We start from the raw sequence: 288358 nt of genomic DNA, 5'->3' as shown, positions 1-288358 counted from the left end.
TAGAAGGAGGGAGGCTGGAAAGCTAGAGGATGAAAAAAAGACTTGCTGCTTTATGTCTGCTTCCTGTTCTTCTCCCAGTGGACCCAGCAACACACCTTCTCCCTGCCAGTGACACTCTTTCGGTAAGCACAGTTAATTCCTATTTGCAGTTTTTCCAACATTCCCACTGTCTTGCGTTAAATCACTGATTTAGGCATTATTTCTTTTAGAATCATTTCCTAGAGCCTTGGTTATTATCACAAACAACAGTGACAGATTTTGCTTGCTTTTATTTTTTTTTCTCCAACTTGATCTCTGCCAGAAATCTCCAGATAAATCATACTATCTCTCATCTCTCCCCCAAGAATTCTAGATGGGTTGGGTAATCTTTTGTGATTACTGGAAGGAGAATATTCAAATAATTAAAATAAAATTTGTCTCAACACTACAAGCCATGAGACCATGAGATCTTATTTCAAACCCTGTTTCAATGTGTCCATATAAAATATTATTGAATGAAGTAATTAATTTGGACTTGCAATTAAAGAAATTCTCTTGAGGGTTTCTATGGGATTAGAAACTATTTTTTTCATTTCCTTCACAGATGCAGCATAAAATGCACCAGAAAACTAAGCCACTATACTTCTCACATCTGTTTTTCCTACTTTATATATCAAAAGTCTTCATTTCTTTTTCTTTTTCTTTTTTTTCTCTTCTCTGTGTAATGCTCAAAAGGGCCTTGTGAAACAAATATTTTCAGTTTTCTACCATTTCATAGGAAATAAATACCCGCAAGATGATTTTTAAAATATTTTTAAGCTTTTATTTTGAAGATTTTTTAATCTTCCAGAAAACTAGGAAGAGTTATATAATAATTTCTCATATACCCAATGTGATGGTTAATGTTATGTGTCTACTTAGCTGGGCCACAGTGCCCAGATATTTAGCCAATGTTATTCTGGATGTTTCTGTGAGGTGTTTTTGGATGAAATTAACATTTAAATCGGTGGACTTTGAGTAAAGCAGATTGCCCTTTAAAATGTGGAGGAGCCTCATCTAATCAGTTGAAGACCTAAATAGAACAAAAGACTGATCTCTTCTGAGCAGGAGGGAATGCTGCTGGCAGAGAGTCCTCACATTTCGACTCCAACAGTGGTTTTCCTCTGGTTTTCAGCCTGCTGACTCACCCTACGGATTTGGGACTTTCCAGCCTTCATAATCATGGAAACAAATTCCTTATTAACTATATATAATTTAAAATAACTATACTCACACACACATATATACCACACACACACACACACACACACACATACCACACACACACACACACACACACACACACACACACCTTATTAGTTCTATTTCTCTGGAGAACCTTAAAAAATACACCCATATCACCATTAACAATTAGCAGTTCCTATATTTTCTTAATCTATTTTGTTTGTAATAATTTAGAGTAAATTCAGACATCATGACATTTTATCCCTAAATTGTTCAGTACATTACCTCAGTAATCTCTAAAAGTAATATTTTCCCATGTAAAAGAATGTCATTATCACACTTAACAAACTTAATAATTCTTTATATCAGTTAATATTTAACTCCATCTTGAAGTTCTCCCAATGGTCCAAAAACTGTCTTGTTCAAACAAGAAGCCAATTAAAAACCAAACATTGTGTTGGGGTGTGATGAGACATAATACTTTATAGGTGATACTGTGTAGTTCATAATAAGAAGCACATAATGTCTGCATTATTAGTGGTGCTAACTTTAAACTCTGGTTCAAGAGAATAACAGCCTGATCTCTCCTTTGTAAAGTTACATCTTTTGCTTTCTGTTACCTGCAAGTAATCTTTGTGACTATATTTTGACATCCTGTGAAGATCTGTAGCCATCTTTCATCTAGTGATTTTATCATCCATTAATGATCCTTACCTGAATCAAGTATTTTATTAGAGGTTGCAAACAAATGTTAGCAGAACATCCAATGATAATTTATTGTAGGATTACAGGAAAGGCAGTTCTATCTTCCATCTCCTAATTTGTTCAACTCTGAAGACTCCAGGATAGGTTTTTCAGTTGTCATGGTTGCACTTAGTAAAATCAAGTAAAAGAGAATTGCTCTGGATGGAAGAGAGCCTACTTTATGGTCTGGTTTGCATAAGATGAGGGGAGTCTAAAAGACTAGTGATGTAAATATGGATCTTTGGAAGTCCCAACCCCCATATCACTTTAAAAAATTAGTTGGGATATATTATATGAAATTTTCTGTTAGAATGAGGAACAGATAATGGATGAATTTTATGCTCCACAGTGCAAACCAAGGAGTTATTAGCTTGGAATTTTTTCCCCAGATTTATTGAAGTATAATCGACAAATAATTGAATTTTTTCATAAAGACCTAATCAAATGACATTTAGTATATGTAACCTGCTAATTTGACAATGTTTACCTATTGCTGTGTATTTTTATATGGTTTGTGGCAAATCTTAACCTTTTTTCTTCCCATTTTTTTCTCCTACTCACTTTGAATCACAGGTTCTAGAACTCTGAGTCTCACCTCTTCGGTATTCGATTTTCACCTTTTTCCTACCACTGTATATCTTCTGCATATACCAGTTTTCCTTCAACTTTACTAAGTCTGTGGCAAAAGAACACCCACTGAGGATAAATGGAAAAGATATTAAATTTAAGGGCTTTGGGAATTTAGAAATTAACATTCTGATAGGAACAAGAAGATGCTGAGACAATCCTGGAAAAAAGCCAGTTCTAAGTTTGTGGTCTGTTCTAGTAAATTGTAGACATTTAATTAAGATCCCAATAGACTTTGAACTCAGAATACTTATTCAAACTCATTGTGAACCCTTTGAGGTTGACCATTGCTAATATTTTTCCATTTTAGGGTAAGATTTCCCACTGACACTAACCAACACAACCTTAATGTGAATAAGTGGAATAGGAAGTTCAAGATCACTGAACTCTTGTAAAATGGCCTATTTATTGTTTTTACTTAATTCCTCAGCCATCCTTTGTGGCTTTTTTTATTATTACTATTAGATTTTTAAGTTCTCTTTTCCATCCAGTGGCCCTAATCTTCCTAGGAAAATCTTGAACAACAGGGACAGCTGTTAAAAGAATGAGCTCACTAATTAGTTTCATATTGGAAAAATAAATAGTGTAACAAGTAACTTACCTTATTGTTTATTTCTTAAGGGATAGTGTGGAAAATGTCCACTCATGACTTAATTGCAGTAAAATAAATAGGGTTCGATCTGTATGCTTTGGTTGACAAATTTTCCAAGCGTAGAACAGTGCCAAATTAAAATAAGAACCTGTCTTCACAAGCTTGGTTGTTATTTATCTATCTAGTTATTCATCTTTTTAGTCTGAGAAAAATTCAGTGGTGAACAAATTACTCTCTTAAATCCAGGTGGCATGCAACGGTCTGCTCCTTAAAGTATTCCAGCATTTGGTCTTCATGCCATTTTATCGTGGAAGTAATATATGAAACAGTATCTACTGAGACATGATAGGTTTCTGTAGATTCTAAATAAGTAGCTATACACTGACGTCTAATTGTTCTATTTCAGTAATGGAGCTTACTCATTTTTCCCTATTTTAAAAGTGACATGTTGCTTTCTTTAAATGTAGATGTCATTTTCTTCTTTGCATTTTAATTTTTCCTTTTCCTTCCTTCACTGAAGAACTTACTGGTCTGTTATGAACTGAATGTTGGTGTCCTCTCAAAATTCATATATGGAAAACCTACCCTCCCGACACACACACACACCCAGTATGATGGTATTAGGATGTAGGGCCTTTGGAAGGTAATTAGGAGTAGATGAGATCTAATGAGTGGGATTAGTGTCCTTGTAGGAGGTAACCAAAGAGCTTGCCTCTCTTCCGCTCTGTGAAGATACAGCAAGAAGACAGCAGTCTACACCAGCAAGTAGAGTCTCACCAGACACTGGATTTTCAGGCACCGTAATCTTGGACTTCTGAGCCTCCAGATGAGAAATAAACAGATGTTATTTAATCCAGCCAGTCAAGGATAATTTGTTAGAGCAGCCAGAACTAAAATTGTCTAAACTAAATAATCACACGTCATACAAAAATAAAACTATGTTTGAAAAATAATGCTGGTCACCTCCAACATTGCATATAAAACCATTTCACTTCATTTTACATTTTGCTTCTTACTCAAAAGATAGATTGTTCTGCAATTCACAAATACATCTTTCTGACAAACTTAAAATTGAATGCCTGTCAGAGTTATTATGTAGTTCAAAACAACTTTGCTTCTCATTTTTGCCTGGCACCAAAGTGGAGACAAACCCACAGCCAGCTCCTGTGGGGACACAACAAGTCAACATTCATTTCTCTACGACCAGCACAGGCTACCTGGCATCCAATCCGGAAATCCTCAAGAACACCCAAACTTTTAGGCCTGCCTTCCTATGTTATGTCACTTCAATCAGAAAAAAAATGAGGAAGAAAGTGAGATTAAGGGAAGCAGTAAGGAAGGGAGTGGTTGGGGAAAAAAGGAAAAAGACAATAGGTAGGAATCATTTATAGTGGATTTCTGATTTCCTTTGCAATGTTCTCTAATGAAGTTCTGGAATAAAAGACCATTGTTACATGATGTACAATTGGTAAACTATGCAAAAATAGGGAGTTTTACAGAGGGCATTATTAAAGTTCTCAAGCCAAATAAATCAAAACCAAGTAAAAATAAAATATTTTTATTGAATTTATTATTTTATTAAATGCATTACTAAATTCTAACAAATACTTGAGATACTAATTTCAAGCAGTCAAATAATTTTAACACGTTAACATGAGAAAATGTGTCACATGTTTAGCTCCACCTGTAACACTTCGCTATAGAATAATTCAGGGGCTTTCCTTTACTTTAAAATATTTTCCAAAGCAGTTTATCATACTGCCCAGTTTTCCTCCTGTTTCTTACATACAACCACTTTGAAGTTAAAAATAAGTTTTAAAAAGTTGTCTGTGATAGGGGCACCTGGATGGCTCAGTCGTTAAGCATCTGCCTTCAGCTCAGGTCATGATCCCAGGGTCCTGGGATAGAGCCCCACGTCGGGCTCCCTGCTCAGCAAGGAGCCTGCTTTTCCCTCTCCCACTCAGCCTGCTTGTGTTCCCTCTCTCGCTGTGTCTCTCTCTGTCAAATAAATAAATAAAATCTTTAAAAAAGAAAAGTTGTCTGTGATAGACTCTTGCCATTCTTTATAAGTAGGTATATTAGATTAAATATAAACGGTATCCAATAAAGCTGCAAATTGCTGAGTCACGCACAAACTCCTGTTGGCATCTGCCTGTGTCTTTTGGTGATTCTTAAATAAAAAACTATGTATTTCTGATGGGGCACTTTGCTATGTAAGAGAACTACGGGGAAAAGATTGTGATTAGTGGTAAACCAAAATGAAGATTCCAAATGATACTCCTCAAAGCCTGTTAACCATGTATTGTGTGGCAAAGCATATTTTCCAAAAATGGCCGCAGCAGTATTTTTTGTTCCACAGAGTATTTTCAGATCCTTGTCATTCCCTCATCAAGAAATAGAGTCTGTTTTTCCTCCACTTGACACCGAGTGGGACTTTATGAGTGAAATGTACCTCAAGTGATGCAGTGTGACTTTGAAGCTGGATAGTCAGCGATGGTGTGGCTTCTGCTTGGCTCTTTTTCAGTCTCTCAGGACACTCCCCTTTAGAACGTGACCACTACCTGGAGCTTTGTAGGTGTTCAGCTGACAGCTCCTGCTAAAATCCTACACGGCTGCCACATGGGTTCTAGTTACACGTGTGAATAAGTCACTCCAGCGACCAGGCTGCTGGCTGCCCCTGCTGGCCCTGAATGGAGTGGAGACAAGCTAGCCTGCTGAGCCTTGCCCAGTGGAAAACCTGTCAGCAAAATCAACGTTGTTTTGTTTGTAAGCCACTCAGTGTTATGGGTTTGTTATTGTTATGGACTGGACTGTGTCTCCCCCCCAACCCCAATCCATAACTTTAAGCTCTCACTCCTAATATGACTATATTTGGAAGTAGGGCCTTTAAGGAAATAATTAAGGTTAAATGAGGTCATACAGGTGGTACTTTAACTCAATGGGACTGGTGTCCTTATAAGAAGAGGGAGAGACACCAGAGCTTGCTCATTCTCTCTCTCTCTCTCTCCTGATACACAAAGAAAAGACTCTGTGTAGACACAGTGAGAAAGTGGACTTCTGTAAGACAGGAGGAAAGGCTTCACGAGAAACTGACCTGCTGGCACCTTGATCTTGGACTTCTAGCCTCCAGAACTGTGGGGAAATAAATTTCTGTTGTCTAAACCACTTTCTCTGTGGTATTTTGTTCTGGCAATCTGAGCAGACTAATACAGATCTTGGTAGTATGAAATAGAGTGCTGCTACGAAAAATATCTAAAAATGGGACAGACACAGAATGAAGGAAGGGGCGGAATGAAGGAAGGCTGTTGGAGTTCAGGTATTCTATAGGATGGGATGAGAGAACTCTCCGGCTTTGGACATGCATTATCCTTCAAGAAAAGCAAACAATGACTCTGAGGGCAATTCAGAGACCATCGGGAATGCCACGCCCACCCCAGGCCCGGGGCAGGGGCGGGGGGCCAAGGCTGTTTCATCAATGCTTGCAGAGGGTGAGGCCACCTCCTCAGTGTCTGTGGGGCCAGAATGCTGCTGCCCAGGGTGCAGGGGCAAGCCCAGCCACAGACCTGAAGGGGTGGGGCTGCCACCTTGGGACTGAGGAGTGACACCTCCACCCAGTGGGCTCAGAGGGCAGAGCCTTGAGCCAAAGAGGATCATTCTCAAGCTTTAAGACCTAGTAGAATTTTTACCCACTTGGGACTTGTCACCCCTTTTGTATTTCCATTTTCTCCCTTTTGGAATGGAAATGTCCGTCCTCCGCCTGTCCCATCACTGTACTTTGGAAGCACATAACTTGTCTAGTTGCACAGGTTCTCAGCTGGTGGGGCATTTCAATTCAGGAAAAATCATACCTCAACTCTCACCATATCCAATTTAGATGAAATTTAGATGAGACTTTGGAATGGACGGTGGAATGGGTTATGATTTAGGGAGGGCTTTTGGGATGGGATGAATTTTGCACATGAGAGGGACATGAATTTGGGGGATGAGAGGGTAGAGTGTTAATAACTGCATTGTGTTCCTCTCAAATTCACATGTTGAGGCCCTAACCCCCAGTGGGACTGTATTTAGAGATAGGGCATTTACAGGAGGTAATTAAGATTAAATGAGGTCATAAGGGTGGGATCTTATCCCAGTATCCAGTATTCTTATAAGAAGGTGTCCTTATAAGAAGAGGAGGAAGAGCATGCTCACACTGAGGGAAGGCTCTATGAGGACACAGAAGAAGCTGAGTGTTAAAATCTTCAACTATAACTGCACATTTGTCTATTCATCCTTTTATTTCTACCAGTTTGGGGTTTCATAATTTGAAGCTCTGTCATTAGCAACATACATATTTGGAATTCATGTATTCTCTTGATGAAATGACCCTTTAATCATTATGCAATAGCTTTCCGTTTCCCTGCAAATAGTCATTGTTTTGAGGTTTACTTATCCTGATATTAATATAATCACACCCACATCCTTATGATTAATGTTTACCTTGTTCATTTTTTTCCATCATGTAACTTTTAACATAGCTATGTTTTTGTTTATAGTGAGTTTCTTGTAGGCAACATATAAATGGGTTTGCTTTTTCATCCTGACAATTCTTTTTTTTTAAGATTTTATTTATTTATTTTAGGGAGAGAGCGAGAGAGAGAGAGAGAGAGAGAGAGAGAGGAGGGAGCAAGCAAGGGGAGGAGCAGAGAGGGAGGGAGAAAGAATCTCAAGCAGACTCTGCTTAGCACAGAGCCTGACGCGGGGCTCCATCTTACGACTCTGAGATCATGACCTAAGCTGAAACCAAGAGTCAGATGCTCAACTGACTGAGCCACCCAGGGGCCCCCTGACAACTCTATCTTTAATAAGGGTGCTTATATTATTTACACACATAGTATAGATTACTTGAGTAATGTTCTGAATGTTGGCTTTGCAAGTAAGTATAACAAATAGGAAGTTAATTGTAAAGTAAATTCATACAAATAAAATCTCACTTTTATCTGTTGCATAGTTTGGAATTCTGAATAAGATATTTTTGAAGGCAAAAAAGACTCTGACACCAAAATGATCTTCAAGCCACAGATGATCTTGCATTGATCGATTATTAGCTTTTGGTCAAGTGGATTAGTTTTGACTGATCTAAACTGAGGTGTAGATGCCCAAATAAACTCTCATTTCTGTACAGATATGGGTCACTATTTATCACTTATATTAATAGTACCATAATACAATTGCAGAACTAATTCTGCCACCCTCTGGTAATTCTACCATGATCATATGGCTTTGAAACTTTGAGTTTTGTGAAAATGAAAAATCAAAGGAAAGAAGAACTGTTTTCTCATAAACTTTGCACTCTGCTTCTCTCCAGCAGTAGGTATTGATTTTGCCACCTTATCAATCTAAGCTTCCATTCTAACACCTAGAATATGAAAATAATATCATTTTCTCCAAAAGAATTTAGAAAGTATGGTCACAAGAGAATAAGTGATATTTCCAAAGATTTCCATTAATTTTGTGTCTCTGAATACAAATCTTTGCTTTATATTACCTTCCTCTCCTGAAAATTCATCCATATTATAGATAAGACATTCTTCTCTCTTCTCTTTTGCTTAGTAAATTTAACTGAAGAAAAGCAGAATGCTGTTATTATCCAGAGACTAGCCAAATTGCCCTTAAAGGAAGATATCTATGAATCACTTGTTGGACTATAAAAGGTGTTGATAAAAATACAAATGATAACGAATTGTTGTAATAAAAACCATTAATTTTAAGGATTCTACCCTATCTTTCAAGTAAGTATTAGCTAGAAAAGAACAGGTAGAAGGAAAATATTGCATGGAAATAACAAAAATTCACTTGCTTTTAATTGAATGGATGTGACTCAAATTTGTACTCCTGTGTTTGCCCTGATTTAGTTATTTGTTAAAATTGTAGAACTTTAATGGAAGATTTCAAAATACCAAATCATAGGCTAACTCCACAGAGAAAATAAACACCATTTTTCTCAAACCCTGTAAAGGAGAAAATGATAAAATTCTGTTACATTTATCAGAAATTTCTCTGTGATAATTACGAGTCTAGGGAAATCAGACCAACTCTATAAAATCTAGTTATGTCTATTAAATAATTATGTATTTTACATTGAATATGTTCTGCTATATAACAATAAAGAAAAATACTATAAAGTTGAGAAGTAAAGCCTTCACTACTTTAAAACTTAATCTCATTTCTTATAATCTCTAAAATTAAATCATCTAAACTTTAAAAATGTAGATGGCAAATCACTTACACATATCTACTTTTTTTTATATTTTAAGAGAGAGAGAACGAGGGGGGCCTGGGTGGCTCAGTCAGTTGGGCGTCTGCCTTCAGCTCGTGTTGCAGTCCCAGCGTCCTGGGATCGAGCCCTGCATGGAGCATCGCATCAGGCTCTGTGCTCAGCGGGGAGCCTGCTTCTCCCTCTCCCTCTGCCTGCCTGTCTGCCTACTTGTGATCTCTCTCTGTCTCTCTGTCAAATAAGGAAGTAAAATCTTAAAAAAAGAGAGAGAGAGAACAAGCTCAAGCAGGGGAGGGGCGTTGGGAGAGGAAGAGAGAGAATCCTAAGCAGGCTCCATGCTCAGCGTGAAGCCCAATGCGGAGCTCGATTTCACAACCCTGAGATCATGACCTGAGCCAAAATCAAGAGTTGGTCGCTTAACCAACTGAGTCACCCAGGCGCCCCACCCATATCTACTTTTTTTTGTAAATCAGCATGCATAAAAAGCTGAACCTAATTGTGTAGAAGTAAAGAGCTGAAAAAATGTTAACATTTAGCGATCACTTTAAATGGATCTGGATGAGTTCTTAATTTACATAATCAATTATATAGTTTTTAAAACATCTAAGCTGCTACTTTTTTTTAAAGATTTTATTTATCTATTTGAGAGAGTGAGAGAGCACAAGTAAGGGGAGGGGCAGAGGGAGAGCCAAAGGGAGAAGCAGACTCCCTGCTGAGCGTGGATTCCCGACCTGAGCCAAAGGCAGCCACTTAACCCACTGAGACATCCAGGTGCCCCTAAGCTGCTATATGTTTATTTGAACTTTAAAAAAAAATAGCATTTTGAAATTTGAAGAGATCTTAGAGATTATCTGGTCTAACTGTATTCCTTTAGAATGGAGAAGATTTAGGTCAAGAAAAGATGAAACACTTGCCCAAAATCTCCCTGCTAGTTAGTTTACCAAAGTGGAATTAGCACTCACATCTAATGACAGAATAATAACAGCAGGAAGTTAGAATAGTAAATTACATTAGTTAGGAAATCACTTCTGAGTAAATATCATTTTATCTAATGCCCTTTCTTTTTTTTTAAGGGAGGTTTTTCTTTTTTTTCTTTAAAGATTTTATTTCTTTGACAGAGAGAGACACAGCGAGAGAGGGAACACAAGCAGGGGGAGTGGGAGAGGGAGAAGCAGGCTTCCCGCGGAGCAGGGAGCCCGATATGGGGCTCGATCCCAGAACCCTGGGATCATGACCTGAGCCGAAGGCAGCCGCTTAACGACTGAGCCGCCCAGGTGCCCCTCTAATGCCCTTTCTATCACACCGTTTTTATCCCTCAATTTGGTTTCTACTGTTTATTCTATGTAATTTTATGATTTTCCTTAGGAATAACAAACAATTTCACTTTTCTTTTACCTGAAATAGAACAGCTCATCTTCTTAAAAGGAATGCCATTCTTCTATCCTCAGCAAGATGATTTCTTATATGGCAATTAGTAACATTCAGATTTACTGACCCCGACAAATGAGAAGACCAAGTTTTTAATTCATATTTTCTACCATTGAAATGCTTTCCTATGCTCATTTGGCCTAAGTTGAGATTCAACCACTCATCTATATGAAATCCCTAAATGTGTATAGTTATTTTTTTCCCCTTAAGTATTATCAGTTGGGTATGAAATGATCTCTGAAATGTGTTCTAACATACTACAATGGCAGAAAATAGAAGGCTAAACCACTTTATTCTATTTTATGGTGAATTGTTCACTATTCTGCTTTCTTAAGCATTTTCTTCTAAGCTTCTATTATATAAAATGTTGATGGTCATATCTTGAGAGAAAAGAGAGACTTGCAAATAGGATTGAAATTGTAATGACTGTCTCTAATAGGGATTAGAGCTTAAGAAAAAGAAATGTTATTTTGAATAACAGATGGAATTTGTTGATACTCAAACCCATCATTTTAACATTTGGGGGAAGTACCAAAGATAGATATGCTGAAAATAGAAAAAATAGCACATTATTAAGAAGCACATTATTAAGTTGTTTTATATAACATTTGTTCCTATCTATAAGGTGCCACAGATTATATTAGACTGTGTCTCAAAATTGGATCAAACTGCAAATAAATTTGAGTTTATGTATATAGACATAAAATGTGGATATAAAGACTCCCTCTACTTGATTTATATTAATGTTTGTCTGTTTATTTACTTCCTCCTCACATTAAAACTCTGAACTTTAAGGTTTCTGTATTTATAAGATAAGCAGAATAATTTAATTCCATATCTCAGTTTTGATTTATTTCCCTTCCCTTTTGGGGAAATGGGCTAATTCCCATGGATTATCCAGCATTATATACAGTTTCATTATCTTTGTCTACTCAGATAGTATTCAATTGCCAACTTGATGGTGACTATAAGACACAAGCTAGCAAAAAAAGCATTTTTCATTTTGATACCAAGAAGTCATTAGGATTAACAAATTAATGTTTATCAAATTACCCTAAACACTCAAGTGCATGTTTTTGCATTAGTACAAAGGATTATCTGGTAAACCAGATTAACAGAAGTGAACAGTATGGTAAAACAAGAATCATCTGCTTTAAGGAATGAAGTAATTATATATAATTAATGGAAAGGAATAATAATTAATGAATACATAATACTTACACAATAATCAGTTAACACTTTAAAAATAATTAACTTTCTTAATGACCATTTTCAACAAAATTAATGTATTTTACATGAGTAGCTGGTGACAAGTAAAATACTAATAGCTCCTCATTACAGCACTGCCAGAGGGGTTAGAAAGAATTGGTGAGGGCAAACCTTCATGTTTTTCATTACTTCTCATGATTCTTTTCCTGAAGAATAACAATTCTCCTTCAGAAAATTTAGCATTGGTAGGATTTAAGTGATAAAAAATACACAAATACATTTATATCATATGTACATATGATTTAATATGTGTATTTATAATTACTACATTTAAATGCATTCATTTCAGGGAAAGTAATTTTTAAATTATGATAGCTTGATCTTTCCTATCCTCACATTTAGTCAGCCACCAATGTGAGTATTTTTTCCCTTTAGACCTATTTCAATCTTTCCATTCAACAGGCTCCCATCATTACATGTCTGATCTCCTCTAGGTATCTTGCTTCTGTTTTTAACTCCTACATTTCATTCTATGCATAGTCAGAAATCTATTTTTTCCCCCAAAGCATGGTTTACAACCAGATGCTAGCCCATTCCAAGAATTTCAATGGTTCCCCATTGCCTACAAGATTAAACCCCAATACTTTGGCCCGACACTTACTCTGATCAAAATCCAACCCAGCTTCTTCCCCAAATCCTACTTCACTCTTCTATTTCTTCTTTTTAAATAGTTCTTGAGTGAATTAAATGGCTACCTTTATTTTCCTAAAGTTAATAATTCAGATAATCAATAGTAAGATGATCAAAATTCAAAGTACTCCAACTTGCCAGCTATTATAATGACCTTTCAAACAAATGATACTGAACTTTCTCATTAAGATTAGTATTCAGGAAAATAATAACCAGTCATTGCCAGAAAAAGAACTAAGTCCTGGTCAATGAAATAATGAAATAAAACTTCCCATTGTGAATACACCTTCTTACTAATGCTCTACAGTTATTGCCAACTCTTCTAGGACATAAGTATATGCTGTAGGAATTTACCTTCTTTTTTCCATCCTTGACTTTTGAACATTTGCCTCAGTAATGGGCAGCCCAGGGTTTGCCCATCTCAGACATCTACATGCTGCTCTTGTCAAAACATCCACTGGGAGCCTTTTTGAAACATGACAGCTGAACTACAGGGGAGAAAAGATAGGCAAGAGACTAACTTAGCCCACAATATTGTTTTAAAGGCTAGCAGGGGGCATCACTGTAATAAGAAGGAGATCACATTAAGAAGAGATGGGTTTCCTAAAAAGGCAAAAAAGACAGAAAGACATAGGGAATTCAACGTCCCATGGTGTTAGATCCAAAGAAATCTTTAGAGGTTATTTAGTCCAAACACCTTATCTTGGTAACAAGGACCAAAGATAAGGAGTGACTGATACTGTATTCTCTAGTCAGTGAGTGCGATATAATTTAAAAATGAGTGTTCTGATTGATAGCTGGCCCATAATTTTCCTGCTATCTATGCTCTAGATCAGGGGTCTCCAAAGTGGTGTGCACATACCCCAGAAGGTAAATAAACCAAACCATTGTACTGAGTACAGAAAATGTTACCATTTCTGATTATATTTACTTTTTACATTTAAAAGAGAAAAAGAGATAGGTAATTAAGCTTTACAAGATTTTATAATATACAGATTGACACTAGTCCCCACATTATGGTGATATATATGTAGATGTACACGTCACCTACAGTATTCAGCCATCCTGAGAAGAGTGAGACATCTACAATTAGGAAAAAATGGGATACAAGTTCCTTCACTTCCGCATTTGCTTCATCTTATTGATACATGTTATAGTCTACATTTATACTGCACCAGAAAGTGGACTTACAGATTACATTCCCCAGTTTTAATCAACAAGTGAATTTACAGATTGTATTCTCTAATTTCAACTAAATTAAACCTCCATACAATGGGCAAGTGGCTACAATTACATTATTGCTAATCCTAATATGACAGCTTCACTGGCCCCATTACAAAATAAAATCAATGAAAGTCTAATCAGATCTGAGAAGATATCAACAAAAGTATTAAAATTATCAAGAAAACGACAAGAAGTATGAACATATATATACTGTCAGTAATGGGAACTCTTACCTAAATGTATATTACGCATTGAGATATCGGTTAATGGTAGTGATATTTGTATAATAAATAAATAAGTGACTGGTATAACCAAAAATATTTTGAGACCACTGTTTTAGTTAAAGAACCAAATATCAAATAACAATAGATGGGCCAAAAAACTGGAGACAACCCGTATGTCCATCAACAGAAGAATGGATAAGCAAATTGTGGTATAGTGACACGATGGAGCTGTACTCTGCAATAGAAAAGAAGGAATTATGGATATAATCAGCAACATGGATAAATATTCAAAACACTATGCTGAGAGCAAGAAGCTAGAGCAAAAAGAAAAAAAGAACATACCAAGTGATTTCATTTGCATGAAGTTCAAGTTGCAATTCTACGGTGGCAAAAATTAAGACAGTGTTGCTATGGGATGGAAACCAAGCAGAATGGGGCATGAGAGGACCTTCTAAGATGATAAAAATGTCCTATGTCTGGCTTGGGGTTTTAGTTACATCCCAGGTATATGTATATACCAGGTATATACATTTATCAAAATTCAGCAAATGGTACATATGAAGTCTGTATTTCACTGTGCATAACGTTTGCCTCAAAAAAAAAAAAAAATTCCAAAAACACGTTTAAATGGATAACATCAGGTGGAACACACCCTTTGATCTGAAGCTCCCATGTTCTAGCTCTTATATATGATATGGTAATTTTCATTAACATATCCGTCTCTCCTCCTTATTGGAGCAGATGCTGTGACTTATTTATTCCTGCTTTATCCTGCCACACACAGAATATCACAGCACTGTCTCAAGGCAGGTGTTGTTAAACAGATAAACAAAAGAGATACTCATTTTTTATTTAATGAGCAGTTCTCCACTAAATTCCATGAGGAAGCTTCTCATTGTTCCTGGAACAATAGTAAATAATTTTTTCCAAGTTCCTGAAGGCACTCTGACCTTTAAATCAGTCAGCTTTGGGCCCCAGTGCCAGATGGACTTCTTACTACCTGTGGGGTCTTAAGTAAACCAGTTAACCTCTCTGGGCCCATTTTCTCATTGATATATATAAATAATGATAATAAGACCCAACACAGAAGGTGTCAAAGAGTAGAAGTTAAGTAGAAAAGCACTATCATATGTGACACAAACAGTAAACATACTGTATGAGTTAGCTCTATTCCCACATCCTAGAAACAACATGAGTGTGCTTCTCCTGGACTCATCAAAATAATACAGCCCTACTGTTTCTCTCAACCTTTAAACATGTGTGCAGATGGCCAGAGAGTTTCAATAATTAACCTCTGTTCCTACATGGTTTCGAGTCGCCAAGCTATCTCTCCCCAGTCCCTTGTTTTTAATTTGGTGTGACAGGCTAAGTGGAAATGTTAAGCTCCACAACTTTTGTGGCTTGTGTGTCAAAACCCTCTTTTAAACCCACTAGAAACTTTCTCCCAGAGCACACCAAAACTCTTTTAGGATGTGACAACTGAATTCAACAGCTCCTTGTAGAATTCAGTTTTATAAGCCTGCTGAATTATCCAAGGAGCTTCTTTCCTTCCATTTACTGTTTTACTGCCAACTTCACCCCAAAATGGAGTGTATCAGTTGTTTCTTGCTAACTGCCTCATAAGGTATCTCATTAAAAAAGCAAAAACTTATGGGAGGAAAGCCAGCAGTTTATATTTGTTCTATTCTCTATGAATACCTCATAAAAAAAAAAAAAAAGGAATAGGCAATAAAACTGAACTCTACACTTCGGGAAGCTTTCTCTAGACTCACAACCCAGGAGCTAGCATTTGAAATTCACAAGCCTCTGACAAGTCCTGTTTTCTGTACTTGAGGCATTTCACAGATAAGCCTACAGATTGTGGTTATATTAAGCCCTGAAATCTTAACTTTATGAAACAATACCTACCAACTCCTTCATATATGCAAGACACTCAAATTTAATGTGTGTGATTTCAAGGAAGAAAGGTATGAAATTGGAAACTAGTCTCTTGATAGGACATTTAGATTTTAGCACTGTAATATAGAACAATTTTTTTCTGAATCTTTCCATTCCCACCACATTTTCTAACTAATTTAAATAAGAAAGTAGCTGATTTAATTAAGTTAACTAATGTAAATAAGAGAGTACATCTTTACTTAACAGAATGATACTTTTACTGGACATGCTGGGGAGAGATCCATGTAACCTCAGATAACCGCCAAAGCTCACAGTATCCTCCTGAGGAAAGTGGCCAGAACTGGTTCTTTCTTCCTTTTTTTTTTTTAAAGATTTTATTTATTTATCTGAGAGAGAGAGAGTGAGATAGAGAGAGAGAGCCTGAGAGGGCGGGAGGGTCCGAGGGAGAAGCAGACTCTCTGCTGAGCAGGGAGCCCGACACGGGACTCGATCCCAGGACTCTAGGATCATGACCTGAGCCGAAGGCAGTCGCTTAACCAACTGAGCCACCCAGGCATCCCAGAACTGGTTCTTTCTTGAATATGATGCTTTCAAATGTATATTGAGTAAAATCAACCTCAGTCCTTTGGTCACAACTGACTGCAACAATAATCAGTGCTCGAGTCAAAGACAATCACATTGGAGCAGGTCAAAAGTGAGGTCAACCATCTCTAAAAAGCATTGCCCTGAAATTCTACCCAAGAAACTTGCCCATATTGAAAGATGATAAAACAAGCCAATCAAATCTTCATCTTTAGAAATAACAAATGTTAAATGAAAAGATGTCTCATATTCCTATTTGATCCTTGGTAAGTAATACTGTTATGGTTTCAGTTCTCCAAGGGGGGTAGTATTCTCTTAGAAGAACTTTCAACCCAGTATTTCTATATAAGCTTAATAAGCTCCCTTTGCCAAAGGTAATTCCTATGTGCCTCTTTCCTGCAGTATTAAAGAATCTGACTAATATAACAATACCAGTGCTGGGAATAATGTATTTATTTTTATGTGTATAACAGAGTAATACAATAAAACAAAGCCTGTCATTGACATCATAGATCATATTTCCTACTTGCAGCTTTCCTAACCACTGGGAACATGTTTAAAGGGAATATAATTTGGAGGAACAAAAGGAATTAATTTATCCAAGCAGTGGACTGTAAAAGTTGTATTATTGAGAGAAGAATACTAATTGCAAATAAATAAGTGGACTAGTTCATTGTAAATTCCCATTTTCCTTGGGCTGTGCCTAGGTTAAAAGTAGAGCTTCTGTTTTAAAATAAAAGGTTGGCAAATACCAAGTATATAATAAAAATTCTCCCCAGTTTATACCACAAACAAACTCCAATCGTCACTGACTTTCCACCAACAAAAGCAGCTAACCAAAAACAAGGTCAGCGCAAATGCTACCCAGACAAAATTTTTAAAAAACACCAAATTATAGCCAAACATACAAAATAAATTCTTAGACTATAGTTTGGATGTTATCAATACCTCACTGGATAGTAATTAGGTACAGAGGGGTTTTTATTTTAGCGTGGTTAATCATTATTTCTCTCATAATTTTGCCTTCTCAATAATATAAACCCTGGTGCAGTTTGCACAAATTTTGCATGTTTTCCATAATGTATACTCTCCTATTTATAATGCAAATCTGATTATAATCCGTCATAAAAAGGTGAATGATATTTTGCTACTCATAATTGGTTTTAGTAGCAACAAGGCTATTATCACTCAATTTCTGTTAAGGGCATTCTATCTTCATATATGCCAGTTATCAGTGAAACTAAGTATTTTTCCATATTTTAGTCTATTTGTTTTAAGATTTTATTTATTTGAGAGAGAGAGCGAGCACAAGTTCTGATATAAGCTCTCATTTTCTTGCAATAATTTGAAGGCATTAATGTGCTTCACTACTCCAATCATTATATTCCATCTTCTATATATCTGGTCTTGAAATGCTTTATGACACCTCTTTTTTTCTACTTTTCTTGTATGGTGATCCCCAGCCAGACTTCTTTGGTGACTTCCCTCCCCCCTTCTCTAGTGACTTCCCTCTCCATCTCCAATCACTGTCCTACTGTGTTCTCTTTTCTCTTTGATCTTATTTTAACCCTAACCCCAAAATTTTGTGTATATATTTGTTAGGTTTTGGTTTGGAGAGGTTGAATCGGTTTCACGAGGATGGTCTATTCAAATAGTTAATTGAACTAATTAGTCTTCGGTGGCAAAGAGGAACCAAATTTATCAGGAGAGAGCTGAGAAGCAGAAGGCCAGGGTCAAAATCTTGGTTTCTGAAAAGAATACTGAGTTTAAATAGCTATCAGTTTTACTTGAGGTTAACAACATAAATTAAACTATTTAAAGGCACTTGCCTAGAATCTGGCATAGTATTAGATTGTAAATTCAAAAGCATATTTGTAAAAAACTTGGCCTTCTTTTCTCAAAATGGCAGAGCAAATGTAGTTTGGATAGTGAGTATAATTATTCTTCATCTACCTACCACTTGTTGTTGAGGGTTATTTAATTCAATCAGACTCATGCAACATTTACTAGTGTTCTAAAGTATTGGTCATCCATTCTAGATATTGTTAAAGATAGAATAATCATTTCAATATAAAAAAAAAGTTCCTCTCTGCACAAAAGGAGACAAAAGAAAGCATGCAACTTAACCCTAGATACTAAGCATTCCAGTGACTTTGCAAATTTAAATTAAACCATCATTTCATGAAGAAGCACTAGATTTTAAACCCAGGTAATGAAAGTTATTCTAAATATGAATAATACAATAGCTCCTTGTAGTTCTTAGTGGGGAGAGATACAAAGAGAAATCTCACTTCAAAGTACACAGAGTGCAATGGAGGTACTGATTAGTCCTTGTTCTCCACACAAATCATCTACAGAGGAGGCTATCTTTTGAAACTCAAAGGCCATGAAAAAAGATAAAGCTAAACTTAAAGAGTTTGCCCCTGAAATTCAGAGTTCAAGATGCATCAGAATTTCATTATTCAAATGCAACCTTTCAGTAACATCAGATGAGATTAGATTTTTGGCTCAGAAGCTCAGGCTATGGTGATGGAAAATCTGGAGGGTCACTCCTAGGTCTGATAACATTGAAGTCTGTTATTTGATTGGTTGGTTCATACTCATGAGTTATGAAACAATCTTTAGATCAGTAGTTCTAGAATTCATAGAACCTTAAAGCAGAAAGGAACCATAAGAAATCACCTGCAAATAAATGACTTAGTGATGGATGTTTAAAAAAAAGACAACCGGCCCAAAATGGAGTCACTTGAGCTAAGCCTTCACATCAGCAAAGCAAGACCTAATTGCAGTTTCAGTCTCTCCCAGGAATGTAACCTTTAACCAGTCAATTTAGAATTACTTGATTAGCATAGTGAGGTAATCCACTCAATAGACCTCCTCCGTCCCCCATAGGAAGAAGACTTTGAAGCAATCCACTCTTTACTAGAAATTTTCTTTTCCTGACTTGTTCTGTCTAGAAAAGCTTTTTGTTTTGTACAGCTCTTCAGAGCTCCTTTCTATCTGCTAGATGGGTTGCTGTCCAATTCATGAATCATCAAATAAAACCAATAAGATCTTTAAAATTTAGTTGAATTTTGTATTTTAACATGGAAAGGTGAATCCTTTGACTAGTTGGAGGAGAGAGAGCATTAAAACCAGTTTTTCTGCCTCTTGGAGCAGTGTTTTATTCCACTAATGCAGGTACAGAGGAAAAAAAGCTTCTGTCCACTTGATAGTTTCATTTTCCTTCTATCTTTTGGTTCTTACTCTCTAACCCTGCTTTCCATAAATCTCTAGGCTCTGCTGAGGTGTGATTTTTCAACATTTTCTGCTGTAATTGCTATTTATTTAAGCAAAAGAATAATTCTAACTGGCTCTTTTTTTGGTTTGCATCTCATCAGAAAATGTGAAATTTCAGCCCTGAGCTATTCTTTCAAATAATAAATACTTTATTTTTATTTGAACTAAAATTACATTTTGTAAGCATGTTCCAAATTATTGTTCCAAAACACTTTAGAAACTCAAAATGCTATATGAGGCCAAAAGGAAATACTTTTCTTTTTGATATAAGAGGGCTTATCTAAAAGAGCAAGGGATTTGACTACTAATTCAATAACATTTTACACCAACTCAATTCTAAATAGTCCAAAAATATGCTCTTATAATTTTAAGTGGAATGCATAACTCTCTTTAATAAATCAATCAATTATTTTATGTTCTGGCAAGAAAACAATAATATAAACCAAGACAATTATTTCAGTCACCAGCAATAACTCAGTAAAATAGAGCTGAGTGAAAAAATAGCCAACACACAAGAAAAACAAAGGAAATACAACAGTGTGAAGTCTAAGGTTTATGTAAGAGTTTTTTATCCATATAGAGGAAAAAAGTGAATATGGACTTCAGGGGCCAAAAATCATCCAAGTAAATTTTGACTAAAACATGAGGGGTGGGCTAACAAGAAACAAGAAAGAAAGAGATACCAGAATATTTCTAAGATTTTTATTCTCTCTTTGATGCATGTATGTGTATCTGTGTGTCTGCTTAATGTTGTCATTTCTATGAAGGAGCAAGAAATCAACAAGGAAAAAAGTGTACCAAAAACACTTCTCCTTAGCCAAATTTTAGGAAAGAAATTTACAGGATCTGGAAATTGAGGGGAGGAATGCACAAACGGAATGGTAGCTGGATTAAAAGAGACCCCGTCAGCGTTTTTGATCATCTCCAGTAATGACTAATATCAGTCACGGTTGGACCTGCAAAGTTTCCAACCCTGCTGGGTAACCATCTGAGTATTGAACTAAATGACCCTCCATGATTCTCAAATACTGTAGTAGATCAATTGCATTTTAACATTTGCACAGCTGGTTATTTGGTTAAATGTGGGCAATTCCCCAAGTCCTCATTTGATTTTGGAATGTATCTGTTCACTTAAAGCACACTGTAATGTGCTGCCTTGGATAGTGTATTTGTCCCCAGGGAATTCGTTCAGCAAGCCTGGGCTCCCACAAACCAAACATCCCTCCTGGAGAGACAGTACAAGGCTTTCTGAATTCATTGGTCACAGCCCTAAATACACACTATCTGATAATGGTTATTTTAAAACAAAGAAGCTATTAAGATTAGCTAAAGAATCAAAAGCTCAAAAAAAAAAAAAAAGAAAAGAAAAAAAGAAAAAGGGCCCAGTGACAAAATTAATCCCCAGATGATTTATGATCCAATATACAATCTATCAATGTTACTGAGTGTTAGTACAGTTAAAGTGCAACTCTCTCAAGCGTTGGGTCACAAAATACCAGAAAAATTGCCCACCGACTCTGAAAATTCAGTAGGCCAGATTATGAGACTCGTGACTAATTAATTCTAATTACGGCATTTTAAGTTTATCAGAGAGCTTTTAAGTCTTTTCATGTTCAAAATGTAGATTATTTATACCTATTATGTGGGGATTTCTTCCCACCATCTAGTGAGGAAAACAGAAGCAATCTGTTCTCCCTCCCTCAGAAGGGAAAGAGGTGAGATTATGGGATCGATGTAATCCTCGAAGCCCTCCATTGCTGCTCCCAGCAGGCTTTGCTGCTGCCCTGTAACAGCCAGTCTCCCTGGTCCCAGGTCTCGGATTCTTTCCCCTAAAGCAACGGTTACGGTTACAGATTCTTCTTCCTCAGTCACTTCAGCCTCAGGACTTCTGCTTGGAGAAAAATACTTGGCTATTACATTTGTTCAATTCCTTCTCAGGAAAGAACTACCCAGATGACATTTCTACCCAACCTCTCTTAGTATCTTCATCTATAAAGGAGAATGATTTAAAAATCTATCTCAGAAGGTTTTGTGAGAAATAAAAGAGCAAATGCATGTAAAGTATATGGTACAAGACCTGGCAGTTAGAACCTGTGTGGATGTTAGCTCTTATTGTCAACACCCTACAAAAAGACAAAAAGGCACTTTCAAAAATCTTAAAAGGAATTTGTAGCTTAATATTTAAGGCAGAAAGAGGGAAAAGAAAAGTAAAAGAAGAGATAGAAAAATACCAAAGGTGGGATGCCTGGGTGGCTCATTGGGTTAAGCACCTGCCTTCCACTCCAGTCATGATCCCAGGGTCCTGGGATGGAGTCCTGCATCGGGCTCCCTGCTCAGGGGGTAGCCTGCTTCTCCCTCTGCTCCTCCCCCTGCCTGTGCACACACTCTCTCTCTCTCTCTCTCTCTCAAATAAATAAATAAAATCTAAAAAACAAAAATACCAAAGGCAAAAGACACTTTAATTCACTTCACTTTAATTCATGGAGCTACATCTGCTTTGAGCTCAACCTAGACGCTAAAAGGATGAAAGCAGAGTTGTTCTTCATTCCATTCGGTTTGTTTTTCCTTTACAGAACATTCCACTTACTTCATACAGAGGCTACAGAAACATCAATTTTGGAACATAATGGAAATTGTGAATGCTAAGATATTTTTATTTATGTCTTGGGCACCTAAAATAGCATGTACAAGGAAGGAGTGGGAGGTAGTAGTCAAGAGCGGGCTTTTTCTTTTTTAAGATTTTATTAATTTAGTTGAGAGAGAGAAAGCATGCACACAAGAGAGAACATGAGCAAGGGAAGCAGCAGAGGGAGAGGGAGAAGCAGGCTCCTGGCTGAGCAGGGAGCCTGACATGGGGCTCCATCCCAGACCTGGTATCATAACCTGAGCCAAAGGCAGATGCTTAACAGACTGAGCCACCCAGGCGCCCCAAGAGTGAGCTTTCGGTAGTGAAAAACCTCACAGGTTTGACAAAGCTATACCTACGATATCTCCAAAAAAACAATCTGAAACAGATAGAAATATGTGCATCCATGAATCTTTTGTATTTTTAGAAGTTTCAGAATTCATTATTTCTTTTAAAAGTGAATGAGAATGAGCACATACATGGTTGCATGAGTATGAAATTAAGAAAAATGAAAGTCAAAAAAGCCCTTTCTAGAATTGCTCAGGTGTGAGCATTGCCGTTTGCCCCTTTGTAGACAGATTTAATTATTTTTGTCTTTACAGATTTCTAAGAAGTTCTCAAAAGTAAAGTTTTGTTTCTTGTGCAAGAAATGAGGAAGGATCAGACAGCAGAGAACCAGGAACTGACCCCAAAGGGTTAATGAGGGTAGAAGCAATGGAAGGGAGACAGAGCTAGGTAGCTGGTACAGCTGGGGATTGTTAATAGCAATCAAGGGCCACTATAAACAAATCAGCAGGAAATAGAGAGACTACATTTTCCTGGCTTGGTAGCAGAAGCCATCTGGACAGAGGGAATTTGGCTTAAAACTCTCATAAGGGAACTTGGCTTTTTCTTTTTTAACCATTCCAGCATAGTAGGTCACTGAAGTAAACAAATTGAACCTGCTTATGCTATAAAAGATTAAATTACTATCACAAAATATAAAATCCACAACAGATTATGACTAAGCACAACAACATAGGAAGAATTTTACAGTTCGGGAAAAGTGGGTATAGCTTTAAGAGTAGCCAGGGAAACTTAAACAAAGAAAGGAGAGAAAAAGAAGAAAAAGTTATTGGTTTATAATATATATACAAATTATATTCTCCAGAGTTTAAAAAAGAAATCATTTGTTTAAAAGCATCCAAGTCGGCAGAACTGGTCACCATGATCAAGTCTGCTTGAAAGCATCACATAGGCAGTCCTTGGTCAGGGAGCTGCTAATGAGGATAGAAGTAAAAAAACAACCTGGAGAAACAGAGCCTGAAAGGCTTTTTATCAAAAAAAAAAAAAAAAAGAAAGAAAGAAAAAAATGATCACAATAGAGAAGAACAGCAAACAACCAAATTTTTTTTCCCCTAGACCTTTCTTTCTGTCTGTACACTTATAAATCTCCATCATTTCTGCCCCAGTTTCAAATGTTTACTACACCCAGACCAGACTCCAAATCTCCTTTGTTGCTTTGGTGTTGTTAGCTTAGCATTTGCTTTACGGCTCTGTGGCTCCCTTTGTTTCTATCTATATGCTGCTCCTTTCACTGTCAAGGGGACAGACAGGAGGCAAGGGGAGTCTCCAACTATGAATCAGCAAGGTTAATTAGCTCTCTCTCCTGACTTCCTCTTTTTCAACTGTCCGTTTATAGAGCTGACTCTTTCAAATATTCTATCCAGCCAAAACTCTGACTTCAGAACTTAGATAAAGAATTGATGTGGACTCAGGACGATACATTTAGTCCATGACTTGGTGTTTTCTTCCTTTGGCTATGAAAAACTGGATGTTAAGCAGTTGCTAGGAAATACATTCATTATTGCTATCAGTTGGGTAATTTAATCCTAAGGGATACCCTAAAGATATCTAACCCCATGGAGGTGAGTTTAAACAGCCCAAAAAGGTTTACTGCACCTGCTATCAGGCCTGCATCCTAGTTATGGCCTCCATAGACAGAGGCCCACTCAGGGTAGAATCTCTGTCCTATCATGCAGCAGCTGTACATACAGTAACTAGGAGAGGTTTACACCTCTCTGAGATTCAGTTTTCTCATTTGCAAAATGGAGAAAATAGTCCCCAGTTCACAGTGTTGCTGGAGGATTTAGCATTTGAATGCGTGCAAAGTCCTCACCATGGTGCCAGGCACAAAGAACGGGCTTTTTAAAAAATAGGCCAACTCTTATTACTTTTTCTAGGAACTGTTTTTGAAAAATTTTATGATTTCCCTCCATTTGAGGCAGACTCATTTAACTCATACCCAGTGGTGAAATTACAAATATTTTGCTATGAATAATTTTACCTCTCCTTTGTCATTTTTTTTTTTGTCAAGTGCATTATGTGCACACAATTCCCACCAAATAAAGGCAGAAACAATTTCTCGGTTTTTGCTTTTCTCTCCTGGGCAGCAATTATAATTTGCTTGGAACATAGTTTATTGTAAGTCATCAAATACATTTCCCTAAGGTGTCATTGCATACCACCTATCTAAATATTTTTTCTGCTGATTTACTTATTTATTCTTCAGAATAAAAATAAAGAAAGCCATATGACAAAAATATAATTTACTTATCCAAGGGTCCTACAAAAAAGGCATGTACAACTTTAATACATTGACCCTCTATTTACAACGGTGATTTCAAATACCATAGAGTTTTTAACCTAATTCTATGCTTTCCAAAAACTTAGTTTGAACTTACACACAGAAGGAGAGATTTACATTAAGCATAGACTTACACTTGAAAAAGGCAAAACTCAGTTATATGTCCAAACATCATGGAATCATTCTTTTTGGGTTTCAGTCATTAAGTTAACAAACACACATAGAGAGCACTTGGATGTGCCCGCACTTTGCCAGGCACTGAGGAGATGATGGTGCATAACTGCTTTGCCCTAATGGGGCTTGAATTGTGGCACAGAATTTAGAAAATAAACAAATTAATACACATGCCGTGTTCGATCATCATCAGTGGTGAGCAGAAAAAGGTAAAGCAGGCAGGGAGGACGTAAAATGGGAGTTTGAGGTTCTACACGTTGACCGGGGTGATTCACCGTGAAGCTGAATTTTGATGAAAACCTGGAAAGCACAAAGGAACTAACTCTACAATGTCTGAAGGAACAGCATTTCGGGAAGAAGCAGCAAGCTGGTGCCAAGTCCCCAAGGCAGGAGTGTGCTCAGCATTTTGAGGAAGAGTAAGGACGAGCAGAGCAGGCATGGAGAAAATGAAAGGAAGAGAAATGTTAAAAAAGGGCAGAAATCATGAGAGCATGAGCTTGCAGTGTCTTACCTTTGTATATTCTTTGAATCAGTAATAAATATGGCCTAGAAGATAATTAGAAGTTTTATTATCCTACAAAATATGGACTCCAGATTAAGGTACCCTAGACAGAATATTTTAAAGGAGGAAATATATATATTATAATATATATAATAGAAATAATATAATTCATCATATATATGTAAGGATAGGTAGATATGTATAGATATATAAATAAGGACAATTACTTAACAGACTTTAAGGTCCATTTACTTGGAAATGACTTTTTGATATTCAAACTCCTTATCTGCATGTGTATTACTTATGGTGTTTTCTATACGTCATCCTTTTTTAAAAAAAGATTTATTTGAGAGAGAGAGAGCGTGCGCGCGCACATGCACGCGCACAAGCGCAGGAGGGGCAGAGGGAAAGAGAGAGAATCCCAAGTGAACTCTGCCAAGCTCAGAGCCAAACGCGGGCGGGGGGGGGGGGGGGGGGCGGAGCGGGTTGTTCTTACGACCCTGAGTTCATAACCTCAGTCCAAACCAAGAGTCAGAGGCTTAGCCGACTGAACCACCCAGGTGACCCTCATTCTTCTTTTAATCTGAAGTTAGAGCTACATATTGGAGAAAATATGACCATTGAATCTTTTTTTTTTAACCTTTTGAGATAAATCACAGGGTTAATCACTTGATAATTTACTTTTAGTTTAAAAATATGGCAGAGATTATATCAGGATAGTCTATAAAACAGAACCGATTTCAAGTAGCAGTTAAGCAGTTCTACCCCCGTAAAAAGACAGGTTACTCCCCATGGGTGAGGAGTCCAAATCCGTAACACTCAGTGAAGAAGATTCCTTCAGAAACTCCTTCAATTCACTGTAGGAGAAAATTATGAGCAGCAGACCGTTGACATGGGTATAAATGATCTAATTCCTTTACAATTTTAGGACAAAAAAATGCTCAAATGAAGCATGAGAACTTTTCACCCCGAAAAGACAAGTACCCCGGGAAAGAGTGAGGCACTGAGAAGTCTCGAGGTCCGCGGACATCAGTCAGGCCTGGGAGGAGACTCGTGCTGTACACACAGAGGAAGAGCATTACCATATAAAGGAGGAGACATATATTTCTTTAAAAAAATTAAAAAATGAATTTTAGAACCAAAATGAAACCAAATGTTTACAGGATCATTTTTATAATTTTAAATATGAATTTGCTGAGATGAAATAGAAATCTTTAGCTAGGATATATGAAACAAATACAACTTATTCCTCTAAGCAATACTGTATTTCCTTAGCCAGTGAGCAGAAAACATGTTCAGTTTCCCTTACATTTGCTTCCAAAATTCTGAAACTAGCACACTATGTCAAGAAAATGGGAAATCCAGGAATGCTGTTGGATCTATGAATTAGCTTTAAAAAGTAGCCTCAGGGGCGCCTGGGTGGCTCAGTCAGTTAAGCTTCTGCCTTCGGCTCAGGTCATGATCCTGGGGTCCTGGGATCGAGCTGTAGGTCAGGCTCCCTGCTGGGTGGGGAGTCTGCTTCTCCCTCTGCCCCTTTCCCCTGCTCATGCTCTCTCTCACTTTCACTCATGCTCTCTCTCTCTCCCTCTCAAATAAATAAATAAAATCTTTTTTAAAAAAAGCCTCAATTTATGACCTTTTCATTTTTGACAGTTATACAGCCTTGTCATGCTTAATATAAACTAGCATTTGATACAAAATAAATTTTGATTCAGTTAGTAAATTGCTCCCGTAAAACTAGAGAGGCATATTTTTTATAATTTGGCAAATTATGCCACACTTACTAGGTATTATAACTTGTTTTCAGGTATCTTCACTCACCGCCACCAACAAAAATATGGATAGAGGCCATGAAAACTATTGTGTAGGCCCATCTGACCATAGAGCATGAGTTTCCCTACAGTTACCTCATGTCTGAACAATCCATTTGGGATTTTTCCCCCTCTGAAGTGGAAGAAATGAGAGTTATCAAAAAGCCACTTGCAGGGGCGCCTGGGTGGCTCAGTCGTTGGGCATCTGCCTTCGGCTCAGGTCATGATCCCAGGGTCCTGGGATTGAGCCCCGTATCGGGCTCCCTGCTCCGCGGGAAGCCTGCTTCTCCCTCTCCCACTCCCCCTGCTGTGTTCCCTCTCTCGCTATCTCTTTCTCTGTCAAATAAATAAATAAAAAATCTTTAAAAAAAAGCCACTTCCAAGTAAATTAGCCTAGATGTCTGATAAATAATTGTCCTTCTCTGCCTATCCATCCGCATCTATATATACATACATACATACACACGATGAATTCTGTTACTTCTGTTATTCCTCTATAATTGTAAGATTATAATATAATCTAGTACAAATCAATTCTGTTGCACAAAATTCTATACACTTCCTCTCACTACCAAAGCCATAGCTAGTATTCTCCTTTCCTTGCAGCATGACTCACTTCACACCCTTAAAATGGTTTCCCATAACATTCCTATTGAAAACAAAAACCTTTTTCTCAAATGTTCACTTGAATTCACACTGCTCTCTCTCTTGTTTTCAGTGTCTAACTCTCTTCCACTCTCTCCACACATTCTCCTCAGCAGCCGCTATGTCAACCGTCAGTCTTCCCAGGATCCCTCTCTCCTCCCTGGAGCTTTCCATAGCATAGAAAGAGGTTGGCACATTCCTGCAACGTAAAATCCCCATGATTTCCCTTCTACCCTCTTTTTCCAGATTATGCACTCTCTAGCCTTTCACACATGTCATCAGTTTCAAGTGCTTCTCTAATTCATTATTTTTTTAAATAGAGCTAAGGCTTTCACATTTTACATGTGTTTACATATTTAATCTTCACAACCACTCTATGAGGTAAGTACATTGTTAGTCCCATTTTACATGGGAAGAAACTGAGGCACATAGAAGTTATTTGCCAAATGTCACCAGTTAGTATGTAGAAGAGCTTGTATGTGAACAGAGACATCATGGCTCCAGAGTTCATGTTCTTAACCAGTTCACTAATCTGCTACTTTGTGTTCGATATTTGTCATTTGTTTATATTTTTAAAGCCTACGCCACTGTGTTGTCTGTTCTAGCATACTAAAAATTATCGTTACAAAGACGTTGTAGCTTAATTCAAACTATATTTGAATTTTTTTAACTTTTATTAATCATTAGGAGCTAATGCGTTCAGAGGACTAACTGACTTGGCCGGTGCCATACGAGATGTTAATACACAAGGAAAAAAGACAAAGAAGAGACAAGAGAAATATGATGAAGCTGTATAAATAATATATTGGCTGAGATTTTCTTTAGGAAATTCATCATCTCCTTTCAAAGTTGTCTACTGCCTCAAACCATTGCTGAAAGATTATATTAATATTCTAGTCCCTTCAAATGGATTACTAGCTTTGTCAGCAATATTTGTGGGGCTTTTTTTTTCCCTTGGAAACTAAAATACACTTCAAATGTTAAAATTGTGTGGCTATTTACAGTGTATTTTATATAGACAATATCAGCAATGACTTCTTCCTTTTTCCTGACAAGGAGTAAGTAAAGATGACGTAAATATGAGAACGAATTTCTTAACGAAAACCTTTATTTTTAGCAAATGAAAGCAGTTCCTCATGATATACATACATCGTGGCTTTCCCAAGAACTAAATATCTATCTTAATCGATAAGAAGGTTTATAATACCATTGCAGGACCAGCATTTTTTTTGTGTTCGTTTCTGCTAAATAAATTCAAGGCAAATGAATGAGAAGAGTTGGGAGCCAGTATCAATTGGCACACAGCGGTAAGTCAGGTACAATTCTTTCTTAACCATGCTCTTAACATCTTATGGGAACATATGTAGGGCTAAATCACCACATACTGAAAAACTCTCACACGTACACACACATAAACACATGTAAATATAAAAGAATCATTTTATTAATGTATTAATGTGTAAAGTTCTTTAATGAATTTTTTCATATAGTAACAGCTGATAGAAAATAAGTAGGTGGTCTCCTATCTAAATTATTTACTCCTCAATTTCAGAGAAAATGTGTTAGGTTTAACAAAACAACTGCTGCTAAGCTAATTATGAGTGAATTTACTTTGTATATATTGTGCCTCCTTGGATTCTTATTATTTGGGGGGAAATTTTATACTTTTTATATTGTTTTTATATTTCATACTTTCAAGGGCACTCTTCAACTGAATTCACAATAACAATAACTTAAAGATTTTTACTAGTCAGCAAAGAACCGTAGGTGAAGTTAAGAACCTCATTAAAGAAAAGATCAGTAATGCCATTCTTTATTCTGCAACCAATAATTTTAAAATTAACAGGAAATAGGCCAGTTGTTTCTCCAGTATAGACTTTTTCATAGGAATTCTTGTGATGTGATTGCCAAGAACAGATTTCCACATCTGCTTCGTGGTCACTGAAGAAATGATACATTTTCAAAGTTAACTGATCTATGTCTTCAGAAGCTCTCTTACTTTAATATAATAAAAACAAAACAAAACATATAACCAAGGATTCTAACATGCATAAAGAATGTTTCAAAGTCCAACTTTTACACCCATAACATAAATAAGCACCCAGTGTATCTCTAAATTGAGAAAAAGTTATTATTCTCCCTGAGCAGGGGACTAAACCACTAGCTAGGATACACACCAGCTTCATGTCTGTGAGTTTGCCTTTCGCAGAAAGGGAATTACTCAGCACATTTTTACCACCAAACAACACAGAGAGCCCTCAATTATGTTTAAGACAAATCCATATCGTGGAATCCAACAATCATGGCTGTATTAAAATTCTCAACTAACACAAAGATCGTGTTAACATACAAAATCAATCAGATTGATGTTTGAAGTCCACAAAGAAGTCACTGTAGCTATTCTTCAACTATTCCTTTGATTTTTCTTTTTTGCTTCCTTCCCAAAAATCAGACCCTGATACTGGCAAGTTGAATTAAAAACCTGTCATAAGACATCTGTAAATGATTCTGTAACCAATGGCCATGGCCAGACCCCAAATTTAATTACGTGTAAAATGATAAATAAAACAGAAAAAGTTCCAAACTTAATTAACATGGTGAACATTAAATAGCTTCAGTGGATATTATATCTAGAAAGGCCCAGCATTTAACAGGCACATAACGCAAAGGCGGTATTTTTCTTTGCATCACACACACTGGTCATGAATGAGAGCATGCAACAATTGATTTAAAACCTTTCTGAAATTGTGGGTGTGTTTTTCTCCGCACAAACACATCATTGATACTACTACACAGCTCCATTAATGAACAGGCTAGGCCAGTGCCAGGCTAATGATATGAAGAGAGAGGACAGTTCCTTCCTTGTCACCAAGCAGAACCTGCTCATTTCTCCTTCCTCTGGGCTCAACACAAAAACTTTCATGTCACTCAGATTTCATTTCTTGTCTGAGATATTTTCCAGGAGTTTATTTTGGTTCAAGTGCTTGAGGAATGGTAACATGTTCTGGTCTTTGGTTGGGAATGTAATACCTGCAGAGATCGCTGAGAGCAACTTAGCAAAGATGGCAAATGCCAGCATTTCCTAAGTGGTGAACTGGCTGCAGCAAAAGCATGCATGCAGTGACAGCAACTAATATTTGCAAGGCAGTAGTGATTAATAATAAAGAACAAAAAGCCCTGGAACCAAGGGCCTGAGTTCAAGTGCCTGTTCTGCCACTTTTGGTACCTTTTGCCAAAGTACTTAACTTCTCTGTACTTCAATTGCCTCAATATGTAAAAGGAGGATAATTATAAAGGTGTTATGAAGATTTAAATGAGTTCCTATATATATAAAACTCTAAAAAATGTTTGCTATATTGTTATATTTTATAATTTATAGTTACTCAGAGGACATTTTGATTGTATGACACTGTAACTATTTTCTCTATTCCCAGAAGAAAATGAAACTTTCTTTATGCTACTGTTTCAAACTTGGCTACACACTGGCATCATCCAGTGCAATGTTTGGAAATACCATAACTGGTATAGGCTGCAGCCTAGGCATTAGAATTTTTAAAAGATTCCTAGGTTATTTTAATGTGCAGCCAAGCTTAAGAACCACTGATCTATGTTCCTTCTTACCTAACTGGAACACCTGTAAAAAAAATACAGCCAGAGTGAGGTTGTAGGTAGATGATTCTAACTCCCAAGGTTCCCTGTGGCCTATGACAATTGTTCTTAATCTTTAGTGTGCATTAGAATTATTGGGAGGACTTATTAAAATAAAGATTGCTAGCCACACCACAGAGTTTCTGAACCAGTAAGACTGGGATACGGCTCAAGGATTTGCCTTTCTAACAGGTTCCCGTGGAATGCTCATGTTGTTGGACCAGTGACCAGGAGTGGGGGCAGATAAGCCCATAGTAACCACCATGCTTTTCACATCTGAAGTATGGCCTGTACTAGTCAGGATTCTCCAGAAAATGGAACCAACAGGGTATGTGTGCACGCGCGCGTGTGTTTCCTATAAATGCCTTTGACTGATTGGGTAAGACCCACCTGCATTATGGATGGTGCTCTGCTTTACTCAAAGTCCACCAATTTTAATGTTAATAACCAAAAAACACCTTCACAGAAACATCCAGAGTAATGTCTGACCAAATATCTGGGCACCGTGGCCCAGATCAAGTTGACACACAAAATACACGATACATGTTCTCATCTGTCCACAACTGTTGAATCCAATATGAAAAAGAAATAATTTCTCATCTCCAAATCTCTTTATTATTGCAAGTTACCATGGAAAAAGTTCTAATTAATCAAATGGTGATAGAAACCATAAGAAAATTGAATGATCCAAAAGTGATGGAGTTTGGCCATAGTCAGTGACAAAATTCTGTGTATTTAGTGACCCAACAGGTACAGCTTTCTAAATAAAATTTTAGGATGCTTATGAAAAACAGACACAGGACTCATTCAAGGTATTGAAGCTGACTCTTCTCCTTTCCAGCACTCCTCTGCCAGGTGACAGGACTCCAAAACTGTTTGAAGCCCTCTAGATTGTCCTGTTCCCTCCATCAAAACCTATATGTCCTGTGTTCCTATCCCCAAATTTCCTAATCTCAGCTGTAAATATTATAACAAATTAATATGCCATGAAGTACAGAGATAATATGATGATATTGACTGATTTTGGAGGCTTAATAAACCAAACGCCTGCCAACATTATTTTTCCAGAATTGCAAATGGACAGCAAAACTAAGAACATGAAGGAACTTATTTTTCACACTGGGGTCTATTACAAGATTAGCATTAGTGGGAGAGCTTTTTCAAAACATAGACCATGTCACTATGCACACAGGATATACTGATATGCCCAGTGATGGGTTTGTTCCAGATAATTCAAATAAAACCCCTCTCCCCCATCAGTAGTTCTCAGTCCTAATTATATATTAAATCACCTGGTGAGCTTTTATTATATACAGATGCCAGGGCTCCTCCCTAATCCAATTAAGAAAGAACATCTACATCTAGGATGGCTGGGGAATCAATGTATTTTAACAGCTCCCCCAGTGATTCTAATATGCATCCAAGGTTGAGAACCACTGCCTTACATTAAGAAGCGACTGTAAACCATGAAGTCACAGAGTTTGTAAGGAAAGCAGACCACACTATTTATCATAAAATAAACAAAACCTTTGTGGTATCAGTTTTACAATATATAGTTACAAACTTTATACTTATAGCCAGCTGAAGTTAGAAACAGCCTAGCATGGGAAGAAGCTTTGGGGGAACTTGAAGATCTTCAGCACCTTCTAACCTCTCATTCTCTCAGCTTTATCATTTTTATCCATTGAAAAATTCTTACTCACTGAAAATTACCATTGTAAATATGAAACATTCCAGGTACTTAGGCAGAACAATTTTTTAAATAGAATAATGATTCAAAATAGAGGGATTTTTTTTCCCTCCTCATCGGGCTTTTTGTTTGCTAGTCTAATGTGCTTAAAAGACAAATGCCCTGCAACCATCCTGAAGTTTTCTTGTAACCTTTGATCAACTAGAGCAGGGGGCATGTCCTAAATCAATTGAGGCCTCCCTGCAGTTCAAGCCCAGACAGGAGCTCAATAAGTGTTATTGATTGCTGATGGAGGATGAATTGTTTTAACTGGTTTATTTCCATTTTTAAGGTATTTTAAACACATATCTTTTAGTGCATATTTTTAAATAAGATATATACTTAAATACTTTAATTTTAGAAAAGCAATGTAAACCTTCAGAAAACATTTATACTGCAAAAGATTTTGTTGGTCTCAAAGAGGTAAATTTGAAAAAGATTGAAAAACCAATGCATACAAAGAATAGGAAATACTAGATTGTACTCAAAGTATTTCAGATTTTAGATTTAAGAAAGTTTTAGGTCCTTGGGGGGAAAATCATCACAGCTGTTACAAATCTTTATACAAAGGAAACAATCTTCAAATAAAATAATACACGTTTGAAATTGTAAATGAAGTTGGTCCTTATCCACATAGTGGATCATAGAGGTAACTGGCATTATGCTATACTTCCCCCTCAAAACCATAGCAATTATGACTGAAATCCCACCAATTTTGTTAAGTATAGCTGTAAGCATGGATCACTTACAGCAAATACTCCTGAGAAAACTAGTAGTCCCAGTGAATTAAAGTAACTTTACTGGGCTCTGCACTTGAAAGCACCTGGTGTGAAGAATGGGATTAGGGGCTCCCAGACAGCATCAAAATCCCTTTGTCCCCTTTTCAGAAACTGAAATTATGAGACTCACACACACAAGTCTCTCTGTCTGAAAAGATGTGAATAACACTGTGGAGTTCTGGAAAGCTGAACTCACGATTAGACATATTTGAACATAATTTTTAAAGCTGGAAAATCTGACAATCTAATATATTTTTCATGTAACTTTAAATGTAGGAAATACAGAAAATGTTTGACAAGGGTGCCTGGGTGGCTCAATTGTTTGGGTCATGGACTCTTGATTTCGGCTCAGCTGGTGATCTCAGGGTCATGGGATTCAGCCCCGCCCAGCCTTACTGAGTGCTGAGTGTGCAGCCTGCTTGGGATTCTCTTTCTCCCTCTCCCCCTGCCCCCAACTCATACTCGGGCTCTCTCTCAAAAAAAATTCTCTCTCCCTCTTCTTTTGCCCCTCCCCCCCTCCCGAATAGCACTTGGAGCCCTCTCTCTAGAAAGAAAGAAGAAGAAAAGAAAGAAAGAAAGAAAGAAAGAAAGAAGAGAAAAGAAAGAAAGAGAGAAAGAAAGAAAGAAGAGAGAAAGAAAGAGAAAGAAAGAAAGAGAGAAGAAAGAAAGAAGAAAGAAGAAAGAAAGAAAGAAAAAGAAGAAAGAAAGAAAAAAGAAAAGAAAAGAAAGAAGAAAGAAGAAAGAAAGAAAAAGAAAAAGAAAAGAAGAAAGAAAGAAAAGAAAGAAAGAAAGAAAAGAGAAAAAGAAAGAAAGAAAGAAAGAAAGAAAAAAGAAAGAAAGAAAAAAGGAAAGAAGAAGGAAAGAGGGCAAGAAAGAGAAAGAAGAAAGAAAGAGAAAGAAGAAAGAAGGAAGGAAGAAAGAAAGAGGGAAAGAAAGAAAGAAAGAAAGAAGAAAGAAAGAAAGAAAGAAAGAAAGAAAGAAAGAAAGAAAAGAAAGAAAGAAAGAAAAAGAAAGAAAGAAAGAAAGAAAGAAAGAAAGAAAGAAGAAAGAAAAAGAAAGAAAGAAAGAAAGAAAGAAAGAAAATGTGTGGCAAGAACAGTGTACTCAATAAAACTTGAGGGACGACATCAGGGTAATTAACTTGTTAACAGCAAAAAGAAAAATTTTCAAAGACTACCAGAATGCCAGGGGCTAGTCTACAATAAATATGAACACCACACTGACATTATTTCAGTACATTTTAAGATGACACGGATCATTAATATGCAATTTTCAAGTGGGTAAGGCTGGTGACGTTTTTAATGGTGCATTTTGTTATACTCATTTTAAATCATTTAACTTTTCAGTAATGTTTCATTTTGTTTGCAGTTGTGCTATGAAATAGTTGCAACCATATTTGCAAATAGGAAAAGCATGAATGAGATTGTAAATATAATTAATTTGCATAATATTAGTAATTATTATATTTATGTGATTTATATAATTTTATAATTGTTTATTTATACAACTACAGATAATAATTATATTACAATATTAATGATACTGTTATAATTAAATGAAAATGCTAAGTATTTTAAATGCACAAAATTAAAGTATTTGGCCATATCATATGTATGTGTTATTTGTACGAATCAATTTTGATGTCAACATCCTAATACCACTTCCTTCCTAACCTTGCAATAGAAGTTTTTGTCTTATTTTAAAAAATGATTAAGAAACATTGCATTCAAACATTGAGTTCAATAGATCTCTTTAGGAGTAAAACTAAACTGTCATGGAAAACTTATGTTAATTGCTCTTCAATTTTAGAGATACATGGTAAAATGGTAATTGAATTTGAACACGTAATCAATAAATAAAACATGAATTATTATGACCCAAAAAAGGTTTTTGATTTTAAATCTCTTACAGTTCACAATTTCAGTAAGTGGATATACATACAGACCTCTGTAAGTGAGAATTCCCCACCGGTGTTTAGTCAGCATTAATATGCCTGTCACTGTCTACATAGTGCTGGCCTTGTTATCAGCAAGTTTCTAAGATCTCAAATTAAGATATCTTTGAAAGAATGAGAAATGCCATTTATCAGGCAAATCCCTTCATTGATTTCATTGCAAGATTTAGGAGACACAGAGTCAGAAGAGAAATTGTTAACCTAGTTTATGATTTAAAATGTTTTTATATTAAAACTAATAATAATACCATGGAGAGAAGAATAAGATAATTCCCCAGAATTTTGAGGATTAAACAGGACATATCAAACATATTTGATACAGCCGTCTCAGGCTACCCTTCAGCCACATGCACTTACCCTTCAGCCACATGCACAGCCACATGCAAAGAAAATTAAAAGTGGTACTAAAGGGGTGCCTAGGTGGCTCAGTCGTTAAGCGTCTGCCTTCGGCTCAGGTCATGATCCCAGGGTCCTGGGATGGAGCCCCACATCGGGCTCCCTGCTCCGCGGGAAGCCTGCTTCTCCCTCTCCCACTCCCCCTGCTTGTGTTCCCTCTCTCGCTGTGCACTTACACATGCACATGTAAGTAAGTGTCCCCCACTGGGGACAAAAGTGGGCAGGGATAAGCACACAACACTTTAAGATTTGTTGTTCCCATCACATGTGGATGCTTAGTTTCAAAATAATTTACTGTTAGTATGTTTTGTTTTGTTCTCAACTCCAGGCTCTTCAGTGACCCTGGGTGGCTGAGTCGTTAAGCATCTGCCTTCGGCTCAAATGACCAAACAGTCATTTGACTGTTGGTCAAAGAAACAGTTTGATCAAAATATGTTTCCTTCTGCTTCAAGGAAAACATATTTTGAGAAGTACGGCTGTGGTCCCTTCCTCTTGTTCATTCAACTGTCAACTGCATCTCTTACCCTGCACAATGCAACTAAAACTTCGCTCTTTGATTAAATTCAACAGGTAATGTGACCTTATTATGAACCTGGCACTTTAACATACATTCAAAGAGATACTCAAGGATAAGACACAATAATTGAGGAAAAAAGGAAGAACAGTAACTTTTAGAGCTTAGAAACTCAATAGGCATCTAGGACAGATACACATGCAATAATGCATTTTGGTAAGCCACACAATAGTTCCCACAAGTGATGCAATAATTACTAATCCCGTATAGGAAAGGGAGACAGACCGGAACACTGGAGGGAGCGTGGGCAGTACTCTCAGGCAAAAGACTTACTTTTGTTCTTAGAAAAATGGATAGAGAGGAAGGGGCCAACCTTCCCCATTTGGAGGAAAAACTTGAGTAAAACTGTATCACTGGCAATAATCAAGGTCCAAGAAACATTGTAAAGGAAGAAATTACTGGGCATGAAATACCAGACAAGGGTGAAGACAAAAAGAAAAGATTATTTCTAAGGCCCAAATCTGGGAGACAAAGAGAACAAAGTCAAAACAAATCTGAAGGGAACTTTCACAAGAGAAAAGCTTGAGTTGGGCTTGCATATGTTGAATTTTCAACCATTTCTGGGACAACCAGAAGAAAATTAAAAGTGGTACTAAAGGGGTGCCTAGGTGGCTCAGTCGTTAAGCGTCTGCCTTCGGCTCAGGTCATGATCCCAGGGTCCTGGGATCGAGCCCCACATCAGGCTCCCTGCTCCGCGGGAAGCCTGCTTCTCCCTCTCCCACTCCCCCTGCTTGTGTTCCCTCTCTCGCTGTGTCTCTCTGTCAAATAAATAAATAAAATCTTAAAAAAAAAAAAAAAGTGGTACTAAAGCTTGGCCAACATGGGAAGTAGTGACAAGAGATCACTACTACCATTTCTGCTACAGGGAAAAGCATAATTACTAAAATTTTTAATTTTTTGATCATAGCATCTCTTCTTTCAATATGAAACACAGAGCAGTGAATATTTTCAGTGAAGGTTTCACTGGGATCCCTAGAACTCCTGAATTTTCAGCATCTCTGAGGAATGAAGTTCAATTCAGGAACATTCAGTCAAGCCTCCTTCTATGACTTTTCTTATAGGGTCCCTTTCCTACACTCATCAAAAGTTGTCCTAATTCTTCTAAGAGCCTTCTAATTCATTAACTTGAACTTTACCCCAAGAATGTGAGAAAACTATGTGTCTAGTAAAGGGACCTAGAGTATCAAGGTGAAGAGTAAGTAGCATGATCACACTTCCATTCTTGCACTCCCTAGAAAGATGGCATGGTGCAAGCTCCCCAAGAGAGACACAAAATGACCATAAGCTTTGCCTACATTTGGCAACCTGATGTCTTCTAGAAATCAAGAGTAACTCAGCTACCAACCAGGCTCATATGATCCAGGCTCAGCTCAGACTGTTGGTCAAAGAAACACAATAGTGTAACCAGAAGGAAATAAAAGACATTCAAATTGGGGCACCTGGGTGTCTCAGTCAGTTAAGCATCTGACTCTTGATTTAAGCTCAGGTCATGATCTCAGGGTTGCAAGATGGAGCCTCTCACTGGGCTCCAGGGAACCCGCTTGATTCTCTCTCTCTCTCTCTCTCTCTCTCTCGGCCCCTCCTCCCACCCCCTCTCTCTAATAAAAAAAAAAAAGACATTCAAATCATTTAAAGATGTCCTTTTTAAAAATGGTGACAAGATGGAAATAGATTTTAAAAACCACAAATCATCTGAAATATTCATTCTCCCCATCTTTACAAATCTTAACATTCCCCACATGGATAGCAGCAGCTCCTAAAAATCTTCCTCTCTGACGCTCTCAAGGCCCCACCACCATCCCGTGAAGGGCTTTGTTTTTCCTTCTAACGCTATTCTTTTTTCTCTTCCCAAAGTAAATATTCCATCTTCCCTTTTTCAGTTCTTTTTTTTTTTTTTTTTTTAATTCATTGGCCCAAAACAGCATCAAAGTAACATAGGAATTGAAAGAATTTTCCTTGGAGATCAGAGGCAAGAAGAAAATCTGGGGACAAAAGTGGGCAAGGATAAGCACACAACACCTTAAGATTTGTTGTTCCCATCACATGTGGATGCTTAGTTTCAAAATAATTTACTGTTAGTATGTTTTGTTTTGTTCTCAACTCCAGGCTCTTCAGCGATCCTGGGTGGCTGAGTCGTTAAGCATCTGCCTTCGGCTCAGGTCATGATCCCAGGGTCCTGGGATCAAGTCCCTCATCGGGCTCCCTGCCTCTCCCTCTCCCACTCCCCCTGCTTGTGCTCCCTCTCTCTCTCTCTTTCTCTGACAAATAAATAAAGAAAAATTAAAAAAAAAAAAAAAACTCGAGGCTCTTCAGAAGACAATTCAAACTCAGGAGATTTCTGGGTCATTCTCTTTTAAGATCCCTTGGGCTTTTGGAATCAGTAAGAAACTGAATAGAAATCTCCATCGTTGTCAAACCACAAAGACCTCAAGATGTCTTTCATCTTCAGTGCTTCTCTGGCGCATGAGATGAAATGCTGGGGCACTGTGCAGTGTCAGGTTCTCACTGGTCTGTGGCTTTCCACATTGCCACTCACCAGAAGACAAGCATGGAATTTCTGTCTGCTCTAAGAATTAGTGCTCCACGAACTAGTGCAACATTTCTATGTTGCCTGTTTTTCTCACACAGACTGTGTTTTTGTCCTAGTTTGCTTCTAATGAGTAAGAAGTTTGATAACGTGATTAATCAAATTTTATTTAATTTTTTAAGTGTTAGAGTACTACCAAGAAAGAAAAAAGCTATAAAAATGTAGAATGCGCTTTTTCTTTTCTAAATTGTCCAAGGAATTTTAGGTCATGGGTAGTGAACATCTAGTTAACTAAAGATTGTGATATCAATTAGTAGTTTCTATGACATAAAGTATAAAGACACAACAACAACAATGTGTTAAATATAATTCAAAGTATCCTTTGGCACACAGTGAGAGCTCCATAAATATCCATAAATGAATCATTCTCCCTCAAGAGACTAAATTATTGATGGTGATTGCAGACAATATTCTCTTTGCTAGAAAACTAAAATATTACCTTTTTCTGAAAAAAATTTAAGGAAATTTGTTCTTAAGGAGTTCAGTTTTAAGTAGCTTATTTGAATCATGTTCTCTATAATAATTGTTCTTTAAAATAATAATTATTATAGATGTACCAGGGAGTACTACACTCTTAATCTCCATTTACAGAACAAGAAACCAGAGGATAATGAGTCCGGAGAAATAAGGGTTCTAACTATGGTAGACTATGTACTTCCTACTCCTTCAACCTGTCTCACACTATTTCAATGATGTGGTGTATAACTATCCATTATACCTACACAACTGTTTATTCAGCTGAGTAAAGAGACCTCAACCTAGGTAGCACCAAGCAGTTTCAGAGTTTACCTAAGTCCTAGAGAACTTTAAAGACACCAATTATTTAAAATTGCATAGCAGATAACAATTACACGAAATAAATGCAAATCATCCAGAATGAATGAATTCTTATTTAAATCACATTATGTACCATTTAAGAGAAATGCTTGAAGTGGGATGAAAGAAAATTTGAAATAAAGTTCCTTAATTTTAGATAGCTATTCTGTGAATGTATATGTTTAATAGCATTATAAAGTATCACTTCTGAAACACCATTATATTTGCAGACAGCATATTCTTAGGTCACAAAGTTATGATTCATATATATCAAGTCACTTAGCACTGCTCGCAAGTGTTGCCAGCCTGAAATATAAAACAGAGAGGATAATAAAACTTTAACAAGCAGCAATAAAACTAATGAAATATAATCTCAAATATACTACTCTAATTCATCCAGAGAGGAAACACAATCACCCAATCCTGGGGATGAGGAAATGAAGCCAGCTCCATAAAAACACATACTCATCACAGTAACATGGATCATTTTAGAATTAGAATCAAAGAGAATTCAAGCTGGTTACAGTAGTGTAATTATCATGGCCAAGTAGATGAGGATGGACAGGATGAAGCAACAGATCACAAAAGCTTATTTTGGCTCCATATTTAAAGCTATGGAAATGAAAATATTGATATTATTTTTAACAGAGATAATCTTCGGGGCTGAGGACAGAGAAACTTCATGATAGTCAGATTGAGCAGCATTTAGGAAGTTAAGACTTCCAAGATCAATATGCAAGTGGGTCACGAGTTTATTTACATACAGTTCACATGTGCCTGTAATAACCATGCAATCTAGCCCAAAATAACTTCCGGTTGATGTTTATTACTGTGTCCCTTGAGGTTGTAATTTAACAATTGTGAGTTTCCCGCTCCCCATGCTCCACTTATTTCTTGTCATTCTCCTCTGTTTTTGAGAACCTAGATTTCCAAATTGAAGGAGAAGCGAGGAGAGGGCAGGAAAGGAAGGGTAAGAAAGAGCAGAGTGAGGAGGGAAGGGGGCAGAGGAGAGGTGCAGTTTGTGCTGTGAGCCCTTCCACGGGAGCTTTGGTGTTCTGCACACAGAAGTGATTTAAGGCAGCAAGCTAAAGAGAGCACAGACCTCTCCAAAGATGAAATCAGAAAAGACAGGTTTTGTTTTGTTTTGTTTTTCCTTTTCAGAGACAACCTGCATGATTGTGCATATAGTATAGTTTACACAACCAGGTAAATTAGTAAAGGGAAACAGGTTAGCAGCTGCCATTCTCAGAAGCATCCACAAGACAACGAAGAGTTCTGGGCTTAGTCCTCCACTCTGAGAAGATTTAGGGAAAAATTAGAGGAATTTGTATCAATGATTGATTTCTTTTATCTAAGGAGGCTGAGGAAACACAAAATGTCAAGGGGGGGTCAAAGAATGAATGAGACAGGATATGGAACTCTGTTCAGGTGTGTTTAAGAGAAAAATAATGGAGAAGAGTAAAATGTGTACAGGGATTATATAGGAGTTTGGAATTTCTATTAATCAAAGGGCAACTTGGTGGGAGTATTTTCCTAATAGAAAGAACTCACAGAGAGTCAGATTATCTGCAGCAAGCTGAACTGACTAAGGCATTTTTAAAAAAACTCTAATAAGAGTTTTGTTGAAAAACAACAACGGAAAGAAGATGTCACATGAAAAATGTATGAAAAATATGGAGTTTCTTCTTCTGTTAACCCTACATTTAAATGAATACAAAACAGAATATGAGGTTAAATTCAAGTATTAATAACCAAATTCATCTTCTATGTCTCACTTTTCTTTACAAAATATGTACACTTCTACCCATTGGCTTTATTTCAGTATGTTTGATAGGAGTGCTAATGTCGGCCTCGAAATTATTCCCTTGGAAAAGATAGTTTTCACTATTTCCCATCTGTCCTGAAATTTTAATATCTAGGTACATGACTTTCCATCTTTAAAGTGGCAATTATTTAGGGGCACCTGGGTGGCTCAGTCAGTTAAGCATCCAACTCTTGATTTCAACTCAGGTCATGATCTCAGCGTTCTAAGATTGAGCCCTGCATCAGGCTCCATGCTGAGCGAGGACTCTGCTTGAGATTCTCTCTCCCTCTCCCTCTTCCCCTGCCACCCGTGCTTAATCTCTCTCTCTCAAAAATAAATAAATAAATCTTAAAAAAAATAATACAAAAGGAAAAAGCACTTTATAGAAATGAAATAATAAGGTTTGTAAGAGTTATAGGTTGATAGTCAATGCTATTATTTTCCTTCTTAATATAAATGCCTGATAATTCTTTTCACTAGAAATAAAACCAAAACAATGCCTTTAACATCTACCTGCTTTCAAGGTTTACTAATAATTCTATCAGCCTATGGTGGGAGAAGGGGAAACTTCAATATAAAGAGCATAAGTCGACAATATTTTCAATATGAAGGACGTTCCGTGGCAATTGAGAACTGAATCAGGCCACATTTATGCTTTAAGTGAATAATTTCAGTTGTTAACATTATACAGTTTGAAAAGGGGCCTTTTTAGGGCTTGCTTTCATTGTAACATATTCGTGTAGCACCATCGTGTGGTAAATCAAGCACATACCAGCTTATTTAAAATAGTGCAAAAAGACCCCAAAAGAGAAAAAATGTGCTATTTGTTTGGGTTCATTCTGATCATCTTCATTTTAGCCAAGAGAGCTTAGAAAGAGTTACCTGCGCTAACTTCATCCCACAGATCTAAGCCAAGTGCTTGTTTACTAGCAGGCTTAGATAGGCTGTGCTTGAAGTCAGAACCACGTCAACATAAATGACGAAAATACAGGGAGCAAATAACATTTTCCATTTCAAAAGTGTTTAATATTCTGGGTCTCTTGTACAAAAGGTCTATCAACTATTCAGAGTTGGGTCTTTTATACATTTTGAAAATCACAAGTTATAGTTAAAATGATATTTTATAACCACGGTGCCTCTCTTATCGGACTGAAAAAAAAAAAAAAAACCTGGGTACATGAATGGACAAGTTTAAGTGCACATATAGGGTGTTTGAAAGCAACTTAAATTAGAAATGTTAAACATACAGCCTGCCATCACACTTTTCTCAATTAAATCATTGGCATGCATTTTCAAAAGCACAAAATCAAACTTTAGTTTTAATTCTCTTCTACTTAATTTTCAATATCATCTCTAATACTGAGGAATGGGTATAATTATGAGATTATTTTAACACATTTATATTTTACAAGTTAAAATTTTTCTTCCAAGATCAGAGCATGGAAATCAAAAACACAAGTTGGTAAGGCAGTTATTCTGGATTTAAATACAGAAGTTCTTCCTATAAAGCATTTAAAATTTTTTTCAGAAATAAAACATAATTAAAATTTAAATATAGCATATTTAAACTATAGGAAAGTACAATTCTGTTAATGATTTCTCTCACTTTAGAAAGTATTAAATGAGCTGATGAAATTTTTGCCTTTAATTAATAATGTAAGGAGAGAAATGTAATTATTTAAACTCCATTATCTTCATATATTGTTTTAAGAAATGACAAGTGCTTTCAAATATATTGCCTCAGATTATTAATTTAAATACAACAAACAACACTTAACGTATTTTCTTCTTTTCCTTTCACCACTGAACACCAACCACAAATTGCTTTTTAGATTTAAAGATACAGTTATCAACAGATATAAAATCAGAATAGGAGAGAAAAAAAACACCTAGTAAGTAAATAGCCTAATGTAGAAGGAAAAGAATGTATTGAGTAGAGATGGAGATGATCTAATCCAAAGATTAAATAAACACTATTATTGTGGTTATATGAGTGTCTATTAGGGAAAACAAAACAAACCCAGTAAATAGACATAATAAAACAAGTTGAACACCTAATGGAATCTTGACACTCTTAAAGGACTTAACAATTAAGGGAGGCAGGACCACAACTAAGACAGTCCACTAGTTATTTAATTGCCTGCCAACGCCAGAAAATTTTAGTTCAGTCACGGTGGCTTTGGTTCAACAGGAGGGTCAAGGGCAGCTGCCAATGGCAGGGCTACAAATCTAAAGTCTCCTGAATCTTCAGCCTCATGAAGATGAAAGGCTTCCCAAAGATCTGACTATGAAGTAATATCAAGGAAGGAGCACTGTCACCTTTATAGATACATGTCTGTTGTCTTAAGGAGAATAATGAAGGCAATCTTGGTCAACATTCTTTTGACTGCAAGTTACAGAAACTCATTTAAGATAGTTTTTACACAGAATGGGCATTTTGTTACAGGAATAGAAGTGTATAGCGCTACTCAAAGAGCAATCCAAAGACAATGATGGGATTGGTTATGGAAGTTTAGACTAAGTATTTAGAAAGTCGTATAGCATTGGATACAGTACTCTTTTGTCTGCTGATTCTTTAATAAAATCTGTATTAGTTTCTGATGGCCATAACAAACTGCCACAAATTTGGTGGCTTGAAACAACAGAGATGCATTGTCTCATAGTCCTGGAGGCTACTCCAGCCATCTTTTTTCAAGAAGGGCCTTGAGCCAGTGAAGCATCTTAGCCAGCATAAGCAGAGAGCAGGAAGTGCTTGAGAGTTTACAATCACCACTGCCTCCCAAGATGGCTGTAAGCCAACAACTGATTAGTCAGGGAGTATGGAAGCCCAGCAACCTTGCTTGAATCAGGACAAACAGTGTATTGTAACACATTCCAAAATTCCCCTGTTGAATAAGGCTGTCACCACCCTTGCTTGAAATAGCACCCTTGCTGCTTACCTTCCCTCTCTTGCTTCCCTCACTCCCTTACCAGTTTATCTGGGAGCACTTTCTTAATAAATGACTTGCATATGAATCCCTTGCTTAATGTCTTCTTATACTGAAGAAAATGACCTAACACTAAAGGTATTTCACAGAGACCTTGTTTAATGTCCCCTTAGACTGGGAAATCCAAACTAAGACAAAAGTGATCTAATATAAATGAATGGCAATATGAGCATCCAAACCTCATTGAAGAACCAGAACCAAATCATCCAGCACTCTCTCTGCGCCTCCCGAGCTTCATGAACTGTTCTCTTCGCATGCCTATTTTATTTTTGTCTCTGCATACATCCATATCTGTTTTCCTGCACATGACCATAACTTTCAATCTAGCTTTCTGGTCTCTACTTATAATTTTCTTCCACTGAATATAGTAACTTTCCACAATCTGTTAATGACTTTCATAATAGTTTTATATAAAAGAAGCTTATTTTAATGAACTTTAATAGAAGAAAAGGATCACCCCACAGCTTCAGAGATTACAGTACTCTTCATAGTGTTAAACCAGATCAATTACTTCTCCGTCTCATTCAACTGTGGGATAAAGGTGGATCTGACTGACCCGGATTCTGTTGAGATGATAATACTGGGTAGGATCAGCAGAGATATATAGTATGCAAATGACTGTCAAGTTTCATCCCTTTAAGACAGCTCTTCCCTTTTAAGAAAAGAGGTACATGCCAAAGTGAATAAAAATAACTAGGAGTAAACTTAACCAAGGAGGTGAAAGACCTGTACTCTGAAAATTATAAAACGTTGATGAGAGAAATTAAATAGGGCACAAACAAATGGAAAAATATTCCATGCTCCTGGCTCAGAAGAATTAATATTGCTGAAATGTCCATATTACCCAAAGCAATCTACAGGTTCAGTGTAATCCCCATCCAATTACCAACATCATTTTTCACAGAACTAGAATAAATAATACTAAAATTTACATGGATCCACAAAAGACTCCAAACAGCTAAAGCAATCTTGAGAAAGAAAAACAAAGCAGAAGTTATTACAATTCTGGATTTCAGGATACACTACAAAACTGTAGTGATCAAAAGAGCATGGTACTGGCACAAAAATAGATACATAGATCAACAGAAAAGAATAGAGAATCCAGAAATAAACCCATTGATATGGCCAATTAATCTACAACAAAGGAAGCAAGAATACACAATCAGGAAAAGACAGTCTTTTCGATAAATGGTACAGGGAAAACTGGGCAGCTACATGCAAAAGAATGAAACTGGACCATTTTCTAATACCAGACACAAGATTAAACTCAAAATGGATTAAAGATCTAAATTTGAGGCCTAAAACCATAAAAATCCTAGAAAAGAAAACAGGCAACAATTTCTCTGACACTGACTGTGGCAAAAAAATTTTTTTTGGATATTTCTCCTAAAGCAAGGAATATAAAGCAAATATAAACTATTGGGATTTGCACAGAAGAAAAAAAAAAAACATCAAGAAAACAAAAAGGCACCCTACTGAATGGGAGAACATATTTGCAAATAAACTCCATTAAGGTGTTAATATCCAAAATTTATAAAGAACATATACAACTAAACACCAAAAATCAAACAATCTGATTAAAAATGGGCAGAGTACCTAAATAGACTTTTTGCAAAGAAGACATATAGAGGCCAATAGACACATGAAAACATGCTCAACATCATTCATCATCAGGGAAATGCAAATTAAAACTATAATGAGATATCACCTCACAATCTGTCAGGATGGCTAAAATCAAAGACCACAAGAAACAAGTACTGGCGAGGATGTGGAGAAATAGGAACCCTGTGCACTGTTGGTAGAAATGCAAACTGGTACAGCCACTGTGGGAGATTGTAAGGAAGTTCCTCAAAAAATGAAAACTAAAACTACCTACCCTATGATCCAGCAATCGCACTGTTGGGTATTTATCCAAAGAATACAAAGACACTAATTTGAAGGGATACATACACCCCTATGTTTACTGCAGCATTATTTACAATAGCTGGATTATGGAAGCACTTAAGTGTCTATCGACTGATGAATGGATAAAGAAGAAGTGGTATATATATTCCACTATATATGTATACATATAGTGAAATATTACCCAACCATAAAAAAGAATGAAATTGTGCCATTTGCAACAACATGGAAGGAGCAAGAGAATATAATACTAAGTGAAATAAGCCAGTCAGAGAAAGACAAATACCATATGATTTCACTCATATGTGGAATTTAGGAAACAAAACAAATGAACAAAGAGAAAAAGAGAGAGAGACAAACCAAGAAACAGACTCTTAACTGTAGAGAACAAACTGATGGTTACCAGAGGGTCTAGGAGTGGGGGATAGGTGACAGATGAAGGGAATTAAGACTACACTTATCTTGATGAGCACTGAGAAATATATGGAATTGTTGAACCACTATACTGTACACCTGAAAGGACTATAACTGTACATTAACTACACTGGAATAAAAATTGTATATATATATATATATATATGGCATAAAATGTTTGGCCAAAAGACAGACAAGAATGATTTATTCTTTCTAGAGTAAAAATAAAGAAAGAAAGAAAGTCTTCACAGAAAGAGCATTAAACATGGACTTGAAGAATGAATAAAAGTTCACCAGGAGGCAAGTGATATTTTATGCAGAGAAAATAGCATAACCAAATCTGTGGAAGCTTACAATGAAGCTCTGAAAGCAGAAACTCATTTGGTGCTTTTTTTTCTATCCTCAGTATTTATCATAAGGCTGGTCATAAAGTAGCTGTTCAGTAAATGAATTGTTCAGAAAATAAGTGCATCCAGAGTTAGCTGAATTGTGGAATGCATAAAAGAAACTCGATATAGAACATGACAATGGAAACACAGGCAAGAAGAAATGCAAGAACCCAAGTGAGAGAGAAAGTGAGCATCGGGCAGAAGAACTACAGTGGTGAGTGAGAAGAGATAACAAATCCCAAAAATATTCTAGTGGTAAAATTGACAAGACATGGTAACCAAACGAATATATATGAGGGAAGCGAGGGGGAAAAGCAGCATGAGGTCACAGAAGAAAGGATCCAGGAGAAAGTGCCCAAGTGAATGACGATCCTTTTATTTCAGATAAAGAACACAACAGGAAAAAAACAGACTTGCAGGAACTAATAAAGAATGCAATTTCAGGCTCTGTTAATTTTGAAATGCCAGGTGTCTGTTGGGGATATTCTAGAGATACAGAACAGAAGCTCAACAGAAGTCAGGCCGGAGATACACCTTTGGAAGTCATCTCCAAAGAGTTTGACCTCTCAAAATGGAATATGCACAAAAAGGGTATGTATACTCAGCAAGGCAGCAAGTTTACAGTAAAACACAGGAGATTAAAGGGTGTTCTAGGGCAACTGATTTCAAGCATTGGCAATGGGAAAACAAATTTTCACTAAACTCACGGTATGTAGTTCTTGCTGAAAGAATTCCATTTCCAGGAAAAGGTTAAGATGATTCTCAGAACATGTAGATAAAGAAAATCCGTAGAGAGAGAAGAGGCTGAGGCAAATGGAAAAGTATCACATGATGGGTTAACTGAGAAAATTTATGAACAAGAATGGCTAATATCAATTCGTAGTTACTTTTTTAATAGTCGTCATCAGGTGCATCAAACCTTTATTGAGTGCTGCACCTTCAAATTCATTGTGTCAGCAACAGTTGAGAAACTCTGGAGAAAGAAGTGGATCTTCTGCACCTGGGGTGATACTGTCCTGATAGGGCTGGATGGTACTAGAAAGACAGTGAAATCGTATGTAAAATGAACATTAGATGCAGCAGGAACTCGAAGTCAGAGGTGACTACAGAAAGCTTCCATGCCTTTCTCTGCCACACACAGACACCAGGTCCCCAGTTCCCAGAGAGACGGAGAGGGACTCAGAGTACATGGTACGTTTAAGCAAAAACAATAATAATAATTCCCAAGGACAGACTACCTCATCTGACATTTTAGTTACAATTTTACAAATTAAACAATGGTAAATATAGTATCAATTACAGTATAAAATCTACCCGAGTTAAGATAAAACTCAGAACTTCAGTGTGGTTTTGTGCTTAGGGTGAACGACTTCAGGTTATGTTTCCAAACCTTCAAGAGACAAAAGCTCATTCTCATTTGCTGTCGGAGCTGTTTTTTCAGTTTGCCAAACAACCAAAGGAGAAGACAGGAGATGTAATGAGAGATTGTGAAATCAACCACGGAAGTGTATAAAGTGAAGAGAAAGCCAAACACAAAGTTTTGAAAAAATTCATACCTAAAAGATAACTTTCCTAGAGTTGCCAAATAAAAAAATTTTTTTTCAGAGAAGTTGGAAAAGAATCCTGAAAGACACATGACACAAAACCGAAAGACTAAGAGTATTTCTAGTCAAACAGGAGGCCCTGGTCAGCAGGGTCAAATTTGGTTAAAAGGTCTTCGAGAATTACAATTAAGATCTTCAGTTTCATAAATGGGAGGTGACTTTTACAAAAGCAGTTTGAGTGGACTAGCTGATGTGGGCCATGGGTTAAGTTGTAATAGGTGAGTTTTAAAATGAGCAAGAGAATATGGATTACTCTGAGAAGTTTAGAAAAACACACAAAACCACATTGAAGTTCTGAGTTTTATCTTAACTCAGGTAGGTTTTATACTGTAATTGATATTATGTTTACCATTGTTTAATTTGCAAAAGAGATAAGAGATAAGAATGGACTCAAAGCCTTTTACAGAATGGATAAATAGTGAATAGGCTTGTACACCAGGGGAAACAGTCTGAAAGAAGAAAGGACTGATTAAGAGTGCTTAAGGAACGGAGGGTATTTGGTGGCACAGGGTGCCAACAAAATGGAGGCGAGGAGATAGGAGACACACCGCATTCCCTCTGTGCAGAGAACGAAGGGGTACAGGAGGGTAGAAAACGCGGTAGTCTGGGAGGCCTCTCAGATCATTTAGACCCTGCTTATCTGGGGAGGGCTGAAGGCACAGGGTTGAACTCAGTCACAAGGAGATAAGAAAAGTTTGTTAAATTTACAGTCACCGAGAGAGAAACAAAAGAATTAGGGAGTACATTGCAAATGCGCTAACTGCCACCGAAAGACTTTAAAATGGCTAATTTTATGTTCTGTGAATTTGACTTCAATTAAAAAAGAGAAAGTGGTGAGCAAAAGTGAGAGCCTGAAAAGCACACAGTCGAGGTTAGTACAAAACAATAGGAAAGAAGAAAAATAGGATGCTCAAAGCCCATGACATGTTCTGCCAAAGACGTTACAGTTCTATTTTGACTGTACTGACCTGAAGCAAAATTAAGACTGAAATATGAGTCTATCTTCAAAGGCAGACAGAGAGAAAAAGCAGTATTGTAGGCAAAAATATATGAACAAAAGGAGAAAAATCTAGTCAGATACTGGGCTTTTAAATCAGGAGGGGGGGGAAACAGGTCTGTTAAATGTAAATAATGGGAGATTTTTTTCCTTTGTGACTGAGTAGAGTTCATTTGAGCTATTTCCAAGGATGTCAGAGTCATGATGAAACACTCCTTTTGTAAAAGTATTTGAAAAATAATGACATGTCCAGGTTGATAGGAAAGTTGAGGATTTTCTTTGAGACAGTTGTGGCAAGATTTGTGGGTGTGGGCTGTTCTATAGTAATATGAGTCATCTGTTTTGCCTGGGACATGAAATTCCAAGAATGAGGAGGAAAATAGGAGGCATCTTTGCATGTCAATATCTTCCTTACATGATAATCTCTCTTTAGAGTGCAATGCCTTTTGCCCTAAATCATCTGGTGTGGGCTTGCGTAGAACTGGCTCGTTCTTGCTTCTTTATATGGAGAACAGAAACACAGAAGTCTTCAATGTTCCCCTTTATATCCTGCAAAAGTTCTGCCATAAACATTCAGCTCCAAAAGACTTCATTATCACGATACTTTGTTTTAGATGAGGTAACAGGTGAAGCGTAACAGTAACATCGTCTCCATGTGCTAAAGAAATGCTAAAACTCCCATGCCTTGTTCTTTTCCACCTTATTGCTTGATCTCCATTTGACCTTCACTACTGTCCCATGATTTTCATGAACCTCGATTTCTCAGGTATCCATGAAGTCATTGGTATTTTAGGAAGCAGAGAGGTAGTCCAAAGGCATCTGTGGATTCAGAAACAACAGTGGGTATTTTCCAGCTGTGTAAATGTTTGCAAACTTGTTGCAAGTTGGAGAGGAGGTAAAGCAAATACGTATCAACAAAAGAATCTATTTTTTTAACAAATATATATTACTTAGCAAATGCCAGGCACTAGGGCACAGATAATGCCCCTCCTTTCATACAAATTACAGTGTACAAAAGGACACATTGTAAATAATCAGAGTATATGGAAGTAGGTAAATGTGACTCAGTGCTACAAGGGAGAATGGATGGCTGTATTTGAGATAGTCTGAAGAAAAGTAGGGAGGGCTTTCTCTGTGGAATGAAAAAGCGAAAGGATGAAGACAAAGGGATTAAGGGGACTTGTGAAGAGCCACAGTCACTGACCTGATGAGGCAGAGATAATGGCTGCACCAGGAGGATGGAGATAAGATGATGAAGGACCTTGGAAACTTTGGAGAGAACTTAAATATAAAACAAAGCAATTCGTGGCCAGGGAAGGAGTCTGTTTTTTGTTTGGTTTTGTTTTTTAAATGAGCTTAACCAGACTCATCTCTTTTGTCTATAATGAGGATTTACTCTTCGCCCTTTGACTGGAGAATTTTGCAGGTGAGGAAAAAGGTAGGCGTCAGAGAAAGCTACTGAGGACACACAGCAACTTGTCATTTTGTCCCTAGTTGCCATGGGTTTTACTTATGTACTAAACTGAAAGCATAAGTGGACAGAGAGTGGATGCAAAGGGCTACTTTAAAATCTAAGTTATGAAGAACAAAAATGAAAGACATCTGATCATAGTATTGAATTTGGACAATTCATAATAAATATTTTGAGCTGGTTTTCTCAGTCCTAAGATTCACTTTTATATAGTACATTTTATCATGCAATTGATGGAGCTAGATATTTTTTCAACTTGAGGTATTACTGAGTAGTGCCATATGTAGAGTAATAGGGAATCCTTAGACTAACTTTGAAATACATATTATTTTCCTGACTTTACCTCACCATGGTCATGAGGTCATTTTTCGGGATCTGATAGTCTGGCACTTTCTAGTTTCTAGTCAGGAACACAGCTTTGTTAATTAAAACTGATTTTTTTCTTACTAATTATTTGAATTATTTAGTATCTCCCATTTTGCCCACGCCAAAGTCCCAGCCACCTTGGCAGCTGCTCTTGGTTTGGGCCATCGTACACCTAAGGCAGCAATATGGAGGCCACAAAGAAGTCAAAAAAGTCGCTGGAGTCAATCAACTCTAGGTTCCAACGTGATATGAAAAGTGAAAAGTTATCTGCTGGGGTACAAGCAGACCCTGAAAATGATCAGATAAAGCAAAGCGAAACTGGTCATCCTCACCAACTGCCCAGCTTGAGGAAATCTGAAATAGAACACTGCCCCCTGTTGACTAAAACTGGTGTCCATCACTACAGTGGCAACGATACTGAACTGGGCCCAGCGTTTGACAAATACTGCAGTGTGCACACTGGCTATTGTTGATCCAGGGATTCTGATATCATTTGAAGCATGCCAGAACAGACTGGTGAAAAGCAAATCATACAAAATTTTTCTTTAATAAAACTGGCCAGAGCTTTTTTTTTTTAAAAAAAGAAAGAAAGAAAGAAAGAAAAGGGGTTTTAAATATTAAAAAGCAGAACAGAGCATTAAACAATAACTGCCTATATAACTGGTTACATCAGTAAAATAATTTTTATTTGAACAAATCTCTCTGGTCAACAAATGAGGGTCAATTTGAAAATGAAAGTCTAGAGGTTTTCTTTTTTTACTTTCTAAACCGCATAATTAGCTATCTGAAAATTATATAGAAAAGCCATAATATAACAATGTTTTAAGTAATTCCTAGAGGAAGCACCAAAGACATTTTAATACTTTCAGAGGAAATGCATCTAAATGAATTATGCAAGTTAATTATAGTTTAGATTTCTTACCTTCCCCCTCCCATAATTTACAAGAGAGTCAGAATCTATTTTTTTTATTAAATGAAGATTAACATGAGTACTTAGTGGATTAATATTTCTGCTCTTGCACCATTATGAATCTGAATGAATGTTCTAGCCGTAGTGATTAAAACTGTGATGGTGAATGCATCTTTCAAGGTCTTCAAATTTTGCTTTTTCCTAAATCTGGCACTATTGGAGAAAGGGACACAGTTAAGTCCCATAGTTTTGATCAAGTAAAAGGTATACAATCTCTTATCCGATGCAAAAATGGAACCAGGAAAACAAAGCAGCCTGTTACCATTTTCAAGACAGGCCTGAGAAAAAATTGGAATGTATCAATGAATGAAGTTGGATCTTTAGGAATCACTTCTTCAAGCCTAGTTTGTGGACTTCCACATGGCAAGTTTCTGGTCCTGCAAAGTAGAAGATAAGACTTTCAACCTTTAATAAAGACCATTATTTTAATGAATCTTGGGAATCCAGCCAATTTTCCTCTATTTAACAATAACAGTAATAAAAATAATAATAACGAACACATATCACTTACTATGGACAATTTAATCTTCACATCAACCCAATAAGCCAAGTACTATTATCTCACTTTACAGATGAGGAAAGAGGCGCAGAGACAATAAACAACCTAGCACTAACAGCTACTTAGTTATGTAACTGATATTTAAACTAAATAGTCTAGGGGCACCTGGGTGGCACAGTTGGTTAAGTGGCTGACCCTTGGTTTTGACTCAGGGTCCAGCCTCTCGTAGGGCTCCATGCTCAGTGCGGAGTCTGCTTCAGATTCTCTCTCCCTCTCCTTCTGCCCCTCCTTCTCATGCTCTCTCTCTCTAAAACAAATAAATCTTAAAAAAATAAAATAAAATAAATAGTCTGGCTCCAGAATTCATATCCATAACAATAACAACATAATATTCCTCTCACTTTCTATCTCTGTTCTCTTAAATTTTAACAGCAATCCAAAATGAATTTTAGACATAGAGTAAGTGTCATGGGATGAATGGTGTCCCCCCCCACCAAAAAAAGATATGCCTACATCTTAATTTTTTAAACTGTAGGTGTTCCTTTTCTTGGAAAAAGAGGCTTCTTGGGTATAATTAAGTTAAAGATCTTGTGATGAGATCACCCTGGATTATCTGGGTGGGCCCGAAATTTAAAGGCAAGGGCCACTGCAAGAGACAGATGCACAGAGAAGAGACGCCACGAGGGGAAGGCAGCGTAAAGATGGAGACAAAAATGGAGTGACTTGGTCACCAGCCAAGAAAACCGAAGAAAGCCGACAGCCACCAGAAGTGGGAAGAGGTAAGGAATGGAGTCTCTTCTAGAGCCCCCAGAGGAAGCAGGACCCTGCCAGATCTTGACTCTGGCCTCCAGAACTGCCAGGGAATAAATTTCTGTTATTTTAAGCCAGGAAGTCTGTGGTCATTTGTTACAGCAGCCTCAGGAAACTGATACAGTAAATAATGTGTTGCTTTGGGATGACTACACTGGAAACACATTTTAAGAAACTATTGCTACTGATATGCTGGAGCCAGCTCAGACAGACTTGCAAGAGCTGACTTACGAATATTCGAGAATTTCGCAAACTGGTTGTGAAACTGCTACCAATCAGGCGTCCCCTTAACCCAAGGAGTTACTTTGCCGGTTCACCAGCACCTCTACTTTAAGCAGTGCTGGAGCTAAGCGGTTCTTCCTTGGCCCCAGTCTCGTCTTTTCAGTCCTCACTCACTGAGGCTAGCAGCGCTCTGAGTTCGGGCAGTAAGAAAGTTCTCCTTTCTTCAGGACAGGCATCTTATGCCCTTTAGCAAGTTTTCATTATTCCTGTTAGTGTGTATGGGGAGAGGAAGACGTGTGGATAAAGCAGGACAGGAATATGAAGTGTTGCTAAATACCAGGACAGGGGCTTTTATAACAGACCTGTTAGAAAAGCTGGTTAAGTGTTGGCATATTCAACCCCTCCGCGCAACTTCTGTCTACTGGTCTCAAACACCCAAATACTTACTTCTATTCTAAGATCAGCTTTGTATTTTACAGGATAGAACAATAAAATCAGAAAGTGTGGTAATTTACAAAAGAACCAATCATGTAAACAAGCTTTACCAAGACTCTCCAAAGCAATATAAAGATAAAGTCAAGAGAAAATCTGATACTGCAATCCAACATGGGTTGTTTTAAAACATTTCTTTGGGGGCGCCTGGGTGGCTCAGTCGTTAAGCGTCTGCCTTCGTCTCAGGTCATGATCCCAGGGTCCTGGCATTGAGCCCCACATCGAGCCCCACATCGGGCTCCCTGCTCCGCGGGAAGCCTGCTTCTCCCTCTCCCTCTCCCACTCCCCCTGCTTGTGTTCCCTCTCTCTCTCTGTGTCTCTCTCTGTTAAATAAATAAAATCTTAAAATAAAAAAAAATTTCTTCGGAGTTACAGCAAGCAGAGCATGGCAACTACAGAAGAGCTGGTGACAGCAAATTCCACTGCCAAACTGTTGCTTCCTACACAATGGAGGAAGATAATCTAGAAAAAAGAGTTCTTAGCTAGAATAAGTGTAATGCCAAAAATTTGGTTTGTTTTAAAAGCATACACATTTTCAGACTTTTATTTCTGTATGAAAAGTATAAAGTTAGGGTTTTTTTTTTACACAACTATTATTTTTATAAGGTGTATATATTACATGCTAGATAGAGTAAGTTACTTTTCTTATCGTAGAAGAGAGATTTTTTTTTTGGTATTTGTTTTAATAAAATCAGAAACATGGCAATATAAGACATAAGTTAAAAATGGGTTGTAGAAATGTAACTTTTACTGGATAACTTAAGAAGACTCCTTAGAAACAACAGAAAGCTTTATTTCATAGTGGGCATCTATAGGTGGTGGCCAGGACCCCTTCTTTGCAGTTGCTTGCACACCCACCCCCCTCCCAGCCACCTTGCCTCATGGGCGATGCATGTTTCTGTGATGTACTTTAAAATCACCTGTAGAGTTTTAAAACTCTCCATGCCCAGGATGCACACCAAACTGATTAAATTAGAATCCTGGGCTGGAGGTTGGAGCCTGAGGAGTTGGGGGGAGGGGAGGGGAAGGGAGATAAGTGGTCAGTATTTTTAAGGATCTGCAGGTGATTTCACTGTACAGCCAGGTTTGAGAACCACTGATCTAATGTAAGTTCACCGTTGTTGCCTTCCCACCATTTTTGATGGTTCAGAATGAATACTTGACCCAGGCTGGGCAAGTCAAATATTTCCCTTGGAATTCTGGAACTGAGGATGAAAGATAAAAATTATTATTGATCTGCCATTTCTGAGCTGTATGTGACATGAACACGTAAATTCAGAAATGGTTGGCAGCCATATTCTATGACGTTCCAACTGAACAGTTGAGGAAACCAGTATGTATTATTACGGCAAACTCTAGTTGGTCAGAGAGAAACAGCCATGAGAAACAATGTGAGGAAACTTCCTTAGTTCATTACAGCAATCCAACCCCCAGGAATAGTTTTTATCCCTTAAATTCTGTAAGTTAATCAAACACTTTTCAAAAATTCTCTTTTCGCTTACACTAGTTCCAACTGAATTCCTGCTGCTTGCAACCAATAGAATCCTAACTCATTTATGGCTGTAATAGAGGAGCATTTCGTGTTAAGTATGGAGATTCTGATTTTTTTTTTAGAGTTTTCTAAGAAAGCTGACTGTGACAGATATGAAAGCATGCAGCTTAGACCACTTCTAAGAGACCCTGCTGCATGGAACACAGCTGACTGATAGCTGAAGTTATTATCTCTCTGGATCCATCTGGGATTCCTCCCAACCAATGACTCAGCACAGTCACAGTATTTCTGCCAGGCCACTCCTGCCTGATGCAGAACTCTGCTGAGGAGCAATACTTCCAAGCATTCCTCATTGACCTAGCTGAAACTTCCTCAGAACTGCACTGAGATATGAGACTCTTCCTATCAACCTATTTCCTTTCTCCTTGTCCAGGTATCAGACATACCTTGTACTTGAGGATTCTCCCTACTCATTCCTGCTCTCTCCCACTTTTCCCTTCACTGGTGATTCTCCCAATAAATCTCTTGCCTGTGGTATTAGTTTGCTACGACTGCCATAATAAAATACCACGTACCAGGTGACTTAAACAACAGAAATTTGTTTACTCATCGTTCTGGAGGCTGTAAGTCCAAAGACCAATGTATCAGCAGGTCTGGTTTTTCCCAGGACCTCTCTCTTCTTTGGCTTGCTGATGGCTGCATTCTTCTTGCTGTCCTCATATGGTTTTCCCTCTGTGTGCGTACATCCCAGGTGTGTCTTTCTCTTATAAGGACAGCAGTTGTATTGGATTAGGGCCCCACTCTTATGACCTCACTTAACCTTAATTACCTCCTCAAATGGCTTATCTCCAAATACAGTCACATTAGGGTTTAGGGCTTTAACATATGAATTTTGTGGACATGCAATTCAGTTCGTAACAGCTGTCTATTACCTTCTTGGTATCTGCTTCTTGAAGCTTCCAAACTAGGGCACTGAGCAAGGAGGAAAGTGACTTTCTTAGACAAATAGTGAGCCCTGCATCTGTGAAGGTGTTCACACAGAGCCTGAAAGATCACTTCTCAGTGATATCATTTGGTCCCACTGATTAGGTTTCTATCTGAATTCCAGACCCACATAACTTTTTTTTTTAATTGAACATGAACAGTAAAAAAAAGTAACCTGAAATCTGGAATATTGAGGTAAAAGCTGATTTTACTAAATCTAAATGAAAAACTAAGCCATGATATGCAAAGAGTCATAGAAGATACTTTTGCTTTCTGGATTTGACCTCTACAGTTCCTTTCTTTTCCATGACCATTTTTGTACATAGGCGAAAGGATATTCACTCAGAAGCCCAAGCACCTAGAACAAAGTTTGGCATATTATATGTGTTCCACAAATACTTGTTGAATCAACGAATTTATTGTTGCCCTCCAAACATGTCCATAGTTATTGTATAGGTGCTCAGATTCTGTATGTTAAAAGAATTGAATTGGAGAATTATAATGGTAATGATGTGAACAAGAGATCAGAGGCTAGTGATTTTACTGATTTTTCTCCCTACATTGCCTATCCTGGAAAGTTCAGCCCAGAAAACAGAGTTAACTGAGAAATCTGGGAAGTTTTCCCATAATGATGTACAGTTGCTTGGCCTTTGAAAACCCCCCAGGTAGTTCTCTGGGGTAGACAATCTGATCACCAGGAAAACTTGATGGTGTCATGCCAATAGCTTTAAGTAATCAGGGCTTACCAGCTACAGATCCCTAGTCTTTTCAGGCATTTCTAGGGTATTTTAAACAACAGAGGGGAAAATACCAAGGAGTGTGAGGGCTCAGCTCAAAATGGCCTGGCGTGAGAAAAATTTCTTTGAAAAACTACTGTTTTTAGTTTCATATGCATTTGCCAAAGCCTCTCAAGAGAAAGTTTCAACAGCAAGTTTTGTGCTTTGGGGAGATTCTGGAAAAATGTGGTGCCTGAAAGAAAAAAAAAAAAAAAACAATACTTAAAATTTCCAGACTAATTATTCTACATATTTGGGGGGCTAAAACAAAGACAGGAATTTTAGAAATGTAGAGGAGCTCTTCCGAGGAAGTAGAGAACACATACTGAGGAGGATGCTACAGCATCACCTCAACAATCAGTTCTACCGGAGGGGGCCAGTCAAGCAAGCTTCTTCCCTCATGGACTATGATAGATATGACACTCTCTCTAACTCAGTAGCTTCATAAACCTGTCATTTTGGCATACCACTGGATTTTCTTCCCTAACACTCCCAGGAGTTGCATGTGTATATAACTAGCCCACTATTAATATGCCAGCCATAGCCTGTGATGCTTGGATTCTCATATGGCCATAGGCCTGAAAGTTCTCACTGTTCTAATTCTAACGTCGACTTCACACCATGTTGAAGAGAGCCCTCTCTCTCCTCCGCATTTCCCCAGATGTAATCTCCCTTGGTGACCACTCTCTTTGGTATAAACTGGCTAAGCCCGCGATTTCAAGAGGTCTGAAATAAGGCAAGAAAAGGCCAGTGATAGTGATTGCAAGCCCTTCCACCATTCCTGGCAGAATGTTACAAGACCATCCTTATGAATTCCTACAGAGGATTCCTTGATGATTGACTTTGGAGACACTTTGGCATATACACTCCCTAGCAGCTACTTGGCCGAGAGCTCCACCCCCAGGACATGGAACATCATTTCCACACCCGTCTTACAGTTGCCATCCTCACCTTGGATAAACTAGCTGAGTTCCTCTCCTTCCTTCTTGCCTCACTCTTTATTTCCGTATCTCTTTTTCCCTTTTAATTATTACCATGTTCTTCTTGTTTCTGCTTTCTCTTCCCAGACACATTCTTCTTGTTATTTCTATGTCTACCTCTTTCTTGTTTTTCTCCTGGCACTCTTTCCCTCTTTCTTTCCATTTATATTTGGTCCTTCTGTCTGTCTATGCTTGGTTCATCTTTCTCTACCTATTTTTTTTTCTCTTTCTATGCTCATCTAGTCTTTTGTTTCTCCCTTTTTCCTTTCCTAACCTTTTCTTCTTTCACATTTTCCTTTCAAATTTCTTTTCTTATAAATTTCTCTCTCTACTTAATTATCTCAGTCTCTCTTTAATTTCTTTAATTCTCAGATGTTACTACGAATGTCACCGACTCCTACCTAAGTGTCTACAAAAAAGTAGGTATTTCTTTTTGTATTTTTTTCTGTCTCTATCCTCTTCACCCAGTATCATTCTGTGTCCTTTGCTTCTTCTTTTTCCTTTTCTTCTTTATTTTCTATCTTACCAAATCTTTCACTGAATCTGCTTTCGTATCTTTCTCCTCGTTTGCTTCTCTCTTTGTCGTCCTTTTCTCTCCTCCTGGTTTTGTTCACACACACGCACTCACTCTAACCTGTTTCTCTCCCTTTCTCCTGTCTCTACTTTCCACTCATTTTTTGTGTTATGTCTGCCCTACTATATGTGTACGTGTGAACTCACATGCACATGGGAGACATAAGAAGACAGAAGGGAGTGCATGGGGTTAGGGAAGAACCCAGAGGCTGGATCTGTGGTTTGCTACTCTGGTTATCCATGGGAATCTTCTGATTCAGTTGTCTGCAATGGGGTCAATGAATCTAAGGTGACTCTCGGGTTGAGATCTACCGGTTTAATGATGAAAGCCCTTGAAAGCTAGGATTAATTATCTGTACTTCATGCAATAATCAATAGGGAAATAAGGGAGATTTTGAGAATTATTGTGAAATACGATCTCTGTGTGAGAGATTATCTGAAAACATTGTGGGAAAGACGACTTGGAAGCAGAGAAACGGAACTTCATATATATTTTATTGAGCCTAATTCAAATAGCACTTCTCTAAGCTTCCATTTGTAACCCATTTCTTCCTCCCCATAACCCCCTGCATACGGTTTATTTCTTTGTTGCAGCTCTTACCAAACTCAGGCTCATATTTGAATTACTTGTCCCACTTCTCTGCTATCTCCTAGACTGAATTTTTTGATGGCAGGACTAGAGCATTTTCTCCATTGTTTTCCTAGGACAATATGTAGCCCAGAGTTCTAATTATAAAAGTTTTCAGAGTCATTGTCAGCATTTCCTTAATTTAATTAAATAATACCACATTTGTCTTCAAAACCATTAAATTGATGATATTATCATCTGAGAATCAAAGACACAGCAAGTTATATATAGAGCTAAGAAAGAATTTGTTCACTCCAACAATTAGCATTTACTGAGTGATGGGATAACCAGTAAGAATAGAGGAGCAGTATAGAGTTTCGAATTTGGGCATGGACTCTTGATTCAGACATCCCTGCCTGGTAACCTGCTAGCTACATGTACAAAGAAGGCTACAACTGTATCTATCTTCTAGAATAGCCAGCTGTTAGTCCTGTGTGGCTGCCTTGTACATGCTGAGTTGATTCAGTAAGACACTCATCCCTGAAGGCTCCAGCTTCAACCCCAGTGTTCAATATGACTCTGTTTAATTAAATTTTTTATATCTACTATACTTATTTATACTTATATAAAATAACTTATTATATTTATTTATTATTTGGGAACTCAAGATAATAACCTTAGATTCTTCCTATGTCATTTAAATATTGGCCCAATCACTCTTCTCTTAAGATCAACTTGAAGAGGATCAGATGTATCAAATGGTTTTTCTATCTGGAGACTAGTTACAGAATGAGATTTTAGACTCCATCATTTAAACCTTTAGCAGGAAAGAGGATGATTTCTCTTGTTCCACAGCAGAAGATCAGATTTTCAAATATAAATTCTCTGGGAAAGCCTGAAGCCAGATATAGCAAGTAGCCCGTGTGTAAGATCATTGTCAGATTCTCATTGGTAAGAAACACCTCCCCACCCAGCCCTCGGAGCCATACCTACATGCATCTCAAAGAGAGATGAAATTTATAAATGGGTCTCTGGAGCCTCTTTGAAGATCACTGCATGTTGGAAGTTTTCTGTTTCTGATGGGAAGTGTGGGATTGACCCCTGTAGTTGTCTTTGTATCTGGGCATAATTAAACAAGAATCACAAAACTCCCCCCCAAGAAAATTCATTTTTCCTTCCCTTCCTTTCTTTTCTTCCTTTTCAGAGGCTTTCAGTTTTTCTACTGCTTTGCTTTTTTACACCAACATAATTGTCAATAGTCGCTTGCTGAAATTCATCACCCACAGTACATGGTGGTAAATTGGGAGAAAGATTACATCAAGGAAGATGAGCTAGCACAATTTCTGGCAGGTGTCAAAGACTCAACATAGGTCACCTTTGCTTTTCTTCCCTTTCTGAGCTCCAGTCTATAACTCAACCATAGCTACTGATCAAATATTTGAGCTTTATATCTTTCAACAAAAGAACCACTGTGCTGCAGGAAGACTTACATGTATGTTATATGATTTTATGTTCTGTTCAAAAAGTTGACAGAATATAGATATTATTCACATAAATGTTTGCAATATACTCTAATGTATTCTGTTTCATGTGATATAAAATATCTATAGTAGAAAAAAAGTTTATTTTCTAAAACCATCAGTCGAGACATCTGATCCATACCTAATGCGACTGGTAGGTTTGGGAGTGATAAAACTGCCACTTGGAATGCATTACCAACAAGTACGTGGCACTCTAACCCCCTTACTCCAAAGATACAATATTAACTATGTCCTTCTGTGGTTATCCTTTCATTATACCTTTTCTAGCTTTCAGAGCTCTTTTTGTCCTTCAACAATCACATCTGGAAACTTACTCTGGTAATTAAAGTTGGATTCAAGGAAAACTATGCACTTCCAAGTTATTCATTCTCTCATTCGTTCTTTCCATCTTAGGTTCTGGCTTTTCTAATCTCAAGCTCGCGTGACCCACAGCCAAACTTAAGGACGGTACCCATCCCAGGTTTTGACACCCATTCCAGCACAATCTAGTATGTCTTCCTCATAAAATCCAATTAGTAACCAGCAAGATTCATGTGTTCTCATGAAAATTTGTCCCACTTGTTTTTAATTCAGGAAAGCTACTGGTTCAAATGTGAAGCTAAGTGAAAGTCCCCCTGAGGAACGATTTTCGGAGTAAAGCTTTAAAGCCTTCCACTCAATTCTTGATAGGCCGCGGTCTCTCCTTCTGCCCTCATTAGGGAAAAACAAAAATAAAGAGTATCTGCTATGATCAGTAGTATTTAGTCACATGCACTCTTGTTTGAGTTTACTTCCTTGCCTTCCAAAAAACACAGATATTTCAGCACTAGCTCATGGTGATAAAATTAAATTTTACTTTGGGCACCTGGGTGGCTCAGTCGGTTAAGCGTCTAGTGGCTCAGTCAGTTAAGCGTCTGCCTTCGGCTCAGGTCAGGATCCCAGGGTTCTGGGATCGAGTCCCGTGTCAGGCTCCCTGCTCAGCGGGGAGCCCGCTTCTCCCTCTGCCCCTCCCCCCCACTTGTTTTCTCTCTCTCTCTCAAAAATAAATAAATAAAATCTTCAAAAAAATCAAATTTTACTTTTACAAACATAAAAATGAAGAAATGTCATTTGTAGCAAAAAATTCAAATTAGAAATGTTTATATATTTCATTATTTAATTTCTAGGCAGCAATAGAGGTAAGAATTTTAAATGTGATTTGTACCACAAGAGGATCTTGTTCTTCTTGAAAAAGGACCTTTCTTAAAATTCCAGGAAAGCCAAAGTACCATAAAAAAAATCAAGGTCTGTACATTGCAGGTAAAACCCTTCAGCTATTATTGAAACATAAGTATAATTACATACAGGAAAAATGTATTATCAGTACAGGAAAGAAGCCTTAAGAATTCTCTGTGCTTTTTGAAACTGATGGACACGAGTGAGCTCTAATATCATTATGCTTAGAAACGGCTTCATCCAGATCCAACTGAACACCATTAATGTTCACTTCCATACAGCCATTATAAAAGGCATTCACTGGTATGGCACTGAATGGAATATCTGTAAAAACAGAATATTAAAATATTAACCCAAGACTTTTGGCATCTTATTTGCTTACAATTAGAGGAACTATTCAAACTTCCCATTTCCAACCAAATTCTAATCATAAAGGAAAAATTAATAATGTAATTATTCAATAAATTTATATTAAGTGACTTCTATGTATATAAGGTATTGTGCTTGGCACTGGATTCAGCATATCATCAGTTCCTCTGATTTCATAAACACAATCAGTCTCATTCAAACCTAAGATAGATAAACACTTTAAAAAATAAAAAAGAGCATATTCTTACCTGTGATGTTCTATTTTATTATTTTCTTTTTAAATCTGAGCAACAGTTTAAGCACTGTTAAATCATTTTTTCAACTCCAAACTATAGCTACATGGAAATCTTTTTAAAATGCCATGATAAATGTATCTCTTTTATTACTGCTGGAATAAAAGCAGATTTCTATATTTTCCTAAAAATAACTTCTTGCTGAGCATCCAATGTCAGGTCATGATAGGAAATTCACTTTATGTACTGTTTAGTGTTCAAAAAATAATTTTAATAATGCTTCAGTGAATAGGGCCTTTGGGCCTTTCAACACTTTCACTCTCCGCATCAGACTTAATACTTTAGTAACACCCTTGAATTCCTAAGAACTATGGTTCATTTTAATAACATCCATCTCTCTACTTGCTTCTTTTTTTGGCATCTCCTCCCCATGAATTTAGTTCCCAATGGACATTTTTCAGCCTTTATTCTTCTTTCTTAGTACCTTATGCAAAAAACATACAGTTCAAATTTTCCACCTTTAATTTGCCAATGCAGTGAATAAAGTCCATACTTTTCTAGGGGCTCACAGCATTCTTTATGAAACCCTTTCAAGTCTGGCTGAGCATCAAGATTATGCCACTATTATAAAAATCCTCAGAAATAGCAATTTCCCCTGATTTCTAATTCATAACATGCAATTGAATATGCCTATTTTGCATATCAACTGGTAATTTACCTATCCCACTGTTTACACTCCTAATATCTCAATTGTCAGTTCTCCTCAATTTTCCTCACTCTTTCTCTAAACACATCTTGCCTGAAGTCAATCTTCAGTGCTGATGCCAAAGTCCTGGAACCATTAAAATTTAATAGCTTTACTTCTTTTCAACTCTCTCATTGTTTGTCTGATTTACTAAAATGGCATTCAACTAATTTGCAATAAGGTGGTAAGTGGATTTCAATATAGAATTCATTCATTTGAACTATAATTATACTTCCTAATAATTAACCACAGTAACTTAACTTTCTAATAATTAACCATGCTAACTTATCTATTTATCTATCTATCCGTAACTTTTAGAGCATCCTTACTTCTATTCCACAAAAACCCAGATAAAATTTCCATATATGAGAAATGAAGGTCCTGAACAGTTAAAAGTAAGAAAATGAAGGTTACTAGAAGTCCAGACATCAGACTCAGAATTTTCCCTGAGAATAACCTGCAAATGGTAATTGAAAATATTTCTCAAAAACTTTCTGCCTCAATTACTTTCTGCCATTTAAAGTAAAATGTTGACGCCGATTTCATATTTTCCAATATTAAGTCAGAGATGAATGTGCTTTTCCTCCAGTTTTCTCCATCTTATGGTAAATGGACTCTCCACCACGCAGCTCCTCATGGTGGATACCTAAGAAAGAGATCCTTACACCTGCCTTTCAATCATTAAATCCTACTGATGTTGTTTCTCACATGCATCTCCCACCTAATCACTGTGCCCATCCTCACTGCCGTCATCCTAAGTCCAGCAGCTTCCTCATCTGTAACATGGGGATAATAACAGCACCTGACTCACAGGTCTATTTTGAAAGTTAAATAAGCTGGGCGCCTGGGTGGCTCAGATGGTTAGGCGTCTGCCTTCGGCTCAGGTCATGATCCCAGGGTCCTGGGATCGAGTCCCGCATCAGGCTCCCTGCTCCTTGGGAGCCTGCTTCTCCCTCTGCCTCTCTCTCTCTCTGTCTCTCATGAATAAATAAATAAAATCTTAAAAAAAAAAGAAAGTGAAATAAGTTGATCCCTCCTAAGCACTTTCAATGATGCCAGACTATTTATTACGCACTGATTGATGGCAGTATAGTTGTTGCTTCTGTTACTGTTATTGCTTTCCATCTGGACCACTTCAGCAGCCCCCAGCTCCTCTCATCCACTTTTGCCTCCTACCTGTCCATCTCCATCCATCATGTGGGGTGGGTTTTTAAAGTGATAATATTGATATACCATTTCCCTGTCTAAATTTTTTTTTAAAGACTCCCATGGCTCTTGTAATAAGACTCAGGACCCCAAACCAGGTCTACAAACCACCCCCCACAACACACCCAGTTCTCAGCTTCCTCATCCTGTATCTCTCTTGCTCAATGTGTTTTCACCACACTCATCGTCTAAATATTCCTCAAGCGTATCCACCCCCCAGTTTGCCCACATGTAGACCATTTTTACTTGCATATTAATTCCAATTCCCATCCACCACTTGGTTAAATTTAACCCTTCCATTTATCATATTTATATCTTAGCCTTTTCTTCAGAGCGCTCATTCCTGGCTGGCACAACCAGGCCAAGTCCCCATTTTTAGGCTCTGAAAGCAATTCATACTTTTCCTTCATTGAAGTTATCACAATTTAATTATTCTGATATTTTCTTAATTGGTTATTTGATGTCTACCTCTGTACTAGATTGTAAAAGGCTTAGCAGCAGGGATCATATCTTCATTACTATAGCCCTACTACCTGGGGTGTAGGTTCTTAATAAATAAAAGGTAAATGATGGATGAATTAAAGAATAAAGATTGAACTCACAAGACTACTGTGAAGATGAACTGAAATAATAAATACTTTCTAACTAGGATAGTCAAATGCAACAAAACTTGGGTTAGTTTTAGTTCACCATTAAAAAATAAATAAACAAAATATACCCACAAAATGTCAATATAAATCCCCAGGAAAAGAAAAATGGATACTGGAATTTTGTCTTCCCTTCTGAGGTCCTTTTACTAAGATTACATATTTAAAATACTATCAATTTGATTAAAAATATACTTTTTAAAACTTTTTAAATATAATTTTGAAAACAAAAAAAAAAAGGTAAGAAGATACCTGGAAGGCCACCCAGGTAAGTGGTCACTGTCCCTTTCATTGCTTTGTCCAAAATGGCCAACTGTCCTTGAAGGTTTTCAGAGGAGATGATGTCTTTTTTAAGTGGAGTGAACAGCTCCAGATTGTTTCTGTTGACTCTTAATTCCAGATGGAATTGCTGATTGGAACACAGACTGATGGCCTCTACCCGAAACATTACCATATTTTCAACAGATAGGAGGATATCCTGAAAAACAGAGCAAAGATTCAATATAAGCAAGTATTAATGGTAATGCCAATTAAGAGTGACTTTTGAGTCACATCACAATTTTTAAAAATACATTAGTTTTACAAATTTCAGGTTCAGCTAAGATATAAATGGTTAGTGGCTTCTGAAAATTCAATACACCAAGTTGTTTTACCAAAGATGGGAACCTAAAGTAGTGTCTTAAGCACTATTTTTCTGTTTGTGAGCCTTCCTAACTTCAAAACTTACATGTGAAAAATGAAGGAGTTGAATCACTCTTTGTTGGGGAAAAGGCTTGGAAAATTTCAAGTGCTTGAGTAAGCACATGCCAGCAAGACTGAAAGGTCTGTGTGTGCCACATAAGAAATCCTATTAAGACCTGGGGCAAAATGAGTGAAAAAGTCCTGAGAGGGGAAAGTCAGGGATCACCAGCAGTAAGTTACAGAGTATTTACCAGAAGATATTCAAAAGAGAAAATGTATTCATTTTGCTGAACTTTTCAAACTGCTGAGACACAGAATTACTCAACTTCTTGACAGGGATCTATGCATATGCATATACCTTATATATGTATAGAGGAAATGTAAAAAGATAATAAAATCAAGGGGCACCTGGGTGGCTCAGTAGCTTAAGCGTCTGCCCTCAGCTCAGGTCATGGATCTCAGGGACCTGGGATCGAGCCCCATGTCAGGCTCCCTGCTCCAACCGCCCCCCTGCTTATTCTTGCTCTCTCTCTCAAATAAATAAATAAAATCTTAAAAAAAAAAGAAAAGAAAATCAAAACTAGGAACATGGACGTTATAAGATGGTAGAAAGATAGTCTGAAGTACCTACTTAGGAATCCAAGTCCGTACTTTGCAAATACAGGTTATTTGAGGAAATCTGTTACTATTACATATCCATATCCTTGAACTCACTAATAATCTTAAAATGGTCAGCTGACAAACTGTTCCAGAATGATCAATAGTATGTGGAATTATGTTATGAAATACTGTACACAGATATTGAGAAGGCAATCTGACATGGAGAAAAAAAAGGAGCCATGGAGTCAAACACAGAAAAGATAAAATAAATATCAAAGACATGGCATGCATTAATCTCCTCTACTGCTGGGATATAGTGCCGAAGATAGGATTTCCATTTTGTTTAAAAAAAAAAAGTAAAGAAAAAGCTGGAATCTAAATGTAGCAAGCTCCTGTGGTAGACTGAAATAAAAACTCAGCAGGATCTCCTTAGGTAGCTTATGCTTAACCACTAGAAACTCCCTGCAATCATCATTAAGCTGAAAACAACATACCTTTTTATTGCTACAGACATTATTCAATTACATGCTTCTTTCTAAAAGCTACAGAGAACATCCAAGCCAACCTTGGCACAAACGCAAGCTTCTTGCTCTAACTTGTTGGAATCCACTGTGGATAACACATGGTCAGAACTATTAGCCTCTAGTAGAAGGCTGAATAATACAGATCTTCTGATAACGCTCATGTTTCCTTTTATCCAAGAGTTTTTTTCCTGTTCTTCCTCTTAATTTCAAATGAGAGTTGCCAGCAAGAAGCCAGGTGGACTGGTTTTAGTTTTCTCCAGTCCTTCCTAATTTACTCATGGGAGAAAAGATTAAGAGTGCCAGAGAGCACAAAATATTATAATTAGGCACAGAATATCTAAGACTGAACTTTAATCAGGCTCACTTTTATTTTGTTAGTACAGACTATGACTCCCATAATATTTCAAGGATTTAGATAAAGGTGGATCTTTATGTACTCTGGGAAGGCTCCAGGCTGCCTGTGTGTGAGTCTGCCTGATCTTGGCTGTGGATGCACAGTAACAGGCTTTTCTCCTCTCTACTTCCTGGATCAGACCTTAGAAATAAGCCAGCAAAAAAGTAATAATAATGGACATTTTCCGAGTCCTTAATGATGTGCTGGGGACTCTGCTAAATACTTTACATGTTATCTCATTTAATCACCAAAATAACACTTCAAGGTAAATACTGCTAATATATCCATTTTACAGATAAAAAACAAAACAAAACAAGAATTACAAAAGTTTAGTGAAGTTACCTGAAGCTTTTCAGAGGCAGAGTCTACCAAGGACAAGGCAAAGGGCACAGTGTTACCAGAAACCAAGGCGAACATAACACCAGTGCCCGTGGAAGGGCGAATGTTCAAGGACACATTTACTTGCCAGTCCTCAGGATTGGATATATTACCTGTTTAAACAATCAAACAGAAGCAGGATCAGTGTACTCCTAAAGTATGCCAGAAGGAGTTATTACAATCCTACTAATACTCAGAGCCATTTTTGTGGAATACTAAAGATTTTCATTCTCCTTCCTCAGTGACCTATAAAACCAAGGCAAAAAAAAAAAAAAAAAAAAAAAAAAAACAAGAACCATTTTTTTTAAGTGCAGGCAAGAAACACAAAACTGGAGCCCCAGCCTTCTGGTCTTCCCAGAATAAAATTCTAGATGTGGTGTTTCAGAATATTATGAATTTCTCCCGTTTGCTCTTTTACAGGTATTCTTTCTGCCTCCATATTCACCATTGGTCCAATCTCAGAGTGGTCATATTTTAAAGTACACATTTAGAAGGAAATTCAACAAATTTATTGTAATGTTTCTGAGGGAACATTTGGATATGGCTGCCGTCACCACCCTACCATTCCTCATCCATAAAGGGGTCAGTTCAAAGCAGTGGGAAAGAAAAATATGACTTATACAAATAGGGGAGTTAGTTTGATAGTAAAGAAATATTCTGAAATCAACAGCTAACTCTAAAATTCTAACAGGAACTCTTCTTCTGTGATTCTCTTGTCATAATAGTTAACACTCATTTGCTTCATTACTAGGTTAATTGTCTATCCCACTAGAGTGCAAGCCCTACATGTCTCTATGACCACTTTTGTTTCCACATTAGTCACTCAACAAATAGTTGAATTGATATGTTCCAAAATAGTTTAATTCCTAAAAATACTGGGGCGTCTGGGTGGCTCAGTTGATTAAGCATCCAACTTCGGCTCAGGTCATGATCTTAGGGTCCTGGAATTGAGCCCTGTGTCAGGCTCCCCACTCAGCAGGGAGTCTGCTTTCACTCTCCCTCTTTCTCTGCCCCTCCCCCATTCATGCTCTCTCTCTGTCTCTCTCAAATAAATATATAAAATCTTTAAAAAAATATTAATTCACATTTTGAGTGAAGTCTTCCTTATTTAATATGAAGTAATATAAAATAATACCTCAAATACCACTTACAGGTTTTGAAAAGGTGAATGTGAGTGGAAAAAATATTTTCCCCTTGACAAGATGATCTTCCATTTAGCCACAACAAATGCTATTACATTGTTCATTTATAATCTTTTTTTTAAGATTTTATTTTTTTATTTGTCAGAGAGAGTGTGTGCATAAGCAGGGGGGGAACGGCAGGTAGAGGGAGAAGCAGGCTCCCTGCTGAGCAAGGAGCCTGATGAGGGACTCGATCCCAGGACTCTAGGATCATGACGTGAGCCAAAGGCAGACGCTTAACCAACTGAACCACCCAAGCGTCCCTATTTACAATACACTCATTTATATACATGTATATTTATATACAATATAATCATTTTGAAATAAGTAAATTTACTATAAGGTATTAATGAACTCAAACTAAAACATGCAAACGTACAGAAATTATAATGTAACATTAAATATTAATTTAAAAGTAGGTCACTTTCAAGTTATCCATGAAGTAACTAATTACTTATGAAAGTAATTTTTTTCAGATACAATAGAACTCTTACTTTCATTCCTTTTCAGAGAGTTTTTCCTTTGAGCAAATTATTGTGGGCCTAGTTTTTTCCTATATTCAGTCATCAACGCCAATTAAAAAAAATTTTTTTAAATCCTTCATATACAGAACAGAACTAAAGTTAAAGACATTGCATTACTTTATGTTAAGAACACAAAAAGTACTAGTGTAAGATTCTTCCTTAAAACTGTAGTAATACTTTTTTAGACTGCAAATAAACACATTTAAAATACAATTTTTCCTTAAAGCAGAGATATCAGATTAACACTAAATTTATAATACAAAGTATTAGTAGCTCAAATAATGAATTCCTAAACAGAAAAAGACAAAGAACCTAATAAGATAATTAAGATATAAAAATAGCTAATAAACACATGGAGAGATATTTAACAGTAGAAATTGGGATAATAATATTTAAAACTACAAGATTTAATTTTTCAACTCTCAGATTGGAAAACAAATCTCAAGCATACATTTTCTTATTCTGTTGGTAGAAGTATAAATTGAGGAGCACCTGGGTGGCTCAGTCAGTTAAGCAGCTGCCTTCGGCTGAGGTCATGATCCCAGCGTCCTGGGATCGAGCCCCGCATCAGGATCCCTGCTCGTCCGGGAGCCTGCTTCTCCCTCTCCCCCTGCCCCCCCCAACCCCCCACCCTGCTTGTGATCTCTTTCTCTCTCTGTGTGTCAAATAAACAAATTAAATCTTAAAAAAAAAGATGTATAAATTGATAAAACATCTTTGAAAGAGACTCTAACTTAGCAGTAGGAACTATATATTTGCATAAACTTTGGTGGACATAATCTAAGATTCTCTCCTACAGAATTAATCATATAAAGGTATAAAGATGTATGTCCAAGGGTATTATGGAAATACTATTTGTAAAGGCAAAAACCTGGGTCAGTCTGGCAAGAGTTCCTGTTCTGCTTAGACTACAGGAAACTGGAAAGAGCACTGCTCCTACCCTTACAACAACAACCAAAGACCAAGTATCTAGCTTCCCTCCTCCTGCAGGCCTGGAGGAGGGGAGCAGCAACCTGCAGGAAATGCACAAAGTCCATTCCTTCTCTGTCTTCTCTATACAACAAAAGCCTTACAGCATTGGGGAAAAGGCAACAAACACTGTGGCCATTAGAACACATGCAAAGACCCATTGCATCTACAGGTTAGGGAAAGGAAACTGGAAAAAACAAAACAACCAACGAAAAACCATTTACCACGGAGAAGGTGCAGAAAAACATCTGGAGTCCTGATCATTAGATATCTCCCCCACAAGTGGTTGGGAGGGGGACAATGAAAAGTTCACACCCCTGAGACCCAGGGATACAATACTTGCCCAAAATTGAATCTGTATCAGAACATTAGAGAATGTTCCCCACACAAGAGCATTCTTTTGGGGTGAAGCAAGACCATGGAGAAACTTTCTTGAGGCATATCATAAACAGAATACCTAAAGCTAAGGATAGATCAGCTATTAAGAAAAATCCTCTGGCAAACCAGTCACTACCATAAGCACAAGGTAACAATAAAGGAATTTGAAGGGTACTCAATGGAAACAAGAAAGCTTAAGCAGTTCAACTCTTGACTAGACTGATTCAACCCCTTTATAAAAGACCTAGCAAAAGCAGAAATATGCTCCTCTCCAGACATATATATTATTTACCTGCCTCTACTGTTCTACATAAGGTGCTTATTTTTTAAACCAAAAATCATGCAATACCAAAGGAAACAAGGAAAAATAACACATGGGCAAGAGACAAAGCAATCAACACGACATTGGGCCTATCAGAGAGGGAATTTAAAATAATTATGATTAATAAGTTGAAGCCTCAGGTAGAAAATGTAGACAACATGAACAGATGGAAAATTTCAACAAAGGGTTGGACATTTTAAGAAACAATCAATTGAAATTTTAGAAATGAAGATGAATCCTTTTGAAGCATTCATCAGTAGACTCAACTGAGAAATTGGTGAACCTTAAAATAGGTTAATTGAATTTACTTGCAACTAATCAAGTTATGTGCCAATAATCTTTTTTTAAGTAATATTTAAATAGTAACATAAGCATATTCTACCACCTTTCCCCCCCAATATACTGCAAAAATTTAATAAAAAACATATAGCTATATGAATAAACCTAACACTATGCCTGGCATATAGTTAAGTATTCAATAATGTTTACTGAAGGAATTTTTGCTGTTTGTCAATGAATAAATGTAGTCATTAATGAGAAAAGAGAAGTAAAATGAGAAATCACTTACCATAATCTATGCTAAATTGAGCAACACCAGAACCAGGATAGTAGGAACCCTTCTCCACAGTGACAAGACAATGCTTCCTTTGTTTTTCTTGAATAATTTCATTTACTCCTGAAGCTCCTTGATCCATCAAATTCCAGCCTCGTATACATCCATCTAGACGAGGGGTTATCTAACAAATTAAAATATAGGTAAAGGAGTACATCTTAAACTTAAAAGAGTCAGACTCATACATGGCTTAATTGATTACACATGCAGTTTTCATTTAGAGGGAAAACCCTTTCTTTGATGACATGTTAAAATACTTTAAATATTTTTTTAATATTATCTAATTTTTTAAGGTGTCCTTCAGATGGGCAGTCTTTTTCAGTTATAGTGAGTTTATGCCATCACAGACCTCCACTGCGATCCTAATGATTTTTAGCCCCTCAAGCCCTACCTGCCTCTCCTCTATCCTCCAGAAATAATTCTTCTGCTCTCAACTTCCATATATGCTTCTAGCCGTGGCCCTGGGCTGTAAGTTGCTTTCCTTAACTGCATTTATATATAGGTTTGTTTTGCCATCAGACACTGAACCTCTTCAGGAACAACAGTGTTTGCACTCTTTAGTCTCCATCAAAGCATCCAGCCAGACTCAAGACCCATAGTAGCCATTTCATAAATAGTTTTTGAATAATTTATTTTACTTTTAAAATGTCTTGATATATCAATTTCAAAGGAACAGATGCATTCACTCTGACATGGATTAACTAATTCAGGTTTTATATCATACTGCAGAAATCTTTCAAAAGTTAAGGTAACTGTGAATTGCCATGAGTAAAAGATGGATATAAAATAGTAAATATTTAAGTTAAATCAGTGAGTATAATTGACAGGCCCATGACTTCAAATGAAATTTTTAAAACTCTTCAAGGACAGTGATTAGTCTCCTTCATGAGACCTATTCTACAGTTATTAGACAAACATCCTATTCAGAAAATCATCTATTATATATAACTTCAATTTATGATAGGATGAAGTTATACTCCCAGCAAAGATTTTTTTAAAAAGTTCCACCTTTATATGCTATTTTATTTCCCAAATTTAAGTCCTAACATAGACCTAAGAAAATTCTTTGACTGGCTTCTACAAAATGTTGTATTTTTGGACTCCAATACACGTATTTATATTTGTAATAGCTGAATATGGACAGTTATCATGTTAACACTGAATTGATGCTTAAGAATTGGGAAAAAAATCTACTTTCCCATGAGTAACGCTGGGGATTTAAGTGGGCTCAAAAACACTACACTTATTTTCTTATTTCCTTAATGTAATTTCAAGGATCGCTGTGTTATTTTTCCTTGTTCATTTCAAGTTGTTACAGTTGGTGTGTTCAACAAAATAACTTCTTTGACTCTCAGAAAAACACATCTTCAAATCTATTATGGACAAGAGGAATTCATCCATGATGAATGATAGAAGCTTGGATCATTACCGGTCTAATGAGGGCATTCTTCATTTTCCGAGGTAATCCTGCAAAATATACTTTAGTTTCTAGAAATCCATTTGTAGGCTTAAAAAGGCTTTCGGGTTTATTTATATTCATTACAGCTTCTTTAGCTATTTTTACACTAATACTGTGTTCTAGTTCTTCCACAGAGACCTATAATTAAAAAGACAAAAGTTATCAAACAACCAAACATCACTGCATGTCATTTGAAACGCTAAGACTGAAAAATCCTGTTATTATTCCAGTAAATAATTTTTCAAAGTAATCATTTTAATGTAATTATTAATTTGTTGTAATCCATTTGAAATGTCTAATTAGTATAAAGGTGGTAAAAATTGTATTTTAAAGTGATAATTCTTGGGCGCCTGGGTGGCTCAGTTGGTTAAGCAACTGCCTTCGGTTCAGGTCATGATCCTGGAGTCCTGGGATCGAGTCCCGCATCAGGCTTCCCGCTCAGCGGGGAGTCTGCTTCTCCCTCTGACCCTCTTCCCTCTCGTACTCTCTATCTCTCATTCTCTCTCTCTCAAATAAATAAAATCTTTAAAAAAATAAATAAATAAAGTGATAATTCTTGACTGAAAATTAAACGAACACCATATTTTAAAGTAAAAAAACACACAATATTCTTTTAAATTTAAACATCCAATTATAATATACACATTTCAAATCCAGCATCATAAAATTAAGTGAGTCACTCTACAAAATCTTAGAAAACTTTTTTTAAAGATTTTTTATTTATTTATTTGAGAGAGAGAATGAGATACAGAGAGAGCATGAGAGGGAGGAGGGTCAGAGGGAGAAGCAGACTCCCCACTGAGCAGGGAGCCCGACGCGGGACTCGATCCCAGACTCCAGGATGATGACCTGAGCCGAAGGCAGTCGCCTAACCAACTGAGCCACCCAGGCGCCCATCTTAGAAAACTTTTAAGTGTTCTTATTTTGCAATTGTCTGAAAGTATACATATGGAATCAATGATGGAAATAAATTCTTAATATAAAGTGTGAGAAATCAGTACCTCCAGTATTCTGTTCATTAAACAAATTATACTTTATTTCAAAATTCAAAAAGTAATTAAGGTCATAAGGAAGCACAATACAAAAAATTAAATTGGGTTTTACCAATTTTGAAAGTAGTTTTGTTTTTATTTTGTTTTTTTTAAGATTTTATTTTTATTTATTTTTTTAAAGATTTTATTTATTACCTATTTGACAGAGAAACAGAGCACGAGAGCAGGAACACAAGCAGGGTGAGTGGAAGAGGGAGAAGCAGGCTTCCTGCTGAGCAGGGAGCCCAATATGGGACTCGATCCCAAGACCCTGGGATCATGACCTGAGCTGAAGGCAGACGCTTAACGACTGAGCCACCCAGGCACCCAAGATTTTATTTATTTATTTATTTATTTATTTGACACACAGAGAGAGAGAGAGAGAGGGCACAAGTAGACAGAGCAGCAGGCAGAGGGAGAGGGAGAAACAGACTCCCTGCCGAGCAGGGAGCCCAATGCGGGACTCGATCCCAGAACTCCGGGATCATGACCTGAGCCGAAGGCAGCTGAATAACCGACTGAGCCACCCAGGTGCCCCAGAAAGTAATTTTGTTTTTGTTTTTTGTTTTTAAGTATGCTTAATGCCCAGCATGGGGCCCAACATGGTGCTGAGACCCTGAGATCAAGCCCTGAGCTGAGATCAAGAGTCCGACGCTTAACCAACTGAGCCACCCAGGTGCCCTGAAAGTAGTTTGGGTTTTTAAAAAAGGTTGAAAGTGATGGTAAACAACAATTAAAAAAAAAAAAATCCTCCCAAAAAGGTGATTCAAAGAACCACTGCTGCAATCTCCTCATGCAAAACTGTAGCACTCAAAACGCAAACTCTTCTTTTACTAATCAACGATGGAAGCAAAAGAGTAGTCCTATTAAAGCACCGCTATGGGAAGGGGAAAACTGTGCTCTAAAGTAAAATAACCTTGGTAACATTTACAGATTTAAAGTTAGTCAGTGCACTGTCCTTAATATAGCCAACCAACATCATTTTACTTGAATGACAATTCCCTCTTTGAAAGATGTTAAGTCAGCCTCTAGAACCTCAGTCTCGCTTGCATCTCTACATTCTTGCCACTCCCTCTCAGCCTCCTTGCTGGCTCTTTCTCTTTTCTCAACGTCTATAATACTCCAGAGCTCAGCCCCCTAGACCCTTTCCCTCTAGTCATGCAAATATCTTTAAATAGGGGTCTACAGCTCCACTCTAGGGCATTTGGAAAATTCAGGGGTAGGGATGGTACTTTTAGTTGTCACAATGAGTAGGACGTATGCTGACACTGCAAGATGCTGGACACCCTGTAATATGCGGACAGTCATGCAAAATAAGTAATAAAATATTCAATATCCTGCAAACCTCCTGAACATCCCTACAGGATATTCATGTAGGGTATACTTAGGCTTATCTGAGTTTCTCTATATATGAACACAAAATGTTTTTTGTACCAATTCAGCACATTCACTGAATTTTTCAAGAATAGAAGTCTTGTCAATCAAGGATATATTGATGTTTGTTTTGTTTGGATCTTTACTAAGAGTTTCTCACTATTTCGGAAACTTACTTTTACTGATGGCAATACCATCTATGCACTTTGAGTATTTGAACTGCCAATACAAAACTCCAGCATAAGTCTTCATTTACAGCTTTCACATTATTCTACATATAGGAGCAAGCTTTGACAAATATTGTACTTGTACTTGAGCATTTATATGTTGGAATATATATTATTTTCTTATAAATGACTTTCCTTTATTTCTTTGTGTAATAATTAGAGCGTTATATTGGTTTCTATTAGGGATATGCAAAAGTAGCTTACATTGTTGATGCATTTCATTATAGGACAATAAAGGAGCATTATGAATACGTGGGCACTGGATGAGTTAAGAGTTTAGAAACACAGATTAACAATAATCAATCTCACGGCCTTTGAGACCCTCTTTATGATGAATATTCAAAAGTTTTTATCTACCTTAAATTGAAGGCTGGACCTTAAGAGTATATCCAGAATCTGACCACTTCTCACCACCTCTCCACTGAGTTACTGCAATGGTCTCATGACCCCATAATCTGTCCCATTCTTATTCTCTACTATCCAGTTTCCATAAAGCCATCATGTCCTGATATGGATTACCTTTTAAGATACATGCAAATTACATCATGTCACTTTTCACAATCATCCAAGGTCTTTCTACTTAGCATAAACTCCAAGTTCTCACTACAGTCCCCATGACCCTACCTGGTCTTGTTCCAGAACACATTTCTAACCTCATCTTCTGCCCTTCCCTCCCTCCTTTATTCCCCTGCATCTACACTGACCTTTGTGTTGTTACTCAAATACAACAATCACATCCTCTCGCCTGATGCTCTGTACTTGCTCTTCACATGGCACAGAATCATCTTCCCCAGAGATTTCTCATGATTTGTGCCCTGGTCTCTGGTCAGATGTAATCTCATCGGAGATGGCTTTCCTGATTCCACATGAACACGCACCATCGTCACTCTCTGTTGCCTGGCCTTGCTTTTGTTTCTTCCTCCTAGCACTAACCACTATCCGACATATCCATTTGTTCATGCAATTTGTGGTTTACATCTCACCCCTAGTATGCAGGCTCCACAAGAGCAGTGATTTTGTTTTATTCACTGTTGTAGCCTCACCATGCAAAGGAGGAATAGCACATAAAGTGCTCAATAAATATCTTATTAAATGAATAAAATTATGATCCAAATTACAGATTTCTCACCCATATTAGAATCATACCCAAACATGAGATATAATAATGACTTATAATAGAGCAATATTTATTTCTATGGTTTAGAGCCATTTTAATTACTTAACAATTACACACATTCTATTTATCTGAATTACAAAACAATTCTACATTTTAATTGCTTATTTTTAAAGTATTTTGTTTGAAATTTTAAAATTATTTAAAATTAGTGAAACAACTGCTATCAAGTGAATAGTCCAGTTTATAGATTAATTTAACTTTGTCAATTAAAATGTTTACTTAAAATATATATCTATTTGAGCTAATTTCTGTGGTTGCATAAATTTGTCTGAAACAGTACAGTTTAACAAGCCATCAAGATTATAAAATGGTAAAAATATTATGCAGTAATTTTTTCAATGAAAGATCTGAGGAAAAGAAATCCCATTTATATGGTGGAGGTGAATATTCATAAATTGTTAAAATATCCAATTAAAAATTCTTTTAAAAGAGCCAGCACCAAATTTATTACCAGATTAAAGTTTTTCTCTGACTTGCTAATTGTTCTTAAATTTTTCATGTCAAGTTGTATTCGGTTTATAAAGGGAAATTTTAATCAAAATATGGGCATTTCATTAAATAACAATTTCTTTTTAACAAAGATCATAAACATAGGAGACAAAATGTGTGGAACTGAATAGCCGCCTTCTATCCAGCCCAAAATCCTGCCTTTAACCTATTATGCATGGATAATTCATTACTAAATACTACCTGCCCCGTAAGATGTTAGCCTCACAGGTAAACATTTACCTTCTTTATATATATTCTGTACTACCTAGAATGTGTCCAAGTTCTCCTTCCAACAGATAATATTTTCAATTTGTTTCAATTAATCAGAGAAAATTCTGTTTGCTCTATTTTGCTGAAAAGTTATCTCAGTGATTTTTAGATAGGAGATTTGGGGACATTAGGCAATAAAATGTATTCTTCAGTACACTGGAGGAAGAGGTGTATGCATCAAGCTGTATGCATACAGATGGAGTACATGAAAGATGTAGTGGTAAAGCTACATACACTGACGAGAGCATCTGGAGAAGCCAGAGAATTTTAGCGATAGATACTCTGACAGTTGTATCTGATCTTGTGCAGACATTATTCTGGTAAGAGTCCAAAATCTATGGCTGTCAAAGGATGAATAGCCCCATTTTTGGTAAACCACATCTGTGCCCAACTGTACTTTATTACCACCTGTACTTTAACGATTTCGCATTACATTGCATTAATTCATAAGGCAGCACTAGCTATTAAACTGTGAGGTACTAAGTAAGCTCAAGAACAAGGAAAATCTCTTGCCAGAGTTCTAGCACCTTGAACTTAGGAACTTAGCATTTTAAAAGTGCTCACTAAAAGCTTATGGAATATATGAGTGCATGAGTGAGTAAATAAAGAAATGAAATAATTTAATGATGACTCACATGTCTTTTCAACATGGACCTCCTGGCAGATCCCTTAGGCATAGAAAGTGTCTCTTTTGGGTACCACATTCTAAGGTGAAGCTGATCTCTCAATTTTTAGCTGCTGAAAGCAGCAATGACTCTTTTGCAGAAAAGAATTCTCCCCATTATAGACTGGCAGTAATCCCTTCATGAAAAATTCCATTTTAGGCTCACTTTTAGGGATTATGTAAAAATGCTCATTTTTCTTTTTTTTTTTGAGATGAAAAGTAATGTTTATTAATTGTCTAGTGACTTTTCTTCCTATTGGTTCTCATCTCTTCTTTGAAAGGAGTCTAAATAAAAATCATTGCATCTGCTTTTTTTTTTTCCCCTTCTTCTTCTACAAATGCATCCATGGTGTCATATATTTGCAGCTGCCTTCTTGAATCACAGGTAATTGTGTATGTGGGTTCTCATTTACAACAACGAACACCGTCTTTGAAGAAAAAAGGGAAATTTATGCATGGGTTCTACTTATATGCAGAGCCATGATTTTATTTACCTAGGATTTAGCAAACTACTTAAAGACATTTAGCAGTTTGTTCATCTGCCCCAATATATTCTCCAAGTATCATAGTCTCAATGACAGGTTATGCTAATTACCTAAAATTCTGAATAGATTTCATGCTCATGCTAATATAATCAAAACATGTATTTAAAAACAACTTTTTTGATACATATAGTAAAAACTATAATTTTTACATGGTGTTTTAAAATTTTGCTCTGTTTAATAGTTCCAAGAAATATATTAAGGCTGCTATATCAAGCCAACTGGTAGGATGGAAAAATAGGAAACTTTCCCCTACCAAAGAACTTAGTTGTTTTCTGCTTATATACTGGGTTCCTATATAATAACACATTTTAGGGAGGATTTCCCTGTTAAAGAATTCAGAAAATTGCTACCTAAAGTTTTACACTTCAGAGTATACTCATATACAGATTCTGTTTTAATTTTTCTATAACTCACTGTCAAACCCTTGGCACCTTATCTATGTCATGACCGCTCCATGATTGCATCTTATTAAATTCTTACTACCAAACAAAGAATAACTATTATTCCTTTCCCACATGGAAGGAAGAAAATGGAAAGAAAATAACCTATAAAAATAATGATAGGTATTCAAGTTGTATTACACAACATAAACTGATCTGACCAGAAGGAGGAGATTTTATTCCTCACTGTAAGAGTAATAAAAATAATTAGTAAATTCCCTTCTGCTTTTTTAAATGGGAATCTATCACTTAGGATTAATTTCACCTAAAAATAATGCAAATACAAAGTTAAATGGGCTAAATCAAAATATTTTTCTACCTCATATAAAAATCGAGAAGAGGGCAGTCCAGGGCTGGTATGATAGTATGATTTCTTAAAGTCTCCAAGAATCCAGGTATCCTTCAGTATTCAATCTGCCATTGCCAAAGTTTTATTGCTGTTATTATTATCAAGACGTTAGTTTTTTAGAGCAGTTGGGGGAAATCGGAGGGGGAGATGAACCATGAGAGACTATGGACTCTGAGAAACAAACTGAGGGTTCTAGAGGGGAGGGGGTGGGGGTATGGGTTAGCCTGGTGATGGGTATTGAATGGAGCATTGGGTGTTATACGCAAACAATGAATCATGGAACACTACATCAAAAACTAATGATGTAATGTATGGTGATTAACATAACATAAAATAAAATTTAAAAAAAAAGAATGGATTTTCTGGATCTAATATTTTTGTTTTGTTTTTTTTTTTTCTCTAGAACACAGAGTGCCTATTCAATATGTAGATTCAGTCTTCTTTAGTTCTGGGCATTTAAAAGTATAATAATTAACATTTGTTGAGTATTTACTATGTACTTTATGCATTTATTCAACAAATATCATTAGAGATCTATTGTATGCCTAGTGCCCTTCACTACTGGGAATAGAGGGGGAAAAAAAAAATTCAGACAAAATTTCCAACCTCACTGAGCTTGCATTCTAGTCAGGGAGGATAAAAAAGAAACAGCACAGCAGAGCCCGATATGGAGCTCGATCCCACAACCCTGAGATCATGACCTGAACCGAAATCAAGAGTTGGACACTTAACTGACTGAGCATGCATGTGCCTCTCCCCTCAATTTTGCTGAGAATCTAAAAATGTTCATTTCTAAGCACTCTAATTGGTACTAGCTAGTGTATACTGTTTGTACAAATTGATTATCTATATGCTAATATTTAAAATTGAGTTAATTACTATATGCATTACTCTTTCTGTGTGTATTTCTATGTTACTGTGTGTATTTCTCTTTCATTTAAAAAATATAGGTGGCTCTTCAGTATGGCTGTCCTTGGGCAGTGGTATCTTTGCATAAGCTGCTATGCCTACTAATAATCCCTAACCTATTGGAGAGACGCCACTAACAGCCACTAAAAAAGGTAAAAAGTCAAAGATAGAGAAGTCCAAGCAAATAACTGAAAACAATTTCAGTTCCAGGAAATCCTAAATATATTATGTGAGGTTATCATTTCTCAGAGGCTGTTTCAAGGATTTACAGTGTATGGGATATGCTTCATACAACATCAAATAAATCCAGCTCCATTTAGATTTGGTATCAGTATAAAAATAAGTTACTAATGATGTTAAACACACTGTGTCAAAGTAGGGATATTCTTTGTGAAATATGCAAAACCTACCATATTCCATTGACCGTCATTAATAACTTTGCCTCCAGTTGTGATTTTGGTTGTAAATTCATTCTTAAACTGAATTTCAATCTTTCCATCACGAAGTGCAATCAGGAACCAAGCTGAGCGGTCAAGAGATTCTGCATACAGTATAACACCTTCTGAATCATATGTCCGGAAATCAAATTCGGCTGAAAATCTAAATAATGGACAAAGAGAAAGCCTTAATAGAGAAATATGGAAAGCTCAATAATTATTCTTTTTCTCTTACGCTAGCAAACAGCAGTATGTTGAAAGAACCAACTATTTCTTTCTTTACTGGAATTAAAGGGTAGGGTAGAATTAGACTGTTTCATGCGTTATCTCTGGTTCCATGTGTGTTTAAAATCAAGTTATTATATTTTCTTGCTTATTCTTGGAGACTTTTCCCCCTGTGAACAGATGCTTTGGTAATTTTTCATATTTTTTGGCATTTGTTTTTTTTTAAGATTTTATTTATTTATTTGAGAGAGAGAATGAGAGATAGAGAGCACGAGACAGAAGAGGGTCAGAGGGAGAAGCAGACTCCCTGCTGAGCAGGGAGCCCGATGTGGGACTCGATCCCGGGACTCCAGGATCATGACCTGAGCTGAAGGCAGTCGCTTAACCAACTGAGCCACCCAGGCGCCCTTGGCATTTGTTTTGAAGGCCCTCTTTTAAATGCTGGAATTCATACACATGTACAAATATGAGATATATTCTATCTCTCCCGGAGCTTTTTATACACTATATAATCTGACATTCTGACATTAAGATTCCTATTTTTTTTTTTTTTTTTTGCTGTGTCCATAAGTGATTAGTAAAAGATGTTACAATTTCATGATTGGTTTATACATCAAAAGGCCCATTTTCCCTGTAATTTCATATATGTCAGGAAGGAATCACTCACAGAGATATAGACAGCATCTGGATGACTGCAAGTATAATTAAGCCTTCATGTGTGGTAAGAAAGGTAAAGTAAAAAACTTTAAAATATATCTGTTAGCTTGATTTCAAAAGCTCTCCAAAGCTCTAATTGTATATATCACTAAAGCACATGAAAGGACAGCTTGAAAGATGTAGTCTAGCCATGTGCTTGGGGGTATCTGAGCTCTGGCCATGACTGTTGTTATTAAGATCTAGATATATATATGTAGCTATTACAGGGGAAGAAGTATCTTAGAAATGCTGGATTAAAAAATAACATGTATTGATTAGTGCCCTAATGACACTGTAATAAGAATCAGCCTTAGTGGGCGGAGCAAGATGGCGGAGGAGTAGGAGACCTAGATTTCATCTGGTCTCAGGAATTCAGCTGAATAGGGATCAAACCATTCTGAACACCTACGAACTCAACAGGAGCTCAAACAGGAGAGTAGCAACAACTCTCTGAACAGAGAAGCGACCACTTACTGGAAGGTAGGGCGTGCGGAGAAGTGAATCCGAGGCGATATTCGGGAGGATAGACAGCGGGGGAGGGGCCTCCGCCGGCCGCTTCTGGCAAGTGCTAGAGCCGCGGAGCACAAAATCGGACCTTTTAGAAGTTGGCTCGGCGGAGGGACGTCGCTCCAGTGGCTAAGCGGGGGGTGGAATCCTCCCGGGACAGTGTGGTCTCAGGACCCTTGGGGTCACAGAGAGACTGGGGGTGCCTGAGTGCGCCAGAGCTCCCAGGTATCGGAGCAGGGAAGCCGGCTGCAGACACGGAGCAGAGTCGCGGGCTCTCAGCTCGGGGTTGCCATAAACTGTGATCTGCGGCCCAGTCGGGGCACGGCTCCCCCAGCAGGGACCCAACAAGCAGCAGATCCGGGGAGACTCCCCTTCCTTCCCGGGGAGGAGCGGTGCGGGAACGCACTGCAGGGATCTTCTGGGTTTGGACACTCCGCGCGGGGTCGGGTGCCAGAGATAGCAGCGCTCGATCACGGGCCAGGTGAGCACAGAGTGCAGCCGGAGACCGGGGACACGGAAGTGACTGCTTTTCTCTGGGGGCACACTGAGGAGCGGGGCCCCAAGTTCTCGGCTCCTCCGAGTGGAGATTGGGAGGCCACCATTTCTGCCCTGGTCCTCCAAAGCTGTACCGAGAGCGTGCAGGGAACAAAAGCTCCTGAGAGCAAACCGGAGCAGCTTCCTTAGCCCGGACCGACAAGGGCGGGGCAATTCCGCCTCCGGCAAAGACATTTGGAAACCACAGCAACAGGCCCCTCCCCCAGAAGATCAACACAAACAGCCAGCAAGCCAAGACCAAGTTGATCGATCAAGGAGAATAGGAGAACTCCAGCGCTAGGGGAATACTGCACATAGATTCATGGCTTTTTTTTTTTTTTTTTTACCATGATTCATTATTTCATCAAAGTTAATTTTTGTTGACTGTTTTTTTTTTATTTTTCTTTTTCCCTTTTTCAACAACATCTTATAAATCCCTTTTTTAAAAAAAAAAACATTTTTTATTTTTCATTTTTAGAGTCATATTTTATCCCTTCATAGTAGTTACCCTTATTTTTGGCATATATATATAAGTTGTTCTCTCTTTAAAATTTTGAGGTACAGTTTCTTCTAACAGATCAAAATATACCCTAAATCACTAGTGTATGGCTTTGTTCTAGTCTCCTGCCTGATCACATTCTCTCCCTTTTTCCTTTTTTTTTTTTTCTTAAATCTTCTTTCTTTTTTCAAACAACTTATCTTACCAAGTCCTTTTATAAAATCTTTTATAATTTTCATCTTTACAGTCATCTTCCATCCCTTCATTGTATCAACCCTTATTTTGTACATATATGTCTTTCTTCCTTTAAAATTTTAGGAGGCACTTTTTTCTAACAGACCAAAATACGCCCAAAATCTAGTGTGTGGCACTGATCTATGCACTAGCCTGATCATATTTGATCATATTCTGCCTTTTTTGTATTGTTTTGTTTTTGTTTTTATCTTTTTTTTTCTTTTTCTCTTTCTTTTTTCTTTCTTTCCCTTTCTTTTCCCCTGGTTTCAGGTCTTTTCTGATTTGTATACAGTATATTTGCTGGGGACGTTGTAAACCTGTTAGCATTTTGTTCTCTCATTCATCTATTCTCCTCTGGACAAAATGACAAGACGAAAGAAATCACCTCAGCAAAAAGAACAAGAGGTAGTACCGTCAGCCAGGGACCTACTCAATACAGACATTAGTACAATGTCGGACCTAGAGTTCAGAATCATGACTTTAAAGATACTAGCTGGGCTTGAAAAAAGCGTGGAAGTTATTAGAGAAACCCTTTCTGGAGAAATAAAAGAACTAAAATCTAACCAAATCGAAATCAAAAAGGCTATTGATGAGGTGCAATCAAAAATGGGGGCACTAACTGCTAGGATAAATGAGGCAGAAGAGAGAATCAGCGATATAGAAGACCAAATGATGGAAAATAAAGAGGCTGAGAAAAAGAGAGAGAAACAACTACAGGATCACGAGGGCAGAATTCGAGAGATAAGTGATATGATAAGACGAAACAACATTAGAATAATTGGGATCCCAGAAGAAGAAGAGAGAGAGAGAGGGGCAGAAGGTATATTGGAGCAAATTATAGCAGAGAACTTCCCTAATGTGAGGAAGGAAACAGGCATTAAAATCCAGGAGGTACAGAGAACCCCTCTCAAAATCAATAATAATAGGTCAACACCCCGACATCTAATAGTAAAACTTACGAGTCTCAGAGACAAAGAGAAAATCCTGAAAGCAGCTCGGGAGAAGAGATATGTAACCTACAATGGTAGAAACATTAGATTGGCAACAGACCTATCCACAGAGACCTGGCAGGCCAGAAAGGACTGGCAAGATATCTTCAGAGCACTAAACGAGAAAAATATGCAGCCAAGAATACTATATCCAGCTAGGCTATCATTGAAAATAGAAGGAGAGATAAAAAGCTTCCAGAACAAACAAAAACTAAAGGAATTTGCAAACACGAAACCAGCCCTCCAAGAAATATTGACAGGGGTCCTCTAAGCAAAGAGAGAACCTAAAAGCAGCAAAGAGCAGAAACGAACACAGACAACAGACAGTTAACAGTCACCTTACAGGCAATACAATGGCACTAAATTCATACCTTTCAATAGTTACCCTGAATGTAAATGGGCTAACTGCCCCAATCAAAAGACACAGGCTATCAGATTGGATTAAAAAACAAGACCCATCAATATGCTGTCTGCAAGAGACTCATTTTAGACCCAAAGACACCCCCAGATTGAAAGTGAGGGGGTGGAAAACCATTTACCATGCTAATGGACACCAAAAGAAAGCCGGGGTGGCAATCCTTATATCAGACAAACTAGATTTTAAAACAAAGACTGTAATAAGAGATGAGGAAGGACACTATATCCTACTTAAAGGGTCTATCCAACAAGAAGATCTAACAATTGTAAATATCTATGCCCCGAACATGGGAGCAGCCAATTATATAAGCCAATTAATAACAAAAGCAAAGAAACACATTGACAACAATACAATAATAGTGGGGGACTTTAACACCCCTCTGACTGAAATGGACAGATCATCTAAGCAAAAGATCAACAAGGATATAAAGACTTTAAATGACACACTGGACCAAATGGACTTCACAGACATATTCAGAACATTCCATCCCAAAGCAAAGGAATACACATTCTTCTCTAGTGCCCATGGAACATTCTCCAGAATTGATCACATCCTAGGTCACAAATCAGGTCTCAATCGGTACCAAAAGATTGGGATCATTCCCTGCATATTTTCAGACCACAGTGCTTTGAAACTAGAACTCAACCACAAGAGGAAAGTCGGAAAGAACTCAAATACATGGAGGCTAAAGAGCATCCTACTAAAGAATGAATGGGTCAACCAAGAAATTAAAGAAGAATTAAAAAAATTCATGGAAACCAATGAAAATGAAAACACAACTGTTCAAAATCTTTGGGATACAGCAAAGGCAGTCCTGAGAGGAAAGTATATAGCAATATAAGCCTTTCTCAAGAAACAAGAAAGGTCTCAAATACACAACCTAACCCTACACCTAAAGGAGCTGGAGAAAGAACAGCAAATAAAGCCTAAACCCAGCAGGAGAAGAGAAATCATAAAGATCAGAGCAGAAATCAATGAACTAGAAACCAAAAGAACAGTAGAACAGATCAACGAAACTAGGAGCTGGTTCTTTGAAAGAATTAACAAGATTGATAAACCCCTGGCCAGACTGATCAAAAAGAAAAGAGAAATGACCCAAATCAACAAAATCATGAATGAAAGAGGAGAGATCACAACCAACACCAAAGAAATACAAACAATTATAAGAACATATTATGAGCAACTCTATGCCAGCAAATTAGATAACCTGGAAGAAATGGGTGCATTCCTAGAGATGTATCAACTACCAAAATTGAACCAGGAAGAAATAGAAAACCTGAACAGACCTATAACCACTAAGGAAATTGAAACAGTCATCAAAAATCTCCCAAGAAACAAAAGCCCAGGGCCAGATGGCTTCCCAGGGGAATTCTATCAGACATTTAAAGAAGAATTAATACCTATTCTCCTGAAACTGTTCCAAAAAATAGAAATGGAAGGGAAACTTCCAAACTCATTTTATGAGGCCAGCATTACCTTCATCCCAAAACCAGACAAAGACCCCATCAAAAAAGAGAATTACAGACCAATATCCTTGATGAACATGAAAGCAAAAATTCTCACCAAAATACTAGCCAATAGGATCCAACAGTACATTAAAAGGATTATTCACCACGACCAAGTGGGATTTATCCCTGGGCTGCAAGGCTGGTTCAACATCCGCAAATCAATCAACGTGATACAATACATTAACAAAAGAAAGAACAAGAATCATATGATCCTCTCAATAGATGCAGAAAAAGCATTTGACAAAGTACAGCATCCTTTCTTGATCAAAACTCTTCAGAGTATAGGGATAGAGGGTACATACCTCAATATCATAAAAGCCATCTATGAAAAACCTACAGCGAATATCATCCTCAATGGGGAAAGGCTGAGAGCTTTTCCCCTAAGGTCAGGAACGCGGCAGGGATGTCCACTCTCACCACTGCTATTCAACATAGTATTAGAAGTCCTAGCCACAGCAATTAGACAACAAAAAGAAATCAAAGGCATCCAAATCGGCAAAGAGGAAGTCAAACTCTCACTCTTTGCAGATGATATGATACTGTATGTGGAAAACCCAAAAGACTCCACCCCAAAACTGCTAGAACTCATACAGGAATTCAGTAAAGTAGCAGGATATAAAATCAATGCACAGAAATCAGTGGCATTCCTATACACCAACAACAAGACAGAAGAGAGACAAATCAAGGAGTCGATCCCATTTACAATTGCACCCAAAACCATTAAATACCTAGGAATAAATCTAACCAAAGAGGCAAAGGATCTGTACTCAGAAAACTATAAAATACTCATGAAAGAAATTGAAGAAGACACAAAGAAATGGAAAAACGTTCCATGCTCATGGATTGGGAGAATCAACATTGTGAAGATGTCAATGCTACCTAGAGCAATCTACACATTCAATGCAATCCCCATCAAAATACCATCCACTTTTTTCAAAGAAATGGAACAAATAATCCTAAAATTTGTATGGAACCAGAAGAGACCCAGAATAGCCAGAGGAATACTGAAAAAGAAAAGCAAAGCTGGCGGCATCACAATTCCGGACTTCCAGCTCTATTACAAAGCTGTCATCATCAAGACAGTATGGTACTGGCACAAAAACAGACACATCGATCAATGGAACAGAATCGAGAGCCCAGAAATGGACCCTCAACTCTATGGTCAACTTATCTTTGACAAAGCAGGAAAGAATGTCCAATGGAAAAGAGACAGTCTCTTCAACAAATGGTGTTGGGAAAATTGGACAGCCACATGCAGAAGAATGAAACTGGACCATTTCCTTACACCACACACAAAAATAGACTCCAAATGGTTGAAAGACCTAAACGTGAGACAGGAGTCCATCAAAATCCTAAAGGAGAACACAGGTAGCAACCTTTTCGACCTTAGCCGCAGCAACTTCTTCCTAGAAACATCGCCAAAGGCACGGGAAGCCAGGGCAAAAATGAACTATTGGGATTTCATCAAGATAAAAAGCTTTTGCACAGCAAAAGAAACAGTCCACAAAACCAAAAGACAACCGACAGAATGGGAGAAAATATTTGCAAATGACATATCAGATAAAGGGCTAGTATCCAAAATCTATAAAGAACTTATCAAACTCAACACCCAAAGAACAAATAATCCAATCAAGAAATGGGCAGAAGACATGAACAGACATTTCTCCAAAGAAGACATCCAAATGGCCAACAGGCACATGAAAAAGTGCTCAACATCGCTCGGCATCAGGGAAATCCAAATCAAAACCTCAATGAGATACCACCTCACACCCGTCAGAATGGCTAAAATTAACAAGTCAGGGAACGACAGATGTTGGCGGGGATGTGGAGAAAGGGGAACCCTCCTACACTGTTGGTGGGAATGCAAGCTGGTGCAACCCCTCTGGAAAACAGTATGGAGGTTCCTCAAACGGTTGAAATTAGAGCTACCGTTCGATCCAGCAATTGCACTACTGGGTATTTACCCCAAAGATACAAATGTAGGGACCCGAAGGGGTACATGTACCCCAATGTTTATAGCAGCAATGTCCACCATAGCCAAACTGTGGAAAGAGCCAAGATGCCCATCGACAGATGAATGGATAAAGAAGATGTGGTATATATACACAATGGAATATTATGCAGCCATCAAAAGGAATGAGATCTTGCCATTTGCAACGACGTGGATGGAACTGGAGGGTGTTATGCTGAGTGAAATAAGTCAATCAGAGAAAGACATGTATCACATGACCTCACTGATATGAGGAATTCTTAATCTCAGGAAAGAAACTGAGTGTTACTGGAGTGGTTGGGGGTGGGAGGGATGGGGTGGCTGGGTGATAGACATTGGGGAGGGTATGTGCTACGGTGAGCGCTGTGAATTGTGCAAGACTGTTGAATCACAGTTCTGTACTTCTGAAACAAATAACGCAACATATTTTAAGAAAAAAGAAAAAGAAGAAGATAACAGGAGAGGAAGAAAAGGGGAGTATGTCAGAGGGGGAGACGAACCATGAGAGATGATGGACTCTGAAAAACAAACTGAGGGTTCTAGAGGGGAGGGGGGTAGGGGGATGGGTTAGCCTGGTGATGGGTATTGAGGAGGGCACGTTCTGCATGGAGCACTGGGTGTTATGAACAAACAATGAATCATGGAACACTGCACCAAAAACTAATGATGTAATATATGGTGATTAACATAACATTAAAAAATTTAAAAAAAAAACCTGTAAAAAAAAAAAAATCAGCCTTAACATTTCCAAGAAACCAGCAAATCAAAATGATTGAAAAAAGACAAACATGGAATAGAAAAAATAGCTGTATAACTATTAGTCACTTGAGTTAAGCTAAAATAAAGGTAATTTAAGCTAAAAAGTCAGGACTTCAGATAATTGCCAAGTAAGGCAAGAAAGAATCCCACAGCCTTATCTCCTAGTAATAGTAATAGGAGTACCATATACAACTTCTAACTTCAAATGGAACAAAGAAAGGCTGATAAAATAAATTTTTTAATCTTTAGAATTCCAAAGACATATTTAAAAGTGGTCATGTGGGGTAAAGTATGTTGGACAGACAACAATGTAGTAGTAATTGACTGAACTAAGATTATTTTATTTTTTTATTTGTCATTTTTTGCTTAGGATAAGGACCTCTATTCTCTTTCATAACCACCACATTTTGCTGATGTCAAACATGTATTATCTTGTCAAAACCCAAATCTGTGTATGCTCAGGATCTTCCAGAAGTTGGTCCTATTATGGAGGTAATTTCCTTCTCTTTGCAAAATCATGCTAACCCAGTAATACAGAGTTGTGTTCTGCATCTTTCTGTCTGGAATATTTCAGCATACATTGGGGAACAATTCATTCTTTTTCTGAAGTTTTGTAGAATGAAAAAGATGAGTGAATTTGTTAACTTTAGGATAGGATGAATATTTGATCATTGGAAACAGAGCTGAAGGAATCGGCAAAAAGGAGGAGAAAAAAGCAACAAAGCACTGGCTATTCTTTGTGTTGCTTACTTACCAAGTGGCAGTTTCTAAAAAAATTCATCAAGCTGTACATTTAAGATATGTGTATATTTCTGTATATGTATATATGTTATACTTCAATAAAAAGTTTAAACTAAATAAATAAGGAACAAATAAATAAATACTGAAGAAATAATTATTTGATCCAATGTTAGAGCCCAAACGGTTGTGAGTTGTCAGAACTGAATCACCCTGAACATGCCTAAGTGTGTAATAATTAACCTTTTTCTCTCTCATTCTCATTATTCTCTTAGCAAAGGAAATGTCTCCAGTCCATGTCACTAAATCATATTTGCACTGAGATGTTAAAAGGGAAAACCAGGTCGTGGTGGATAAGGGTATTGAAGGAGCACAATTGTATCAGTGAATTTTAGAATACAGTTCAATGTTCCTTAATGATGCGATTTCTATGAATTTAGTTGAATTATTTAATGAATAATCATTCATATATCTAATGAATTACATTGTATGTATGCATGCTTATCTAATTAAAATATTTTAAAATATGGACTCTATAATCAGTCACAAATATGTTTCCTTTCCATTATTCCAACAAAATTCCAATTTCTTTTTTCTAGTTCCAACCATGTATCACTCTGAGGAAATATGGTAATTAAAGTAGAATCATGACTCTAAAATACAAACCACTATTCTTTCCATAGAGGCAACCTAACTGTAGGAATAACAGAAAAGGTACTCAGTCAACTAAAATCATGACGTGTTTTTTTAAAAACCACCTAAGCAATCTTATGAATTTTCCTTAATAATTATGAATATAACTATATTCCAAAAGCAGTACTTTGAGTATTTTCTCATTACTTAGTTTTTATAACACGTATGAAGAAGAATGAAAATTTCACAAATATATTAAATCTACTTTCCCAACCTCTTAGTAAATACGTATTCACTAGAAAAGGAAGAAGGATGTATTAAAGTAAAATGACAATTGGGGAAGGTCAGCCTAGAATGACCTTTATAATGATTCTAGCATGACAATTACACGTGTGAAGGGGTAAATCAACTTTAGTGTTCCCCAAATCATCTGATTGATAATATCCCTAAATTATCTAATTGGAAATGCAATTTTTTACATTTCAAACCTTTTCGGTCACTTATCTTCTGTCCTTACCAGCTTACCTCTAGAGATTATCATGGACATTGGTACCTCACCTGGTGATTTCCGGCAAACGAAATTTTAAATATAAAGCCACGCCTACAAATTGCTCTGCCAAGTAAAGTAGTTCATAATTTTTGTCAAGGTTCAAGGGAAGGCACACTGGAACAGCCTGGAGAAAAGGAAAGAAAGCAAAGAAACAAAATGTATAGGTTATTGCTTGCTGTTTGTGTCAGGTTAGGCATTCCTTTCTCCGATTCCTAATGGTCTTGTCAAATGGATCCTCTGTGATATGTTCATTAAATTAAGAACACCCTTGGTAATAAAGCAACATCCTTTTCTTCCTTATATAGTCCATCAGTATAACGTCCCAGAACACGTGTTTTAAAAAGTCTTGCTCAGGGGCACCTGGCTGGCTCGGTTGGTTAAGCAACTGCCTTCGGCTCAGGTCATGATCCTGGAGTCCCAGGATCGAGTCCCGCATCAGGCTCCCTGCTCAGCAGAGAGTCTGCTTCTCCCTCTGATCCTCCTCCCTCTCATGCTCTCTGTCTCTCATTCTTTCTTTCTCAAATAAATAAATAAAATCTTTAAAAAAAAAAAGTCTTGCTCAATGTGTGCGGCTTATATTTTTGTCCTTACTATTTCCTTTGCAAATCTCAGCCCAAACACAACCTTTTTCTTCCAGTAACAACACATATCTCCTTAATTAACTGCAGCTGTGATGCCTTCTCAGCATTACATTAGGAAAAAAAAAATTTGGAGTCAGAAATCATGGAAGAATTAGTATACCAATAAGTAGCACCTCATACATTCACTCATTCATTTATTAAGAAAAATTTTCTGAGCAAAAATGTATCATCTAGATAATGAAGGCGAGGTAGGGAAGCTGAAGGGACTCTATTTTAGAAAGTCTCCATTTCTGCAGTTTTCTTGCTCAGCCCTATTTACTCATGTTCTATATTTCACCTCGCATCTGCGTAAAAACCAAAGAAGCTATGTTCCCACTCCAGGGGGGAAACAAGAAAGTTAATCATTCTCTGAGTTCTGTCCTAGGACCAAAACATCTGATAACATCTAAGAAGACCCAGTTCCCAAAAATATTGTAGGACATTAGCTTCAAACAAACCTCAGCTGACACTGGCATCAACACCCCCTACCTTCGATGATTTATAAAATAACACCTATTACTCACCTGTCACTTGCCTTTGATGGGACCCTACCCTAGATTCCTGAAGGAACACATACCCTGGACTCCTTTCCAATATAAACCCCTAGCCCTAAATAATGAAGAGACTCATCCTCCTTTCCCCTCTGAGTCCCCCAGACACTCTGTCTGCTATATTCTGTCATTCACACTATTCAATAAACTCCACTTTCACTTTCCCTGGCTCACATTTGATTTCTATCCTGTGGGAAGCCAAGGAACCTCTTGGCTGGTCCTGTGGGAACTCCCCTACCCCACCTCCCCAGGTTCTCAGACTCAGCCTGCCTGCATCAAAGGAAATGCTGGAAATTCTAGATGGGATAAACATAAATTAGGATACCATGTTAGTCTCCAAGGAATTTACAGAAAAAGTGATTCAGAGACATTAAGTTTAATATCAAGTTTTTTTTTTCTAAGAGTAAAAGCAAACATTAAAACAGAAAGTTTTTTAGGGATAAATTCTTGGGCATACATATAGGGATATTCAGGGGGGGATCTGTGTACATGGCACGTATTAAATCAAGGTCCAGAAAAAACATCTCATTTCCTCTTAGGAATTCAGTAAATCTATTCCAAGGTAGATGGTGATGTGTAACTATTACAAATACTAAAATAATAAAAGATTAAATTACAAAACAGACATTCACACAGCATGGCATTCAATTAAGTACAGTTGAAGTTACTGCATATGCCAAATATCTCACCTTACCTTCCTTTACCAAGTAGGTGGCATTTATTGAATGTTACATTTTTGGACATACAGTTTTGTCCTAGTAACAGATATGGAGGTATGTGAACACACATGATTAAATCACCATTTAGGTGGGTTTTGTTTTGTGTTTTTACTGTCTGCCTCATAATCCTGTGAAAAAGAATGCAAGAGTTGGACGAAGAATCACTAACACATGATCCTTATATACAGGAAAAAAAGCTTCAGATGTTGACCTATTTATTTCAATGAAGGAAAAACTACCCCCAACATTCAATTCTCGGGTCAATTATGAATTAAATCCAAGTAACTAAAAGCAAGTTTGAGAGATACAGATTAACAAAATTGACCTCTCTGAATTTTGATATACTTAAACCCCACTAAATTCTAATCTGACAGTTATTTCCACCTGAGATTTTATGAGCACTCTTTCAAGTACTGACATGCCAAAGTGCAATCAAACTTGTCAGAGTGGGATAAAGAAAAGTACACAGAGGAAAACCTTAGTTTCTGCTAAGGTTTCTATGTAAGTTTTTTTTTTTCCTCACAAAGAGAAGTATAAACCTCACCTTTTCTTAATTTTTAAATAAACACACACATTGTACATTGTACTTTGTAAATGTACAGCCCATACAGATGAGCACTTTCTGAACTATGACCCTGCAGTCGGTTTTTTTAAACCTAGTCACTAATTATCCCCGATATTTATAGCTTACATGACCAAAATTCGTAATTAGATTGTGACTCACAGCCTGCTAGACCTATAGCAATTATTATAGAACATCTGTATTTTCCTGGGGCACCTGGGTGTCTCAGTCAATTAAGCGTCCGACTCTTGATTTCGGCTCAGGTCATGACCTCAGGGTCATGAGATGGAGGCCCTCGTGGGGTTCCATGCTCATTAGGGAGTCGGCTTGAGATTCTTTCTTTCCCTCTCTCTCTGTCCCTCCCGTGCTCACTCATTCTCGCTCTCTCTCTCTCTCAAAATAAATAAGTAAATCTTTTAAAAAAAATGCATCTTTTCTTAAACAAAGAACATCTGTATTGTCCTGACTTATCCCAGCTACGTGGAAATAAGTACCCCAGTCTCTCATTTTAGAAAAGAGATGGTAAATTTAGCATTGCAAAATGTTACCTCACAGCTCTTGTGATCTTGGGCAAGTTTGAATCCTTTTTTCCCATCACAATAACAAGAGTAACCTCCAGGGTAATTGACACAAAGTTGAGCACACATGTTCTCAGAGCATTCGTCCACATCTGGGGTAAAAGAGAACATAGATCTTAATATCTTCTAAATGTTCAATCCAATAGGAGTATTCTGATTTTAGTATAAGATAATCAATGATAATAAGGGCGCCTGGGTAGCTCAGTCGGTTGAGCATCTGACTCTTTATCTCAGCTCAGATAATGATCTCGGGGTCTTGAGACTGAGTCCCGCATCAGGCACCATGCTCAGCGCTGAGTTTGCTGAGATTTTTCTCCCTCTCCCTCTGTCCTTTCCCCTTCTTGTGTTCACTCGCTCTCTCTCCCAAATTAAATAAATAAATAAATAATCAGTGATACTAGATTCTTAGCAAAAGAATCTCTGTGACATGAAATCACATTTCAACAGTTGGCATGGAAATTTAAATGGGTTGCAAGTGTAATTTCTATTTACACAAGTGAAACAACAAATTTAATGTATAACTTTCAGTAATAAATAATTAATACAAATATAACAACTATACTAATTTTCCAATTTTTGAATTTGAAGGAAAAAAGCCTGAGAGTATCAAGGCAACAGTCATTTCTAACTAAATGAATTCCATTGAGACTGCCTCCCAATTGTTTGCTTTGACAAAAGAAAGGGAAGGGTAAGGAGGGGAGAGGAGAGGAGGGGCGAGGAGAGGAGACAGGGAAGAGAAAGGGAGGGGAAAAAAATCCCTTTTAACTAAAGGTTTATTAATCAGGTATTACATAATATCAAGAACACCTGACATTCCATAACGCAGTGGTTGATAGTGGCAACAAATTTAAGGATATATCTTTATTTCTTATCATTTAAAAAAGAAAAATAAACCTCACTGTGCTATTACATCTCATATTGTGAAATCTATATAGCCCCATATTTTGAGAAAATCATCCTTGAAAAGTTGTAATAACATGCTTCAGCTAAAGTCTACTTCAGAGCTACATGAGATCCTTGATATTTTCAATGCATGCACCCTGCAATCTTTGAAAATTCGCAAGTACATAAATGCAAATATTAGTAGCATATAAATTCCCCCATAACATGTCTCAAAATACAACTGCAAAATTAGTGATCCCTTAGCATTAAAATTAAATTGCAGATAATTAAAGTAATATGAATACTGTACCTATGTGTCATACATACAACTTTTTAAAAAAAATCTGTCATTCATTGTATAAAACTACAATATACATGATGAAGTTGGCTAATAATAACTCTGAATATTACCATAGTAATTTCTATCTGGAGTTGTGGGAGAACAGAAATGGTGTGTGGAGGGGATATTTTTTGGTGAGTGCATAGGAGGTAAAACATCAAAATATCAACATAAGCAGATACATTTGAAAAAAACCTATTCTAAAATTACTATTGATTTAGGCAAATTCATAGAGACAGAAATTAGATTAAAGGTTATCTCCCAAAAAGTAGATTCAGAAAGTAGATTAGAGTTTGGGGGAGGGAGGAGGGGAAATTTATTGCTTAATGGTTACAGAGTTCTGGTTGGGATGATGAAAAACTTTTGGAAACAGAGAGCAGCAATGGCTCCATAACCATGTGAAAGTAATTAATGTTACTGAATTGTACCCTTAAAAATGGTAAAAAGGGTACAATCCTATATATATATATATATATATATATACGTATACATATATATCCTATATATATATATATATGTATACGTATATATATATATAGCCATAATAGAAAATCACTATTGATTTGATTAGTTTTAGTCATGATATTAAATTTACCTTGAAATGTTTAAAAATTGAAAGGAGGATATGAGATAATTTGCATTTATCTATGATAAAAAAAATCTCCCTAATACCTCCATGCTACATGCACACCTGGCAGCACTCTTTTGGCCAAATGAGTCCAAAGGGTTCTCCCAAATCCACAGGTGCTGACAGTACTCATCAATACTTCTCAAATTTCTAAAGCTCAGTTATCGTTTAATTATGATGAGATTTTTCTTTTATATGCATTTAATTATAACAGAACTATGTCACTTTCTTTTTTTTTAAAGATTTTATTTATTTATTTGAGAGAGAGAATGAGATAAAGAGAGCATGAGATGGGGGAGGGTCAGAGGGAGAAGCAGACTCCCTGCTGAGCAGGGAGTCCGACGCAGGACTCGATCCCAGGACTCCAGGATCATGACCTGAGCCGAAGGCAGTCGCTTAACCAACTGAGCCACCCAGGTGCCCCAGAACTGTCATTTTCTATTTAAGAATAAATGACATATGGATACAAGCACAGAAAATTATCAAAAAGCTTCGTATAAAACTGAAGAATTCGTTTTGTTTTTTTTTTTAAGATTTTATTTATTTGTCAGAGAGAGCACAAACAGAGGGAGCAGCATGCAGAGTAGGCAGAGGGAGAAGCAGGCTCCCTGCTGAGCAAGGAGCCCAATGTGGGACTTGATTCCAGGATCCTGGGATCATGACCCGAGCCGAAGTCAGACGCTGAACCGACTGAGCCACCCAGGCGTCCCAAAACTGGTTTCTAACCATCCATGTAACACCTACGTGATTTTTAAATTTGTCTTTCTTTTATATGTGTATGTTTTTCCTTCCAGGTTGAAATTCTTTTTATCTTTGAATATTATTTAAATGATGCGAAGGTATGTTTATTTTGCTTTTATCATACATGGGAGGTCTCCGATTCATACGCAGCTTAGAGGACAAACAGAGTGCATAACTCTAAACCTAAAGACCATGTGTCTTACATACTTTTACTCTGGAAGAAAGCCAACGACTACCCAATTGGCCAAGCTGTATCATGGAGCTTGCCATCTTAGAAAATCTGATGGTGGATGTCAAACAGAACCAATGCTTCTAATCTCAAATCAAGGTTCAAGCCCACCCTCTCCACCATTAACATGATACCACCACAACTCCACCTTCACAAGACTTTAATACAGGATTGTATCTGTAGCCTTCAGCACATTCGCATTCAAAGTCTCCCGGGATGTTCTTGCACACAGCTGTGCCACAAATGTCTGGCATTATAGAGCATTCATCCACATCTATAAATTAAACCAAAAAATTTTTAAAAAATTTCCCATACCAGAGGATACTAGCAAAGAATGCCTGATTTGTGTTTCCTGGATCTAGTTTAATATATGTAATGAGACAACAGAGTGGCCTGGGAATAACAAAATCTTAAATCTATCATCAGGTTTTAGTTTGCTAAACATGATTTCTCCATACAAACATATAGGGAATGTGATGTTTGCTATGTTCTTTATAGTTATGTAAAAGGAAACGGCTTTAGTTATTCTCTTACCTGCCAAGTTATATTACATGAATAAATGGGAGAAAAGATTCACCATATTCTTAATATATATCTTAAATACATGTTTTTGAAATATGTTCTTAAGGTAGATTCACTCTGTATTATCGCAAATATAAAAAATAAAAATGAGGTGGCTCATCAGTCATGTCTTCCTTTGGAAATGGACAGTAGCTAAATCAGCATACTATTACTGTTGGCTAAAGTATTCAAGAGTGATTCAAATTTAAAAAGGAATTGAGTAAGACCTCTAAGTATTTATAAAATTCCAATACAAATTTTAGTGCTAAATTAATATCCAGAAATTTCAGATGCATTTATTATATTACATGGTAGAGTAGGAAACAAAATACTGATTGCGACTAGCCACTAGATAAAAGCATCTGTGAGAAAAACAAAACAAGTGACAGAAATAGTTCAATGGAGATGTAATTATTAGTGAACTTTTCTCATCTGTACTCTCTCTGGAGACAGACAAGTTCAGAATGGAAAATATATTTTGTACTCTATAAAACTGAGAGTTTAATTTTTCCACAGACTAACCAAAATTTCAGACATTATTTTATTTTATTTTTTTAAAAGATTTTATTTATTTATTTGAGAGAGAATGAGAGAGAGAGAGAGAGAGCACATGAGAGGAGGGAGGGTCAGAGGGAGAAGCAGACTCCCTGCTGAGCAGGGAGCCCGATGTGGGACTCGATCCTGGAACTCCAGGATCATGACCTGAGCCGAAGGCGGTCGCTTAACCAACTGAGCCACCCAGGCGCCCTCATTACTCTATTTTAAAAGCATGAACATAAATAACTGAATCAATTCCTGTATAAGGGAATCCTCCTGTATCATGACAGTATCAATGTCAATATCCTGGGTGTGATATCGTATGACAGTTTTGTAAAATGTTACTATTGGGGGAAACTCCACGAAGAGTACATAGGATCTCTTTCTATAATTTCTTACAACGGCATGTGAATCTCCAATCACATCAAATAAAATATTCATTTTTTTAAAAGAGCTATAAAAGCTATATTTTAAAAGAAAGTGAAGACATATGACTAAAATTATTTGGTTTGAGGCATATGGCAGAGCACTATTTAAATCATATGCGTTCAGGTTATAGTACATTGATTTTATTACTCTACGCTGACATCTAACATCTGATGAAAAGTTTATTCTTGCATTGTAGAATAAATTACTGTGGACAATTACTGGCAACTTGATCTCAAGCATATCCACATCTTGGTGAAGGCCCTATTGTAATAGTTGTATGCATATTCTTCTATCACCTAGTTCATGGATAAAGTCTGTGTAAATGAAGTATACAAGAAAATATGTTGTGGTCATCAGGGACATTCTTATGTGTAAGAGGACTTTTTGTAATAATTTATATACATGTATATTAACTCAATGGATAAGAATTAAATACTTTTAATTAAAAATATAAGTCACAACTTCTTTAGAAGAATAGACCACTCAAATACTTAAGTGCAGAAGTATGAATGGATATTATTTGCTTATAGAATGCATATGGTATCCTGCATTATGATGGTTTTCTATAGTGTTCTAACAGTATTGGCATTCTCAATTTCTAACCTCCAACAGATCTTGAAATAGGCAGACAAGAAAGAAGTATGGTCACAAATTGGATAATGGTTTAGGAGAAATTGTTAGTTAACGCAGCTCACTTCAGAGTCATTTAACTGAACTTTAAATAATATTATAGTAAATTATACTATACTAAACACTATAGCACAGTGAGGGTCAGAACATCCCTTGAATATGAATTCAATTTGGGGATTTCCCAAAGCAGATATGAATAGAGTTGAACAAGGACACTTTATGTTTTAACTTACTACATTTTTCCACCTCGTAGCAAAAAGGAGAGGGACAAGGAAGGTGGGCGGGAGGGAGGGAGGAAGGAAGGAAGGAAGGCAGGCAGGCAGGAAGGAAGGAAGGAAAGGAGGGAGGGAGGGAGGGAGGGAGAGAGGGAGGAAAGGAAGAAAGGGAAAATTATTTCCATTTTCTAAAGGCAAAACTTAACTCCAGGCTGGAAAATTTCATTTTTAGTCAGCCACATGTAGCACAACTATTTCAAGATTTAATTACGGCAGCTAAAACAGTCAAATAGAAAGGAAATAGGCAGAGGGAAAAAAAGCCAAAATTGGAGGGAAACATAAGGACAAAGAAAAACAAAGGAAATACACTAGTAAAATGACTTATTGAAAAGCTAAACTTAAAAAAAAAAAGAAAAGCTAAACTGACAGGGATTATTTAAGTCTGAAGAGAAAAATAGTTATGACCAATTATATATATGAGAAATGTATAAAGAGAAAGTATATGTATAAAGAGAAAGTATATGCATAAAGAGAAAGAAAACTAATTCTTCATCTTTCCCAAAACCACAACAGGAGATAAGGTACAAGAAGAAAGGTTTATATTGGATATTTGACAGGTATATCTAACAAAGAAATATGAAATACAGTGGAAGAGGTTATTAAGGATTATGATGGATTACTGTGTATAGCTGTTTATCTTATGGAATAAAGGAAATAATATTATAGTGTCTGAAAAAAATAAAAACAATGATTTTGCAAAGTCTCTACTAAGCAAGGACTTGCACCGAAACTTCACTTTATCACCTTTTAATGGAATTCTTTATTCAAACGTGTACATGCACACACACCCACACACAGACGGTAAGAAAATAGTAAAATACTCAATAAATAATAAAATACAATAAGAACACAATGAAAAATTCTATAAATAACAAAATAATCTATAAACATTAAACTAAAAGGCAGTCTCTTAGTATCACGAGGCTTCAAGGTGGGTAATAATGTATATTTATTACAAGCACTTATAACCAGAGAGTTCCAAGAATTTCCTGGGGAAATTCCTCTAACCGAACTTTGCTCTCATACAGTAAATGCCTTCTTACTCTTACCTTTGCAGTCCTTTTTATTTAAAAGCATAAAAAAACCACTTCTACAGGAACAGTGGTAACTTCCAGGTGTATTATCACATATCTGGCTGCAACCTCCATTTACATTTGAGGGATCTTTGCATTCATTTATATCTAAGAAGGGAAAAATAAATTATTTTTAAAGCAATAAGGCCTTTGGAGAACTTTCCAGGAGGCCAATCCTGATGAGTCAGGTGGGTTTTGTAGACATACCATATTCACACTTGTCTCCTTGCCAACCTGGTTTACAAATGCAAGTGAATCTAGCTTGGCCGTCTTTGCAGCTCTTATATCCATCTTCATTGCATGGCAGAGGACTACATTGGTCTGGAATGGCTGAAGGAGATAGAGAGCTATTTAATTGTTACCACATGCCATGGTAAAAAAAAAGAGTTATACACCCTTTAAGAGAAATCCTGTGCATGGAGCCTGTAATCAATGAAAAAAATTACAACTCCTGCCTTCAAATAATACTTTCTCATAGAAAAGTGAGTCCATTATTTTTTCCTCTATGATCATCAGCCTTGTTTCCCAAACTCCTCATATGAGTGAAATCACATGGTATCTGCCCTTCTCTGACTGACCTACCCTGCTTAGCATAATACTTTCTAGCTCTATCTACATTGCCACAAATGGCAAGATTTCATTCTTTTTTTAAAAAGAGAGAGGCAGACCAAGAAGTCAACTTTTTTTTCTTTCTTTCTTTCTTTTTTTTTTTTTTTTTGCTTAAAGACTTTATTTATTATCAGAGAGAGAGAGAGCACAAGCAGGGGGAGCGGCAGGCAGAGGGAGAAGCAGGCTCCAACACTGAGCAGGGAGCCCAATGTGGGGCTCAATCCCAGGACCTTGGGATCATGACCGGAGTCCAACGCAGGCACTGAACCAACTGAGCCACCCAGGGGTCCCAAGCCAACTCTTAACTATGGAGAATGGGCTGACGGTTGGCAGAGGGGAGGTGGGTGAGGGGACGGGTTAATGGGTGATGGAGATTGGGGGTGCACTTGTGATGAGCACCAGGTGTTGTATGTAGGTGTTGAGTCACTAGACTGTGCAACTGAACCTCATATTGCACTGTATGTTGGCTAATTGGAATTTAAATAAAAATTTTTTGGAAAAAAAAGTGAGTCCATTAGACAAATCTTTGTAATTATTTTGCAAAAGGGAACTACTTTTATATTTGCAAATATATACAACTATACAATATATATTTACAACTGTAATTTGCTATTTTTTCATATAAATTGCCTTATTTGATCCTTAAAACAATTCAAATGTGGTAGGCAGAACAAACAAAACTATGCAGTATCAATACAAAAAAGAATTTGGGACTTCCAATTTGGGCTAAGATGAAATAACACCAACTAGATTTATCTTCCTGCCTTAAATAAATACAACTCTGCTCAAAATACATAAAACAATGATTTCCAGACACTGGGCAATAGGCAGCAGAGTACCGGTGATTCCTAGGGGAAGGCCATTTTGTTCATAAAATGTTACAGCACTTTATCACCAACTTAAATGATATGCCCACTTGTGTATTTATGGTTTCTCTCATTAGGCACAGCAATGGTCCCTTGGTTCCTGCACATTTCCACCTGTTTCTCAAGCCTTCCTAGTTAACTCTGCAAGTTCCTTCTAACACAGTCCCTTTTGCTTAAAGTAGCCTAAGGAATTTTTTGTTACATGTTAAAAAAAAAAAAGAGTTTTAAACCTAACCAAACCCTAATTACCAGATTTTCAACAAATGTCCTCATAAAATCAAGTTTTTTGAAAACTGCTAATAAATTAGGTATTAGTTAAAATTCTAGAAGACAAGCTAATCAGCAAATTATCAAATTACTTTCATATCCGGGACACCTGGGTGGCTCAGTGGGTTAAGCGTCTGCCTTTGGCTCCGGTCATGATCCCAGGGTCCTGGGATCGAGCCCCACATCAGGCTCCTTGCTCAGAGGGAAGCCTGCTTCTCCCTCTCCCTCTGCCTGCCACTCTCCCTGCTTGTGTGCACTCGCTCTCTCTATCTCTCTGACAAATAAATAAATAAAATCTTTAAAAAAATTATTTTCATATCCTTTGGTAAATTAAAAAGTAAAGTATGGATTAAATATACATGTTCAGGCAAACTGTTTTACTTGCATAATTACAACCCACTGAAAATTAGAAAAAATTCAGATAAATGAATATTTACATAATGCCACATGTAAAACATTCACTAGATGAACATTCCAATTTACACATTGCCATTTCACCTTTTTGTCTTTGACTCTCAGCTGGGAAATTGGGAAATTAGAGACAAATAATCTACCAGAGTTATCACTAGGCCCTATATGAACTTCAGAGGGAGAAGGCTAATTCAATATTCTAACATTTTTCACATTTATATGATTGATGCCAAAAATTAGAAGAATAAACATGGCTCCACTTTGACCTATTAATCAACTGTACACATGGTTATGCAACAACATCTAAAATAAAGCTGTGGGGAATAAAATTCTGAAGTCAATGACCTAAAGCTTAGTAAACAAGGAACACTGTTCAACTTAAACATTAGGTGGAATATTTATTTTGAGTAAGAGAGCAGCATTTACATTTAAAAAAAATGCTTTCAAATGATTTGAGAATATCTCCTTGCTAGGCACACAACTCTTATAGGGCTCATTGTTGATTTTAAACATGAGTTATGTTTACATAGTGTATTTTATTTACTCGCAGGTTTTTACTTTGTTTTGTTTTGTTTTTTTCAATGGATGATAGAGGTGTTTACCAGTGACACAGCTCCTGAGATCAGGGTGAGCATCAGTGGACTGACGTGCAGCAGTGAACAATCCAGCTCGGAAAGAGCCAAGACAACCTGTAAGTACAAATAAATGTAATCTTTTTAGAGTACATACACTTACTTCATCCAAAATCATGGTGGAGGTAGAAATTATCCAAAGTGATAGAATATTTATCTTCCTCTGGATTGACAGGATTCAGCATTCAAAACATCATCCCTAAATATTTCCATCCACATTTTTGAAAAATTAAAAATTCTACACGCAAGATTATAATAAATACAGAATCATGAAAAATGGGTTTGTGGAGGCTTCTTTTTGGAGAAGAACTTTAAAGCAAGAAGTGAAAAAGATCTTAGATTAACAGAAAAATTTATTGGCAAATAAATCTATGCTCTTAACTCTGCAGCAGAGACCTAGAGTTACCCTCAAATCTGTAGACCAGAGTCTAATTTAAAAGTGTCTATAATTAAGTCAATAGATTATGTTAGTGTTTCTCGCTGCTGCAGGCAACTTCTAATTCTCCCAGTGTTGCAGAGAGACTAATATAATAATATTTGTATAATGCCTCAATATTACAAAGTAGGTTTACTTCATTCATTTTATTCCTCACTATAACTCTGTGAAATTAGATATAGCAATCTGGCAGCAAAAACAGCTGAAATAACAGATAAATACTTATATACCTCAACTAGGAGACATTCAGTGTCAATAACATTTCTTAATAGTCTCCGAAGACAACATTATTGATTGATAGATAGATAGATAGATAGATGCAGATATAGATACATCACTTCACTGTACAGCTAATCACAACTTACTAAAGAAGTGGTATTTTGATTATCTTTTGCCGAGTAAACAACCCCCAAATTAGAAACTTAAACAATCCCTCTATTTTGCTCACAATCTGTGGGTCAAATATTAGAAAGGGTTTAGTTGGGCTCTTTGTCTCTGTTGCACATAGAGTCAGCCAGGGTAGATGAGATTGGAAGATCCAGCTCTCAGATGGCTTTTCACTCACATGGCTGACAGCTCAGGCCCCTTGGCATCTCTCTCTCCGCATGTGGTCATACTTCAGGGCTTCTCAATGTGGTTGAGTTTCTCTTAGCATGCTGGTCCTACAGTAGCACTTCTTTCATGGCAGCTAGCTTCCAGGAGGAAGAAAGCAGAGGCTGCCAGGCCAAAGAAGAGGCATTTTGTCACCTGCACCACAGTCTATTGATCAAGGCAATCCCAGGGTACATCCAGATTCAGAGAGCAAGGAGGCACTATATGTTTATAATCACTCCATGCTACTGCATATAAGTTATTGCTTCTAACTTTTTGCTTGTTAAACTTTACTCCATTGCAAGCAACCACCATTTTTATAATCCCCTCTACCCATGAAAGATACTTAGATTGCCCCCAACTTCCCACCTCTACAAGTTGCACTGCAATGGATATCTTCATGTGTCTCTCAATAGTACATGCATAAGAAATAGATACCCAAGGGTTTCAGGAATTGTGGGATCATTAGATAGGCAGGTTCTCTGTGGCTCTCCAGAGGTGCGTTCCCACCAGAGAGCATAAGAATTTCTATACCTTGGCTTTCTAATTTTTGCCATAGTAGGCAAATAAGTGATATCTCATATTGTTTTTCTGATTTCTAGTGAGATGGAGCATACCTTTATGTCATTTAAAAATTTTTTTCCTCCTCTGAAAATGTTCCTTATTATTTATTAACTATTTTTATATTGGCAGTTATTTATTGTTCAGGTGGGCTTGCAGAATTTAAACATTTATGAATACCATCTCTCATTCTGTTACCTGTCTCTTAACCTTACCTTTTATGTCTCTTTTAAGAGAAGTTCCTAATTTTGTTGAAATCAAATTTACCAATTATTTTGTCTTCTGGTTTGTGCATTTGCAGTTTTTTTCCATGCCATTGATTACAAAGATATTCTGTATTATTTCTTTAATTTCATGGTTTCGCTTTAACATTTTTTGTCTTTATTCCAGCTAGAATACACCATTACATTTGGTGGTACTTACAAACTCAAATTTCTATTTCTGATTAGAGTTAGTCAATCTCCCCCACACCATCTTCTCAACAATTCACAGTGATTTGTGGTGTCATCTTTATCAAATATTAGGTTGGCATATATACATGAGTCTGTCTCTGAACTCTTTAGTTTCATTAGTCTGTGTTCTTCTGACAATATCATATTGTTTTCTTTCTACAGCTTTGAATTATTAATATTTGATGAGGTGCTTCTTCCCTTTACATTTTTAAATGTTTATTTAGACATGGGTGGACTTTTATTTCCTGATTTAAAGGCTAAAGTGAACTTACTGAATTCTTTTTTTAAAAAATCCATCTGGAATTCTAAATGGGATTGCTTTTAATATATAGATTAATTTGGAGAGAACTGCTCTCCCTATAGTATCACTCAATCAAGAACATGAAATGTCTTTCCATGATTTCAGTACATCCTGTATATTCTTAATTTGAGTTTTAAAATTTTCTCTGTAGATGTCATATGAGATTTGTTGTTACAGCAGGAGGTATCACCTTTCATTTTCCACTGGACTGTGTAAAGAACTACCACTGACTTTTATACGCTAGTCTTAGAGCTATCTAAGAATCTCTCATGTGTTCTAATATATTGTCTATGAAGCCTATTTATTTCTATGTATATAATCATATCAATTATAAATAATGACAGGTACATATTTTGCCCCTTGAGCTATACAGTTCTCGTTTATTTTTCTTTCCTTATTGCATTGGTTGTAACTTCCAGTGCTTATCTTCTTATCCTTAATCATAAAGAGACTACATCTAATGTCTAACCGGCAAGTATAATGTTTACTGCAGATTTGGTGTTTTTTTCTTCCTTTTTCCCTTCTTCCTTTCCTTTCTTTTCCTTTCCTTTTCTTTCTCTTTCCTTCTTTCTCTCTTTCTTTCTTTTTTTCTTTGTTTCTTTCTTTCTTTCTTTCTTTCTCTACTGTTGTGTGTATATCATTAGAGTGACCATACATGCCAATTTTCCGAGAACAGTCCTATTTTGTTCTTTTCTACCTGGCATTTATCTATGGTAGTACTGGTCCTGGACAAAAGTATCAAAATTGGTAAATTATATGGTTATTCTGTATAACCTTTACCAAGCTCAGAAAGTTCTCCTATAATCACAGTTTGCAAAAAGGTTTTATATTAAATGCTGAACTTTATCAACTGTCTTTTCTGTATGAACTGAGGTAATAATACACTCTTTATGTAGATAATTAAATTGATAGATTTTCTGATGTTAAACCATTCTTGAATTTCTGGAATAAACCCTACTTTATTATGATATATTATTTTTAATACACTTTAGATTAGATTGGATATCATTTTATTTAGAATTAATTTATAATTGAAAAGGAATTTTATTTTTATTTTTATTTTCTTGTGTCGTTCTTATCTGATTTTGGAATCAAGATTACACCAAACTTTCTGAATAAGTTCACAGCATAGAATCTTATTCTCTCTTCTAGGACAATTTTATAAGAGAAAGTTTAACAATTTTTTTTTTTTTCAATTTGGAAGAAGTCATTTGTAAAACATCTGGGTCTAGATTTGAGGGGTGTCATGGAAGAGGGCTTTGATTGAGGTTTTTCTGGTTTAGTAATTATTTGTAACCACGTTATCTACTTCTTCTTGTAAAATAATGTTTTCTATTTTTCTGGGAATGTATCCATTTTATCAAGTTTCCAAATATATTTTGGTATAGCTATTTGTATTATTTTGTGATTATATTTTATTTTATGATTATCTATATTTTACCATTATAAATTCAATCTATGTTGGGCTTATAGTAATTCTTTTTATCCTACACTTTGTGTTTTGGCATTTCCTTTTTCGTTCTTTTTCTTTTTCCTTAATTATTCTTACTATAAGTCAATCTAACTTACTAACCTTTTCAAAGAATGAGATTTTGCTTTTGTGAATCTTTTTTGTTTTCCTTTTAACTTATTTCCATCCCTATTTTTGTTATTTCCTTATTTCTTGCTACTAAGAGTTTGCAGTATCGTACTTTAAAATTTTTTCTTGATTTGTATGATTAGTCAGTTTTTAAATACTCCAAACTGTCCTCTTACTGCTGCCTCAGCAGTCAGCACCCCACTTCCCACACACACATACTAGGTCAAGCCAGCCTTCAGTTTATCCATGGATTTCTCACATTTCTTGTTGTTTTTCATTTTGTTTTGTTATCATTAGTGTCTGGAATGCCAGTGTTTCTCTGGAGATGATTTTAAGAGAAGGAGTCAGCAATCTGGGCTAATTCACCAACTTGGCAAGAACCAGAAACTAAAATTTATTTCTAATGTTTATATTTAGGCTCAGAACTTAGCATTTTTCCAAAGACGTTTGTCTTCCATTAATACAAAAATCCACTCTATCAGGTGATATTTTAAAGGCCCACATAAATAGTAGGGTGATTCGTTCTATTTTCTAAGGAAAGAACAGAACTTAAAAACTTAACATTTGTATAATGAAACCCACAAGTATTTTTTTACCAAATTCCATGTTTCCAATGCAGTACATGGGATATGTGGATAAACTGAAGTACTTTCTAACCCCTGAAACTCTAAACCTAAACACTGCCCACTGTGTGAGTATTAGTGATCTAAGTTCTTGGGTGTCCCTGTCTCACTGTAAGGAGATTCCTGATAAGCTGGGGTTACTAGTAAAGTTAGGTTAGGTTTGCCAAGGACAGGATCATAAAGTTTTCCCCCCCAATTAGGGCCATTGGCCCATAGAATATATACATCAAATGATGTAAAAGTTAAGTAGAGCATTTCTTTTCTGTTTTCAATAGTGGAATTCATTGCATATGCCTAAACATAAGTAAAGACCAAAATATAAATTGTGAATCAAAAAATAAAACATGATAAAAAATATAGTTCAAATTATGGGTTGGTTAAATATTAATACTTTACATTTGAATAAAAGTGTAAAGTAAAAAAATCTATCTACATACATACACTTATTTGGTACTCCCAACAGGTCCGAAGTTAGAGAATATAATTATAGTGCACATTTAAATACAGAACCTGAAAAGCAAAATAACTTGCTTAACCTGACACAGTAGAAATTTTTAGATCTGGGAGTAGAGCCCACATCTTACAGGTTTTGTTTTTGGTTTTTGGCTTTTGGTTTTCTTTTTTTGTTCTTTTGCACTTGGTTATTCTACCATGCTGCCAAGTAAGACAAGCAAAGAGAAAAGAAAGTTGAGTAGAGCCAGAAAAGAGGAAGCTGAGAAGGAGAAAAGGAGAAAAAAGAAAACCATTTTATCCAAGGAATTTTCCCAAAATACACAATGTTGTATTAAAAAGTTATTTATGGGGGCTACTGGGTGGCTCAGTCGTTAAGCGTCAGCCTTCAGCTCAGGTCAGGATCCCAGGGTCCCGAGATCAAGCCCTGCATCAGGCTCCCTGCTCAGCGGGAAGCCTGCTTCTCTCTCTCCGACTCCCCCTGCTTGTGTTCCTGCTCTCACTATCTCTCCCTCTGTCAAATAAATAAATAAAATCTTAAAAAAAAAAAAGTTATTTATCTTTATCCAAATGTACTCTGTGATCAAAGGTATGTACTTCTAGAGTGCTGATGCCCACAAAAACAGAGCTTCATTACATGGACCTAAGAAACAAGGATTAATACTATATTTTTTAATGCAAGCTTTTAATTTTAATAGCCAAATATCTTTTTTATAAAATATTTAAGCCCCTACCTAAAATTGAGAAGCTGAAACAGTCTTGACATTCTATTTTTTCTCCACGTTAATTTAAATTATAATGATTTATGTCATAAGCTTTAGAGAGTGTAGAGATCTTTTCTTTCAGCAACAGATAATCCATAAGTTCCAATTATAGAGTAAACAAGTCTTAGGGTATAATGTATAGGATGGTGACTACAGTTAATAGTACTGTATTGTATATTTGAAAGTTGCTAAGAAAGTAGATCTTAAAAGTTCTCATCACAGGAAAAAAAATGTAACTATGTGTGGTGATGGACATTAACTAGACTTACTGGGTGGTCATTTTGCAAAGTATACATACATATATTAAATATTATGTCATATACCTGAAACTAATACAATGTTACATGTTAATTATATATCAATATTAAGAAGATAACCCATGACAATTCATATGCTTCTAAAGAATGTCCTGATACTTAAATATAAATTATCATCAGCCTATGGACCTTTATGACAAAGACAAGAGAATAAAAAAGACTAAAAGTCAAAATGCCACACATTCATTAAAGAACCATTTCAAATTTGCCTACATGTCCTTAAATAAAAGGACAGCAAAACTCCATATAAAATGAACTCTTACTCCCAAGGCTAATTAAATTATATTGGCTGGAATAGATGGGTGGAAGATTGGACTTGATCAAATCTAAATTCCCTTCTATTTCTATGATTATATGATTGAGATTCTTTGAACTTACCTAAGTATTTTGGATAAAAATAATCCTAGAAAGAAAGAAAAGAAAAAATACATCTTAGCAAGTCTAAATTTCACTATATAGTTAAAACAATCTTATAATGTGTTTTATATTAAATATGCAAATATATTACATATAATTATCATTTCCACATTACAACATTTTTGCTATAGTAAAATATGCCAGGAGTAGATAACTAATAACAAAAAGCCAGTAAGACACTTAGCTTAAATCAATATTAAGCAATAAAATCATGTTACAAAAGCTTCTAATCTGAAAACAGGTTCTACTGAAGATGTTACATGCAATATATGCTCTTTATTTATAAATCCTTTAATTTTTCCGTAACAATCAGATACCCATTTGACACATTTCATGTCATGCTGATTACATATGCCACATTTAATGTTGAGTAAGAGTGACATAATTTGAAGTGAATTAAAGTGAATATTTATCTTTTAGCATCTTATGTACATGTAATACCTTACTTATAAATCGGTTATGTACCAAAAGTTTGTCTGTAAATCAGTAATTTGGACTAAGGAATGTACTTTTCCAAAGGGAGAAAAATTTATAAATGATTTCTGAAGGTACGGTTCTTAGGCTGGTTCCCCAAAGCCTTCTTAAGCCATAATATATCTAATGTGTAACATTAACAGCACAAGAACACCTCACGAGAAACCAGTGTTTCTACACAAAAACATAAGTAAGGAATATACCTCATCCAGTTCAGAGCCAAAGTCTCCGCTCTTGCCTCCTCTCCCAAATAAACCTATACAACACTTGTCTACTTGTTTGTAAGGATGGGATCTCCCACTAAGTAATTCAAACAGTGGTGTTTTTGTCTACAGAACAAAAGCCAGGAAAATAAGCAACAATGAATAGGTTCAAAAGGAGATGATGCAGGTGAGAGGAAGATATTAGGGACAGCGGTGAGGTGAGCAACAGGGTGGAGACTAGGAGTGTGAACCATAATATTAGGGACGTGGACGGGGAGAGGCGGGGGCAGGATAGAAAATGAGAAGCAGGGGCGCCTAGGTGGCTTAGCTGGTTGGGCGTCTGCCTTCAGCTTGGGTCATGATCTCAGGGTCCTGGGATCGAGCCCTGCATCGAGCCCTGCACTGGGCTCCCGGCTCAGCGGGGAGTCTGCTTCTCCCTCTCCATCTGCCTCTCCCCCTGCTCATGCTCTCTCTTGTTCTCACTCTCTCTCTCAAATAAATAAAATCTTTAAAAAGGAAAAAGAAAGAAAATGAGAAGCAGTCACAAATGTTTCTTTTTCCTTGCCTTTCATTTCTCCCATTTTTTCTTTACTCTCTGTCATCCTTCCCTTTTGTATATGAGACCAATGTCAGAAAGTGGCGGGAGGAAGCACATAAATGAGTTTCCCTTCTCAACTAGTTTCCCTTCTCTCCACTATGGTCTTACACCTCCACTTGCCATTCAGAGGCTGAGCTACAAGAACATACCTATAATGTTAGAAATAGATACTCATGTATTTATGGGCGCTGTAATAATATGATATCTCAGGGATGCAGGCTTGCCTTAAATGATCCAGCAAAACAAAACAAAAATTAGACTGGGTGGGGTAGAGAACAGACAAAACAAGAATGGCTGATTGTTGATAATTGCTGAAGTCTGGGGAGCTATATGGGGGCTTATTAAATTGTTCTGACCACTGTGGTATATATTTAAATTTCTACAATAAATAATATTATATTCTATTGTGATATATATACACACCCTGCACAATAAGAGTACTAATCTGTTATATAGTGTGAAAAAAAAATATTTTGTCTTGTCAATTGCTTATCCACAAAAAGCAACAAAACTGGCTCAATCCTGTAGAGTATTAAAAATGATTCTTTGGGTACCTTAGAAAAAAATATTCTTTGAACCTATTAGAGTAGGTAGAAATAAAAGGATTAAAGAGGAACTCTGGAGAACACAAGCTGTTACTGTCTTGGACAAGTTCTCTAACTCTAGACAAATGTTTCTGCTCATTATCTCTCATCTAGTCTGATGGTCCCATGAGCCATGGCTGAGCTAAAGGAACTACTTTGTATATGTTTTCTCCCCCATTTCCTTTGGGTTACATAGATCATCTCAGGAAATATATCTGAGGTAACCCTGATGGCTATCATATTTGAATTCTCAAGGTCATCTTCATCCTAATTTTTACAGGCACTGTTTATAATCCTGTTGTCCACAGGGCGTATTAGAAAACATCCTTCCCTAGGAAAATTAGGAGACTAAAGATAAGGTCTGGGGTCCCATATTTCTATATGATATTTAGTGGTCTTTATGATTAAATTCTTCTAGACTAACTTGGAAAAATTTATACACTAAATATATAAATTCTAACCCCAGGAATTAGTGATCATATCAAGTGGGTTCAGGAAACTTCCCAAGGCTTTATGGAAAAAATTATACTTAGGGAATACAGTACTGTAATGAATTCTTCAGTAAGCATTCACTGAGTACCTATGATGTACCAAGCTCTGGATTAGATAGCCTTGTCTTCTAAAGCCTGGTTAAAAATGCCAACAGAGAGATTTAATGAAGTATAGTGATAATGCAGTTACACACACACACACACACACACACACACACACACACACACACACACATATTACAGGGAGATACCTTCCTCTCCACCTACCCAATACTAGCAAATTCCAGTTACGAAAAAAGTATTTACAAACTATGAGGTCAAGACCACTTGCTGATAATGAAGTATAACTGAATTATAGTTTGGTCAGAGCACAATGCTTTGACAATAGTGTCTTCCTAACAAGCCCACTTCCCTCTGAAGTTATTTTTTCTGAAATGCTTCAGTGGTTTCATGTAGAAGGCAATATACACAATCATTACTTTAAAAAGGAACACAAGGGAACACTGACTCAAGCTGGAGATGTTCAGTCTTATGTCTAGGTATGTTAACTAATTAGATTTCATAAATTCTTACCGTTTCAGGGTCATTTTCAAAGACCTCCCTGGCTTCTTCTTTATTGCACAATTCTTCAATGCATTCTCTTTCAAGATTACCCTTTTTGGTTTCTTCAAACATAGAATTTGCACGGCGTTTCCTAACCAGGACTTGTGAAGCGTGCTGCTTTGACAAAACTGAAGGAAAAAATAAGTTTTTATGAGTAAGCTTTTCATTTCTCCACCTAAAATATGGTATTTTGTTAAACAGTGAGAATTAAAATCTTTGTCTAAAAAAAATAAAATAAAATCATTGTCTAATTGTGAACTGCATAACATTTAAAATCAGTATAGAGAATTGAGAAGAAAAATATGCAGATACATAAGCACTTTGATTAACAACTCAGACAGCAAGTTTGGTGTGCAAGCTACAGCACTTATATAATGATCTACATGAATCATTCAAGTTCATTCATGAGGCCAAACACACCAGACAATATTTAATGTTTACCTTATTATGACTACACTTGGGAAAAGCAGCATGCTGAAATGACTATATCAAAAGTTATAGCCACACATCTTTAAAGCTAGAGTAATAAGCTTTCTCAATTTTAATGGAAAACCACATGACCTCTGTAAAGATAGAGAAATGTGGGAGTACAGTCCAATCATCTATTTAAAAGATACTTGATGAACTAAAACATTTCATTTATTCGTACAAAGGGAAAATAAAAATCTTTGGAAAAAGGAAGACCATGTGCAAAGCACAAAATACAGAAGGCAAAGAGAAAAAATTTGGTAATATCAACTGCATAATGAATTTCAAACAGGTAAACAACAACAACAAAAATAACAAAGTTCAACATCAAATGACAGATTAGAAGAAAATATTTCATAATATAGAATGGAAAAAATTACATCCAGAATGTATAAATGACTTTTGCAAATTAAAACAATAACAACAACAATAATAAGCCAACAGATAACAAGAATGTGTGCAAGATTAAATACAAAACAATATAAAGAAAATAAGAGAAAACACTATAATCAAAGTCATATAAACGTCACTAAAGAAGAAAATAAAAATGACCAAAAATATGTGAAAAGATGTTCACTACAAATTTTTTAACTAGATTTTTGCCCATTAAATTTGCACAAACGTAAAAGACTAACATCAAGTAATGGTGAGGGTAAGAGGAAACAAGTATTCTTGTATATTGGTGGTAGGAATATGTACTAGGTAGCATTATTTTAAGGTAATCTGGTAGTAGCTGAAAATGTAAAGCACACATATTCTTCAATTCAACAATTCTGCTTCTAAGAATGTCCTGCAGATATGTACCTGGGCTGGAAAAGGTGTATATAGAATGTTTGTTGAAAAATCGTAATATCAAAAAAATTAAAAACAATCTAAATAACTCTCAAGAAGGGAATAGAAAAATAAACTATAATACATCTGTACTGTGGATTAATATGCACCTTATCAAAGAGAAGGAAGATATTCCTGTACTGAAGATCTTCAAGATATATTATTAAATTAAAAATGAAAATTGTGGAATGTCATACTATCATGTAACCCTATGTATATCAGCCATACTTGTAGATATGTAAATATCATGTGGACAGATACATAGAAAATAGTTTGGAAAGACACTCAAACTACTGATTGCAATTATGTTGGAAGAAAAGAATGGACAGCATGAAGCTTTGGCTTTATTGTTTTAGTATGTAAACAACACTACTTTTTAATGAAAAATTTTAAAAGAAAAATAAAATCTACAAATAATTTTTAAATCCTGATTTAAACCATAATAGTGCTCTCACTAAGATGAGTAAGTAATATAAAAAGATAAATTTGTTTTTCTCTTTTTTATCTTATTACTTGGTGAAAAGGGCATACACAAAAGATGACAAGAGAAGGAAGAAAAAGAAAAGCAAAAGGACTAATTAATCAAGTCACCATAATTATTAGTTGAATAACTGAACATCTTTCAAGAATGAAGTAAGTAATGTTATTTTATTTCTCCTACTTGCCAAAACAGAAGTTTAAATGTGATGACTAACTAAACAAATAGTGTTTGGGTTATATCTTTAACCCTATGTCTTACCATCTTTATCACTGTTCATTAAGATCAAGATTAAATCAAGGTTGTGTGTGTCTAACAGATGCTATTCTGTGAGCACATTACCTGCCAAGTGTATTACTGACTGATAAATGGTAGCCCTATCCACAATGGAAGAATCTGACATGGCCAATTATCTCATTTATTTGAAGTAGTTTTAAGGATGCTACTTTATAATAAATATGGCAAAAACTGGACCCTTCTGAACCTCAAAGCAAATATGTATCTTTCTGGGGAAAACAATAACATTCTTCTCTGAAAGATAAATACAGTGATGTAATAACAAAAAAATCAATGTCAAATGCACTCAGAAAAATAACCATAAACATCACTCTTTTCCATTTCTTTCTTATGGAATATTAAGTTTTGGAATTTAGATCTTAATATTGACATTTAGGAATATCTCTTCCCCTACAAGTGACCCCACTGCAGGACACAAACCAGGTTTGATAACAAGTACCGTATTCACGTTGTGAAAGGGGACGTTCTCAAATATCCACAGAAAACTAAGGTGGACATTTAAAGGGATGCTCACGTAAGTTTATAGAAGGAAAAGGAAACAAAATAGCCTCCATTATTTCAGAGAAGATAGTACTCACATAAAGAGCATGCAAGATAGTTGTCTTAAGTTATAGTGAATAGCAAAATTAGGACTTAGATCCCAATGTCCAGACCTGTGACTATCCATTACTATCCGCTGCTTCTCAAAAAACAGCCAGAGGTTTCATTTTCTCCGCTGATTAGAGGAATCTTAAAAAAGGAAACTGTTACACCTCTACCCTAAAGGATAATGAAGTTAATAATAAAAACCTAATTTTGTCTAAATTTGAATGCTTATGTTTTATTTCATCTAGGCTCAAGCCAATAATGTTTTAAATTGGCATGGTACTTAATAATTTTCAATGTGTATATTATTTCATTTGATCATCACATAAATAATGCCATAAACCAAAGGAGAGAATTATCATCCCGACTTTCCTTGAGTTACTTGAAGAAAATGAAGCTGAAAGAGGTTACATGATTTGGCCCAAGGTCACAGAGCTAGGATGTACTGCTAATGGGACAAGAATTTAAATATATCCATCTTCCTAATCCAGTGCCCTTTCTTCTCTATATCTGCCACTCAAATGCCAACAACGTACTTGATTTTAAAAAAAGAAATTATGTGGTTGTGGCATGGACAAGTTTGATATCTTAAATAAGACATTTACTGTCCTTGGCGCGCCTGGGTGGCTCAGTCGTTAAGCGTCTGCCTTCCATCAGGTCAGGATCCCAGGGTCCTGGGATGGAGTCCCGAGTCCGGCTCCCTGCTCAGCGGGAAGCCTGCTTCTCCCTCTCCCACTCCCCCTGCTTGTGTTCCCTCTCTCGCTGTGTAGCTCTCTGTCAAATAAATAAATAAAATCTTAAAAAAAAAAGAAAGGAATTTACTGTCCTTTAGAAAATAAACCCATCCATTTAACAAGTGTGCTTTCAAAGGAGTCTACTATTCTTTGTCAAAAAAAATATAAACATGACATCACAGATCCAAATTAAGAACTACAGGACTGTAGGATGAGAAAACTATGTGCGTTAGAAGTGGTTTTTAGGGAAGCCTGGGTGGCTCAGTCGTTCAGCATCTGCCTTCAGCTTAGGTCATGATCCCAGGGTCCTGGGATCGAGCCCACAGCAGGTTCTCTGCTCAGCTGGAAGCCGCTTCTCCCTCTCCCACTCCCCCTGCTTGTGTTCCTGTTCTCATTATCTCTCTCTCTGTCAAATAAATAAATAAAATCTTTAAAAAAAAAAAAAAAAAAGAAGTGCTTTTACCAGCTGCCTCAGTCTATCTACCCAGAAGCATGCACCCTGCCGGACTGCAGGAATGTCTACAAAGTTCCATTATTTATCATAATAGTCATGGCATATAAGCAGGTATATGCCGTTTTTACATTATCTCCTTTAATACTAATCACAACTGTTCTAAGTAGACAGTAATTTTCCCATTTTATGCATGAACAAACTACAACTCAGGGAAGTTGAGTTAACCTTACCAAGCTCACACAGCTGAGAACAGAAGCCTGCCTCCAAAACCTGTTTTCCTTTTGCATTACTACACTGTCTCTAATCACTTGTTTCACTTCTTTGGATTAAGAAGTTTTTCAAGAAAGTCTGTTAAAACCTGAGTATGTTGCTTGAAAAGTGTTACCTTCAGATTCATATTGTTAGGTATAGTGTTTAGTTATGAGTCTTTCAAGTTAGAAGAATGACTGAACTATTTACATTTTTAACTTATCTAAGTCTTCCCTCTTCAAAATAGTGACCATAGCAGTTTGAACAATTATGTCAATAAAATAACCATTGTTCAAACATTAACTGGAATTCCTTTTTGAAACTGTCTTAACAGCTTTCATATGTTCCCTTCGATATTTTCTGTGGGGGCAAATCTCTGTTTTTTGAGCATAAGATTTGATTGTCTTATCCTCAGAAAAGTCACTTATTGTTACTGGTACTTCATAAAAGTACCTGTAATAAAGATAGTGGGGTTAGCACTGCCTCTGGTCAGAGGAGAATTTCCCAGTGTTCAATTCAGTTCCACCTGGTCAAAGGGAGGTCCTTTCCTGAGGCCCCTCTTCTGCCACTGGAGTGTTCAAACTTGCCACCCTCTGTTCAGGGGGCGTGGTTAGGACCACTGATCTGCAGGTTGCCCAGTACTGATCAGTCAGATGAGAGTGATGCTGCAGATGAAGGAGATACAAGCTTTGGGATAACCCATCCTCTGAATCTTTTCATTTTGCTCTCTTGTCCTTTATTGAGATGGTTCTCACATTCCTCCTTCCAAAGCTCATCTCTTTTTTAGTTCTGCTTTTTGTCTCTCCTTTTCCCAGGCCCTACTTGTCTGTCATCCCAAGAATGAAGAACTACCCCTAAAAAACATGTGTCTGAGAGAAAATCTCTGGCTAGAATGCGGGTTGGCAGAGTGTTTGAATCTTTGTTTCTGCTTCAGTGTGGGATGAAGCAGGGGAAAATTGTTTTCAATGTACAAATAGAACAACTAGATAATACTTTGAGATGTAATTGTGCTTCATGTGTGTCAACTGTTGAAATGGCATGTTTTTAGTCAAAGCCTGAAGAAAAACAGAACTGCATGTAATATAGAAACACCGTTAATTAATAATGATGGGAAAACATATGTCCAGATATTACCAACTCTATTTAAAATACTCACATAGTAATCAAACATAAAATCTTTCATTTTTTTCATAAATATTTCTATCACGGAAGATTTCTAATTGAGGAGGGATATTTAAAAAGGTGAAGATTGCAAGGACTATGAAAACCAAAAGATAGATTTTTAATTAGGAATTTGTTGGCCTATATAATTATTACTAATTTTCAGAGAAGCTTGTGTTAGACTTCAGGAAGAAATGCCATGTCTGGATGCATGCTACACTTCAATCTTTTTTAAGTTAAATTTTTAAAGAGAACTATTACACTTGCTTTCCTCTGAAGTTCTTATTTTCGTTTATATTGAGGACTAGGCTGCTGAGCAACTGAGTGTTCTCATATTATTATGTTAAAGGTTAGGAAAGTGTTAGAAAAAGTATTCTCTAAAGGTGAACTATATATGCATCCATTCTTCAAGAGGACTAAGCAATAAATAGGCTGATGAGAAATACTTTAAGAGTCAAAAATCATAAAGACTAGATCTGGATAAGAATTTAAATCTGGGAAAGAAAAAGAGGAAATAATCTATGAGTTATATGTTGTACATATAAAGGTAAGTCCTAAAACATTTGGATTAAAAAAGATGAAGACTGACGTTTATTTATAAGTAGAAGAAGCCATTGGTGCCATTAAAAAAAAAAAAAAAAGTGACTATCAACCCCCATTCTGGCTGAGTAGGGAAACAATGCCTGAACTGTTTAGCCACGACAGGAGTGACATGGACCTCTCCTTACTCTGAGATTTAATTATAACTTTAATTTACAGTGCCTAGTCTAGAAAAAGAAGAATAAATCAAACACTCTGCCATTGTATCCCCAAGGTTAAAACCTTTTGATTGTAGCCATAGACAGAGAAAGTGCTACATATCTGTTATTCCTTCCAAAACAACAAATAGTTCTACCCAAAAGACTGAACAGGCAGCTTAATAATCCCCCCAAAACAAACAAAACTAACAAAAAACCCAAACACAACATTAATCATTTCTTTCATTTGATCTGTCTGCTCTTGATGAGTGATAAATTATAGTACTTCGTTTGAAGGGACTCAGAGTTCAGATTTTGGCAAGGCGGGGAGAGGGATTTGCTAGCCCTCTCTTTCCTTCTCCAGATAACTACGCTGCAAACTGGTTATACTTCCTGAGGCTCCAGCAGGAGGCCTCCTTTATGACGTGCAAAAGATCTTCCACGCAGTCAGCTTTCCTTGTCTTTTTCATCTCCGACACCCTAGGACACCAGAACAGCATCTGCTTTTGACGTCATGTACCAAGAGGTAACAGCGCAGGAAAAGTTGTGTTTTTGTTCTATTTGACCTATTTGTTAGGATAGCATCAATTAATATTATTAGTTCACTGGCCTGTGTCTGTGTTTATGTTTGGAAAAGCAACAGGCAAACTGTTTCTGGACATTTTTAAAGGCAACAGTGAAAGAGTTGGCCTAATTCTGCACTATCCTACTTCCTTCATATCTCCCAGATATGAAGCAAGGCTTAGAAAGACTCTGGATACATCCCTTTTGACTCTTAAGATACATTATTTTTAAGCGCTGATGTGGAAATGAGATTATTTGGAATATTGGTATAGTATTGAGTAGGTGCTTATAATTCAATTTCTAAATTTCTGCCAGACCCTCAGAATTCCTTCTTGACTTTCTAAAAGGCTATAAGACACAGTCTAAATAGCAACGGAATAAAATAATTTATTAAGGAGAGAGGAGAAAATGATTTGGATAAGGATTTGGGGAAGAAGGATAATAAAACAAGTAATAAGGAAAGGTACATTTAACATACAGAAACTCAGGCTCACTTAAAAAATTGGCCACAAAGTAAAATAAACCTACTTCTCCTCTTCCACAGTTACAAAAAACAAAAAACAAAGAAACAAACCAAAAAAACACAACAGAACTTGTGTTCTACTTGACAAGGCATATGGACTGAATCTAAATGTTCGGCATTATGGTCTGAATGTTTGTGTCCACCTCCCTGAATTTATATGTTCTAGTGGAAATCTCCACTGTGGCTGTATTTGGAAAAGGGGCTTCTAAGGAAATAATTAAGGTTAAATGAGGTCATGCAGGTGGGGCCCTAATCCTATAGGATTCGTGTTCTTATAAGAGGAGACATTAGCGAGCTCTCTCCCTGTAAGCATACAGACCCTGAGGAAAGGCCATGTGAGAACATAGTAAGAAATCAAGGTCTACAAGCCAGGAAGGGAGCCCTGACTAGAAATTAAACTGGTCAGCACTTTCATCTTGGGATTTTCCAGCCTCCAGAACTGTGAGAAAATAAATTTCTCTTATTTAAGCCATGTAGTCTATGGTATTTTGTCAGAGCAGTCCAAGCAGACTAATATGTAAGGCAAGGAGGTTAGCGACTATTTCTAGCTGCTCTTTAAAGTTAATGTATGAACTGAAAAGTAGAATGGACTACTTCTCCCTCACCCCAAAAAGGTCACCCCCATTTTTATTCCTATTGCATTGACAAAGATTTAAAACAAAGTTAATGTTCAATGTTGGCAAAGACGAGAGCAAGTAGGCACTCTTAAATACACTTTTAAAAGCAAATTTCCAGGGAGAAATCTAACAATATGTATTCAAAACCTTTAGATATTCAGCTAACCATTCTATTTCTAGGAAATTAATCTGAGGAAATGAACAGGACATATGTAAAGAAATATGCATGAATATGTGCATCACAATTTTATTGATATAAGCAGAACACTGGAAATAATCTAAATTTCCAAACATATGTTTTTGATTAAATATATTATGATGAACATATATGAAGAAAAACTATAAATCTGTTTTAAAGTGTGACAGATTTTATTGACATGAAAACCATCATCATATTTTTAGGTGAAACATCAAGTTAAAAATATTAGAAAAAATAGTATTACAGCACAATTCCATTCTTGTATGTATGTATTTTAATTTCTAAGAATATATGTATATATATGCAGACAAAGTTGCTTAGCAGAATATAGAGCAAAACATTACTTTGGCTAGTGGGACTACAGATGCATTTTTTTTAGTGCATATCTGTATTCCCAAATTAGATTATATTAATCATGGATTACTTGAATGGTTTAAAAATATTAGGGAGTCAGTAGGATATAGTTAGTAATTTAATCTAAGTCTCTGTCTCTCAAAAAAAAAGTTAATAATAATTACCATTATTTAGGATGAGAGCCAAAATGTAGTTGATTTAACAATAGGATCACTGTTAATATTCCCGATCACCAAGACCAGTGGGAGGGTGAGAAGGAAGAGAGGAAATAGAGACTGCTAGAATAAACCACTTCCTCAAGAAGTTCAAATGACAGCAGGAAGAGAATGTGGGGTAACCACTCTCGGTAGAGGGTGAGTAAAGGTAACATTTTCCTAAAGTTGGGAAGGTGCATCACAGAACAGTTGTGAAACTCAATGAGAAAATGCCAAACCTACCATTTTTTTAATTACTTATTTTTATTTATTTGACACAGAGAGAGAGACAGTGAGAGAGAGAGAGAGAGAGCACAAGCAGGGGGAGCAGCAGGCAGAGGGAGAGGGAGACGCAGGCTCTCTGCTGAGCAATGAGCCTGACGCGGAGCTTGATCCCGGGACCCTGGGATCATGACCTGAGCCAAAGTCAGACGCTTAACTGACTGAGCCACCCAGGCGCCCCCAAATCTGCCATTTTGAAAGATGGAAACTATCACACAAAAGCAGGAAGTTATATTTTTACCATTTCTATAAAGATTTAAAAGCCATTGTTTTTGAATGTGTCTTTTTTAAGTCCATTCCAAAAAATGAGCAAGAGGATAAGAAGAATTATACTAATGGCCTAGAACTAGTGAGAGCCAGTTCCTATTACTTTACTCACTGTAGAAACACTCAGAATCTAGATAAATTATCCTTGTTTCACTTCCCCTCAAGCCTGGAGGACTCAATTTCCATATTTAGAACAATGTAATATAAATAAAACTCTTAAATGAAATGGTGTTCTCAAACTGAAGTTAGTAACTCAAGTTATATATTTTTTTAAAGATTCTTATTTATTCATTTGAGGCAGAGATACAGAGAGAGAGAGAAAGAGAGCATGAGCAGGGGAGAGGCAGAGGGAGAGGGAGAAGCAGACTCTCCACTGAACCAGGAGCCGAATGTGGGGCTCGATCCCAGGACCCCGGGATCATGACCTGAGCTGAAGGCAGACGCTTAACCATCTCAGCCACCCAGGCACCCCAAGTTATTATATTTATTAAAAGCAAAAAGGTAAGCAAGGAATAAAAAGCATCATAACTCTACTTTCTAAAGACACTATTAAAATGTTATCCATTTTCTTCCAATTTTTTGTGTACAGTATTTTCTTGTCTAAAATTACTGAATTCTTGCCCATCCCCCAAAATTATTATAATTATTTACTTATATGTATTTCCCAGACATATGTAAAATAAAATAGGAATATTTAGGTAGAAAGGATTTGCATCACCCAATAGAAAAAGAGTCAAGACCTACTATTTGTTTTTGCATCACCAAGGTGAGTTTTTTTCTTCTAGCATTAACAAAACATTACCCTCAATCAAAGCTTTAAATTTAAAGATAATCTGAGTTTTGCTAATGTCACATATCATCTTGTCCTTTTTGATTAACTGACTGGGGTCCTAAAACCCCAATCCCACACCTGATAAAAATTCCAATGTCTCTCAAGACTTCTTCATCCTAGGGCGCCTGGGTGGCTCAGTCGTTAAGTGTCTGGGCTCCCTGCTCAGCGGGAAGTCTGCTTCTCCCTCTCCTACTCCCCTGCTTCTCCCTCTCCCACTCCCCCAGCTTCTCCCTCTCCCACTCCCCTTGCTTGTGTTCCCTCTCTCGCTGTGTCTCTCTCGGTCAAATAAATAAATAAAATCTTTTAAAAAAAGAAAAAAGATTTCTTCCTCCTTTTGGAGCTGAGGTTCTTAAGGTCACTATTGGCTTTGAGTGTTAGCTTTCACTAAACTCCTCACCTCAGTTGTATCTTATGGAACTATTCTCTTCTCTTCATTCTTAATCCAGTTAGATATGGAAATCAACCTCTTCTGAAGAAACCCTGAAGGTAGGTGGCAGGGGGGAAGTACAAAGGGCTATAGTTTACATTAAAACAACTTTTGCAATTTAAAGTCAAGTCTTAAGCCAGTTCCTAAAGGTCCTCTGTCCACCTCACATATAATAATTTCTTAATGGATGGGGCGCCTGGGTGACTCAGTCAGTTAAGTGTCCAGCTCTTCATTTCAGCTCAGGTCATGATCTCAAGGTTGGGAGACTGAGCCCCACGTTGGGCTCCATGCTCTGTGTAGAGCCTGCTTAAGATTCTCTCTCCTTCTCCTTCTGCCCCTTTCCCTCTGTCCTCCCCCGAGGGTGCTCTCTCTTAAAAAAAAAAAAAAAAAAAAGAAAAGAAAAGAAAGAAAGAAATCTTACTGAAGACATTCCTAAAAGCTGCATTGTCTTGCCATATGGCTCAGCTTCTTTTCTCCCTTCTCTGACATCTTCTCCCCTTCCCTCTCCCTGGTTGCCTCCTACTTCCACCCCTGCAACTTCTATTTACTTCTCATGCAGAACCATATACCAACCTTTTCTCCTATCTCCTTAGACACCAGCATGATTCAAATTTTAAGTGTGCATAGGAATTACCCGGGGTCTTCTTAAAATGAATATTCTAAATCAGTAGGTCTGGCATGGGGCCAGAGATGCTTCATTTCTATAATAAGCTCCCAGGTAATGCTGCTGTTACTGGTTCATGAAGTACTCTTGAGTAGCAAAGTTATAGACCATGTTTTCAGGACTTCACTTTCTAAACGTAAAGCCACTTTTCAAGGTAAAATAATAAGAATTCTCACAAAAGGAATAATTTCAGTATTAACTGTTATATTTTTTTCACCCTGCTACATTAACAGCCAGTTCAATGTCATTATACTATGTCCCCAGCTTAGGTCCGTTGGGCATAGTTAATTATGCCCTCTCTATTTAACAAACAGATAGTTAATACAAGCTCACATTTTGTAATCTATATTACCAAAGGTTAAATGAGCAATATGTGTTTGTCCTTCTCTTAGAGGAAGAAACAGTAATCTTAACCCTAGGGGAAGAATATTTATAACAGAGACAATGCTGACCAAATATTCCATGGGCTTTCTTAGGTTGGGGCTATTAGAATTATAAATGGAATGGAGTTTTGTCACTTTCATGCACAAGCAAATGTCCTCCCTTAATCTCTCTCCTTCCTCTCATTGGAGAGATCAATACACTTGGAAGAGAACACCGCAGATGAGACCTCAGCTCTGGTGAACCCCTTGATCTTAGCTTTGTGAGACCCTGAGCAGGTCCCTGGACTTGTACCTGGACTAATGAGTTAATAAAATGGGGGCGCCTGGGTGGCTCAGTCGTTAAGTGTCTGCCTTCAGCTCAGGTCATGATCCCAGGGTACTGGGATCGAGCCCCGCATCAGGCTCCCTGCTCGGCGGGAAGCCTGCTTCTCCTTCTCCCACTCCCCCTGCTTGTGTTGCCTCTCCCGCTCTCTGTCAAATAAATAAATAAAAATCTTTAAAAAAAATAAAATAAAATAAAACTCAAGTAAAAATTATTTAAAAAAATAAATTATATTGTTTTAAGATGCTAAGTTTGTGACAATTGGTTACACAATAGAAAACTAATACAAAAAGGCATATGTAATTTTGAATTAGGCTAAATGTATTAATATTGCTGATTTCATTCCATGTGCTAGCTAGGGTCACCAGTTCCAGTTCAAACAGTTCGCTTCGTTGGCTAATGGCATCCTAGACAAAACTCTGGCACACACTAAATAACTCTGAAAGCCAGACATTCCTTGGCATAATATTAAAGAAAGAATTCACAAGGACTAGGAGATAGATTCTGGCTTAGATCTTTCACGTGGTTCCTACCTATTCACTTTCTCACTTATCCATCCCACTCCCCATTATGAAATAAAAGAATGTATGTTCATGATTATCATAGATATCAATTAGTAAGGAAATCACTGGGCTTGCTAAAAAGCATTTTACTGGATGTTCTCCCTAGATTGGAAATGCTAATGGCAGGGGCTGCAATGAAACAGGGCTCCCAGATCTCAGGGGGAATGGGAGGAACCCAGGGTGGCTGAGTTAGGTGGCAGCTCATATTCACGTGAATCAAAGTCAGGGTGAGTGTAGTGATCAAATCTTGGAGAAAGAATTAACAGGTGAAGATTTCCCTAGAATGAGATGGGAAAGACAACCCATAAAATTCCTCATTAACTTTTGTATTCAAAACTCCCTGGGTTAGTAAAATAGAGGTTGTACAATACAAAGAAATCACCACCTCTCCTTAATTACCACTCTTGAATCAGTTGATGGATCCAGAACTTCTAGAATGAAGGAGAGGAGAGATGCCCTTGAAGAAGTATTCTGTATACAGTGAACTTTTTTTCTTGTTTTCTCCCACGCAGATTAACTGCACTGGGTAACTGCACTAAGGGAAGAGATTCCAAAAACTTCTAGTGATTATTAGATATTGGCCTTTAGAGAAGAAAAAAAAAACATCTAAAATCTAAGGTTTGCTGCTTAGAACTGAGGCCCATGGGGGTCAGTTGATTAAGGGCATTGTGTCCTACAAGTACCTAACTATAGGTCCAATAAAACTCAAACTCCAAACTGTGCTTCCTTCCCCAGGCATGAACTATTTTCAGCAACAATTTGGTCATGCTGGAATACTCCTGCCCAAGTGAAAGACAAGTTTTTATATACCTGGGCATTCAACACTGAGATGGAAGCATACATATCAGCGGACCCCTTATTGTTGAGGCATATTCCATTTTTAGGTACTCTACTCTGCTCTATTTATCATATGAGTCCAAAAGCTGCCAGATGTAGATGGAAACCAGAATAAGAAAATGCTCTCTAGCTAGTTCAAAGTTCTAATCAAGCAGTCTGTCAGTCAGACTAGCCAGTGACCCATCAGATCCAATTATGTCAAATTGTCCCTAGGACGGCAGGGTCCTCTGGTACTATCCAAGGTACCATAGCAAGTCCCCAAAGAAGAATTTCAGAAGAGGTCCTTATGATTGGAGAGCAAGTCACATTTCCTTCTGCCAGTAATTAGTCTGCCCTTGAGAAACTGTTCTTGGCATCCTTTTGGACTTTAGTGAAGTCTGCAAATACAACCACAGGACACCTGGTGACCAGGTGATTTAAACAGCTCATTGTGAACTGGATGCTACCTTTTCGATCTAGCCAGGAACTTAGTTGTGACAGAAGTTCAGCTGTGACATGTTCCAGTGGTGTGAATAGAATGGGACTATAGGCACAACTAAGCGGTCTATGAAGGCTGCTCACTCTCCTGACGTGAAGAAGTCTTACCTCAACTTCCCTTTAAAGTCTCACGAGGAAAAGCCTATGACCAACCGAGTGAGGATGAAAATCAACCTACTGAAGACAAAAACTCTAACTGACAGATACTTCTTTATGACAGACCAACACGAGCCAGAGGGAGACCTGCTATGAAGCCACAGCCTGCAATGAACAAACGACAGCCTCTCTCAAGGGTGATCCTGAGGAGAAACAGAATGCTTGGAGAAATGAACACCTCACAACGGGCAGACATATAAGCAGTATTTCTCACTGTCCACTTTGCTTAGAATGAGATCTGGATCTATTCTGCTTCCTGAATGGTTGTAAATGGTCTGTCTATATGTTTAGAGACCCATAAAAAGCTAGATATCAGGTTGAGAGACAAGGTTGTTTGGCAAGAATTGCCCAGAGCTGAGACTGTTTGTGTTCCAGGGGAATACTCACAAGATAGCCCCACACCAGAGAAGTTCTTAATAATAAGAGGGGACAGAATGGTCCACTTAAGGATTGTCCATCGTGTTTCTTCTCAAGGCAATCTAGTGCAAGGGTCCCAAACTCCGAAATCTACAAGTGTCAGATAGGTTCCATAAACAAGGGAAGAGAATGTCATGAAAGATGACAGGGGATGCTCGAAATTGTGGCAAACTAGAGAGAGTATATCCTATCTTAAGAAGGCAGCTTTGAATCTTACCATGTTAGAAGGTGCATGCAGTGTTGCCAGATCTTCCTTCATTTGTTTTTCAAGAGAGGTCATAAAACAAACTATTTAGATGAAGTTTCCTGATTTTTAAAATGCCATGTGGGCTAAACACACAAGTCTGTGGGCACATTTGGTGCTAAGGCTGTCGCTTGCTGTGTCACTTGGTCCACTGTTGCTAGATACTCATAAAAAAACCCAGCCTGAGTGGCAAGCATGGAGACGACATATTGACTCAGCTATACAGACTTTCCTCACTAAGATACACTAGGCTCTCACTACTAAAAAATACAACATTTGCCAGCAGAACCGCCATTCCTTCTGCTGTTAGACATTGGGCATATTGCAAAATCCATCAGATCCTGGTGGATGGTTGATTAGTTAGGGCTCTTTTATCATGCAGGAGCAGCACACTGTACTCAAAGATAGAGATAGTCATTCTGGATTTGGATTTAATTTTTCTACTGGTACCACTATTGGTAGACTTATTTAATGCCTTATGCTAAGCCACACAGCTTTATCTCCAACAAAGGAATTAATTCCACAGTTAAGGAAATAAGTCAATGGGATGATTATTATCATTTTCATGGGTCTTACTGTGCACGCTAATACCTAAAAGGAGCTAGCTGTATAGGACGATAGACTGACCAATTATTGAAGGCTCTGTTACTGCCTTTTCAGACCCAACACTATCTTCCAAAATGTGATTTAAAAATTGTGGTATGTTTTGGAGGCCCCTCACTGGTTCAGTCAGTAAAGCAGGCAACTCTCGATCTCAGGGTCCTGAGTTCAAGGCCTATGTTGGGCATAGAGCTTACTTTTTTTAAAAAAAGGGGTACTTTTTTTGTACCAGACATCATTAATACATAGTGCTTTTATTTCCCTAAAGCTAAAATACACAGATTAGAAATAAAGGTAGAAAGGGAAGAAGAACTTGTCATGATATGATGCTTAGTGACTGTTATGGATTGAATGGTGTCCCCTATGAAGATGGTAACATCCTTAATCCCCCATTACTTGCAAATATGATCTTATTTGGAAAAAGGAGTTTCGCAGATGATCAAGTTAAGACAAGGTTATAAGGGTGAGCTCTAACCCAGTATGACTGATGTCTTTATAAAAAGGGGAAATTTGGAAGAGAGACACTCATGTACAGAGGGAAGATGATGTGAAGACATAGGGAAAATGCCATCTACAAGCCAAGAAATGTCTGAGGCTACCAGAAGCTGAGGAGAGAGGCCTGAAACAGATTCTCCTTCACAGCTCCCAGAAGGAATCAATCCTGCTGACACCTTAATCTCAGACTTCTAGTTTCCAGAACTGTGAGACAATAAATTCTGTTGTTTAAACTACCCAGTTTGTGGTACTTTGTTATAGCAGCATAAGAAACTAATTCAATGACCTATTCTCATATTTTTTGCTTTTTTTCTTCCCTTGCATCTGTCTTTTGCTCATCTAGAAATTGGTAAACCAAGAAGAAATGCATTCACTATGGGACCTAATAGATTTTCCACTGAATTAGAAGCTGAGACTGCTATGTAGCCATTTCAAGTTCTTTATTCCTGTTGAAAAAAAAATTAAAAAGAAGATTATACTGGTATGACAATAATCAAGGCAAAATGATGTTTTTGCCATGTCTAAATCAAGTCTAGAAGGAGTGCTACTCCTTCAAGATGACTATTATACACAATAGAAATTGTAAAAGAAGAGATGGACACAATCATCCATAGGTAGGAACAACGAGGCTCAGGCTCTTCCTGAATAAGGGTGTGGTTCATCTCAGAGAGAAGACAAAAAAAATCCAACATCAGCGAACTGTGTGAAAGCTAGAGAGAAGTGAATTGGGGAGTGAAGGAGGGGGTCATAAATACCAGCTCCCGCTCAAAAGGAAGAGAGGCCACCCCAACGTACTTGTATTCTTTTGCTTGTCTTTTTAGTATGATTATCTTTTGGTATACGAGATGGATTATAACAATGTATTGTTTCATCCATAAAACACAGAACAGTGACATGGGACTGTGACAGAACAAGATGAGGCACGGACATCACTTGATGACACTAAACTAAGAAATGGTAGCCATGAGCCTTCCTCTTTGGGTGTGGTGACTGGAATCTATTAAGGAGAAGGTCCTTTCTGCTATTCTCAGTTATTTGCATTATATTAAAATATGTGCATTATACTTGAAATACTTCCAAATGGTGTATATGGAAAGAAGGGTGTGTGTGTATGTTGTACAGCCAATAATTAGCATGTGTAGACTTCTTTGTTTCTGCTTCCTTTGCAGCTTCCATTCCTTTGTGGGAGTTGGGTAGACACTTCTCCTGATTCGAGGGAGCTGTCAGTCACAGGACTCCAGAGACATGTTAAGCCAAAATGATCAAGTTCTCTCTTCTGGGAATTTCAGTCACGGGCAGGGACACCCAGAACTAGAAGACAGTTAGAACCCAGTCATCTGATAGCAGCTCCTAACACAGAGAGCACGTGACTTCCCGTCATATAGATCACTGAAACGCCTAAGTCCCTGGCTTCTGTTGGCCTAGTTATTCAGCATGCCATTCAGTAGTCTTCCAATAAACCCACTCGGCTTCCTTCCTTCCTTCCTTCCTCCCATCCTTCCTTCCTTCCTTCCTTCCTTCATTAGCAAGAGTTCATTATTGTTGCTTGTAGCTAAAGACTACTGGTATATGTACTATCAGGCTTCTCATTTTTTCTCATAACATCTTGAAAGTTTAAATATAGATCATTTAGCCATAAAGAGTATATTGAACTTGGTGGACAGAAAAGGTTTATTATGAAGCATTACTATGTATCCTGATGTAGAATGGATGGTAAGAGAATATGGCACAGGGTATCGTTGCTATACCAGAAATTGTCTCTAACTCTTCCTAACCCTAATAAAATCTCTCCAACAGTGCAACATTTTGAACTCTGAAATAAAGGGATTTAAAAAAAAAAAAAGACAGATAAACAATGAATAGTTAGAGAAGGAAAGAAGACAGTAAAATAGGGAAAGCAGATATGAGTCAGTAATGTCAAGGGTAGACTGCATCCACCTAGCAGTGGAAGTCTGGATAGGACCAAACTAGCACAACCGGAGAACATCTCTTTTCTCCTATTTCTCCTCATCACAGCCCTTAGTGGCAAATGATGGAATATGTAGACAGTATATATTTTAAATGTATCTCTCTGCCCCTTTCTGTCTGGCTCTCTCTTATATTTACTAAAAATTTAAGAGATAGTAAAAATATCTTTCATATACATAAATGTCTGCAAAGTCAGTTAACATCTCTGACCAATTCTTTATTATTAAAATGAAGAAGTTGAACTGTGATAGTTTCTAACAACTCTCAAAACTAAAACCTTTTTCAGGCACCTGGGTGGCTCAGTTGGTTAAGCGACTGCCTTCGGCTCAGGTCATGATCCTGGAGTCCCGGGATCGAGTCCCACATCGGGCTCCCTGCTCAGCGGGGAGTCTGCTTCTCCCTCTGATCCTCCCCCCTCTCATGCTCTCTCTCTCTTTCATTCTCTCTCTCAAATAAATAAATAAATAAAATCTTTAAAAAAAACACTAAAACCTTTTTCTTTAACTAACAACTATATTTCCATGGACTAAATAAAATATTTAGAGTTCTAATTCTATCTCAAATTTAAAATCTTAGGGAGTAAAAACATTCCATCTGTACCTCGGTTTCCCCATCAGTTAACCAGAGATTATTTTTAATCCAATTAAACTACTCATACTTTTTAAAATAAAGTCAGTATAGGGCCAACTATTCTTTATGTCATATATTTGTACTATTAATTTCTCCACTCTATCACAACAAGTATATTTCATCATCTATATGGTTTGATTACTTGTGTGTAACAAGCACAGACATATACATCATTTTTAACTGTGTCTAGATTCAGTGAAAATGTAACAATCTCTACAAAGGGTTTAGCACATTCCTGTGATGACAAGCAGTGAGTGCGGGAAGAAACTTTTGCCTCTTTGGTTACCAAGCAAATATTTGATTGTTGTAATGAACTATATAAATAATGAATTTATATGCATATGGCCCACATACAGGCTTAGTGATAGTGGTTTGAATAGCAATGCTGCTATTGCAGCTCTTTAATAGAAGATCAACAAATCATGTTTAACCTTTAAATTAGAATTTTAAAATACCTCAATCATCCTAATCAGTTAACTAATACAAACTAGTGGAATGTTAGTAAATTCCTGCTCAAGTCTCCTAAAATTACCATCTTTGAAAAGTTTCCACAGGAGTTTTTAAGCAGCCTAAAAGTTTTTGCAATTCAGAGTTTATCTCTCCCATGCCATTTCCTGAGAATAAAAAACGTAGCACAAGTAAGCATTTTTAATCAATGACCATGCTTAAACTTTGAAAACGAACAAATTAACTGGCAATCAAAATGTACTAAATGCCAAGGGGCGCCTGGGTGGCTCAGTTGGTTAAGTGTCTGTCTTTGGCTCAGGTCACGAAACTGGAGTCCTGGGATTGAGCCCCTTATCAGTCTCCTTGCTCAGCAGGGAGTCTCCTTCTCCCTCTCCCTCTGCCCCTCCCCCCAACTGTGCGCTCTCTCTTACTCTCTCTCTAATAAATAAATAAAATCTTTTAAAAATGTACTAAATGCTTTGATATTCCTTATATACTTTTCAGAGAAAACTCAACATCCTGCCTTGAATCCACCCATGGGAACATAAAGAACTGGAAATACAAAGATAAAGTACAGAGAATTCATGCCATGACCTCAGATCGGTGACAGTGTCAAAAATACTTTGTACAAAATGATCTGAGAAGCACAACATTTAGCAGTCCTTTTGATTTCAAGGTTAGAAAATGACATCTACCTCCTGCTATGCAAACCAGCAGTGATCCTAAAACAATTGGTTTGTCAATGTTGAGATAAGCAAACCAAGCTCAAAGTCCAGAAATTGCAAAAGGGAGGTAAAATTTCAGCAAGGGGTGTTGGCTGGGGACAGCCGCTTGTACCAAGAGAAAACATAGTAGGCTGCCTTTTTCTCCCTATTGTTATACTGGAAAGTGCTCATCCTTGTCCTCTGGGAACTTCAGCTGTTGAGGGCAAATGGGTAGGTGTTGTAATTCCTTCATTGTTATTTAGTGTCCCCCAGGTTTTTGAATCTGTCCAGTAGCCAACAGTTGACTCCTAGAGCAGGGCAAAAATTGCCCCTGCCCCACCGTTACAGTGCCCGCTAGATCCACTGGCTGCTTCCGTCAGCCCGGAGATTGTCGGGACTTACTGGAAACTTTCTAGCTGGCTTGCAGCCGGAGCAAAGAAAATCCTACCAAGAGGGCTCCGGGTTCAGTTGCGCTGCTGCGGAAAGAAGACAGCACTCTATTGATTACTCACAGTTTGCCTCGGAGACCGGGAGCATTAGGATGAGGCACGCCAGTAGCGCCCCGCAGCGCCCACTCAGGACCCTCATTGCGAAGCGGGGGGAGGCGCGGGCGGGGACCAGGACCGTGGCGCGTCGCGGCGGGGACCTGCGAGCCCAGGCGCCGCTCACTGAGGACTGCGGCGCGGCGGCGCCTGCGAGCGAGCGCTCCGGCAGAACAGAGGGAGCCGGGGGCGGGGGGACCGCCCGCTCCCAGCCCCCAGCCCGAGAGGGGAAGTGATAACGAGGACATTTCCAGGAAGCTTTTCAAAGCTGGGGGCAGGGCTCAGGGAGAGTGGTGGAGGCCTAGTAAACACTGTCGAGACATCCTTCCTCGTCCCGTGTTTCGTTCCCTGTCTCCGCACGGTGAACTTTCCCAAGGAGAAGGGGAAGGAAACGTAGTAGAAACCGCCAGCGAGCTAGGGTGAGAGGCTGAGTGGCCCCGGGGAACTTTGAGGACTCCGACGACGGGGTGTCCAGGTTTAGGAGGAAAAATCCTGCAGACACAGACTGGCGTTGGGATGAAGACGTTAATCAAACCTAGAAGCGAGTAACTTCATGAAGGCGCCTGAGGACAGAGATAATGGAAGCAAATGGGATAGTTTTGATCATCCAGTTTGCTTTTGTTCTTGCATTTATGGTGTTAAAAAAAATGTTTTGAGAAAAAAATGAGAATGTGTCAAATTCCATCACCTTCAAACAGCTCATTTTAATTTTTGCAATATAACCTCTACATTTTGTGCTTAGACATACACATCTGAAATGTTATGTGATGTTTAAGGCTGCATCTGGAGCTAAAACGCCTGAGTCAAATCTCAATACTTTAATCACTTACTAGTTCTGTAACTTTAAGCAAATTGCTTAACCTCTCTAAGCCTCAGTTTTATCTTCTGTAAAATGGGGATAATAGTGGGTTTTCATAATGTTAATATAAGGATTTAAGAGATAACACATGTAAAGCAATTACTGTGCATTAAATAGTATTACTGAAGGCATATTTACTGTTATCACTTCTGGAATTTCTGCCCAGATGAGCCTGTCAACTGATTTCCTATGTGTGTGTGTGAAATTCCATAGGCTGATCATCTTTCAAGGGGCTCTTCTCGTTCTAGCTTTCTGTGGTTCTGTGACCCAACTGGATGGAAGTTGATATTAGAGTCACTTTTTCTGATAAGATCAATTGTGAAGGGATTACTGAATATATCTATTACGCTTCCCTCTTTGAAATTCTTTTCCTTCTTGCTGTGTCTAACTCTGCCATATTAATCTATTCACCAGTTTATTCCTAGCCCCAAGTGATTTAATTTTTAATATAATTCTAATCTCTGTAGAATTGTTTGGTGTGCTGACAATCATAGCATCAAGCAAAATGACCTTTAAGTAATATATTTAACTATTAAATTTAAACGCATTTAAGCTAGGAGTCTTTCAAGTAAAGGTTTGATTTGGGAATCTCCTCATCTTGTGAGGAGGAATTAAGAGCTGAATATCAATTTTGAAATCTCAAAATTTCACAAGGAGAGAAAACTTCCAAAATCATGAATCAACAACATTCATAGCCATCTCTAATATCCTCAATATAAAAAAGAATATAAAATGTTTGAAGAAGGAAATGTTAGAGAAGCATAAGTTGCCCAAAAGAAATCTTGCTCTCCTGAAAAGTTCAAGAGATTAAAGTGATTATCTTTTTAATACCATAAAGGTGCAACACAGTGTCAGCAATGTGTCGGTGATGAAAAATTATGTATCTTACCTCTACTGTAATGTCAAACTTTGAAAAATCATATACTGAGATGTTTAATAATAAAATTTAATGATGCATCTTTGGATAAAATTTTCAGGTTTTTAACTTATCTTAGAAGTTTACTTTGTGAAGATGACATCTGGCTTCAGCTCAATAAATTAATACTTAGTCAATTTCACTTGCCCCAAATTTATTTTTAGTACATTTCTAAATATGTTTGTAAGTTTGTTTTAAAAGGAGTAATTTCCATTGTTTTACTTTGAGAATGTTACCTTGTTAAATGTTTGCAAAATGGATTAGAGCAAGGAAAGTTTAGAAACCAAGTAACATGTATACAAGAGACAAGTGTTGATGAAGATGTGGAGAATGGTAGGAATGTATATTTATGGAAAATACTATGGAAGTTCCTCAAGAAACGAAAAATGGAGCTACCATATGATCCAAGAATCCCACTTCTGGGTTTATATACAAAGGAATCATTACCGGGAAGCCATTTCTGTACTCCCATGTTCATTAGAGCATTATTCACAATAGCCCACATAAGGAAACCACAACCTAAGTCTGATCAATGGATGAATGGGTAAAGAAAATGTGATATAGAGATAGAGATAGATACGGATATCTCACATTTAGGTATGACATTTGGGCACTATGCTAAGTGAAATAAGCCAGGCAGAGAAAGATAAATGCTGCATGGGATCACTTATATGTAGAATCTTAAAAAAAAGGGGGGGGGGGCGATTGGGTGTCTCAGTCAGTTAAGCGTCTGCCTTTGGTTCAGGTCATAATCTCAGGGTCCTAGGATTGAGCCCCACGTCGGGCTCTCTGCTCAATGGGGAACTTGCTTCTCCCTCTGCCCCTTCCCCCAGCTCATGCTTGCACTCTCTCTCTCAAATAAAAAAAAAAAAAATCTTAAAAAGAAAAAAAAAAGCAAATTCATGGAAACAAAGAATAGGTTGCCAGGAGCTGGGGAGTAAGGAAATGGGAAGAAGTTGATAGGGTATAAACTGAAAGTTTATATACCCTTTCACAGCATGGTGACTCTAGTTAATTATACTATATCATATACTGAAATTTGCTAAGAGAGTAGATCTTAAGTGTGTTCTCAAAAGAAAAAGAAAGAAAGATAACAATGTGAGGTGATGGATGTGTTAATTAACTTGATTGTGGGAATCATTTTTACCATGTATGCATATATTAAGTCATCATATTGTACTTTTAAAATACAATTTTGTCAATTATCCCTCAATAAAGCTGGAAAAAGAAATCAAGTAACATTTAAGATGCTAAATAATCCCTGGGGGATTAAATAAGAGTCTTAGCTAGAATGACAGCAAGGTTGTTTTCATCATTCAGAATAAACTAGATTACACTATGGTGAAATAGTCATGGAATTACAATGGTTTAAGGTAAGTGTTTATTGCCTACTCGTGGGAAGTTCACTGCAGGACTTTCTGGGCAGACATCTTCATTGTGTTGGCTCAGCATTCCACACTGTTTTGATGTTACAGTATTTCAAAGTTAATATAGTCTTCCACAATTTCCATTTCACTCACATTTCACTGGACAAAGCAAGTCCCATGACTTCTAGAGGGTGGGAATAACTATCTCATATGTTTGGAAAAGGAAAACTGAAAATAGTGTACAGTGCTTATTTCTACCAAACCACTTAATGTATTGAAAAACCAATAGTCAACTTAGTTTACTAACTGACCGACTGTGTTTCGGCACCAGAAATGTTTGGTAATGTATCATTCTCAGGGAAGACATGAAGTAGAGGTGGGGTTAAATATATTTTGGGGGGACAAGAGGGGTGTTGAGTATAGTTCCAGAAATGCTGAAGGAACATCTGCATAGTAAGTCTCTTCAGGCATAGGAGTAGTAATTGGACTTCAAGAGAACACGTTTTTAAAAAGGAATACAGAGGGATAAGGTCAGATCTTGGAGAGTACATATGGGAAGCCGAAGGAGGAATAACTAGTGAGATCCAGAATAGTACATAATTGTGAAAAGCCAAGGGAGGAAAGAGTTTTAGAAGAGTTAACACTATTAAATGTATTAAGTGATGAAAAAGAAAATGACAACTGATTTAGTAATTAGGAAGATATAAGTTACATTAAAAAATGTGTTTTGAGTAGTTCAATGGGGCAGAACCTCAGTCACAGTAAATTGATAAAAAGAATGAACAGAAAAAAAAATAGTGCTTTGGGGTTTTAGTGGTAAGCCACCAGTTTAAAAAGTTGGGTTATGAAAGTAAAGAGTCAGCAGAACAGTGCTAATCTGGCTCATAGCTAAGGAGGAATTGTGGATCTTTCCTGCCTTACCTTCTTACCCCCTCTCTACCCTGGAAATTGCAGGCAAAGATCTAGGGAAAAAATGGGGAGCAATATGTTTCAGATGTTGGATGAAAAAGAAATAATCAGAGAAGTTGAAACATGATGTTTGTCATCGTCGCAGGAAAGTGGTCACAACCTTGGAAAAGATGAGGTAGATGTTTTCAGATATTAGAAAATGAGAAGAAACAGATAACAGTGAGAAAAGAAAATTTATGAAGGTATAATCTAACTTTCTTCATTAGCACTGTAGAATAGAAATATTATTGTGTCTGGACAGGACAGTCTGGACGGAGAAAGCATCCAGCACTGATGAAGGGATGATTCAGTTAGGAAAAACAGTACAGATCATGCAGCCTTGAGACTGGAAAGAAATTTGAACTTATCAAGTCAGGACAATGAAAATAGTGAACAAGATCCTTAGCAATTAGGAGAAAGAGGTAGGAGGAAACGTGCCATAAATGTTTTTTAGGCAGGTGACAGCAACTTCAAAATCTACTATTATGTGTTAGAAACTGCCCTTAGGCTTTATTTCTTTCATTTTATCATCTTAGTGACCCTGCAAAGTAAGTATTTTCATTCCCATTTTGCAGATGGGATAATTGGGTTCAGAGATGGTGAGCTGTAAGAGATGTATATGAATTGAATCAGGGTCACATGAATGAGTAAAGAACAGAGAAAAATTTTAAAACTAAATCTGTTGTGCGGCGGTGGGTGACTCAGTTGGTTAAGAGTCTAACTCTTGATTTCAGCTCAGGTCATGATCTCAGGGTCCTGGGACGAACCCTGCATAGGGCTCCATGCTCAGCTCGGAGTCGGCTTGATATTCTCTCTCCCTCTGCTCTGCCTTCCGCTCATGTGCATGCGTGCTCTCTAAATAAATAAATAAATAAAATACTAAAAACAAAAACAAAAACAACAACAAAAACCTAAATCTGTTGTAGCAAACCATTATTTTCCCCTGGACACACTGGGCATCCCAGGGCCCTCTCTCCTTTTACCAAGATTTGAAAAAATATATTTAAGTAGAAATGGAATGGACACACAGGTCCCTACATATCATGCGGGCATTTTTCCCCCTACAGGAATGTACTTGCCATTTCTTTCCTATATATATATATATATATATATATATATATATATATATATATATATAAAGAAATGCAGATATTACATATCCTTGTAGATAAACTAAAACATATTTAAAAAAAAAACAGCCAGCAGATCACCATCTCCATCTTGCAGAAACCAAATAGCTAACGATCTAATATTATCTAAAAATCTTAGAACATATATCAAAATGTTAATACTTGTTATTTTGCGGTGGTGAATATGAGATTTTATTTTGTTAATCTTATTCCTTTTTCAGTGTTTTTCACATTTTGTACAATGAATATATTATTTCTTTTAGCTCCTGCTAAAAGATACTCATTTATTTTGCATTCATAACCCCCCCACAATAAATATACAATTCCATTTTACATTTTATGTAACAAACAGCAATAAACATCCAGATTAAAACGTCTGTCATCTGAATTATTAGATAGTTAGCAAATGAGTTTCCCCCTCGTCCTTAATTTATAATAACTGCCCCAGGGTATTGTTTCTGTAGTTGTGCAGCCAGAGTCTGCCGGAGTCCCAGAGGATCCCCAACCCTGCTTCACAAAACAAAACAAAACAAAACACGCACAAGACCTGAGATCTCTGGATCTCAGCTGGGGTTAGGGACAGACGAGGAACACCACCCTCGACTGGCAACACATTTTGTATGGGTATTCAGAGAGGCCTTGCCCAAGATCTGTCAGGGATTTTTCAACGCCTCTCTGGACGCTCCGGTTGCCTAGTTACGAGAACCCCATCCCCGCCCCCGCCTCCACCCGGAAAGGGGAGCCCTGCCCCTTCAGCCACTCAGAGGCCCCCACCAGGGGCGGTCGCACGATGATTGGAGTAGTACATGGGCGGTGCTTGGGGCGGGCCTTCAGCGCCTGCGAGGAACGTCAGCACGTCGACGCGGGGCTTTTCTGTGGCCCGGCTCCGCTAACCCTGCTCGGCTCTGTGTATCAGCTCCTTTGGCCCTGCTGTGCCTGGGCGAGGAGGCCGTTATTGGCACGCGGGCCCCCGGCGCGGTTATCAGGGCCGGGTGCTGGGACTGACCGCCTTGACCTCCCTCCCGACTTCTCCGCCTCAGAGGTGCCTGGGAGCGGCTGCGGCCCTCCGGGGATTCGGCGGTGGCAACCAGGGGCCCATCCCCGCTCGGGGCTCGGATGGGAGGCGGCGGGAGGTGCGGCCTGGCATGTTCAGTCTGATGGCCAATTGCTGCAGCTGGTTCAAGCGGTGGCGGGAGCCCATCAGGTAAGCTGGAGCCGGCTGGCCCGATGCGGTCGTGGAGGGTAGGGACAGCTGCGCCCCGAGGGGCCGGTTGGGGGGGGGGCACACCTCTCCTCTGGGAAGAGTCTCAGGCCTCGGGGGTTGCTTTTGCTCCCAATTTGACTTGTCCCCAGAGGAAGAGGTAGGAGGATGTAGCCTTTTTGTCTAGTTGCATTTAAGTTCTCTTCAGTGATGCTTACTGTTATCATTGAAATGGGTTCGAATTTCTTAAAAAGTTGTGGATTTTGTGTATGGAATTGGAAACTATCCGTTGTCTATATTTCCTGTGACGTTTTTGTAATGGGAGTTTTTTTTTTTTTTTTAATAGAGAAACATGGGATATAGTTTTCATAACATCCACACATTCCTTTCCAACACTCATTCACTCACTGTTTTGAGGACTTGGGTTTGAAATCTGGCTCCACTGCTTAATAAATTATATGACTTAACCACTTTTGGCCCCACCTTTGTCATATATTAAATGGGGGTGATAATATCTATGCCTCAGGAGTGTTGTATTAAATGAGACTAGCTGATGGAAAGTGTTTTCTTAACTGTAGCCTAGCTTTAGTTTTCATGTGGAATCTACTTAAGCCTTTAATTGAAAGAGTCTGCTTCTTAACCTTTCATTTTGAAATGCTAAATGTATTAAGATTTAGCACCTGCTGCTTGATATTCACTCATTTGTTGAGAAAATACCATATGCCAGGCACTATGCTAGGCAAGAGTCAGTAAAAATGATGCTTTTTAGGCTTACCCTATAAAGAAACCTTAAGTTTGTTACTCCTTATAAATAATGTTGACTTTTTAATAGTTCTGCTTTGGAATTAGGCCAAGGGTAAATTATAACAAAGTTTTGTTTTCCTTGTGATTTGATAAAGGTGTTGTTGGGCCGAGGAATACCACAGAGATGACATGTCTTTCTCAGTATCAAGGGTTGCGTGATGTTGATAGTCTTATTACTCATAGTGTTAACCTTCACTTGGTTATGGTTGTGTCTGCCAGATTTCTCAACATAGTGTTTTTGAGTCAAACAGATTCATGTCTGAATCCTAGGAATTTTGGCACTTTTCCCCCTGTCAAGTGTGGATAATTTTTGTCTTGCAGCATTTTTTTTTAAAGATTTTATTTATTTATTCGTGAGAGACAGAGAGAGAGAGAGAGAGAGAGAGAGAGAAAGAGAGGCAGAGGGAGAAGCAGGCTCCCAAGGAGCAGGGAGCCTGATGTGGGACTTGATCCCAGGACTCTGGGATCATGACCTGAGCTGAAGGCAGATGCTTAACCATTTGAGCCACCCAGGCGCCCTGTCCTGCAGCATTTTGAGAGGAAAATTTATGCAAGTAATTGATGCTTTGCAGGTAGCACTCAGTAAATGATACTTCTAAGATTAGGAGACAAGTGCCTATTAGTCAGTTACCCACCTCAATTCATTTTATACTTACCAGTATAGATACCTTTCCCTTCTTCCCTTTCTGTGTTTGTGGAAGAAGGGTTCATTTTTCCTTTTCAAGACTAATTATGGTGGCTCTGTTCTTTATTACATTTTTTTCCCATTTCCTGGTGAGCTTCAGGTGGTCAGCATTTTGCCAGAGGTCACAGAGAAAACTTCGGGATGCAAGAATAAAGCTAAACTTTTATCCCAAAATTTATTGTTCAGTTTTATCAAAAATACAAAATCTCTTTCTCTTTTGTCTTCACAGCTTCACTTCTGTTCTTTATTTAGAATGTAAACATGCTCAAGCCTCTTTTACCTAAAAAACAACCCAAACTAAATGTTTCCTTTTGCTGCTGTAACAAATTACTATTAACTTAGTGACCTAAAACAACACAAATTTATTATCCTACAGTTCTGAGGCCAGAAGTCTAAAATGGATCAGGAGAGCCTTAGAGCCTTCTGGAGGCTCTGAGAGAGAATCTGTTTTTCTTTGCCTTTTCCAGCCAAAAAAAAAAAAAAAAGAGGTTGCCTGCAGTTATTGGCTTGTGGCCCCCTTCTTCCATCTTCAAAGTCAATTGTATAACATCCTTCTTCTCTGATCTTTTATCAGGACTTTAAAAAGTCCCTTTTATAATGACTTTTGTGTTTACATCTGGTCTACCTGGGTACTCCCAAGATAAGCTCCCCATCCAAGATCCTTAACTTAATCATGTCTACAAGATTCCTTTTGCCATGTAAGGTAACATATTCACAGGTTCCGGTGATTAGGTTGTAGACATATTTGGGAAGTCATTATTCTGTGTCTACCGTAATAAACAACCCTCTGTCCCTGCAGCCACTACCTTTCCCTCTCAGCCTTCACCCCAGGCTAACAGTTGACAATGGATTACTGATACTTTCTCAACTTCATCTCCTCTCATGCATTCCCTTAACTTCCTGCATTTGAAGACTTCTGCCCAGACCCTTTAATTCAGTTTGACACTTAAGACCACTCTCTTCTTAAAATTTTCTGGTTTATTTTTCCTGAATTTAAAAATTTTTACCTTTCTGCCTTTGGCCATTTCTATCTCTATTTCCCAGTTAGCGTTTTGTCATCTCACTCTCAAGTCTTCCCCAGTGTTCTGTGTTCAACTCTCTTTTCTTCTGTATATTCCCCTTCGTGGGCAATTTCACCACATATAGTGACATATAGCCACTTAAACATTGACTCTCAAGTCCGTGTATTTGCAGCACAAAGACTCATCTACCACTTGAAGATTTACATATCCCATTCCACAAGAATCCTCAATCCCAGCACATCCAAAATTGAATTTAGATCCTCTCTCATTTCCATGCCGAATTGCTTCTGCCTTCCTTTTACCCAAGTCCAGCCGGGAGTAATCCTAGATTCCTCTTTGTGCTTTGATCTCTCAAATCATTAAGTCTTTGGTTTCTATGGGCTTAATACCACTTACAGTCTTACACTCTTTTAGCCTTTCCATACCCACTGCTCTGTTTTAAAGATTTTATTTATTTATTTGACAGAGAGAGACAAAGCAAGAGAAGAAACACAAGCAGGGGGAGTGGGAGAGGGAGAGGTCCCGCCAAGCAGGGAGCCCGAAGTGGGGCTCCATCCCAGGACCCTGGGATCATGACCTGAACTGAAGGCAGACCCTTAATGACTGAGCCACCCAGGCGGCCCCCCCCCGCTCTATTTTAGATTAAATTTCCATTATTTCTCTCCCACATTTCTTTGACAGACTTTCCATTCTTCCCCTCTGATTAATTCTCTACACTGTTGTCAGTGGTCTTTTTTCCTTTTTCCTTCTGTCCAAATTCCTCATGCCAAATTTGCCGAATTTAAGTTCTCTAGTCCCTCCATTCCTCACCAAATGCTCTTCTTTTTTTGGTTGGCTGTTCCTAATCATTCCTCACTTGTCATTTGGGAGATTCTCTTTCAGAAAACTTTCTTTGAATTCCATCTAGGTTTTTTACCTTTTCATTGTAATTGCTCAGCACCCTGTATTTGTCTCTACTTACGCATGTATTGTAATGAAATGTTTATTCAACTCTTCTCACCTGTCCTCCAGGATGGCTTGTGGACAGGAGCTGTTGTTATTTAAAAATATTTAAAAGTAATGCATGTTTATTTTTATTTAAAGGTGATGAATGTTTATGTAGAACATTGAAAGCACAGTTAAGCAAAAAGTGGCATATATTAGTAACCCACAGTCTCACGCCCAAAGATTTACATTTTGGTGTAGAATCTCTTATATAACTAAATTCTCTTTTCATTCGCTGTTTTTACTCATTACCAAATGATCTCCATGGTGAGTCCAATTAACCATCTGACACTACACAAAATTATTAAAATATTATTGACTATATTCCCTATGCTGTATATAACATCCCCATGACTCATTTATTTTATAACTGGAAGTTTGTAACTCTTAATCCCTTCACTTATTTCATCTCTCCCTGCTATAGTAACCAACAGCTTGTTTCCTATCTCTGTAAGTTTCTTTCTGTTTGGTTTGTGTGTTTATTTGTTTTTTAGATTCCATAAATAAATGAAAACATATGATACTTGTCTTTCTCTGACTTATTTCACTTAGCGTAATACCTCCTAGGCCCATCCATGTTGTAAATGGCAGGATTTCATTCTTTTTTTATTATGGCCGAGTAATATTCCATCATATATCTATACACCACATCTTTATTCATCTATCGTGGACACTTAGGTTGCTTCCATATCTTGGCTATTGTAAATAATGCTGCAGTAAACATAGGTGTGCATGTATCTCTTCAAATTGGTATCTTTGTTTTCTTCCTATAGACACCCAGAAGTGGAATTGCTGGATTGTATGGTAGTTCTATTTTTTTTTTAAAGATTTTATTTATTTATTTGACAGAGAGAGACACAGGGAGAGAGGGAACACAAGCAGGGGGAGTGGGAGAGGGAGAAGCAGGCTTCCCGCTGAGCAGGGAGCCCGATGTGGGGCTCCATCCCAGGACCCTGGGATCATGACCTGCAAGGCAGATGCTTAACTGACTGAGCCACCCAGGCGCCCCTGGTAGTTTTATTTTTAAGTTTTTGAGGAACCTCCATACTTCATACGTTTTCCATAGTGGAAAATTTACGTTCCCACCAACAGTGTATGGGATTTCCCTTTTCTCCACATCTGCACCAACACTTGTTATTTTTTGTCTTTTTGATAATAGCCAATCTGACCAGTGTGAGGTGATACCTTATTGTAGTTTTGATTTGTGTTTCCCTCATGATTAGTGACATTGAGCATCCTTTCGTGTGCCTGTTGGCCATCTCTATGTTTTCTTTGGAAAAACATTTGTTTGGGTCCTCTGCCGGTTTTTTAATCAGGTTATTTTTTTGAGTTGTGTCAAGTTATGTATTATCCTAAGTTTTACACATTTGGGATATTAATCCTTTATTGGATGTATGATTTGCAAATATCTTCTCTCATTCAGGAGGTTGCCTCTTTGTTTTGTTGATGGTTTCTCTAAATTTTTAAACAATAAAGAGGTAATAGAATGCTATTTTGCAGCTTTTTATTTATTTTTGCTTTAATCATAATTATCTTTTTGCATCTTTACATGTTTTTCATGAACCATCTTTTTAGGTAGAGTAGTGTGTTGTATAGATTCACCAAAGTATGTTTAATTATTCCTGTTATTAAATATTTAGAAAATTAAAAATTTTCACTATTATGAACAAGGCTTGTGTGGGCACCCTTCTATAAATATTTTGGAAATGGAATTCAAGATCAAATGATGATAAGATCAAATGAAAAAGTTTAAGGTATTTGCTATATATTGCTAAATTGCTCTTCAGAAAGGCTTTAAAAAAAAACAAAACATATCAACAATCATTGCTCCTACCAGAAGTGTATAAAAGTGCCTTTTCCTCTCTTCCCCAAGTCACCATTTGTTTTTTTCAGGTTATAGGGGGAAATGTTGTCCACATTTAGTTTCTATTTTTTTGATTCCTATTAAAATTGTTTTTTCCTTGGACTTTCATATTTCTTCTTTTGGGAATTTCCCAATGATTTCCCTTGCTGTTTTCCTATTGGGGCAGGTGCATTTTCTTATTGAATTTTCTAAGAGATTTTAAATGTGTATAGTGATAACCATTTCTCTGTAGTATATATTACAGATATTTTTCTTCCATTTGTTATATTTGTAAATTTTTTATGGTGTTTGAAGCATAAACATTTAATTTTTTTCAAATACACCATTCTTTTAGTGTAATACTTAGATTATATTCCATTATATGTATCCAAGATTATATTCACCTATACTTTTTTCTAGTACTTTCATATTTTAATTTTTAACATTTAAAACTATTGAAATTTATTTTGTGTATAGGGAACAGCGTTTGTCCTGGACACAGAATCCAAGCCATGGTACTCAGTATATTTGGGACCTTGTAAGTAGGTCCTCACCCTTACATATTATCATCTACATACTCTAAACTCCTATGATTTATGCCAGGTAGTGTCTAGTTGATGGAATAGTGCATTTAAAATGTGATAGAACACGCAAGAGTTGCAAGATGATTTCTAAGATTTTTAGCAAGAATAAAAGACAAGATTTTGGAAGGGGTATAATTTTACTGGGGCCTTGAAGAAATTTTGTGCTTCCTAAGCTTTCCAAGGGCATGAATTCAGAAATGGCTTACCTAAGAGAAGCAGAAAATTAATATCAAGTTAAATGAGAAAAAAATTGGCAACAAGAATGACATAATATTACAATTAGAAATAAAAACATTTACTATTATTTAAACAAAAAGAAAAATATAGTAAGTACTTATGTGCCTACTACCTAGATTTTACAAGTATTAAACTTTGGTTATCACATTTCAGTTTTTTTCTAAAGAAATAGATAACAAATCTTTGAAGCTCCTTGCTCCCTATTCATCTCCTACCATCCCTTCCTAGAGGTAACCACTAGCTGGAAGTAGTTTCTTGCCCGTCTGTGTTTTTTGATGTCAGAATTCAGCTTATCAAAACTTTACTTGAAATTTATTAGTAAATTGTTGTTCACTGTGGCCAACTGTAAAAGAGACTCAGATGTTACTTAAGCGTTGTGGATTAATGCTTTCTGTACATCTCTGTGGTGTCTGATAAAAGCCTACCATGATAGGGTATATCATCTTTGCTATGAATTTTTTCAGTGGGGAAACATTTAGTACCTCAATAGCCATCATTTTGGTTTAAATAAATACAACTGTAAATCCTAGACCGTTTATAGAAACTGCTGAGTTTTTAATTTGTTAATTAAGCTGTACACACAGATTAGTGAGGATTATCTGATGTGCTGTATGCAGAACTGGAATGGTTTACATTTCTTTTTAAACGCCTGGGGCTTCTTGTTTATTCTTATTAGGTTTAGAATTTTAGGATAAAAAGGGACCTAGAGACATTCTGATTCTACCCCTTTATATTTTAGAAATAAACAAATGGACGCTAAAAATTTGACTTCAGAGCTAGCATATGACCCCAAGTTTGGTCCTCTTTCTATTTATTAATGGTCCATAAATTTAGATAGTGATTTTGATGTAATATTATCCTGCGTTCCGCAATCTGAATTAAAATGTCAGAAAATAGCGCACTTGTACAATAAAATCACACCATAATTTTTTTTTGGTAAATTTTTTATTATATTGATTTTTTTTTTTTGTGGTAGGTTTTTTCTTTCTCTCACACATTTATTATAAAATAGTGTTCCCAAGTCTTTTTTTCCTACATATGTTTATGTTACTTTTTAAATTTAGAACCTGCTTTATGTAGTTCTAAATATTCTAGAACTTAAAATGTGTTAAGTTTTTTTAGTGTTTTGGTGAAATTGTGTGTGTGGGTTTTTTTTAAGATTTTATTTTATTTATCTGAGACAGAGAGAGAACGTGAGTGTGGGGAGAGGGGCAGAGAGAGAGGAAGAGCAAGAAGCAGACTCCGCACTGATCAGAGAGACCGATGCAGGGCTCGATCCCAGGACTCTTGGATCATGAACTGAGCCAAAGGCAGCTGCTTAACCAACTGAGCCACCCAGTCGCCCCCAAAATAGTTTATTTTTGACTTGCAAAATATTTTTGAAGTTAGAAATAGTTTTATGTAATTATCTCATTTGAAGTATTGTCTCCTTAGTTGACAGGTCAGGAAGTTTAGAATTGTAGATGTTCAAATGATTGTAATAATGTCACTCAAAAAAGATTGACAAATCAAATATTTTCTAAGTTCAAAACTCCAGTATTATGTTGCTTATATTTCTGATATATCAAATTGTATATCTGTTATATAAAAAGAGACTCTGAGATCAAATATATAAAACAAGCTTTTGACTCTCTTAATCCCTACTTTTAATTTTTTTAATTATTTTAAAAAATATTTCTCACTGTTAATTATTACCTTGAAACCTTGAGCACATAAACTTTTTCAGAAAACTTCAGCCAGTTTGATGTAAGTAGATAATTTTTTTTAAAGATTTTTTTTATTTGTCAGAGAGAGAGAGAGAGATCACAAGCAGGGAGAGTGGCAGGCAGAGCAGCTGAGCAGGGAGCCTGATGAGGGACTCCATCCCAGGATCCTGGAATCATGACCTGAGCTGAAGGCAGATGCTTAATGGACTGAGCCACCCAGGCATCCCAGAAGATAGATACTTTTAATTACATTTTCTAAGATTGAACTCTTGCTTTTATGTGAAGATTTATGTAAATTAAATCCATTGTAGTAGTTTATCAACTGAAAATTATATATTTTAATTTTACTTAATATTTACTCAGCAAATGGGGGAGTCGGAAAATATATTATGCTGTTTCATTCAGTAAAGATGCTTAATGTGTGTCTGACGCATTTGATGCTAGGGCTACAGAGTTGATTGACAAGTTCTAGTAGAGGACGCTGTATGAGCAGTTGCATGAGAAAGTTAATGTCTGTTTGCTGTGGTAGCATGGATGGTCAGGAAGGACAGAAAGGATGAGGGTAGCACCTGCACTAGTAGGCCTGCTGGAGGAGAGTGGCAGAGGAGGAGGCTACAGAGTTTGGACTTGATTTTGTTTAAGGATTTTATTTTATTTTATTTATTTTATTTATTTTTAAAGATTTTATTTATTTGAGAGGGAGAGAATGAGGGATAGAGAGCACGAGAGGGAAGAGGGTCAGAGGGGGAAGCAGACTCCCCGCTGAGCAGGGAGCCCGATGCGGGACTCGATCCCGGGACTCCAGGATCATGACCTGAGCCAAAAGCAGTCGCTTAACCAACTGAGCCACCCAGGCGCCCTTGTTTAAGGATTTTAAGCAGAAAAATGCCTTAGTTAGATTTTCATCAATATCATGGTTAGGTTTTATTAACAGCATGCTATTCATGACCTTAGTTAGTGTACATGTTATTAGGTAATCTACTTTCTATTAGGTCCATGAACTAAGTTATGATTGTGATACTGTGTAAAATACCACAATACCTTCAAGATACTCTGATGCAGATGAGCCATACTGGGGTGCCTGGGTGGCTCAGTCGGTTAAGGGTCTGCCTTCAGCTCAGGTCATGATCCCAGGGTCCTGGGATCGAGTCCCACGTCAGGCTCCTTGCTCAGCAGGGAGCCTGCTTCTCTGTCTGCTGCCTGCCTTCTTGTGCTCTCTCTCTCTCTCTCTCTGACACAAATAAACAAATAAAATCTTAAAAAAAAAAAAAAAATGAGCCATAGTACTTGGCTATCAGATGTGTATCTGTGTGCATATATATAAATGTGAGTAAATTTTAGGCTAAACAAAATGGTCCAAATTACCCTTTAAGATAATAATGATTATTACTATTTTTACAAGCCATTGTATTTAAACTTGCCATGGAAACTGCTGTTGACTTTTTATGAGCACGTAGGGATGGGTAACTTGTACCCGCTCTGCTTGCAGGGACAGTATGAATATAAATGGTAGGGTAAAGTAGCTTTGAATTATTAAGACATACTGTATAAATTCAAGGCATTGGTTATTGCAGGGTTTGGGAAAAGATGAGAGCATTTACTACTGAGTTACTTAATTTGGGACAATTACGAAAAAGATACTTTTATTTTACGAAACTTTGCAGTATTTGATATTGTTTATCTCATAACCCTTCTGGAAACTATTCCCAATGCTGCCATTTCTTTAGTCTCCTCATTTCTTTCTGACTACAGTTTTAAGGGTTTCTTCAAAGGTTCTCAGGGTTCCATGCCACCCTCGCCCCGGGCTCTTCTCCCTCCTGCACCCTCCCTGGGATCTTTCATCTGTTCTCATAGTTTTAATTACCAGGTGTATGTCTCATAAACCTAGCACAGATCTCTCCTTCAGCTTCAGACTTCAGTGTGAGATGAGTGAGCACTCTCAACATGTGTAAAACTGCACCCATTCATTCCCTTCTGTAATCTGGTCCCTGCCTCTTTCTGTGGTCTCATCTCATGGACTCCCTGTTTTGAGTCTTATGCTGTAATAAGAATAGCTATTGGTTGAGCACTTATTTTGTGCCACAGGCATTGAGCACTTTACTTGCATTGTCATATTTCATTTAACCACATTCCTATGGGAGGGATGTTATTATTAACTCATTTTACTGATAAAATTCTGAGAAGTTAAATAACATGGCCCAGGTCATATAACTTGGAAGTGGCAAATCTGGGACTTGAATACAGGTCTAATACCAAGGTTGTGGCAATCTATCAGATTTGTTATTAGTACAAACATACTGTACATCTTAAAATACCACGAAGTCCTTTTCATCTCAGCCTTTCTAGTTTGATATATAATTAATGACTCAGGGATAACTGTGGTAAGAGTGAAGTGATCACTTTCAACTTCTGGGAAGGTCACATTGTTAACTATTTGTTGATACTAGTTCCTAAGGTAGCAGTATATCAAGTTTCCTTTAGACTCAGTGTGTAGTCGTATTGCGTCATGATTATGTGTGATTCTAACAAGCGTGTTCTCCTTTTGTTTAAGGCTGCTCTAAGGTGTACTCTTAACCCCTGGCTTTAGCAACTCTACATCCTGCCAGTTCTCCTCACCTCCTTGGTGTGGTATCTTCTCAGGCAGTGTTCTTAGTTGGAATCTCTTCATCCTCCTACCTTCCATTTTCATCTTCCCCTTGTTTGGCAAACTTTTCCACTTTAACAGCTTAGCTGAAGCATTGCCTTGTCTAGGAAGCTTCCCTGACCTTCTGTATCTTTAGGCTGGATAAAGTCCTCTTGCTCTGTATTACTTTAATATCTTGTATTTATAGATGAGCATATTTAACTGTCATAGTGTCACAATGTACTAATATTCGTTCTTATATTTATTATTATTGTCTCCTGCCACTATCATGTAAGTTTAGTAAGGGAAGAACTTCTGTACCTGTTGTTTTTTGTTGTACTAATATTTGTTTATGTTTTAGTCACTCTCGTTACAAGATGAGTACTCTGAGATAGAAAACCATGTCTCAGGCATGTTTGTGTCCATAATGCCTACTGTCTGACCAAATGACTTGTGTTTTTTTTTTTTTTTTTGCTAGTATCAACTTTTCTAGACACTATAAACCTAACCACACTGTATATATATATATATATTTTTAATAGAAGGGCTAATGTATTTGATCAGTAATCATAAGGTTAAAAGACAGTGTCTTCCATCCTTCTTTTGTCATAGGCACAGCCAGCTGTTCCCAATCAGTGATGATTTACCATATTTTAAACAGCTGTAATGACATGTACATTTTAACATGTGTTAGATTGTACATCTTCATTTTTTAAAGGGTTGCATAGAATTTTGAGTGTTAGGTGAATGTTAACCTTTTAAACCCATTCTGGGGACCCCTGGGTGGCTCAGTCATTAAGCATCTGCCTTCGGCTCAGGTCAAGATCCCAGGGTTCTGGGATCGAGCCCAGCGTCGGAGTGTCGGGCTCCCTGCTCTGCGGGAAGCCTGCTTCTCCCTCTCCCACTCCCCCTGCTTGTGTTCCCTCTCCAGCTGTCTCTCTGTCAAATAAAATCTTTAGAAAAAAAATAAAATAAACCCATTCTGTTCTGAAAGTATAAATTTAATGTTTTGTTATCAGACATTGCAGTAATTCATGCTGTGATTTTCATTTGTACTGCTAATGTTATGTTTATTCATTAAGACTTTACCTCAAATATTTAAAGTCATGTTTTCAAGTATATGGCGTTATGATATAAAAAATTAACTACTTTCAAGAGTAGTCACAGTAAAAAAGAAATCCAGAGAGATTATTTTGTGTCCCTCTCAGCATAATTACAATTTTCCAATGTGTTATTTTCATGTTTGAAGGACTTTTTTTGTTTGAACTTAATAGTCTATTAAAAAAGGAAAACTTTTAAGGTAAAAGCTAATACCCTTGGTAGCAAGCTTTAAGAGCAATGTTTCAAAATGTTTAAGAGCAATTATTTGGAAGATTTTTTCAGCTGAAATCTTGGCAAGAATGGAGAGAAAACGTAAGATGCAGTCTATGTAATTGAGAATGAGGGGCCATTTTCCTGGAAAACGTATATTTGAGATTTTCCACTCTGGCTCATAAGGCATGAGAAATCATCAGTTCCGTGATGTGCCTAGGAACTGCTGACCTAGTTGCAGTTAGTCTTCCTTGACTTCTAGAATAGGTATGGTTGCCTACCATCTCTCCCTGCAGCTGCCTGTGCTTTTCCATGACAACAGTCACCACACATACTTACCTAAAACCTGTTTTCTTGCTCTAAGGTGTAGGAGGGCTAGGGATTGTGGAATGTTTGTTGCTGCTGTATAAAAGGTGTTTAATAAATATTTATAGAGTAAATGATGCAAATAAGCATAATGTGGGCATTTTGTTCCCTAATAGTAATTGTTTTGATTCATCGTCATGTTTGAAGCATGGTAGATCTTGAAATACATTATACATTTTTCAAAGGGCAATTGAATTAGTTTTAATATTATTTTAATCTAATTGTATATCTAGTAACTTGAGTTACCTAAAATATTATATAAATGCTACATTATCCATTTCTTTTGGATAGACATTTACTATACTTTGCCTAAGAAATTATTTTGTATTTAAATCTTTTTTTTAAAGATTTTATTTATTTATTTGAAAGAGAGAGAGAGCACAGCAGGGGGAGCAGCAGAGGGAGAGGGAGAAGCAGGCTTCCTGCTGAGCATGGAGCAGGGAGCCCAATGCGGGGCTCTATCCCAGGACCCTGAGATCATGACCTGAGCTGAAGGCAGATGCTTAACTAACTGAGCCAACCCAGGCGCCCCATAATTTGTATTTAAATCTTATTTGATATTTGGTAGTTATAAATTCTTCAAACAAAATAATAAAGTTATACTCCAGAATATTGCACTGCTTCCTCAAGAAGTAAACTCATATTTTTCACAGTTGATAATGCAGGTGTAATTTCTACATGAATAGAGGTATCCAGAACTCACATACTACCTCAGCTCCTTAAATTCGTAATCTGTCATGGTTCTCTTTGGCATTCCCACTGACCCCCCACTGGATGACTAGGGATGGGGTATGGGGATGCTGCTAATTGTGGCTTACTTTATTCTTGCACTGATTCAAGCTTAGATATACTTCCAATTATTCCCCATGGTGGGTATAGACAGTTGAAACTTTTAGAAGACTGTGGCTCCTGGATAACAAAAGAAATTAATATGGAGAGTAAATTAACTTCATTCACAAAAGCCAAAGTCCTCACCTACAAGGCCCTCCATGATCTGGCCTCTGATGTGTTTCTGACTCCCTGTTCTTCCCTGCTCCATTCTCACTGGGTTTTACCACATTGGCTTGCATGCTGATATTAGAACATTCCTGCATGCCCCCGTGTTAGTGCCTTTGCCCTAGATATTCTCTTGACCCAGATATTTGCATGACTAACTCCCTCCTTCAACCCTCCTTCAAGGCCTTGCTCCGATTTTACCTTCTCAGTGAGGACTGCCCATATCACCTATATAAAACTGCCCATATCACCTACATAAAACTGCAGCCCACCTACATAAAACTACATAAAAAAATCCCCACTCCTGCCTCCCTTTACCCTGCTTTATTCTATATTTTTTAATAGTATGTAACCACCTTCCAACATAGTTATAATGTACTTAGTTCTTATATTTATTATTATTGTCTCCTGCCACTAACATGTAAGTTTAGTAAGGGAAGAATTTCTGTATCTGTTTTTGTTTGTTTTCTTGTTGTTGTAGTTATTTTAATAAACAGGTATATCTTGGGACACCTGGGTGGTTCAGTCAGTTAAGCGTCTGCCTTTGGCTCAGGTCATGATCCTGAGGTCCTGGTATCGAGTCCCACATTGGGCTCCTTGCTCAGTGGGAAACCTACTTCTCCCTCTTCCACTCCCCCTGCTTGTGCTCTCTTTCTGACAAATAAATAAAAAATCTTAAAAAACAAACAAACAGGTGTATCTCAAATACCTAGAACACTGGTGTCTAGTGTACAGAAGATGGTCAGTAACTATTTGTTTAATAGATGACCAATTTGGCTTTTGCAAGACCAAGTTTGTACTTCTTCAGCGTTATGACCCATAACCTGACTGCCTTACACCTTCAACTCTGTCCTTTCTTTTTGTTATATGGATCCTTTGAATACATGTAGAATAAAACAAAAACAAACAGATCCAAGAGAGTCAGGGCTAGAGAGATGAAAGAACACCCCTTCTTAACATCTAAGTTCTATTTTTTTGTGTTTTTTTTTTAACCCTTTTTGGGATGATTGTTAGTGAAGAATGACTTGGCAGAAGCCCTGACTGTATCCCATAAGAATGTGGCCCTGTGGCTTTAACATGACAGCCGTGTTATGCTGTGGCTTTCTTGCTATATTCCCAAATCTGTGGTGTTAATGGATGGTCTTACCTGTTATATTGTGTGATGGCTCAACCTGAACCAGAAATGAGCTCTAGTGGTGGACTGTATTGCCAAGATAATAGGACCATTATAATAGATTTGTTTCTTTTTACCTATCCCCGGTTTAAGAAGTCTCTAGGAGTTAAGTGATTTAGGTTCTGGTTCTGACTTTGTAAGCAACTCATTATCTTACAACTCTGGGCTTATGTTTCTTCGACTGTAAAATTGAACTAGATTTTTTTTTCCTGATTCTGTCAAGTTTAGCTATATCATCAAAAACATTTTAAGCTTTACAATTGTAGGAACCCTATTTCAAAATACACTTAAGTTAATAATCATGTTATTATACTGTGTTTAAGATTTATACTTGGTAAGGTGCTGCATATCTAAAAACAGAGGTGAGCACACCAGTAGTGCCTAGAACCTAGCAATAATTGTTTTCTTATGTATTTCACAAGAAAACAGATTTGTGATGATCCTTAGAATTCAATTAACTAGAAAATTGAGTCTTTAGCCATGATAAGTAACTTATGTGTTAGAATCCTTCTTTCTTCCTTCTTTCTCTTTCTCTTAGTCTTTCTCTACCTTTTGCACAATCTCCTCTACAATTTTCTTTTTTGCTTATAGAACAGAAGGATGACACTTTAAAGGTATTTCTCAAGAATTTTGCTTTTGGAATCTATTCTATTCATTTTTGAACTGCCTGGGGTCTAGCAGATTGTCTTATACATAGTAGAAGCTCCTTAAATGTTGCTTGAATGAATGAATTTACTTTTATTTTTTCCTCAATATTGAATTAATTCAGAAAGTGATTTTTAAATTTTTATTATTTTAAGAAAGGTGACTCTTGTGATGGTGGGACTTGATAATGCTGGTAAAACAGCAACGGCAAAGGGAATCCAAGGAGGTAAGTGGAAAATATTTATTATTAAATTATTCTGAATTACTAATGTGTGTAAATTGCTTTGTTACATATTTATTTGGTATAGATAGTATACACTCCATTACTTTAAATTCTTAGTATACTTGTGGCTAATATGGTGAATAGACTCTAGCTTAAGAGTACCAGCCAGTTAACATGTTTCAGATTTGAATAAGTGCAGAGATGCAGAGTATCCTTGAGGTCTTTGATCAGATTAAAGGGATCACATTTGTCTTCTCAGCACAGGAGGGAAAAAGCAAAAAAAGGACATGCCCTGCCTTGAATGATACCCATCTTCCACTTACATTCTCTTGGCCAGAATTTAGTCACAAGGCTATGCCTAAACGAAAGAGAGGTAGAAATATAGTTAGCCAGCACAACTGTCTTTATATGTCTTGATTTTTTTTTCAATATTTTTTTTCAACATGATTCACCTTGATTTTTATAGTTATGTTAAAATTAGGGCCTCTTTTTTTTAAGATTTTATTTATTCATTTGAGACAGAGAGAGAGAGAGCACATGAGCAGGGGGAGAGGCAGAGGGAGAGGGAGAAGCAGGCTCCCCGCCGAGTCAGGAGCCCGATGTGGGACTCAATCCCAGGACCCCGGGACCACGACCCGAGCAGAAGGCAGACGCTCAACCATTTGAGCCACCCAGGTGCTCCCAGGGCCTCTTTTTTATCAAAGGGTTTTATGTCATTTATATTGCATCTCATTGAATGTATTTATTTAGTGTTAATTTAATGCTATGTACTACAAAATAGAAGCAACTGTGCTGGTGAGTTTGTTGTATACCCAGAAGATGTGGCCAAGCATCTTAAAGGTATGAATTGGGAAAAAACTTAACATATATTTGTTGCTGAAAAAGGATGTTGTAACAAGATATACATATCAAATAGTCAGGGGGCTTTTATTTATGGAGGCTTGTGAAAGAAAATTAACACCTTGCAAAACTTGCTGTTTTGTCACCTCATATTCTACTATGTAACATTAGATGTAAATTATGTATTTTGGTCTTTGGATTCTTATGAAGTCCTTTTGTACATACCCTTCATGCTATGTCCTAGGTTATATCCTCACAGAGCACTCATCATCATCTAAACCAGGGGTGGCAAACTTCTGTTGTAAAGAGCCAGATATTAAATATTTTAAACTTTGAGGGTCATGAGGTCTCTTTCCCAACTATACAACCCTGACATAGTTCAAAAGCAGCCGAGACAATATATAAACAAATGAGCATGGCCGTGTTCCAATGAAATTTTGTTTGGGACACTAAAATTTGATGTGTTATATTGTCTTTTTGATTTTTTTGTAATTATTTAAAAATATAAAACGCAATTATAGCTTGGGGGCCATATAAAAATAGGTAGTGAGCCAGATTTGGCCTGCACACCGTGACTCCTCATTTAAACATCTTCTTCCATTTCTTCAGTCTTACATTCAGGGGAGCATAATCTAAGAATCAGACCATCTAATCTATTGTGTGTACTTAGAACATCCTCTATCCATTAGGCTCTTTCTCTTCTGATTTTCACCTCCATATATCCATCAGTTTATTTTTCTGAGTTTAGAAAATACTCAAGGTGTTACATCATGAACAGAAAGTTAAAGCTGTCTTCAACTTTAAGCTTCCCTCTGGTTCTGTTTTTGTTCTTCATCTTGTTTATTTATTCTTTAGCCTACTCTAGTGACAGATTTCTTACCTTTTTTCTTTTTTAAGAATTCCAGTTAGATAGAACTAGATGAAGTTTTCCAGTGGACTTTTTTCATGCCTTTGTATTTGTTTATGCTATTCCCACTTGTCTTACTAGAGAGAATATCTGCTTATCTTTAAAGCAGAGTATCTATATATCTCTAAAGATGGATTTTTGTTATATAGTCTCATTCTTCATGAAGTCTTTTCCACCTCCTGCTACCCTTAGCCATTACCACCACCATCAGTAGACTTGACTACTTCCTCTGCTTTGGCCTATACTTACTTATACCTACTTGTATCACTACTTAAATTACTCCTTCATTCATGTATCTCTTTCACCTTTCCAGACCATAAATTCCCAAAGTTTTACTCATTTTGGTGTCCCAGTTCAGCCATGCCTTAGGTATAATAGGCAACCTTCTTCCAACATTTCTGCCATGGCTTCCACTCTTCAGCTTATTTCTGGGTTGTCTCTGTTTTTCTTTTCTTTTTCCTTTCCTTTCCTTTCCTTTCCTTTCCTTTCCTTTCCTTTCCTTTCCTTTCCTCTTTCCTCTTTCCTCTTTCCTCTTTCGAGATATATGTGCTTCTTTTCTAACTGCAGTGTCTAAATCCACACCCTCAGTGTCTTTCATCTAGAATGTGATAGCTTCCTAATCAAAGTACTTTCCTTACCTTGACCTTTGCTTCTTTCAATCAACTTCTCTTCTTTATGACTATCAAAGTGATTGTATTAGTTGGATATAGGTTCAGTTGTCCTAACAGAGACCTGAAATAACAGTGGCTTAACAAAATAGAATTTTATTTCTCATAATAGTGCACACTAAAGTAGCGTAGGTGTAGCATAACAGCCCCATGGTGGTAGAGATTCAAGTTCCTTCTCCTATTTTTTTGCCATTTATAGTGTTCTCCCTTGCCTATCTAGTCCAAGGTGGCTCAGTACTGTGCATTTCAGCTAGAAGGAAGAAGTAAAGGGGAAGAGAGGCCATTTTATTTTCTTTTAAGGGCATGAACTAGAAGCTGCTGTATCAGTTCAATTTAGTGACATTGACTAGAACCGGTGGTATTCTGGAGCTGGCTCCTACTTGCTCTCTTGGCTCATATCAGCTATCTAGAGCCAGTTAGGTATATCTCTTCCCAACTGTGTTTTCTGGTACCTCACACTAGTTTGAAATTGGCCATAGTGGGAGTATTTATACCATGGAAAATGGCAAACACTGCATATCGAAGTACCCCCAAAGTGGTTAAACATTTAATGCTACAACACAAGCTCATTATCTAGAGTGTGCTCTAATAGCCATCCCTAGCTGCCACAGAGACTGGGGATTGTAGTCTTTATCCTAAATAGGTATGTGCTCAGCTAAAAAAATCCAGGATTTTCTGACTATCCAGTGTGTTTCCTAATAGTTTCTAAGAAATGATTGTTATTTGGGTGGCAGAAGTTTTCTTTGTGTAAATTGATCCCTAGCTTTGTTGGATATTAACATATCTTCACTATGTTATAGTTATTTGTTTATGTTTCCACTTTTCTCCTCTACATAAGATTTCTGTAAGATCAGAAGATGGATCTTATTATTGTGTATCTAGGACATTGCACAGTGCTTAGCATACAATAGATTCTCAATAAATAGTTATTGATTATATATTTTCACTTTATCTTGGGCTTTCTAGAGATTGTCTTAACACATATACTTTACTGAAATCCTCAGGATTGGGGACCATTTGTCTTTGTACCCCTAGTTCTTGTATGATGCCTGATCTATAATAGGCCCTCAATAAATGGCTACTAGCATGAACAGATGGATAAATATATGGAAGATGGATGTAAGGACAGTAGCTTCAGCTGTCATGGCAGTCTGGTGTTATAATATTGAGCCACTATATACTTTGGGCTAAGTATTAAGGATACAAAGTAGGTCCCAGATAGTGGGAAGGGACAGGCTATTGTGAAGACCAGCAAGCAAGAAGACAGAATATTATGATAGAGCGTGTGGGTGATACTGGAAGTAGAAAGAAATCATCAGGAAGGATTTATAGGGAAGTTGTATCCAGAACATTTAGTCTTCAGTCTTGAAACACATAATCATGAGTAGGATGCAGAGGAAAGGCTAGAGAATTCAGGGAGGAAAGGTGTTTAATGTCTTGACCTAGATTTGAATCCTTGCTCTGCCTACCGTGTAACCTTGGACAAATTACCTAATCTGAATTGGTTTCCTGGGAATGTTGCCATCATTTTATCTGTGCTTACATTGCTCTCCTGCTCGGAATGTTCTTCTCCCTTCTTTATTATAATTATGTAGTTTTTTAATACTTCATTTTTCTTTCATGGTCTTTCTGAAGCCTTTGTATTCCATAACTTGTGCCTCCCTTCTCTTTATTGTTTTCCTCTTGAATGCCCTTGGTCTTGGTTTGGGCTGCTGTACCAGTATCTTAATTTAAACAAGTTCTGGAGGCTGGAAGTGTGAAGTCGGGGTGCCAGTATAGTTGGGTTCTTGATGAGGGCCCTCTTCCTGATTTATAGACAACCAACTTCTTGCTGTGTCCTCATGTGGTGCAGAGACAGAAAACAAGCTCTCTGTGTCTTCTTCTAAGTATACTAACCCTCATGACCTCACCCAAAGCTAATTACCTCCCAAAGGCTTCACCTCCAAACACCATCTCACTGGGGATTAGGGTTTCAACATATGAGTTTTGCAGGGGGAGGGAAGCACATGGACACAGGACACAGGCATGCGATCCTCACGCTATCCTCTCCAGACTTTTTTCAAAGAAATATCAGTTCTTGTATTATTTCCATTAATAGTATCTGTCTATATGGAACTATTTGTTCTTGGAGGACAGCAACCCTATCTTATTCATCTTCATATCCTAATGCCTAATGAAGTCCTGTACCGAAGTAGGTGTCTGTACGTGTTAGTTTCCTTATCCCTACGCCAGCATTGTTGATTTATTTTCACTGATAATTTCCTGGGAGTACCTCTCAAATCATGCTCAAAGATGGCTGCTTATTTTCACTAAGGAAACCAGTTTTGGTCTGGACTAGATCCATATTTTTAAATGTCTAGTGTAATCCTGTTTTGGGAGTATCATTCTGCTTATATTGCTTCTAAACTTTTTTCTCCTAGATAATAAAGGTCTTAGAAAAATAGGACTTGTAATGTCTCTTTGAACTCTCTAGGGAACTGTTTAAACTGCACTAAAGTACTTGCTGCCAGGGAGTAGTACCTTGCAAGTCTGTTTCCCAGTCACCCCTAAGCCTAGCAGCAAATGCCTTTCAAACTTACCTCTGTAGTAGCAAATGTTTTGCTGAATGTGGAAATGATAAGACCATCTACACCAGTGTTATTCAGTAGAGCTTTCTGCAATGATAGGAATGTTCTATATGGGCTAGTAGTAGGATGGGCCACTAGCCAATGTGGCTTTGAGCACTTTTAAATGTAGATAGTACAGCTGAAGAACTGAAATTTAATTTTAACTGATTTTAATTTAAAAAGCCTCATGTAGTTTGGGGCCATTGTATTGCCCATGCGGGTGTAAACAAAGTCCATTGGAGTCCTGTTAGTTGTGGATTCTGGTGATGAAGAGAAAATGAGACAAATGTGAAGTTTTAACTCTTCTTCGTTGCCATCAAGTCACTAGGTTCTGTTAGTCTTTCATGAGTTCTCTCTTTCCATTCTTTCTTCTTTGTTTTCATATCTGTCTGAAAAGTGGCCATCACTCTCATTTCTAGCCAGTTCTAGAGACTTTGCAAAGTTGTTTCTTAATAAAGCACTTTAGTCACCTTAATTATATTACTGGTCTGCTGAAATACCTTCCATGGCTCCCAGTTCTCTCCAGAACTCTCTTCAGTCTGCATTCACAATCTTAAGGGTTTGCTCCAACTATGATGTTCAACTTGTTTGTACTTCCCTGCCTTTGCTATTTCTTCTGTTACTTAGATCACTCTTACCTGTAGTTTGAAGGCCTGAAGTCTCAGCTCCCAATTCAAGTCTTTCTTGAACCTTAGTTATCTTTTTAATCTTATTGTTATTACCATTCCTTGGCAGTTATGTACACCCTGTACCTACTTTGTGTTGTCATATCCTTAAGTACAGAAAATTTCAATTTTAAATTTATGAGAACATCCAAAACATGTTCCTGTAGAAATAATGAAATCTACTCTATATTTGCAAGCTGCCTTGAGAAGTTTCTTTATTCCAATTATAGCTTTAATTCAGTAATTAAAAAAGCACAGTCTACTCCTCATAGCTTCTCCCATTTTTTGGTTCTTCTCAACTATTCTCTAAATACTCAGTTTTTCTTTATAACTTCACAGAGGTTGTAATGGTCCCTGGGGATGGCTGTGGTGTTGAAGGGTTAAAATTTTTATTATTTGTAACTTGGAGAGTCAATAGCCTTAAAGGCAAGAGTTCATTCATTTATTCATTCTACAGATATTTATTAAGTACCTGTTATGGGGTAGACATTATTCTAGGAGCTGGGGTTATATCAATATAAAACAAATAAACAAAAAACAGAAATTTTTATCTGCATGGAGCATAAATTCTAGTTGGATATTTTATATCTGCCCTTCCCCCAAACCAGTATACTTAGATATAAAGCTTAGTGTGTAAGCAAGTAATAAACATTCCATTTAGTACTAAATTATGATGATAAACACTTTATGTCATTTAAGTTGTGAAGTTAGATATATGTTATTAATTTAAAGCCTAATGGGTTTTTTTGTATCATTTGAAACAGAGTATCCTGAAGATGTAGCTCCTACTGTTGGCTTTTCCAAAATTGACCTTAGGCAAGGAAAGTTTGAAGTCACCATCTTTGACTTGGGAGGTGGAAAAAGAATTCGGGGAATCTGGAAGAATTACTATGCTGAGTCCTATGGGGTAATATTTGTTGTGGATTCCAGTGATGAAGAGAGAATGGAAGAGACAAAAGAGACAATGTCGGAAGTGCTAAGACATCCTAGGATATCGGGAAAGCCTATACTGGTGTAAGTAACGTTGGTGTCATGGTAAACGCAGAAGCAGTGGCATTAGCCAATAAAGAAATTTACCTAAATTACAAAATAAGCTAAATAAGTGAATAAGCTAAAATTGTCACATCCTAATATAATAAGATGTGATTAACTGGAGATTGTTAATATAGTGAGGCCTTGTTATATTCTCCATAGGGATTAAGGATTGAGGCTGTATTATGAAGAGTTATACTTAGATCTTCTGGGTATTCAAATATAAACTCTTTGTTTTATTTGATAATTTACTTTTTATAAGATTCTGCATTTTGAAATGGCCTATTAACAAGGTTCTAGAATGTTTTTCAGTTTTTCCCCTCTTTTAATAACTTATGTTTTGCATTTGTCTTGTTTTTCTTGAAGAGTATTCTTATTTGGAAGTTATTTAAAAGATTTATTCTTCTAATGCCACAGTGATATCTAAATTTTTATTTCTGTATTTCCAAATTGAATGTGTGATCTGTGTTGTTATCAACTTAGTCATGTGCTCATATCATTTTGTTGGGCTGCATAAACATTTTTTAAAAAGTGACAAAGGACTTTTACACCATCTGCCCTCACAGCCTTTCTGCATGTAAACACCAGATGGCGCCGTAACTATAAGACATAGAAAAGTGAAAGTCCTTTAAATTGCTCTTAAAATCATAGTGAGCTAAATGTGTGCTCTTGCCTTCTTGTCCCTTTTTCCTCATGCTTGTTTCATCACTGAGGATTAAAAAAAAACAAAAAAAACAACCAGCTTATCATGTGGTTAAATGAGAAATTGTAAGCAGAGTTTCTCAGTGGTCCTCAGTAGTAAATGAACATTTCTAAATGAGGCAGTTTGGAAGCTCTGATTATAGAACGTAAGACTTTATGGCATCATTTATTAGTATGGGTTATATGACTTGATTTTTTATTTATTTAACCAATTAGTGAAGTTATTTTATTTGTGTAATCAATTCTCATCTTTATTGAATCTGAAGGAAAGTTTAATAGACATATGTACAAAGAACGAACTATGTTGAACCCCATAGGCTAAGATAGTCTCTAAACATTTAAGCAAAGAACCAGTGACTTCTTTTTTTTTTAAAACTCTTTTTTTTTTTAAGATTTTATTTATTTATTCATGACAGACAGAGAGAGAGAGAGAGAGAGAGAGAGAGAAGCAGAGGGAGAAGCAGGCTCCCCGCTGAGCAGGGAGCCCGATGCGGGACTCGATCCCAGGACCCTGGGATCATGACCTGAGCCGAAGGCAGACGCTTAACCATCTGAGCCACCCAGGCGCCCGAGAACCAGTGACTTCTAAAGTAAAAAGTGTCAATGACTGAGATGACTGATGCTCATGTGTAAAATAATTGTGTGTTCATTTTTTAACCTAATAGTCATTTATTTAATTTGTTCTTTCATGCATTCATTCATGTGTTAATTCAGCAAATATTATTGTGCATCCACTATGTCCTAGGCATTGTTCTCGTGATGGGGATACATTTGGGAACAAAAACAATATAAATCCGTGAATGACCTCAGAAGCGTACATTCTAGGGGGTGACATACACAATAACTGTAATAAATAAGTTATATTGCACATTAAGTGATAAATATATTGAAAAATGCAGGTAAAATATCTGGGATCCTATGGTGGTGGTATAACAGGGGTATGTTACTCTTATAATTAGGATAATCATAGTAGGTTTTATTGAGGAGATGACACTTGAGGGGAGAGAAGCAGTCATGCAGATGTATGTGGAAAAATCACGAGGCAGGAGTGTGCAGTTCCTAAGTGACTACAGTTAGCACTGAGTAATGAAATACGGTCAGCAAGAGACCTCCTGTCCGTTCTCTCACCTCTCTCACCTAATAGATTTTTGGAATAGAGGGAGAACAAAACTCTGGAAAAGCACCAACTAGGGGGTTGCTTCAGCATTATAATTTCGTAGTCACTGAGATTTCACAAAGACGTGAGAATTAATAATGGATACTATAATTTGCTTGTGAAGTATAGGATGGCTTGCCATTTGACCAGTTTTTTCCAAGGGAATTTTACAACGAAAGGATTTTTTTTAATAAAGGTAAACTGCTTTTTGAAATGAGTGTGCTTCAAAAATACACAACATGTACAAAAAGTACACATTCTTAATAAATTTAGTACACGTAGGGAAGAGGGAGTTAAAAAATGTTGATTGACCATGCAATGCCAATCATTGCTAACATTTTGATAAATTTCCTATGCATATTTTGCAAAATTTGTAATGTATACAGTTGTGTATAATATACAAAATTTTGTATGCCATCTTTTCTTATTTAAAAAAAATACATATATTTATTTATTTGTTTTTAAGTAAACTCTCATGACCCTGAGATCAAGAGTCATATGCTCTTCTGACTGAGCCAGCCAGGGGCCCCTGTACCCCCACTTCTTTTTTATATGTTTCTAAATCCCTCTTAAATACCTATACAAAACCTGTATTTGGAAATTCTCCTGTTTACCTTTTTCTCTCTGACTGACAAGTAATTTCTCTTACTGATGTCACTGTCTTAATATCCTTTGAGTCTCTACTTCTCTGTAATCCCCTGTGTAATCCCTCTGCACTTCTCACCTGTGTTTCTGAGAGCAGCAGTCTCCTAAGCAGTCTCCCTACAGTCTTGCCCATCCTCCAAGCTCTCCTCTACATTGCTAGCAGGAGTCTTTTGTTTAATTTGATGTTTTTCAAATTGTCAGAATTTGATGTTTTACCAAAAAACTTGATGTTTTACAAAAACGGTACATGCTTTAACAAGTGAAACAATGCAAGTATATATAAAGAATATGAAACCTCTTTAAAATACACCTTTGATCATTTTACAGTTCATCTGCTTAAGTCATTCACGTTGCCTTCTCTGCTCCATGCAGATAAATTCTGTTTTAACTGATACAACCCTAGCCCATAATAAGTATGGCATTGATTACTCCACTAGATAATAAGTGGGAAGGGCCTCTGGCAGAACCCTGCTAAGCTCAGTGCTAGGACCTGGTGGGTTGTGGAGACGGAGGGGGAGGGTACCTGAATTAGGCAGGCTACAGTGCTTCTTGTTGCACTCAGCTGCTTCCTTTCAGCCCACAAATATCTGGACCTATCATGGGCAGAATTCAATGACAGCACCTAATTTCTTCTGTTCATCCGTGTCTGAGCCTAGATTAGCTGATTTAGGACCCAAAGAACCTCTCAGAACTCACTGCAATACCTAGATAACTTCCTCTTCCTACCCTCCAATGATGAAAAACAGCAAACAATATAAAACTTCTGAAGATTCAGCCATTCAACAGAAATAAACCTGAAAAATTAGAATATTGTCTATAATCACAGAATTACAAATTGATGGAGCCGGGCTTCATTCATGCTATGGGAAGCAAAGTTAGGTGACCACAGTAGCAGGTCCTGGGGCGGTCTCTGGCTCGGCCTGACTTGCTCTTACACACCAGCCTCACAGCATGTGTCATTGCAAATGAAGCCTCAGCCACATTTCACTTCATGTCAGACTTGAGGGCTCTCTTGAAAGGTCAGAATCATAGAACATCACTAGTCTTCTGTGTTTTATTAGCTCAGAAAGTCTCTTGTACCATTCTATAGCATTTACTACTTAATGAGCATAATATTTTGATTAAAATCTCTGAAATTGTGAAAAGTTGAAAAACCATGGGTTTAAAGAGAAGATGGAGAGTCTGGAACCTGGATTCTAAGAGCTGATGTGAATTTGTTTATGACCCTGGCAAGTCACTCTACTTCTTTGGACTTAGTGGTTAAATGCCTCTTCTATATTAAAAGTAGCTGTAAAATATTGTAATTCTGTTTTTGTATTAAGCTATATATGATCATGTGAACCATACTATAGGGAATTGTAAGAACCCATTTCAGTAAAAAAGTAAAAGTGATTAAAGAGAGTTAAAATAGATGCTGTTCAAAGTTCCTGCTCTGTAATCATGTTAACCTGTTTATTTACCTAGAAAGTGTTCCTTTTACTCTCTTAGCTACAATAGAGATTAACCTATACTCTGATTAAGGTATGAATTATATTATCTGCCCTATGTACTCCCATACTCTTGCTTTAACAATTTATAACCTAATTTTAAAAAAACTAAAATTAGATACTCTGGACAGATAGAGACTTTTCCAGTAGAAAAAGTAAACAACTTTTGCAGTTGTATCAATAGCACTGGAATCAACATAATCCCCAATTTCTTTTTTAGTTGAAGTATAGTTAACATATAATAGTTTCAGGTGTGCAACGTAGTGTTTCAACAATTATATATACATTACAAAATGCTCACCCTGGTAGGTGTAGTTACCATCTGTCACCGTACAGTTACTACAATATTATTGACTCATTACTATGCTGTACTTTTCTTTCCCATGACTTATTTTATAGCTGGAATTTTTAACCTCTTTATCCCTTGTACCTATTTCACAATCCTCCCACCCCGTTTCCAGCAGTAAGCCCAAATTTCAAGTTCAACACCCACCATTTTTCATAAATAATACAAGGCACTATTTGTTGATTACTTCTGGAAAAGATTGAGCTGAAGCTTTCCTTTTTTATGGTTGAATCTTCTAATACTTAAAACTGGGATAACTCTGGAGATCCAAGGCTAAAATTTCCTCCCAGGATAATAACAATTCTCTTTGTGTTAGCACATTTGAACCCTTGGAATATGCCACTTTCTCATTACATACTGTCTGTTTTTCTGTGGAGTTATATGACCTAACTTTGGGCCAAACATTGTGAATTAGATGATTTGCAACAAAAGTAATATAGAGGAGTTTCACTCAGGGAAGAAAACATAATATCTCTGATAGGATCTTACTAGGTGTTATGAACATTTCAATAAAAAAGATTTTTTGACCCAGAGATTTTTGCACCTATGATGGCCTCCCAGGACCCTCTGAAATCACATACACAATCCTGAGTGCATGTGCATTTTTCCTTGGGAGCAGATCCTAACTCTCATCAAATTCCTAAAGGATTTCATGACCAAAAAGGTTAAAAACCATGGCAGTGAGTTTCCATATTAGGAGAAACAATAACCAGGGTTTTATTATTACTTTTCCAATAGAAGATTTTTGTCTCCAACCTTTATATGCCTACTTGAGTCACCTTTTTTCTAGACAGTATTTTAGGAAAACATTAGTTTGCAAATTTCTTTGAGTCATATTCTTTACTATAAGTGCTTAGAAGTTAACTAAGGTTATGAATTATCCTAATAGTGTCATTAGAATTTGAGGAAAATGCACTTATACCAAGTTAGACCTTTAAATAATAAATAGAATCTGGGTCCCTTTTAGATTGCTAGAAACTTATGAGTGTGCAAATATGGACTCCCTATGTCATTTAATCCCTTAGTCCTTAGATACAGTGGTATGTCCTTTAACTTACTATTTTTACCATCTGAAAACTCTACTCACTGTATGTATAGGGCCCATTGGCTTAAGATTTCTCTTCTTGCGGTGGAACCTTACCAAGCTGTCATCTTCATCAACCTTATTTAGTTATGTTGTTGAGTCACCGCAGAACTTCCTTACTGAAGTCTTCCTTTTGTCTCTACTGGTATCAACTTCAATCTTAGCAGCTGTATTTCATAGTGAAGCTTCTCAGCTGGTTGACTTCCTAGGTAATTTATGCATAAGGAACCTTCAGAAGTTGCCATCCTTCCCTTCCCCACCCGAACATACTTTATATAAAAACAATACAACAGAGAGAAACCTGTTGGTAGTGTTGTTAGCAAGATGTTTTCTGGGGACCATCTGCATCAGCATCAGCCCAGACCTTTTAAATTTTTGAGGGTGGGGCCAGGAAATGCTTCTGGCTTTTTTCCACAGGTTCTCCAATCATTCTGATGCACAACAAAAGTTGAGAATGACTGGTATAGGGGAAAGCATGGGCTTTGGAGTAAAGACAGGCCTTGGGCAGCTTACTTGCTCTTTCTGAGCTTCCACGTCTGCACTTGTAAATAAGGATTTTAGTATCTGTGTTGTCATGTGAATTTCAAATGATGCATTTAAAGCAGCTAGTGCAGTGCTTTATTAGTGTTCTGTAAATGTAATGATGGATATGAATGGGTATTGTTGATGATATGTTGTGCCTGGTTGGAGATGGTTTAGGAGAGCAAGTTTTAAAGTGTCTCATCATATGAATTCAGGCTACATGAAGCTTTTGACTACAGAAAATGACATAATTTAGTAGGTGAGAATATGAGCCCAAGTAATCATAGTAATTTTACCAGTAGATTTCCTAATGTTATACCTCTAATGCTTAGTAATTTTTTCTCTTTAAGGTAGTGATTTTAACGAAAAAAATTACCGTTAGTGCCTATTGAGTGTGTAAATAAAATACATACAAAATGTTCAACTAATTAAGAATCCTTTTGTTTTTGTTGCTTAGGTTAGAGTTTTTTTTTTTAAGATTTTATTTATTTGAGGTAGAGAAGGAGAGAGAGCATGAGCAGAGACAGAGGGAGAGGGAGAAACAGACTCACTGCTGAGCAGAGAGCGTGACATGGGGCTCGATTCCAGGACCCTGAGATCATGCCCTGAGTTGAAGGCAGACCCTTTAACCGACTGAGCCACCCAGGCACCCCTCTTTTTTTTTTTTAAGATTTGATTTTTAAGTAATTTCTACACCTAACATAAAGCTTGAACTCACAACCCCAAGATCAAGAGTCACATGCTCCACAGATTGAGCCAGCCAACTGGGTGCCCCAGGGTGATTCTAGTTGATTTTAAAATATAACAATGAAAATTATATGTGATACATGTGATGTACTACTTTGCTAGAATCTTTCTGTGCTTAAGTCTTGCTTTAAAAGCACTATGTGCAGATATAAATACTAATAGAAAATTACTATTTTACAAATCCATTTGGACATAATTATGCTAGTGAGTAGTAAATAATACTTAATTTTCTCAGATTCCATGATAAACAATTTAGGAACAATTATAAACAAGTGTCAGTAAGGTACTAGATTAAAGGTTATAGCGCAACTTGAGAAAACCAGAAGAAATCACCACCTGATTAGGTGGAGAGTTTATCATTGGTTTTAAATTTATCTTTTTTATAAAGTTCTTTAAACATTTGGAGCTGATATGTGAAACATCTTTTTCTCTAGTAATACTTGATAATTGACAGAGTAGAAAACTCTTCAATTTCTTTATATTTTATAATTTAAAATTTATTTTATAGTGTTAGGATGTATGTATATGTGTATTCCAGTTCTCCCTTAATTCCATTGTGCTTTCAGTTAATAATAGTGCCTCAGTTCTTTAGGAAGTAGAAACTACCACAAAATAATTCTCTCATTTAGGACCACCAAATTTGCTCAGCTCTCTCTGTGTGCTTTTATTCCTGAATGTTGCCTTCTCTACGATTACTTGGAAAAAGTGCTTCAGGTCCTGTCCAAGGCCAGGTTCTCCATTTGTACTACAGATTCCACCCCTTTCTAGTTTTGCATATAATCCCTTCCCTTTCTTATGTCGACAGTTTGGCTCTCTGGATCATTTGCATTAGCAGGATGTACTCTTCTGTTTCTTAACTTTAAGTATTATGGAATCCTTTGACTCTGCATTCCTCTTCAGCAGTTAATTCCTTTTTATAATCCTCTATTCACACAGCTGGAAAGAATAGAAGAATAGTCTATAGTGGCTGCTATACTTACTCATATCGCATTCTTTCTTCAACATATTCCACTTGTGCTTCTGTCCCTACAATGTATCCTTAAAACTGCTCATGTTGGAGTCAACAAATTATCTCCACATTGCCAAACCCGCTGTCAGTGTGCTGTTCTTATTTACCTCAAGTTGACTTTTTCCTCAACTTTGTTCTTTTAACACTACATTGTAGCACACTTTTTTGGTTTTCCTTCTGCTTCTTTGATGGTTTCTTCTCAATCTCCTTTATGAACTCTTCTGCTTTATTAACTTTTCTACCCCAGGCTCTTTTCTGGCCATCTGTTTTTTTTACATCCACAAACTTTTCAGGTGATTTCATTCTAAATACTTACCTTAAATACTGTTTACTCAAATGATCCAAATCTATAGTTCTAGCCCTTCCCTCTTCCAAGAGCTCCTGGTGATATAGCTAATATCTAGGAAACCTCTACTTAGGCATTTTATAGTAATCTCAGCTTCTCTTGGCCAAAAGAGAATTCTAGATTTCCTTTTCACCCCCAATTCTGAAACCCTTATCTCTTTTTCCCTGATGACATCAGCATCCAATCAGTATCCTGTAGATTCTAGCTCTTAAATCTATCACAAGTTAGTCTAATTTTTTTTTCATCATTACTTATATAGTAAATAGTTAAGAACTGGTTCTGGAATCTGACTGCCTTGGTTCAAATTCTGATTCTTACAGTTTCTGTGACCTGGGGCAGGTTACTTAACCTTGCTCTACCTCAGTGTTTTGTTGGTAAAAATGTAAAATTATTAGAACAATGGTGAGACGTAGTACATAGTAGAATGGTTTTTCTCAAATATAAATTATATAACATTATTTTCAGGCCAAAATAGTCTTGAGGGCCTTGCATTGATTACATTTGCTGTAAACTTCAGACTTACATGGCTTACAAATCCTTAAAGCTAGCCCCTACTGACCTTTCTTAACTTTATTTCTTACCTCATTACTCTTTTCTTACTATGATACAGGTGTATTGCTTGTTTTTCTTTAAACAGAGTAAATTATATCATCCTCGGAATCTTTGTAACTGTTTGTTTTCTATGCTTGGGATATACCCTCTCTCGTCCTCATCATTTAATACTACCTTTCAGAGAGGCCTTCACTGACCACCCAACCAAAAGAAGCCACTCCAGTCATCTGTGTCTCAACATCTTATTTTAAGTTTCTGCCAAGAACTTAACATTACCTAATATTTATATTTGTGTGTTACCTGCTTTCTCCACTAAAATGTGAATTCCAAATCTCTATACCTGTGTGAGTTCACACTGTATCCCTAGCCCATAGTGTAGTGCTCAGCTTCATGGTAAAGTGATGGAGAAACTTTCAAGAATGTAATTGCCTTTATTTTTTATTTTATTTGTCAAATTTAATGATCTGTAATACAGTGTCCTGAATGGAGCCAAGCTCAGGAAAACAGTGCCTTACTTTCTTCGGCCTTAAACTAGATTCAGCTCCCAGTTACCAACTAGATTCTTCATCGAGTACATAATTGGATTTTCTCAGGATATGTTGACCACTGAGTTAACGGACCTATCTGGGCATAAAAGATTTGATTTTGCTTTAATATAGCACTCTTTGGGGGCACCTGGGTGGCTCAGTCATTAAGGGTCTGCCTTCGGCTCAGGTCATAATCCTGGGTTCCTGGGATCGAGCCCCGCATCGGGCTCTCTGCTCAGTGGGGAGCCTGCTTCTCCCTCTCCCACTCCCCCTGCTTGTGTTCCCTCTCTCGCTGTGTCTCTCTCTGTCAAATAAATAAATAAATAAAATCTTTAAAAAAAAATCTATATAGCACTCTTTGAGTTCTTGTTATATACACTTCTTAACTACTGAAATGCTCTCAAATGAGCCAAAAGGATTGTTTAAGCAGTTGTCACTTACTGACACTCATCTTGTTAAGGCATTGAAAGTTAACAAAAATATATAATAGAACTTGGTACCTGAACAGAAATCTAAAATCACTGATCTCATTTCTGGTAGTTAACCTGTGAGTTTAAAGTTAACTATACTGTTTTTAGTTTAATAAGTGAAGACTTTTTTTTGTCAGTGACTTTAGAAGTTTCTGTCGTTCTAGTAGGTAAAAGCTAAAGAGGAAAATCATGACTTAATGGTGATGAAAGGTATGTGAATGGATCTATAAAATGAAAAAAGACGCTGAAACGTGGGACATCTTCATTCTAAAGCTGGAAAAATGTCTAAAATAGCTTCTTTATTTTGAGCTACAGCATGGACAACACCAACAACACAGTACCTTACAAGGATTTCTTTTTTTGTATTTTACAGCTAGTCCAAATTTCTCCTTAGTAGTGTTAACATATTCTTTTGTACTGTTCACTATCATTTCAATATTGTTGATGCTTTCTCCTTGTTCCTCTACTAAAAGAGATATCTCAATGAAAAGGTCCCTTAAATCCTTCATTTGGTTCTCCAAATTAACAAGTTCCTTGTGTCTCTGTTCTATCTCTGAGAGTTGTGCTTTAGTGATAGTGATTTCTGTAAGTAAGCTTTCATTAAAAACTTCCCATTTTCCTTGATAAAGCATATCATTTACTTCTTCTTCAAGCATTTCTTTTCCAGCAACTTCAAGTTGACGGAAAATAAATGTCTTGCACTTCTCTTGCTTTGCTGCTATTGTGTCGTTGTATGTAAACATAGTTTGCTGAAATTGGCGGAACATCGCAGCATGCTGAGATTTAAGTATCCTTGTCACCACTGAGGATGGACCATTTTCAGCCCCTGACTTTCTAACTTCTTTTACTAAATCATCCAAACCTCTATTAATGTGTTCTGCTTGGATTTTTATCTCCTTTGTAATGCTAGGCTCTCTCTTAAGTAGACTAAACCTTCTCATTGAAGCCACCAGACTTCTCTGTTGTTGCCCAAATTTTTGAACATCATCTGTCAAATTGTTAATACTGTCCTGTAATTTTTGGATCTCATGTAGGTGTCTCTCAGCTACAGGCTCTTTTTCGTAAATAACAGCTTGCTGCAAAGACACCCCTTGTTCTTCTGCTTCTGTAGTCGACACATGCTTGTCTCTAGAAAGTTCTATTTCCTTTGTTCGTTGCTTTAATTCTTGAAGTCGGTCTTTCATCTTCCCTTTCCTCTTAAGAAGCAAAAATGATTGTGTTGAACAAATAAAAGTTTGGCATTTTCTGTCAGTAGCAATTGGTTTCACAGAGCTGTGTGTGTCTTCCAGGAAAAATCCTCCTAGTTTTCTGAAAAGAGGTTGAAAAATTAGAAAAATCATTAAGAATTTCCTCATAAACATAAACTGAATAGGAAAAGTAATATAAAATAATTTATAAGTTACTGTGCATCTTGTGGGCCTATTATGAGTCCTGTTCAGTTGAGTGAAGTAGCTGAGAGAGCAGTGATAAAGATACAGTTACCCCCCGGATAAATACTTCAGTGTCATGATACTGTCACATAGTAGATTTTTGTGCATATAGAGGATATATCTTTAAATGGAAGATTTGGCCATATCTTCAAGTTTTAGAAGTAAAAGGGCACTCTGAAAATGCCCTTACTACTAAAGATACTGTTCCCAGTTAATTTGACCTATGTCATCTTAAACTCATTTTGCTAAATATGCATAATTCAGTTAAAAACAGGATAGTGACAGGGCGGATTCCATTTGAGCAGTTGAAATAATATAGATAATATTGAATTTATTTTAAAAATTCTGAGGCTTCTAGATGGATTAACATTATTTGACATAGTTTTGTGTTTTTTTTATCCATTACATACATATGAAAACATATTCCTGGTAGCATTCCTTTGCAAAGATATCCAGACTTAGAACAAAATTTATGTCCATTCATTTTAAGTGCTATTTTTTTCAAACATGAGGGTATATATATAAAGTCTTGTTTGGTGGTGCTGATAATATTGACATCATATCCTGTGTTGGTCATTATCCACAGGATTAACTTTGGTGTACATAATTTATAAATAGTGATTTGAGTAAGTGAAAATGCAAACTGTTGCAGCCACTTTTGGGAAAACAGTATGGAGGTTCCTCAAAAAGTTAAAAATAGAGCTACCCTAGGACCCAGCAATTGCACTACTAGGTATTTACCCAAAGAATACAAAAGTACTAATTCAAAGGGATAGATGGACCCCAGTGTTTATAGCAGCAGTGTCTACTTCCAAATTATGGAAACAGCCAAAGTGTCCATGGACTGATGAATGGGTAAGGAAGAGGTGGTATGTATATACAATGGAATGTTACTCAGCTATAAAAAAAAAAAAGAAATCTTGCCATTTGCAATGACATGGATGGAGCTAGAGTGTATTATAGAGTGTATTATACTAAGCAAAATAAATAGAAAGACAAGTACTGTATGATTTCACTCATGTGGAATTTAAGAAACAAAACAAATGAGTAAAGGGGGGGAAAAGAGAGAGAGAGAGAGGGAGAGGCAAACCAAGCAACGGACTCTTAACTATAGAGAAGAAACTGATGGTGGCTAGAGGGGAGGTGGGTGGGGGATGGTTAAATAGGTGGTGGGGATGAAGGAGTGCACTTGCTATGAGAACTGGGTGTTGTATGGAAGTGTTGAATCACTATACTGTACACCTGAATCTAACTTAACTGCATGTTAACTAACAGGAATTTAAATGAAAACTTAAAAAATATATTGAAAAAGGCAATCTATGTTCATAAAATATTTTCACAGTACATCTTGATTTTAGAAAAGCATTTAACAATACCTTTCATGATATTTTTGCAATTAAGAAGCTGTTGGGGAGTTACAAATAATGCATTGAACCACACATAATATCAGTATAAGCCAGAGAAAAATCAACCAGTATTACTAATGTTATGTTGTTATGCTATGGGATTTAGTATTTGATATGCTTATGCAAATATTTTGTTGATTTGGATGTTGTCACAGAAGGCATACTTATCAAATACGTTGATGGCACAGAATTTGGAGAGAGCTTCAGAATGTTGAAGTACAGAGTTGGGATTCAAAGATTAAAATAGCATAGAACACTATACTAAAAGTAACAAAATTATGTTTAACCAGGACAGGTGTAAAATATTACAGGTAGTTGTTTAGAAAACACCTTTATATCTCTAAAATGGAAGATCCTGTGTTCATAGCAGTGCTTATGAAAATTATTGGAGATTTCTATCAGAATAATGCTTTCATGAATAGTAGTGTCATGTCTAGATTGACTAAGAAAATGACTCTAGGCTAGATGACTCTAGGCTAGTCAAAGCAAATAGAAGGACTGTGTTAAGTTGTGATGTTTTGAGATAAAAATTCATAAATTGGGAATTTCTAAACTGTCATGGAAGGATAAGATTGGAAGACCATAGTACAGAGAGAATCATTGAAAGGAATGGAAATACTTGTCCTGCAAAAGAGATGTAGGTGATATCTACACCTGTTTTCTGAAATGTGTAGGTCTGTATATATAAGCAGGATTAGACTTATTTGGCATTAATCCAAAAGATTAATCCCTGTAAGTTAACTAATCAATTTCTGCATTTTTCTTATAGGGAAATTGAAAATCAGGAAAGTTAAATATCTTACCCAGAGCTTGTTAGTGGTAGTACTGGTTAAATAATGCCAGATTTCCTGGCTGCTAGACAGTGCTTTTCCCAGTGTAAGATATATAACATAAATTTCCCGGAATATATGTATTACATAAAGCTGGGATCATCTATATGCTCTTTTGTATTCAGTATTTTATTAAATATCTTATGATTATGGGGCGCCTGGGTGGCTCAGTCGTTAAGTGTCTGCCTTCAGCTCGGGTCATGATCCCAGGGTCCTGGGATCGAGTCCCACATCAGGCTCCCTGCTCCTTGGGAGCCTGCTTCTCCCTCTCCCTCTGCCTCTCTCTCCCCCTGTCTCTCATGAATAAATAAATGAATAAAAATTTAAGAAAAATCTTTTGATTATGTTGGTATCGATATTTAAAAACACTCAAAAACATTGGGAAGTGATTATAGAAACTTTTTCTTAGGGGGCAACTTTGTGAAAGCAGAATTACAACCATAATTTACTATATACCTCTGATAAAAACTAACCATCTTTCCAGTGTAGAGGGAGGTTGATGCTAAAGTCAGTTAGCTTAATGATTTACCTTGAATAGCTCCCTACTCTTTGTTTGGTTTAGTATTATATATTACTTCCTTATTTATATGCTCTCTCTGGCATTACCTTATTGATGCTGAAAATAAATTCCTCCCCAAAGTGTTTAAGATGTCATGTTACTTTTGATATAGCCATAAACTTTTTCCTTTTTTAAATTGGCTTTTTAAATATGATTTTTATTTTACTCAAATTAACACATATAGGCAGTTTAAGGAGTCAAATCACTTCAAGGCGTGTAAAGATAAAACTGCTGATATCTGCCTGCCCCAGCACACCTCATTTCCAGTTCCCCATTCCCAAATGCAGTAATTTTCAACTCCTTAGCTGTATGTTCCTCTTAAACTGTCTGTTTCTAAGTAATTTGCCTATGTAGGTGTTTTTGCTTTTTCAGTTTTAGATATTATATTGAATCTCTGCTAAGAAAGATGTGGATTTAACTTTCTCTTAAACCCTGAGCCTTCCCTCAATTTTTCCCTCTCAATGTAGTTATATCATAATTTTTGGTTAGTCACTATTCTGTGTTTATATTATTATAACTACACATTTTTCTAGTTCAAATATTATGTATGCCAGAGTCACATAGGTACTGTGGTCGTGTTTCCTTTCTCACATAATTTTTTCCATTATTTCTAGGCCTTTTCAGTGGATAGAGCTAGGAAATGTGTATTTTCACTTTAAGAAAGTTTTTCATTGAAATATTTGCACATATACAGAAAATGCCCAAAATAAAAATGTATGGTTTGGTAAAATTTCACACGTCCATGTAACCACCACACAGATCAAGAACATGTAACTTTTAAAATTTCTCTTGAAGATACTAATTACCTAAGTTTTTCAATTGCCTCATTTTGTGCATGTGCATTACTATTTCAATCTAAAACTCTTCAACTGAACTGAAGGTATCCTCTCAATATATTCAAATACAGTAGGTATTCTTTTTCTTTTATTTCCTTTTATTATTGTTATCTTTTGAGGCTTCTTCCCTGGAACCCTCTAGTATGACCTGATTTACCACACAGCAGTTGTGTTTAGATATTTTTCTCCTCTCTTGTGTGTTATCTCTTCCTGATTCCTAGTTCCTCATCTCTTGGTTTATCCCCTTGATTTGGGGGCATACCCATAGTTTTTTTTTTCAAAACACAAATGTAGTGATAACTTGTATTTCTGAAAGTGTTTTTATTCTATCCTTAACACCTGAATGGTATATTTTCTGCAGATATAATTCTTTTTTTTTAAGATTTTATTTATTTATTTGAGAGAGAGAGAATGAGAGAGAGAGAGAGCACATGAGAGGGGGGAGGGTCAGAGGGAGAAGCAGACTCCCCACCGAGCAGGGAGCCCGATGTGGGACTCGATCCCAGGACTCCAGGATCATGACCTGAGCCGAAGGCAGTCGCTTAACCAACTGAGCCACCCAGGCGCCCTGTAGATATAATTCTTATTTGGAAATTATAGTCCCATAGAATTTTGAAAACCTTGCTGCATTTTTATCTAACATCCTTTGTTGCCCTTAAGAAATCTGCTGTCAAATTCCGGGTATTTTATCTAGGATCTTTTATTTTCTTTCTTCCTTTCATGAAAGCCTTGGCATTTTCTTTTAATTCCTGGTGTTCAGAAATTTCACAATAACATGACCTGGAGTACATCTTTTTGCATTAATTTGCTGGAAATTTAGTGGCTTTTTTTTTTTAATTTAATTTATTTATTTGAGAGAGAGAGAGAATGAGAGATAGAAAGCACGAGAGGGAAGAGAGTCAGAGGGAGAAGCAGACTCCCCGCTGAGCAGGGAGCCCGATGTGGGACTTGATCCCGGGACTCCAGGATCATGACCTGAGCCGAAGGCAGTCGCTTAACCAACTGAGCCACCCAGGCGCCCTGCAGATATAATTCTTATTTGGAAATTATAGTCCCATAGAATTTTGAAAACCTTGCTGCATTTTTATCTAACATCCTTTGTTGCCCTTAAGAAATCTGCTGTCAAATTCCGGGTATTTTATCTAGGGTCTTTTATTTTCTTTCTTCCTGTCATGAAAACCTTGGCATTTTCTTTTTATTCCTGGTGTTCAGAAATTTCACAATAACATGACCTGGAGTACATCTTTTTGCATTAATTTGCTGGAAATTTAGTGGCTCTTTTCAAGCTAGAAATTCATGTATTTAGGATTTTGGGGGGAGGGTCCTAATTTTTTAAAAACATCATCTCTTCCATTTTCTTTGTATTCTTTTCTTTGGAATTCCCCTTATATGGATGTTGACTTTCTTAGCTATTCCTCTTTCTTAGTGTCTGAAAGGTAAAGTGACTTGCCAGAGGCCACACTACTAAAAAGTAGCAGAGCCTAATGTCAGATATAAGCTTACCTGATTGCAGATCTGTTCTTTTTCCCCATTCCATAGTGAATAGAGGTAGATTATCCTAGTGAAATATACTACAAATAAAGTTGATCTGTATCAAATATTGTGTTATTAGTATAAATACTATAATAAATTAGTATAAATTACTATAAATACTAAAAAATGTTCTTGTAGGAAGTAATACAGCCATATTGGTGCTAAAATAATTATATTGTTTGCAGCTTTATTATAACCTTTAATATAATTAGGCCCAATTAAGCACTTTACTGTTTAGAAGAGGAAAAAGAATTGGTTCTGATCTCATATACCTATGTTACAGAAAGTCTCTTAAGAAATTTTGAATCCTATCCTTGGTACCATGTAGAGATGAGGATTCTTATATTTTGTTTTGGCTTGTAGTAATAGGCTGAAATAAGATAGATAGAAGTGAGCTATACTTCATTTCTATATATGTACACTGATTTCTGTTTTCTACTAACCTGTTAGTATTAATTCTTACAGCTACAATGTCTATACTTTGCGAGACATAGCTATGCTGTTTTTGCACTTAAAAAAAAACGAAATAAAACTGACTTGTGTTCTTGATAATATGTGGGGAAAAAAGCAGTGACAGTATTAGAAACTCAGATGAGAAATGGAAGGGGGGGACCCAAAACAAAACCAATTCTGATTTTTTTTATTCATGATAATTAAGTCCTATTTAATGCTTCTCTGTATGGCTAAGTAGCTTTTGGTAATGTTTAAATTTCACAGTTCTCAAGAACTACAATGTCCCCAACTTTGTCCTTGGTTGCATGGTTTAGAAGAAATCCTGAAAACAACCTCCTCTAATATTTTTATGGCTGGATAGATCTTTTTTTTTTAACTAGAAATAAATGATCAATGCCATCAAAAGCCTTTTTCTCAAGCATCATAGTTTGAAAAAATTGTTAAGGAATAGGATATTTCAAATTGATATTGTAACACAGTGTGCCTTTGCAAAGTGCTCTTGGGAAGGTAAATTTTACTGTCACCAATTTTGGAAACCAACATATTTGACTCTTGCCCTTGTAAAGGTTGTCTTTCTTACTTCAAATATAATGATGCAGTTTTAAATTTTGTCTTTTTTTTAAGATTATATCAAACACTTCTATATGTTTGTATAAGAGGGAGGAATATCTGTATATCTTGAGTGAAAGTCATAGGTGATTATCTTTACAGAGTTAACTAATTCAGAATGTTCCTTAAATCCTTGTTAGTCTCTCCAAAAAGTGACTTAATGTAGGTACTCAGTGCACTTACATGTTATATATAAATTGCATTTTCTAGTAGTTGCATGCTCATAACTACATGCATAACTATTTCCAGTTTAACTGCTTAATCTTACAGCTTCATAAAATGGAATATTAGGCAAAGTGAGATATCTAAGCACATTAGAATTTGAAAGTTGAAGAGATAGAGTTCATGAAGCCATAAAGTATAATAGCTTAGCTGCATGAAATTGATGAGACCATCATTGTATGTTATCTTTTCTGTACGTTAAATTTATTTTTCTTAGTGTTGGAAAAGTTCTATCCAAATATGAACCATCTTTCAGCCTTTTTAGCTTACTGTATTGCTATACGGTTTTGAATTGTACTATTTATAACTGACTTATCTTTGAGCTTAAACATGGTATTTGCAAAAAGAAAGTTAGAAGACTAATTTATAAATATTGTAATCAACTTTGACAGTTTGTTCTAGGAAATAGAAAAGTAAACCTTGTATGACTCAAAAGTTTGTCCACCCTATTACAAACAGGGGACATTCCCAGAAACAGAAATATGAATAAAAATTACCTAATGCTTTAAGAAATATCCTCTGGGATAGATAGTGACAGATTTATAGTTTTTTTTTTCAGTAAGATATTTCTTTCTATAGTTCCTATTAAATACAATATTTTAATAAATGTAACCAGTTTTTATACAACATAAAATGGAGTATTCTCTTGCTTTTATGAATGCAGACAACTTGCAGTATTTTCCTAGTTCAAGGTGAAAGCAGCTGTTACTGGAAAATTCACCTCCTTGGCTACTTAAATATGGAAAACTAAAAAAATATATATTTATAGGTAAATTGCATATATTCTCTCAAAGCTTAAATTATCTGATACTTTTTGTAATGCAGTCTTTCAGTGCTTTTTTCATTCTACCTATTTGTTGTAAATAAGTTGTTAAGTTAACTTGCTTAATGTAACAAGACCATTTTTGTTTAAATATTTAAGAACTGTATAATTTTGAACTCTCACTTATCTGATTAAGCTGTATGTACATGACATGATTTTTATATTAAATTTGAAACTACATAGCCATAGAGATAATATGTTGTAGGTATATCATAGCCAATTTTCAAGTCCACCCTTAGTACATTTTTAAAAGTCATTATTATTTTGATTGAAAATGAGTTACTTAAGTTCTAACATTGTAGGAATTACAAAGTAACTTTGAAGAAATATCAAAAAATAAAATAAGTTTGGTTAAGCTTCTTTATATTGGTTAAGTTTGAAAGTATTAGACCTACCTATATTATGTGTTGCATTTAAATAATGCTGACTTAATTTTTTTAAGTGTCAAATCAATATATTTATATTGAATTTTATAATTTAAGTACTTCTAATATACTAAAACATTAAAACTGAGTATTTTGATATTTTTATTGTAGTCCTTTTATAACAAAATTATTTTCTAATTTCTTCCTGTTTAAAACAACAATGAAGAAATCAAGACCTTATAGAAAATTACCTTAACTTAAAAAAAAAAAATACATGTGTGTCAAATTTAGGCATAAGCTTCTTTTCACAGTTAAATGTAAAAGTGTTCTCTAAAGCAAGCACAGTATGACTAATTTATAGTCTGTCTACAAAAGAAAGAATTTTATTTATTTTTAGAGGATCTGACTTTCGCCTGTTTCCAAAATAAGAAGTTATATTTTAAAGGAATTAAAAGAAAAAATTTGATTTTTATTACAGTGCCTTATTTCTAAGAGCTCTAAACCCAAATCTTATTCAGTATATTGGCAGTGTAAATCTGCTATATTTATATAGCCTGGTCCAAATCTGAGCAAACCAGTAACTTTATTTATTGAGTTATTTTTAAATGTGACACATTTCAATTTATGGATGTCTTGCATTGAAAGGTACCAAAAAAAAAAAAAAGTAGTTTATTTACCTTTGTCTTGTTCTTTTTGTTGCTTTCCACCTTCGGTGTTGGAGTCCTGCCCTTAAGAGAAAACAGTATCATCTATAACGTTTCAATCAAATTATTTAAGCCTGTGTCTTATGGTTCACAGGCTAATTTCTGTATGGGTTTCATATAGTTAACGTAATTGAAAGTCGAATAATGAACTCAAATAAGTTAGACATAAAGTTGTCCTTTTGCTGTTAGTATCAAAGGAGAAGAACAAATTGCTTACTTCACACCTGGAGAATCCGGTTTTGCCTGTTAGCCGCCCATTCTTTAGATTAAAGGAAGATCATTTTCATTGGAGCTAGCTGGTAACAGGAAGTCCTTGTTAAACTGCCTACATTGAGTATTTGGCACAGTCTTTGTAATCCCAATTCTGTATTATATATAAAATACATTACAAAAAAGTTGATTTGTATTTAAACAGAGGTTACTTTGTTTTCTTTAGGTATCAAAACTTGCTAAATATACAGAATTTAGAATAAATAGGAATGGAAACAAGCTTGGTGTAAAGGCTTTTTAGAGTCCATTTACTTTAAAATGAATTCTATTTTATTTTAGGCTTAACTCATGAAATCATCGAATTTCAGAACTACAACAGCCAGAAAAGAGCTTGTCTTTGAACCTTCCACCCCTTTCTTTTTTACTTATATCTGTCTGCTATTTTCTTTTTTAATTTTTTTTAAAGATTTTATTTATTTATTTGAGAGAGAGAGAATGAGAGATCGCACGAGAGGGAAGAGGGTCAGAGGGTCAGAGGGAGAAGCAGAGTCCCTGCTGAGCAGGGAGCCCGATGCGGGACTCGATCCCAGGACTCCAGGATCATGACCTGAGCTGAAGGCAGTCACTTAACCAACTGAGCCACCCAGGCGCCCCATGCTATTTTCATTTTAAAATAAGTTACTTACATAGTTTCGGTGTAGAAAAACTAAAGTTGTGGAGCAATCTGTGATACTGTTTATAACATCAGTATAACAATTCAAAATTAATTTTTACTGGAGTGAATATTTATAAGAAATTTTAGAAATGAAATTTCTCTAAAACTACTAAATATCCTTACCTTTCCTTTTTTGCTGCCTGAGTTGTTATGATTTGAGGGTAAGAGGAGGGATATTACTATAATATCTATCAAAATTTGCGTTTATTCTTTGATTTAGTAGTCCTAGTTCCTGGAATCTGTTCCAAAATAAGAAATAACTCCTTCACACACTCTTCACAGCACTCTTTGTGAAAACAAATCACTGGAAACAACCCAAAAGTCCTTCAGTGTAGGCTTCATTGAATAAATGAAACATCCGTATAATAATCATTTTGCTTATTAATAAAGAATATAGTAATAAAAAAGATTTCTTTGTACTGCTCCAGGGTAATTTTAGGATTTACTATTTTTTTAAAAAGCATGATGGTGCACAGGAGTGTACATAGTATACTAACTAGCTCTAGTGGAAGAAATGGAGGGTAGAGATACACACACGCAAATACCCTCCCCATCACCAGTCAATAGCAATGAATTTCCATAGTCCCCAAATTGTGTGCTTTAAAATACCATTTTCCCCATGTACATGTTTGTATTTTCCAAAAGGAACAGTGGGAGGATGAACTAAAAACTAATGAAAATAGTTACCTATAGGAGAATGGAAGGAATAGAGAAGAAAAGGGACAGAGATGGAAAATCGTTCTGATTGTACCTTGTTTTTATAGTTTTGAATTTGGAACCATATAAATGTTTTAAAAATTCAGTCTTAAAAGAATAAAACTATCTCTAAAAGGCAAAAGAAGCCTGAAACAAATGAACCCGGGTACATATCTAGGTGGTGGGATAGCCACACAGAGAAGGATTATTCCAAGTAATTTAAAAACTGAGTATTTTGACCCATGCGTCTTTTGTGGGATGTATATTACAGACAAAAATATTCACAAAGAGATCTTTTGATCTGCATTTAGTAGGATTTTTAGTAATAATATTGGTATTGTTATGTTGAAACATATATGTTGTAGGATAAAGAAATAGTTAATATATTAGGAACTAGTTTTCAGGCATAAGAAAAAAAGAGATACAAATTAAGCTAAGTAAAATGTAAGTAATATTTGATTTAAAATGGAAAGATCAATATGAGCTCATGATTTTTTTTTCTTTCTTACAAAACGACATTTTTCCTAGCTTTATTCACTGAGAGGGTCTAGAAGCAATGGCATTAATAGCAAGAAATGCCCATAGTCCCCAGGTTGTGATCTTTAAAGTACCATTTCCTTCCTTACTGAAAGGAATCAGGGCTCCTTAGAGAAATTGATGCTTCCAGGTCTGGGACATTGTTTTTTTTTGTTTTGTTTTGTTTTGTTTTTTTAAATGAGAAATCAAAGAAGCTACCAAAGCCTATTTGAGTTGTACAAAAAGAACACAGGAGCTAGTTCAAAGGGGATTCCCACTGACCAAAAATGGGTAACTTTGAGCCTCAAAAATAACAATGACTATAATAAATTGAAACACATCAAATACATTTTTAAAATCCATGAGTTCATAATGATATCCCCCCACAAACCAAAGAAAGCAATTTGGAGGTTGATAGGGCACCAATTCATTCTTATGAAAACTAAGAAATGAAGGCAAAAATCAAACATTTATGTTGACTTTCATCTGAATTGTATTTTAAGAGTTACCAAGGAGTTGATGAAAGCTTACTTTTTTTTTAAAGCAAAATCCAGCTAGTAAATTCAGACATTCAGAGTAATTTCTAGTTCTAATTCATAGAACTAGAAAAATCATGATTTTTAAGCTCTTATAAAATAATGAAATTAAGCAAAGGTCATTAATGGCTGTTAAAATCATTCGATGAAAAAAAGGTTAGTGGGGCACTTTATTTTGGATGAATCAAGCTGACTCCAGCCAAATCCACTGATCCATTTTAAAATCACTAAATGTTCTATAACTAGATACTCTCTGCCTTCTCAGTATCAGCACCATCTGTGAAATATGCTTGTCAAGATTTCAGCTTGAAACTCATCCAGCCTGTACATCTAACTGCGGATGTCACATCTACAGATGTGCATCTAACTATAGATATAGGAAATACTGGGTATGCATGTTAAAATGACCTTATAAGGAAGATAGTCGAATCCTAAACACAGGAAATTCTATAAAATTCTATAGAAATTCTATAGATATGGGACTTGTTTTTTTTTTCAAGTAAATGTCATGGAAGGAAACGAGGTGGTAGTGGTGGTATTGCAGGGGTGTAAGTGTTGGGACTAGGGACAATGTTAAAAAGATTTAAATGAATACGTTGTAATGTGTATCTTGTTTGGATCTGAATTTGGACATAACAAAAAAGATTGAAAAATGTTAGTTTTTTTAGGTGTGATAGTGGTGTTATGGTAATGTTTTTTTAATTTTTTAATTTTTGGGTGAAGTAACATAACTGGGCAGGGAAAGTAGAGGATATGTAGATGAGCAAGAGTGGCATAATGTTGATAATTTTTAAAGGTAGGTGATAAGGTTTCATTAGATTTATTATTCTACATATTTAGTAAATAATATATATTTGCCTCTGAAATGTCTATCAAACCCTGACCAAGACAGTGTTTTATTAAACTTTTGATCTCTGCCATCTGATAGGCAAACAGTAATTTATAGTAATTTTTGTAGTAATTCCTATTTTTTAATTAATTATTTATTTATTTTAAAGATTTTATTTATTTGTTTGACAGAGAGAGTGAGAGCAAGCAGGGGGAGTGGAAGAGGGAGAAGCGGGCTTCCCGCCGAGCAGGGAGCCTGATGCGGGGCTTGATCCCAGGACCCTGGGATCGTGACCTGAGCCGAAGGCAGATGCTTAATGACTGAGCCCAGGCACCCCAATTCCTATTTTTTTAATAACTTATTTTGGTTTTTCATTTTGTTTTTCCCCAGTTTGTTCCTAACTGATCAGCATGGTTTTTATGCCCAATGCTGTGCCAAGTAAATTAAAAGTGACCCTACCTTTCCAGTAAGTTGTACATTTATGTGGACACATTCACACACTGAGAATACAGATGAGCTCAAATATTACAGGCTCAGTATGACTATCTGGGTGTTTAAAACATGATACAGTTTGTATTTTAGGAAGATAAGGACATAACATGAAAGGTGGAATTGATGGCTGAGAGCAGTGGAAGTCCATTTCTTTTTCTCTTTGTAGCATTTTTTGTTGTTGGCCTATTGCCCTATTGCTTGTGTTCTTGACTCTTCTGTTTAGTTGATTTGTGCTTTTTATAGGCCAATTCTTACCAACTTATTTTAGCAGTAATAAATCAAGAAAAAATGATGAAATAGATACTAAAATTCTTTTTAAAAAAAGATCTTATTTATTTGAGAGAGAGAGAGAGAGCATGAGCGGGGAAAGGGGCAGAGGAAGAGGTAGAAGCAGACTCCGCTGAGTAGGGAGCCTGACGCAGGGCTCAATCCCAGGAATCCTGGATCATGACCTGAGCTGAAGACAGACACTTAACTGACTGAGCCACCCAGGCACCCCAACACTATAATACTCTTTTGAACCAGTGTGTTCTGCTATCAGTATGCTTAATTAAATCTTTGGAATAAGAACATGATCACAATATTTCTAAGTGGCTTTATGATTATTTGCTATAAAACTACTTCATTTATATCTCTCTAGGTTGGCAAATAAACAAGACAAGGAAGGGGCTTTAGGAGAAGCTGATGTGATTGAATGCCTGTCTCTGGAAAAATTGGTCAATGAGCACAAGTGCCTATGTCAAATAGTAAGTTTTTGGTGTTTTTTTGCCCTATGAGATATGTTCATCATAACTTAGTTTTTATAGAGGTGATAGGCAATTAAGTGGTAGATACCTAACAAAATAATTTATTAGTGTCTTAAATAATTTTTTTTACCCAAGAATTCACATTCTCACTCTTCTATTGATATTATTTAATACTGTAACATATGTTTTCTGTTTAGTTGTTACTTCCATAAACTTTCATGATTTCAAAGGCTTTAGATTTGCTTTTAAGATATTGCTGTTAGGACCTGTAAGTTATACAAACATGTCACGCTGTAAATTTTGTAGAATGGTAAAGTATACATACAAATTTAATGATAGGGGAGGTTATAATGAGTTTTGAAAAATTGTATCAGGAGAGTTATCCTACAATCTTAAGAAAGGTGGACAAATAATTTATTCTGGTTTCAGAAGATGACCATTAGGCTGTCAATCTTAAAAGATGTTTACTACTATAAATTCCCTGGTATATAAGGAGTTAAAACTTTCTGCTGTTTTTAATAAGTAGGGGTATTTTTCTTCTGGCAATATAATTTTGTCTTCCATTGGGTTTGTTTAAAATTATAACTGGCACTGTCGACTTCTTATGTCATAATGTGTCTCATAGCTTACAGATATAATCCATAAAATATTTTGACATATGTACTAATGTTAGTTTAGTGATCATTGCAGAGTTGTCTTTTATAAGCTAAATAAGCAGATGCTTCATATCTCATATCGTATAATGAGTTAGTTTTGATTTGCCAGTAATTATAGTTAATGATTTATGAACAGATTTTTATGGAGAACTTTTAATTTTAATCTTTAAGTCAAATAAATTGCTGTTTTCAGGAACCTTGTTCAGCAGTCTTGGGATATGGAAAGAAAATTGACAAGTCCATTAAAAAAGGCCTTTATTGGCTGCTACATATCATTGCAAAAGACTTTGATGCCTTAAATGAACGCATCCAAAGGGACACAACAGAACAGCGTGCTCTTGAAGAACAAGAGAGACGAGAAAGGGCTGAACGAGTGCGAAAATTACGAGAAGAGAGGCAAGTAGATTTATTTGTACCACAGCACTTGCAAAGTCAAGAACGCCACAGCTTTAGGAATAACTTTATAGTTTTGTCTATTCAGTTTCCTCTTGCTGTATGAAGACAGTAGATAAAGTTTTTATTTCTCTGGATTTTTCTATATACAAGTTTGGGTGATAGGGTTCTAATTTTCCTAGTGGTGTTATAATAAGTAAATTTATTCCTTAGTTATTTATTATTTCCCAGTATTTGAAGATTTTTATCTCTTCTTATGGGTAACATTGGTATAGTGGTTCTCAGTCCATGGGGTGATTTTGCTTCTCAGGACATTTGGCAATGTTTAGAGATATTTTTACTTGTCACATGGGGGTAACTGGAGAGCTACTGGCATCTAGTGGGTAGAGGCCAGGGATGCTGCTAAATATCTTGTGATACACAGGACCATGTCCCACACAAAGAATTATTGGGCTCAATATTTCAATAGATTGAGAACCCCTTCTTTTTATTTTAGTCTAAGCAAAGATAGAAGGTAAGTTGTTAGTGGATCTGTCAACTGAAGCAAAATCTGAATTTGTCAGAAAGTAAATTAAATTTCAATATCTCAGTATTTTAAAATATGTTTTTAAAATTATTTAAAAAATATGGTGTTTGAAAGCAAACATTTAAATGGAATTTAGCAAACTGAATTAAAAAAAAAGGATTAGGGGCGCCTGGGTGGCTCAGTTGGTTAAACGGCTGCCTTCAGCTCAGGTCGTGATCCCAGGGTCCTGGGATCGAGTTACACAACAGCCTCCCTGCTCGGCGGAGAGTCTGCTTCTCCCTCTGCCTCTGCCTGCCTCTCTGCTTACTTGTGCTCTCTCTCTCTCTATCTCTGTCAAATAAATAAAATCTTAAAAAAAAAGATTATATAAATTCTATCACAGAATCATAATAATTTTAATGTGCAAGAAAGTACACAGATTTGATTAGAAGTTGAGTTTAATACTTAATACCATGATTCAGCTTTCTTTCTCCACTGAATTGTTATGTGGTAGGGGAGGGGAGAAATGAAAAGATTTACTTATTTATATAATATATGTGTATATATATATATATATATATTTGTGTGTGTGTGTGTGTATATATATATATATATATATATGTATTTTTTTTTTTTTTAGAGGTGGGGGTAGGGAGGGACAGAGGGAAAGGGGGAGAGAGAATCTTAAGCATGCTCCACACCCAGCAAAGAGCCCAATGTGGGGCTGGATCGCACAACCCTGAGATTATGACCTGAGATGAAATCAAGAGTCGGATGCTTAACCAACTGAGCCACTCAGGTGCCCAAAATGAAAAGTTTTTTGTTTTTTTTTTTAAGAGAGGGAGAGTGCAAGCGTGTACACACAAACACACACACATACATCCCCCCCCCCACACACACACAGGTAGGGGAGGGGCAGAGAAGGAAAAAGAGAATCTTAAGCAGGCTCTGTGCTCAGCACGGAGCCCAGTGAGATGTGGAGCTCAGTCTGTGGACCGCGAGATCATGACCTGAGCTGAAATCAAGAGTCAGACACTTAACTGACTAGGCCACCCAGGCCCCTAAAATGAAAAGATTTTTAAGTGAGTTCCCCTGTGAGATACAAAGTTGTCTTCCATGTATCTAAGTAATAATGGCCTTCAGTGTGCTTTTAACATAGTTGTAGTCTGGTAGGCAGGAACCCATTAACTACCCTTGGTGATGCCTTTGTGAGATGCTTCCTTACACTGCTGAGGAAATCCTCTGATTACTGGTATCTTTCATTTAATTCAGAGATAGGACGTAAAGAAATATTTCTAGAGATAACTCTCCATCCCCCAGTGCTCAGTAATATGAGCAGATTATTCATCTAGGTCTTTCTTGATACCAGTGTGAGATTTTAGTGAATGTGAGTATCTTTGGTTTTCTCTATCCTAGTTGTATCATATTTCCATGATATAAAGCTCAGTACAACCAGTAATTCATGGGAGTATACCTTTTATTTTCTGAAGACTCTTTTGCTTTTCCTCCACTAAGAAAGCAAACAAAAATAACCAAAAAAATTGAGTTGGATAAAAGAAGTCTAATGTTAGTCATTTTTTTTTCAAGTTTTTAACCTTTTCCATAAAGATATTCTAGATCATGTTATGGCAGGCCTTTCTGTTATCCATTCCCCTTTCCTCCTTTCTTCTAGCCATGTGACTTGTGGTCTGAGCCCTCTCCTGTTGAGCAAAGAGACTCTGTAATTAAAAGTGAATTGGCATTTAGAGATGAGTTATTAAAAAACAACAACAAAGTTTTTATTTGATTAAATCCAATTGAATAGGTTCAGATATTTTTGAAAAACAGTAAAACATGCTGTTGTTGATAACCTGAAAATAATTATGTCAGTACTAGATTACCTGACATTGCTTAGTAGTAAATGAATAACATTAAGAGCAATTACTATCTTGTAGGTATGTTCATTTACACAGTGCTTTTACATACAAAGTGCTTTGTCTACATAACCCTATGAGGTAGATATTTTTATCCGCATTTATGGGAAAGCTGAAGCTTAAAGATCCAGGTAGAAGTCCAAGGTCACAGAGGTAATAAATCTAACTCTTGGCTTCCTGTGTTCAGAATGAATGGATATATCTTTCCATAATAGAACATAATTAATAAATGTCATAGTAATGAACATTCATATTACCATACTTACAGTGTAGTTGCAGATCTACAATACTTTTTTGTCTTCGGCTACTTGTTTTAAAAAGTAACTTATTATTCTTCATGCCTGGGGCAATGTAAGCTATAAATAACAGTGATAGTAAGTGTTTCAGTAGTAACTAATGTGGAAATATTTATTTAATCTGAGTGATATTGGGCAACTTAGTTTTATAATTTCTCTACTTTTACACAGCAATGATTGTTATCCAGCTCATTTGTGACATACAGCTTGACACAGCCCTGAAGAAGGGTGTTAACTAGAGGACTTACTTATTTGTTAACTTCAATGAAGAGGACAGCATTTGTTTGGGAGGGTAATTAAGAAATTGATGAATATAAACCTTTGGGACATAGAAAATTAATTAACAAGCACCACTGACATTAAGGAGTCAGTCATAGGGAATGCTATTTTTGTTAGCATTTCTTTTTTTATTATTTTATTATTTTTTATTTATTTATTTTTTTAAAGATTTTATTTATTTTTTGACAGAGAGAGAAACAATGAGAGAGGGAACACAAGCAGGGGGAGTGGGAGAGGGAGAAGCAGGTTTCCCGCTGAGCAAGGAGCCCAATGTGGGGCTCGATCCCAGGACCCTGTGATCATGACCTGAGCCAAAGGCAGACGCTTAACGACTGAGCCACCCAGGTGCCCCTCTTTTTTTTTTTTTTAATTCAAATGATCAACTATGGAATATTAGCCATAAAACATGATGAGAGCTTGCATTTGCAACAGCATGAATGGACTAGAGGGTATTATGCTAAGTGAAATAAGTCAGACTGAGAAAGACAAATACCACATGATTTCAGTTATATGTGTAATTTAAAAAAAAAAATGAAAAACAAAGCAGAAACAGACCCATAAGCATGAGAACAAACAAATGGTTGCAGGGGGAAGGAGAGGTGGACAGGCAAAATGGGTCAAGGGAAGTGGGAGGTATATACTTCCAGTTATGGAATGAAAAAGTCATGGGATGAAAAGTATAGCCCAGAGAATATTGTGATAGTGTTGTATGGGGACAGTGGCTACACTCGTGAGCATAGCATAATGTATAAACTTGTCAAATCACTATGTTGTACTCCTGAAACTAATGTAATATTGTGTTTCAACTATACTTCAAATAAAAAGTTCAAATGATTAATCTTTACATGGGGCTTAGAGGCCTATTATCTGCATTAGGATTTCTGAAAGTTTCTCCATAATTCAAAGCCATGTTCAGATGTTTAACTTACTCACTTTAATAGCCTTAAACCTATTACAAGTGTTCTTAAACATGGGTCAGCATTTTCTCATAAGGAATTCCAAATTTTTCTCTCAAACGATAGAGAACAAAGAGAGCGAGCGCAGGCGGAACTGAATGGAACCAGCAGCCTAGCTGAGTTGGACTCTGAACCAATTATTGTTAATCCTTTCCAGCCAATAGCATCTGTCATCCTTGAGGTATGGATGGTGGCAAATGTAATTTTTATAACTTAAGTTATAAAGTTGGAAGTTGGGAAAGGAGGTAGGAAGAAGTGTTCGCCAGAGATTATTTCTAAAAGAAATTAAATGGGAGAAATGGATTAAAGGCTTGCTGCTTTTTCTTCTTCTTCATGTTTGCTTTTTGATCTAATATAAAAAGGAAAGCTGACTTCTGAATTAACTGAGAATGAAAATGAAGATTAAATGTAGCAACTGCCATAGTTACTATCCTGATAAATCTTTTTTTGTCTGTATTTACTCATATGATAGTAAGTAATGTATTTCCTCTTACATTGTCTTTCTCCCTGTGTTGCTGGTACAATCCCTTTAAAGTAATATTAAATGCTTATGATGCACTTTAGAGTATGTCAGTGATTTCCTAACTATTTTCCCAGGATACTTCAGAATGTTTGAAACTATAGTAAGTTCTTCTATATATGAATATAATTTATTTTAACTTTAATTGTCAGAAGTTTTACCAAAATTAATGTTTAGACTTTAATCACGAAGAAGTTAAGGGACTATGTGTGTGTGTGTGTCTGTATATCTCTATCTTCGTTTTCATTTTCTACTGGTGTCCAGAGTTCGCACTGGCCTTTGCTTTAATTACCCTCAGCAGCCATGCCTCCTTAGAGGCAGAGCTTCCTACATCTCCATTCACTTAGAGCTTACTGTGGCAGCTGGCTTGGTGGTCCCATCTGTATATTCTCCATTCCTCTTCCCCTGTCACTGCCTCCTTCCACACAGGTGCTCATCTGGAAAGGTGGATGATTGTTTCTTCCTTGGGGCTGCTGCTGAGGAGGGAGGCAGCTCCACAGGTAAGAAGATGATTGGATAGTTTTGGTATTGCTTTATTTTGCAGAGTAATTGGTAATATGAGATAGTTTGTCTTAAGTTGCTTAGATAACAGAAGGTTAATTGTATTTAATCTTTTTATTAACCCTACTACATTTACCTTAAGTATATGCTTTTCTAAGGTATATTAAAGCTGTTTTAATAACTTGAGCTATTGATTTATCTCTATCCTATTAAATACTGTGGTTGCCAAGTTTTGTTGTATGTTCTTTAAAAAATGCTGATAGGAAGGAAATCAAGTTTGACTTTTCACTTTGAAACATCCATTTTCTCTATATTTGTAATAAAGCTTATCTTGTAAATGATGACTGATTATTTTATAGTACCATGGTTATAAATTACTTAGAAGGCCTTAGTGCTTCCACCAACATTGTATTTTTTATGATATAAAGATATGAACAATAATGGTGTATAGCATAGTATACCTCATATTCAAAGTCCCTGAGCTAATTAGTGGCATACAGAAAGGATAGTTATTGTGCTTTTAAACTATGTTAATTTTAAGAATATGATCAGTAAAGAAATGAAATAAATGAAAACAAATTACCTAAAATCTTCTTTTACCAAGCAAATTTTCCTTTCTTTACATAAAACTTCTCTTTTAAAATGTTTGCATTTTAGAGAAACACCCTACATTCCTTTGATTTTACCACAGTTAAAAAAAAATGGTGAGGTATTGTTTCCAGAATAGACAGACCAATCAATGGAACAGATAGTAACAAACTTAATTATGCATGAGGATTTAGTATAAGATAAAGGTGACATTTCAAATCTGAGAGAAAAAGGAGTTAGAATCATGGACAATTATTTGGAAAAAAGTAAAATTAATGAACAGTGTCTACCAAATTCAACTCTAGAAGACTTAATGTGTAAAAAAGAAGACTTAAAAGTACTAGCACATAATATAGTTGAACATTTGTATATACCTGGAGGAGAACTTTCAAAGCAGGACAGTCAAGCCACAAATCATGAAGTGAAAAACAGATCAATCTTATTATATTCAATTTTTAAACATCTGTTCTACAAAGTTAAAGGCAAAGAACAAACCCTAATGAAAAATATTTGAGACACGTAAGACAAAAAAAGAACCCTTAAAAATTCCTACAAAAATAATGAGAATCTAATAGAAAAAAAAGGTTTTGAGTTACCATGGATAGTTCCCTAAAGAAAAAAATAAAAGTGGTAATAAGGTTACTTAATAGTTCGTCTTCACTAGTAATAAAAAAATTAAATTGACTTAAATAACACTGAGGTAAAAATATGTATTAATTTGGCAAACATGTAAAAGACTGACGATGATATACAGGTATTGAAAAAGATATGGGGAAATGTCACTCTCCTAACCCTTTGCCTGGAGTGTAAATTGACTTTAGCTTTTCTGAAGAGTGGTGTGTAGTTGCCTGTTGATCCAGTAGTTCCACTGTTAGGAATTTATTCTAAAAAACTAATTCAATAATTGTATTTCTTAGAATGAGAAATTGAAAATAATTTGTCTCTTCATTAGGAGTTGGTAAATTAAGTTATGCTATAACCATTCAAAATGATAATATAATTGATGAAAGTAGTAATGGCTAATGCTTATAGCATTATATAACACATATAGCTAACACTTTATGGGGCAGGTACTATTCGAAGCACTTCATATTCACAAGGAAAGAAATATATATTCTTAAGTAAAAACTTTAATTCTTTTTTGTTTAAAAAACAAAGGCATAAATATGTATATAAAGAGAGAGACATTCAATCACATTTATGTATGTTTGTGGGTGGTGTATGTCTGTACGTGTGCGGGTAGGAAAAGAAAAATACCTCTTAGTGATTATGCACTACACAGATCATTTCTTGATTGTGGAATTACTGGTAATATTTGTTTTCTTTCTTTGTACTATATGTATTTTCTGAAAGTTTACCAAACAGTATGCTTTGTGATATATTCAACAAATAATTTTTTAATAGAAATATCACAGTGCCCTGAAGTTACAGAATACTTTTGGATTATTTGATTTCTTCCTTAAAACTATCTTAGACAACTATTATATTAAAAATAATATATTTCATTTTTGTTAGAATGAAAGAAAACTTGAAAAAGAGAAAAAGAGACAAAATATGGAGAAATACAGTGATGGCGGCCCCCTGAAACATAAAGTGGAGGATGAGCAAATAGAGACACAGAGCCAGATCAGTGACAGTAGCCAAAAAAATAATGAGCTTGGAATAGTAGAAAATTATAAAGAGGCATTAACACAGCAGTTGGAGAATGAAGATGATACAGACCAGCGATCATCAGAATCAGGTGATAAATCTAGTTATTAAAAAATATATTTAGACATATATATACACACAAAACTTAACAGTACATGTCTCATTTGTCATGATTATTTTCACAAAAAATGTACTGTAATAATTTTTTGTCTCTAAATGCAGTATTTTGTCATGGTTTTCTCATGGTTTTGAATTTCTCATTAGTGAATTTGCTAACTTTTGTTTTTATTCATGATGCCTTAAAATGTACTCCTTTGTAATTTAAATGAATTTCAGCAGAAAGTTCTGTTTTCAATTTTATTTCATAAATATGGAATATAGCATAGTCCCAGGAATCCTTAGACTGTATTTAACCTTTAAGGCTTTTTTATGGGGTTTTGTTTTAAACTTCATAATACTATAGTCAGCATCACTTCTTTTATTGACTTGCTATTTCTACAGAATGCAGTTGAACATTTTTAAAGTCAATAGCCATTTTCCTCTTATTTTAATATCATATAAAATCTTCAATTCATAATTGCTTTTCTTTCTCTAAGTGGCTATGTGATTTAACAGGAAGTTATGTCTTTGGTGTCATAGAATCAGACAACCTCGGATAAAATCTAGGTGTTTATTACATTACATTGTATTGTTTTTCAGTCTTAGTTTCCTCATCTCTAAAATGGAGATAAGCGTCATTTTTTTTTCACAGGCTTTAAGGTTACTTACAATAAAAATAACCCTACAGTGTTCCTAGTGCAGGGCCTGACGCATGACCCAATAATCATTACTTCCTTGCAACTTCTAGTTAGCAGTATGGTTTCATTATATATAAGAATTTTTGTGCAGTATCAGGAAGGTTATGAAAATAAGATCGTAATCCCTGAGGTTCAGATTAGCTAACATGGATATTTTCCTGTATAAAAAAACTAGATTTGAAAGTTTTAAGTTGGGAAGGTAGGGCAGCATGTTCATACCCATGTAGTTCTGTTAACAGAGTTAAACAGAAAATAGATTTAAAGTGGCTTCTCAATATATTGAAAGAACTTTTGAACATTAATACTCTTTGTTAAAGAGCAAAAGTTTTGTCAGATTATTTGAAAATATAGTGTAGAAAGATCTAAGATAGTCAATCATATAACTATAATAATAATTAACATTTTATACCATAGAACATGGTTTCAGATATATTATTTTAATGCAGGATTATGTTATTTAACATAACAATCCTAGGGTATATTATTCCCATTATTCTGAGTAGGAAATCAGGGACTTGGAGAGATTTGAGTTACTTGGTTAATATCATATATCTCATTTGTGGCTGGGCTGAGAGCCCCCTTCATATCATCTGCCCGTTATCCTGTGTTCTTTTATGACCCTGAGCTATTCCCATCCTGAAATACCGTATGGTTCTGGACTTTCTCTTTCTATTCTCTCAGCTGTAAAGCTTAGGTTTTAATTGTAAAATGATGTCTTTGTTTTTATCTGGAGTAAAATGTCTCAAATGACACAAGTAATTTATTTAGAAAGATAATGTGTTTCTAAACATGTTTATATTTCTCATTGCTTTGCAGATTTCATAGATGTTGGCTATTTCTCATATAACAAATAATTCCCATTTTATAAAATGTATTACATATATGTAAATTAAGTAGCTGGGATCGTCAATTAAAATATTTCAGTAACTTTGGTGTTTGGTTATTTAACTATTATGCTATACCGGTTTTCATTGTTAAAGTTTACATGTTAATGACATAGATATCCTTAAATTGTTTATAAGTACTTAAGTGAGAATCTGTAGTTTTTTTTTTTTTTTTTTTTAGAAAGAACACAAATTAATTCTGCAGTCTCTAATAATGTGATTTTGGTTACATGTGTTTATATTAGGCATACATTGTCCGGGGGTTATGTCAGTGGGTGGTGTGTTTAGATTTGATTGGGGTCTTTTTTCACATTTCAAAGAATTATTTTTGGACTGTTTATAACTAGAATCCATTCTATATATTCTACTGAGACAAATCAACATCTCTACCCTTTCCCTCGGCCATTCGGAGTTTCATGAAAATCCCTGCAATTAGGCCATTATATTTACTTAATATGACATTCGGAAAAAAATGTAAGTTACTTTTGGAAAGGTGAAGTTCTTTTTGTATTCTGAATAACCTGTCATAAAACTTAAAATACAGGGTTTTTGCTGTTTGTATCATATTCATTAATTATTTATTCAATAAGCAATCATTTAAAAAATTTACTCTTAGTAAAGGCAGATTCACATTTCATTACTGGTAACAATTTCCAAAGTTGAAGATGCAGTTTTATGGTAATGATAATATGAATATCTAGTTCCATTCTGTTTTATTATAGAAGTTTACGTTTTTCCAGAGGCATATAGTTCCATGTTTATATTCTTTTAGATAACAGTAAAAAGAAAACTAAGAAACTAAGAATAAAAAGGAGTCACCGTGTAGAACCTGTTAATACAGATGACTCTGCTCCTAAGAGTCCAACACCACCCCCACCTCCTCCTCCTGGTGAGTAAATTGATATTGATACTGAATTTAGAAATACTGCTTTAAACAGTAAGAAAAAAAAGAAATTTTGTAATTTTATTCCGTATGTTTATTATTTTGTGAATTTATGAAAAAGGCAGTTTTCTCTACTTTGTTCAAAATTTATCATTAAGTATGTATTTCCTTTTTTTAATAAAAAAAATGTTTTCCAAAAGTAAAAAATAGTATGTAAAATTAATAAGAACACTTTACCCAAGCACTTCCTAGAATGGATTCAAGTCCTACTTGAAATATCAGTACCCAGATTGCTAAAAGGAATTTAAATTTAATGAATGGATGGTTAATGTAAGTTTTTAAAAAGTTGGATCTTTCATCCTGAAAGTTATCATTTGAAAGCAAGATGTGTGAATTTTTCCAATATATTTCCAACATACATACTGACCTTCTAAGTTGTCATGAGGATTAAAAGAATACTGCTTGTAAGACTTTGGGATGTGCTAATTGCACAGTAATTGTGAGAAATTTCTCAGCACTAGGCACAGTACCTCACATACCGTAGGTGCTCAATAAATATCTAAATGTATATGTTTATAGTGTCCTTTTAGCCCTGTTAGAAGGCTTTAGGTGGTAACATTTTCCTTTGAGGATTATTTTAAGACTCATTTCTAGTATATAATTTGTTAGTAAACATTTATTTTAGCCTTTGCTAGGGGTTGGAATAGTAGCCTAAGGTAATTTTTGATGGTGGTCAATGAAGATGCTTATATTTTTTACTAAAGATAAGTAAAAAAGCAGATGTTACCAGCCTATAATTACATTTTTAAATAAAAACTATTTCAAATGGCTTTGTGGCTATTCAGTACTGTGTCATTCAATATACATATATGACTTGACATCAAATATATACATTCTTGTCAAGGGAGGGATCCTCTCAACAGGCCTAAAGAGCATTGTTTAACAGTGTTTTAAATGTTTTTCTTTTTCCTTAGTTGGCTGGGGAACCCCCAAAGTCACTAGACTTCCAAAACTTGAGCCTCTTGGTGAAACACGTCATAATGGTAATGCAAAAGGATCAGTTTTCAAATATACATATTACATCCACTTTTCTTTACCTCAGTACTTCAACCAACTTTTATTTTTGGAAGCCTTTCGAATCCACAACCGTCCTTTTTCATTATACTTCACTTTTTTCATTTAATTTTTTTTATTCTTTAGTGACTTTTGCCTCCATATAATTTGTTTACCTTGGACTACAGATGTAAAAATAATCATAGTTCATGTTTATCCATTATATATTTACGTAAATTGTTATGAAAAGTGAACAGGTGTAAAGCAATTTAAATTAAATATGAGACATTACAATTATGCTTAGTGTTAAAAATAGCATTGTCCTATATGTGCTCAGTATACGCAGTGATAATGCCACATAATTATTCTTTCTGTTTCTAATAAGATCCAGCTGCTGAATATTAAAGTCAAGTAAAGATCGACACAGTTTGTAAAATCAAAGACTAAATCAGCAAACCAAATAAAGTTCAGCTAAATAGAAAGTTACTAAAGGCTTACTGACTCAAGAAAACAGTTTTCTTTGGATGAAATTAACATAAGGTGTAGTCCAGCCAATATATGGCATTGGAACTCCACAGCTGGAAAACTAGAGAAAGGACAGTTGTGTATAAAGAACTGCCTGATACAACCGACAGAAGTTCTGATTTCAGACCATCAGCCCAGGCTCTTTCAATAAAATGTTTCTAGAAGGCAAAAGGGTAATTATATATATTGTAGCTCAATGAAGTCTCCATCAAGAATATCCAATTCCCTTTTTGATGGCTCTGTTTACCTAATCTAGAACTTGGATTCCTAAGGAGACCCATTTACCACCAGGAAAGAAGGTCAGAAATTTAACATTTCCAAAAGCATTATCATGTAACTTGAAATTATATCAAACTTTATAAAATATTTTTATTCAAAAAGTACAATAATAATAACCCATTTGTTTTCTTTTTCAGAATAATGTAATGAAATACATCTTTGATAATCATTAGTGAAAATTAAAGGATTTTTTTCATTTCTAAATACAGAAAAGTTTCTTAGACCATATGGGAATTACAGTGAAGTAACATTTCTGGTTGACTGACTTTACATCAGGATATTTTTATTGACTGTAATATGTTAGTTCGTGTTTAATGATACGCAAATTGTGTATGTTAGAATACATTATCAGTTTAAATATTTACTGTGTTGTTAAAAAATTAGCAAAGTTAATATACATACATCCATGGATGTATGTATATATTTATGTACACATATATAGAAAAATACTAATTTCTCATAGGACAGACATGTTTTCTCTTGCTGAATTTTAGGCATCCAGAAAGCAAAGTTTTTATATTTGACACCACCTAAAACATTGGTGATACCAAGCTGAATAAGACATAAATTCTGCCTTTCTGCAGATCCTGGCCTAATAGAAAAGAGAATACTTGAGCTTACTGTAGTGTATGTGACAGTTCGCAATATACAGTAATAAGTTCTGTGGTGTGGAATTGGAGCACAAACTGCAGGGACAGTGGTATTACAACTGGGTCTTCGAAGAAGGAGAAGTCAGTGGGCAACACAGACTATTCAAAGGTAGAGGAGTGCGAAAGGGTGTTGCTTATTTGGAAAGTAAAATTCCTTGTGATTGAGGCTTAGGTTCATGTAGGTAGGGTGGGCAAGAAGGAGGACATTTGAAGTTACCGAGTTTTGAGACTGGAATTACGGCTTAGGGTCAGATTGTGAAGGGCCTCATATATATACATTAAGATGTCTGGACTTGCTGTAATTTTCCAAGAGACACTATACATTTTTGAGTAGGGAAGTAATGTTACTAGATGTGTTGTTTAGGAAAATAATTTTTGTCACAGTGAAAAGTACAGACTTGCTGGTGGCCACACTTGAGGTAAGGATCCCATCTAAGAGGCTGTTCTAGTAGTCACAGTGAGAAGTGAGGAATGGAAATTGGAATGGAGAGTAAAAAATGTATGCAGGAAATATCTTAGTAACTATAAAAAGTAATATTTGATGAATGAATGTATGGGCTGAGGGGAAGAGGAATAGAGGATTATTTACTCAAGCAGCTGGAAGGTTGGTGCTATCTCTGAGATTGAAAATACTTGAGGAAGGAAACCTGCTTTGGAGGTGTCTGTAGGCTTATCTATTTGGAAATGTCTCTTGGCCAATACAAGTAAGATTCAAGAGCTCAGGGGAAAAGAAGGGACTCAAGTGAGTGGAGGGTTTGCAGATCTTTTTTTTTTTTTAGTCGCCATCTCACGATAAGAATTCTGTGCCCATAATAAATGTGCTGTAATTTTACTGAATTAATGCAGGAGGGGATGATAGTTTCTTGTTTCTGAAGGAAATTTTGTAGAATGAGGAAAAAAGTAATGGTAGTATTCAGGGGGAACACAGTTAAGGACAAGTGGAAAAAGGTCAAAAATAGGTTGAGAAGGTCATTTTGTTTTGTTTGTGCTCACTTTCCTGTTTGTTTTTAAATTAGAACTTCTGAGAAAGAATTGTAATAAATTAGTTAAGTTCAAGACCACCATATCCCAATATTTTAGTCCGTTTTCAGTATTTATCAATAAATGTAGCTTCCCAGAGCAGAGAAGAAAACACTATAACTTCACAAGTTTTAAAATATTTTTATCATTTTCTTCCCATAAATTTTAAGTCTAAGTATACCTAACCTGGGTTTAAAAAAAAAAAAAAAATACAATCAACTCTGTTTTCATTAATGGGGAAGAAAGCAGGTATAATTAAAATTCCGAATAAAAAACCTTAAATTTATTATTAGAGTTTATCATGGGATCTTCATCAGAGATGCTGATAACTGCCAATTTTATAATTGCATCCTCCTCTTTTCTCTAATTTTGTACATATTTCTTTGCATTTGGTGAATGGCAAGTAAACAACAGATACATAATGAGCTAGAGTAGTAATTAAAAGTTAACTGCAAGTGGCTTGGCACTTAAAATTTACTGGGATGAAAAACAATTTTTTATAGTCACACTGGGAATTTTTAAGGCAGATTCTTGTTCTTTGATAATTGACATTTGCTTTGATAGCAATTTGATTTTACTTTTCTAATTACTGTCTGTAATGTTTGCCCAGTTTAACAGGTAAGGCATGCATTAAGAAAAGAGACTAAAAAGAATAGCTTTACTATATAAACACTCTCAACCCATACTTCATTAACATGTTATGTGTTATACATTATGAGAAATATATCAAGGATTCTGTTAGCTAGAAATACCAAATGCACTAAAGAATATTTCTAATCTTAAAATGTGAATGAAGATAAAATTTTGTATGCAGTTTTTACTACCCTTCAATTTGATTTTTGAAAAGTTTGAAACTCTTTATAAAAATGTGGTTGGTTTATTATCAGTTAGTGCCCAGTTATCAGTTGGGTACTAACATCGATATATGCCCCACAGTTAAGACAATAAGAAACCTACTTTGTATAGAATGATTTTATTTTCTGGCAAAAAAATAATACAAAATCTTTACTGCAAAAATAAAATAATTTCCTGGGAGGGGAAAAAGATAATTCTTACCATGTGTATCTGATTTCTCTTTTTAGGAAGATATTTTTAAATTCTAGAAGTATAACACATTAGGAAGTATATTCATTCTGGTTTAATTTTGAGTTCTGTTATGTATTAAAATTCTCATTAATTCTGAATTTAAGAAATTAGAGAAGTCATACTTAAAATTTGTCAAAAATAATTGTTTAAATTATAACATTAATATAGCAATAATATTAGCTGTATATTCTGTGTTCCTGGCATATTGTTAAGCACTTCAAGTATTTTATGTCATTTTAATTCTCCTAAAAACCTTGTAAGATGGGCAGAGATATCCCCATTTTGTGCAGGAGGAACTTACACTCCAAGGTCACATAGCTACTAAGTAGCAGTATCGGGATTTGAATTTAGGTCTGTCCAGCTTTGAAATCTATATTTTTAATTCATTATGTTATACTGTCATATCAAGATTTATTGCAGCTTACTAGTTGCTTCGAATTTATAGTTGCTTGTAAAACCATTTTCTCCTAATACCTCTCTATATTTAAAGTGGTTTTCTTGTAGACAGCCTATAGTTGGGTCATATTTTTTGATCCACTCTGACAATCTCTATCTTTTAATTGTTGCAGTTGTACCATTGACATTAAAATGATTATTGGTATAGTTGAATTAATATCTACCATATCCATTACTGTTTTCTATTTGTTGCCCTCATTCTTTTTTTTTTTTTAAGATTTTATTTATTTGAGAGAGAGAGCACAAGCAGGGGGAGGGGCAGAGGGAGAGGAAGAAGCAGGCTCCCCACAGAGCAGGTAGCTCGATGTAGGGCTCGATCCCAGGACCCCTGGATCATGACCTGAGCAAAAGGCAGATGCTTAATGGTCTGAGCCACCCAGGCACCCCTGTTGCCCTCATTCTGTGTTCCTATTTTTGTCTTCCACTCTTTTTCTACCTTTTGTGTGTGTGTGCGTGTGTGTGTGTGCGTGTGTGTGTGTGTGTTTAAGATTTGTTTATTTTAGAGAGGGAGAAAAAAAGAAATGGAACGGGTTGGGGGGAGGGGCAGAGGGAGAGAGAAAATCTCAAGCAGACTCCCTGCTGATGGCAGAGCCTGTTCCCAGGCTCCATCCCACAACCCTGAGATCATGACCTGAGCCAAAACCAAGAGTCGGACACTTAACCGACTGTGCCACCCAGGTGCCCCTGCCTTTTGTGGGTTTAATTGAGAATAGTATATGATTCCATTTTCTCTCCTTTCTTAGCATATCACTTATCCTAATTTTTTTTTTTTTTACTTTTTTTAGTGGCTGCTCTAGAGTTTGCAGTATACATTTTCATTAATCCAAGTCCACTTTCAAACAACACTATAGATTTAATGGGTAGTGCAAGTACCTAAAATAATGAAATAATCCTAATTCCTTTCTCTGTGTTCTTTGTGTCATGCTGTCATTCATTTGACTCATATATAAGCATGTATAAGTATATATACATATTCATAAGATATATACTTTCATATATATAATCAAACACGTTGTTGCTATTAGTATTTTTGAACAAACTTATCTTTTTGATCAATTAAGAAGAAAAATACGTTTTCATTTGACTTCTTCTTTGATACTTTTTCTTTCTTTATGTGGATCTGAGTTTTTGACCTATATTATTTTCCTTCTCTCTAAAGAACTTCTTTTAACGTTCCTTGCAAGGCAAGTCTGCTCGCAATAAATTCCCTCAATTTTTGTTTGTTTGAAAAAAGTCTTTATTTTTCCTTTACTTTTGAAGGACAATTTTGCAGGGTACAGAATTCTAGGTTGGTGTTTTGTTTTGTTTTTCTTCTCTAAACACTTTAAATATTTCACTTTACTTTCTCCTTGTTTGCATGGTGTCTGAGGAAAAGTTGGATGTAATTCTTACCTTTGAGCCTCTGTTGGAAAGGTGTTTTTTCCCCCTCTGGTTTCTTTCAGGATTTTTCCTTTTCTTTGACTTTCTGTAGTTTGAAAATGTTGTGCCTAGATATAATTTGGCATTTATCCTGCTCAGTGTTCTCTGGATTCCTTGATCTGTGCTTTGATGTCTGACATTAATTTGGGGGAAATTCTTAGTCATTATTGCTTCAAATATTGTTTCTGTTCTTTTTTCTCTCTCTTCTTCTGGTATTCACATTACAAATAAGGTATGCCTTTTGTACTTGTCCCACAGCCCTCGGATATTCTTTTCAGTTTTTTTTTCCCCCAGTCTTTGTTCTCTTTGCTTTTCAGTTCCTAAGGATTTTATTGATCCATTCTCAAGCTCAGAGGTTCTTTCCTCAGTCATGTCCAGTCTACTAATAAGCCCATCAAAGACCTTCTTCATTTCTGTAACAGTGGTTTTTTTTTAATCTCTAGCATTTTTTTTTTTTTTTTTGGTTATTTCTTAGGATTTCCATCTCCCTGCTTACATTGCCATCTGTTCTTACATGCTGTCTACTTTATCCACTAAAGCTCTTAGCTTGTTAATGATAGTTGTTTTAAATTCCTGGCCTGATAATTCTGACATTCCTGCCATATCTTCTGATGCTTGATCTGTCTCTTCGGATCTTGAGTTTTTTGCCCTTTTTGGAATGCCTTGTTTTTGTTTTGTTTTGTTTTATAGTCTGACATGGTGTACCAGGTGAAAGGAACTACTGTAAATTGGCCATTAGTAATATGGTGGTGATGGGTGATGGAAGGAGAAGTGTTCCATATTTCTCTGATTAGATCTCAGTCTTTTACTGAGCCTGTGCCTCTGCACTCTGAACTTCACGAGTTTCTTAGTTTTTTCATCCCCATTAGGTGGACAAAATGGATAGTGTCAGCTGGAATTGCTGATTTCCTTCCCCAGGTCAGTTAGGGTTTGATGATACCATGGTAGGTTAGGCTCTAGTTAATTAGTTTCCCCTGAGGGCAGGCCTTGTTCCCTAGAACAGAGTGCTCTGGGGTATTTCAAGATGGTTTCTTTTTTCCTCCCCTGCCAGAAGTGGGAGGGGGATTTTTCTTCAATATTTATTGTGAGAATTTGTTCACGTTCCTGGAGATAAATTTCACAATATCGCAGGGATCCTCTTATGACTTAGTCTCCTTGTAATTTTTAACTCTCCAATTTGTTCCTACTAAGCCTCCAGCAGTTCATCAAAGTTCAGGTTTTCCTACCAGGCAGTTTTCCTTCCTTTGGCAGTTTCCATTCATGAATATATGCTCTGGTAAACTGAAACTCCCTATATTTTCCTGTATCCAGTATTGGGGCAGTGGTGTGTCTTGTGACCTCCCCTCTTATGGAAATGAGATGAGTTGTTGATTTTGTAGTCTGTTCAGCTTTTTATTTCTTGTTAGGGTGGAGTGGTGACCTCCAGTCTCCTTAAATGTGTTATGACTTTGTTAAATTAATATTTGTTAAGTAGGACCCCTGGATGCTAGATGGTAAGTAGTGGTTCAAAAAAACCACAGTAGAAATTGAAATAGGAAAAATTTATTACTCACAGGTCCTGGAGGAAGTATATGCCATACCTTGAGGGTTCCACAGGGGGATATAAAGGCAGGGTGCAGGCAGAGAGCTGTAGAAATGGGGCCATATGCTAAGGCCAGACTGGTGAATTCAAAACAAAAAGAATGTAATTTGTAAGCTCCACCGGGGTCTTATCTAACAGAAGACCCTGGCAGGTGAGGGAGACTATTGATCACAAAGGGCATTGGGTAAGTTATATCAGGAACTTACATTTACTTGTGACTTTGCGGGCTATTTTCTAGGGCATGTGCTTATTTGCATGAAGGGCTAGTTAGCTAAACTCTCAAGGTATGTGAAACTGGAACAGGCCTCTAATACATTTTCAATATATTTATTTCAAGTGATTCTAAAAATCTATGCTTCTAGAATAATTTTAAGGTAATAGGCTAGAAAATAATTACTTACTGAAGGTTTACATATGTTATTAAATTTAAGCCAATTTATAATAAGGGACAGGAACTTATTATGAAATGTAAAATAAGACTTTCTTTGTTTCATATATGCCTTAAATCACTGAATTATAGTGAAGCATCATTGTAAATGATTACTACTTACCAGAAAACTAAGATAATTAATTAATTATTTTCTCAAAATACCTACAAGTAATAGCCATTGGATGAGAACATGGATGGTACAAATACTGACTTATCAGGGCCTTGGCAACAGGATCCATAGATTTTCATATATTTGTTATTTGTTTTATTCTAATGTGAACATGTAATTGAAAATAAAAATAATATATAAGATACAACTTTTTATTAAATCAAGTAGAAATTAATTTATAATCTAGAGTTAGGAATTTATCCTAGTGGTTATGTTTTGAATTTATTCAAGTTTTCTTGGATTTTGATTTTTTTTGTCTATCCTCTTCTTCCATTATTTTACCCATCAAGTGAGAGCACTTTTCTTTTTTAAAGATGTTGGTTGGAAAATAATGAATTGTATCAAAAATTCTGATTTACCATATTTTGGTATTCCTTCTTTATGTAGATTTCTATGGAAAGCCACTGCCTCCCCTGGCTGTGCGACAGAGACCTAACAGTGACTCTCATGATGTGATTTCATAACCAAGTTACGTGCATGCACTCTTTTAATACAGGCAAGATCAACTAGAGGACCTTCTTTCTCAAAGAGGAAAAACCCTAAACATTGATGACTGGGGCAAGATAACCATAGCAATTTCAGTAAGGAGATGAATAGCCAAAGACTTGACTGATCTGACAATTATCCATATTATTAACTGTTAAAAAAAAAAAAAAAAAAAGGAAGCAAAATGACCAGTAGATGGGATGAACATTTGAATCAAGTTAGCAGGAGTTACTGTTGACTCCGGATTTTACAGTTCCATTCATGGGCATATTCCTGAAGGAAAACCTCTTCAGAAAAAGAGCCAATGGACTCTGCACACTTTCTTTACTATTTGTTTTTTAATAGTCTTTGTTGCTGTATCTTACACATTTTTTGTAAGACACACGTGCATGGAAGGGGAACTCTTGGAAATTTATAAGCTAAGTTTTTAACTTTTTATATTTTTCTAAAACTTATAATAATTTTAATACTATGATACTGACTGCACTTTTCTATAGATGCTTTGTTTAAATTGTGTCTGGAAATGGTGTTGACAAACATGAACTATACAAACAGGACAAATTTATATGGTTTCAGGTATGTTTTATGATAGTATTGTTCTTGAAGTATACATCCTAATTTTACCTAATTTTAAAATAATACCTTTTTAAAATAGATTCTCAGATCTTTATTCTTCCAAATTATGTTATCTGAAAACACTACCCAAGGAGGGTTCATTTTGTTGTTGTTTGCTTTCTTTTGGTGATGATCACAATAAATGAAAGAGGCTTGAAATACTTTCTTGATCTAAATGCTTTTTAAATTAATAAAAATGTTATGTGAGATATTATTACAATTTTCAATGAATACCTCTTTTATGGGATAGACCTTTTCAGATCAAGGTGCTTGTTGTCACTCCCTTGTTCTCTCAGGAGCTGAAGTGACTCTTTTGGGTTATTCTAATTATTTTGTGTCTTGAAAATAAAGCCAAAAAGACTGAAAAAGCCACAGTGGGTGCAGAGACTTGGTTTTATAACCAGGAAATGCTTGGGTACTAAATCAATAAGAATAAAAATGTTGGTTTAAAATTACTTTAAAAAGAAACAATTCCAAAATAGTTTCTCAATTTAAAATAATAGCACTTCCCTTGCACTGAAGAATGGCATCTATAGGATTCTCTGTTTAGGCAAACTCTTAGAAATATATTTTGAGTATTAAATTCATAATGTTGCATTTAATTGAAAGTATATATATTTATAGCAAGGTGAAAATGCTATAAACAACATGAATCCTTATCACCTTGTTAAAATTGGTAAGTTTGGTAACTTGTACTGCCAACAAACATATACTTGTATCTGACAATAACAAGATTAAGTATGTCTAAGGCAGTTTAATATGATTATTTTACTTTGGAGCATCACATTTAGTCACATTTTTTAAGTGCCTGAACTTTCGTTAGTTGGGTCACTTATTACTCTAGTCAGTATCATAATGCAGTCTTTTGAAGTTTTGTGCATAGGACACCAGGCACACTGAGTAAAAAGCATTCTACTTCAGATATAAAATTCATAACAGCCTAAATTTGATAGGTGGCTGAAATATAAGAAAAAGCAACACAGGGAGACAGAATGTAAATTTTGAACTGGATTGTAGAGAAGAACTTATTTGTACATCTTTTTGGTTCCTATTTGTAACATTTACATTTATTCATTTTTTTAAACACTAAACTTAAACTTTTGTCATCCTTCTAATTTTCATCTAGTTTGAGAAGAAACAAAAGTTTAAAATTTTGTTTCCTGTAGGTGATTACTGTAGTGTACAATAATACTGAGTTCATTTATTAAAAAAATAAAAATCTTGAAATATATGATAAAGTTAAATAAATGTTTTATAAATCTCTCAAAAATTGATTTGTATTCTTAAAACATCTTAAAGATATTTTAAGAGAAGTTTTGTAAATCCAGGTTGCTTTTAACAAGTAAATGCCTATTTTGTTATATGCTGCATTTTTATTCTTAATTTTCACGAATTATGACATTTTCACACAATAAAAATAATTTACATCAGTATGCGGTTTTGCTTTTCATTTGATAAATTTAAATGATTTCTTTTTGGTAAGAAAATAGAAAAGGAATTTTCAAATACGACTGTTGGAAGAAATCTTAAGTTGATAGATTAAAATAATGACTTTTTATTTTACATGAAACCTTTTTTCTCTGCACAGGTTTTCATATATGTGGAAAAGAATATTGTCATTTTAAAGGCAGCTAAAAATATCATATCACCTTATGATCCTAGATGATCCAGTGTCTGTCTTTTGTTACATTAAAATTACTGACCCAAAGATATATTTTTACTTACTTAAAAGATAATTCTATATGCCTCTAACACAAAAGGCATATATGACATACATACGATATTCCTTGCAACACTAGAAATGTTACAAAATGTTAACAATGAATTTTTTAGAGTTACTGGTTGTGTGTTTTCCTCAATTTTTCAAAGTAGTTTTTAAAATTTTACTTTTTTTTTAAAGATTTTATTTATTTATTTGACACACAGAGAGAGAGAGAGAGAGAGCACAAGCAGGAGGAACAGCAGGCAAAGGGAGAAACAGGCTCCCCTCTAAGCAGGGAGCCAGATGTGGGGCTTGATCCCAGGACCCTCAGAACATGACCAGAGCCAAAGGCAGAGGCTTAACCAACTGAGCTACCCAGGTGCCCCCAAATTTTGCTTATTTTATAATGGGAGAATCAAACATACAATTTGGTAAAAATTAAGTGCCATGCTTTCTGCAAGCTTAAAATTAAATGGTCTTTTAAGTGTCAAATGAAGGACTTAATATGTAAAACTTACTTTTTTTAAAGATTTTATTTATTTGAAAGAGAAAGTGTGCACATGAGCAGGGTTGGGGGCAGAGGAAGGGTGAGAAGGAGTAAACAGACTCCTGCTAAGTGCTGAACCCTTCACTGGGCTGGATCCCAGGAGTCATGAGATCGTGACCTGAGCCAAAACCAATAGACGCTCAAGCGACTGAGCCACCTAGGCGCCCCTGTAAAATATATTTTGAATAGCCCAGAAACATTTATCTGTAGTAGATGCTATTTTATTTGCAGCTGATCTCTAAGTATTCTTTTACTGTGATAATATTTTACTTAATACTCGGTTCAATATGGTATGCTATTCATGTTATGCAGTTTATTCCATTCTGCACTGAAGAAATCTAATACTTTTTGTTGTCAAATGCTTATCAAAAGTGAAACTGATTATACAAATAAAGCTGTAGCTTATAAACTTTATTACCCTTTGCTTTAATACTTAAGTTTTTCTCTAAGTGGAGTAGACTTTGCAACTGAGATTCTGCTAATACTATTTAATTTATCAAGAAATATATTCCAGCTGATCCAAAGAACAAATTCATATATTTGAAGACTTACATTAAAGTATGATTATAGGGCCACCTGGGTGGCTCAGTCAGTTAAGCATCTGCCTTCGGCTCAGGTCATGATCTCAGAATCCTGGGATCGAGACCCGCATCGGGCCTCCGCTCAGTCAGTGGTGAGTCTGCTTCTCCCTCTGTGATCTCTCTTGCTTTCTCTCTCTCAAATAAATAAATTCTTTAAAAAAGTATGATTATAAATTATCAAAATAACAATAATCCATTAGCTTTCTGGAAACAATAATGGAAACCTGTTTTTTGGGGGAAAGAAATCAGAAATCAGAAATGCATTACCTTTAATGAAGGGGGTCAGCTTATAATTGAAGGAAAAATAGGAAGAAAATTACTTGCTTGTTTAGAGCCTGAGCTATAAATTCTTTCTGTGTGCTAATGAGTAAACAGAATTTATGACCTAGGTAAATGAGTCAGTGGTCTCCAGATTTTTATAATACATCTTTTCCAGTAAATGTTTAAGTTATTGTATTAGTTTGGTAGATCTGCCATAACATACTACCAAAGACGGTGGATCAAACAACAGAAACTAATTTTCTCCCAGTTCTGAAGTCTGGAAGACCAAGATCAATCTGGAACCTTGTTGGCAAGATTGGTTTCTTCTGAAACCCCTCCCCCTGCCTTATAGATGGCCTGCTTCTCCCTGCTTCCTCACATGGTCTTTCCACTGTGTGTGTTTATCCCTAGTGTCTCAGGGTTTAAATTTCCTCTTTTTATAAGGATACTAGTCAGACTAGATTAGGGCCCACCCTAAAGGCCTCTTTTTAATTTAATCACCTCTGGAAAGACTTTCTAAATACAGTCACATTCTCAGGTATTAGGGCATGTGAAGTTTGAGGGGATAAGTTTCAGCCCATAAGTTACATACATTTTCTATTGCACTTTGTACATATACCTCCCTCCAAATTTTTTTAAAAGATTTGATAAAATTAAATAAAAATACAAGTTATATTTACTTCCCAGTCCCAGTGGATTGTCTGATAGAGTTTGTACACACCACTTTGGAGGCCTAAAATAATAAAATGAGAACCTCAGCTAATTAGCTATTCTGAAATGATAGTTCAAGATTGCCTGTAACTAAGCTTTGTTCTCTTGCTTTGATGGTGGATTTCTCTGTTGTGTTTTTCTGCCATTCATTTTAAGGAGCTAATAGTCTCTTGATGTTGGATTGTTTTACTACAAAGCCCGTCTTTATCTTTTTGACACATAAACCTCCACATGACTATGAAGGGTTTTGAGAAATGTTTTATGTAAATATGAAAATTCATAAAATGCACAGAAGTCTATAAAGTATACTCATCCTGATACACTTCTTATATGAAATGGCTTCAGAATGAAATTGCTTAGGTATGTAAAAATTCTTTTCCTTTGTACATATTAAGCTGCTTTATTCTTTAATACAATAGTAATAAAAAAATATAATTTCTGGTATTTGTGTCAGCTCAATTTCTTATATCTGCAGTGGTTTAAAACAAGTCTGGTAACAGTTTCTATTTTTAAAATAAAGCATGGAACTTTGTTTATTCTTCAGTAGGTATTTGGTATAAGGTAGGGGAAATCCACTTCCTCATGATACATTAATACTGATTGTAGACAGGTTAATGGGTTAAATATTAATGATCAAACTGTAAGGAAAAAAAGGGAGAAAGAAATAATTGCTTGCATCTGTGGGAAGAAATTTCCAAACCAAAAGCAATGGAATCGATTACAAAATCAAAGAACTGATTGCATAAAATTTTTAAATATTTTTACATTTAAAGGGTTATAAGAAAAAATGGGAAAGTACTTGAAAATGTGATATGGTTAACATCTCTAATATAAATGTAAATAAAAATAGCACTAAGACATAGATAAGTGGACATGAGGTGGTAAAATTTACAAAAGAAAATAATTAGTACGATTTGAAACCTATTCAAACTAAGAACATAAAAAAATTATAAGGTTATCAGACATGCAAAGAACGATGAACAAGCATGTTTATCAACAGTAAGAAGGTAAGTTAGTATAGTGACCTCCATACCTTGGAATACTATGCAAATTTTAGAAATGATGTATATGAAGAATTTTTAATATAAGAAAATGTTTATAATAATAGAATACATTATATGTAATATTTGATCAAACTTGAAAATGTGTAAAACTAGAGGAATCCATCAAAATGTCAATATTGACGATTTCTAGTGGCATTATGTTCAATTTTCATTCTCATAGGCTTTTGTTTTTACATTTTCTTCAGTAAGCATTAGCTTATTTAAAATCATAAAATAGAAACATGCTAAAAAAGGCAAAAACAGTATAATAGAACCAATATGACCTCTTTCCAAGCATTACACATCCCCTTTCCCTAATAGAAATATAGTGTATATGATTTCTACTATCTCCTTAAAAGTCTTTTAAATGTGTATTTTGAATTATACTACCATATTAATTAAATACAACATTTATAATGAGCACAGAAAAAAATTTATAAAATCTCTTATGTATAGAGGCTGATAGACTAATGACTTTAAGCAACTAACAAACTGCATGCATTTAATTACTTCACTCCTTAATACTTTATTTTCTTTTGCACCAAAGCTAAAATCATTTTTAGATTATTGGGGAACTTGTTTAAGTAAATATATTAAGCTTCAAATCACATTAGTGGCGATATTTTTCTTTTTACATGGTTCTAAGATTTGTACCTATGGTATATGCCTATATCGATATTTTGAACATCAAAGGTCTCAAAATGATGATGCTCTTTAAATATCGGGGACCATATGAAGCACTGATTTCCTGATGAATTGCTGATTGCTGTTACAAGAGAGCAACTAAACATCAAAAACTAATGATGTAATATATGGTGATTAACATAACAATAAAAAATTAAAAAAAAAACGAGAGCAACTAAAAAGTAACGTTTAAAGAGCAAATAAACTGCCGTTCCTATCAGAATGGGTGTGATACTTTCCTCAGAACATGTAACACTACCTGTAGTAAAGGGTGGGAGGCTAGAGCGTAGGGTCATTCTGGTCTACAGGTATTTGGTACCAGAACGTGATGATAATTTTGAAGATCATTGTAGTGAAAATAAGACACAGCAGCAGCTAACATTTGGGCATTTACTGTTTCCTACCTTTGGTGCTAAGTGCTATACTGTGTATTTCAATTAATCATTTAACTCAGTTAAAAGAGAGATTATCCCCATTGTTCATCTCTAGGAAATAACATGCTTAATTTCTTCATCATATCCATCCCTTTACCCTTTGTTCTAAATATCTGAGCTAAAGGGAGTTTATCAAATTTGGTAGATTCAGTAACTAGCAGCCTCTGAGACCATTTTACAACAATGATCATTATACAAAACCTAATAGTGGCAAAGTTACAATTATTTTTACTGAACCATCAGCACTCAGCAAACCACTGTTCAGGGCAAGGCTTCACTAGAAGCTCCAGCCACTCAAGCTCCACCCACGGGTCTCGCTACGCCCTCAGGAGTAAGCACCGCCTCCACCAGGCGCCGGCGGAAGTAACTTTGTGCGCGCGTGCCTCTCGCGGGACCTACACCTCTTTTTGGCGAGATTTCGACGACAGGGACAAAGCAGTATCTCGCGGGAAGTTGAACCGGAAAAGCGACGGGTGGAAGTGAACGCGGGTAAATCTCGGATGTGAGGCTGTGCTTTTGATTTCCAGGAGGTTTTAGATGCTCGGTGGTGTAGACCTCTTGTTTGGCATCTCGCGGCGGGATCATGTTGACCCGGGTGAGGGCTGGCACTCGATTGGGAGCCTCTGACTGAGTCACTTTAACGGGCCGAGGTGGCGAGGGAGGGGGTCGGGATGGGGGAACTTTGCGAGCTGTTGGTTTCTTTGGCTTCACAGTCCAAAGTCCCAGAGTAATGCTGAACGCGCGAACGCCTTCTCGTGAGCGTTCTCTGTCGGTTTCTCCCAAGACTCACCTGCGCCCCCCGTAATTAGTCTGTTATCCAAACGGCAGACCTGAATACCTCTTCCCTTAAGCTTTGGGCAGAATGCAAGCTCCACAGGGCCTGAGACTTAGCTGCTCCATTGTGGGAGCTTAGAACAATGTTACATAGTAATACCTCGCTAAACTTTGGATGAGTAAATGAAATAGAATTGCAAGGAAGTTTCCACAGGAAACGAGTGACTTTTTTTTTTTTGAAATAACCTTTTTAGAATAATTTTACATTTACAAAAAAGTTGCAAAGATAATACTCACTTCCATAGGCTTTTCACTCAGTTTCCCCAAATGTTAACAACTAGAGTGACTTATTTAATTTTGTTCCTTTGACGTAGCTTCTGTTAAGTCCACTAATTTTCAACGCCACAAATCCTTTAACCTTTGCTCTATTTGAGCAATAATTATTTGAAGAAACCCTCTTTTTTCATAAATACAGTTTTGTTACGTTTGAGGTAATGCTCCCTTGCAAGAACTAGTAATAATCGTAAAACATGTTCTTAAGAAAAAAACCCTGCTAATTTGAGGGTTAATTTGTAATATCAGATTGTGTCAACAGCGTTTTCTTGTCATCATAGCTGAAAGCAAAATCAGAGAGGAAGCTTGCAAAACAGATTTGCAAAGTTGTATTGGATCATTTTGAAAAACAGTATTCCAAAGAACTTGGAGATGCCTGGAATACAGTAAGGTTAGTATAATTCATCTCTTGATGCTTTATGATAGAACACGAAATAAACCCTTTTGGGGGAGGGGTGCTGTGAGTATAAAAGATAAAGGAATCTAAATCTGGCTGCCCTTTTCCTACAGAGGCTACAGAAGAGAAGAACTGTGAAGAAATAGATGGAAAATCATAGGAAAATGAAAAGGGGAGAAAGAAAACTTTGTAGTAATAGGAAAAAATTGTTATGGCCTTGCCTTAAGAGCCATTGTTTTGATCTTTGAAACGGAATGCCCACCAGTTTGACAAAATTAATTATACTGTAACAGAAAAATTTAAAATTTTTGAGGGTATTTGACTAGTTTCTGAAATTCAGAAGGTAATAAATCTTTAAAGCTGGCACAGGTCTGTCTTAGCTAGAGTCACTTTATTTGGTTATCATATTTCTTCCCTGTGTTTTTGGCAGGCTGTGTTTTGAACACGTGTACACACACACAAATTCTTTGAATGTATTATTGAAAATAAATGTTTCATGCATAGAAGTAAGTGAGATAAGTTTGATTTGTATGTTTAGTGATTTTTGCCTTTGGTCAGAATGTTATTCCATGGGTTCTTTACATTGAGTTCCTTTTCTCCAATTTTTGTTTAAATTCTAGTTAGTTAACATATAGTGTAATATTGGTTTCAGGAGTATAATTTAGTGATTCATCACCTATGTATAACACCCAGTGCTCAGCACAGATACCCATCACCATCTAGCCCATCCCCCACCAACCTCCCCTCCAGCGACCCTCAGTTTGTTCTCTATAGTTAAGAGTCTCTTATGGTTTGCTTCCCTCTCTTTTTTTTCCCCCTTTCTCTGTGTTCATCTGTTTTGTTTCCTGAATTCCACGTACAAGTGAAATCATATGGTATTTGTCTTTCTCTGGCTGAACTATTTTGCTTAGCATAATACATTCTAGCTCTGTCCACGTCATTGCAAATGGCAAGATTTCATTCTTTTTGATGGCTGAGTAATATTCCTGTGTGTGTGTGTGTGTGTGTGTGTGTGTGTGTGTGTGTGTGTGTGTGTGTGTGTATACATATCTTTTTTTTTTTTTTAAGATTTTACTTATTCATGAGAGACAGAGGGAGAGAGAGAGAGAGAGAAGCAGAGGGAGAAGCAGGCTCCCAAGGAGCAGGGAGCCTGATGCAGGACTTGCTCCCAGGACTTTGGGATCATGACCTGAGCCGAAGGCAGACGCTTAACCATCTGAGCCACCCAGGCGCCCTATATACACATCCTTATCCATTCATCAGTCGATGGACATTTGGCCTCTTTCCATTATTTGGCAGTTGTTGATACTGCTGCTATAAACATTGGGGTGTATGTGTCCGTTTGAATCAGTATGTTTGTATCCTTTGGGTAAATTCCTAGTAGTGCAATTGCTGGATCATAGGGTAGTTCTATTTTTAACTTTTTGAGGAACCTACACACTGGTTTCCAGAGTATGGCTGCACCAGTTTGCATTCCCACCAACAGTGCAAAAGGATTCCCCTTTCTCTGCATCCTCACCAACAACTGTTGTTTCCTGACTTGTTAATTTTAGCCATTCTAACTGGTGTAAGATGGTATCTCATTGTGGTTTTGATTTATATTTCCCTGATGATGAGTGATGTTGAGCATCTTTTCATGTGCCTGTTGGCCATCTGTATGTCTTCTTTGGAAAAATGTCTATTCATGTCTTCTGCCAGTTTCTTAACCGAATTAATTGTTTTTTTGGGTGTGGAGTTTTATAAGTTCTTTATATATTTTGGATACTAACCCTTTATCAGATACATCATTTGCAAATATCTTCTCCCATTCTATAGGCTGCCTTTTAGTTTCGTTGATTGTTTCCTTGGTTGTGCAAAAGTTTTTTGTCTTGATGAAGTCCTCATAGTTCATTTTTTCTTTTGTTTCCCTTGCCTACATGGAGTTCTTAACATAGTTCCATTCCCCGTAGAATACAGAGAGCAAGACAGTCCCCATATCCAGTTTGCCTGCAGTCTGGTGTTCCTGGGGGATAGGCGGCTAGTTAAAACTATATAAACCATTAATTCCATAAATATCCTGATAGGAATAGGCAGGAGAACCTTCTTAGTTAACAAAGCCTGAGGGTGCCAGCAAAGACCTGAGGAGAAGCCAGGCCTTGGTGACTTAACAGGAGTTACCTTAGCAAAAAAAAAAAACAAAAAACAGATAACTTAGGCTGAAAGAAGAGGGTGCTTCTGAAGCTAGGGTGCAAAAGCCCAGTACAGTTTGCTCAGTAAAAAAAGATTATGTAGCTGTAGACAATGGAATTTAGTCACATTGTTGTCTTATTAAATCCCTTCTTAGACCAACTCAATAACACTTTCTCATTTACAAAGGACAGCTTTAAGCATTTCTTTAAAACAGATGAAGTATTGGCTGATAATAAAGTCTGAGGTGGTTCTGAGATAATTTTAGGACAAGTAACACTGTTTTAGGAACTTGTAAATACTGTAATATGAAAAAGTAGTTTATGGTTGTGGTTTCTATTTCAAAACTAGATTTTAAAATGGATGTCTTCTGTCATAGAGAAGAAAGAAGGATGATAGTGAAGTGTAATAAATTCATTATGTTTTTGTATGTAAAGTTACTCACATAGAATAGCCAAACAACCACATACCTACTGCATGCTTATTATGTGCCAGATGGTATTGGCTTTATGTGATCCTCAGAACAAAGCTCTGAGGTCTGTTTCCCATTTTTCACGTGATGAAACTATAGAGTTTAAGTAATTTCCCAAGTTTACTTAGCTAGTAAGTGCCGGAGCAGGGATTTGTGTCTAGGCTTTCTGGTTCAAGAATTTCCACTGCTAACCCCTAATCTCACACCTGTGGTGTAATTAGGCATTCATGGATAACTTTAAAAAAAAAAAAAAAGGTTTTAAAAGGTATATTGTCTTCAGATTTTATAGTAGTCTAGCTACCCATACCCTGTAATGAGTTATGTTTCTATTTAATGTGCTCAGACAGATTTGTAAATTATTGTTTGACCCCAAACAAAATGAGCATTGAATCTCAAATCCATTTAATTAGCTGTGCCTTCTGCTTCATCTACCTTTTTGTTGGGTTTTCATGGTAATTTAAGTTTTGCATAAATGTGCTAAATTTGCCATGGGCAAAATAAAGGCTGAGATTAGAAAGTAGTCTGAACATGGAAGATGGCATGGGGAAGTAAGAACATATATATATATATATATATATATATATACACACACATATATATATATATATTTAACTTTTATTTGGAAGACATAATGTCATGCTTTCAGAGTCTGTTTACTTCCAGGGAAAGGTGAGTGCATTGTTTTCTACCTAGAAAGGGATTTACTTATTTTTAGTTTCCTGTCTTATCTAAGACATTTAGATAGTGGGGAAGATTTAGTAATTATTTAAATTTATTGTTTTGTAATAACCTTTTTTAAAAATTACCTTCTGAGCAAGCCTTTAAAGTTGTTCACAGTGGGTTCAAGTTTTGCTCTGCTCATTACCTACATTATCTTTCAGGTAAGCCCGTTCATGGCATGACTGAACTTCCCTCAATATGCTGCCATCTCAAGCTGTGCAGTCCCCTCTAAGCTTTGTTACATTCTTCTCAGTATTTTCTGGTAACTTCACTTAGTTTGGTACTAGGCAATCTCAGAAGCATACTATTTTTCCCTTCTAAACCTATGTTGTCATTTGCAACTTGCATGTTTTTTCTCACTTGTTGAAGGTATCACCATCAGTATGTTTCCTCTTTTCTCCTCCACACCTTCAAAGGTAAAGAATGAAACTTAATTAAAAATAAGTCTGACATTTACCCTCAGCTCCTGGGAGGTTATCTCTAAGCCCTTGGAATGTCCTGCCTAGTGTGACTTTGTTTACCTGGGGCATTGGGACACACTGGAGAGTCTTAACAGCGTGATTTGTGGTCGGGGCTGTGGGCCATGGTATCAGCTTGGCTTCCCACCTCTGAGCTCTAAAGGACCTGGAGAATAAAGATGAGCCAGTTGATCATGTTTGTGTGATTGGGGCCCAATAAAATCTAGATGCCAAGCTTTTGTTGAGCCTTCCTACTTGCCAGTATTCCTATGCATATGGTCACACATTGTTGCAGGGAAAAGTTGTCCTTGCCCATGATTCCACTGGAGAGGACACCTGGAAGCTTCATGCTTTGAATTTTCCTGTGCTCTGCACCATGTACCTCTTACCTTGACTGACCTTGACAGTTTGGGGGCTCCAAAACTATGGACTGCCATACACCACTACTCTGCCTCCATCAAAATCTAAATGCCCACCAAATGCTTTTCCTTCTTCCTGAGAAATTTCTTAATTTGGATTTCATTTGTATCCCCTTTTTTATTAGTGTTTCTCAGTCCATAGTCTCTCATGGTTCGTCTCCCCCTCCAATTCCCCCCCTTCATTTTTCCCTACTATTACTGTTTTTAAACAATTCTCCATCAAGCTGTCCCATATACCCTTGACAAAATTAGTTCTGCCTTTGTGTTTCCATTGCATTTTGTTGATAACGGCTATTGTAATTCTTTCACGATTGTGTTGTCATAATTTATTAAGTTATTTTTTCTGACAAGGGAGGGTCTTGAAGAACCAATACCTTAAGACTTGAGCAAGTCATCTACTTACTCACAAGTTAGTGTTTATAAACCAGGCACTGTTCTAACCACTGGGAATACAGAGATGGATTATATATATTCTGCCCTCAATATATATGAGGGGAGGATTAATTGGAAATCTTTATATGAACTTTGGAAATTTTGTGTGCACTTTGTAGAAAGCAAAGCAAACAAAAGAGCCTCAGTTAAGTCTGGCCTGTTTGTAAATATTTTTTTATTTAGACACTCTTCTCCAGAGTTCACATAGTTGACATATAGAGGGGAAAAAATATAGCAGATTGCATTAGCAGAATCTGTGAACGGGATGGAGTGGGGTGGTTGGAGAAAGGAGAAATGAACTAGTATCTCTATTTCTATTTTGTCCCTTATGTTAGCTTTACACAAATATTCAACCTTAATTTGTGCAAATCCCTGTGAAGTAGTAACTTTTAGCCCCTTTAAAAGTCAGAAGTTAAAAAGTACCAATTTTAATGGCCAATCCAGGCCTGTGATTGAATGAAAATAATAACATCAAATAACATTGTCCAAATCATTATACAATTTTTTCAAGGGATATGTGTGCACAGGCAAGTGACAGCAATCAACTTCCAGATTTTCAGTTTTCATGTATTCTCTTTCACAAAATTACTCTGATCCTTATGTGCCTAAGGGAGTACTTATTCTCCTTTCCCAACCTGACTTTCTGTTGTCTTTCTCCCACTTTACAAAAAAAAGGACACATTTTCACCATCCTGATTCTTCCACATTGCATTTCTCCAGGGTGACAACACCTCTACCTGTCAGAGACTATTGGAGTGTCATTTTAAGGGTTGAGAAAGTAAATGACTAATGACTAACAAATTCTTTGACAGGTGAGGTGGTTTCCAAGTTTTGCTTTTAACAAAAAAGTAAAGGAGCTCCAGTTGAGTTGTCAACTAACAGGTCATTTAAAATATTTTTGAAGATAGATCATTAAGTGATTTGGGAATATAACTCAGAAATAGAAGTCAAAAAGAGAGACATTGCTGTAACAAAATATATTTAATTCTTACCCACTTATTTAAGTGAAGGTTTTTCTCAGCCCTTGTAAGAATACAAAACAGGAGTATAGTTGATTTGGACCCTGACTCGGTATAGCCCTAGGTAATATTCATCTCTGGATATATGGGGACCAGGGTCAGGGGGAAGCTCATTTCATTGAGATCCATTTCCTGACACTTTTCCTTTTTATGTTTAATAATTATGAAATCTATGGTAAATATTTTGATCAACTTTATACTAATAATTTTACTGATAACTGAATCCAGAAGTTACCATTTTAACACTTAGAGATTTAGGCCATAGTGAAAACAAATTTAGTATATATATGTGTGTGTGTTTATGGCAGAGAAGTACGATAGGGTAATAAAAGATTTCAAGCACAAAAATCTATTAAGATAAAGTTATATGGGGAAATAGAATGTAAACAGAAAAAGGAACTGTAAAATTTTCACCTGTTCAAGAAGAGTCAGTCCATGAATTTTTAAATGGACAATGATGGGTTTCAAAATCACTCTGGTATTTAGGTTCCACTGGATGCGTTTTAAAAAATGGTGTAATTTATATTTTAAAATGTCAATTTTTATAGTATGCTGGAAGTTACGTTCTTAATCTGTGGTGAAGATTTTGATGTCAACTTAAAACGTGCCAGAGGGTACATAGTTTTTTTCAAAATGGTCAGTGGAGGTACTAGCAAACATCTTCAGGTCACTGATCTTGTGGGTCCCAATTCTGCTAGCTGCTGATTTACTTGAACTTCTGTCATTGAAGACCAGTAAGTGGAACAGCTTCAGACCCCTCATGAATCTTCAGAGGAGTCCTGGAGTGTGGTGCCTGGTGAGTGTCTTCTTAAGGTCCTGTAATGTACACTGCCAGTATTGTCTGCTGGGCTACTTGTCCATCCATTCAGAGCTTTGGACTTGAGCAGCCATTGGCCTGCCAGCCCCAGGGGCATCATCCGGCCAGTGCACTGGAGTGTTAGAGTGTGTGTGTGTGTGTGTGTGTGTGCGCTAAGGAGGGGAAATCACTGGTAGTTGGGTGGGATGGGGTGGGTGGGGTGCTGAGACCCACATTAATATGCAGTTTTGCTTTCTCAGTGGTAGGAAGCACCAGCTTGAGCAGTCCCTTCATCAAGTGGTCCTATTGCAGGTGCTCAGGGCAGCGTGTATCAGGCTATTCCCACTGTTAGGAGCATTCGGAGGCCAGGGCACTGACACTAGGCGAGGGTTGGAGTGAAAATTCTCTGCCTCTCCCCTGTGGTATGCCACTAGTGCTACAGTACCAAGGTCTCACACTTCATTAGACTTTAAAGTCAGCCAGGTTTTGAATCAGGTATTTCTGCTTAATAGTGATAGAACCTTGGGTGAGTTGCCAGATTTCTGAAAGCTTCAGTTACCTAACTTCTAAAATGGGGGTAATAGCTGTCCTTCACGGTTGTGATTGTTAAATGAGCTAAGCAGGCAAAATGCATATTGTAAACAAATCCATAATTTTTATTATTAATATCAGGGTGAGGTGGAGCAGGTGGATTTGCTTGTAGGTAGAAAGGTTTCCCTGAGGAGATAAAGCCTAAATCGGCCTCTCAGCAGAGAGTAGGGGAGTCAGCCAGGCTATAGGTGGGCCATTGTAGGTCACAAGAAAGGTCATTTTGGGCAGAGGGAACGGTTTATCCTGAGACTGGTAAAGGCTAAAGAAAACTTGTTCCAGGAAGTTCAGGGACTTAGTAAGGCTGCATATAGGTTAGGAGGAGTCAGAAAATTTGTTTAAGCAAGTTCTTATTTTATCTAGTTGTTAAAGAATGAGAATAATTTCTGAAGATTGCTGACTCACTCTGCCATAAGTATATGTTGTTGTTGTTTTTTTTTCCAAGATGTATTTATTTGAGAGAGAGTGAGTGCAGGGAGGGGCAGTTGGAGAGGGAGAGAGAAGCTTTAGCAGACTCCTTGCTGAGCTCCCCATGTGGGACTTGATCTTAAGACCCTGAGATCATGACCTGAACTGAAACCAAGAGTCAGATGCTTAACCGACTGAGCCACCCAGGGGCCCCAATAAGTATATGTTTTTAAATGCAATGAGGTTTTCTCCCCTAGAGTCCTTCAGTGAACTTTATCATATTATATTTGACCCATATCATCCGCCATGAGCCACACCAGACTACTTTTAATTACCCAATGCACCGTCCTTCATACGCCTGTGCCTGGGCTATTGCCTTTGTCCTTGGATTTCCCTTCTCATTTTGTCCTATGGTATTCCTCCTTATCCTTCAAAATTTAACATATTGTATAATACACAAAAATAGTGTTCCTAAACTAACATAACATACAATAAGGTTAAAAGGAAATATGCAAGATAAATAACCTTTACTAAGGAATCTGAAAATGTGACTAAATGGAGAAACATTGTAGTCAGGGTTGGAAAGACTAAATACAATAAGGATGTTAATTCTCCCCAAATTTACTGCATTTAATATAATTCTAGTCAAGGTTTCTGTCTATCTACACAAATATTTTATAAATTATTTTTTAACTGACCCAACTGATTCTAAAGTTCATCTGAAAGAATAAACATTCTAAAATAGCTTTGGAAATTCTGAAGGAAAAGAAAAGAGATTTGCTCTGTCAGATATTAACCAATTGAAAGTGTCCTACCTTTGTTAGCTAAAGGAACAAGGCGCTCCAATCTGTATTAATTAAATTATGTTTCTTATTTCTCTGTTAAATGAGTCAACACCCTGGGTAGATTTTCATCCAGTTTGGAAGGGTAAGGTTAGGATAGACTGAAATAAAAGTTAGAGCAGTGACATTTGCAGATCTCCCCTTTGGGTCTGTTTTAATGCAGTGGTTCCCGAAGTGTGGTCCTGAGGATTAGCAGCATTATCATCACTGGAGAACTTGCTAGAAATGCTAATTCTCAGGCCGTGCTTCTGACCTACTGTATCAGAAAATCCTGGGGTAGGGCGTAGTAGTCTTTTACAGACACTTGATGCCTGCTAAAGTTTGCAAAGTACATTCTTAAAAAAAGTTGTCGGGCGCCTGGGTGGCTCAGTTGGTTAAGCGACTGTCTTCGGCTTGGGTCATGATCCTGGAGTCCCGGATCGAGTCCCGCATCAGGCTCCCTGCTCGGTGGGGAGTCTGCTTCTCCCTTGGACCCTACCCCCTCTCATGTGCTCGCTCTCTCTCTCTTTCAAATAAATAAATAAATCTAAAAAAAAAAGTTGTCATCCTCCAAAATTCCTAAAACAGACACACTGGGCTCCTCTGTTGGTGGACCATCATAGTAAGAGGCAGTGAAGGAGAAAGCAGTTTCACATATTAGCCCCCAATTGAAATTCACCTGGCACAATTCCAGTCGCAGGTGTTACATTTCAATCCAGCCATTTCTCACCTAGGCAACTCCAGGGTGAGTAGCAGCTGGGATTTGTTTAATTGACCATGGTTAATGAGGCTCCCAAATAACTCAGCTAGAAAGGTGAGCTTGTAAATAAATATTTCCTGCTATATCATCTGTCAGTTGATATGAGCTTCTGACTGTTAAGAGATCTGTTGGACCGAATAAAAAATTAGGAAAGAGAATCTTCTGGTGAAGGCGGGAGGGTGGGGGGGTGTGCGGTGCTGTCAATCCATAAGTGATTTTTAAACCATCCTTGGTTTTGTATCATCTGAACCACTGATCGCCTCATTAACTCTGTTACTGTATAGTTCACTATAGTTTTCCATACTTTTATTTCATGAGAGGAAGACTTTAACACGCACTCTTTAAATACCCTTTAATGATAGTACTTTTCCCTTCAATATTAATAGTCTCAGGTTTTAAATTTTGTCTTTTGAAAAACATTTGTGCAAAGTGATAGACTGACATCTCTTTTGATGTATTCAGAGGTATGTAAAGACAGGCCATGTGTTTTTGGCAAGATGTTCTGCAGGAAGGTCCGGACTACTAGGCGCAGGTGAGGCATTCCCCTCTGATGCAGAATTTAAGGGGCCCCTAAAACTCAATAATCAAATAATACTTTAATGGGCACAATTCATACAAAAGAAAGAAAACCCATGATGAATAAAATACTAAAGTTTTAAATAAAGGCAGGATCGTAACAGTGGTAGGTTGAGCCATATTGGAGCCTATGGCAAAAGGGCAAAGTCAGTGATAACTAATCCTGACTGAAAAAAATCACAGGTAAGTGTGAAACTAGGACCACATTCACTTGATTGGTAATATAAAATTGTGTTTGTATATATAATATTAATATTCTTTTGTTTTTCTATTTCTAGGGATATACTAATATCTCCATCATGCTGGCAATATGCTATCCTTCTTAACAGATTCAATTATTCCTTTGAACTGGAAAAAGATTTACATTTAAAGGGCTATCACACACTCTTTCAAGGATCTTTACCCTACTATCCTAAATCAATGAAGTGTTACCTTAGCAGAACTCCGGATAGAATGCCTTCAGAAAGACACCAAATTGGAATTTTAAAAAAATACTATCTCCTGAATGCTGCCTCTCTTCTGCCAGTATTGGCTCTGGAATTAAGGGATGGGGAGAAGGTTCTGGATCTGTGTTCTGCTCCTGGAGGCAAATCGATAGCTCTGCTGCAGTGTGCTTATCCAGGTAGTGTGCTTTTCTTTCAGTAATTGACAGCTTTTAAATATCCATATATTACAAAATACTTTTAAAGTATATGAGAAAAAGTGTAAATTGAGTTTGCAGACTTTGAAAATCTGAAAAAAACAGGACAGTATGTCGAATGGAAATTTTAGCTAAGAAATCAGTGTTAATTTTTTTTTTTCAGCTACATACTAGCAGATAATTTTGAACAAAACTACCACATTTTGTAAACCTAAATCTGTCAGGTATTATGAATCCTGATAAGCCAATAATAAAGATGTTTTATTTTATCATTGACTTTTATACTTGAGAGTCTTGTATTGATATCTCATTATACTTCTGGGCAACAAAATATAACATTTAAGGTCATTTTTTGTATCATTAGACCATAAGGTTATAAGACAGTTCTGTCCGATACATATATAATGTGAAGTGCATATAAAATTTAAAATTTTTAAGTACTCATTAAAAAAAGCAGAAGCAGTTGAGATTAATTTTAGTAATACATTGCAACCCAGTACATCCAAAATATTATTTCAACATGTAATCAAAATAAAAGTTATTAAAGAGATATTTTGCATTCTTATTTTCTTACAAAATCTTCAAAATGGGCATGTATTGTACAGCACATTTCAGTTTGGACTAGCTACCTTTTAAGTGCTCATAGCCACACGTGGCAAATGGGTATGATATTAGACAACGCAATTCTTTTTTTTTTTTTCTTTTTTTAATTTTATGTAGTTGACAGAGAGAGAGAGAGAGCACAAGCAGGGGCAGCAGCAGGCAAAGGGAGAAACAGGCTCTGCACTGAGCAGGGAGCCCAATGTGGGGCTTGATTCCAGGATCCTGGGATCATGACCTGAGCCAAAGGCAGATGCTTAACCAACTGAGCCACCCAGCCTCCCCTAGATAATGCAATTCTAAAAGACTTTTTAAAAAGTTTTTTGGAAGTAACTTATCATTACCATTATTAGTATAAAAATGATGACATGTATGTAAATGTACATTTTTATAAATATTTGTTAAAAGTAATGAGTCAACCAACATTCATCATAAATTATTTTCCTAATTAGATAATAAGACTTTTTAAAAAATTATTTCAGATTTCCCTGGGGAAATATTACTTATAGGTTGGTAAGACAGGGTTCAGCATCAGTTCTGTCTAGTTTCTGTTTATTTGATGGTTTTTATAAATGCAGATGCTGTTGTTTATTTTAGATAAGATGATGGAAATGGTACGAATTGTGTTATAGTAGTTTCACTAAGCTCTTTAAATCTTGAGTTATGACCCCAAAGCACAGAGATATTTTTCATCAAGCATTATTTTAATGATCTGTTAGGTGAGCACTCTAGGTCCGCTTTTGATTTTGTTGAAGGGAAAGGGTTACAAACCATCTCAATTACAAAAGGCTACTTTGCCTAGTTGTTTAATTCATTCACTTTCTTAGCCAAGGTACCCATGTGTTTAATTGCCTTTGTTTGGTGCCATGTAAATTTCTACACCCTGGCACAATTTGCTGTAATAAGATTCTGGATGAGTGGGAAGCATGCTCCTCAGTTATAAGGTTGGTGAAAGGTCATTGTGAAAGAAGATTCCCTGACCAGAGATGTTCTTTAGGAAGTTGATGATTTGAAAATTGATTCTTTTAAAACCATCCAACTTTGCTTATTATCCCTTAGAAAGTTGTTATGTATCCCTAGGGCATGCATATTCCAGTTTGAAGACTGCTAATTTATATCTTCCTTTGAGAGCACTCCCTGTTGAAATATATTTCAAAAACTTTGATGAGAACTGTGAATCCAGTTTTACTAGGCATTGGTACAAATATATCAGTTAGCTATGTATTTAGGAGAAAACATACTCTGTGTTTTAGCATTGTTATTAAAACTTATTGAAGCTTGCTGTATTTTTTAATGTAAGAAATCAGAACAAAAGATAGTTTAGTAAGGTTATTATTTTTGTAATTTGAGCTGAAGGTTTATGGAATCGTATTATAAGGAGTATTTTTACTTCTTTTTGTGTTCTTTGACAGTATTTTTATTTTGTTACATCAATTTTGAATATAGAATTTTTAGTATTGTAAAAAAAATGGAAGAGAAATATTAAATTTGGGTACCGTGTTGAAGAGAGAGCATTTTAATCCTAATTAGGCTATAAATATTTCACATGCTTATGATAGGGAAGGTGATTTGATTAGGAATACAAATGCAAACTGATAATATTCTAGGAGTTTGAAGTGGAGAAGAATCTTCCTGTTCTTACATCAAGGGCAATGAACTACAGGCAGTGTTCCAAGTAAAGAAGCTTTTCATCTAAGTAGGACTAATGATAATGGTTTAGTAAGAAGTACAGATGTCTTCATGCTGATGCTCAAAGCCCAAATTAGGTTAGTTACAGTGCTTGAATTTGGAATGCAGAAGCAATGCTAAAATAAGCTTTTAAAAGCAAAACCTAAAATGATGGCTGCAACTAAATGTGCATTTATACAACAAATTTCTTTAGATTGGTACTGGCCTTTATTCTGGGCCAAGAGGCTCATAGCTTTGAATGACTAGAAAGCTCATATTTTAGGATGATTAAAGAAATTAGTTTATTTCTCTTTTGGTCCAGCTGCTCCCACCTGTTAGCACAGTGATGGATTATCCATTTTTTGTGGGGTTTTTTTGTTTGTTTTTTTGTCAACACAGCCTTTGTTATGTCCTGGTCTTGACAGAAAAAGAAAACAATTCTGATTCTAAATAGGAAGGCATTAACATACTAAGAATGATGCAGCTTGATGGAGTGGCTTATTCAACTTCCTTGCTGAGGGCTCTGTCCTTCATGAAATTTTCTTTGCTGTCAGTGATACCTTTTTGACATCTAGTTAGCCTTTGGTGGTAGAAAAGATTTGAAAGACTCCTTGCTTTACTGAATTGCTTTTATCCTGCTTCCTGCGCCCTTAGGCCTCCAGGCCTTTTGCACACCCTATGGGTATCACTTTCCTCCCCCTCCTCCCCTGCTAACTTTTTTGTTCATTCTTCAGGTTTTCACTCAGGAATCAACTTTCCTAGAAAGCCTTCCAGAACTCCCTGCATTTGATGCACTTTTTATTTTGGTGGTAATAAAAACATTTCGGAATAACCTAGTATTTGCCGAGGACAGTACTAATCACATTGCATAAATCTGTGTTTTCAAACATTTTTTAGTAGTCTTTGCTTTCAACACTTACGTTTTATTTCTATTTATATATGTGTTTCTGAAGTCCTAGGGCTCTAAGAAACACAGTGTGACTATCACTGATGTATATGATCTTTAACCCTGCAGCACCATTGGTTGGGCATTATTATCCCCACTTTAAAGCTGAAACCAAAACAAAGAGAAGTTAACCTAAATTGCCCTAGGTAAGTGACAGAGCTGTGGTCTGAACTCAAGTTTTCAGAAATGTGCACTTGACTGTTTTGAGGTCTCCTGATGTCACTCAACTACTGACTTGTCCAGCATCCTCCATTAGACAGCTTCTTGAGAATAGGAGAGGTTCTCACTTATCTTTGTGTCTGCAGCTGTTAGCACCGTTTCCAGTTCATAACAGGTACTTAGTAAACCAGAATCTTGAAGTGGTTGTATTCTCAGATGTATTTTAGTCTGTTGTCGACCATGTTTTAGCAAATTTGTTGTGAAGTTTTAAGATTGCTCCGGATATCTCAGAGAACCTTATCATTAGCCTTCATATCACTTCTAATGTATGGACAATATCATTATTCCAGTTTTTACATTGAGGGGGCATATAATTCCTCAGATAATCATAATTATGGCATCAGTGATAGTCACACTGTGTTCCTTAGATAATTACTCCAAGGAGTAATTAACAGAACTGAAAATAGGCAGAATTGAGTTTTTTCCAAGTTAGTTGCACCAAAATAAATGAATGAAACTAGTAGCCCAATATCTTTCCATGGACCAAAGGCTGCCTTACACAGATGTAAAGCCTCAATAACTTTTTCATATATTTTTTAAATTCACTCCCTTTTCCTGCTTAAATGAAGAAATACAAAGATTTGGTTTATTTTTGACGATTTAAACATGAAGTTAATTCTTTTTCAATGTAGTAAGTCTTAGTATATATATGAAACTTGGGTTGTGATGTCTTATATTACATATTTTAAAAAGTTTAACCAGTCTAAGACAATTTCAAATAAAATCTACATCTAGGTCAAACAACATTATAACATAAAACTATATTTTAATGAAGTTATTTTAAAGTGCTGAATTAAGAATCTTGACTAAAGCTGTAATTAATGAAAAGCTGACCTGATTTTCAGTTTTAACAGTTTAGATATTCTTTATTATAATACTATGTTTCAAATCAACTCAGCCACATTAGTGAGCACGTACTATGTGTGCAAGGCTTTGGATGGTAGGTGTGGAACTGTGAAAGATGTAGAAATAACTAAGATTTTGGTTCCTTGTAGAATGACAAACTAGGTCTCCTAACCAACCCTCCTGCTGAAAACAACTAAAAAATGTAGGATATAATATTAAAAACAGAATCTTTAAATGCATTGGTGATCTCCAAATATTCAGTGACCAAAATCTAAGAGATAATGGGAAACTAGAAGATCAGTTGAGCATCAAAGCCAGCTTTTCACTTGTGAGCATTTGTTTAACCTGAAAAACTTGCATGTTGATTTTCATTTCTTCATGAAAATGTGGGAATAAAAGACAAAGCCAGAGCTTGCCCAAGAGATAATCTAGGAGGTTAACTTACAGAAAGCTGAGATTCCAAAATAGTATACCCTCCATGTAAGGTAAACTAAGAAGAAATTGTCCTATCCCAAGGAACTGAAAGGAAAACTGTCTATTTTCAATTTTGATGATGGAGGAAGAATGGAAATACCCTCTGAAATTGTGTAAGCACAGCTAAGCCAGTGTAGACCATTATAGTGAAGTTGCAGAACATTGAAAATAAAGAGAAGATCCTCCTAAAGAGAGGACAGATAGTTTATCTTCAAAAGAGTAGAATGAGGATTGACCTTTGAGGGTAACAGTGGAAACTAGCATTCAGAGGAATGATGTTTTCAGTGTCCTAAGAAAAGATGACTAAAAATCCAGAAGTATATTCACCAAGATATCCCTGAAGAACGAAAGTGAAATGGACATTTTTTTTAGACGAAGAGAGAATATGTTTGTCACCAATGATTCTGAAAGATGTGTTTCAGGAAAAGGGAAAGCCATTGTAGATGGATGATAAAAGATAACAAGAAGAAATGAAGAACAAAGAAGATGGGAAATATATGGATAAATCTAAAAGTCATTGACTATAGAAGACAATGATGATGATGTTTTCTGCAGTTAAAAAATGTAAGCCCAAATAAAACCCAAATATGCAGTAACAGCATCTAGTTTGGGAGGGAGAATTAAAAGATTCTTACATCTTTTAGGGAAAATGGTAAGGTTGACTAACTTTATATTTTTTTACATAAGCATGTTAAAAATTTTAAGTTTACATATGCATGTTAAAAATAATAGAAATGGAATATAAAATATTTAAACCAGAAAAAGGGAGAAGTGGAATGAAAAATAATTAAGACATGGGTCTTTCCTTTGAGTCTCTTAGTATCTGATGAGGACAAGGTGTGACTTTGGGGAGCTTTCTTGGCCCCAGTTTATGCTCCACCACAGATGTCTTTGGCTTCATCTTTACTCCCACTCCTTAAAGGCTTCAGACCCTTGAATTGTTTCCAGATTGGAGAAACCCTAGAAAAGATTCGTGCTGTTCCTGCAGTTACCTGCTGCTAATGTTACTACTGCCACAAATTGAGGAGCCTCCAGATAGCTTCCAGCTTACACGCAAAAATCACCACACCTGAGTGGTTGCTGTTAACTGGCCTTGGGACTCTGGCTTGCCTGTAGGGGCCAGATAGCACAAACCTGAACTGTGTGGAAGTTATCAACTCTTGGAATGGACTTTAACCAATGAGAGGCAGGAGACAGAAGATGACAGCAGATTACGTGTTCTTCCTCCTTACTCCACTAAACCCCATAGTTTCTTCCAAGGCTCAGCAATTTCAGACTGTGGACATATCCTGAGAGATGACCAGTGCTGTAGCCACCTTGATTACAAACCTTTTTATATTTGTGCTCCATCTTTGTATGATTTACTTCCTTTTTTTCTTTCACTCTAGTTTCTGTTTGGTTGCATCTCCTCCATAACATTAACTTTTGCCTTAGGTCATTTTCTAGTGATTTAAGGTTTTTAGACAACTGTCCATAAGCTGCATTAGCAAATCCTCTAAAACCCCTGAAGTAAACACATAAATTAAAAAGGAGTGTACTACCTGTGTAAATGTAGCTTTAAGGTGATTTCTTAATCCTTTCCCCCCCTAACAAAATCGATGCCATCTCCTAAGTGCCTTCCATATAGAAATTGTGGTGCGGTGGTAGTAGAAAGGGTAAGCAATGCACACGAACATCTCTCTTGAGGTAAAATATGGTTAAGTACTATAGAAGTGGTTCAAAGTATGTATGAGAAGTGGACAAGTCAGTCAAATTTGGTGGAGCACAGAGTATGTTGGTAAAACAGTGGGAGGTTAAAATTGAAAGGTTGTCTTGAGGTCTCATTATCGCAGACCTTGAAATAAATCAATAGTTTGAACTTTATGATAGGAAATCATTAAATGTTTTTTTTTAAGATTTTATTTATTTATTTGAGAGAGAGAATGAGATAGAGCATGAGACGGGGGAGGGTCTGAGGGAGAAGCAGACTCACTACTGAGCAGGGAGCCCGATGCGGCTCGATCCTGGGACTCCAGGATCATGACCTGAGCCGGAGGCAGTCGCTTAACCAACTGAGCCACCCAGGCGCCGTCATTAAATGTTTTTAATCATGAATTGACAATCAGAGAAAACATATGGATAGATATATCTATAGAGAGAGATATGTAGATGTATATATATTTATACATATATATTTGAGCAAAGGGTTTACAAAAATATTTCCCCCTCTGAATTACAAATTTCACCTTCATGTAGTTCTCTAGCTTTGTTTCCCTGGTAACCTGACAGATTGTCACTACGTTTCCAGGCAACATTACTCATGATAAAAAAGACCCTGATAGGTAAAATGCATGTGCACTGGGAGAAAGATTAAATAAGCCCCAGAGACCCAAAAGGGATGCCCTGATTGGGTCTTCCTGAGTGCATTGATTCTTGTTCCTGGGCAGTCCTCTTGTAACTGGGCATCCCTCATGGGGATCCCGAAAGCTGTGCCTATGAAGTTGTTAGAAGAAACGTTGTCTTCTGTGGGACATGAAGCTTTTAAGCCAGGACAGCTCCTACATCTGCCCAATGTGAATGTGGAAGATCCACAGAAGTGGCCAATGGTTAAGTGCTTGTATACTAGGTTGAACATAGAGTGCCAGTTGTGGAAAATAACTAAAATATGTGGGGGAGAAGACAGGAAGAATGTTTTTTTAAAGATTTTATTTATTTATTTGAGAAAGTAAGAGTGAGCAGGTTGAGGAGCAGAGGGAGAAGCAGGCTCCCTGCTGAGCAGGGACCCACCCCCCCCCGCAACGTGGGGCTCCATCCCAGGACTCTGGGATCACGACCTGAGCCGATCGCAGCCGCTTAACTGACTGAGCCACCCAGGAGCCCCAGGAAGAATTTTTAATAAGGTCTGTTTGTACAGATTTCTCTTGGCCCTGACTCCCCATCTCTGGTGATAAGAATATTTCTTCCCTTCTGGTGTAGGGAGAGTATTTTTCATACAGGATTTCATCTCCTTTTAGGAAAAAAAAGGAAGGTAAAAATGCCCTTCCTGTATCTGCTATTCAAGTGCCTTTAACTGAAAATAATCAACATGCCAAAGTGGCATATTTTGGAGAGGCATGTTCTGAATCCTTTTACTAGATAAAATCCCCATTTTACACATGAGGAAACAGACTTTTTTATATGAAGTCATGAACATTTTTTATTAACATATAGTGTATTATTCGTTTCAGAGGTGGAGTTCAGTAATTCATTAGTTGTATATAACACCCAGTACTCATTACATCATGTGTCCTCCTTGTTACCACCTTGTTACCCCATACTCCCCCCGCCCCAGCAACCCTCAATTTGGGAAACAGACTCTTGAGAGCTAAGTAACTTCCCAGTTACGGGAATTACGACAGTTCATAATTTGAGCGATGTCTTACTAATACCATGAGGTATTGGTTGTATAGCATATCTTTAGGAATCCATAATTAAATTTGAATGAATAAATGGTCAGAGCTTCTGACAGGCTGTGTAGGCAAGACTATTGTGAATGTTTTGTGTGTGTGTGTGTATTGCTGTTTTTAAAACCTAAGATGATCATAATATTTACCTCTGTGCTCTATTTCTGCATAATTACGATGAATTGATTTCTTTCTGAAATTTATTTGATCAAAAGTGGAAATTTAACAATTCCATTGCATTCATTTTAAAACTTTTTAATCCTTTATGTTTAGGTTATCTTCACTGTAATGAACATGATAGTCTGAGATTGAGGTGGCTGAGGCAGACATTAGAATCTTTCATCCCACAGCCTTTGGTAAACGTAATTAAAGTGTCTGAATTGGACGGCAGAGAAATGGGAGATGCCCAGCCTGAAATGTTTGACAAGGTATAGTTATTACATTGTGACAAACTGATGGGCTCCCAGTGATACCACTGTTATGTTGCTTTGTTTTGTTGTTGTCTTCCATCTGCTTCCAGACATAGCCTGATACAATTTCTCAGTACTCTGGGAAATTTTGATAAAGTGAACAAGGAAGCAGTTTTCATTTGATGGTCAGCATGATTCAAAGGAAGCGGTAACATTGGGATTGGGGATTATTGAATTTTTTTTTTTTTAAGATTTTGTGTATTTATTTGACAGAGAGAGAGAGACAGCAAGAGAGGGAACACAAGCAGGGGGAGTGGGAGAGGGAGGAGCAGGGAGCCCGATGCGGGGCTCCATCCCAGGACCCTGGGATCATGACCTGAGCTGAAGGCAGACGCTTAACGGCTGAGCCACCCAGGTGCCCCTATTGAATGTTTTTTATTTCCAGGTGCTTCAAAGATACTCAGGAAAAGAGCAGATATTATTTGGGTCAGTGCACAAGTATGTACACTATATAATTGCTTTAATTTGGTAACATTTCATATCAGAGTATGACAGTTGAAGAAAAAGAACATTTCAGCAAAACAAAATTGAAATATTAGTTCTCAAAAATAAATGCTGAGAATCCAGAAATATAGAATGTCTGTTTAAAACAAGTAACTTTTGTAAAAGTTTTTGCTATAGTCCTCAAGAATATGAAATATGAGTAGACATTAGTAGACTTTTAGCCCTCCTGTTCCCTCTCCCTGCCAAAAAACCAAACACTGAAAGTGCACAGGAAATTTTCCTCTAAAGTATTAGTGAAGAAATGTCATGAAGAATTTACCATAGTATATTTTTGGTTTTAAAAGAAATGTCTTTACTTACTAGCTGCTTATTGTCATGTTTTACATAGCTTCTCCATGTATTTTGCATCTGAGACTGTATTTTCAGTGCATATTTGCATTATATAGCCTTTTTTTCTCTAGGTGTTAGTTGATGCTCCGTGTTCAAATGATCGAAGTTGGTTGTTCTCTTCTGATTCTCAGAAGGCAGCCTGTAGGATAAGCCAAAGGAGGAATTTGCCTGTTCTGCAGGTAGAACTCTTAAGGTGAGGGCTGTTAATACAAAAGTTATTCTGGTTTCTAATGTAATTTAAATAGGCATGACAAATCATGACACGGGATTCCCCAAATGGAGGGATTTCTGTGTAGGTGTTGATAATTATTCCTCCAAAGGCTGTATCCAGAAAATTCTTAACCTCTTTCCTTTCAGTTCTCATGCTATAAGACCCCACTGCCCCCTCCCCCACCCCCTCAATGAAATGTAGTATTGCTGTGCATTGCCTTTTAAAGGATACATGTGATTTTACTGTGGTTTAAAGTTGTTTGCCTATCAGGACCGTCTCAAACCTAGTGTTCAGCACCCTGTTCTTTCACCAGAACCTGAACAGTTACCCATAATAGTAGCTTTGGACCAAGATGTATGTTTTTGGTAATGAATACATTGTTTTGGTTGAGTCAGCCTCCTAGGAAGTTGTGGTTCATTGTTAGCACTTATCTCCCCTTGAAGAATTTTCCAGGAGCATGTGACCACCAAGAGATACTTGGTTTTCTTATGAACAGAGGCATTTTGGGACATTCTGTCCTGGTTTCAAAAGAGTTTCTACTTATACTCAACTCCCAAGTAATTCCTGTTGTTCAGTGCAGAACAAAAATTCTCTGGAATATTTTAAAATATGACTTAATGATGTATTATCACTTGTTACCTCTTACATGTGGAATGATAATGATTAACATTTTTTACGCACTTCTGACAGCATGGTTTACTTCCAGTTTCTGATTGATACACAACAATGAATACATGCCATTACCTAAGTAGTACAACCAACTAATATGTAGTCTTGTTCTTGTACCAGATTATGAAATCATCTCATATGGCTATTCTAGGTAGTACCTACCAGAGGGTTCTTCTAAACGTTACTCATCTGGCAGTTAAACTATTTATATGCTTCCATTGTCAGCCTTTCATCTACTAAACCCTAAGATATTTTGAAAATTTTATACCACCTTTACCCTTCTACCTTTTGGATTATTAGCTTTGGCATGTTGCATAGATCCTGCTATAAGACTTCTTTCTCACCTAAATTTTCTCGATCTCGCTTCTTAGTTAATTATTCCAGCTACTCTGGGCCTTGCCATTGTTAACCTTATACCTTGTAACAGACAATAAGTTTTATGATGGGTTATTAGCGCTGTGACCTCTAATTTTTTTTTAAACTGTGATCAAGCAACCAGGCTTTCTGAGAATATCATTTTTCTTTCTCTCTCATGAAAAATCCTCCCTTCACTTCTTTTTCTTCCTGTTCATTACCAAGCTTTCTGTGTTTTATGTTCTATTGCTTTTCCTCCCATTTTGTCTCAGTTCATTGTAATCTATTTTCTGTTCCCTTTATTCTTTCAAATTTATGCTTGTTAAAGTTACTAAAGATCTATTAAATTGACAAATATTTTTCAGTTTTAATTTTACTTGATATCTTGATAGCATTTAAAAAATCTGTTTTATTTTATAACTATTACAAGGAAACATTTTCATTGTAAAAAGCTCAAATAATAAAAATGAAGCAAAAGGCCCTTTTGGTCATGGACCCAACCAAATACCAGCTTTCTTTACTGAGTTATCTGTTGGACTTGTTTGGTGGACTTGTGTGAACTTAACCAAAACAAAAAAATTTCCAAACTTTTTCTCTAGGGATTTTTACAATTATGTGTGCATAGAGAAATTCATTTAAAAATAACTGCTATCACTGTGTATATATTGTTCTGAAACTTGCTTTTTTTGTACTTAATTTTTCTTAGTTTTTTGCTTATAGATTTACTTTGTTCTCTTCAACTTTTGTGAAATATTAAATAGGGTCAGTCTATCATATTCTATTTAATCCTCTATTTTTTGAATACTTACATTAGTTTCCTTTTTTTTTTTTACTTTTACAAACCGTCCTTTAATTTGTCTCATTGGACATGATACTAACATTTTTATTGATTAAATATCAAGAAGTGGAATTGAAGATCAAACATTTTAGATATATTCTCTAAAATAGCTATACCAGTTTATACTTTCTATTGCATTTGACTCTGTTGACTGCATGTTCCCTCTTTTTTTTTTTTTTAAGATTTATTTATTTGCGGGGGGGACAGGCAGAGGGAGAGAGAGAGTCTTAAGCAGACTTCATGCTGAGCACAGAGCCCCACACAGGGCTTGATCTCACAACCCTGAGATCATGACTTGAGCTGAAACGAAGAGTCGGAGACTTAACCAGCTGTGCCACTCAGGCGCCCCTGCTTGTTCCCTCTCATAGTATTCTCTTCCCTTGATTTTTGTGATCATATGCTTTCCTGGTTTTCTTCCTACTTATTTTCTTAATTTACCCTTAACCACCTCATCCCATAATTTCTGGGTTTCCTTAGGCTGCTGATGTTGGCTCTCTTCTCTATTTATCTGATAGCTTCAACTGATACAAGACGCTATCTCCCAAGTATGTATCTAAGCTCAGATCTTTCTCCCTAGCCTCAGACCTTTATATTCAGTTATCTATGACGTATCTCCATTTGGAAGCCCCTTGGACACATAAAACTCAGTTTGTCAAGAGAAGAACTTATAATTTCTAATGCTTTTCTGTCCCTCCCCAAAATCAATACAACAAAAAATCAAATAGAAACCCCACTAATCTACCTCCTTTTTTCTCTCTTTTGTATCTCAGTAATTTCCATACCATTATACATTTGCCTAAGTCAGAAATCCATCTCCAACCCCCCTTTCTCTTGTACTCAGTCAATTGCCAAGATGTTTCAGTTGTACCTGTTCCATATTTTTCAAGTCCATCCAGTTCTGTCCATCCTGAATAGCCTAACCTGAGCCACCAGCCTCTGTTATCTGAATCCTTGCAACTGTGTCCTAACTGCCTTGCTTGTCTCCAGGTGTGAGCTTCACTTCACTCTTCACGGTAAAGCAAATCTGATCTGAAATGTAAATCTGATTATGTCATTCTCCTTTTTAAAATTCTGCAGTGGTTCCCATTACCATTAAGATTTAAATTCCTTAGTATGATATTCAAGTCGTCTTTGGATATGGTTCCTTCTTACTTCATTTGCCTCGTTGTCTCAGGACTTCTCTTGCTTTGTGTTCCACTGGAGCAGTTCTTCAAACTCACCTTACAATGTCATTTCTGAGGCCAGGGCATTTCCTGTTCCTTTTGATTGAGAGTTCTTCTTACTCATTCTCCCCTTTCTCTTGGCTAACTCTGGATTCTTTAGAAATTAGCTGTGACTAGGGAGTGTAGGGTAGGCTTCAATACGAAGAGGTCAGGGATATTCCCTTCATGTCCTTACTTTCATTTAAAAATATTTAAAAATATATTGTCAGTTTCTTTGCTTAACATTTGCCTAGTACTTATCTCTCTCTTCAACAAGACTGTTACAAGCCCCATGGGAACAGGGATAGTCTTACTGTTTTTACTGCTAATACATAATTTGGTGTCTGGTATGTAGAAGGAGGTCAGCAAATAATTGTTTTAAAACACTAAATTACAAGGGCTGAGTACTTAGAATTTAAATCTGTAATTAAATTTATAGCAAAGTTACTCTCATTGAACACTGGGTTAGATCACCAGACAGCTGTTTTCTTCTCAAGCCGAGCCAGGCCCACACAGAAGCAACCATGTCTAAGGGACCTGCAGTTGGCATTGATTTAGGCACCACCTACTCTTGCGTGGGTGTCTTGCAGCACGGGAAAGTGGAAATAATTGTCAATGATCAGGGAAACCAAACCACCCCAAGTTATGTTGCCTTCACTGACACGGAATGATTAATTGGTGATGCCAAAGAATCAAGTTGCAATGAACCCCGCCAACACAGTTTTTGATGCCAAATTCCTGATTGGACGTAGATTTGATGATGCTGTAGTCCAATCTGATATGAAGCGTTGGCCTTTTATGGTGGTGAATGATGCTGGCAGGCCCAAGGTCCAAGTAGAATACAAGGGAGAGACAAAAAGTTTCAATCCAGAGGAGGTGTCCTCTATGGTTTTGATGAAGATGAAGGAAATTGCAGAGGCCTACCTTGGGAAGAGTGTTACCAATGCAGTTGTCACAGTACCTGCATACTTCAGTGACTCTCAGCGTCAGGCTACCAAAGATGCTGGAGCTATTGCTGGTCTTACTGTACTTCGAATCATCAACGAGCCAACTGCTGCTGCTGTTGCTTTATGGCTTAGACAAGAAGGTTGGTGCTGAAAGGAATGTGCTGATCTTTGACTTAGGAGGTAGCACTTTTGATGTGTCAACCCTTACTATTGAAGATGGGATCTTTGAGGTCAAATCCACAGCTGGAGACACCCACTTAGGTGGAGAAGACTTTGACAACAGAATGGTCAACCATTTTACTGCAGAGTTCAAGTGCAAACATAAGAAGGACCTCAGTGAAAACAAGAGGGCCGTTCGTCGTCTCCGTACTGCTTGTGAATGTGCTAAGCGCACACTTTCTTCCAGCACGCAGGCCGGTGTTGAGATTGATTCTCTATATGAAGGAAATGACTTCTGTACCTCTATTACTCGTGCCCGGTTTGAAGAATTAAATGCTGATCTGTTCTGTGGCACCCTGAACCCTGTAGAGCGAGCCCTTCGGGATGCCAAGCTAGACGAGTCTCAGATCCACGATATTGTCCTGGTGGGTGGTTCTACCCATATCCCCAAGATTTAGAAACTTCTACAAGATTTCTTCACCGGGAAAGAACTGAATAAGAGCATCAACCCTGATGAGGCTATTGCTTGCGGTGCCGCTGTCCAGGCAGCCATCCTTTCTGGAGACAAATCTGAAAATGTTCAAGATTTGCTGCTGTTGGATGTCACTCCACTTTCTCTTGGCATTGAAACTGCTGGAGGAGTCATGACTGTTCTCATCAAGCATAATACTACCATTCCTACCAGACAGACACAGACCTTCACTCCCTACTCTGACAACCAGCCTGGTGTGCTTATTCAGGTGTGTGAAGGTGAGCGTGCCATGACCAAGGATAACAACCTACATGGCAAGTTCGAACTCACAGGCATACCTCCTGCCCCTTGTGGCGTTTCTCAGATTGAAGTCACTTTTGATATTGATGCTAATGGTATCCTCAATGTCTCTGCTGTGGAGAAGAGCATAGGAAAAGAGAACAAGATCACCATCACTAATGACAGTGGCCGTTTGAGCAAGGAAGACACTGAGCACAGGGTCCCGGAAGCTGAGAAGTACAAAGCTGAAGATGAGAAACAGTGGGACAAGGTGTTTTCCAAGAATTCACTTGAGTCTTATGCATTCAACATGAAAGCAGCTGTTGAAGATGAAAAACTTCAGGGCAAGATCAATGAGGACAAACAGAAGATTCTTGACAAGTGCAATGAAATCATCAATTGGCTTGTTAAGAACCAGACTGCAGAGAAGGAAGAATTTGAACACCAGCAGAAAGAGCTGGAGAAAGTCTGCAGCCCTATCATTACCAAACTGTACCAGAGTGCAGGGGGCATGCCAGGAGGAATGCCTGGAGGCTTCCCTGGTGGTGGAGCTCCTTCCTCTGGTGGTGCCTCCTCTGGACCTACCATCGAAGAGGTTGATTAAGCCAACCTGAGAATAGGTCTAGCATTGTTCCACACAAAATATTCGAAGGACCCAAATTTGTAGCAAATTCCATGGCAGTTTTAATGTTGAGCTGCTACAGTAAATAAACTGGGCATTCTTGATACTTGAATATGGAGTACATGCAAAGGGAAAGGAAATAAACATTGTACTTTATAAGCACTATATTGTTAAGTGGAAAATGGAATGTCTTAAATAAAACTATTTAATTGGCACCAAAAAAAAATTTATAGCAAAGTTAATCTGCCAAAGATGATAAATCACTATTGTGCTGTGTAGTAATTAGACATAAACATAAAGCATTTCTGTAATTTATTTTGATTAGTATTGCTTTTATATAACCAAAGCATGGTTTTAGTTTCAGTTTAGTTTTTTTCTCTCCAGTTAATACATTTCTCTTAACTTAATTTAGCATTTCAGTCATCGTCGTGAATGTCACGCATTTATTTATTTATTTATTTATTTATTTATTTATTTTTAAAGATTTATTTATTTGAGAGAGCAAGAAAGAGAGAGAGCACACGAGAGGGGGGAGGGTCAGAGGGAGAAGCAGGCTCCTCGCCGAGCAGGGAGCCCGATGCGGGACTCGATCCCAGGATTCCGAGATCATGACCTGAGCCGAAGGCAGTCGCCCAACCACCTGAGCCACCCAGGCACCCGAAGGTCACGCATTTATATAAACCTCACATAGGCACCTACTTATGCCCTAACAACTATGGCTCTTCCTTAGTGGCCACTCCCCTCTCCCATCATCTTATTTTCCAAAAGGAATGGCTTTAGCATTACATCATTTTAGTAGCATATTAACAAGGTGCAAAACTGACATCTCACTCACTACAGGTGTAGATTTTTATGTAAGAAGACGGGGAAGACCATCACCCCAGCCATCTCCTATTCTTTTCCTTGAGCAGCTACTCTCCATTGCCTGTCTCTGATGCTTGGTCTGTGGAAGAGATTTGGGAGCCATCTAAATAAAGTAGTTGAAACTTTGGGTCCTTTGGCTGTGTGGTTATGATGATAATGGGGAAAGAGTAGGACACCCACGCTATAGGCACAGAGAATGGTTCTAATCCCCTGACATCTACAAGTCTGGGAGTTGAAAAGATGAAGGGAAAAATGATAGTGCCAGCCACAATTCCCCTTTTACCTCCTGTCCCTGACCCTAGAAAATGAAGTACACAGTAATAGTAATTTTCTCATCAGGGATAGCTCTGTCACTCACTGTGCCACATACAAAGAAATTTCTTACTTTCTTTGAAATCTTTCTCACCTAGTTATTGTCTTAACCTTCCTTTAACAGAAGGTAATCCTTTTATTCCACAATAAGAAATAAAGGTTTCAAATGCAAACATAGGCAAGAAAGTAAATATATTGATGTGAGTTTTACTCAGAAGTATAAAGGATTGATAATAGATCCTTATTTTCATTTGCAAAGAGCAATTAGAAAGCAAGAAAGCAAATATTGCCTAGCTTGATATTGCGGACAGAAGATGGCACTCAGAAGGGAGAAAAGGAGTGGAATGGATAATTGAGAGGCAAATAAGGAAAACTTTTTGTCCTGTTTTGTTGAAGACTAGTATTTGCATTTGTCAGGTGACAGATATGGTACTCAAAGATACTTTATGCCCTCTGTGGCTGTATATTCATTTACCTCACCAGAAATTTTTCATATTTATATTAATTAGGCAGTCTGCATAGCGTTCACAGTTTTAGCTTTTGACAACACAATACTGTACAACCAAATATTACTCTTAACACGTTTTTATAAATGTGATACTTAAAATTGATACTTTATTATTATTATTAAAGATTTTATTTATTTAAGAGAGAGAGAGTGCACACAGAGCAGAGGGAGGGGCAGAGGGAAAGGGAGAAGCAGACTCCCTGCTGAGCAGGAAGCCTGATGTGGGGCTCAGTCCCTAGACCCTGAGATCATGACCTGAGCCTAAGGCAGATGCTTAACCGATTGAGCCACCGAGGCATCTCAATACTTTAACATAATAGAAGTTTCTTGATGTTACATCTTTTTAAAAAAGAGTAATGTTAGTAGATATGTAAGTCTTTTAAAATTCTTTTAAAAATTAATGTATGTTTATAATCATGAAATTAGTAATCTAACCTGATTTTTCTTTTTAGCATGGAAAGCTTATTGGAAGACACAATGATGACAGGAGATAGATTCCAAAGCATATGAGTTCATTGTACACTTACTGAGGACTCTTTGATTTATCCATACAGAAATGGAAAAATTAGAATCTTCTATTTAATTTATAAAACATGAAGATAAAATTATATACAACTCTCTCACACATCTTCCCAAAAACCATTTCAGAAGAATGTGAGACAACATTATAAGGAATAATTGAACATAAGCCAGTTCTATTAATGGAGTACCATTTGAAAGTATACCTTTACTTTATTTCTCAAAATAATTTCTGAGACCGGTCATTCTGTTACATACTATGTATGTACATGTTACATAATCAGATTCTCTGCCTCATTTTAATTTAAATGTATTAGGAAAAACGGAGTGGGAAAATATGCTGAAAATAACACACACGTAGTCTCTTTAGAAAGTGGCCATGTTGTTTGTGCAAAAGAAGTTTACATGATTTTAAGGTGGGAAAGCACGAACTGAAGAGTATGATTTATAACAAAAGTATTGGCATGTTATTGCAGTAATGTATCATGTCATCCATTTCCTCAGAGAAAATCAATCACATTTAAAATACCCCTTCTGGTTTTCTTTTCTCACTAGTTGAGAAGTAAAATCCAATTTGTGAACTCATTGAAAAAGGAAGCTTAGATTATTCAGTTACATTTTGAAAATTTGTATAAATCATCCAGATAACTATCCTTAAAAAGTGGTACTCTGACAGCAAGAATTGTATTTTAAAAGAAACATTAAAAAAAAAAATCCCCAACAACTCCTCTGTCATGCTCTTGAGCTGAGATAAGGGATACCTAGTGACTATGGAGTGTGAGTCTTCATCATTCATCAACATAGTGACCAAAATATTGATGTGTTCATGTTGGAAAAATATTTGGACATACAGTTCTATTAGAATGGAAGATTTCCACCACTGTTTTGGCTATGTATATAATTTCTTTTTAAAGGTCAACTAATTCAGTTAGCTTTGCATACTATCATTATATGCTTAGTCATATGTTTGGAATCCAGAAAACAAAAGCAAACCACTATTAATACTACTACTCCTGCTGCTACTACTTTTCTTTCTCCTCTTTCTTCTTTTTTTCTTTAAGTTAAATGGCAGGAGTCAGAGGTTCTCAGATTAAAAATCTGTAATTTGGGCAAAGTACACACTTCTTTTTAATAAGAGTGTGCAGATCAAAATATTCCACATTAAATGAAATTGTAAAAGGTTGAGGAGACATCCATAGGGTGTGGCTATTGTATTTTCAACATTAAAAATATCTCAAGTATAGATTGATAGTATGAAATAAAATCTTGAAAATGAGATTTTATCAGCATTTATTAATTTATCCAACATTAAGTATTTTGCATCAGAACTTTGCTAGGCACTGCAGATACTAAAATATATATGAAATGCTTTTTGTTCTCAAGGTACTCAGGGCAATTGTCATAACATGGGGCAAGAACGTGGTAACAGTAGAATACAGAGGTAGCAAGAGTGGGGACACTCGGCTTTGGTCAGGTTAAGGATGGGGTGTGGGTTTACAAGTTATATTTTAACAAAATAAGCAACAGATAAATATTTAAGCTAAAGATATTCTAATAATTTTTCCTAACATGGAAGTAATGTAGTCTTGTACAGCATTTGAAATATAAAAAGAAATATAAAGAAGAAAATAAGCCATCCATTGAAAGAAATTTATATTGACTTCCTTTGACTGCATATAGTAATTACAGTAATAGAAATCATAGTGATATATAATTTGATATCTTTTTCTATTTAATTTATTATGCACATGTTAATTATTAAGTAGTATTTGAAAATATACTTTTGAAATGGCTACATCATATTAAATCACTCCATTCATTCACATGTATTCAGGTAGCTAGGAGTATCAAAGACTTTCTAATGATAGGATCTCATTAATGCAAGAAATAGGTACAAAAACCTCCTAGTGGAGATTAAAACATCAGCCTTTTCAATGATCCAGGCAAGAGTTTGATAACTTTGGGGAAGGAGTTAGCAGCTGGCCTGTGATCCATTTCTCTCTTGATTTCTAGGGAGGCAGTCCCATGGAAAGAAAGAAGGCGGGTGACCCAGTTAAACATGATAACTGACCTCCTTGGTAAATAGACTAATGAATTTTGCTGAGAGGAGAACTCTTACTTATGGCATGCTTTGAGCAGAATATTCTTGGTTAGGATTGCCATGGTAAACACAACCTAGAATCTAGATTTATGAGGCACAGCTTCCTGGAGAGTGTCATACAAGCTATTCAACTCCCTAAGATATATTGGAGATGCTCCCCATTGTGTGAGGTGACCTGTGAACTTTGCTTAGAGAACTCATCTATTATCTGAGCTAGAAAACATTCTGAGCTATAAGCAAGACTGGGATAGCCACATTGGATGTCCCTGCCTCTTCTATGTCACTTGATTGCTTGTATATTTGAAATTATTAGTAAAGCTTGATAATGGCTAAGATCTCTGGCTCATGAGAATCTGATTTGACAATTCAGTCCTTTGTGTTAGCTCACCCCTAAATCCCATCCAGGGGCCTCTGATGAAACCTCTTATTCCAGTCCCACATCTAAATCTTGAAATTTAATCAGCTAATCCAGACAGCTCTAGACAGTAAGTAAGAGCCCTCCCCCTTTATATCCTGTGCATGGAAACATGATTAAAAGAGTGAAAGGGTAGGGCCTGTTGTGCCAGAGCTTAGGCAGTTCCAGGAGAATAAGAGTTTGTGATGTTCCACGAATAGTGATTTTTCCATTTTGGTTCCACTCATTAGTAAAAATAAAAACAATGGATGCTGTTCATTGACTACATTAGCTACTTCTCTCCTTGTTTGCAGAGGCTCAAGTAAATAGGTGGAGAGAGTCTTGAATTGTTTACTCCAGCAACATGCCTATCCCTGCCTTGTAGGTGGAAGAGGTAGAATCTCCTCCTTCTTCATAGAAACAGGATGCAAGGATAGTGACAGTTTTCCCCTAACTGTATTCTTTCTGTTTATTGTATTCTCAGTATTTATTGAGTGCCTTTTATATTCTGGACACTAGTGGTGAAACAGGGCAGATTCAAATTTTGTTTGACATGGCTGCCATTATTTTGTAAGTAATTAACCGTCCATCATTACTGATTTAGGAGTATCATGACTTCTGTCAACATCCCTGAAACTGGCATGCTACCTTTTTAGCTTACAAGCAAGATAAATATCAGTCCTTTCACAGTTTTTGACTTTGTGGTACAATATCTTCTCCATATTGTGGCTTGGTGGCTTACCGTTTACTCTTTTCAGTGTGTTGATTTTTTTGTTTTTGTTTTTATAAAGAAAGGTTATTGCTTTTTAAATATATCTGTATCTTCCCTTAGGATAAATGCTTTTTTGTGTCCTGTTTAAAAAATATTTCCATACCTTAAATAATCTCTTGTGTTATTTTCTGGAAGCTTTATTTTTTAACTTTTATATTTAGGTCTACAATACACCTCAGCTAATTTTTGTTTAGTAGTATAAGGTAGGAATCTATTTTCTTTTCTTCCTTCCCGTTTTCCTTCCTTTTTTTAACCTTGCACATGAATACCTAATTGTCCCAACAGCTTTTATTTTATTTTTTTAAAGACGTATTTATTTATTTTTAGAAAGAGAGAAAAAGTATGTGGGAACGGGGGAAGGGGCAGAGGGAGAGAGAGAATCTCTAGTAGACTCCCCGCTGAGCACAGAGACCCACATAGGGCTCTATCTCACGACCCTGAGATCATGACCTGAGCCGAAATCAAGAGTCACACTCTTGGGGCTCCTGGGTGGCTCAGTTGGTTGGGCGACTGCCTTCGGCTCAGGTCATGATCCTGGAGTCCTGGGATCGAGTCCCGCATCAGGCTCCCTGCTCAGCGAGGACCCTGCTTCTCTCTCTAACCCTCCCCCCTCTCATGAACTCTCTCTCTCTCTCTCATTCTCGTTCTCTCAAAAAAATAAATAAATCTTAAAAAAAAAAAAGTCACACGCTTAACCAACTGAACCACCCAGGTGCCCCTCAACAGCATTTATTGAAAAGTCTGTCCATTTACCAGTACTCTGTAGTGCTACTTCTGTCATAAATCAGATGTCCACATTAACATCAGTCTTATTTCTGTTTATTCAATTGCTTTGTTTACAGATTCCCCCAACTAGTGCTACACTAACTTAATTACCATAGCATTAATGTCATAATATGTAGGTGCAAATATTCCCTTTTGTTTGTTTCATTTTGTTTTGTTAAGAGTATGTTGGCTATTTTCGATTCCTTTGCATCTTTACATTTTAGAATCAGCTTTTCAAGTTTCATAAAAAACTTGTAGGGATTTTGATTGGAATTACATTAAATCTATCAATTTAGAAAGTTTTGACATTCTCCTGCTATTTCACAATATTGATAAATTTGTTAAGTTTAAAATTTATAGATTCTTTTGGATTTTTAACAAAACCCTTCATAATTCTGTGATATGTAGAAATATATAGTTAATTTTTTCTGGATTCTGTATGATATTTTGCTTAGGATTTTTTTCATGTGTGTTAATGAGTGAAACTGGCCCGTAATTTTTCATTTTTGGAAATAGTCTTCTTAGAGTTTGGAATTAAAGTTATGCTGGCTTCATAAAATGAACTGAGGAGTGGGTTCTCATTTATGTTCTCTGGAACAGTGTATGGAAAATTGCAATTATTTTTTTCCCTTGAATATTTGACAGAAACTGCAGTTGAAGCCATAATGGACCTGGAATTCTGTGGGGAAATTTTTGACCGTTGATTTAGTTGTTTCTTTAACAGTTACAGGACTCTTTTTTTTAAGATTTTATTTATTTATTTGACACAGAGAGAGTGCGCATGCACAAGCAGGGGGGAGTGGCAGGCAGAGGCAGAGGGAGAAGCAGGAAGCAGGTTCCCCACTGATAAAGCTGAGCCACCCAGGCACCCCACAGTTACAGGACTCTTAACAGTTTTCTCTCTCTTTTTTTTTTTTTTGAACCAGTTTAAGAGGGTTTTGTTTTTTGAGTAATTTTCCCATTTTATCCAAGTCTACAAACTTACATAAAGTTGTATATAGTATCTCCTTATTATCTTTTTAGTGTCTGCAGGATTTATAATGATGTCCTCTGTTTTATTTTTGTTAATCAGTCTTGCCTGAGGCTTGTCAAATTTTTATGTCTTTTCAGGATCCAGTATTTAACTTTGTTCATCTTTTTTATTGTAAGTTTGCTTCCTGTTTCTAAACATATGGGGATTTTTTTGGTTTGGTTTTTCTAAACATACGGGATTTATTAGTTTTTAATTTTTATATGATCAGAGAACATATGCTATATCAGCCTGTTGTTTACTTCTGAAGAATTATTTAGGATAGTGGTTTTTAAACTTTGCTCTGTAAAGACATAGGGATTTTGTAGGATTGTTGTAGGAGCCATCTTGAGGGAAGGGAGGGGGATGACCAGGAGAGCCTTTTAGTTCATCACAGCAGATCCAACTAGAGGTGTGATGTCTTCATCTCATTAAACCTGTGGGATGTCATTTGAAGAAAATTTCTTGTTACTTAAAAAAAAAAAGTTTGAAAAAACTTTAAAAAAATCATTTAAATCAGTAATAAGCAATCTCTTTTCATTTATAAGCACGTTTGCCATGGGCTAAAATTAAGTAATTCTGGTGGTTTTCTTGAAAGCTTTTTAGTTCTTTTCATGAGTGAAGAGACAATATTTGATAGTAGATTAAAGATCCTGTGTAAAGGCAGGCCTAATTAATCTGTTCTCACTCTTCCTAACTTAAGCAACACAAATCTGCATTTCTTATATTCAGTCTTAGCAGAGAGCTTTTAATCCCTAACCCATCTTCCTATACCAATTTTAATGAGTTATTAACTGTTGGTGGGAAAGAATACTAAACATAAGATTTCCAAGTAAAATTGGAAATAAATATGTTAAAACTTGTCATTTATAATCTATTTCAGGAGTAGCTAGCATCATTTATCACTCTGCTCTACCATATATAAAAATACCATATAAAAAATATTCCTTCTTCAAGTAAAAACTTACTCCCAGTGAAGAGAAGATAATTATCAGTATTGTTTTTGTTTCTTAGGCTGACAAAGGAATAGCTGCTGGGTATGGCATCTCTGAAAATAGCAAGCTTGGTCATGTTTCTTTATCCTGAATTTATAGAACTTCTTTGATAATAAACAGTTTGATATCTAGAAATTTGATTACTTACTGTGAGCATAGTGAAGCATACCCTCAAGGTTTGTAAAATAATACTTTTAAAACTGATGATAGCACTGGGTAACTATCAACTTAGAAATATCTGTGTTTTAGATTCTTATGGTACCTGAAATTTAATTTTGAATCTGCATTTATTTGATAGATTGTACATGAGCTTCAACTTTTCACCTTAATGTTTTCTTTGGTCATAGTACATAATAGCGGTATTTGCTTTCTTGCCCAGACTGCTGTTTACCAGCAGAAACAGTAAACTGATAAAGACAGACTGAAGTGATAAAGAACAGGCCATGGAAAAATGAAAGAAATAGGAACTGTTGAAAAGGAGCAAAAATAGAAAAATTTGAAATGAATACTAGAAGCCAACAATGTAACATGGAAAAAAATATGGAATGGTAAGAAAAAATCAAACAGAAACCCCTGCAATACTTAGAGGAAAAAAGGACAAAATGTAGAGGAATTAAACACTTAGGATTGGGGGGGAGACAAAAAAGGAACAATTTAGACATATAAGTTTTGTGAGCTCATAACAATTGGCTAAAGTTGTCATTTTATTATTTGTTAAATTATTTTGTAGTAATTAAAATATTTCTATTGGTACATCAAATTAGGTTTTTTTTTTTTTAGGGACTGGGTTTATTTTCTCTCTTTTAAATCAGATTGCCTGCCTTCCACACTAACCTGATTTCCCTTATGTTACCAGAAAAACAGTGTCAGGATAACCTTCATTTTTAAATATGTCTTAATGGCATTTTTGGTGCCTAAAAGGGTTCTGGTACCAATTCCAATGTGGTGGTGGGGGGGTTCCCCCATCATCACCAAGTAGTTCTTTGTGACACCAGTTGGGTGTCCTACAGTTTAACTCAGTTTTTGACACTCTGCCTGGAGTGTCAAGAGGTCAGTCCTGCAAGACTGCTGTCACCACACTTCAGAAGCCAATTACAAGTCCATGTTTGTCACCTTGCTTCTAACAAATGGGCTATAAATCAAAGGTTCCCATGACCCACTGGTTGATTTTGATTTGCTAGAGCATCTCACAGAACTCAGAGAAACATTTACTTGCATTTACCAATTCTTTTAAAGAATATGATAAAGGATACAGATGAATATCCAGATGGAAAAGATGCAAGGTATATGGGAAAGGGCACAGAGCCTCCATGCACTCTGTGGCCGTGTTACTCTCTCCCAGCTTCTCCACGTGTTCACCAACCCAGAAGCTCTCTGACCTGTCCTTCTGGGTTTTTATGGAGGCTTTATTATATAGGCATGCTTGATTAAATTGTTGACTATTGGCAGTTGTTAAATCTTCAGCCCCTCATGCCTCCGTAGAGGTTTGGAGGATGAGACTGAAAGTTCTACCCTGGTCACACGTTGGTTCCTCTGGAAACCAGTGCCCACCCTTAGTTGGTGTTCAAAAGTTCACCTCATTTGTATAACAAAAGATAACTTTGTTACTCTCATCTCTTAGGAAATTTCAAAGCTTTTGGAGCCCTGTGCCAGAAAAAGGATTGAAGACCATATATATATATATAAAATTATAAATCACAAGATCACAGTACCACATATCTCAGTTTTAAAGTGGTTTTCCCTATGGAAAGTCAAGTTCCCTGCTAAAAGTTACCAAACTATTCCACTCAATCAGAATTGAGACCACAATTGCTATGTAGTAACCTTCATTAACAGATTATTTTACTTTCTTTAGGAGTTTATCCACAACCCGTTTAGCAAGGGAAAAAATCTACTTTCTCATATTTATAAATTACTTGTTGGCAAAAACTATTATTTTTTTTTCCAAATAAAGCCTCTGGCCACTAACATTTCCATCTGTTCTATAACGTGAGAGTTGTAGGTTGCTTGAGCTGTTCACTATTGAGGATTTTTTTTTAAATTTTATTTATTTTAGAGAAAGCATGAATGGGGAGGAGGAGGAGGAGAGGGAGAGAGAGAATCTCAGGTGGACTACCCACTGAGCAGGGAGCCCGATGCGAGGCTCGATCGCATGGCCCTGAGATCATGACCTGAGCCGAAACCAAGAGTCGGACGCTTAACCGACTGAACCACCCCACTATTCAGAATTTTTGAGTGTTAGTTGCAATGAAATATGTTCCTTTTGTTTTACACTGTTGAAAAGTTCTCTGCTTGACCTACCTTTTAATTAAGGTAGCATTCATTCATTTACTATTTAATAAATATATTTTGAGAACATACTTTCCAGTTGTGCTATATATAAACAAGGCAAAATGAATGTAATATAAACCATGTTTTCAAGGAGCTGAAAATTTATTGCTTGGGGAAAACAAGAGGAAGGAATTCCATGGGAAGTCAGTGAAAGTTTTAGAGATTATATGAACTTTGAAGTAAGTCTAGAAGGATGAATGACAGTTTGATCAAAAGGAAACTGGAAAATAATTATGTAAGCATTGGAACTTGCTAAACATCTAGAAAGATGTAGCAAAGAATGAATTTTAACTCCTTGACTTGAGAGTTAATTACACACATTGTCTCAATCTACAAGAAGCAGAGGTATTACAGACTGACAGGGTTTGGTCAGAGAAGAATCTCTCTAAGTGATGTAAGGGATCTTACAGGAATTAGATCTTACTGAATCATGGGAGCTGGTTAAACAATCTGTAAAAGTTCTATATAATTGTGCCCCTACTTCTGGTGTGGGACCTGAAGTTAGCCAGGGCTACTAACCAGCACACAAAGTGGGGGAGAACAAAGACAGACTATAACCCAGGACAGAGGAACCATGTCTTTCTATCACCAGAACCCGTATAGGTCTCCTATCACCTCTAAGCATCTGATCATAATGATGTGGGTGGTCTGCAGAATAGCTGGTGCATTTCATTATGGACCTGCATAGGAACGTGACCTAGAATTCAGAGAAGCTGAAGGAGGATCCCATGAGTGCTGGAGGAGCTTACCCCCACCCCACCTACAAGTTGAGCCAGTGGATCTGTAACAACGTGTGTGTACACTAGGCCATATGTGCGTTTTAGGGAATTTTGACAGTTACAAAGGCATGTGTAACCCACAACCCTATCAAAATAGAGAACATTTCTACCACCCCAGAAAGATTCCTGGTGCTTCCTTAGAATCCATTTGCTTCTCTCACCAAAGGCAACCACTGTTCTGACTTCTCTTACTAATAGATTAGCTTTGCCTATTCTCAAACTATGAAAATGTAATCAGACAACGTGTATTCTTTTTTATCTGGAATTTTTCTCTCAGCGTAACATTTTTGAAATTTATTCATATTGTGTATATCAGAGGTTTATTCCATTTTATTGAGTGAGAAACATCTTTATTTTGGGACTAAATCCCACTATCTGATAAGAACATTTACTCAGAAGTGCTTGAGCAAGGCTTGAGGCCACAGTCTTATCTGTAAGAGCTGCCTCTTCAGGGATACCTTTTTATCACTGCTTTACTTTGGGGCACAGAATCTCTTGACTTTTTCAACCCTAACAAGGCCCAAATTATTGAATTCCTTGTCGATTTAGATTATAATCCACAGGCAGAGCGCCTTCCTTAGCAGAACTGTAGTCCTTCCATCTCTTCTTCCAAATCCTAGGATCTTTTCTAAGCTTTCTCTCATTAATACGCACTAACATTTTGAGATTTTTTTTTCTAGTCACCTTAGAGTTTACATAAGCTTTGTTTAGCATGTAGTCCATCTTCCAAGATATCATAAACAATGAATTTATTAAATGTTATCCCATGGCATAATAAGGGTTACTGGCCGTATTAATCTGGGTTCTGCAGAGAAACATAGGATGTATGTATATATACAGAAAGGGATTTTTTAAAGCAATTGGCTCACACAGTTATAGAGGTTGGCAAATTCAAACTCTGTAGGATGAGTCAGCACACTGGAGATCCAGAGAAGATTTTTTTTTTTTTAAAGATTTTATTTATTTATTTGACAGAGAGAGACACAACGAGAGAGGGAACACAAGCAGGGGGAATGGGAGAGGGAGAAGCAGGCTTCCCGCTGAGCGGGGAGCCCGATGTGGGACTCGATCCCAGGACCCTGGGATCATGACCTGAGCTGAAGGCAGACGCTTAACGACTGAGCCACCCAGGCGCCCCAGAGAAGATTTGATGTTGTGGTTCAAGTCTGAATAATCCTAGCTGGTAGAATTCCTGTTCAAGGGAGGTCAATCTTCTGTTCTATTCAGGCCTTCAAATGTGACTGGATGAGACCCAAACACGTTATGGAGTGCATTCTGCTTTGCTCAAAGTTCACTGATTTAAATTTAATTTTATCCAAAAATACCACCACAGAAACATCCATAATACTGTTTAACCGAATATCTAGGCACAATGGCCCAGTCGACACATAAAATCAATAGTCACTGGCTTTCTAGCCAGTAGTTATTTATTTGAATATTCTCTCTATTGCCTGCTTACTAAGCCAGTTCTACATTTTAGATGCTGTTAAAGCAAGTCCACATTTGGTGCCAAATTCAGTGTAAGTGAAGATAATTTTTCTTCTAATATAACAGAAAGAAATAGACTCAAAATAATAGTGACTTAAATAAGTAAAAGACTGACTAGGTTTCTCAGGGTTGTTCTGGCAATCATTTGATTGCCAGACTCCATAATCATCAGGGATTCAGGCCCCAACTTTCTTCCACCTCATGGTCTAGGATCGCTTATTTCAGCTCTTGCTGCCTAATCTGCATTGCAACTAGTAGGAAGGAACAAAAGAACATACCTCACATTACTTCTGCTCACATCTCATGGGTTAGACTTAGTCATAAGACTAGTAAAAGGCAGTTTCAGAAATTAGCCTTAGCTATACCCAATTAAAAACCGCATTACTACAGAAGGAAGGGAGAACTGGTATTGAGGAACAGTTAGAGGTGTTTGTCACAAATTGGAAATCCCTTGGTCAGATAATATTGGAGGATACAAAGAAGATTTACAGGAAAATCCTTCAGCAAGAAAACCAATTTGAAAAATTTTACAACCGTCAAGAATTAGATGACAAAGGCCTTAATGAAGTAAATGATAGGGAAATAGGTACATGTTAGATTTGCAAGATAATTTCAGTGGAGAATTAATAGAACTTAGTGATTGATTGGCTCTGGAGTGGGAAGGAAAAAGTCAAGGATAACACCTTGGTTAACAGCATGAGCTATAGAGCTCTATTGTCTGGATTTGATTCTTGCTTTGGGTATTTACTGAGTGGCCTTGTAGCAGTTGCTTAACTCTCGCCTTGGTTCTCTCTCATCTGCAAAGTGGGAATAATAACTAATGTCTAAAAACTTAATTGAAAGATTGAATGAGATAACATGTAAAACACCCAACTTTGGGGGAAAAAAAATAAACCAAGGAGGGGCACCTGGCTGGTTCAGTCGGTAGAGCATATGACTCTTGATCTCAGAGTTGTAGGTTTGAGCTCCACGCTGGGTGGAGAGATTACTTAAAAATAAAATCTTAAAAAAAAAAGTAAGGATAAAATTCTCAGGAAGACTGTTATTGAATGGATAGAAAGAAGAGGAAAGGTGGTTAAGGAGGCTAAAAGGGAACTTCAGAGAAGGAGGTGTGAGCAAAGGAAGAGTGGTGTCCAGGAAGCCACAGTGGGAGAACGTTTCTTGAGGTTGAAGATGAATGACAGAATCAAATAGTATAGTTAGATGAAGGCTGAAAATGAACCTTTTAGGCTGGTTTTGTACTCATTTTATCAACAAGCTTCTGAGGAAAACATTTTTTATTTAAAGTTATGGAAACAAAATTTGGTTAAACGAATTGCCAGATGTTTGGGAATCTGGAATAATTACCGAATTACTCCAAATTATTTGGAATTTTAATGGAGGTTCTCACTTAGAGGTTCTAACAGTTGAGTATAGTTTGTTAAAATTCTAAAAAAACTAGATGTCATTCTGTGATGAAGAGGTTCAAATTATGTCTCAACATGAGGTATTTGCTTTCATTTACCTCATCATAAATTCTGTGCTGTATCACCTGAAGAGGTGAAGATTGTATGTTCTATAAAAGGAGCAGGTAGCCAAGATTCTCAGGTCGTAGGGTCAGACCTATTAATTCTTAGTTTCTTTATGTTAAAAGTGCCTGGAAATATATAGTTACCCCTTACCTTCAGTGAGTATTTGGGACAGTTGGGATGATAAAATGTACACACGTGGCATTCTCTGTTTTATTGCCCTAGATTCCATATTTATTTTAGCAGTGGTACCATTTGCTTCAGGGTATGTAGCAGTGGTAAAGCTTGCAGTCCTTTTCCTGGTATTAGGTTAGGATGGCAGTCTTTGTGCTGCATTATTTAGCTGTGTAACTTTGAGTAAGTCACTGAGTCTTTGTGATCCTCCATTTGATAAATTGGGTCAGACAGTTTACCCAGTGCACCTCATAAGATTTTATTAAGACTCCATGTGTGAGGTGCTCTTTAAATTAAGTAATGTTTATTTAAGTAAACATAAGGTAACATGACTAATTAGACTGATTGCTTGTCTTTCACTTGGCTAATATAGGAATCATATAGGAATCACATCTCATTTGATTCCTGGACCAAATCCATATTCCTGTTGATACAGGAATCTTTTATTTTATTCGAAAGAAAGAGTAAAAATTTCTTCCTGGAGGAACATGTGCTGTGTGTGCAGTGTCCTCTGGAAGCATTTAACCTTATCAGTTTGGGATTTAGTTTGTCATTTGAGTAGTAAGATACAGAGACTGCCAGTAGTTTTCATACATCTTTCATATTAATTATATAAATGTTTTTCAAATTCTATGTAAGTTGAAAGTAACCTTATAAAGTAGCCTTATATAGAACCTCCGAAATGCTAATTGAATATTAAATGGTTACAAGGGACCAATTGCTGGATTGATGCTCCTGTTATGCCCCTTTAAAATTTTTAAAGTTACTACAGTGTTTTAAAAAAAATGGTGTTTAAAAAAAAATGTTTAATACTAGCGTTTCTAAGATGAAGGCAACAAGATTGAGAATATTGTGGCAATAAAGGAATCTTTAAGTCTATTTCACTTGATTGCTTCTCCATATTTACATCTGAAGAAAAGGTAGCTATTGCCTTAATGCTTTAATGTTGATAGAAGGGACTTGAGGAAAGATGAAGAATAAATACATTAATCATTAATAATGTTTAGCTGTAATCTTAATTTTTCAAAAGTACAGACATCTGTGATTGCTTTACTTCTACAACAGAAATTGTTGTAGGAGGGACAGTGACTGTAACTTCAAACATGTTACAAGGAAGACATAAAAAGATGTTGTTTATCTCCTGATAGTAAATCATGAGGAATTAAAGGGGAAAAGAATCACTTTCTGTTTTGGTCAAAAGATGGCACTATTGCTGTGCTGATTGTTTTCTTCTGCAGTTTGCTTCAGTCTTTTTAAATGCAGAAAACGGTTAAATTTAGTGATCAAATTAACACTGACCCTCCCAACAGAATGCCAGATTTCTAATCAGGGAACAGAAGAATAGCCCAGGAAAATGTAATTTATATTTTAAAAATGTCTTAGGTTGTTTTAGTAGCTATTTAAATAACATTTTCTGAGATTCAGAGATTTACCTTAGGAACAACAGGACACCCTGCATCATGTTTTCAATTTTGGTTAAATTTGAAATACCTTTACTTTGGAACCTTGATAGCTGCCAGGGTTCCAAGATGTTTTAGTTTGTTTTTTATTTTGGGGTCTTTTTTTCTTTTTCTTTTTAGTTTTTTTAAGGTCATTGAACTTGTTTTTATTAAAGTAATAATACTTTTTTTCTTCAAAGTAATAAGGTCAGGTAGTCATTTTTTTTTCCCCTCGACCATTATACTTTACTTCTTGAGGGTTGGAAAACTATGTGGACCAAGCTGGAAATGTAAAGGTAGTCTCCCTTCTTGTGCTGGGAATGCCAGCATCTTCTCATCGTATTTCTAAGCCAGTACCTTAAATGGCTCTTGGAGCTTAATTCTGTGTTTTTTTTTTTTTTTTTTTGAGCAGATCTTTCAGGGGTAGAGGAATTCAAGGAAAAGCACTGAACAAAATGACAAAATAAACTCCGGAAAAAAAGGACTTTATTATTGATTGTACAAAGTGCTCTTTAAAAAATACGAAATAAATAAAATATACATACAAATCAAAACACTTTTTGGAGGGAAGGAGGAATCCTTGGTGTATTGAGAGAACACAAAACAATCCAGTTTTTTTGCTTACTCTGTATTAGAATAGGAAAACACTGACGGACTCCTGCATATAGATTGCAGATTTACCTATCTGGTGCTTTTTAAAGTTAAGATTGAAATGGTTTACTTTTAAAAGTAATTAAATTTAGCTCTCATCAGTTAACTATGTGGCTAGTTTATCATGTAGATAATAAGACAGAATATATTTTATGTAGCTTTGCATTGTAACTCATTTGCATCTAAAATACCATCCAAAATCTTATTCAAAATGTTTGAGCCCAGATATGTTTCAGAATTCTGATTTGTTTGGATTTTAAAAAGTAATCTAGTAGATATTTGGTAGAAGACGTTACCCACTTCCCCCAGTAGGGTCCAAGGCAGCACCCTGTCATCAAACATTAATATGTTTTCAACAAAACCTCTGAATAGTTATATCACATGGGCTGAGTCTTGACCATAAATAGCCTCACGTCAATTTAGGTCAGATTTTGAGGCCAAATGAGTCTGCCATAAACCTAAGAAAAAAAACTGTAGGTTGCAGAACTTTTGGATTTCACAAAGAAATATAAGAGGTAGTAGAGGGGCGCCTGGGTGGCTCAGTCATTAAGCGTCTACCTTCAGCCCAGGTCATGATCCCAGAGTCCTGGGATCGAGCCCCACATCCCCACATCGGGCTCCCTGCTCCCGGGAAGCCTGCTTCTCCCTCTCCCCCTGCTTGTGTTCCCTCTCTCGCTGTGTCTCTCTCTGTCAAATAAATAAATAAAATCTTTAAAAAAAAAAAAAGAGGTAGTAGACCTCTCATTCAGATCTCATTCAGATAGGTCAGTAGACCTATCATTCAGATCTACTCTGTGAACTGCCAGAAATCAACTAAGGTTTTCTGTTTGTAAACGGGAAAATTTAATTTAACATTTTATTTAATGGTTTCTTTTTTTTAGAATATGTTTTATTTTGTTTTTAGCTGCTTCATTAAGAGGTGGTTCAAGCACAAAATGCATCTGATCCTATTCTGTAATATGCTGAAAGACAACCAAAGATTTGGAGAAATTTGTATAGCCAGTATCTGCCATAAAGCAACAGGCTGTCTAGCATAAGTTCTGTGGCAAAGAGTCATCATTCTTTTTGTTAGGAATACTTGAGATAAAAGCATTTCCCATTTTATTTTATGCTGTACTGTTAATCAACACTGGCTTTATTTCAAACTACAGCAGTGTTGTGAGATAGAATCTTATTTCAGATTTAAAGTAGGGTTAAGCCTGATCATGACTTAGGTAGGGGGTTTCTGAGGAGAATGTATGTTTCAGTTAATGATAGAGGGATTGTATTATGTGGCAAATCTGCTTCCTTTTGAAGTACTTCCCCTCGTTCTGCATTATAGTTAGGCATTGTGTTTTCAATAACGTATAAAACAAGATAATGTCTACTAGTTTCTATTTCAATTTAAAGTATTAGGTTAGCCTTCCACCTAATCTGATCAAAATAATACTTTTGCTCCACATACTGTAGTTAGTCATGACATCTTTTTCTGCCTGCTGCTGGCAAGTATGATTAGAAAGTTCTGACCATCTCTCTAGCATCTGTTATAATTCAGTGGTAAATAATGCCATTAATACAGCTTGGTTTGTTGTAATTTCATGTAGTTTAGTTAGTGATATAGCATAGGTGAAAAATACCCTATTATTCAGGTTCTTGTTAAACTGTGAAATTTAGGGTGCCTGGGTGGCTCAGTTGTTAAGCGTCTGCCTTCGGCTCAGGTTGTGATGCCAGGGTCCTGGGATTGAGCCCCGCATTGGGCTCCCTGCTCTGCAGGAAGCCTGCTTCTCCCTCTTCTACTCCCCCCTGCTTGTGTTGCCTCTCTTGCTGTGTCTCTCTCTCAAATAAATAAATAAAATCTTAAAAAAATAAATAAACTATGAAATTTATAGTCATTGAGAAGCCAAGGGGCCACAGCTCATTTGGAGAAAGTTAGCAAAGGATACCATTATGCCAAAATGGATGTTGCCTAGGTGTTTAGTTTTCTTTCCTAATATTTAAAAAAAAAGGGAAAAAAAAGTTTGCGTGGTACAGAAATTTACATAAGTGTAGAGAGAACCTTTTTTGCCTTCTAACACACCTCAGATCCAACATGTCTTATTTTTCTTCTCTAATCCTGACTTATATTTTTATATGGTCATGACCACAACTTTGCCACTTTACTTGTATTATTCAAGTTTCTCTGACTTCTAAATGTTTTTTTCCCCTTTCCAGAGTTTTAAGTTTCTTACTGAGCTTGTTAGACCTACTAAGCAATATCTTTCTTCCATTCTGATTGTAATTATTTCTGTCCTGAAGCATCACACCCTTCTCACACTCTCCTGTCTAACTATTCTAAAAAAAAATATATATATATATAGTCTTTTTATGATGTGGATGAAATAATAATTACTTGGTTCTTATGGGCTCTTTCAAAGTATGCTGAATTATGGAAGCAGATGATTTATTCTAGACACCACTGTAGTAGGCAAAGTAGTGCATGTTTATGTACTTATATTTTAGAAATGTGTTAATTATTACTTAGTATATTGTAAAACACTAAATTATCTTTTAATTTATTGGAATGCCAATACCAGAAGTATTGGTTTTTAAATCATTGAACTAATCTATAGAGTTGTTAAATACTCTAGCCTTAACTGAAATTAAGTACCTATTGCCACTTAATGTGTCAAAAGTGAAGAAACTCTTGTATGTATTGGTAAATGCTAATTATAAAGATATCTTTACACTTTTTAATAATTCTCAGCTGTTTGAACCCGGGAGTGAGTTTTCTTCACATGCCTGTTTTCCTTGATCTGTGAATACAAAATTACAGTATTTTTGAAATCTATAACTACTATAAGCAAAAGGACAAAAAATGGTGTTTAAACAACAATCATCAGCAGCAAAACAACAACCATTTGACAGAAATCCCTAACATTTTGTACTAGGGTGTTGAGATTAACCCAGTTTGTAAAAAAGCCTTTGTGTTGCCACACACAATTTTCTTGTTTAGAAATTAATGTGACCAGGTAAGTTATACCAGTCTAATTTTAGAAACATAAATTATGAATGTTGGAATGAAAACAAACCAGGAGAATTAGCCAACATTGTAGAAATTAAATTTCCATCAAGCCAGGAACATATTGTTTGTAAATGATAAGCCTTCTATGTACTTTTGTATAATTGTAATAAGAAAGAATCATACTTATTTGATTAGGCATTGGCTTTGCTAATTGTGGAAGTAGGAGCAAAATAAGTCCTTTTAGCGGGGGTTTAAAAAAACTGTATTCAAACTGTGTAAATCCCCTCCATAGTAATCTAAGTTTTTTAAAGGAAATCTTAAACCCATTGCTATAGTCAGAAAATAATCCAAAATGAGTGTAGTTGTAACTTAACACAATTTCAGCAAAATCTTCTGATGCCTTAGTATGTTAGCTGTATATAAAACAAAAAAGCCATCACCAGGTGTGTATTAATTTCCTATTGCTGCTATAACAAATTACAGCAAAGTTAGTGGCTTAAAGTAGCGCAAGTTTATTATCTTACACTTCTGGAGGTTCTAAGTTCAAAATCAAGGTCCTGCAGATCTGCAATTCCTTCCAGATGCTCTAGGTGAGTGCTATAGACTGAATGTTTGTATCCTCCTAAAATTGATATGTTAAAATCCTAATCAAAATCCTAATCTCAAAGGCGATGGTTTTAGGTGGTAGGGCTTAGGGGGTGATTAGGTTATGAGGGTGGTGCCCTCATGAATGGGATTAGTGCCCTTATAAAAGAGACCCCAGAGAGCTCTCCGACTCCTTCTGCCCTGTGAGGACACAAGAGCCATCAGTGAACCAGGAAGCAGGTCCTCACCAGACACCAAACCTGCTGGTACCTTGATCTTGGACTTTCCAGCCTTCAGAACTGTGAGAAATAAATGTTTATTGTTTAAGCCACCCAGTCTATGGTATTTTTGTTATAGCAGCCCAGAGGGACTAAGATGGAGAATTGCCTTACCTTCACCGGTTTCCAGAAGCAGCTCACATTCCTTGGCTTTGGTCTTTGGCCAGCAATCCTGTCACTCCTGCCTTAGCTTCAGTCATCACCTCTTTCTCTGACTCTCCTGCCTCCCTTTTTGATTTATAAGGATCTTTGGGATTACATTGGGCATACTCAGATAATCCGATTTAGTGTTCCTATCTCAGGTGCCTTAATTTAATCACATCTTCAAATACCGTTTTGCCAAGTAATGTGACATGTTAAAAGTACTGGGGATCAGGATATGGCCAACTTTGGGGGGCCATTATTCTTCCTACCACAGGCTATTCACAAATGTGAACCTATGAATGGTTCACATTTCTGGTGTCTAGATAGGAACCTTTTTTGTTTTTGTGGGGGAATATTTAGAGGACAGTGAAAAGCAAGATACATATAAACATTTTTTTAGAGACTGCCAACAAACACTAAAGTCGGCCTTCAGTGGTAGGCACTTCCCCAAATATTTTTTACAATAAATGAATACATGAGAAGACTAGAAATTCTGAATACTATAAAATTTTAGTTATCTGGAACCTCAGGGAATAAGTTTTCTAGAGAGTTAATCCCTTAAGAGTTAAAAACAAAAACAAAAATTAACTGACATCTGTGGGGACATTTTTTGTATTTGTCCTACTGTCATAGCTCCCCTTTAATTTATGTTATCATAGAAATACATCATATGGGTAAAAATTGAAAATAAAAATGAACTTTTAGTTAAAAGAGATTTACTCCTACCACTCCCCACTCACTCCTTCCCTAGTCTTATTCCTCACAGGCAACCACTTCTAATTACTTCTGTTCTTCAGCTATTCTGCATGTTGCTTCCAAATTTCTAACTAGTATGTTTATCTTTTATTTTTTAATTTGTCAACTTCAGACGTTGACTACTGACCTCCTGCTAGGGCTTCTCTCACCTGTGCCACCCTTACCTCCTCCCCCCACTCTGCACCCTGAGTTCTTACCCTGTTCTCAGTTTCTCACTCATTCAGTTCAGAAACTTAGCACTACACGCTTAGATTTACACTTCTTATTCTGTTAGTAGTGGAATGGGTCTCTGAACACACTTCCAACTTTATTCTTTTTTGAAGTAATGAGGCCACTATCTCTTGGTTTCTCTGTGTTACAAGAATATTTGCAGTCCTACCCTGTCTTCCATTTCTCTTCCCCATTTCCCGGTGGCTTACAACTGCACCTTTACTGTCCGGTCCACAGTATTCTTTCTGAGATGTACAAATCTGTTCTGAAGCATTACTAAGATCAGTCTATGGAATGATTCTGAACATTGAAGACCAATAATCAGTATATATTTCTGTTAATATTGTTCACTGCAGAACTGATACCTTAGAATTGGAACTGATACCTTAGAATTGCATTTCCCTTTCTGTTGGTTCAGTGTTATGATCGCATGCTGAAAGGAAAATGTTCCTACAGTCAAATTTGATGAGAAAATCTCTCTCTCTCTCTCCTCTCTTTCTCCCTCCGTGCAGCCCCAGCCCAGTTACATATACCAAATCTTCAAGGTTTTCTCACTTTTCAGTCATTTTATCTCTTCTATCCCTTCTCACTTCCTTCTTAAGATCTCCCTCTCATTCTAATCTGGACCAGTTTCCCTCTGGGCTTCTGAGTAGTTATCATTCTGAGATTCATTCCCTCCACTGTTTTCCTATGTTCCATTTACTACATTCAGTATCACATTTCTCCCCTTTCTTGATTTACCTTCTCATTTTGCTAGAGGTAACATTTCTGAGTCATCAGATATCTGAACGTTTCTGTATTTCTCCTATATATTTCTTTGATAGTTTGGCAGTAAATAGCATCCACTTTAAATTGCTTTTTTTCCAGGATTTCAAGTGAGCTATGCCATTGATGCCGGTCTGTTTCCTGGAGCCTTATTGGTGACCCATTTTTCTTTCTGAAGGCATTTAGCATCTTTTGTTCTTGAAGTTGTGAAGTTTAATAATAATGCATCTAAGTATGGATGTTTTTCATTTATTATAAGATTGAAGTGCTTACAGTGTTAATATAAGACCTTCTACACCCCCTCCTCTTAACTCTCTGATCTCATCGCATTCTGCCACCCCCTTCCTCACCTTGCTTCAGCCACACTGGTGCGCTCCTCTTTCCTTGAACATGCCTCAGGGTGGTTGCATTGGCCATTCCTTTTGGTGGAATGCTCTTCCCTCAGATAATCTGCATGGCCACTTCCTTACCGCCTCAGGTCTTTGTTCAAATGTCGCTTCCTGAAGTGTCACCCTATTCTAACTACCCCATGTAAAATTGTAATCTGCTTCCCCGCCCCCACCATCCAAGCTCTTCTCATCCTGTTACCGTGATTTAATTTTCTTCATAAACCTATTACTAAGTAAAAAAATCTGTATGCAAACTGTGATGTTGTAAAGATATATTTGGCCTTTGTTAACTGCATCCAGGCCAGAGCTTCCAAAACCCTTGTAATTTCTTAAACGATAAGAGAGATAGGACCATCTTTTGTTACAATATTTCCTTTTTGTTAATATGAAAGGAGGAACATTTGTTATTTCTCAACCACACCTTAGTATACTTTAATGAGGTGGCTTTTGGAAAGCCTCTAAGGATGTCAGGGGAACCAACTAGGTGATTACAGGGTTGGAGCTTTCAGCACCCCTCTCCTGTGCCGCCTCCTCCAGAGAGATTGAGTTAAATTACCAGTGGCTAATGTTTTAATCATTTATCCTACTTAATGAAGCCTCTATAAAAAAAACCCTAACTGAAGGGATTTGGAGGGCTTCCAGGTTGGTGAGGAGGTGCTGGGAGGGTGGCATGCCTGGAAAGGGCACATCAAGTCTGCACCCCTTTTCCCATACTTTGTTTTATGCATTCCATCTGGCTATCCCTGAATTATATCTTTTTATAGTAAATCAGTAATCTAATAAGTAAATTCTTTTCCTGAGTTCTGAGAGCCATTCTAGCAAATTGTTGAACCCAAGGACGGGGGTTGTGGGAACCCTTAATTTATGGCAGGTCAGTCAGAGGTACCAGAGGCCTAGACTTCCAGTTGGCATCTGAAGGGCAGCCTTGTAGGACTTAGCTCTTAACCTGTGGGATCTGACACTAACTCCAGGTGAATAGTGTCAGAATTTAGTTAAATTGTTGAACATGCAGTCAGTGTTTTCAGAGAATTGGAGGGAGAATTGTCTGGTGAGGAAAAAATACAGAAACATACATACATAGAAGTGTGTGTGTCTGTGTATTTGTGTGTATGTATGTGTTTACATACGCACACAAGTTGTCCTTTGGTGTGTATATACTTAGTATTAGCTTTCTAGGACTACCATAAATTACCACAGACTGAGGGGCTTAAGTCACAGAGGCTTATTTTCTCACAGTTCTGGAGGTTGGAAGTCTGAGACCAAGGCCCCCAGGGTTGGTTTCCTCAGGCCTCTCTGTTTGGCTGGTAGAGATCTGCCATCTCCCTGTGTCTTCCTGGGGTCTTCCCTCTGTAACTCTGGGTCCAAAGGTCCTTTTCTTATAAGGACACCAGTTCTATTAGAGTAGGGCCTACCTCATTTTAGCTTAGTTAACTCTTTAAAGGTCCTGTTTTCCAATGCCATCAGATTCTGGAATACTGGGGGTTAAGACTTCAGCAAATGAATTTGGGGGAGGGGGGCACAGTTTAGTTCATGACAGACTTACTGTCAGTGTTATTGTTACTGTTTGTATTCTGTCTCCCCCAGCCAGAATGTCAGCTTCATGAAGGCAAGGAGTTTATTGTTGTTGGTGTATTTAGTGTATGTCTAACATTTAGAACATTGCCTAGCAACATAATAGATGCTCAATAAATAATAGTGTTCTAGCCTCTTCACGAGTTCTTTCATCTTGAACACTCCTTTTGTCTCTGGAAAATTCTCTTACTATTTCACTGATTTAGTGTCCCCCCCACTTCCAGTTCTCTATATTACCTTTCCAGTACTCCTGTTAATTGAAATTTGGACCTACTTGACTGATCTTACTTGTCTCATTTTTAGTCAGTCTGTTGTTCTATTTTTTGGATGATTTCTTCAACCTTAACTTCTAAACTTCTACAGAATCTTATTTATTTTGTTAAACATATATTTAACTCCTATGAGCCCTTTTCTTGGTCCTGTTTCATGGCATTCTGTTATTGTTTTATGGGTGCTGTATCTTTGCTGATCTTTTTGCAATGAGTAGGTCTTATTATGTCTCTTGTTTCCTGAATTTTCTGTTTCTTCCTAGGCCATTTTTTTTGTTTATTTTGTTCTTACTCTTACACATTGCTTAAGCATTTCTCGCCCAAAATTATCTGGCAGTCCTTGGTTGTACGTTTTTATTTAATGGGACAATAAAATACGAGATTTATTTTAGGGGTGGGATTTTTTGCCTAGTGATGTCACTTTATGATGAGCTGGCAATTACTCTGGAGGCTCCCTTCAAGATAGAATGTGGAGGTCTTTGGTTTTGGGGGACAAATACTGACAGTGGCTGACCTAAGTCTCCCCAAATAATTTATTCAACTTTCTTAGATAAAAACCTTCCAGACTTTTTACCTGGCTGCCTGACTTGCCAAATATGGGAGTATGGAATCCATGGTTTCTTATATATGCTCTGAATTAATATCCTTGTTTTCACTTTTTACTCCCATCACATTATATCTGGCATTTCCAGTTCCCAAACTTCTCTATATTTCCCCAAATTACGCCCTCTGTGGCTGTTGTTCTCGCCATGAGAGGCTCTCTCCATGCTCTTGATCTGCTGCCACTCCTTTGTCTGCATATCATCTTTCAGAAATGTGTTGAAATCTGTTATTAGTTAATAATTCTATCCTATTTACTTTATTGTTTTGAGTTTTAGTACTTAAAAATATATGTATATATTTTTCACCTTATTTTTCAGGGTGTCTCAGGATGTTTGAGGAAAGAAAACTTTGTCATCAGTTTGTTATCTTGAATTAGGATCTTCAATCTTCAATCCTTTAATAATTGGACTTAGGTAATAGAATTTGAACTTACTTTGATGATGTGTATCTTCATTATAAATCTCCGTTATTGGCATGTAGTCTAGGTTGTTAAAATACAGATGTGAGACATGGGGCTGTCTGTATACTTAAATCCGGTAGAGGTTTTAGAACATGGATTCTTAAAACAACAACAACAACAAAAAAAAACCCTTGAGTAGTAATTGCTCAGGGGTTATCACCACAGCCGCAGGACTAAAACTTCTCTATTTTCTCTTTCATTGATTACCTTGTCTCCCACTCCACTATTATCAAGGCTTTCTTTCTATCAGGAACTTTTATTTACTTAAAACATCCTGGTTCCCTGTTCACGCTCCCATATTGTTTCAGATGAAGTGCTGGAACCCCATCTTTTCTGAAGCTAACTCCTCCATTAGCTGTCTGAAGCCATAGGTCTGTTCTTCTCCTGGATCTGCATTTATACATATGTTCAAGTCTTCCCGTAAAAAAAAACAAAAAAAACAAGCCAAAACAAACAAAAAACACCTTTCTTTCCATCTTTTCTCAAAGCTGCACTTTCATCAGGTGAAGCCTTCGTTATTTCCTTTCTGAGTTTTGTCTCCCTTTAAATAAAGGTATTCTCTTAGTGTCTGTCTTTAGTCCACTTATTTTCTTGCTCTTTCCTGGGGAAATCCTATTTACTCCCATGACTTGAGCTGTCACTGAACCTTATTAACTCCTTTCCTGAAGTTCAGATGTTTTCTTCCCACCAGCTCATTAGTACCACTCAGTATATTCAAAGACAAACCCATTAATCATGTTCTACCCCCATCCTCCTATCCTTAAAAAACAAAACAAAGAACCAAACATATTCTCTGTTTTTCCCATGTTGATTGATCTGATTATCATTTTTTTGAGTTATCCAGGGACACATTAGAAAGAAATAGTTATAAGGCTAGAAAACATCCAGAGTTATTGCAGCCTAAGTCACAGTAAGTTAGTTTCAAGTATAAGCTTCCTTGCCCTCTGACCTCATAGTTTCCTTTTCTGACATCTAACCAAACTTCTCCATTTTCCTGATTACACACAGGTCTGCAATTAAGGCCTTACGCCCTGGAGGGTTACTTGTGTACTCTACATGCACACTTTCCAAGGCAGAAAATCAAGATGTCATCAGTGAAATTTTAAATTCCTACACGAACATCATGCCTGTGGACATTAAGGAAATGGCAAGGACTTGCTCCCAAGACTTCACATTTGCTCCCACTGGCCAGGAATGTGGACTTTTGGTAATTCCAGACAAGGGCAAAGCCTGGGGCCCAATGTATGTAGCCAAATTGAAGAAATCATGGGCTACGTGAAATTGGTGATACGCATTTTGTAAGCCACGTCAATGTATTATTATATTTATTTTCCTGGGCTGTCTAGGTGTTAACATTTAAATAATTATGGAGTCATTTTCCTTGGGTGTGTTTGGAATCCTATTTTACTTAATACTTGGCATCTCAGAATCTAGACTTGAGAATTTTCCAGGTGTATTTTTTTCCTAGAAATATATCTATAGCACTGGTTTCAGGTGTTGCAGGTGGTGTTTGTTCTGTATAATAAATCTGTCTTTTAGTTGGCATTTTGTAGTTAAATTAATCAGAATATATGGTTTTATGCATAATATGTTTAGGAATACATTCTATCCATGATGTTGGTGTTTTGAACCTCTAAAAATGCACATTTGGCTGGCCCTTTTATAATTTTTTTCCTTATGAAATATACAGATTCTTTTAGAGTCCCACCCCCCACCTTTTTCCATAAGAACTGATTAGTATTCTGAGACTAACTTCTTAAGCGGCACTATTTCTAGTTCTAGAAAATAGGTTTCTTATTTGCCACGTTGTTTTCCACTAAGGACTATCTTCTGTTTACTGCAAAGGTCGGTGACTCTTTTGACACCAGCTTTATTTCTCCATTTTTTTTTTTTTTTGTATTCACAAATACAAATTGAAAGGGTAAATTATGTTGAAATGCTGTTAGAACAGCAGATTCACATGCACGGTTTGACTTTCAACATTCAGCTTGAGAATAATGGAGTCTATCCAGCAGGCTATAAAGCAAGTACTTGAAACAAAACCAGAATGATTAATAACTGCAATAACTGAACTATATTTGGAGAGTTTTGTTACATAATTGCAGTCATAATGAGCACTACAGAATCTGATTATCTTACAGTTGCAATCTGGAGGAGCTTTTTATTTCACTCCGTTATGAAATGTTATATGAGAGTATGATGTCATGTATTAATGCACAAGAGGGAGTTGCCTATTGAGAGTGGATTATACTATTACCAAAACCCAATACCATTTACTATGTGGCTCTCCCTGTTTACATATATCCTGGGAATATTGTGTACATTACTGTACATGTACTTAGGGTTTTAGCTTCAGGTTTGGATCATGTGTTTTCTCTAGAAGTTGCTTCACTTAGAGTCCAAAGGTACTTTTCCAACTATGAAGAAAAATTATGCAGCATACTTCAAAAGATGATAATCTATTTGGAAATTAACTTTAAGAAAAATAAACTGACTATAGAAATAGGAAATTCTGCTGAAGCTGAATCCTTTTGAATTTGTTTACTATATTCTGCATATTTAAACCAGAGACTCTTTTCTCTTGAACTGTTTTTTTTTTCAACAAGCATATATAACCAGTTTCTTTTTTTTTAAAGATTTTATTTTAAGATTTTATTTATTTATTTGACAGAGAGAGAATGAGAGAGAGAGAGCACGAGAGGGAGGAGGGTCAGAGGGAGAAGCAGACTCCCTGCTGAGCAGGGAGCCCGATGCGGGACTCGATCCCAGGACTCCAGGATCATGACCTGAGCCGAAGGCAGTTGCTTAACCAGCTGAGCCACCCAGGCGCCCTATAACCAGTTTCTTATAGCTGGGAAAGAAAAAACTGGATCTCTTGGACTCAATGAAATATACCGGATTAATACAGAAAATTAAAGATAATGGAAAATATATTTATTTATTTTCTTATTTATTTAAGTTTTTATTTGTTGGTTTGTTTTTTTTTCAATTTAAACCTTGTCTTCAGGGCGTCTGCCTTTGGCCCTGGTCATGATCCCAGGGTCCTGGGATTGAGCCCCACATCGGGCTCCCTGCTCGGTGGGGAGTCTGCTTCTCCCGCTCCCTCTGATCTTTCTCTCTGCTTGTGCTCTCTCTGTCTCAAATAAATAAATAAAATCTTTAAAAAAATAAAAAAATAAATAAAACCTTGTCTTCACAGGGTGCCTGGGTAATAACTCAGATGGTTAAGCAACTGCCTTCAACCCAGGTCATGATCCCAGGGTCCTGGGATCAAGCCCCACGTCGGGCCCCCTGCTCAGTGGGAGCCTGCTTCTCCCTCTCCTCCCCGCTCATGCTCTCTTTTCCCTATCTCTGTCTCTCTCTCTCAAATAAATAAAATCTTGAAAAAAAACCAAACAAACCTTGTCTTCAGATACTGTAGGTTAAAAAGTGCATTTATTCTGTGTAGGTTAATCACAAAGTAAATTTTCAGTGTACTTTGTTGAATGTCATTATTTTTCCAACATGCTGCCATGAAGCCTAATCTGAATACTCAGTGTGCCATTGGATTTGACCTTCCTATGATTACTGAAAAATGCAAATATAGATACATGTATAGCTTACTTTATTATTAGCATTAATTATAATGAAACAGCTGGCCTTTATGGAGCATTAAATATTTGATTAATTTCTTTATATATATGTTATCTTTTCTGATCTTTAAAACAACTTGCATGAGTATTCTGACCACCTTTTGTGAGTGAGAAAGCCTAGCTCAGTGCTGTTTGTAGCTCTCCAAGGCCACACTGGCAGGTAAAGAGTGGGGCCAAAGGCCAGGCCCTTCTCCCTATACTACTGTCTCACAAGATAGAGATTACAGGAACCCCCAAGATTACCAGCTGGCCCTCCCCTATTCTCCATCACTCAGGTTCTCACTTATATGCAATTCTTTAGTCACAGAGCATCAAAGGGTTAATATTTGAGGGGAAAAACTGCAGTATTTCAGGGTGTGTTCTGAACTACTTCTTGTGATTGCAATACTCAGAAATCTCCCATGGAGGTGCTCTGTGCCTTTCTTTTCTTTACAGATGCTAAACTGAAGAATAGAAATTTGGAGCAGCCTTGCAATGTCAATTGAAAAGCAAGGAGTAATTGATACTACTTTCTGTGGCATTGAGTTACTTTCAAAATAGCTTTATAAAAATTTAGTTTGCTTACCAACACCTTAACTTCTCTCTGCCTTCAGCACACTGAATAGCCACTAGTTTCAGAAATAGACTATGAATAAATGTAATGCATTTAAATGGCTTATGCTGAATTTTTAAAGCATTTGATATTATCTGTGATTTGAAATCAAGGTGGCCTATAGAACTTCATCCTATTATATGTATCCATATAACCTCATATGCAAGATTGCATGTTACTCCCTTAGCAGTATTGTGAAAAATATCCTTTTATACAATGTGAGTAGGTGTAAAATAATAGATACCAGAACACTTGCTACATGACTAAAGGAAGTAATCACAAATGAAATAGGCCCTCATCCAAGAAGGCTTTATACCTGGAAGATAAGCATCAGATGATCTGCATAGGCTGATGCAACTCGTCTGGAATACAAAGAGAAAATTGGAACCAATAGCAACAGTTTTATTAGATGCAAAAGTCCTTTGATGCAGTTGAATGGGACTACTTGTACTGTGTGTTAGGTATATTTGACTTTGGGGACAAATATAACAGATAGCACAACCCATTTATATGGTTCAAATCAGTGGTTTACAATCTCCCTTTCCTTGCCTTATTGCTGCACTGGGGAGTAAGTAAGGATGGTACCCATTACTAATGTTACTCTTCAGGCTGACATTGGAGTTATAATATCACCCAGATCCCATGGGTATCTGAAGGATATTCAGATGAAGGTTCACAAATTAACTAATGTCTGCTGATAACCTACTACTTGTGCTGAAAGCCCTAACCAGCATCTGTCCTGAAAACATTAAAAGTAATGTCAGTATTTGGAATGGCTTCAGGCTGCGAAGTCAATGGGAGAGAATCAGAAATACTATCTTAACAGAATACTCTCTATTAATATTACTTATTGTGTGACATTTAAAATAAAATTTAACAAGAATTGATCTGGGATTCTTATTAGGGAATGATTAAACAATAGCATAAAAAAAAAACAAATTAAAAAATTGACCTGTAATTCAATGCTCAGATTTTAAAAAATAGGTTTCACTAACTCTAAGGAGGAAGAAAGCCTGGTAAAGCATATCCCTCTTTGAAATTTAATTAGCACAATCAAATATTAACTCCATACCTTTCTGTAATTTTTCACAAATGAAGAAAGTAATTTCCATAGTCATGTGAGATCATATAGTCATGTTGAAACTGGGTGAAAGCATATGCTACCTTAGAAAAAGGACTTTTTGCCTCACTGGAAGCTATTTGATGGCATGTGTCATGACTCATTTAAGCTGCTATGCCTTGTCAAAACGGATTTTCTGCTGCATATTGCTATGGAAGAGCCTATTACACACAAATAACTGTACAACCTAGCAGAATCAACAGAGACTAAAAACATATAGTCTATTGAAAAATAAGAAGCAGGACCCAGTTTCTTCCTAGTTCTTAAAAGCAAACAAAAGTACAATTGCAGGTATTAACAAGAATGGACAAAGTTAAGAGGGATTAGCCCTGGTGATAGAAAAGGGGACTGAGCTTATTCTAGCTTATAATGACTAAGTTATAGAGAGAAAGATTATTCATCTACTCATCCAAACAAGGTATTAACCTTTCCAAAACAGTAAACCTTTTTCTCCTGGCAATACATTAATCACTGGGGTGAGGGATGGAGAAATGAGAAGACCAAGGAACCAGTGCTGACTCATGAACTGTTGTTAGTAGGGATGGATTAGTGTGGGCTTGTAGTTCATAACTGTAACTTTTAAGAAAAAGGAAAAGGGGACATGGTGGTGGCAATTAGCTCTAATGCTATGGGAAATTGTTCTGTATGATACAGTCATGAATAGCCAACTAGCTATACCACATTTCTACAGATATCCTTCTTGACTTGATTATAAAAAAAAAAACTTTAAGTACTAAATTATTAACAAATGTGTTTAATAAACAGAGCAGACATACACAAACTACCTGTGTTCTTCAATTTAAAAAAGATTGTTTTTGTCATATATTCTGCCACAGATAATGTCTATTAAATATTCTATATGAAGCTATAGCTGTGCACATAGACACGTTATTTTCAACTACCTACTTAACCTGACCATTCGGAGTTAACTGGTTCCTTTCTCACCCCACAGTATTGAGTTGGCAGAAACAAGTTGATGGAGTTTCACAAGAGGTGATTATGAACCAGGAGAATGGTTCAGAAGCGGTTTAAGTGGGATCTGGAATATCACTCTGGGGTAGGATCTAGATTGAGTCAGTCAAGCATGCTTGCAAGCAAAGGACACTACAGTAGGCCTAAAGGGTTGTAGGATACATTGCCAGGAAGCACATCAGTTTATGTGTTCATCTATCTCGTCACACCCTCTGCATTCACTGAGGACTTTAGTGTCTACCTCATATATTTTCTCCATTGGAACTCCTGGAAAAGGCTGGATTCAACACCTTTATGGAAAGCCCATCCAATATCCTACCTTTCTGATTCTTTTACTGCCTCTCTCTCAATGGCTTTTGTCTTCATTGTCTTCAGGATCTTATATTCTTGGGCATTTCCTAGAACTTGGCGTTAGCTAGAGGCACGCTCTCCAATGGAGCTTTCTACATGATGGCAATGTTTTAGCTGCCCTGTGCAATATGGACAATATGGTGGCCATGCATGGCTACTGAGCACTTGATATGTGGCTAGTGTGACAGAGGAATATAATTTATATTTTAATTAATTTAAATATAAGTAGCCACCTGTGGCTATTGGCTACCATATTAGACAGCACAGATCTAGAATTTCTCGACTTAGGAAACTTTAATCTTCGTATCTTCTATCCTTTCAGCTTTCTTACTCTCTCATTCTCATTAAAACTGCAGTCCAATCTCCTTGACACCTGTAGTTTTTAAACCTTTTTCCCTCTGAGACTATCCATTCTTCTCATGGTCTCCTTTCCTGTCTATCCTAAATCCTATGGTTGATGCCTTAAAACTTTTTTCTGACAGTGCTTTTATCTCCTCATACTTTTGGATTCTATGGCATCTGACATTTAAAGTTGCAACTCTGGATCAGCCCAGGAGTTCCTGCATCTACCTATTGAATTTTCTTTCCAATTCATCTTCCTACCTCCTGCCTCACACTTCACAATCCACACTTTATTGCTGCTGAAGTTCTGTTCCTACAATAAAATCCCATCCTATTACCCTGCTTAAAATTCTTCAATGATCTTTAGGGGCGCCTGGGTGGCTCAGTTGGTTAAGCGACTGCCTTCGGCTCAGGTCATGATCCTGGAGTCCCGGGATCGAGTCCCACATCGGGCTCCCTGCTCAGCGGGGAGTCTGCTTCTCCCTCTGACCCTACCCCCTCTCGTGCTCTCTATCTCTCATTCTCTCTCTCTCAAATAAATAAATAAAAATCTTTAAAAATAAATAAATAAATAAATAAATAAATAAATAAATAAATAAATAAAGGAGGGGAGCGTGCCTGGATGGTGCAATCAGTTAAGCTTCCGACTCTGGTTTCAGCTCAAGTCGTGATCTCAGGGTCGTGAGATTGAGCCCCAAGTCCGGCTCTGCGCTTAGCGCGGAGTCTGCTTAGGATTCTTGCTCTCCCTCTGCCCCTCCTGCTCATGCTCTCTCTCTCTTTCTCAAATAAATATATAAATCTTTAAAAAAAAAATTCTTAAATGATTCCCTATTGCCTACAGGATGAAATCTGAGCCCTTAGTATTTCATGCTAGGTCCTCTTGTTTTGAGATCTGTATCTCTCTCTCTCTCATTCTCACTCTCTTTAACACACACACACAGACACACACACACACAATTACATCCTTGTTAACTTCATCAAAATTTGAATATTCATGTTGAGGAAACCCAATACCATAATGTATGAAGTGTCCCAGCTCATTGTTTGGGATAGCCTTTAAATAACTTGCTAGTGTCTCCACTCTATAATTAGCTAGAGTTCTACTAGAGAACTTGATGTGTTTTTTTTTTTTTTAAGTGATCTAGATTTTTAAGAATATAGTCTTCTTGTTCTTGTACTCTTATCTGAAAACAATAAAGGCATATTTTAGGCTGCAATACTTGATTTTTCCATAGTGAATTGAAAGAATAGTCAAATCATTTTCAAAAGCTTGTGCATTGGACTGAGATGTAAATTAAATAGAGAATCCACTATATATGAATCTGCTTAGGCATGCATAGAGTGTGGGAAAATTTTAAAATGAAATAGGCTCAATAAGAAGGTTGGAATGCCAATGGATAAATCCATAATTGTCTTCTAGAGGATACTTCAAACCTACAAGGAATATCCAAGGACAGAACAGCAGATGAGAATGTCTTAAAATAGAAAAAGAAATTGCACTTCAGCACATCAAGGACAGCCAAAAAATAGATTATTAAAGTGGCACTTGCAGAAACTATAGAAAAATCTTATTCTCTGTAAACTTACCAGTTACTCCAGAGTTTTTTTTTTTTTAATATGATTTGGAACTCCTTCTGCCTTTAACTTTATCTGTAACATTAAATAGGTCTGTAACTTTCTAAATCTTGGTTGCCTAATTTTTAAAGTAAAATAGATTATCTCTAAGGGAAGTGAATATGTTTTAAGCCATTACAATATTGCAGGCATTGTTCTAAGTATTTACATACTTTTTATCTTATTTGGTCCAGTTTCTTCTCTTTTTATAAAGTTCTCTGACCTGAAATTGAGACTGAGTTAAAGGGTGATAGTGTGTACTAAAAAAAAAAAAAAAACTGTGTCACCACTTGAGATCTGAGTGTGGTATTAACTGTTAAGGTGTAGGGCTTTGGAGTTCAGCCTATCTTGGCTACCAATTAATTTCTCAATTCTTCCACCAATTTTCTCTATTTGTGCTAAAGAAAAACACATCATTTTTTTTTAAGATTTATTTATTTATTAGAGAGAGAGAATGAGAGATAGAGAGCATGAGAGGGAAGAGGGTCAGAGGGAGAAGCAGACTCCCTGCTGAGCAGGGAGCCCGATGTGGGACTCGATCCCGGGACTCCAGGATCATGACCTGAGCCAAAGGCAGTCGCTTAACCAACTGAGCCACCCAGGCGCCCAAAATACATCATTTTTGTGTGTTCTATGATGCCGTTTTGTCTCCAACTTTTCATGAATACAGAATTTATATATTAAGAACACCTTTAGACCCCCATTACAATCTATCCAATGAATGCATCCATTTCTGCCCTCTCTAATATCCCAAAACACTTACACATGGACAGAGGTGATTTTACCTGGAAGCTGACACAGCCTGATCCTCGGGACCTCTTACTGTACAGGTTCCTTTCAAAGCCTTGAGGTGGGCCTTGGGAATGTGATCATGCAATCACATAGTTTTAAAGGTTTTTAAATGTTTTACGAGTGAAAACTGTCTCTTTCCACTTTAACTTTCCCTCCACCATAACTCCTCTAGGGTAGGTTAGAGTTAGCATGGCCAGGGGCATTTTGGGATCTGGCTAAGAGGAAATTGAGTGTGGATACATTCATTTTGGGTTTGGAGGGATGTAGTAATGTGTATATAGTTCTTCTGTTGTATGCTTGCTATCCCAAGGGCTTCCGGAATTACTTGAGGAAGACTCTTGCTGCCCTCTATTCCAATCTACCCCAAGCAAGCCTTGGAACAACAGGGCCAAAGTTTCTATTGAGATGCCCATGTGTCCAATGATACCTACACAAGAAATATGCAGAGGGGAGGATTAACAACATTGGAGGTATACAGAGCAGAAGGTCATCTGTGGAAATTATTCCAATCATTAGACATGTACAATTATTAATGTAGGATCAGTTTTTATTGATGCCTCAACAAAAGGGAAGTTTTCTCTGATCAGGAATATACTTAACATAAAATATACTGTTATAAACACACCATACTATTTTTTCCTTTTTGATGGGAAATAAGAAAAACAGAATGTATGAGAATTCATGTATTTGGAAAGCACAAATCTATAGCATGACATCACTCAGCAAATTCATCTGAATGTGAATGTACATTCTTTATACATGCTAGAGGAAAAATCTTTCTATACCCACTATGGAAGATGATCAGAAAGAATGTAGACAAAAATGGTAGGAAAAGGTATACTATAGAATTGTGTCAGAATGTTAATTAATAAAAAGATTAATAATATATGCTACTTTCTGAAAAAAAAAAGAACACCTTTAGGATTCTTAAGTTATGTCACAAATGTTAAAACAGTACTACTTAATTTTAACTTGATAACAGAAGTACCTTAATCACTAGAATCTTATTATGACCGTTCAGATAATGCAGAGTATGCCTACATTCTATTTCTTTTTTTTAAAAGATTTTATGTTTAAGTAATCTCTAAACCCAAAGTGGGACTCAAACTCACAACCCCAATATCAAGAGTCACACGCTCTACTGCTGGAGCGAGCCAGGTGCCCCAAGGTAGGTAGGTTTCTTTCTGAGGACTCTTTTCTAGGCTTGCAGGTGGCTACTTTTTTTTTTTTTTAAGATTTTTTATTTGTTTATTTGAGAGAGAGAGAGACAAAGATAGAAGGAGAGGGAGAAGCAGGCTCCCCAACGCGTAGGGCTCGATCCCAGGACCCTGGGATCATGACCTGAGTCAAACGCAGATGCTTAACTGGCTGAGCCACCCAGGCGCCCCAGGTGGCTACTTTCTCACCATGTGTTCACATGTTCTCTTTGTGGGAAAACCATTCTACTTTTTAAAGATTTATTTTAGAGAGAGAACATGTGTGAGTGAGTGGGAGGAGGGGCAGAGGGAGAGAGAGAATCTCCAGCAGACTACCGGCTGAGCTCAGAACCCCACACAGGGCTTGATCTCATGACCCTGAAATCATAACCTGAGCTGAAATCAAGAATCAGACCCTTAACCAACTGAGCCACCCAGGTGCCCCTGTATTTTTTTTTTTTTTAATTTAAAATAGCTTCAGTGAACTTTGGTCTGAGAAATACTTCTCCAGTCTTTATTACACTTCTGAATAGGAAAACATGGAGTTTCCTCTGACAAGCATATCTCAGAGGGTTTACCAGGAGAAAGAGAACCATGTAGAAATCATAATTTGAGTAAAAGGATAGAATATCTCTGGTACACAGTTCATCCCTACAAATATTTCCAGGCCAGGGACATTTTTCCTTGCTTATGGCAAAGGGTGGTCATATAATTTGTCCCCCATCCAGTGCTCATCATGCTAAGTGTACTCTTTAATCCCCATCACCTATTTACCCCATCCCCCACCCCCTCCCCTCTGGGAACCATCAGTTTGTTCTCTATAGTTAAGAGTCTGTTTCTTGGTTTGCCTCTCTCTCTCTTTTTTTCCTCCTTTGTTCATTTGTTTCTTAAATTCCACATATGAGTGAAATCATGTGGTATTTGTTTTTCTCTGACTTATTTTGCTTAGCTCCATCCATGTCTTTGCAGAGGGCAAGATTTCATTCTTCTTTTTATAGCTAAATAATACTCTGTTGTGTGTGTGTGTGTGTATATATATATATATATATATCACATATACATTGTTTTTTAAAAAATATAATACTATTGCACACTTAATTGACTATGGTAGAGTGTAAAGATAACTTTTATATGCCCTGGGAAACCAAAACATTCATTTGACTCTTTATTGTGCTATTCTTTTTGATTTCAGTGGTCTTGGACCAAACCCAGAATATCTCCCAGATATGCTTGTATTTATTTTTGAACTTGAGATTTACCCCCCTCCCCTATATATATATAATTTTTATTTTATTTTATTTTTATTTATTTGAAAAAGAGAGAGAGAGCAGGAGGGCTGGACAGAGGGAGAGGGAGAGGAGAATCTCCAGCAAACTCCCCACTGAGGAAGGAGCCTGACATGGGGCTTGATCTCAGGACCCTGAGACTATGACCTGAGCCAAAATCAAGAGTCAGATACTCAACCGACTGAGCCGCCCAGGCACCCCATATGTCTGTATAATTTTTTTAAAAACTGCCTGTGACTCACTTGGTTGATTTAATGACCCATGAATGGTTTGTGATCTGTGGTTTGAAAAGACTGCTAACCAGCCATTCCAACTATGTCAAGTTAAGTAAAAAGGTACATAACAGTACTATATTAATTTACTTCTACATGCCTTCAAGGAAGTTCGATAGACTATTTTGTTCTTGGTTTAAAAGTTAATTTCACAACACTTTAAAAAAATCTTATATAAGACATAGCTTACCATGGTATTCAAAATTTTCCCATGTAAGATCCCTAATTATGAACTTTTCTTAGATTTCAGTGAATGTTTTCAGTTTAGGAAGACAGTGTAAATTAGGTTATTTCCCATTTTGCCTTGGTCGCTGAGAAACAGAGCTGAGTTCTGTGATCAATTGCAGCAAATATCTCTGTCTCCTTTCACCTACCTCATTTTCTACATGGCTTTTCTCCTCCTCTTCAGATAAAATGGTCCTGTTGTAGAATGTGTTAATCTCTTTGTATCTTATCTTTCCTCATCAATAAATTTAGAATAACAATAATAATTTCTATTTTATAGGTTTTTGTGAGAGCTGAATGAGATAATACTTGCAAGTACTTTGGGCATTGCTTAGCTTGTAGTAAGAGGACAGACAATACATGAAGTTATTACTGGTATCATTTAAAGTTTCCAAGCAAACATACAATTAGTTATTTGTTATTTATTTCCCAATCTTACGGAGCCAGCAAACTCCCATAAATACAAAATCTTATCTGAGGTGAGCATATAAATGTGTCTCTGCATCTTATCCCGTAACTATCCCTTTATCAAGTGAATTAATAGATGAATGTTTTCTCTTGGAATCTCAAGGCTGGGTTGCCCCCCACCCCCCTCCTTACTCACTCCTTTGTGATATGTATGTACAAGGTTGTCTTCCCACTAGTATGCAAGAAACTTGAGGGTCAGGGTCTGTCTTATCAGTCTTTGAATTCCCCCAGCACTTTATTCAGTGCTTTGCTACAGTAGGTATTTCATAAATGTTTAATGAAATAAATTGATCTAACTGGTTCTTTTCAATGTCAATAAAGTAAGGAAGTTCTCAGTATGAAGTAAAAAGCCACACAGAGTTTGATGAAAGCACAGAGAGTTTGATATTCAGAGTGTTAGCTGAGGCAGTAAGGCCAATTTAGAACGCCCAGTTTTCCTATCAGTGGTGGTTAAGAACATGGGCTTTTTGGTAAATCTGGATATAAAATCTTGTCTCTGTTGCTTCCTAGTTATTCAAACGTGGGCAGATTATATGCCTCTTTAAACTTCAGATCCCTTTAATCTACGGTAAAGATAATGAAAAGATCATATTTAAAGTACTAAGCATGGTGTTTGATATATAGGAAGCTGACGTATTAGGTTTTCTTTTGCTGTGTCACAAATTACCACAAACTTACCAGTTTAAAATTTATTTTTTTATAGTTTTCATGGGTCAGCAGTCCAGGACATTTTAACTGGGCCCTCTGTTTATGATTTCAAAAAGGCTAAAATCAAGATGTAAGCCAAGTATGCCCTCATCTAGAGATGAGACTAGGGAGAGATCTGTTTCCAAGCTCTCTCAATTTGTTGGTCCAATTTTGATACTGTTGGCTAGAACCACTCTCAGCAACTAGAAGCCACTGGCAGGTCCTTGTCACATGGCCCTCTCCATAGGCCTGCTCACTCTACAAATCTCAATCCTCTCAGTTTCTTCCTTCAGAAAAGGCTCTCAGTCACTTTGAGTACTCATGTGATTAGATCAGGCCTGCCTAAGGTAATCTCCCTTTTGATGAACTCGTAGTCAACTGATCACCAACTCAGATTTGGGAGTGATAGTTCATCATATTCATAGGTCTGGCTCACATGCAGGAGGAGAGGATTATACAAGGGTGAGGGTCATGGGGTGGGGGAGTCTTAGGGGTCATCTTAGCATTCTGCATAACACAAGATATAATTTCAGATTCCCTCTAAACGAGCATTTAAGTTTTGGGAAACAGTAAAGAGGGAGAGAATCACATTTCATTTCACCATTCCACATTCAGTGAGTTTGTGCACTAGTAAGTATGAGAAACTTGTGGTTGATGTTCTCTTGCTGCATGCCTCTGTTACTAATAAGCATCTTGCCATTCTGAGTATGATTACACTACTTATGTATACAAATTAATTATATAGCACAGCCCTTAATTATTTAATCGGGGTAAATGGAAGAAACAACATTTTTTTAAGATTGGAAGATAAACTGGTAGATTTCCCACAAAGCACTTTCCTAAGAAATTTTTAAAGGTAATTTTGATTATATACTATTTGTACTTAATACCCTGTTTCTATAAAAAAAAAAAAAACTCTATTTTTCTTACTGTTATCATCTTGAACCCCTTAAGATAACAGATGAGACAAAAATGATTGAAAGGATGTAGAGTTAGGAAGGTATGGGTTCTCTTTCATATCCCTCCTGTATCAAGTGGTTTAAACAGAAAATTTGTTGTAATTTTCAGTTGTGTGAATTATATTGTGTTGCAGAGAGTACAGAGAAATATGAAGTTACCTTTATTGTCAACAAATTTTCAATGTTGCTGCAAAGGTAAGACCCAAATATGAAGAACTGAGTCACGGTAGAAGGCAGTATATAATTATAAGCCAATGAATAGTGATTGTTAAATGATAGAATCATGATCATAGGCTGGAGATGTTGAGGATAGCTAAGGGGAGTAGGGGACCACAGCTAAACCTATAGAGATGGGAAGGATGTCACCAGATGGGGAGAATGGAAGAGGACATTTCAGGAGGGTGGAGGGGCATGAACAGAAATGCAGATGCACATACAATGAAAGATATTCATGGAGTGGCAGTCTGGCTGGAGTCCAGAGCTCAACTAAATGAATAGGAAGAGATGAAGTTGAAAATGTAGTTCTTCTTTGGAACTTCAAGTGGGAATCCAAAGACTTTGGGCTTAACTAAATAGGCAATGGCAGTCCATTGAACCTTTTTCAGCACAGGAATGTCGCACAGAGTAAATATCGAATAAACATTGGTAGAAAGAATGAATGAATACATAATAAATATTTTAAGAAGAGTAATAGTTTGGGGAAGGTTGAATTGGAGGAAATAGGATATTGGTCTGGTCTGTATTATGCTAAGGACCTGAGACATGGCCTGTGCAGTCATAGGATCTGAGTTAGGTCATATCATAGCAATGAGATTTCAAAGGGAGGGATAGATGGAAAGGGAGAATTAATAGGGTTTGAGGATTAATTTAATATGGGGGGAAGGAAGAGGGAGAGGAACTGAAAATGACTCTGGATTTCTAACCTGGAAAATTAAAAAAAAAAAATGATGGTAGCACTTTACAGTTTTCCTACATGTAAAATGAGGAAAATAAACAGTATTCACCTCATAGTAAGCACATTTCTATTATTATTGTTATATACCTAAAATATCTAACACATTGCTTGAGTGATTGTTGGTTTCCAATAAATAGTTGTTATTGTAATATTGTTGTCATTAATATTCTTTAATTCACAATCCCTGAATCCAAAAAGTTCTGAAAACTTTTTTAATTTTTTGATAATACGTTCGGTAACCTGACCTGAAGTCTTTTTTTTTTTTTTAAGCAATAGTCTTTCTTTAATTCCCCTTTGCAAATGGAAGCCCCTGAGCTGGTCCCCACCCCCGCAACCCACAACCTGGGGCCCCCCCAGATGCGAGGCCGCACCTCAACTTGGTGGGAGGAAGAGAGGAGCACACCCTCCCCAGGATGGCTGACCTGAAGTCTTTTGATAGCAAAACCTTACCTGAACTGACTGAGAAGTTATTTCTATCTTTATTTACCGTGTAAATAATGTTATCTTTTGCTCCCTAAATATTAACGATACTCCTGGGAGTGTTAAAAACAAAACAAAACAAAACAAAACACAACATGTAGTATACTCTTCTAACATTTGAAAATACCTAATTTCAAGTTCCATTTAGCTCAGGGGTGTTAGATACAGGATAGTGAACCTGTATTACTGTTGACGGGAAAAGAAAAACAGAGCTACTTTGAGGGGACAAATAATTGATTTAGATATGTTGGGTTTGAGGTAGTTTTTCCCATCCGAGTGAAACTATTTTTCAGGCAATTGGAGGTAAATGATTGAAATTTCTGGCAAATGAGTGAGAACAATATAAAAGTGAATTTTTAAGCCATGAGTAGGATGGGATTTTCTAGAAAGATTTGAGGAGGGAGGAAAAGAGCAATGAGGGATTACGGAAAGCTGGGGTATGCACACCATGCATGTAATGAAAAGCCCTGGCTAAGCTGTCCAAGTGCAGTTGCTTAGGATGGAAGCTGAGTCAGTAGGAATAGTTAGAAATGGAAAAGAAGCAGGATAGCTCCAGAGTTGACAAAGAAAGAACTAATTTTAAGAAGGAGCAGTTGATCCCTAGAGTCACGTGTGACAGAGAGGTCAAAGGAAAGGAGCACAATAACAACAGATTAGAGTTGGTAATTTTGAGGGTTCAAAGGTGGTGAGTGTGTATGTTGAACTGCTAGCAGGGAGGTGAGCACAGAAGCCTGAAGGATTTAAGTGGGGAATGGCAGTAGCCTAGCTGGATCTTATTACTTCTTTTTTATTCTTAATTATACTCATTCTTGCATATTCCAGGAACAGAAAATTGAAAGAATCATAGAATTTCAGAGCTAAATGGGATCATGTATTCTATCCCTCTTGCTTTGCAATTAAGGATGCTGATACGCCCAGAGTAGTTAAGGTTCTGATAATGATGAGTTAGTAGCAGAGCTAAGACTAGAACATGAGTACTGAGAGTCCCAATGTAGTGCTATTTCTGCTATGCCTTAGATGTCTGAGCAGGAGACTCAACTAACGTTGCTATCCGAATGATGCCTGTAAATATCCTACAGTCCCCTTTAGTACAGAAGCAAGATACTCCTCCACCAACCAGATCAAGGATAAAAAGGCTATATATAGACTACATATATCTTGTCTATATGTGTTCGTATATATATGTATATATGTGTGATGGTTTTTATTACAAAGCATTTTTCTTCACACTAATTTGCCTCTCATGCAATTGGTATTTTATAGGAAATTGAAAATCTTACACATTCATATATTTTAACTTTCAGTGAGCCCAAAGAACCATTCCTTTGTATCAGTATCCATGACAGAAGATCAGTCACTCTGTCTATAAACTCTTTCAACAGTTTCATTTTTCTTCGGCTTAATCTTTTTAACTTGCAGAATCCCAACAGCTTTGAGAGGAGCACCACAGGATAGTGAGCTTCTTAAAGGCAGAGACTTTATCATACTTATCTTTTATCTGAGGCATCCTAGAACAATGTCTGGAACACAGTATATATTCAATGAACTTGTTGAATGAAAGAATGGGCAAAGAAATGAGTGAAGGAAGGAATGAGTGAATGTTCAGTAAACCTCATCCAGAAACTGTGGTGAGAAAACATATTTGGTTCAATCTCCTGACCTAGCTTGTGCCTGTTTTTCTGACTCAATTCCAATAGAAATAGCCCTCAGCACATTTGTAAATACAACAGCAGCATCAATCAAAGCATTACATCTGAAGTGTCCCTCAGAATTATTGTTAACAGATTTACTTCTTTGGGTGCCAGTAACCCTGAATAAAAATTGGGGAATTGAGGAGATCATGGTGGTGGTGCTGGAATGCATTGATCCTGCTCCTCAGCATTCTGGTTATACATTTCTTTGCTAGCCAGTCTCCATTTGGGCTTCTCGTTTCTTTTGAAATGCAGCCTGGAGAGCAAAAGGATATATACCAGGAAGTCCAGCCTTATTTGGAAGCTCTCTGTCAAAAATGGCTTATCCATACTTAGCATTTTTCCAAATTTGGTGCAAAAATATACCTTATTTTAAAAAAAATATGCCGAGTACTAATCATATATTTCACACTGTACTATAAGAATAGTTTTTTTTTCTTCTCTCAGTGTGATGTGTTTTTAACCTATAACTTAATGTCACAGATTTCTAACACTGAGATTAAAATTCCTCAGAGGCCTGATTCCCAAGTGTCTCACGATAAGCCCATTATCACTAAGGAGATGCCCATGCTTTGCCCAAGGACCCACGCATCACGTTGGCAGGCTGCCTCCCTAGTGAGTCACCTTGGAACAAAAGCTTATCAACAATGGAACACTCGTTTTCTCCTTAAAACCTTTTATTTGCTCCCGACTTCTCTCCCCCCACCTAGGTCATCCTGTATTTTAAAGCAATGATCATAAAATACTTAGCTATTTTGTCAGGATTTCTAGATAAATTAGCTTAAGCAGCTATGTATCTCCCTGGTTTCTATGCCAGCCTACCCTGAGATCATTTGGGCTTAATTCCTATCTTTAACAAGACCAAGAAGGCAGTCTTTGCATATCCATGTGCAAAGTATTTACATATTCAGAAATCAACTTGGCAAACCACAGCTAAGAGTATGGGAAATAAACATTGTCTCCATTCTTTCTTTCCCTCCTCAAAGTGAGAATTTAATTCTTGAATATGATAAGAGCTGAAAATTGGCAAAGGGGAGAGGAAAACGGTGATGTGACATCTGTCAAAAACTCGTATTGGTCAGGGAGGCCTCTCTGCCTACCCTGTGTACCCTTGGACTCTTGTGAGCTTGACAGGTGTTTCCCTTCTTTCCCTTTCCTTCCCCTGACCTGGCTTCCATGGGCCTGACAGTGGCAGAAGCAAACATTCCACAGCTCATACCACCGGATTTAAAATGCACAGTGGGTAGAAATTAAAATTAAAATGAGTTCTTTTTTAAGCAAAAATGTCACCATTCTCTTGCAAAGATGAGAATGTGAGTAATGACTCAAGAGAAAAGATTGGTATCAGATTATGAGGTTGTACTTAGTGGGCTTATGATTTATGTATAGGAATACATAATTTTTAAATAAAGAGCAAGGTGAGGTTGAAATTGTATTTATTTGGCAAGCTAACATTAGCTTCTTTTACTTTTAAGCCATTGGCATACATTTTGTATGTCATGTACACTTGTCCAATATCATACAGCAAGGACATGGGTGTTCATGCTCAAAACGAAGGCAGGCACTCATCTACTAGACCATTGTAGGAAGTATCCAAAGAATTCCATGGAATGCGAGTTATCTCTCTATTTCATGATGTATCTAGGCTGTTTATTTTGTTCTTAGAAGTGTGATTTCTGCAGCTATCTGCTCTGTCTCTCCCTCGTTGTCTATTAATGCTACAAGAGTAGTCTTTACCTCGGGCAAGTGGAAATTGATACAAGGACCACTAGCTTTTAGAAATTCTTTGGAAATATATATTCAGTTCTCCCTATTTCTTTCCCCAGAATGGCATGCTATTTTAGCAATCAAGCTATTTGTATATCAAAACTAAGAATTATAAATCACCTAGTCTATCTTCACTAAGTAATAATCATGAGTATGATTACATGGAATTTTCCTCTGTGAGCTCTTGAACTCCTGGAGGCTGTGCCATCACCATCATCATCATCATCATCATCATCATGACAGTCACTCTCTAAGATGGCTCTTACGGATCCTTGCCTCCTGGAATTCACACTCTTTTGCACTCTTCAGTGTTGAATAAGGATGACCTGTGCAACCAATAAGATTTTGTGGAAATGATTATGTGTAATTTCTGAGCGTAGGCCATAAAAAACACTGCTTCAGCCTTTCTCTCTTGGATCATTTGCTTTGAGGGAAGCCTGGTGTCATGGTATGAGGACATTGAAGCAACCCTCTGGAGAAGACCATGTGGCAAGGGAGTGACACCTCCTACCAATAGCCCTGTGAATAAACCGTCTTGGAAGGACATCCTCCAGCCCTAGCCAGAACTGCAGCCCTGGCCAACATTCTGTCTATGCTTTCATGAGAGACCCTAAGCCACAACCATCCAGTTAAGCTGCTCCCAAACTCCTGACCCATAAGAACTATGAGATGAAAAGGTTTTTTGTTGTTTTAAGCTACTAAGCATTGAAGTAATTTATTACATAGCAGTAGATAGCTAATGTAATCATCACTGCACTTCTTGAATGCCTTCTGTATACAAGCAAGTATATGATTTCATTCTTGTACTAATCCTCTGAGTTTGTAGTCATATCCTCATTATACAAATGGGCAAATGAAGGCCAGAAATGGTTACATCACACATCTAGTGAATAGATGAGCTAGAATTTGAAGACAGGCTTTATTTTTAACCAGTGTTCAGTGTTCTGAGTAGTATCTTTAGACTATAAGGCTATTGCTGGCAGTGTCTAAACATGATACCTGGGGAATTTGGTACCACAGACCACTTTCAGTAACAATATTCCTCTTAAGGCACAAGGTTAGAGTCCCTAGGTACTTTGAATTTCAAGAATTACTCAAAACTTCCCCGAGTCTTCTAAGATACATGCATGGGTTCTGTAGAGTCACAATCTTTATCTCATGCTAAGTTCTTAATTAACTAGCTAGTCAGCTAGCTGGTTCCCAGTGGAATTAAACACAAGAGAAGAAAGTTTGGATGGTGTCGGGGTTCAGAGATAATGACATTGAGAGAAGGGAGAGATACACAGAAATCATGATTTTAAAATATGGTAAATAATCTGTCATTTCACAAATTATCCACCAAATCTGGCCTTCAAAGAAAGGTATACTTCTTCAAAAGTAAGTGACTAGTAGCTTCCCTTGTTTTCCTGGGTTCACTGCTCTAGTATTTTATCTTAAAAATGGTTATGCCTAATAGTGGAGGGAAGAACATAATACACAAGAATATAAGAAATCCCTGACCTTTATTCACATCCATTCCCCTTATTATATTACATTTCCTCTCTACCAGTCTGAAATACAGTTAAATGTAGTTAAAGTAATTCTCCCAGTGGAATCCGAGCAAAGTAATGTGAATTATATATTCTGATTGTTTCAAATGTTTACATGAAATTAAGACACAAAGCTTATGTCTGTGAAACAGGTGCAAGCTTAAAATCTAACTGATGAGTACTTAAAGATGACAGTCTAATTTCCCCAAATATATAAGCCACCTCATATGGCCATTTTTGTGCTCAGTACTCCTATTGTCCTTTGTGTTTTAAATTCTTTTGCTGACTTATTTCCTGTGTCAGTTTTCCACAGTCAGCATCCTTTAAAATTGGCTTAGAATTTTGCTACAGAAAATGCTGAAAAATCCCTTGCTGACTGTGTATGGCATATACCCCACATAAAATACACCATATCTCATTTTCTTTTTGAACAATACTTCTTATAAACATGAAATTACAATGGAGTTGGGGAAACTATCTAGAAATGAACAAATGGCTGACATGAGTGTATGGTAAACTCTTTTCTATGGGCACCAACACTATATAAGACCCTGAATCTAACTCCAGAAATACAAGGACATAAGTGTAGAAAAGAGGAGATTGGATATCCATACAAATAGCCAAATGGGAGATGGATTCAGCAGGAAACTTAACCCATGGGGTGTTGTGGCAGTCAATAAAGCGAATGAGCATTAACAGAAGAATGCAACTTAGAATGAGGAAGGTGATAACCATACTCTGCTCAGACATTTGTTGGGATATTGCATTATATTTTGAATATCAAATTGTTAAAGGAATAGAAACAAGTGAAGCTATATTCAGAGAAGAAAATTTTAAATGTTGGATTATTTCAAATCTATGTCATATGAGAAGCGTATTCAAATATTTAATGATCTCTGTGGATTCAAGGTTCATAGTTTTATTTATTTTAATATTTTTTAGGTTTTTTATTTAAATACCAATTAACGCACAGTGTAATATTAGTTTCAGGTTAGAATTTAGTGATTCAAACACTTCCATGCAATACCCGGTGCTCATCACAACAAGTGTACTCGTAATCCCCATGTCCTGTCCCACCCATCTCCCCTCTAGTAACCATCAGTTTGTCCTTTATAGTTAAGAGTCTGTTTCTTGGTTTGCCTCTCTCTTTTTTCTTTTGCTCATTTGTTTCATTTCTTAAATTCCACATATGAGTGAAATCATATGGTATTTGTCTTTCTCTGACTTATTTCACTTAG

The 288358-nt window shown here is 36.6% G+C and overlaps 4 protein-coding genes and 1 pseudogene across 7 annotated transcripts; 3 read left to right on the top strand and 2 right to left on the bottom strand.

Annotated features, from left to right (window-relative positions):
* Positions 1–63787: 63787 nt before the first annotated feature.
* On the bottom strand, positions 63788–134732 carry PROS1 (protein S). The gene is made up of 15 exons (XM_027584286.2): positions 134531–134732; positions 114829–114986; positions 111867–111891; positions 105385–105471; positions 102837–102959; positions 102606–102737; positions 99273–99398; positions 96275–96396; positions 93283–93398; positions 82968–83157; positions 75053–75220; positions 73579–73747; positions 69601–69749; positions 67312–67537; positions 63788–64183 (listed from the first exon to the last, which is right to left on the bottom strand). The coding sequence occupies exons 1-15, from the start codon at positions 134604–134606 to the stop codon at positions 64023–64025; spliced, it is 2028 nt and encodes a 675-aa protein (XP_027440087.1). The 5' UTR covers positions 134607–134732; the 3' UTR covers positions 63788–64022.
* A 5908-nt stretch (positions 134733–140640) lies between these two features.
* ARL13B (ADP ribosylation factor like GTPase 13B) lies at positions 140641–207759 on the top strand. Of its 4 annotated transcripts, none has more exons than XM_027582655.2 (10): positions 140641–140984; positions 156117–156187; positions 162635–162884; positions 186900–187005; positions 187855–188057; positions 192070–192184; positions 195128–195353; positions 197716–197832; positions 198801–198869; positions 206992–207759. In XM_027582655.2, the coding sequence occupies exons 1-10, from the start codon at positions 140926–140928 to the stop codon at positions 207003–207005; spliced, it is 1230 nt and encodes a 409-aa protein (XP_027438456.1). In that variant the 5' UTR covers positions 140641–140925; the 3' UTR covers positions 207006–207759. The 4 variants fall into 4 exon arrangements, with proteins under 4 accessions (XP_027438456.1, XP_027438455.1, XP_027438458.1 ...); XM_027582654.2 differs by having other exon boundaries at positions 206883–207759; XM_027582657.2 differs by lacking the exon at positions 156117–156187 and having other exon boundaries at positions 206883–207759.
* STX19 (syntaxin 19) lies at positions 169476–174645 on the bottom strand. The gene has a single exon (XM_027582659.2). The coding sequence runs from the start codon at positions 173854–173856 to the stop codon at positions 172795–172797; it is 1062 nt and encodes a 353-aa protein (XP_027438460.1). The 5' UTR covers positions 173857–174645; the 3' UTR covers positions 169476–172794.
* Positions 207760–213187: 5428 nt separating the features above from the next.
* Positions 213188–268896, top strand: NSUN3 (NOP2/Sun RNA methyltransferase 3). The gene is made up of 6 exons (XM_027583534.2): positions 213188–214154; positions 214948–215057; positions 224977–225320; positions 233787–233941; positions 234889–235010; positions 267199–268896. The coding sequence occupies exons 1-6, from the start codon at positions 214143–214145 to the stop codon at positions 267467–267469; spliced, it is 1014 nt and encodes a 337-aa protein (XP_027439335.1). The 5' UTR covers positions 213188–214142; the 3' UTR covers positions 267470–268896.
* On the top strand, positions 238345–240933 carry LOC113916721 (annotated as a pseudogene).
* Positions 268897–288358: the final 19462 nt, after the last annotated feature.

Source organism: Zalophus californianus, chromosome 1 (genome assembly GCF_009762305.2).
Source record: "Zalophus californianus isolate mZalCal1 chromosome 1, mZalCal1.pri.v2, whole genome shotgun sequence".
NCBI lineage: Eukaryota > Metazoa > Chordata > Mammalia > Carnivora > Otariidae > Zalophus > Zalophus californianus.
Note: the sequence above shows the minus strand (reverse complement) of the source record. Positions and strands in the feature narration are given on the sequence as shown.

Bases quoted from the DNA above. Each gene is read 5' to 3' on its own strand.
- PROS1 (XM_027584286.2), bottom strand. From the start codon at position 134,606: ATGAGGGTCCTGAGTGGGCGCTGCGGGGCGCTACTGGCGTGCCTCATC. The intron at 111,892-114,828 runs GTAAGAATTTAT...CTTTCTTTCTAG, and splicing joins TTGAAAATGACCCTGAAACG to GATTATTTTTATCCAAAATA. The intron at 93,399-96,274 runs GTAACATTTTGC...CCTTTTCTCCAG, and splicing joins AAGATCACAAGAGCTGTGAG to GCTGTTCCAGTGTGCCTTCC.
- ARL13B (XM_027582654.2), top strand. From the start codon at position 140,926: ATGTTCAGTCTGATGGCCAATTGCTGCAGCTGGTTCAAGCGGTGGCGG. The intron at 156,188-162,634 runs GTAAGTGGAAAA...CATTTGAAACAG, and splicing joins GGCAAAGGGAATCCAAGGAG to AGTATCCTGAAGATGTAGCT. The intron at 197,833-198,800 runs GTGAGTAAATTG...CTTTTTCCTTAG, and splicing joins ACCCCCACCTCCTCCTCCTG to TTGGCTGGGGAACCCCCAAA.
- STX19 (XM_027582659.2), bottom strand. From the start codon at position 173,856: ATGTTTATGAGGAAATTCTTAATGATTTTTCTAATTTTTCAACCTCTT.
- NSUN3 (XM_027583534.2), top strand. The intron at 215,058-224,976 runs GTTAGTATAATT...TTCTATTTCTAG, and splicing joins GATGCCTGGAATACAGTAAG to GGATATACTAATATCTCCAT. The intron at 225,321-233,786 runs GTAGTGTGCTTT...CTTTATGTTTAG, and splicing joins GCTGCAGTGTGCTTATCCAG to GTTATCTTCACTGTAATGAA.